Source organism: Lepidochelys kempii, chromosome 9, assembly GCF_965140285.1.
Source record: "Lepidochelys kempii isolate rLepKem1 chromosome 9, rLepKem1.hap1, whole genome shotgun sequence".
NCBI lineage: Eukaryota > Metazoa > Chordata > Testudines > Cheloniidae > Lepidochelys > Lepidochelys kempii.
Genome location: NC_136388.1, coordinates 83508011 through 83751803, shown reverse-complemented (window position 1 = coordinate 83751803; position 243793 = coordinate 83508011). Strand labels below are relative to the sequence as shown.

Genomic DNA, 243793 nt, shown 5'->3' with positions numbered 1-243793 from the left:
CCCACCGCCGTCTCCCCTGCAGCCTCCCCAGCGAGCCCCTCCTCCCCTCCCCCCAGCCCCACGGCTCCAAAGCCCCCGGGGCCACAATGCAGCTGTCCTCCCACCAGCCTGGTGCCTGCTCCTAGTCCTCAGGCTGGACCCGGGGGCTCTTGCCTCGCAGAAGTAGGAGTTACCCCTCCCTCCTTTCCACCCCCACCCCCCCCCCCCGAACCCGCCCCCGGTCGGAAGATGCAGAAAGGCTGGAAGAAATACTTCGGCCAGAAATCCCTCAGCGAGGTCACCATGGATGAGTATCTGGCCAGCCTGGGGCTGTACCGCAAGCTCACTGCTAAAGACGCCTCTTGTCTCTTTCGGGCTATTTCCGAGCAGGTAAAAGGAGTTTCCTTCCCACCCAGGGTGGCTGCCCCTCAAGGCTCGTTCCCCTCATAGGCCAGACCTGGGTGGTCCTTTCCCCACCACATCCTAGCTCTGCTAGCTGGAGTTCAATACAATTCATGCCTTTGGGGAGAGACCTTCTCTTCTCCCTTCCCCCAGATTCTAGCCCCTTCTCTCCTAAAAAGAGCCAGCTGCGCTTGTAAGTGGGGTTTGACTTCTTTTCTTTTGGGGTTCTCCTTTGGACTAATCTTCTACCAGTGGTTACCTAATCAACAATCCATTTATTTTCCTTTAGCATCTTCAAATTCTTCCGCTTAAAAATGCGGGGGCAAATAATGTAAGGCACAGATGTGCAACCCAAAAAGATCATGCTCTATATTGAGGCTCTCTTTATGAGTAACTTATAAAGGGTTTTATTAAACGATTAGTCGCTTTCTATAGACTGTTAGTCCAATGGGCCTATAGGTTGATTACAACTGTCTATCACCTAATGGTGTGCTTATAATTACCTATAGTATATGTTGTTCAGGTCTGTAACATGCTTATAATATATTCACCTTGTAATGTAAATCGAGGTTCTCAACCTTTTAATTTCAGAGGCTTCCCCCCCCACACATGATATAAAAACTCCACTGCCCACCTGTACAGGACACTTACCTGGGGCTCCCTGCTGTAGAGCCCCCGCAAAGCTAAGTTGTTCACGCTTTGGCTTCAGCCCCAGGTGGCAGAGCTCAGGGCCCTGGGCTTCAGTCCCAGGCAGTGGGGCTTCAGCTTTCTGCCCTGGGCCCCAGCGAATCTAACGCTGGCTCTGCTTGGAGGACCCCCCTGAAACCTTCTCACGGTCCCCCAGGGACCCTGGACCCCTGGTTGAGAACCACTGATGTAAACTATATGTAAAGGGAGCCTTAGTGCAAAGTGTAATTTAAAATTAGCTGAAAACCTTTCATTTCAGTGCCTTTTAAAACACCTTTTTTATTTTCTAGCTGTTTTCTTGTCAGATTCATCATACGGAAGTCAGGAAGGCTTGTGTTTTGTTTATGAGGGAAAACCAGCATAACTTTGAGTCTGTAAGTAGACTAGTGTATTTATGATATGCAAAGTTTTGTGTGTGTGGAAATAATGGGGGTGTTTATACATAAACAGTTATGTAGATCTCTGCACTGAAAACCTACATCTCCCTGTACTTTGTTTTGTTAAGTTTTGACCAAGCCCGGGTTTAAACTAGTACTAAGCGAGATGAGAAGTTCAGGGTAAAAGGCTTGCTCGTTTGCCTTACTCTGTATGCTGTCCATTAGTTTCTAGTCAACCTTAGATTTTGTTTCTAAACCTTGGAAATATATTTATATGGCACAACATTTTTATTTGTAAAAGGTAATATACGTTTATTCTAAACATCTGATCTCTCATTTTAAGTAACTGATTATAGTACTGTATAGACATTTAATAAGCTATCTTTGTGAAACTGAAACTTCTTGTGTGTGAGGAAACTACACTTTGAAGTAAAACATGCACCTCTAAGGACAGTGGAATACAGCATAGCTCTTTAACCATGGTGTTATACGTGCTTTAATGTCACTGTACGCTTTCAGTGGATGACTTCAACAACTGTAGGAGCCTGCTATTTTCACCCAGTGAAGACTCTGCTTTAACTGAAGTGGTAGAGGTCTGTGGTTTTCATTCAGAAGATCACAAATTAAATCCCTGCCGACAACTGTGGTGTCTTTATATACCTAGCCTCGGTTTGTTACAATACTGCTGAATATTAGGAAATGTACTTGTTGCTGCTGATGGATCAGTGGCAACAGGTAAACTTACCAGTATAGACAGGTCCTGTGACTGCTTTGAAACAACCTGGTTCTGAAGAGCATTCTGAATACTCTACTGGCTATTTGAACTCTAATTCACAAATGGCTTTCCCTGCATCTTAAGGGAACAATTCTAAATGTTTTATCCACCAAATAGATATTGAAAGCAATAAACTAACTTTTTAGTATTATAATACTGTAAGTTTTCTACAGTCTTTTTCACATCAAGTGTTAAAGTGCTTTGTACACTGTGTTCATACTCCCACTTAAATGCAGCTACCATTGCGGTGGAGGGAGACATCCAGTTGGCTCAGAACATGCTGCATAATAGTGAGATAAGACATTTTGGTGACAGGCACTTGCACGAGTTCCTACTCACAATTATTGCTGTGGTATTTTAACTTCCATACAGAGCAGCCAAGATCTTTGCCTTATCCAATAAAAGAAGGACACAGTAAACTACGTGGCATTTAAGATATTGGCCTCTGGAGGAAGGGCTGGGGTGAGCAATGCTAGTATTTGCACTTGTGTATTTTAGGATATCTACCTTTCCCAACCTTAAGCTATCCCTTTTCAACTGGAGGAGTAGATATAAAATTTGATAATAGCTAAAATTGTTACCCTGCAATTTAAAAACAAATGTGCTTGAAAAGTCACTTCTGCAATGCACTGAATGCAAGCAGGTGGGGCAAATTGTTAAAATTTTCAGACCGAAGTATTAGACCCAGATATAACCAAATTGTACATTTAGTTTGGCACGTGCACGAGATATCTGGACCTTCCAGACCTCATGTTTGACACAAGACATTCCCATGTGCTACCTTAATATGTTTGAGGAAACACTGCTATAATTCTGACTTTGTGATTTTTTTTTTCTTCTGTTCAATCTAGTGCATATAGATAAAATAGCTTTTCAGCAAGAAGTTACCTCCTTTACTAAGCACATACATATGCAATTGTTCCTAAATGTGGGGGAGAGGGAGAAATCATTCATGATCAGGAAGGCTACTTACTTGCCTTATGAACTCGAAGGCTGTTGGCCTAAAACCACTGCCTATATGCTGACCAATATCATCTCATTGTTTCCTTGTACTCCTCCCTGCCCCAATTGTCTCTATCCATCTGTTGTCTTATACTTAGATTGTAAGCTCCTTGGAGCAGGGATCAGCTGTTTGTACATCGCCTAGCACAATGGGGTCCTGATCCGTGACTTGGTTCCTAGGCACTAGAGTAATACAAATAAGAAAAATATTTTCAGTTTTCCTCTAAACGTTTTAAATACAAAGTGCAAATTCTGACTCTAAATGTTTCCAGCAGATTTAGTAATGATATGCAGCTGATTAAATCAATTATATCTTTTTTCTTTTTCCTTTTTTTTTTTTTTTTTTTAAAGTATGTGGAAGGATCATTTGAAAAATATCTGGAACGGCTGGGAGATCCAAAGGTAAGGCCAGATTCATATTCCTGAGGCTGAGCCCCAAAAGCTCATGAAGTTTGCTGGAATGTAAGTTTGAATGTTTTTTTGTTCTCCCTGCTAACTTGTATCTCAGTCCTGTTCTCAGATCAACATAGGTGGACCCTTGCACCTGAACAGAGCACTGTTGATTTCAATAGGACTTTGTGTGGGTGCAGTAGAACTCTGTGGATCTGATGGCAGGATCAGGGCCTTGGTTCTTGCTTGTGGGCAAAAAAGGGGCATTGTCAAACCACAACAATGTAATTTAAGCTGAGGGAACCAAACTTTGGTCCTGTCAGCCTGGATCTTTAACAGGCTGTTACAAAACTGGGTGCATAATTCATAGCAAATGTTTGACAAATTTCGCATTTTTTTCCAGATTTGGAAAAAAGAAAACCCCTACTTTCTTACTTATTGTTTCTTTGAAGATTTTTAACTAGTGAACATGAGCAGGATATAAGAGTATCTAAAGCAAATGTAGTATGTTTATCAAAGAAATACTTAAAAATATATTTGAGACTGGCACAGGTCTAGCTAGTAGAGCTTAGCTACAACTTTGCCTCTGATTACTGGGCCAAAAATTGAATACTTACTTGTCCTATGTCAGTGATCTTCTCTTCAGGAAGCCTCATATTTTACAAATTTCCAGACGCAGAAGGAATCAGAATTTTGCAAAAGATGGAACTTAAGAATTTGAGGAGTACATCATCACTTCACATTGATTCTCTCTCTTCCTCTCTCTCAGTGGGTTTTCTTCAGTGCCCACATAAATATTTTTAAGGTAGTCTGAGGGGTTTTACACTTACCACTAACTTTTAAGGATTGAGGAGTAGACCCTTTTTCTCCTTGTCCCTATGAAGCACAGTTATTGCAGAGGGCAGTATATTCAGATCTACTCCTTTATAGAGCTTGGTTTGAGTCTTTTAGGGCTTTGAAGATAGGGGCTCAGAATTTTATCCAGTAGTTAGAGCTGGGTAGAAAATGCTTATTTAAAAAAAAATCACGAAAAATGTTGACTAGCTCTTCTAATGGTATAGTGAGAGCCAGTATACAGTTCCAAGTACTGCATGGCAGGCTCAGTGGTCAGCTCCACTACACATTTGACGAAGAACATTTATTTTTGTACCTTCTAACATGATCTCAAAATAATTTTATACACCTAGGAAAGTGCTGGCCAATTGGAAATAAGTGCGCTCTCATTGATCTATAAGTAAGTCTCTTCCTTTTTTTTAAAATTTTTATTTTAAAATAAAATTAATTTTGTAATGGGCTGTGAATGGTTAAGGGTACTAGCTGTGGGGCCCAGGATCTCTTGATTAATAGATTTTTAAGGCTAGAAGGGACCATTATGATCATCTAGTTCTGATGTCAGCTTGGCTTAGGAGTGACTGCCGTTCAATGTTTATTATGTGAATGGGTGGCTGCAGACCAATTCCAGGTAAAGAGGATCCCACATCCTGAAATGTACTGAATTGGCATCCTAATTAAGTCTCACAAGAGGACAAAGACCTGGTGGCCATGGAGATGGAGCTAAGCCTGACTACTGGAGGTTTCATTGCTGCTGCCCAGGTAGTACTGGCTCTGTGAATTATAAGAGGGCTTCAGACTCTAGTGATGTCTGTTTGGCACTTTTCATAACTATTACACTCTTTTTTTAAGAGTTTACAGTGAAAGACTTACTGACGGGGAAGTGTATGAAATGATGTAGAATTGTGTGCACTAATGCTAGCTATAAAAGTTAATTGCCAACACACAAATAAAACTCTGTGCTTGCTATATGAGGTGTCCTTGAAAATTCAGGAAGTGAGAAGTGCTGCTCGGTGTGTATGCCTGGAAATGCATTTAAAATAAATTATAATTTCAATTAACATTTGAATCCTCTGTAGGCACTGTCTGTCTTGCTTAAAAAAAAAAAAATACTACCACTTCTGAACAAACAGTTTAGGAGCCTAATGGCAGAGACACTAAAACACTTTGCATCCTGTTTCAGTCCAAAATGAACAATTAGATTTCTACAAGGTTCTAATGGCATCCTGTACTGAGATTCTAACCCTTTTGGGAACTACTTCGTTTAGGGTTAATTGCCTCACTATCAGAGCAATCTGTCTTGAGATCAGAATTACCTGACATAATTAGATGCTCTTTTTATTATCTGAAACCAGACATCGTAGATTTTACCAAATATTTCTTCTTTCAAGTAGATGGTTCCACTTTGTGAATTTAGTTATTGCTTAAATTTTATGTTGGCATTCACCTGTTAGGAAAAATATTCTGCTCTCATTCTTTATATTAACCAACAGTGGATTCTCCTCCAAACTCTTCTCTTCAAATGTCTTCATAACAAGCATTTGCATTAAACGCATGCTCTTTCAATTCTCGATTTTTTTTTTCTCTCTTCCCTCTCCTTCTCCCCCCCCCCCCCTCCCCCGCCTTCTTGCCTAGTCGAGACTTTATTCTGTACCGGTACCCTGGAAAGCCACCTGCCTATGCTACAAACAATGGCTTTGAAGACAAGGTAAGGAGATATGAGCCAATTTTCTACCCTCCCACTCCTAGATAGCTCTAATTTCACTCTGTTCTAATGAGATTTTCACTTCAGTTTTGCTCTTGTAACTCCAGTGAAGTCTCTGCACATTTTGCACACTTAAAAAACAAAACCAAAGCTAACTTCAACAAGGCTAATGCTCCCCAAATGAATTTTTTCACAGTTGAAACAGTTCCTGTTGGCTGCAGGAGTTAGGATATTACAGATGAGGAATCTTCCCATTTGATCAGCTTTAGCTTTTCTGGGGTGATGGTGCTTGAATTTTTTTTTAATCTTACTAGGTAGAATGAGATACTTGGATTGAGTTGCTAATGAGCAAAGTGAAGGTGGCAAGATTAGACAAATATATGGGTGAAGAAAGGGTACTCTTCTCCCTCCCCCAAAAGAGAACAGACAAGTTTTGGGGGGTTTTTTGGGGTGTATTTTTCCCCTCCTGGATAGAAATTAATTAGCTTGATTTTTGTGGGTTGTGCATTGTTACGTAAAGCAGTAGATAGTCTAAACCCACTTGAAGTTTTTACACAATTGAAGGGTGTAGGGAAAGTTCTATATTTAGCTTTTTCTTGTGAAATAGCTTTTCCTCTAGTTTGATACTAGTGGGCCAATAAGATTTTGAAGTTTGGGGATTCTAATGTAAGAGTGGCATTTAACTTCTAGACTGTTTGTTCATAAGGTAGTTGACTCATAGTAAAGTCCCTCATATTTGACCTTTAACAGTTCATGAAATGACAAAACAGTGTCCATGTGGGTGATAGGCAAACTTATTTGTACACTTGCTACAGTCTTTTATAGGGATCAACTCTGTTTCTAACACTCTGTTTGTATTTATACTAAGCATACCCATTGTTTGGACAGCGTGTTAAAGCACTGGCCTTAGAATAAGTAAAGGATTTGTAGTCTCGAGTGAGGACATCAAATAGAAAATGTTTGGTTTTCTTTCATTTCTTCCTCAAAGCTTTTTGTTGTTTTTTCAAGATCTTGCTGTGTTGTTCCAGTAACGGCCATTACGACTCTGTGTATACAAAACAATTTCAGGCAGATGCTGCTGTTTGCCAGGGTAAATTAACTCTCTTACACTATTTTTAATGGGAAGAGTGTTAAGTTCTTCAAATGTTCTCTTTCTTGGGAGGAGAGGGGTACTGAAGGGAGAAGAAAGTGGAAAGCTCATTAACTATTTTTAATGTAGTTGGTGTGTTATGAAAGTCCACAATAAGCACATCCACTACTCTAAGGTCACCTGTCAGACTCCAGGTGTTCTTTGTCTGGCACGAAGTCAAAACCATTGGGTTCTCTGTGCTTTGTTTGCCCAGCTGTCTTGTACGAGATCCTGTACAAAGATGTGTTTGACATGGATGAGGAGGAATTGAGAACTGCAGTTGAGATGTTTCGAAGTGGGACCAAAAAGAACAGAAACAGTGCCTCTGTTGGAAGTGAGGATGCAAACTTTGATTGCCTTCCCGAGAAAGTGTCCAAAACTTCATCTGAAAGGAGGTACGGGATTAAAAACAAAATATCCTGTGAACGCTAACTGATCACTTAAAAAAGGTGTTGGTGGGACTAGTCGTCTAGGTGTGTTCTGAGCTTCCATGTGGAACATCTGTGGCCATCCTCCAATGTCCTGGTACTGAGCCAGAGTCTGAGCATATTGTGGAAAAAGCAGCGTGTTTTTCCTGGGACTGGGAAGTGACATGTTTGAGCAGCAACCTTTCCCACTGGCTATAGTCAACTAGCACTGTCAGATGGCACCTTCTTACTGAACAAATCATGAGTAATCAGAATCATTGGCTTTAATTCCTATTAGTATGGCAGCAGCAAGACTGCTATGAGAAAGTGAGCTGATTCTATTGTAGCTCGTACATCGTTAACTATGCCTTAAGTTTAGGACCAAACCCTGCCCTCATTTGCAGTGCCACTGTGTAGCCCTTTTGTTTCTGATGGGGTAGTAACCAATGGCATTGTACAGATGAGAGGACAACATTTGACCTTATTAATGGTGATGAAGTGCAAGCCAGACAGGACCCAATTTAAGTTGCTGGCTCTGGCAGTTCTTAAACACTTTTAAATTAGACACGCTTGTTAAGGAGTCCTTGAGATTTAAAAAAAAAAAAGGAACTCCATAGTGCCCATGAGTGGAATAACTGAAGGAGTGTTTAAGTTTGCAGAATAGAACTGGGCTGACCCTTTCTTAAACATAAAGCAATGTTGGCTGCTACTGCGTGGAAGACCTGAATTGAAGGGGCTACGGGAGAGATCATTTTATTTGCAATCAGAAGAGAGTTTACTCTGTGTGAGTGCTGCATGTGCAAAACTTCATATTTGTACTACATTATAATAGTGTTAGGTTCTGGCTTGCATCTTATCACTTGATGGCGCCATGGTTCTTCTATTAGGTCATTCAGTCAGTTTGATCTTGTTGATTTCAGGGCTGGCAAGAAATCTTGCATTGTATTTTGTAATCCTATTTTTAAATTGCTTAGAGTGGAAGACTGGGAAGGCAATGATACTGACAACCCACCTGAAGATAAACTCAAACAAGGCACTGAAGAGGCAAAGGTTTGGCAATTAAGGGAGAATCCTTTAATTCTTTCCCATTAGTGTTCATGATACTGTGATTAAGGTTGAATCAGCCCTTCCTATTCTAAATGCTGCTGTTGAAGATTTACACCCTTTTTTTATTTCCTCAATCTTGCATGTGCATGTTTAGTTTTTAGCCCTGGTATTCTTTATCCCTTCTTTTAAATTAATTGTTGAGCCTTTTATCATATTAAAAAGCTTATTTCTGAGACTCTTGTTCTCTAGGTAGCTTTAAAAAAAACCCTACAGGTTTTAAAAACAAAATTTGGCAAACAATCCCTGATCTGGACTCTTACCTAGAAACTATCTAATTTATCTTATTTTATTTTAGACACATGAACAGTGCTGTTCCATTTTACCAGGCCTGGCTCAAAACACTGCTCTAGCTAACATTCAAGGAGCCTGTGTATGCGTGTAATGTAATTAATTACACGCACACACTCATTGACTTTGGTTTGGAGTTGTGTGGTCAGCAGCTTCTGAAAGTCAGTCTCTAGTTAGTTTTTTCCTTCCCTGTTTTTACCTAGTGACTAAAAACTTTCTATTCTGAAATCAAGCAGATCAGTATAGAGTCTGTGATGAACTTCTTCAACATGATTTTTATTTATCTACTTTGTCCTCAAGCCTCAGAATCCATAATACCTAAAGACTTGTTCATATTCTTCTTAGATTCTGTACTTGAAGCAAACTAATTACATCTCATAGTGGAAGTGAAAGAGGCAGGGAAGACAAAGTGTATATGCTTATTTGAAATAATTAGAACCTCTGCAAGGGTTGTGAATATATGGCATGCTTTTAATTGTAGTCCATTTTAACTCTGTTTTAGCCTCCAGAAAATCCATCAAAGATGCCTTTTCCCTATAAAGTGCTAAAAGCCCTGGACCCTGAGATCTATCGAAATGTAGAATTTGATGTTTGGTTGGACAGCAGAAAAGGTACCTAAAAAAACCCTTTGAATAGTCTATAAATTCCTGGCTAACAGTAAAAGTTTTATTGAGGCTCCATGAGATTATTTTATAGACCTATTTACAAGTATTCAGGACCTGCACAGAGGGCTTGAGCAATAGACACGTACCTGAAACGTGAAGGGCATTATCTAACCCAGCAAACGTATCTGTGGAGCATACATCCTGTTACCGGCCAGAGACTTCTTCTTTTTCATCTCTAAGCAACCAGTAGAGTACTTCCAATTTTATGTGATGTCCATCATGCTCCTGAAATCTGATCTGTTGAGAAAAATATACTGGTTCTGGACTAGGAAATGTGGGGGTTCAGGAAAGCTTAGTGCAATAGCAGAGTATCGTCTTGTAATGCTATTTTCAGATCAAGTTCAAATGTAAAATGGGGACTTTTATGGTTGCAGTATCTGCACAAAGGCTCATGTGTTCCATAAATTGCATTTGGGTTCAGAGTAACAGGAAAGGGTGGGGGTCACTTAGCAGTTAGTGTGCACTTTGAACTGCCAAATGAGACAAGTGCTCCCTTCCTCCCCAGCTCTCCAGGGGCTTGAGCACTAGGGAAATGTTACACTCTCTCCCCACATCTCTCTTGTTGCATTCACATCTGGGATTCTTTGGCATGCAATAGGTTCGCTTTACTCATCACTGAAATTTAGTCCAGTCCTTTCTGGGACTAAACAGAGCAGCCAGTTCCCAGTGTGCAACAGCACTATACAGAAATTTAGGAGTGATAAAGGAAGAGTAACTTTTCAGAATTTCCCTGTCAGGGAGATTTAAGTAGATTACAATTATCCAGATACATCCCGCCTTACAAAATGATCACAATTGGTCAGCATTTGGTGTGCTGATGGAAGATCTGAAAACAGCAGCCCCTAATGCCAGGCTGGGCTTTTGACTCTCAGTACAGCTACGCTGCTCGCTCCTTTTGGGGAGGTGTAGAGTATATACACTGCACACGCCTCTAGCATGGGTATTAATAGTAGTGTAGACAGGAAAGGCACTGCTTAGGCAAGTAGAGTGAAGGCATGGCTGAGCCCTGTGTGTATGTACCCTACATAGCTCTCTACTTGCACAAGCAGTGCCTCTCCTGTCTACAGTGGTGCCCTCCCCCCAACTGCTGGAGTCTTTCCCCACTGCAGGGAAAGGCTCCAGCCATTGGTAAAAGCTCCGGGAGCCTTTCTCTGCTGCCAGGGCCTGCCAGAGACTTTCCTCACAGCAAGGAAAGGCTCTGGCAGGAGGGAGGTAGTGGAGAGAGATTCTGGAGGTTCCCTGCTGCCGAGCCTTTCCCCACTGCCTCCCCCGTGCCAGAGCCTTTCACTGATGCATGTAGCTACACACCAGTGTGGATGCAGCCTGCTTTTCATTGTGATGTGTAGCTACCCATACCCTACGCACCACCGCAAGTGGTATGCAGTGTGGACATAACCTCAGTGCTGACTCGGAGGAAAGGGACGTTTTTTGTTTCTGGCCCAAAATTTCTATATAGTATTGCTGCACACTGGTCCCAGGAAGAACTGAATTTCAGTGATGAGCAAAGTGATCCTGTTGCATATGTATTTTGTAAAGTGCTTTGGGATTCTTTGGCATGCAAGAAAATCTGGGAGGCACAATCTTCCTCCAGAACCCAACTGCCATCATTCACATTGGAGTTGTCACTGTGCTTTGTGGCATCCCAAGATGTGGGGAGAGTGCAACATTTCCCTAGTGCTCAAGCCTTGGAAGGGATTACTTGTCTCATTTGGTAGTTCAGAGTGCTCACATAATGATGTCCAGGAAAACACAGGAGATAATTCACTCATTTCAGCCTATAATACATACCCAGAATTGCACTCAAGGGAACTAATAGGTAAAAATGAAGAATAGTACCTAGCTTAAACTTTCACTTTGATCTCTTGTAGAACTTCAAAAAACTGATTACATGGTGTTTGCTGGGAGACAGTACTATTTAGGAGACAAATGTCAGGTTAGTACTCGAAGCAGACTCAGTAATGATGAATTATTAAAGTTGCTTTAAGTAAAGTATAAAGTTATAAAATTATCTGAACTCATTGGGTCTTAGAGATTTCTTCTTTCATTATAGCTATTAAATACAATGGGGTCATCTGAATGATTTTTCTTTTTATTATTATTATAACTTTCTGTAAATTCAAAACTAGCACAAGATAGTATATGGGAAGGGCCACTTGAAAGCGGACCATGAACTAGTGCTATGAATCCTGAAAGTCGAGGAGTTTAAGACTGAACTCTTGAAATACACAGACGCCCCACTGACTGGCACTGTACATGAACCTCAGCAGAATGGCAATGAAAGATGGACAATAAGAGGGTTTTTTTGGTTCTGTGTTTTGCAGTGCCTAGTGCAATGGGTCCTGTTTAGCTGTTGAATCGTACAAGGCAGTTTTGGTTCTGACCTGTCCTCTCCCTGCCTTTCTTCCATCCATTAAGTCCTCTCTTATTCTTTTTCTTGTTGTTTGTATCTGTTCCTGCAGTGTCTCTCCCTCTGCTGCCCACTCATCTACTGTCTCTGTTGGGTAGGGCGGGGAGTGCTGGACTGAGGTATTCCAAGACTCTCAAGCTAACTCAGTGGTATGTGAGCAGCATGAAAACAGCTCCTATGTTACCAGCCATTGGGGGGAACCAAGCACCATTAACGTGTCACCGTTTGGGTTTACCTACTCCCCCTTTGTTTCCCTCTCCAGGTACGTCTGGAGCCTGTGGGTAAGTACTACAATGCTCATATCCAGGAAGTTGGACATGATGGCAACATGGTGACTGTGTTCATTGAAGAGCTGGCAGAGAAGTAAGCAATCTGAAGACAGCCTTAGAGCTGTGTCTTATTTGCTGAAATCCTTTTTCTTTGTTGAGTCTGCACATACACACCTCTCTCCCAACAGACGTTTAAATTGTGGCTGTCAGATGGTTTTGAAACTCTGGGTGCAGTTTCTTTTCAGAACATAAAATAAAAACCAGACCCAGTTCCTTACCAGTTTAACAGGTTGGCAGTAGCTACCATTCCACTGGAGCAGATGGCAGGAGTAACACCTCTTGGGTTTTCATTGAAAACATTCTGGGTATAATCTAATTACCATGTGGACAGAAAGCAGAAGAGTCTCCTGCCGGTTGGGCTGAGTTCATGGTAAACAATGAGTCTACACAACTAGCTTCTAGAACTTCTTAAGAGTGGGACTTGCATCACAGCTAAATAATGGGTTGCTTTTAGTCCTTGAAATTTGTTCTGACAACTCTCATTCAAATTCTCTCCTTGCCCCTCCCCCTTAATTTTGGGAGTTTTGTAAATGCCTTAAGATAAGTCGTATATCTAGCAAAAATGCCACTTTTTGGCACATCCCAAATTTACCTTTGATAATCTGTATTGTTATCTGTAAGATTAAAAAGCACAACTCTGGTGCTATGTGCATGTTATAAGTAACAGGTATTGCAGCGTGCCCTTGAGTGAAAGAATGTGCAAAAGTTAGACTGGATTAAAGATAAATTTAAAACAATCCTGAGAGTAGCTAGCTAGTCTCTGAAAACCAAGACAGTGCTGGGATCCAAATTAAAAATAAATAAATAAAAAGCGGTGTGGGTGGGAACTGACTACTGTACACATTTTACATTAATATGTGTCTTACTAGTGCTGTAATGGGGATGATTCTGCCTCTGACACTGGATCTGTCTCTAAAGGATAGTTGCCATTGATGCAAGTTACATGCCTATAGCAGGAGAGTCTTTTGTTTTGCCCTCATCTATCTCTGAGAAATCTCAAAGTAGGATTACTATACACATGGGTTGGAATGATAAAAAGCTATATTTAAACTGTCCCCTGGGTTTGGCTAACACAGATGTACATACATTTCTAAACTGTCTTTGTTTTTATGTGCTGCTTATTTAAAGAAAAATCTCTTCAGTAAGATCTGCTTGCACTTGATGGCAGCATGGCAGTCATTTTTGTCTAATGTGGCACTGACTTACACTAGTATTTTTCATGTAGACATATTGTTCCATTGGCAAACTTAAAACCAGTGACACAAGTGACACCTGTCCCTGCATGGAATGTGGTTCCCAGTCGAAAAGGAGGAAACTATCAGAAAATAACAGGCGGCTATGTTTCAGAAATAGGTTTGTACATGGTTTCAATAAGAATCTTATTTGATTTTTTTTTTAGGGGAATGAACGAGGTTTGTAGCAGCAGTCTTCAAATATTGGATCTGATTGAATTCAATTGGTAATATAAAACTCATTTTAAGGGGGAATGATTGAGGAAAACCCTTCTTTGGAGAGGAGATGAATGGAGGTGAACTTCTGATGGGTATTTTGCTGGGGTACTTACAAATAGCACATCCATTGAGAATGTGTGTTAAAGTTTAATATTTAAAACCTTTAAGAGGCTCTAAAGCACTTCACAGACAATATAGAAAGGCCAGGTCCCTTCATCAAAGAGATTATCTAATTTTGTTATAAGAATGATGGTAACAGCAGAGGGAATGAAGTGAGGAAGGGGTCGTGCTACAGAAGTACAGTTCCATAGTAAAGCAGTGTAGGCTTGTGTGCCTCTTGATGATTCAGTGAAGGGTTTTGTAATTGACCCATTCCCTATGGGAATCACAAAGTAATGTCTCCAGGGAGGGGTTTGAATGATGAGTACGGGCTTGGCCTAGCCAAAACTGGGAGGCTATTCTGTGCATAGGAAGCTTATTAAACATTCTGCTTATCTACCTGTAAAGGATTAAATTAGTATTTTAATAAGCTCACACATTTGATTGCACTTTTCTGGGTGGATGACTTTTTTGCCATACTCCATATCCAAATATTAACTTACAGAATTTCTCATATGAAATTGTTAGCATTACTTTATAATCTGAATGTACCTCTGGAGTTTCTTATTTCTCCATTTAAGGCAGTCAAGTAGATCCGTACAGATGTTTAACTGAGCTAACTTTTCTTTTCCACTCTCGCCCCCATTATTTTTTTTCTTGTGCTTCTTTGAAATTGCAGAAATGGATATGAAATCACGGAAGAGACTGTTTAAGAAAGTCCGTGGGAAGGAAGTTTACATGACCATGGCTTATAGTAGGGGTCAGCCAGTTCTTCCACCTCGGCTACAGCACAATGTTCCTTCAGGTCGCTCTTCTCCAATTAATTGCTCTCAAAGTTGTGGGAATATGGCATCCTATGATCACTACCGTCCTCAGAATTCTCCTCAGAGGCATGGCAGGGGATATGGAATGCCCAGGTATGAAGCCTTGGAACCCTAACAAAGACCAGTATTCATTTCCCTGTTAGTTCTCCCACAGTTTTAGCCCTAGCTAATATTCATCTATTTAATAGATGACACTACAGGTGAGTTTCATCTGAGAGAATCAGTAGGCACTTCTTGGTAACTGGATTTTTTTGCCCTTTAAATTTAGGGGATCTGCCCGATTTATAAACAGGAACAACATGGTTGGCCCTCAAATAGCATTCTACCCCGGACCAGGGAAGAGATGTTATCAGAGCTATGACAATTTCTCCTATAGGTCCCGGTAAGCGAGTATAAATTTCTTTACAAAACATTGTACTACAAATAAGGGGAAAATAAGCTTTTAAAATGGCATGATACTGAACAATGGGTAAATAGCACTTCTGCAAACATTTATGTAAGGGCATTTCCAAAAGAAGTATAATTAAAACTTAATAATGGAAATCTGCTTAAACCCCCGTGTGTATGTCTTGATTTTTCTCTAAAGTTCATATAGCCGTAGTCGCCGGCAGATGCAGTGTGTCAATAAGGAATGTCAGTATGGATTTGTACCAGAGACTGGGGAGGAGCCTCAAGGTTTGGAAGAAACCATAACTTTCTATGAAATTGAAGAAGGAGATGAGGCTGCTTTTCCTGCTTTACCAGTAAGTCATGAGCTAGCAGTTCATTTAGAAATGTTTGCCAAAATGAGAAGGAAAGCCTGTACAAACATGCAATGTTGGGGTAGGTTGTTAAAACACACAGCTCATATTTCTTGCAATAGGCTTTTCAGACTTGGATGTGCAGCTTTGAAAGATGTGGAAGGGAGTTCTCCTCTTGTTTGCCATGCTCTAGTTAGAATCTCTCAGTTAAATAACTATGAAAGCTGTTGAGATATAGTAGAGATTCAACTCTTACGAATTTACTACAGCTTTTCTACAGAGTCTTGCCACTCACCTGTTGCATCAACATCTGCATTTATGTGTGATATTAAGTGACAAATGGTTGTGATGTTAGAGAACAACACTAACCACTCAGAAGCTACTTTCTTCTGCAAAAGAAAATAGCAACAATCTCCAGACTGACTTTTTCCTGAACTCCTCTTTGCGCAGCAAGTTTCTATAAAATGAAACCTATTACAGTATGTGAATCCCTTTGTAAGCATAGTTATTCCCCAAACCAAGACCAATCCAAAATGAAGTTTTCAATTCTGCAAGTAAAATGGCAGAATTGAGCCTCCGGTCTAAGTTGTGAACCCTAGCCCCTTTGGTGTCCGCTCTTTAAAAATCATTCTCTTATCAGTCTACTTGCTTTTCCAAATTCTGTTGTAGGTTTAGACTAAACCACCCTGAGTGTGCTAAAAATGGTCAGTCAATATTTAGCTGTCTGGACTGGAGTTCAGGCATAAAATTGCTTAAACGCTGACCATTGTGAATTCAGCCGTCCTGTCTTCCAGAATTTTTTTGCCACTGCCATTTTGATATAATGAATTTCAGAAAAATAGATTTGTTGTATAAATTGGTATCTTCCTTTTTTCCTTCTCTTCTGGCATTTAAACATTGATTATGTTTCAGCAGCCATACTGTAGTCCCTTCTTCTGTTCTGGGCTTAACCTATGACCTTTGCTTAGCATTCTTGGAAGAAAACATTGGTTAGCAACTTAGACGCGCTATTTTGCAACTTCCTTTTCAGACTCAGAATCAGTAGCGTTCAGCAGGAATGTGTGCACCCCATTTCCCCCCCATCCCCCCGTATGTTTGCCTGTAGCTGCTATTGGATTATTTCTCATGTTGAGGCAGCTATTTTGTATCTTTTTTTTCTTTCTTCACTTGCAGTACTTAATGGCAGTGCTGCAGCACTTCAATGTAGACACTACCTACACCAACTGTCAGTGTAGGTAGTCTGTCTCCCCGAGAGGTGGTAGCTTAGTCAATGGAAGAATTCTTCCATTGACATAGTACTGTTTACGGTGTGGGTAAATCATCTTAACTATGCTGTTCAGAGGGTGTGGATTTTTCACACCCCAGCATGAAGCAGTTAAGCCGACTTAATTTTCTAGTGTATACCAGGCCTCATTCCACAGCCCAAAGTTACACAGCTGTCTGCTAAGGCAGGGAGCTTAGAGATCAGAGGGACATACTCTTCTCTGGACAGAGAGTAAGGCCCTAACTTCAGACATTCCCACCAGATCCGTTTCTCTCACCAGAAACGCCACACAACTCTCCCTCCAGAGTCCTTTTAGTCACTTAGTGTCCCTTGGATCTCTAGGCTCCAAACCTTGGCAAAATAGTGGTACACTTGGGCTGGAACCTGGAAGTATGCTGTTGTCTTGGAATTGCTCCCCAAGTGTGTGTTTGGAAGGTTGTTTTATTAGAGCCGTGGTGTTGCTTTTCTGCTTTTTTTCCCCAACCGCTCCCTATTGAGTTTTGACAGTACATTCATACGTGAAAGTCTAATTACCCTATATGTGGTAACTTTACCACACTGACCATGTCACATACAGTATTCTATAAAATTATTACATTGCAGCTCCATATCTGCCACAAGAAGCTAAAGCCTAATTGCCATCGGAAGGCTTCTGACTCTCCTTGTTTACTATGCAGTAGCACTGTTTGCAGATTCAGTGTAATGAAGAACTGCTTCTGCCCAAGGCAGGGTTAGTTTAGTTTGTAAATCTGGAATTCAGCAAAACTTTTTCTGTGAGCAGTGTGTCCTGGTTCCAGGCCTCTTGTTCTGAGTCCCAGTCTAGTGCCCTAACCACTGACCATCATTCCTCTCATCACTAACCAGGCGGTATGGAACAGGATGTGTCATTACATTTGTGAGCTCCGAGTCACGAAGTCAATGAAGGCAGCATTGGCTTTGGGTCCTGCTACAGTTCAGTTGGGAAAAGGGGGAGCAGGTTCTATAACCACCAGGAAGATTTCATGGTGGAATATCTCGGATCTCGTCAATGGCAAGTGACACACAAACTCAGTTGAAACTAGTGTATAACACTGAGTTGAGGTTCATGTGAATTTAAACTCTATTCCAGCTTATGTTCATCTAATGTAGCTCTGAGATGAGTGAAACAATTTATATTATGGTCCAGCCTGGAGACCCCAATTAGGGATCAGGACCATGATACTAGGCGTATACACACAGAGGGAAAAATTGGTCTACGTATATTAGGGGAGACACCTGGTGGATACAACATGGAGGGAGCACAAGGTACCAGTGAGATCATTGTATGTGTAATAAGTAGTGTTTTACAGCAAAATTGTTTTGCCAAATCCTGGTTTCAGGGTGGTGAGAACCTCTGGCGAGTTCACTTTGTTCTAATAAAACACATTTTATCTTGTTTCCTAGAGTCAGGGTAGTCCTGCCCCAATAGTCCCTGCCCCTGCAGGATTCTGGGTAGCTAGAAGAGGCCCAAGCCCCATTCCACCCAGCAAACAGACTCTGAATTCCTCAGAGGAGGAAGTCGATGAACCGAGTGATAATGGTAAGTTCTAAATCAAACACACACTTGTGTTCGGATTAATCCAGAATCTCCATTTTTGTGTATTCCCGTGCAATGTGTGTGCAGGCTACAAAAGCAGATCCCTTTAGCTCTGCTGCTGAGCCATATTGCCTTACAGTGTTCTTCACTAGGTACAGAGATGCCTTCCATTTTTCTCTTGGGAAGCCCAGCTTTAGGGCAGACATCTGTTTCAAGTAGTTAGAAGCATGCACATGTGCAACACCTCAGCTTTTATTGCATGGCAAACGTGTTAATCCATTTCATTTAATAGTTTGCCAGACTAGTGCTGATATGACTCTGCGGCTTTGTAGCAAGACAACTCATTGCTTGAAACATACAACATAGATTCTATTTGGTGACAGTTACTATGGCCTTTGGTGGAATGGAATAGACTAGTATTGTCGTCTTCTGACTTTCCTCACAAAGTAATAAACTTAGTTACTAATGTTCTACAAACTAAATCAAAGTGCATCCTTTTAGTAGTAGCCTTGGGTATTAGCAACTGCCTTTTTGACAAAAAGGAGCATTGTCTAAGACACCTTAGTAATCTTTCTAAAAGTGCCAATGGCTCTTTTTTTCATCTCTCACGGAAGCCAGGAAGGGCACTCAGTTTAATATCTCTTGATTAAAAATGAGCAGTATTGGAGAGTGTACCAGTATAGTTCTTTTCTCATTTCCCTATGCCTTAATCCTCTTTCAAATGTATTGCCTATTAATTACAGTGTATAAGGAGTAAAAGGTGCATTTTTCAGATAATTTCATTGTAGATCTATTTATACATAAAACACTTTATAAATAGTGACTAGAGAAGGGTAGAAATGTAGTGTTACAGATTGTGTAAAGGATTTTGCATTTAAAATTATTATAGAAATGTAACTCCTTTTGGGGGGTGGGAACAGTCCTGTACAGACTTGAAACACTTGTGGCTTTTTTCTCCATGTGTTCTTTACTTAACTATCTTAACTTTAATTCCTGTTACACAGAGGTGTATTAAGTCAAGTTATAAATTTAGCACAACTTTTCAAATAAATGTAAACTAGGGCCAAATTCTTAGATACATCTAGCTACACTTCGTTCTGCACATCTAGACTCAAATTCGGGTTTTCAGGGACTATAAATGATGTGTTTTGCCTTTGGACTACTTTGTTAATGTCACTTGAGCTGTGAAAGAACTGACCACGTAATGATAGATGTTTGTAGGAAAAGCGGAAATGGTGCAATGTTGGTGTATCCCATTCTAGTAATCCTTTTTCTTAAGACGGCTCAATTCACCTTTGTTGGTAACTGAAATGTAATTCTGATCTTTTCTGTGTTTAACTTTCTGAAATGAAGCTATCCGTTTCCTCTTTCCTAGGGGAATTTCATGAAGAATATATGTACACCCCTTCAGGTCAGTAAGAATTGGACTCTCCCATATTACTCACAGTGAATGTAAAACAATAGTTTGATCTCGCACAAGTTTTTGAAGGATTAGATTTAATGCTCCTGTTTCAATTAATTTTGCCCATGCCCTCCAGATCCAGACTGTGAAACTCCAACAGTATTTAGTTCAGCAGAGACTACAGCAAACTTGGTAAGCTTTAGTCACTGTTTGGATTAGGCTTCCTAGAAACACATAACATCCTTCAAAGAAATTGGCCCTGGAAGCAAGCTGAGTGTAGATGCCCAAGGGTGGTTTTTAGGAGGAAGGAATAATAGTTCCATTTATATTTCGCATTTCTTCCACTTCCCCTCCCACACCCCACCCCCTTTCCAACTAGATAGTGAATGCTTGTCTCTGAAGGGATCCTACTGAAACGTGACCTCATTACAGTATCATTATAGGGTTGGTCTTTAAATCCGTGCACAGTGCTTATCAAGTATATACACATCCTGGTGGTGGCTTTTACAGTCTGAATTTTATTTGTAAGAGTTCTGCTCCATGTCTGTCCTCACACTTTTGTGGGGAGAAGGGAGGTGGAAAATCATCTATGTTCTTTGTAAAGCCATGATTCTTCCTCCTCCTACTTCTGTTTTATATGCTACTCTACAAGTCCCACACCAGTGTATGCTAGCCTTCAGAGACAGGACTGGACCAGACCTTGCCTTTAAAATCAGCCAGTTTGTTAATGGGCTTGGAGAGGCTACTGTTTAGTGAAACAAGGTGTTTTCTCTATCCCACACCCCTGCAGCTTGCTGGTCCAGAGGTCAGGTAATCAAGTGCAGGTATAGAAGGCTACTCTGCACCTGGCAGTGCAGAGTGCACTTGTGAACTGGCCTAACTCTAGTTTAATTTAGGGGGTTTTTAAGCAAAGTGCAGGATCTTTGAGTATATATTTTAGAAAATTAAAGAATAACTAGAAGACTTTTGGGTTTCTGGCATCCCCCATCCCCCTCCCTCCTTTTCCCCACAGTCTTATAGCCTTGTGGTTTCTCTACGTTTTAAACACACTGTTTTGCTTTGAAATCTCTTCAGGATGGAGGGACAGGTTCTGTCTCACCTCAAGATGGAGTTGCTTCATACAACTATTCCCAGAAGGTAATCTCAATCATGGACCATTAAGTCACATGTGACAATGGAAAGTTGAAAAATTAATGAAGAAAACCAAAAATGAACTCTTCTGCTATAAAGAGGTGGTCTGCCTACCTGTGCCTACAGGGTTGGGGCTAAATCCTACTTGTTTTATGATGTGAGTAGTCCCGTTGACTTTGATAGTCCTACTTGAGTCAGCGAGGAAGCAGGATTTGGCCTTAACTGCATTAAACGTACATATATCATTCCCCACCCCAACACATACACTCACTGTTGTTGGAATACTTTTTTAAAAAAAAAAAATCACACAGTACTGTAGCTTTGAACTTGATTTAAACACGAAGTGAAGTGATATTGGTGATCATGTAGCAATTGAGTAAATTCTGTGTGTGTGTATGTATGTATATGTGTGTGTGTGTGTGTGTGTATGTGTATATATATATATATATATATATATAAAAAATTCTCAGTATAGCATACCTGTGTAATGGATGTATTGCACTTGTTCATTTAATATTGTAAGCCCTCTCATAGAGATGGTGGAGTTTTTTGCTTAGCATTTTATGATGTAGAATCCTAGGACAATATAAATATTTGGGGGAGGAGGGGTTCTTGAAAGCAGATGTTCACTATTCCATATTTTCTGTAGTAATTTTAGGCTGGAATTGGATCCCTAACTCCTTTATGCTCCTCTGAGTATCTCAGCCTAAATATATATGAAAACTACCAGACCCAGGTAGTATTTCAAAAACATGTGTGGGTTTTTTAAAATCAAAGTTGACAGTGTACTAAAATCTCTCCTGGCTCTTTTGCAGGTGATGGTGAATTCTGCAGTGATCTCAACCTCCTCTTGTGTTAATAATGCTCCAACAACAGTCTTTTCCTCCAGCACAGCAGCAGCCACTCAAGCCAACGTTACCACCTCCATTCCCCCACAGACTGCAGTGCAACCCATCCTGGTGTCCCCTTCTTCTGCTGGAAGGCCAGGTAGAGTGTTGGATACAAAACTGTAAACTTCAGGTTCTACTCCTGTTCTCACTTCTCACCACCCAGAATACACACTGAGTTCTTAAAGGTATTTCCATAGAATGTGGTTCACTTCTCTATGAATCTTTATTACCCCCACTGCTGACTTTCCTCATACACTGACAAGCCAGGTTTACATCTTCTTGGAGTCCCTCTTCAGCAGAAACAAACATAGATGGCTCCCTAACTTGCATAGGAACTGCACCCATCTAGTCTGGTATCCTGTCTTGGACAGTAGCTGCTTCCAGATGCTTCACGGGAAGGTGTAGGTGCAGTGGGTTAATCTGCCCGCAGCATCCGGTCCCATCCTTGTCTCTACTAGAGATTGGCTTAAGCCCTGAAACACGAAGTTTAATATTGTTGCCTCTTAGCACAAGTGTCTAGCCAATATGCAAGGCCTTGCTGGGTTACTGCTCTAAGGAGTTGAAATTGGTGACGTGGATCAGGTATTTCTTTGGTGCAATCTCTATATTTACAAAGAATGTTCGCAATGTCCTGTTTTCCTGAACACAGTAGGAACAAAGCTGACACTTTGCTCACAATTTCCAAATCTGCCTTTCCAGCCAAGCAGCTCTGTCTCTGCTCCCCACAACTGCATGTCTGGATTCCTGCTCACTTCCTCATTTTTCTGCCTCTAGTACGCACAGCTGCAACCAGTTTAATACCTCAGTCACTGTACTTGAAATCAATCCCTGGGGAAATCCCTCAGCCCACATGGTTTAGCTGCTCATTGACCTCGTATCTCGTGTGGTGGCTTCATTGTCTCCAGATACCTATCTCCATAAAAGAGCTTAATTGCTTTTTCCATTTAGCCTGAATGAAGGCTGGCTGGCATACCCATCAGCATTAACATGGTCTCTGATTGCCTTGTAGACCAAACACCTGTTTGATGGCAGCAATCAGCAACTTCCAACATAACAATATCCCATCGAAAGCTTTTATTGTCATAATTCTGGATATTTTGATATCCATATAAATGTCTAATCCCTCTTTGAACCTTACTACTTCTTTGCCTCAGTGACTTTCTGTGGCAATGAGTTCCACAGCCTACCTATACATAGTGTGACAAAATATTTCCTTTTTATCAGTTTTAAATTAGTCACCTTTACCTTTTGTCCCTCCCCCCCCTTAAGTTATAAGACAAGGACAACAGAAGTTCCTTAGCTACCTTCTCTAGACCATTATTTTATATAGAGTACGTTAATTGTATTCATTCCGTTTTTATCTTAGAAAGCAGATGAAAATCAGAATCTTTCCAATGTCCTCTTATGAGAGTTTTTTTCCATGCTCTCAATTTCTGTACTCTCTATTTTCATTCACCTTCTATGGATTCTTTCTTTTGCTCTAGTCTCGTTCCTTTTCTCCTCTCCCATAACAGCCATCTCAATTCACAGTTGGTTTGTGTGTGTGTGTGGGGGGGGGGTTTGTTTACATTATGGTTAAGTTACTTTATGTGATCACTGCATGCTTGCAGTTATGATTAACGTTGCACTATGTGGGTTAGCCACTTGGTGGTGGTGTTACACACAAACTTATGCAAACAAATAAACTTTTTATTTAAAGGGGCACAGGCCACTTGGAATCTAGTCAGCTTAAAAAAGTTTATACAGTAGCTTCAACTACTACCCCTACCCTGAACCTTGCAGTCATTTTTTTGGGTTTCATAATCAGAGTTCCCTAACTTTTTAAAAAACTGCTGCTTATTCCATCCCTTGTGGCTGTGGGGAAACTGACTGCCTATGCAGGGGAAGAAGTGAAGCTGACTCTACACGAAGGCTCACATCCTCTAAAGGTGTTTAGGCACCAAACTTCCATTAGGAAGCCTTGAAATGCACAAAATAAACTGTAGAGATTTCTTTTATTAAGTTGTTTGAGTTAGTCATGTCTCTCGTCTTGACTGTAATACATTTCAAACCAAAGTGAATTTAACTACGCAAACCATAAGACAAAAAGTGGGATTTTTTTTAATTTGTCCAGAAGGAATGCTAAATCCTTAAAACAGAAGCTGATAACTATACATTTAGAGAGCATGATGGCAGTTCATACTAACTGCACTGGCTAGTAGTTCGCTTGTTTTAAAACCATTGAAAATCTGACTTGAGACTTTGAAATTTTTTTTAACATAGTAGTGATTCCGTCAATGCCGTACCCATATCACCCAGCTCCCCCTCCCCCTGTCAGCGAGGTGGGAGATAGTGGCAGCATTCCTCCGCCTTACTCCTGCGATCCCAGCGGCAGTGATCTACCTCGAGGTAAGAGGGATGTATTCTCTAACACTGTGCTCTTTCCCTTGCATCAGCTGGTGCTCTCCTGGTTGTATATCCTACAGCAGTGGTCTCCAACCTGTTTATGCACAAGATCAGTTTTTGAATTTAAGTGCAACCCAGGATCTACCCCGTCCCTTCCCCGAGCCCCAACCTGCTCACTCCATTTCCCCCCCTCCCGTCACTTGCCCTCCCCTATCCTAACTCACTTTCACTGGGTTGAGGCAGGAGATTGGGGTTTGGGAGGGGGTGCAGGCTCTGGGCTGGGGCAGAGGAGTTTGGAGTGTGGGAGGGGGCTCTGGGCTGAGCCTGGGGCAGGGGTTGCGGTGCAGGAAAGGGTGAGGGGTGTAAGCTTTGGGAGGGTGTTTGGGTGCAGAGGGGGCTCCGGGCTGGGGTAGAGTATTGGGGTGCAGGAGGGGTTAAGGGGTGCTGGCTTAGAAAGGGGACTCGGGGTGGAGGAGGGGGTATGAGTTCTGGCTTCAGGAGGGGGCTGAGGGTGGGGTTTGGGCTCCCACCAGGCACTACTTGCCTTGGGCGGCGCAGTGGGGCTAAGTAAGGCATGCTCCCTGCCTGCCCTGGCCCCATGCATCTCCCAGAAGGGGCCGTGCCCTAGTGAACCCTGGGGGGGTGGGGAGATGTGGCTCTGGGCACTGTCCCTCTATGTAGGCACCCCCCCCCCCGCAGCTCCCATTGGCCACAGTTCCCCATCCACGTTCCCAGCTGCGGGGGCGGTGTTTGCAGGCAAGAGCAGTGCACGGACACCCCGTCCTCTCTCCTTCTTCCCTCCCCCCACCCCCAGGGCTGCAGGGGCATGCTGGCTGCTTCCAGGAGCAGCGTGGGGCCGGGTCAGGCAGGGAGCCTGCCTTAGTGGCAGCCCTTCTATGCCACCAGGGACATTTAGCAGCCAGAGATCGTAATCAACGGGGAGAGTCTCCAGGATTGACCAGTTGATCGCGATCGACTGGTTGGTGACCACTGTCCTACAACAAGCTGAATACAGTATACTTGTAGTGCGGAAACATCGCTCTGTACAGATGATGCAGAGGAGAAGGGAATATTAAGGTTGGTTATGGCGTTGGGATATGCTTAATTTCACAATTTGGGAAGAAGCTTGTGCAGAGGTCTCAAGAGTGTGTAATGGAATATTCCGCAAAGTAATTAACTTGTGGAGAAATAATGGGAAGCCCAGAATTGTTTCAGCTGTGAGTCACTTTCTTATGATTTTTTTTGTTGTTTCACATAAGAAGCTAGTGAAGAATAAATTAATTGTTCTTGCCATAGTATTTGTGACAGTAAAGTACAATACAGGGGAAGTCCTGGCCTCATCAATGAGAATTTTGCCATTGTCTTTAGTGGAGCCCAGATTTCATCCTCTGGCTTTATCAACTGAAGTAAAGTGTTCTCACTTCCCAGTTTATAGCCTGTTCATGCACCTGTCCCTGATTATACTGATGTCCTTTAATATCTGAAACTTACTACTTCCCTTTCTGGTAGGGAAAGCCATGGTGCTGCTCCCAGATCTTTCTTTGCGCTGTATTGAACAATTTAATGTGTTCAGGTCACGCAACTTCTTCTGTCTGCAGCCTCTTCCAGCTGTCCCTGAATTTCAAAGACATTTGAGTACTCTGCATCAGAAATTCTGTCACTTTTTATTCTCTACTAGAGAGACTGCCCTCTATGAAGACCTGCGAGCTGAAGGTGAACTGGCGGTAAACATGGCTTTCATATTATTTATCTCAACATATTGCTATGTAGGGAAGCAACTTAATTTTTTAGGTTGTCCCAAACTTTTGACAGTGAAATAGACCTAGGGGGAGGAGTCCGCTTTAGGCAGTTGTCAAGAGTGGCTCTTTCATCTTGAGAGAGCTGTTAAGATAATGTTCTCCTGGTTCTTGCATTCAGGCCCCATGCTAGTGCACTGGGAACTTCAGGCCACTTGACCATATAATATACTTTTTTTTCTGAGCTGTCCTTTGCAGGAGTTTGCCAAATGTTGAGCAGTCATGCTGCCATGTTTTGCAGCATCCATGTTCTGCAATCTGGAGTGGCTGCCTCTTGGACAAGTGCCCTCTGAGGTCCTGTTTTCCCTTCTTACAGTCTTGAATTTCAACTTCTTGTTTGCTTTGTCCTTTTTCAGCACCTTTGACTAGGGTGGTAGGTTGCAGAATCAAGCCCATGTTTGTTGTGTCCTTTAACTCCCGTTGAAGAGAAAAGGAATTGAGGGTTAAGGGTTTTCAGCACCTTGCAGAATCAAGTGTTAAGTGTACGGAAGAGAATCTGGAGCAGGTGTGAGCTGAAGACCTTTTCCATAGAGGGCCAGCAGTTCTGTATTTCTCTCCCAATTAAACCACTCCACAGAATTCTTTGAGCTTCTTTTAGGGAAAGGTCCAGACTTTTTTTAAATCTAGTGTCTAGTATGGATTTTAGGGGAGAGAACTAGAAATGAGTCCTATGTAGTGTTTAAAGTATTGTGGTATGTGGGCATGTTACCTTAGTTTATAATGGCTATGGAGCTTTCATTAAGGCATCCATGGGTCTGTGAACAGGGGGTGACACACACATTATATTGGCCCGGCAGTGCCTTTATAAGTTGTGTCACAACTTCTGTTTATAGGTCAAGCTTTCTAAGTTCTCCAAAGTGGACATGCTTAGTTGGATTCACTTGAATTTGGTATCCCTCTGAAGGGTGCAGGGCAGCGTTGGGGACCCAAATTTGAAGCAGGGGTTCCAGAGAGACATCTTCCGAAAACAGTCCTTTTAAAGTTTCTACGTGGGGTGTTTTTTATTATTTATTTTTGCACAGGGCTGGAGATCAAACTATTGATGTCACATTAGTCAAAATGGTCTCAACCTTTCAAATTTTACCCAATACAGTGTATGGCACCTGCTAAATCTTTGGATGACCCAAATTGAAAGCAGTATTTAAGCAAACATCTTTCTTTCTTTTTTCTTTACATTATGCATGAACCAATAGAGAAAAATGGCTGGAGGGTTTCCATTCTCGCCACCATTTTATATGCTTTAAAGCTCAACTCTTGTAAGTATCCTAAAATTTGAATGGCTAATTGGATTGCTTTGAAATTTGGTGTGCCTGCATGGGGGTAGCATTAGTGATCCAAATTTGGGGTCATTGAACCTGGGCATTTCCAAAAGAGCAGCCTCTCTCCCTCAAACGGATTTCTTCTGCTGCCTTGCACTGTTAAACTGAGTGATACGACTGACTGACTGAATCAGACTTCCTGATGGCTGCTGAACTCACCCTTCAATTAACTAAGGAAAAGTTAATCACAAGCCCCCACCAAAGACAAAGGGAGTTCTGAACTGAGTGACTGGAGGTTGCTACAGTTTGTGAGTTGTGGGTGGCAACTTGAGTTTAAGGGGAACATCAAAGGATTTTGGGGAGCAGGGTGGAAATTTGACATGTGAATTCTTCCTGTGAACTGTGAAATAGCCAGTTTTGAAAGTTTCTAGGTGGGTTGTGTTTTTTGGGAGATTTTTTGTGTGGAGTTTGAGATCAAACTGTTGATGTGATGTGGGTCAAAATGGTCTCAATTCATCAGTTTTTACCCAGGATAGTGCATGGCAGCCACTGAGTCTTTGGGAGGCCCAAACTATGAACAGCATTTAAGAACACGTTCACTTCACCTACATAAATGTGCAGCTTGGAAGGATTATGGTGCGTATGCACCAATGAGGAAATAAACTGTAAGAGGGTTTCTATGCAGCCACTTCATGCTTGCCTGGGTAGTTTGAGGGAATATGAAGATGCCACTGCCCTTGCTGAGCACCCTGTCACTGATGTTTCTAGTCAGAACCTTTCTACACTTGTGCAACATGAGTTACTAAATCTTCATTGCTTGCTTCAGGTTGTCTGTTATATTATAATTTTGTTTTTACTTTATGAGGTTTACTATGAATTCAGCAAAATAGTTAGCTGCTGGTCTAACCAAAGTTCTTTTTACTGGGAACAAAAGAGCTAGAGACAGGACTTTGTGTGGCAGCGGTGGGGAATAGGACGAGGGAAAGGGGCTGCAGCGGGCAATGTGCCTAGGTGCTAGGCAGCTCTTCGGTTATTTGAGAACGTCTGTATTTTACTAGCCGCAAGGGCATATGGAGAGGTGGCTAATTTTATTTCTGGGGCAGATCAATGTGGTGGTTACAAAGACATGTCGTGCAGAAGTTTAGAACTGACTGCAGTAGCACTTTGACTGCTGAGGGAAAAGAAATGCATGCGCTGCCAAGAGTGCCAGCTTGTGAATCTCTTGAGGTGGGGTTTGCTGACTACAGGCTGCTTTGGCTTGGTATGCAAATTGTGGGGCATGATACACACTCTGCCTAAATGACTACTAACTACTGCCTATAATGTATCTTTTTTTTTTCCTGTTTTAAAAAACAAAACAGGAAATTCAGTGACAAAAAACGATGTTCATAAAGAGTTAACGGTATGTCATCCCTTTGCAGAACATTAAATTGAGCAAACCTCAAATGTCTGAAAACCAGGAAATGTGCAGTTAAGGTGGCTCTTGTAACCTGAACTCTTCCCTCTTTTAGCAGTACCCCACTACGTCCTGCTAACACACACACCTTTACTCTGCCAACCCCGCAGTTGCTGACGTGTAAAACAAAGTGTGCAATTTGTACAGCTCATTCAGTCTCATCAGCAGGATTCCATCTAGCACTATTAAAGGACAAAACAGAAAAAAAAATTTGGTTTTGCTCTATTTATTTTTGCTTAAAGCTTGACTGAACAGACATGCATGTGAAGAGTGTTCATCTTGGTGTGGTTTGGTAGTCACTGCAAGAGTCAGAGAGAGGTCCAAGCCAGGCCCATGTGTTTTGCTGTTTCACACATCCACATCTCTTTGAACTTTCAGAATCTCTTCTGGATTCCTCTCCCTCCCTCCTTCACCTCCCCCCCCCCAAGTTAATTTAGGAAGCTTGCATGTGCACCCTCTTCCTGCATGCTCAGTTATATTTATTGAAGTTGTCAATATCTGATTATTTTGTGAGTCCTGTGTTTGAGACCGTTTCTCCCTCCCTTCATTAGCATTCCAGACAGATCAGAGCCTCTCAGACTGCACTAATAAAATTCTTATCCAGAAAACTATTTCTTGAGGTCTTGTAAGGTGGCACTAAATTCTTGGTGACTGTTACTATCTTGTATTTATATATGAATCTCACTAGCCTCACTGCTGCTCTGTTTGGCAGGTGTCACATTGTGGCTATATTTTACTGAAGATTATTCTGGTTTCTATAAACTTAAAAAAGCATTGTAAACAAAAACTGGCTCCTACCTGCATTTGCTGCTGTTCCAGTGTTCCACAGACTTCTCTATCTTCAGTATTTGCCTGTCATTTCATTCTCTAGTAACTTGTGTTCTGTTACCTTCACTATGTAACGGTTGCTCCATTCAGCTCTTAGAACTGGTGCTTGCTTTGCATAGATTTGCATAATAATTGAAAAGTAAAATTAGATTGTTTAATTTACCCCAAATGTAAATGAGTCTGCTGCTAGATACTATATAGAGAGCATTTATGTTGCTCTTCCAGCATACTTTAATGCTTCAGCAGCATTATGGTTAACCTTGTCACAGCCAAAGCAGTGTCCCTAGGATGCCCTCAGGGCATAAACTCCTTGCCTGCACGGGTGGGGAAGAATTTATGCAGATTTACTAAGATAACTGGATAGATTATGGTCTGTTTTGAAATGGCAAATAATGAGAGGTGGCCATAGTGTGGATGGAGGAACTAACCATCTTTCCATTCCATGGTTAGGTTTTAATTCTTTCTTTTTTAAAAATGAAACAGCCTCAAAAACCTGTAAATATCAATAAAATGAATCAATAATATCAATAAAATGAAATCCTGAAGTACAGAATTAAGTGAGGTTTTTTAGTCCCATGGTCCTGCCCAAACAGATTTCCACTGATATTTCTGAAAATGTAGGAGGTGTAGAACTTTTTCAATTCACTTTCAGAGATTGGGAACGGAAGCAGTGGTTGACATTTTCTTAAAATAATCAGTAATGTGTGAATATCTTGAGATTACCTGTTTTAGTGAGTCATGTGGAGCTTTGCCTCCCTTTCGTCTTTGCCTGTTTTCCTGGATTGTGTGTGAAGCCCAAAGAAATAGCCTCCTGATTGCTGCAAATCGCAATAAACCAAGTGCTATGCAAGTTGGCATGCAGAGAAGAACACTGTAGATCTGAACTGGTAATACTCTCTCGTTCACACAAAGCATCTGTCTGTTTCAGATAAGTGCTACAGCTTTTTTTCTTTGCTGTATTGCTGTAGGGAGCTGAGAAAGTAGGAGGAATTTTCAGTTAACTTTAATGCAGGCCCCTAATCTGGAACTAAAGTTACCCATTTCTTTCCCTAACTCTCTCTGAAGTAGTCACTATGAGACCAGCCAAAGACGCTGATGTTTTATTGTTGCTTCTGCCCATTTCCAAAACTGCACTGTAGAATGAAAAACTGTGTATTCCTGCCAGAATTGCAAATGTGAATATCCCAGACATTTCACATTTTGGGGAGAAGTATGTTTCTGAGTTCAACATTTGATTATTCTTAGTGAACAGTTTTTTAAAGGCCATCCTCGCTTTTGGGATTACTTCTTAGTGTACCATATACATTACTACATTATCTCTTCCCTTGGATGGAAGCAAATTGGAAAAGGCAAGTTGGAAGGGTGCAGAAAACTGGGTGCATTCTATCCTTCCAAGGTAGGGGTGTCAGCATCTGTGTAGAGAGAGAGGTGGCATGCTTTTTTTTAATTGCATAGAGCTAGAAGACTTGGGGGAATCCTAATTCCAACTCCACAAATCTTGGTACTGTGTGGAATGCCTGCCCACCATGCTCCTTGCAGGTCCCCACTTCCCTTAGCAACACGTATATCTTGGTGGCCCTGCAAATCTTGGTGCCTCAGAGTAACAACTGCAGAGCAGGAATTAATAATGGGCAGAGATAGCATTAAGTTTTGGGTGTTAGGGCCTAGTCATACATGCCATAACCATATGCATTTCTGTATGTGTAGAGTGGCTGCAGATGAATTGCTGCTGGCTTATGATAGGGCAACTGGCAAAGTACTCCCTCCCCCGCATGCTTTCAGACTAGCATTATGCATTCTTCTTTTCATAGTGAAAATGGAGGGACCACAGGCCCTTGGAGAAAGGTCTGTAGTGCTCTTATTTGCAGAGAAGATGCTTATCAGTCAAATCAGTTTGGGGACATAGTATTTTAGTGACCTTATCATTGTTTGCGTACATAGAATGCAAAACTTAGTTTCATTGAGCCACATTCTGTGAAGCAATTTTCCCATAGATTTAAAACGAAGTAACATTCTATCGGTGGTGGTGGTAAATTATCCATGAATAGTTGGCAACAAACCTAACCAATCTGTAATCTAGTATTTCCCAATAATGTCAGATAATGGATACATCTTTCCATACCTTTTTACTGTAGTCAGATGTATGCTAAATTCTGGACTTCAGCTTTGGTCATTATGATTTATCCGTGTTTTTAACAGATTAAAATGCCATCTTTCTGGATATTGTGGAAGTTTACACAGCTATCATAAAATCTTATAAACTAATAAAAGTAAGAAAAACACAGTATTCCACTATCTATGTGCATGGGTATGCATTCATATTCTGTGTGCATGATGTTGGAAGTCCATAATAAGGAACTTTCACCTCTGCTTCTAGAGAGATAATGTGGGTGAGGTAATGTATTTTTATTGGACCAACTTCTGTTGGTGAGAGAGAAGATTTCAAGTTTACATAGAGCTCTTCTTCTGGCCAGGCCAACACACTCACCTCCGCTGTCATTTCATAGGACTCTTGTGTCTAAAGTACTGTTTTAACAGAAGTAAAGCAGACTACAGCAGAACCCCATTTATCCAATATAATTTGGACCAAGGCCAGATTGGATAATCAAAAATCCAGATAAACCGGATAATGGGAAAGTGCAGTGTTGTATCACCATCTAGGGACCACACCAAACATTGCCCCGTTCTGCACCTGTGTGTGGTGGTGGTCCTGTTAACACTGATGGCTGGTCTACACTATGGGGTTAAGTCAACCTAGTATGCAACTTCAGCTGTGTGAATAACGTAGCTGGAGCCGATGTAGCTTAGGGCAACTTTTATTGTGGTGTCTACGCCGCACTCGGTCAATGGGAGAAACTCTCCCGTCAACTTACTTTACACTTCTCGTTCCGGTGGAGTACCAGAGTCAACAGAGTGATTTGCGGTCAATTTAGCAGGTCATCACTAGACCTGCTGAATTGACACCTTTCCCCCACCCACTCCGGTGGATCAATTGCCACAGCATCAATCCACAGTAAGTGTAGACATACCCTGATAGCCAGATAATGGAGGGTCAGATAAATGGGATTCTATTGTACGTGTATACCTGCTCTTCTTACAATTATCTCCCTTGGCCAAAGAAACAAATTAGTTAATATGTAAAAACACTGTTAATTTTAAATTACAAATCTTTGGGAAGTTGCTTCCAACATAAGTTTTAGGTCCACATTTTCAAAAATGACTGTTTTGGGTACCTTAAATTTTGGTTGCCCAATTTGACAAACTTCAACAGGCTTTAATTTTCAGAAAGCGTTGGTTTGAATACGAAAATCAGGCCCTATTGAGTGAGTGTCCAAAATAGCTAGTCACTTCTGGAAATCTAGGCCATGGTAATTTATACTTTTAATATATTCATTTGTTTTAAGGTTTGTAATAATCATTGATTATAGTCATTCTGTGAAAAGCATCATTGAGCAAACGGTTTATAGTAATACATTAATTTTAGTTTTGGCTTATTAATGTTACTTGTTAATGTATTGTCAAAATGTTTAATCCAGTTTTTATTGTGCTAAACTGCATAGATTGTTTACACATATGTGCGAACTTCAAGAATATCACTTTTGAAAGTAATTGAGTCAGATTCTGAACTCTGTATTCTAAAAATACATTCAGAAAAAATAATGCTGTCCAATTAAGCAATTTTATTTTTATTCATTTACATAGTTTTAACAAGACCACAAACAGATGACTGTTTCTGGGTGGTTTTTGTCCACAATCTTCAGTAATTATAGTATGTTTTCTAATTCCAGATACAAAGGTATTGCAGTATTATTTTAATTTGGGATTGCAGGTAAGTGCTTGTCAGATATGGTATAGTAAACCGCTTGTACAGTATCACCTGTCTTGACAGATGCATTGATGTGTCTGAATAGGGCTTTTAAGTGTTCTGAATTCGCTTCCTGTGCATTTGGCTATTAGTACATGCATGGGTGCCTTGAGGAGACTAAATTTACAATGCAGGAAGTTTGAGTTGTAAATTGTGAAACTCATAAAGAACATTTACATGTAGTGAGTTTCGTATCTGTGGCTTTATGAAGATGGGTGGGTAAAGCATTGTTCTTCCCATTTCTACGGGAAGAGTAGGTAAAGCATAGAGAAGTTTTAAGGTTAAGAGCCTGGTCAAGTGCCTGTTGAAATCGGTGGGAAAATTCTGCTGGGCCCCATGTATCTTGCCCAAGGCAATTGAACAGGAACAGAATCCAGGCACCAGCTTTTGATCTCTACTACAGCAATTAAGTGCATAGTAACGCCTCACTCCCAGCTGATGCTCAAACAGCCATGTGATCTAGTTGACTTTAGAGTTATTAATAATTCAGGGATGAAACTTGAGCATTATTCTCCAGGTATGGGGCCCCAGTGCTCAGGGTTCCTATTGACACTCTGCCCTTACCACCCACCCTATGGTGGTAGAGGGTTCTTGGCACCTGTCAGGATAAGGACCTTACAGAATGCAATAAGACTTTCTACATCCTAGAAATTACTAATAGAGACTAAATTACTGGCAATACCTTCTCTCTCTTTATTAGTATGTTGTACACCAAAAAGGTGGTATGAGATTTTAGTGTCCAGCAGGAGGTACCTCCCGTACTAGAATTACATCTGCCCTCTGATTCTGATGGAATAGATAATGCTGATATGCTGCAGACTAAGACTCATGCCAGCCTCTTCCACAATAGAAATTCCTCAAAATGCCTTCTCTTCCTATATGATAAAATGTGTAGGGAGGACACTTTTAATTCTTCGAGAGGGTATAATACAGTTGAGAAAAGTGCTGGGGAGGGGGTGGGCATGTTTTGGTGACTTTCTGGCAGTCTGCAAGATATAATCTGTATCAACATTGTTAACAGGTTTCTGGAAATGTAAATGGTTAAGTGCTACTGAGGTGGGGGGAGGAAAGTGTGTGTGTGTGTGTGTGTGCACACAAACTATAAAACTTCTCTCCTTACTTCGAATCTCCGAAGTATTATCATCAGAGCTATTGGCATTCCATGGTGTACATGCAACAGGTACCACCGCCATCACCTGTAGAAGCTTACTCAGCATACACTGAGCCTGCCCCCATGGTGGATCAGTCAGTACCTCAGCTGTACACTGACACTGGGAGGAATGATGTCCGGCAAGTTCCCCTGGAAACAGCAAATGGTTAGTATTTTAGGATGACCATTTGTGTATGTGAGTGTGAGCCATTTCAGTAGAAATGTTTCAGAGTAGCAGCCGTGTTAGTCTGTATCTGCAAAAAGAAAAGGAGGACTTGTGGCACCTTAGAGACGGCTGCTACTCTGAAATTTATTTGAGCATAAGCTTTCGTGAGCTACAGCTCACTTCATCGGATGCATTCAGTGGAAAATACAGTGGGGAGATTTATATACACAGAGAACATGAAACAATGGGTGTTACCATACACACTGTAACAAGAGTGATCAGGTAAGGTGAGCTATTACTAGCAGGAGAGCGGAGGCAGGGGGGAACCTTTTGTAGTGATGATCAAGGTGGGCCATTTCCAGCAGTTGACAAGAACGTCTGAGGAACAGCGGGGGGGGGGGGGGGGGGATAAAATTGGGGAAATAGTTTTATTTTGTGTAATGACCCATTCACTCCCAGTCTCTATTCAAATCTAAGTTAATTGTATCCAGTTTGTAAATTCCAATTCAGCAGTCTCTCGTTGGAGTCTGTTTTTTGAAGTTTTAAGTCTGTAATCGAGTGACCAAAGAGATTGAAGTGTTCTGACTGGTTTTTGAATGTTATAATTCTTGACGTCTGATTTGTGTCCATTTATTCTTTTACGTAGAGACTGTCCTGTTTGGCCAATGTACATGGCAGAGGGGCATTGCTGGCACATGAGAGCATATATCACATTGGTAGATGTGCAGGTGAACGAGCCTCTGATAGCGTGGCTGATGTGATGAGGCCCTATGACGGAGTCCCCGAATGGATATGTGGACACAGTTGGCAACACACTTTGTTGCAAGGATAGGTTCCTGGGTTAGTGGTTCTGTTGTGTGGTATGTGGTTGCTGGTGAGTATTTGCTTCAGGTTGTGGGGCTGTCTGTAAGCAAGGACTGGCCTGTCTCCCAAGATCTGTGAGAGTGATGGGTCATCGTTCAGGATAGGTTGTAGATCCTTGATGATGCGTTGGAGAGGTCTTATTTGGGGGCTGAAGGTGACGGCTAGTGGCATTCTGTTATTTTCTTTGTTGGGCCTGTCCTGTAGTAGGTGACTTCTGGGCACTCTTCTGGCTCTGTCAATCTGTTTCTGGGTATTGTAGTTGTAAGAATGATTGATAGAGACCTTGTAGGTGTTTGTCTCTGTCTGAGGGGTTGGAGCAAATGCGGTTGTATCGTAGAGCTTGGCTGTAGACGATGGATCGTGTGGTGTGGTCAGGGTGAAAGCTGGAGGCATGTAGGTAGGAATAGCGGTCAGTAGGTTTCCGGTATAGGGTGGTGGTTATGTGACCATAGCTTAGTAGCACCGTAGTGTCCAGGAAGTGGATTTCTTGTGTGGACTGGTCCAGGCTGAGATTGATGGTGGGATGGAAAAATGTTGAAATCATGGTGGAATTCCTCAAGGGCTTCTTTTCCACGGGTCCAGATGATGAAAATGTCCTCAATGTAGCGCAAGTAGAGTAGGGGCATTAGGGGACGAGAGCTGAGGAAGCATTGTTCTAAGTTAGCCATAAAAATGTTGGCATACTGTGGGGCCATGCGGGTACCCATAGCAGTGCTGCTGATTTGAATGTATACATTCTCCCCAAATGTGAAATAGTTATGGGTGAGGACAAAGTCACAAAGTTCAGCCACTAGGTTTGCCGTGACGTTATCGGGGATACTGTTCCTGACGGCTTGTAGTCCATCTTTGTGTGGAATGTTGGTGTAGAGGGCTTCTGCATCCATAGTAGCTAGGATGGTGTTTTCAGGAAGATCACCGATGGATTGTAGTTTCCTCAGAAAGTCAGTGGTGTCTCAAAGATAGCTGGGAGTGCTGGTAGCATAGGACCTGAGGAGGGAGTCTACATAGCCAGACAATCCTGCTATCAGGGTGCCAATGCCTGAGATGATGGGACATCGAGGATTTCCTGGTTTATGGATCTTGGGTAGCAGATAGAATACCCCTGGTTGAGGTTCCAGGAGTGTGTCTCTGCAGATTTCTTCTTGTGCTTTTTCAGGAGTTTCTTGAGCAAATGCTGTAGTTTCTTTTGGTAACTCTCAGTGGGATCAGAGGGTAATGGCTTGTAGAAAGTGGTGTTGGAGAGCTGCCGAGCAGCCTCTTGTTCATATTCCGACCTACTCATGATGATGACAGCACCTTCTTTGTCAGCCTTTTTGATTATGATGTCAGAGTTGTTTCTGAGGCTGTGGATGGCATTGTGTTCTGCACGGCTGAGGTTATGGGGCAAGTGATGCTGCTTTTCCACAGTTTCAGCTCGTGCATGTCAGCAGACACCCCAGCCCCCACCACCACCACCACCACTGTTTCTCAGACATTCTTGTCAACTGCTGGAAATGGCCCACCTTGATTATCACTACAAAAGGTTCCCGCCCCCCCCCCCACACACACACTGTCCTGCTGGTAATAGCTCACCTTACCTGATCACTCTCGTTACAGTGTGTATGGTAACATCCATTGTTTCATGTTCTCTATGTATATAAATCTCCCCACTGTATTTTCCACTGAATGCATCAGATGAAGTGAGCTGTAGTCCATGAAAACTTATGCTCAGATAAATTTGTTAGTCTCTAAGGTGCCACAAGTCCTCCTTTTCTTTAAGCATCCTACTGTTTACCAGTTTACACTACTCCTGTGAGCTACAACAGTTGGTCACATTGGTCTACAATTTCAGTTGACAAAGCGAGGAAAAAGGACCATAGCAATCAATTATGTTGTGTCAAGGGCCTGTTTACATTTCCCATTAGATGAGATAAATGATGAATTGCATATAATGGCCTCTGGAATTGGTGACAACTTGTGTGTGGGGGGGGGGGGTTGTTAAAATAGAGTTTTGTTGTAAAATGAGGATAGTGTATGCTCTGTGGGTGGGTGACGAGATATTATCTTTTATCATTTTTAAAATTATTGTTCATTACTTGCAGCCAGGGATAGATGCTAGAAAAAAATCAAAATTGCCTGTGAGCCCTGCTCCTCTATAGGTTATCTTAGGGTTAGGTGTGTGCTGTTTCTGATATATTACTTAAGTTTATGATTTAGAATTGCTGATATTCAGGGCTAGGTAACACCATCAAGAAACAAAAATATTATTTTTGGCTTGACCTTGGTAGACTAGCTGCTTTTCTAGAAAGGACTTTTTTTTCAAAGCTGTGTGGGAGGTTGTGTGTTTAAAAATGTTTGCACCTTGTGATGACCACTTTTTTTTTGCTGACCCACAACAAACCAAAATAATGCTTGTACTTTAAAAAAAAATCCTAAATTTTGAGTACTAGTAGGGAATATTGGAACCATAGTTAGTGGACTCTCCTAGGTGTCTTGGCTATCTAAACAGCCATTATCACTGGCTCTCTCTTCCACTGTGTATAAAGTTACAGCAACACTTAGCCCAACCCAACAGTTTTGTAAGAAGCATATAGGTTTATCTGGAGTTAAGGGGGAAGGAGAGGGGAGGGACTGTGTTAAAGGAGTAGATGATGTCAAAGGTCAGATGTCTGGCCTCATTAAGTGTCTGATATTGGGCTAATGGAGTAAACATGGTAGAAACTGGCATGTCTTTGTCACTGTATCTTGCCAAAACTATTAATTGATCAATGACAATTACACAGACTTGCAGTTCTGCTGCAATTATAACCTATTAAGTTTCTTTACCCCATATCCATCACCATGGTATCTGGTCAGAGGTTACAAAGAGAGGTGTTCTTTTGTTTGTTTTTTTAAATCCCCTACTGTCCTGCAGCCCCCCCCCCCAGAGAAGTTCAAAAGGGGATCTGCCCTTCCTCTGAGCCTCAACAAAAAGAAATACAATCAGTAGGCAGTGAATACTTACAGACATGGGACACATCGGTGAATGAGCAGGTTGCCTTCCAAACTTATTCAAGAGCTGAGATGGTCTCCTTGTCAGTGTACGCATCATTTGGGCATAAATTATTTATTTAGATATGTTCTGTGTTGTCATAAGTGTCATAAAATTGTTTCAGTTGTAATGAAAATGAAGGATTGCATAAAAATGGCCAAAATGTTAAAATATATCAACTCTGTTTTCAGGTACTTTCCAAAATGTAGAGCCTCCACCTCCACCCCATGGAACAGTATATTATCCAGTAGCGACAGATCCCTATGGCCAGCCACCTCTACCTGGGTTTGACTCTTGCATCTCTTTAGTACCTGCCTATCATTATGTTAGCCCTTGGCATCCCACAAATCCATCGTATGGTAATTCTTCACGGCTTCATAATACTGTAAATCCTGGACAGTTGCATCAAGTCAGCTATGTTACCTCACCTAATCCTGTATCACATTATGTACCTCAGAGTATGTAAGGCCAAGTGATGTAAACTCACTTCTTGCACTAAAGTTTTCTTGTTTTCTCTGTTAGTATTGTTTCAGTAGTGGATTGTGTAGCTGTTTTGTTTCATTTACATGTTTCTCTTTTAGTTAATGGTAAAAATGTTTAAAACTTGAGTATTGTTTTATTAGAGTATATTGGAAAGTAAAACTATTGTATAGCAAAGAACCCTAAGCTTATATTCAACTGTACATAATATATAACAATGCAATTTGTCTTTCATGCCAGTATATATAAATTATCACTTACCTTCATCAATAAGTACAATGTATGGAGGAGTTACTCTTGCACAAGAGAACGATGTATCTTACATATTATACCAGTTTGCCTGTAATGGTAACCTACTTCATTATGTAAGCAGGAGAAAGGTTGGGTCCCAGTCCATTGGAGGAAAGTAATTACTGTTGAAATAGGCTGCTTTTTCCAGTCCTGAACAAAACACATCAGCCAGGTGTATTCTCCAATAGTAACTACTTATTTGTAATAGTTGCTCTTTCTCTGTTTAATTTTGTTCAGTATAGTCTTGAAGTGTTAGAAGGTGGGAGAGTGCTCGGCATTGGCCTGTTCTACTGTATCTAGTTATATTTGTGAGAGCCTTGGTTCGTGAAAGTCACCCTGCACAAATGGTGGTAGAAGTGGTGTTTGACTTGCACTAAATAAACAAAAAAGCATCTAACCTATGGAAATGAGTCTTTTTTTTTTCTGACCAAAAAACCCTCCTTAATGTCCCTAAGAGGCTTGTGTTAAGAAATCCACATAGGGTTTTTTATGGGACATAGGAGACAATTGGACTGAACATATTCCCCAAAATTCCTCCTTTGAGTCAGTAGTGAAATGAGGATAACATCATCAAGCTGAAACTTGTTTTACTGCCAAAAAGCCAGTGCAGTACAAAACTACTTCTGTTGCTTTTCAGATCATAGTCCAATGAGGCGCTGCTGTACAAACTGATGCTTCTCCTTGTCATACTCATTGAGGACTGTTGTGTGCGTGTGACCCACGTGCTCTCTTACACTTAGGTCCCGGTGGTGGGGGGTCTACCCCACACAGTGTGTGAAAGGCTTAATGTGGGCTTGAGAGGCCAGTTAACCCACCTGGTTGCACCTGGAGGGTAACCAAGGCCTAATTTAAAAATGAAGCCCAGCTGGGGAGTGCTATAAAGAGAGGCAGCCTGAAGCAGAAAGAGGTTGCAGGGAGAAAGGGAAGAATTCTACAGTCTCTCTTGGTAATGAGAAGGGAAAGACCTGCAGGAATAAGAAAGCTCCTGCAGGGTAAGGAGGAAGATCAGGGAGTGCTACCTGAAAGACACAGGACTGGAGCAAGTTCCTGTGGCTGATCCTGACAAAGGGCAGAAACTGGATCTCTCAGGAGAAACCCTGGATGATGCTGTTCATTACAAAGAGCCCAGAAAGGGGTAGTGGACAAGGCTTGAGGGAAGGCCAATAGTAAGTAGTAGTCCAGGGAGGCAGTGGCAAGGTGTCTGACAGAGCAGACCTTGGCTGCTGTTTATAGGGTCCTTGAACTGGAACCCAGCTTAATGCGAAGACTCTTGTTTCCCGGTTAGCCCTTTGGAAGATGGAGTTAAGCTCCCTAATTTAAAGGGATAAGGGCAACTTAGTGCCCTGAGAGAAGGGTGTAAGCATTACGGGACGAAGAGCTGGGGTCGAGGATCAGATGTAAGGACGTTCTCTCCACCCAGAAGAGGTGGGGAAAAAAAATGGGGCTTGGTGAGAGAGCCAAGTAGCGAGAAGAGGCAGGCCACTGAGGGATCCAGAGCAATGGTTGGTGGGGAGTAGCTAGAGAGGAGTCCAATGGTGAATCCACTCTCTTACTGCCCCAAATTTGTGTCATTGGGAAGGTGACTTTCCATAATTGTGTTGGTGTTTGGATTTGACATGGCCTTGATGTTAAGAGGTATTAATTTTTTTTCCATAAAGGCAAGAAAAATATAGGATTTTAAATTAAATTTCTAATTTTTAATTAGTCCATTTTTAACCTTATTTACACTGTGTATACCTGTTCCCAGCCTAGGTGGTGCCACCAATTTTGAAATAATTTTATACCTTCTCTGTTGGTCCATTTTTCTAAAGCTTTGAGTGGGCATTAGTTATTCGTGGGCTGACACAGCTTGACATCACAACTGCAATGAGCACTACCTAGGGTATATCCCCTTGGTGGGTTCTGGGAACCAGATTCTCATTTTAGTTACTCTGGATTTATAGAAGTGTAACAATGCAGAGTAACTCCACTGATGTTATACCTGTGTACCTTGCCGCATGCCTGTATCCTGCAAAGGTGACTTTATCTGGAACCTTAGCTGCTGCTTAAGCAGCAGCTTAAACAGGTGTTCTGCAATCACTGATGATAGCTCAAGTCCTGTTTCAATCTTTGCACATTAACATCCATAACATTCCACACTGTTAGAGGCACACATCTTTTCAGAAGTCTTTCAATTTTAAAATTCATGCATTATTAAAGACAATTATCATAAATACTGCAGAAAAAAATCCCGTGTAATTCTGTGTGTTTGCGACATTAGACTTCACTGTTACTAAAGATCAGGCTACCGCACTGGTTTTTCCTTCCCTCGCTGCACAAGAGCACTAAACTAAAGGTCCTACAGTAAGCAGCATTTCCAGATCAGTTACCTGTTTTGCTCCGTGCCAAGCCTTCATTTTAATTTTTCTGCCTCATCAGTATCTTCCTGAATATGATGCAGTCTTTTCTCATTCTATATTACAGAATTGTGTTCCAACCAAAACCTTTGATCCAAACATTGAAGGGTGTTCGAATTAGAAATCCAAATCTATATTTTCCAAATGGCTCCTTTCTTCATAATGGAAGGAGATGATAACCTTGGATCCAGACTTTGGGTGGCTTGAAATTGGGATCCAGGCTTGCTTATTTATTTATTTTTTATTTTGCAGCTTGGGTTCCTATCTGACTGTTTTCGGTATCTCTCTGAACCCTGACCATTAGGGTGTTTGGATTTCAGGGGTGAAATCCTGGCTGTATTGAAGTCAATTGGAGTTTTGTCACTGACTTTGTTGGTGCCAGGACTTCACCCCAACATACCAATATTTGCACCCCTCATTGCATATGGTGTTACAAAATAGCTGTCATAGCTACCAGATGCTCATTGGCTCAGGTTTGTAAAACTAGGTGCTCAGTTCTTAAACCTAAGCACATGCACAAGTCTCCACAAGCCCTTGAGTTCTCCCAAAAGCAGTATACCTGAGTTGAATGCAGTTTGGTGTGTGTAGAGCCTTTGAAAAAGTTCTGCTGAACATGGTACAGATATACAGATCCATTGCTGTTCATAAATATTTATTATCAATAGGCAGCTGGAAATGTTACATCTGAAAAGGTAGAAACACCTTGAATTTCAATAGACATACATTTTTGGAAAAAAGTAAATGCTTTTTAATTTTTTTTTCAGTTTACAATTAAGCTAAAAATACACATAAAATTTCATTTGTTATGTACATTTTGCTTCATTTTTACATGTGTTTGCAAATGATAGAGTTTGCACTGCTGACAGAAAATAGGTAGGTAAAACTCTTTCTCTCCCCCCCCCCCCCCCCCCGGAGGCTGCTATTTAATGGCTAAATCCTGAGCCCTCGCTTAGATTTTACGCAGGCAAAATTCCTACTTAAGGGCAACAAGATTTTGACCAAAAGTTTAAAAAAACAAAATCCCCCCCACCTATTGTTTTTAATCCTCTGGAGTAAAATACCATTAAAATAAATGTTTAGATTCCAAACTGTTTCTATGATTAAACTCTGAGAAGATGCAATTGAATGATAAAGACATTGCAAAAATGTTTGGCAAAATAAGCCCATTCCCCTTGTGCCTGCTATGTAGGAAAACAGAATACTTAAACTTCCTTTACCATCCTTTCCCCTTCAACAGATCAGTCTATAGTTCCCAAACTATATCATATAAACAAATACAGCTTAGCTTTTAAATGAAACTGCACGCTACCCCCAAGTAGCTACACTTAAAAAAAGCCAAACCTCAACAACAAAGAATTTTTCTCTAAATGGTCAAAAAGCATCTCCTCTGAATTTTGTTGGCTAAAGATATCACAGTGTTTTGTTAGCTAATTGTGTTAGGAGGGACAGTTCTCTGCATCATCTGTGTGTGTGTGTGTGTGTGTGTGAGAGAGAGAGAGAGAGCAACCACATCTTGTTGCTCTGTTCATGCCACTAGTGTGAAAGTAAACAAAGTGATGGAAAAAGAAGTATTCAGAAGTGGTCTCTGAAGACCGTTGGAGGTGCTCTTTTTTCATAGCTGCTGAACTGCTCACTAGAAATTGATCTCTGGAAGTTTTTCTGGAGATCACTTTCAAGGTGGTTTCTAACAAGTGAGTTCATGTTAGTTCTTTTTCCTCTCTTTTGCTTTGCACACCTTTAAAAATCAAAGGAAGATTGATAGTCCTTTATTTTCCAGAAAAACTAAGATTCTGAAAATAAGGATCCAGCACTTCCACCACATTTCAAACACCTCTTTAGATAAAAGACATTATCTTTTAAAAACATTTCTGCATCATGATTTGACTTGGAACATTAGCCACTCCTATGGAAAAACACATTATGAATAAAAACACAAATTGATTTAACCTTGTACAAATGTTACTGGCTAAAACAGGGGAAAGAGTCTTAAACTAATTTGTACAGGATAGGGAATAATATAGCCAGATAATATAATATAAAAGGAGTAAAAATGCTTGTTTTGAATGGTTAGCACAAGCAAAAAAAAAAATCTTGTTTTAGTTCTGGGAAATGATTTATAGTAATTGGGTTTCATTTAACATGTTTAGTAAGCTACAGACTATTTTGGTAACACTTTATTTTAGAAATTCCATCATTGAGTTTGTTTATTATTCACTGTAGACTCACTGATTCTAATTAATTTCTCCATTATGCATTTGAGAGTCACAGGTGCTTCCCTATGGGTGATTCTGCTTCAACATGCCAGTTACACTTGTGCTACCTCCCTCTATGACATAAGGCTACAATATATTGGTGAGATTTGATGTCCATTGAAACCCACTCTTGTGAGGAGGGGAAGGCATAAATTATACCTTGTCTATTTCAAAATTGGCCAAAGGCATTTTTTGTTAAACAATTTCTTTTAGTAATTCCAGGGTTTTAAAAATGGTTCAGACTTGTTTTTCCATGTGCCTAACCAAACCCATCTAAAACTAGTTTTTAAATGTAACATGCTAGTGGACTGGTGGAAATACTAATGTATTCATGTGGAAATCAGCCATGGAGACTGCTTAATGTCTAAAATTTACACTTGTGGCAATGCTAATGAGATAGGGATTCGCTACCATTTTGATACTGAACCAAATTCACCAACATTCAACCTTTTCCAGCTAACATTATATATAAAAAATTTTCCTTCTAGATTCTATTCTTGGAAATGCTGAAAAAGCATGAAAAGCAAAAAGCATTGCAATCCATCCCAAAGTAGGAAGTATTAGTAACCTCATGAAAATAGCTGGTTCTTGCACAATTTTCCAGTTCAGTCTGAAGCCCCACAAAGAAGTCAATGCTTATCCAAACTGCTGGGCACTTATCCAGCTAAATCCAAATTCTAAGTCTTTTGCCATTTGCCCATTGGTATAATGCACTGCTCACTTCCCCATAAGAATTTACAGCACAATCCCAGTGTGAAATGGGCCAAATCTTAGTCCCTCTGCTCATTCAGTGTAATGGAATGCTAAACTGTATCGTACTGTTCAGCCACGAGCTGACACGGTGTGTAAAATACCTTATTTAAAGCCAACCTTAGCCATACTTGGCAGACCATTGAAGGATCTTTAATGAACACATCTAATGTATATATAACCAAGCTCTGTAGCTAGTCCATATCTGGTACAGGAATATGACATGGTGGCAGAAGTAAACTAACAACAGAAAGAGAAGGAACAAAGGTTGCAGGATCTTATGAGCATGCCGCTCTTCAGTGCCACAGAGAACTTCAGCTTTGTCCATTGTGAAGGTTTATTAGTCTGAAAACAATGTTTTGCAAGATTTTGCATGGCTACCAAGCTCCACAAAGAAGCTGGAGATGTACAGGTATCTTCTTTAATTTATGCTACACGGAGTATATCTTTAAATCTTTTGACTTTACTGAAGACAGTCACAGAGATGACTATGAAAGGGTTCTGGTGCTGTGTTTGATGTGTACTTTATACCCCAGAGAAATGTGGGTTCACGAAAGAGAGTATTTTCAACAGAGAATTCAAGAACCAGGGGGCAAGGTTGAATGTTTTATAAGAACATTACATACATTGGCTGAAAACTGTGATTCTGGGAATGCAAAATATGAAAATATCAGAGACAAGCTTGTTGTTGGGTTAACATAAAAAAATCTTTCCCAACAGATACAATTAAAGAGAGACTGAACCCTAGCCACGGCTATGCAGATAGCAAAGCAGTCAGAATTAGTCAAACAACAGAACAAAAGGCAGGAGCAACTTGAGAAACCTGAAACTAGTTTAGAAACTGTAAACAGATACTGGAGTGTTAAGTTATAATCATAAAACCCCTGAGGCAAGGAGAGAGAACACCCAAGCCAAGAGGGACAAAATACAACGTACATGCACAAGATGTGGAACAAGTAATATCTCAAGAGATGACAGATGTCCAGGCAGAGGCACACAATGTAATAAATGCACGAAATATGGACATTTTGCAGCTGTTTGCTGCACCAAAGCAATCAGGGAGTGCTCATATTAGAGACAATCAAGATCCATTGTTCTGGGATGTGATGTCATATGTGATGATGGAGAGCCTGCCTGTAGAGTGAAACTAAATATTTATGGCAAGACTATTGACTTTAAAATTGCCTCAGGAGCTGATGTCATATTCATCTCAGAAGCACTTACAATCACCTTCAACCCCTCCCAGAGCTGAATTCATCTGACACAGCTGTGACTAGCCCTGGAGACATTCTGAACTGCAGGGCCCAGTTCATCACAGAAACAATTTACAAAGGCAAAAGTCTTGCATTCAGAGTGCATGTGATCAAAGGATCATAGATCAACAATCTTTTCAGCTTCAGTGGCAGCCAGGAGACTGAGAAAGGGATAGAGGAATTGATGATACTGGGCTTTTGAAAGGAGATCTAGTACAAATCAACTTAAGAGACAATGCTGAACCATATGTGTAGAAACATCTCTTCTAGAGATACCTTAGAAGAAACTAGCTGCAGATTTCAAATGTGTGAATTCAAAGGACATGGTTACCTGATTGTCATGGACTATTTTTCCAGCGATATAGAAACAATGTACTTGAAAGACATGTCACAGTGTTATCGAGATACTGAAGTGCACTTTTACTCACTTCGGTATTCCAGAACAACTAGTGACAGACAACAGACCACAATTAACTGCAGCAGAATTTGTCATTCCAAATTAAATATGATTTTGATCATATTACTAGCAATACCCACAAGCGAGTAGAGGCTGAGAGAGCTATACAGGCAGCCAAGAAAACACTACAGCAGGAAGATCCGTTCCTTGTTCTTCTGAGTTACAGACCTACACCAATGGCAGCGACTGGATGTAGTCCAGCACAACTGCTGATGGGAAGACAACTCAGAACTACTGTTCCAACTTTGGAAAAGAATCTGCCTCCAAAGTGGCCAGGCATGAAGAAAGTAGCCAAGTCAGATAAAAAGGCTAAAAGAGCGTATGAACATTTTTACCACAGACGTCTCTCAGAGAACTACTGGGTCTAAAACCTGGTGACACTTTATGTAAAATTGGATGGAGAAAAGGGATGGACAACTCCAGCTGTCATAAAGAAAAGGAATTCAGCAGTGCGATTATCTGTGATCAAGACTGACAGTGAAGAGTTCAACAGAAACCACTGACATCTCCAATTTGTTTCTCAGAAAGAGCAATCAACAAAACAAACTACAGATGGCAGAACAAGAACACAATGACTCAGGGATTCTTGACTGACCACAGCCAGTTGTTGCAGCTAATGGACAGCCAGATGACCAAGTTGTTTCATGTTCGGGTCATGTAATTAGAAAACCAGTACAATTAAGAGACACTTAACACTATCTTTTAAGTTCAGTACATATCAGTGTGATATTGTAAATGGTAGGCACGTAGAACTTAAAAGGGGAGTGTAATGGAATACTAAGATGTATTATACTGTTTAGCCACTAGGTGGTTCTCTGTGTAAACACCTTATTTAAAACTAAACTCAGCCATACCTGAAAGAACATTAAAAGATCTTATGATGAACATGTCTGGTGTGTATAACCAAGCTCTGTAGCTAGTCCATATCTGGTACAAGAACATAACAGTCTGCACTCACACACACACAGTTCATTGAATGAACTGCACTCAGATTAAAATCCTTTTGAAGTAGATTAGAACTTTTCCCTGAGTAAGGACTGCAGAATTTGGACCTAAGAGGGAAGCAAATAAAAATAGCCGCATGTAAGCTATGCCCATGCAAATCTATGGCCACATTTGGCAGTGGCGAAGGAAGAAAAAACATGAGTTCAGTGTAATGTATGTTATATAAACAACACTAGGAAACATTTCTAGCAGGGTAGGACCTGAATCTCTTCCCGCTGAAATAAATTGGTTTGCCATTGATATCACAAGGATCAGGATGGGGCTTCACTCACAACTTCTATGGGAGTTACACGACTTTTTGCTTGCACATAGTGATGTGCTACATCTCCTCATACAGTTGTAAAGTGTAATTGTACGGTGGTTACACAATTCCCATACTACATGAGCATTCCCTTTTCCTGTGTGCTACCATACGTATCCCTATTGATTATGTTAACTCCATGTCAGTAATAGTGGTTTTCAGACACAGCTCCCATTGCCAGCAATGGGTAATGCATAAGACCATTCACTCTATGGGGTTAATTATATATGGTAAAAATTAACCTATTCCTGTTCAGATTGCTTGCCATGTGTACATGTAGTAATGCTAGACTGTACAGGAAGCCCTCTTGTTACGTGTCTAGTGCATTAACCAATTTTAATCTCTTTAAAATGTAAGGTTTTATTTATACACTAATTATATATCATTTATTTAAATATTACAAGTCTTAATATTTACATTTCTTTCTATTTCTGCTAAAAATATATTACATGGCATACCATTAGAAAAAGAATGTGGAACACAAATAAGTACAATAAAGTAACATTAAAGGTGAGACGTAATCCCATGAAAGCAAGGATGTTCAGAGTTTAGGCTACTAGGTGACCCTGCTCTTGGTACCTGTCAACTGCAGACATTTCCTAAAGCCTCCTGTCTGAAAAGCACACTATTTTTTGTTTGTGGAAAACTGTCACAGTTGACAGATAAAACCTTACCTGAATTAGTTGTAAGAAAATAAATGAAAATATTTTACTAACATTGTCTGCTTACTGTATATAGCGCCTTTAATCTGAGGATCTCAAAAGTGCTTACAAACATTAAATAATTAAGACTCACAGCCCCTCTCCCCTGCGAGGTAGGTAGATATATTATCCCTATTTTACAGATGGGGAAACTGAGGCATAAAGAAGCTAAGTAACTTGCCCAAGGTCACCTAGTGAATCAGTAGCAGAGGTGGGAATAGAACCCAGGTTTCATGACTCCTGGTCCTATGCTCTAACCACTAGATATGCTTCCTCTGTAGAGATCACTTATGTAAATAGTCAAGTATTTGTATATCTACTGATGTGTTGAATTAATTTAAAAATAGAACTATCTAAATAGAAGTCTGCAAAGGTGTCTTTACTTAATTTCCTGTTTCTGAAATGGGTTCCTTAATCTCTGACCTCAATATAAATACCTCAGTTTTACTTATACTACATGTTAAATGTAATTGTGTGCTTTTGTGATCATTGGTTCCTTTTTGAGAGTGTCTCTTTGAAGAGTTGGGAGATGTGTAATTTAGGAGCAATAGCTAAAGATCTTCAAAAAAGGGGGAAAATAATAAAGTAAATATTCTTAACTTTGAGTTTCTTTGCACATATTGAGCGTTAGTGTTGAAACACAAAGAATAAAGGTCAACCAGAGCTGTGAGTGCAGAACCGATGCGTGAAAAAAGATCTACCCCCTACTACAACTTTCCAAGGAAATTCTAAATTTTACCCTCAGCCACACCCATGGGTAATCTAGGGAACGAAAAATGTTTCAATGAATGTTTAAACTCTAAAATGTCTTTTCAACCAAACCAAAAAATTTAAATGGAAAAATCTTCATTTTGGTCAATGGTTTTGGCTTCTTTGACTCAATTTTTTTTTTACCAAAAACAATTTTTTCATAAGAAAATAACATTCTTTTACCAGTTTTCACTTTTGGTTTTTATTGAAGAAAAGATTTTTTCCTCAGGAAACTTACCATAAAAAGTAGTTGGCTTTTTAAAACTGGCTTTAGTACAACTAACTCCAAGGGGTCCTACTGCCATCACTGAAGAGAAGCTGGGCCTTTTGCTTTGGCTGGCAGGTAGGAGCAGTGTGAAAGTTTTGTAAATGCCCAGTAGGGTGCTTTATTCTTTATATAGGGTGGTTCTTTGTAATAAAAGAGTTGTGTTCAATAGAAAGGCTTGATGTAATTAGCTCTCAGTTAGGGAGTGAAAAATACCTAAGCCACAAAACAAATCCCCAGAAGACCTGGCCATGGTGGCGCAACATAGCTCTCACCCTCAATGTAACTTTACCATAGATCTTTGTGTACAGCACTCTCTTGTTATGTTAAAATGCATCGGTTCCTATCTGTAGGCACAGCAAGGCAAAACGTCTAATGCTGGTTTCACGGATGGGGTTTGTGTTGCCAGAAGTCACTATTGCATTCTGTTTATGCACTGCTACAGAGTGGTAACTAGCATTGTTTGATGTGTGAACTGGCTGACACAAGAATGCTGCAGTTGAACAACAGGCTGGAATCACGGCCAATAGCAGTGTGCTCACTGTCCTGATGGAAGTAAAACCCCTTTCACACTCAGAGAGCCATGAACCCTGATTGTAGCCTGGTCTCCTTGAGCTCAGCTGATAGAATCTGCATTTTTTTGACAGGTTTCAGAGTAACAGCCGTGTTAGTCTGTATTCGCAAAAAGAAAAGGAGTACTTGTGGCACCTTAGAGACTAACCAATTTATTTGAGCATTAATCTGCATTGCCATCCCAGTAGTGATTTTTATTCTTTCTTGCTAGCCAGGGAACAGCACTATGGCTGGCCAGCCCTGTTCAGAGTAAGATTCATAAACTACAAAGTGGGTAGGTGAAGCATGAAGTGATTTCAGACATCTCTGCCTCCAGCTAACTGCTCTTTCAAATGCTTGCATTCCTAGACAAATGCTCGGTCAGCTTGGTTTGTAAATTTTCAGAAGGTGCTGGTTCTGGGGTGTGGGGATGCTCCTTTCATTATTCCCTTCAATCCACCCTGAATACCATCCTGGTGCATAGCTGGCTTTAGGGTGGGAGTATGAAGGGAGGCTGGATTTGTTAATGAATGAGCAGCAACCTCCCTCTCAGCCTGGGAATTTGCACATTTTCGTTGTGCAATACCATGTCAGTGCTTTGTTCCCCCTCACAAGAAGAGAAAATGTAGGGTCAAAGATAATTCAAACCACCTTGTAAGCATGAGAGCCTGAAAGCTGTTGAGCTGATGGTGAAAAGTACTTTTCAACTTGACTAAACTGCAGGACAGGCTTAAATATTTAGGGCTGAATTATTGCATAGGGTTCAAGTAGCATGGCCAATGGAATTTGCAATCAGGGCCTCTACACCAGTGGCTCATCTTGCTGAAAACCAGAGCTGGCTTAGAGCCACAAAGTCCAGACTGAGTTGCATTGAAACTCTCCAGAAGGCTTGCGTGCTGAGACCCAAGGTTTTGTTTTGGCCCATAATAGCGATAGAGGCTAGCTGCGAATTTCAGATCTACATCTGTAATTTCCTGAAAGCTCTTGGGTCTAGGAGCTCAGATTTTTGGTTTCGGCTCCTCCAGATTGAGATGTGACCTCATTTGTAACATATGGGTGCCCAAATGAACCATCTGCCATAACAGCTTTCCTACTGGCAGAGAAACTGGTATTTAATAATCAGGCAAAATGTGTCATGCTTTGATGTTTGAGCTCCTCTTCCAATGTTAAAACAGGAAAGGAGCTAGTAACAGGGAGTCCCTGGAGCTCCAGCCACTTTTCATAAAAAATGTGTGTCACCCAACAGCAGGCTCAGACGTTTCCAGTGTTATTACAGTAAATCCTTCTCCAAACACAATCCACAGCCATGTGCTCTTAGGACCTGATCCTGGAAGTCTCAATTCCATTCCCTTCAGCAGGAACTGAGCTAGCTTAACACCTCATAGGATCAGAACCCTGAAGATCACTGCCCTGAGCTAACCAGGGTAGCTTTCTTTTAAGGAAATCTGTGCATCAAATCATGGGTGCCACTTAATCTGTCTGTCTTTCTCCTGGGGAGAATACATGCTGCCCCATGTGCTCTACTGAGCACCCTTCTTGAGCCACTACCCGCTGCACATTCAGGCCCTGATTTAAGCAAATCACTTAATACCCTTCTGAAGGTCTACTTCCACCATGATTCCTATAAGAAAGCTACTGACTGATAATGGCAAGGGAGAGAGGTGATTGGTGCTAGACTACATATCTCAGCAGCAACAACCAAGTAAGTTCTGTTATCAAGCACTGCGTTATCAGAATCACCACCTTCATCAACTGTAGGTTGTATTACATCCCTTCCCCTTTGTCTGTGTGTCTCCTTAAGACTGTGAAGCTGTTTGGGCCGGGGACAGTACCATCCTTTATGCTTATACAGTGCCTAGCACACGGTGGCACTACTGGAAACAAATAACAAGGGATAGATACGGCCGTGTTCCATTTTGGTTCATCTAGAATAGAAATTGCATGGGCAAAGTTCAAGCTGGTATTGCTTAGCCTGGTTTTAAGGAATGCAATTAATGAAACCAAGGAAGATGTTCTTTCTTAGAGCTTGATAGCACAGCAGGAGATCAGTTTTCTGCCTAAAACATTGTACCATCCAGGACTGAAAAATCTGTAGACAACAAAAAAGGTAAGGCAGCACTAGAGATGGGCTCAAGACACAAAATTCAGATCTGAATTTCAAACAGCAAGAGATTCAGGGTGGCTCAGATGTGGGGCTTTGGTGCAATCCATTACAAAGACAAAGGAGCCATTTGTAAAATTCAGACAGCGGGTTGTAGTTCAAACACAGGCAGGGATGTTTGGATCCTCGATTGTGGTTCAGTCCCATCTTTATGCAGAGCCCTATAACTATGCCAGTCCGTCAATTTCTCTTTCAGTGTAAAAGGAGTACGTAACTCTACTTCTAATGAGAGGGCCAGTGGATTACTAAATAAATGTAGCCGATAAATGAAAAATGAGATAACTATAAGCAGAGCACATAACTTAACAGGTGATAGTAACTGGCTGATAAACTTCTCTCATTTCAGAAATAGTTTACATTGAGACTATAATGTACAACCTTAAAAACACACACAAATGAAATAATCAGAGGCTGTATTGCTTAAAAAAGAAAAAGGCCAGTTATAACTGGAAACCAGTTTGTCTCTTAGTCTCCAGTTAAGCTACTTTTCATTAGCTGGTACCATGGACCAGTGAATTGAGGAGAATGTGCAACATACAGCAGGAGTGGCTTGAGCAGGGGTCCATGGGTTCAACTGCACTCACGGAAATCAGGCCCAGATGAACTGGGATGCACTGAGTGCAGTTTTTCAGGGCCCCCAACTCAGGTTTGGCCCTGCTGCTCGTCCTTTGTAATGGAGGGGCGAATGGGACAAATTTGAGTCGGGGGTGGTGTGATCTGGTCCACAGGTTCACAGAACCATTCGGATTTTGTGCCTGCCATTGATAGTACAGGGAGTGACTCACCCACCCTGGCCAAATCCAGATCTCACTTTGGATGACGCCCAAGGTGACTGGGTCAGGGATACCGCTCCCACCAGCAGCGGGCTGGAGTTCAAGGAGAGGCTGGACCAGTCCCCAGACTGCATACAGGGCAAAGGCCCCCTAGTCCCCATGGAGACGGAAACAACCCCCTAGGCCTGGGCCCTCTTTGACCTCCCCCATTCCTGACCCCTCCCCGGGCCCATTTGACTCCTGATCTCCTCCCCACCTCCCATCCCTGCAGGAAGAGCAGCAACCCTCAAAGGCCTGGCCCACTATGATCCTTCTTCTGTCTCCCACCCAATCCCTGCACCCCATTGAATCAGGGGGTAATATCTGACTGACATCCAGTGAACAACCAGATAGTTTGGATTAGGAAAGAAACTGTACAGGTCTTTTACTCTGCCACCAAAACGTCTGAGGTTTATGGGAGCTGAAGCTTCGATCTGCATCAATAAAAGAACCTTGGGATTTACAGTAAGCGCACACAGGCTAAGCATAGCAATTGGTAGGGAACATCAGTCTGCCCTCTGCTGCTAAGTATTGAACATCCTTAAAATTGGCCCAAACTGGTAAATAGTTCAGCATCAGTGAGTGTAAAAAAAGCAAATAAAAAAATGTGGTAAAGGTGGCTATAAAACAGGCTAACATAACTAGAGTTCTACACCCGATGCTAGGGACCGAAAGGGAATCCTGACTCTGAATCATCGGTGATAGCAAACAATTACAAATATTTAGCTACGTTCTATAGCAGGTGTTTAATAGCTTTACTTATAGCCGAGTTGTAATATGATCTTCCTGCCCATCTTTCCACTGGTTTATAAGCAAGTCACAGGTCTCTCCCCATGAGTCAAACACATCCTCGGTGGAGTCTATAAGTTTGGAATTAGAGGAGCAAATATTGGAAGCACAGTGAAGAGAGCTGGTACAAACCATAGGGCATTCCTTGCTCTGTCCTGTAAGTCTCATGTTCCCACTGTAGTCCACCTCATTGAGGTTAATTTCACTTTTGGAACAGTTCTCTTCTCTCTCTTTTTCGATCTGAGAATATTTCATGTCTTGCCACATGTAATGCGGCTGAATAACTCCGTCTGAAATAGTGTACATAGGCTCTGAATTTGGTTCAGGCACATGGCCATTCATCTTAGAGAATAGGAGACCCAGCCTCTTGAAAGACTCTTTCTTGGAGCTCGAAAGCCTCTGAACCCTATTCCCATTTCGGACGAAAGAGCGCTTATTTATTCCGTTGCTTTTTGGCTTCTCTTCCACAATTTCGATCCCCGACATAGTTTTAATCAGAGCGGACACATTGAAATCTTTTTTCTTGTTGGCTATATTGAAAGAAACACTCTTGGCTTTAGCTTTTTCTCCAGAACTATCCTCGTTGTTTTCATCCTTTTGGGAGACCTCTGTGCTGCTAGTAGAATAACTTCTCCTCTGGGGTTTCCTGTTTCCCAAGAGGTCAAGGACTTCATAGCGAAAGCTAGATATGTCCTGCTTTAATTCCTAAGGCAAGAGGGAAAATGAGTTACACTCAGAAGCTTCATCTGGGACATGAACGAATGATTGTATTCCCCTGAGAGGAGTGTTCAAAGTTATGCAAATGTCTGATACCAAATCACTATGTACAAGAATACCGGATAAATCTTTCATTATTCAGTGGCTGAAGGAACATTTTAGTAATTCTGTGCCTAGAGAGAGAACCTCTCTATGTCTCTAACGGCTACTAGGCCAGCCCTCTTGACACCAAGAAAAAAAAGGAATCATTATTTTTTAAAAACCTAATGAAGATGTTCATGCAAGGGGTGAATGGGGGAGAGGGGGCTCTGCTGAAATTTACAAACATTAATGTGACTCTGTCTTAGTTGATGGGCCCCACATTTTAACTTAGGTGACAAATGTCACCTAAAAGCTCTTTGGGGCTGACTCCCCTAGAAACTCAGGCATACTAAGGAAATGACATTGCCTATCTGTCACACACATGCTGTAATGTTTAATCTGTTGATTATCATCTAAGTCTGTCTCTTCATGGCTGCCTTTGATTGGTCTGCTACCTTGCATAATTATATTCCTTGCCACTGGTGTTATTATTCATGCACACAATCTTTGGTCTTATCTAGACTAGCATTTAAAGATGTGATGTTAAATGAAGTTAGCTCAATCTGATTAAACACCTTCTAAAATCCTAGTCCAGACAAACCGATTGTACTTTAGAACATGCTAAACTGCTAAAGCCTAGACGGAACCAGAGGGTGGCAGGGACCCTGCCTGCTCACAAGAATGCACATAGACATACATGTCACAGGTATGCTCAGCACAAATAATACTGAATAATCCTTTCATCAGTAGCTCTCAAAGTGCTTTACAAAGGAGGAGGCATCACTTAGGCCATGTCTACACTACCCACCGGATCAGTGGGTAGTGATCAATCCCCGATCGCTCTGCCGTCAACTCTGGAACTCCACCACGGCGAGAGGCGGAAGCGGAGTCGACGGGGGAGCGGCGGCCGTTGATTCCGCGCTGCGAGGACGCGAAGTAAGTGATTCTAAGTCGATCTAAGATAGGTCGACTTCAGCTACGCTATTCTCGTAGCTGAAATTGCATATCTTAGATCGATCCTTCCCACTCCTCCCCCCCCAGTGTAGACCAGGCCTTAGTGTAGCAAAAGGAATTGTTATGAGAGGCAACTGTATTACAGAAAAATGGATTACCTTAAAATTTTCTTCAGTTAATCCCTCGTTGGTTTTGGAATTTCGTATCATTGCTGCAACATATCTTTTCACTAGATTTCTGATCACTTCCTGAAACATAAAAGAACATGAATGATTCAGCTACCTACTTATCGAGGCCAAACAGTGCAGTCTCATTGCGTTTTCACTGTCTGTGATGTCTCTGTCCCACTGTTTGCGGAGTCACAGACCTGCCTTTGGTGTTGAAAAATGGGGTATGTTCTTTCAAAATAATGAAGCATTATAAAGAGTTATAGATCTTGCATCTTGAAAGTTCAGAGTTAAGCATAAGTCAAAGTCCTGTACTAGTGTTGTGTGTATGTAACAATGCTTGTGTGAGAAGAGAATTCATGTCTCAGCCTTCTTAATTTGACACATAACTTCAAGCCACTTAACTTATCTGCCTTGCTTTCCCCATTTGTAATATAAGGATAATTACTCACATTGTGGGGATAATATGAGTCTTAATTGGTTAAAGAATGTCAAGTGCTTTTAAAGTTTCAGTACAAGTCTCATATATTTGCCAGGTATTATGGAACTGTTAAATATGACACTTGGAGATTTGTTTTCCCCACACTCATGAGTCATGGACATCTCCATAGCTAAACAAATACATCTGCTGAAGAACAGCCAAAACTAGATGGATTCATTTAGAGCCACATTAGCCCACCTGGATATAAACTGGGGTCCCATTGAAGTAAATGGGAACCATGGACATCTACCCAAGGGCATAGTCTATCCTGAGGGTAATCAGTCTAACATATATTAAGGGCTCCATCCTGCAAGGCTCCCAGACCTTGAGCACCTATTGCTGGTATTGGGATCTAAGCATGCTCTTCACTTCACAGGATAAGCTCTTAGTGACTTGCCCCAGGTCTCTGACTCCTTCTGTGGTCCTGGGCTATTCAATTCAGACTGAATTTTTGGTGGGAAGAGATCCATTTGTGCAAGTAAACGTATGTGCTCGTTTGCCCCTGCCTTTGTGCATGTCATTGCTATAATTACACAGGCAAATTGTTTTTTAGACCCTGTAGATGTGTTCACAAACATAGGTGTGCAATTGCGCACACATTTTTCAGCATGGCAGTAGGCCTCTTCCCACTACAAATGTTGCCCTCAACCTCTCTGTGTCTGTAAGTGGAGAGAGTAAATCTATGATGCATGTCCTCAGGCAGATTGTCAAGGTGAATTATTTAGGGCAGGATGTTCAAAGGAAGCCTTAACTCCCGGGGCATCTTTGAAAATCCTCTTTGTCAACAGCCCAGTGAAGTCAAAAAGCTCTGAGAACTACATTTTCAGGCTGGCTGTGGATCCCTTGACTTTGTGGTGCCCAGATTAAGACATATAAGCGAGGCCCGAGTTTCAGAAAAGTACCAAATGCCTGTTTTCTGAAAACAAAGCCCCTTTAAGGTGTCTCAATTTTAGACACCTAAAAATTGAAGCACCCAAAATCATTGGTCACTTGTGAAAATGTAGGCCAGATGTACTATATAACAACATTCAGGGGGATTTATTATTATTATTATTATTATTGTTTTTCCTTCCAGAATACTGGTATAATGCATTCAATTGGGTTCAAGCAACTGGTATTGTAAATACAGATTCATCCTGTTATAAGCTGTATCTGATGAACTCTTGAACCTGGGCAGGAAGACTAAATAGAAGCTACAAAAGTCTTTTCAGCAGAAGAAAACATTCCTCTCATCTGAGCCTTCCTCAGTCATAAAAATACTCCAATTGTTCCTTATTTGTGATGAATCTAGGAATTCATTGCAAAAATAAGGCTAAGCTTTTTGACTTTTTAAAGCAGCAATTTTGATGAGGATTTCACTTCACCACGTTCCCAGACATGAAATCTTGGCTCCACTGAAGTCAACGGGAATTTCACCCAGCTTTTGCACTGTATGTGAAGAGGTGAAAGGCCACAAGTGAGCCGCGGAGCCAAACCACATAGACCGTTTGGAAGAAGCCATGCATATTTTATTGCAAAATGAGCAGAAACCTCTTAGAGCTTGCACATGTGTCAAAATATATTACAGCACTTTGCAGCCAGCAAGGCGTCACGAATCAAGCACGAGCAAGAAATAGGCAATAAATGACTTAATGAACTAGAGGCTTTACCTGGTAATGTTGATTCTGAATCAGGTTGTCAGCGTGCCGTTCCTGCAATTAAATAGGTACAAGTATATTACATGGGGATCAGTCACGTCTCCATGTCTCCTGCTGGCTCGCTGGAAGCTGTGGCCCAGCAGTAGCCCACTACTAAAAGCAAAGGGATACTGGAATCTGTGAGCCTGAATTAATTAATAATACTCTGGGCAAATGAAATACTCAAATATAAGGCTCCTTACTGTGAATGTTTTTAGGTTTTCATGCCTCTTCTGTTCATCCTCAGAGTCCATGTCTGGGCACAGTTGCTTGTGGATCCACTTGCAAAGGTACCAGATTGACTTGGGACTTGGGATAATATTAAATGGAGGTGGCAGAGTGCCACCTTCATCAAAGTAACTCATCCACAGCTTTGTCCGGGCAAACTTCCACTCAATGTCCGCGTGGTCCTGGGAAAGATGGAAACAAAATGGTACTAGCTTCAGGCAAGCTGCGTTAGAGGGTGCATTGACACCCACTGGATATGTATCAGCTTAGAGGTTGAGCCCTGTGAGAAGATATCTGTATTAATGCACAGGTGCTGAAGGGGGTCTCACATGATGAATGAGAGACAACTTCAGTTCCTCTATAGCCCTTGTCCATGTACATACAAAATTGGCATGAAATGTAGCACAATACTGAAAAAGGCCGCAACACCAACATTGAGTGAAACGTTTCAGAGTAACAGCCGTGTTAGTCTGTATTTGCAAAAAGAAAAGGAGGTGCCACAAGTACTCCTTTTCTTTTTAGTGAAAAGTGTTTCCCATGTCAAAACCTGGGTTTGTCATTTAAGATTTGTCCTGCCACTATTAATGGTTTCATTGACACCTAAAGCTGAGCAAGGAAAGCCATTCCTTAGGCTGAGTTAGCACCAGTGAAGTCATCAACTATGAGAGGAGAAAAAAGAATTTTTCAACTCTTCTTTTCAAACATCATTGGTTTTTCTTTCCTAGTCTGCAGGTGTATTCAGATACTTCTCTGGGAAAGGATCTTAAGTAGTTGTGTTTTGTTTTTAAAGCTACTCTTATTTTAGCTCTTATAAATTTTAGATAAAATAAAATCAATCTTGATAAAAAGGATACATTTTATTCTGCACTAGAATTGAAACTTGGAGTCTGCATCATACTTATGCATGTTAAAAACACAATTAGATGCATTTTGCCTATTTTTCCATTTTCCTCCTCATTGGAATAGTTCACATGCATCTAGTGCATTACATCCAAAGACCTCAAAGCGCTCTACAAAGATGGGTAAGTTATTAGCCACGTTTTCCTGCTGTACAGAGACGTGACCTGACTGGCCCAAGGTCACAATCAAGAATCAGGGCCCCACTTTGCTGGGTACTGTATTAACACATAACACAAAGATGATTCCTGAGCCAAAGAGCTTAAAATCTAAGTCTGTGAAATGTCTATCCATAAAAGGAGTTTGGAAGCATTGTTTCCTGTCTATGGTAACAAATCTCACATTATCTGCAGAGAGACGTGTCTGACTTCAGCCAGGATTTATAGACACCCTCCAGCTTTTCAAACTGATCATGTGCTATGTCTTTTGTATTTTAATTTAAAAAGTGTCACTGTTTCCGATGCTATGTAGAAATCATACTACTGGGCACAAAAGGAAGAAATTGCTTGAGTCCTTCGATCAGAACTGTACACAATACAGCTTACAACGTACTCTGAATTGCAATGGTGAGGATGTACATTATGTATTGTTATCCACACAGGGTACAGCACTGGGCTGAGAGCTGTGACACTGAAGCTGTTTGGCTGTTTAGCATTTTTAGCATGTTTAGCATGCCTGACATCAGGTGACAATATGGCCCCAGTCACGCTGTGCTGGGAGGGGCAGCCATGGGATTTTCTGCTTGTGTAGCCATTCCCAGTAAGGGCGGAGTCTGCAAACCCATCAGACTGACCACTGGAGGCAATGTGTAGGGTGAGGCGATGTGTTTGGTTGCATGTGAGCATGTTTGTAATAAGCATTAACTAACCGCAGCGATGCTGGCTAAGCTTCCACCTACACTATGAAAATGGGCACATTGGGTTCTTGGCTACATGGCATTGCCCTGACCTGGTTAAAATACAACCAGGTCTTGCCAGTTGAGATGGAACAGAACCATGTTTTGATTACATATCCACATCATGCTACTGCTCTGGACTTCAATAGGGCTGCAGCATAAATCAGGAACACGTTCAGTTCAGCCCACACAGGAAGCATGTCAGATCCGCACCACACTGCAGCAGGGGCGCTGAGAACCATTGAACCAAACTGCAAACCCCATATATGATGGAAACCACTTCGAGCCGGAGGTGCGGCAGCACCCCCAGCATCCCTATTTCCAGCAGCTATGCACTGTAGCCAGGTTTTCCGCAGTGGTAGCTTTCTAAACATAGGCAGGATCATAGAGGCAGTTTGCCTTGCCCTTTGGTCTATGTTACATTTTGGCCGGATCCTCTGGACAGGAGTAACAATAAGTAGCACAGACAGGCATTAAAAGAAACAATATCTGAACTTACCAGACAGCTGGAGCCGAGATATACGCAGCCTCATGAAAGCTTTGTAGGCAGCCTTCTCCCAGGGAATCTACTGGAGCTGTGCAGGAGGGTTGCCAGAAGGCAACCATGCCCACATAACCCTGGCTACTACAATAGCCAAGAAAGATTTCTCTTCCTCGCTGTCCAGAAGGGATACAATATCCGGAGCGCAGAGATGCTAGGAACAGCTGCCTGAGCAATGCTAAGCAATACTTTTAAATGACTACCGTTTCCTGGGGAAATAAACTTTGCACCGTGTGAAGATGAATTTTAAACGCAAGACAAACTTTGGGAAAGGAAAGGCGGGAGAGACTCCTTTGCCCAGCCGCACACAGCTCAGCCTGACATCCCAAGTAGCACAGATACACTGCACCTTCAATGTGCAACATTTTGTTATATGTTTGCAAAACTTGCATGGAGATACATAATCCCCACCCCAGCAAAACTCAGCTAACCTTACACTTCTAAACGTACTAGACGTACACTTCTAAAATCATCCCAAGTGGTCTTTTATTAGCCTTTTTATCCATGCAGCTGATCCCAGGTAATTTAGGAAATATAGCAATGTGGTAGGATCCTAGAAGGATAAAGAGCTAGCAAGTCTTTATTTATTGTTGGACAACTGCTTTGCCCAATGTTATACTTCAGTCCAGGCACTGAAGTGTTAGTTATTTCACAGAGCAGGCACATGGATGGAGTTGAAGTCCATGAAAGTTGCTGTTTTCCTGTGGACTAGAAGAGACCAAAGTGATATGTTGTTGCAACTGCTATTCTAATTTGCCTCTATGTTTTCCTAGTTCAGAGACAGGAATGGGAAAAGAGACTAGCTTCAGAGATACTAGAGAGCAGGCTGTCAGAAAGTGCTGATCAATTTGTGCCCTGTAATGGAAGATTTGATAGCCCTTGACTAGGTTATCCTAGTTTGTGTCATTGCAATTTCTATTCTTATTCATGTGTCTAATTTTCTTCAGTGTCACTAAATTAGTTGTTTCAATAATGTTCTGCAGTTGCAAGTTGCACAGGTTAGTCATCTGTTGTACAGAGAAGTATTTCCTGATTCACAAACCCAAGTCACTTTTGCTACAGCTTCTGGCTCTTCCCTTGTACTACTTTCTTGCTCCTTGTGGGACAATCAAATCTTCTGCCCCCTGGTTCATCAGCATTCAAAATAAACACAAAAATGGCTAGAAGATGGGATCATTCTGCATTTTTGTTGTCCATTTTTAATGGCCTTCTGTATAGTCTGAATATGACCTTTGAATTTATATGTAACTTAAGTGTTTACATTCCATCCAGGGATTGGCAGAGAGCTCTCTCTCTCTCTCTCTCTCTCTCTCTCTCTCTCTCACACACACACACACACACACACACACACACAGATCAAAGACCACAATTGCCTGCTGTGGCTTGCAAGGTCTGATAGAGTAGCAGAGCGTGGCCAGCTGTGTGAATTGGTGGTACATAATTTCCTCCAGCATGTTATAAAAAGGCGGTACGCTGGCTGGAGGAGCTAGTTGGTAGTGGGAGATAAGTGGTTGCTGCAGGAAAGAGTTATTAGGAAGGAGGCAAACTGCTAGTTTTTTGTTGTTGTTTTGTTGAAGGTGGGGGTATTTAACCAAACTGACATTTTGTCTGAATTAAGCCTTTTTGATTTCTCCATTTCAGACCAGAATAGGGCCTGGGGTGTGTGGGGGTGTATGTGTGTGCAGGGTGTGGTGTGGGTGTAAAGTTTTGGGGTAATTTTGCGTGGCCCCTGTAAAGCTAAATGCACTCATCTCTTGGGCTTGGAGAACCCTGGTCCCAAATCCATTGGAGCTTCACCTGATTTGTCACACACATGCAACTCTAGTAGGATTTCTTTTAAAAAGACAAACAACTTGCTAAAATCTGACCCAGATTACTCAATCGTGTCCTCATTTGCTGCTGTGAATTCCCAGGAGATTCCAAATCAGGCTTGTTTCAGTTATTTGCACAGCTGTTTTGAGAACCTGAATGATGAGGGCAAACCTAGTTTGGGGGTAGTTTTACACTGGGAATGTGCAATGGAAAGGCTATTTAGTTTTACTGAGAACATTTGTGTGTGCCAGGGAACTACCCTTTCCTCCTTCACATCCCTCCTTAGAACACAGGCCAGAGGCAAAGTTGTTCAGTGATCACCCACCACAAAGCAAAGTGTTTTTTAAAAAGTAATCTGTCCTGCTCTGAGTTTTGTGCTTCCCTGATCACTCGGTGCATTATAGGCCAAACTCATTCCTGCAGCTGCAGCATCAATGCAGCTACCTCAGGGATGAACATGGCCCCGTGTATTCGACTTTGTGGTCAGCTCAGCTTTGAGTGTGAATTCCTCAGGGAAGGGACTGTAGCTTTCTGTGTGTTGTACCGGGCTCAGACCACAATGGGCATTTAACGAGTAATAAAAAACCCCTAATACGACTAGTTGATAGCATTTCTTTGAGATGTGTGTTTATGTGAGGGAGAAGAGTGCTGCCGTTTCACAGAGGAATATTAAAAGAGAGCAAATTGAATAAAATGTCGCTCTCGGTAGCATCAGTCATATTCCAGGTATCGCAACAAACCACTTAATGCAACCTGTGGTGACTGTAGATAACAGGAGTATTCTGTATTTAGCACTGACAGCTCATCCAAGTTCTGGCATTGTCAGGGCCGCCCAGAGGATTCAGGGGGCCTGGGGTCTTCGGCGGCAGGGGTCCTTCCGCTCCGGGTCTTCAGGGCACTTCGCTGAAGACATGGAGCGGAAGGACCCCCCGCCGCCGAATTGCCGCCGAAGACCCGGAGCAGAAGAAGCGGCAGCAGGTCCTTTACTCCAGGTGTGTTCGGCTGCACTGAAGGACCCGCCACCGAAAATTCTAGTGGGGGCCCCTGAAAACTCTCGTGGGGGCCCCTGTGGGGCCTGGGGCAAATTGCCCCACTTGTCCGCCCCTCTGGGCAGCCCTGGGCATTGTCCCCACTTCTACTGAGAGAGAGAGGGGAGGTTGGCCAGAATATGAAGCTTATCCCCTAATCTTTCATCACAGCCAGGCAGAGCAGAGAACTGACCATGTTGGGCCACGTTCAGCAGGCACCACTCTAGTGGAGGTGCTGCACCTCCCCCACCTCACACGGCAATCTCAGCCTGGGCTAGGAGCTCAGGTCGTGCTGGGACCCAGGCCACGCTCACCCCCATGTGGACATCCTACTCACTGGACTGGGCGGACTCTGATTTCCAGCTCCTTCGTCATCTTTAGATGATTGCTTTTTCAACAACACTGATCATTTTCCTATGAAAATCCATCCACTAGTTCCACATGTGCTCTGCAACATGCCCTTGTTGCCATGGCAATTCTGTATTCGTATCAAGATTAGATTTCACTGCCCTTTCTGTAGGTTCCACGTCTGGGCCACTTCCCCCATCCTCCCTCCAGGTTATCACTCGCTGTTGTAGCCTTAGCACATTTTAGCTCTTCTGGCTGAGTCAAAACTGCTTAGCCCAGTCAGCCCCCCAAAACACAGGGCAAGGCACCCAGATTTTTTTTTCTTCCAAAGAAATGTTATCAGTATCCATTGCAATGAGGCTACACAGTAGTGTCTGCATAATCGTTTGGCAAATCCCTGCCAGTTGAAGGGATAATTAATCTTGCCCAGAGATCCCCATGTGGAATTGCTGCAACCATCTCATTTTTGTGGCCATGAGGATTTTCTAATTCAATAGCAGTGCTGGATTCGCAGATGTGCCAGATCTGAAATAATTACCTACTACACTAATTATCCAGCATAATTCAAGCACTAATCTCAAGCTTTATCGCTGGGTAGAAAACCTGTTATTTACATTTTTTAAAATGTTTTATAAAGATTCCCATTACAATCTCCCCTCCCCAGCCACATGGTTTGAATCATGCTTTGCCAAATGATTGGTCTGATCCTTAGCTGGTACAAATTTGGCATTGATCCATCAATGGAAGTCTGTCTTATCTAGCTATCTTAAGTGGCCCCATTAACATGCTATCTGAGCACCTCACAAACTTTCAGGTATTTATCATCACAACTCTTCTGGGAGGTAGGAAAGTGCCTTTATTTCCATGTTACAGATGAGGCCCAGATCCACAAAGGCATCTAAACTCCAGATTTGGTTACCTACGTCCCACGTTTGGCTCCACTGCAATCCACAAAACTCCCACTAAACCCTATAGGTGCTGACTCACTTGGTGCCTATGTTTTCAAGGCAGAAGTTCCCTAGGTGCCTCTGGGCATGTGGACAGCTGCTGCACTCTAGGCGTCTGGACACCTGTTTCCCACCTAAGCCTGGGGCCGCAGGTGCCCATTCATGGATCACTAAGCAGATATAGGCACCTAAGTCCAGGCCATAGGGAGGCACCTATCCCTGACATACACCCCCTGTCATTGGCAGCTCCCATTGGCTAGTTTAGGTGGCTCCCCGCCTAGCATGCTGGCTAACACACCTATCTCTCTCCTTTCATTGTATAACGAGACTAGATGCCTAACTCGGGCTTTGTCAATCTCAGCAGCGTTCCTGTGAGTTTCTAGGTGCTGCAATGCTGAGTGTTGCAAGACCTAGGCCCCTTTGTGGATGTGGACCAAAGAAACCAAGTGACTTGCGCAGGGTTGCCCCAGTTTCCCAAGTTCCAGGCTAGTGGCCTAATCACAGCACCACCTTCCCTCTAGAGCGATTCCAAATGTACACCCGCTGAAGATCTTGTAGGACTAGGTCAAATTTACACCCGCTGAAGATCTTGTGGGACTAGATCAAGTCAGGCTACGTCAGCACATTGCGTCACGTCATGTCATTTCACTCGTCAAGATGAAACAAATGAGCCTGTGGCAGCATGTCAGTACAACCCATCAGCTTCTCAGCACACGGGCCGTCAAGCACTCCGACATCTTCAAACTTAATTTTACTGTACATACAACAATGAATCCCCACGAACTTCATCCGCTCCCTGCTAGGCTGAGGTGCATGAGTGTCATTGCTCCCATTTTTCTGACAAGGGGAAGAAAATGTGTTCCAAGAACACGCACCTTTCTGCAGAAAAGGAGAGAGATCGTTATTAATCTAGCCTCTTCCTGTTCGGCCCCAAAAGGCTTTGTGTGCTGCTCCCATATGTTGTTATACAGCAGCAGCTAGTGGGCTAAGTTGGAATCAGGCTGTTGCCTGGCAGGGATAGCTGTCTGCTTGTGACAACACCCTTTGCTTGAGTATATCACAGGGAAGGTGCAAGGTGGTTCCCCTTTCCCACAGGGGCCATTAGCAATTACAATTCCTGCACCCTGAGTGTAGAGGGACTGCTCTCTGCTAGTGCCCCAAGAAGCACCAGACTCCTGAACAGGTCACTGAGAAGGTGTGGCATCACACAACCACCAACACAGGTCTGAGTCTACTAGACCCAATCCAGTCCTCAGTTCGGGGGACAGAAATAGCACTGCTCGTGTGTTAAGCTGCCTAGTCATAAAATAAAATGGAAGCCATCTTCAGTATAAGTCCTACATTTGAAGGTACCTAAAATTCTGCCAAGGATTTAGCATGAGTCTAATTGCAGCTTATTATTAACTACATGTCTGCCTCAGTCATACGTCACTGCCTGGAAAGGCAATTGTTGCTATGAACATGTCCATCAATTATCAATATTTATTGCAAGTGCCTTGGGGGATTACAGTGCACAAAGTCGGTGCCCAGTAATTAAGAAGAAGAACTAAGTTTTTCTGTTTCACTGATCAGTCTTTCATAGAAATGGATGTGTCCATTTGGCAAGTCGGCTGATTTTGCCAACTTAAGGGAAGCGTTTGGTGTATGTTTGGAAAATGCACACTCCAGCATCTCTGCTATTTATATCTCCCGCGGATAGGATATAGTTGGTAATTAAAATCTTTATTATAGCTTACACTGCAGTACATTCCACAAGGTATCTGGGTTATACACGCTAATTACCTCTCATCTCCCAGTAGCATATCTAATGGAAACAATGACAGCTAATGAGGAGACCTGGGACTATAATATTTGGGGAAAATATAGAACCATGTTTCATGCTGTCCTTTGTCCTGTTAGATTATTTTGGGCTGACAAGTGAGATGCATGTGACACAGCTCTTCTCTTTTCCTCACTACTGTTCCAACAAGCTCAGTTTTGGTTTGAATGCCCACATAAATCAGAGCAGTATGAAGGTGATCAAGCCAAAAAGCCCCCTGAAAAACACCAAGGACAGGAACGATATCAACAAAGGCTTTGTTAACCCTGCTTCCCATTGTTTCTCCTGTAGCACAGTCTGAAAAGAGCCTTTTCTGCATACCAGCTAGGCTGATAGCATTACCGACACAAATACATGTTCCCCTCACCACCTGCTGCTGGGGCAGACTCAGTCAGCCACACCAATCAGCAGCAAGCCACTGAAGAGCTGTGGCGCTCCACCTACCGACACGAGCGCTGCTGACTGTATTGCGTGCAGGGTAAAAAGGAATCTGCGATGCTTCAGTTCTCCCCCCCACCCCCCGTACATAAAACCTTGCCTTTGCTTCAGGTACATAGTGTGGTGGATTTGGGTCTTAATGATCCAGTGGTGAAGAAAGCTGATGCATTTTGCTGTTGAGCAGATGGGCCTCAGAAGCAAGGGGGGGATAAAAAACACATCTTTTCCACTAAGAAAAGGAGGACTTGTGGCACCTTAGAGACTAACCAATTTATTTGAGCATAAGCTTTCGTGAGCTACAGCTCACTTCATTGGGTGCATTCAGTGGAAAATACAGTGGGAGATTTATATACACAGAGAACATGAAACAATGGGTGTTACCATACACACTGTAACCAGAGTGATCAGGTAAGGTGAGCTATTACCAGCAGGAGAGCGGGGGGGAAGAAACCTTTTGTAGTGATAATCAAGGTGGCCTAGGATCCAATTGTGGCCTATTATTAAGGCAAAAGACATTCTGAAAATTGGAATTCCAGTTTCCAGCACTCCCAAGATTCAAGGGTATTTTGGGTCTCAGGTTTTGGTTCAGCTTGTTATAAAGGTAGTGGCCATTTGCAATGTTTAGATCTGGATTCTGATTATGAATAACCCCAAAGTACATTTGAGGTTTTTTGCCATCAACTTCTACAGTTGGTAAATGTTTACTAGTAGATTTTGTACTTGATCAACCAGAAAGGTAGGGATACAGTAACCTTCTTGTAAGCCTAACCGTGGGAGCTGTTTTCTCAAGTTGCTGGGATTTTCTTTACTCAAAGCAAAGAGATTCGGTATGAGATTTGTTACTCATCCAGCTACCTCTTCCCACTCCTCTCCCAGTCCTCCACTTCACTCCATGTTCCCTTTTTGGGATTTTATGACTTCATCTCCTCTCATCATCTCACTCCTCCCATACACTCCTACCCCATCCTGGCATTCCCATCCCAAATAATAAATAAGCAAACAAAATACATAATCATCAAAAAGCCTGAGTCATTAACCAAAACAAACACAGTGTTATTGCGGTAACCCATGTGCTATGATCCCCTACATAAGAACATAAGAACGGCCACACTGAGTCAGACCAAAGATCCATCAAGCCCATTATCCTGTCCTCTCACAGTGGCCAATGTCAGGTGCCCCAAAGGGAATGAACAGACAGGTAACCATCAAGTGATCCATGCCCTGTCACCCAATCCCAGCTTCTGGCAAATAGAGGCTAGGGACACCATTCCTGCCCATCCTGGCTAATAGCCATTGATGGACCTATCTTCCACTAATTAATCTAGCTCCCTTTTGAACCCCTTTATAGTATTGGCCTTCATAACACCCTCTGGCAAGGAGTTCCAGAGGTTGACAGTGCGTTGTGTGAAAAAATACTTTCTTGTGTTTGTTTTAAACCCTCCCTTCCAATTGCCTGTCTTCACTTGCCATAATTTGCCTATCTTTAGGTGGTAAGGTCACTGGGGCAGGACTGTGTCTCTGGTATATTTTGTAAAGTGCCTAGCACCAATGGGCACTCAATGCCTGCTTACTGACCTGCTTATTCATGGATTTAGGTGCCTAACTGTAAGGTCCGAAGTTTGAAAAATGTTAGCCTAAATGCCAGGATCATTTAAAAATACCTCCTTACGTCAAAGGAAAGGAGACTATTATAAATTAATAACTGATCAAATATGTTCTTTTCCTGACCTTTGAGCTGCAGATGTGGATTCAAGGCGTGGGAGTTGGAAAGCCTTTATTTTTCTACAAACTCTGATAATGGGGGCTGTAATGAAGGGGCTGACAGGGCCTTAACTATAGTGTGGCAACAACTTCATGCTGTAATCACATTAATCCAGACCAATATTTACACCAAAGAATTCTGTTTCATTAGACATTCTCCAGCTTGTTTTATTTAGCGGGGGCTATCCTGTTTTACCTTATTAACATTGATTTAGTTGATAGACTGCAACATGTTGAAAAATTAGTCTTGAGAGATTTGGAATCCTTTTAAAAAAGCCATGTTTCTGAGGGCTCTTAATGCATCCGTTCGTACTGCCTCCTCATCAGCTGGGAATTTCCACCCCCTACCAAATCCCATTTGATTTCTTTTCCCCAGATAAAGCTCCTTTAATACATATTTTAGGAACATGTTGGAGTGAAAAGAAAGAAAACAGGCAGTAAGAGAAGCAGAGAGAGTATTTTTCCTCTACCTTTTAATTTTGTTGTTGTTACTCTTTTAACTAAAGGCTCTTTAACGCAGCAGCCTGAGATAACGGTAATTCAGCTTGTCAGGTCTGAATAAAGAACAGGAGATTGCGGCAGGTTGCGACCTCTGTGGTTCCATCTGGATATTTTGACTTCCATCATGTAGCTATAAGGAAACCTTGCTGTGCTGTAGGGGCACAGAGCCACAGACTTGTCATATGGGGCTCTGGCAGGCTGAATGCAACAGGGGAAAGAGAACCCATCAATATTGTACTTGTGAATTTCTCTTTATCAACAAAGCAAACTGGGAGTCATGGGTGGGTTTTGCGCTCATCCTGATCCTTAGCTTGCCATTTAACACTTTCGTTCCTCTCAACAAGACACCAGCTGGGTGGCGAGAATGCTACGAGGGGTTTGGCTTTGAGATAAAAAGCAACTGGAAGGATTTAACTGCCTGACTCTGCTGGGCCCTCTTAAAGGTATAAGCGTTTACAGGGTTGGGCCCTAGGATGGAAGCGTTCTATTTGCTAATTCTTGCAACAAAAGAAGAATGCAGCATCTGAAGTCAGAGCACATAAACTAGGTCCATCTGGAGGCCCGGCAACAGCAGATGAATATTAACAGTGTGATTCAAGTCCACTGGTGATATGTAATTAGGCCACAGCCAGTGAAAACACAAGCAGCTCTACATCTTCAAACAAACACTTTAGCTTGCTAGCTAAAGGACAGTTAAACTCCCTGGCACTGCACAGATAGGCTCAGAGTCTAATTTTACACATGTCCTCCTGTCGCTGCATTGTGGAAGCACCACACACTTTTGTTGTGCCACACCTCCCTTCACTTCCCCATGAAAGGCTTACAAGGTGTCCCCCACCAAGCCTCAAGTACTAGAGATACACTACTGGGCCCTGTGACTCATGCAGCTTCTCACAAGATGGGGATTACTGCTAAGGAAAACAAAGGCTCATCATCCAACTTTCCCTACATCTCTTGTACAGAGATGGGGCTACAATACAAACTTGATTATCCCAGTATCATAGGAGACATTTAACACACTCAGATAACTGGGAGAATTTTCAGTGTAGTGAACGGGCATCAGAGGACGTGACCCACTTTTGGATAACAGAGTAGCAGCTAACTGAGGTTTGGGTAATTGTAGCTAAAACGATTCCTGGGCTAAAAATGCACTTGTGCACAGAACACTGGAAGTTTGTTTGCAGATTGGAATTACATATACAATGGTATGTGCATGCCCGGATCCCCAAGATTCATGTGCACACTGGATGTTTTGGGTGCCCAGTTTGTGTGTGTTCTTTAAATATGTAGGCCTTCGTATCTATAGAGTCTTACCATCATATTCATCTTATTTGAACTAAGACAGTGCAGGATTGAGGCCTAAGTCCACAAACTGTGTCAATTCCACTTTCTACATTATTGGGCATAATTATTAGCACAGCATCATAACGGAATACACCGCTCAACAAGGACAAAGTTACATGGTCTTTGCCCAGGGGATCTTATAATCTAAGTAAAATTAATGCAAAATAAAATTGGGGGACACATAATGGTAAAAAAGAGACTGACAATTCATTTGCAGAGCAAAGCTAAAGGAGAGGGGTACACATCCCCCTTTAAAACTCAATTGCTTTGCTACTAGGCACATATGCTGCTTCAAGAATCACCTGTCCAAATCAGCATGTACAATAAGAGCATAACTTCATTTCCTGCTCTACCTGAAGGTATATAAACAAATGCAAGCTTTGATTTGTCCTAGATAACAAAGAGTAGATGGACCTGAACCAAAACCCCAGGTCCAAACACTTCCCCACTCTTTGAGGAAGCTTGGATACTGATCCAAACATCGCAGCTGACCTCACTTCTCTTACGGACTGATTCACAATCCCTAAACGCATCCTCATTCGGGGGTAGTTCAGATCCAGGTCTAGATCCAAGTTTTGTAGCTTGGATCATCTCCAGAAAAACCCATGAGAAGAATCAACAAAATTGACAAGTTTCTGGTCCCCTAGAATGCCAGAAAGAATATCTTGGCTTGAAGTAAAAACCTGGAAGTTCTTGTTATCTATTGAATGGTTACCAATACTAGCATTCAGTTATGCAGACTAGGCCATGGAGAATGAAATCTCATGTTTTGTGCCATTAACCATGTATTGCTGGGGTCAGAAAGGAGTCTTTCCCTCCTCCCCAAAAACAACCTTTCACAATTCACTAGGTGCATTATGGCAGTTTTACACCTTCCTTAGAAGCATCAAGTATTTGTCACTATTGGACTTGCTGAATGGATGGTCTGATTCTATGAGGTATAATGCATGTTGCATAAATGACTCTCAGGAAATGGGAGGCTGGTTTTATTTTTGGACTTTTGTATGGATGTTATTGACAGACTCATAGTGGACATTGAGAAGTATGCAACTATCTAAGATGAAAACTGTGGTATCTTGAGAAGTGTCTCAAAGAACTTGTTCCCGTACATACACCTGCATTCTTCAGAACCTATCACCCTCAAATTTCTTGGCATGACTCATACAAAGCCTCTCTGTGGCATCTTTATGTCTTCTTGGGAGAAGCTGCAATATGAGGCAGGCACACCTAGAAAACCGATTTTGAACTAACTTTAATATCAACAAGCAGGAAGATCAACATGCAAGAAGAACAGGAGTACTTGTGGCACCTTAGAGACTAACAAATTTATTAGCGCATAAGCTTTCGTGGGCTACAGCCCACTTCATCGGATGCATAGAATGGAACATATAGTAAGAAGATATAGATATATATACATACAGATAAGTTGGAAGTTGCCATACAAACTGTGAGAGGCTAATGCAAGAAAACTCTCTAACTTGATACATGCCATTATTCATTCCAGTACATTCCAAACTCCTTTTCCCAACTCTAAGCAAATGTAAATTGACACAATGCAGCAATATCCACAATGCCTCACAGTCAAAATGATGCACCTAAGCAATATGCAGTTGATGTGAGCAGAGAAGGTTAAAGTTTTCATCAAGCTTGCAGGTAGCAAACCATTGTGACAAGAGGGTGACAAGTGAAATTCTGCTATGCATTACAGCAGGCAGTAGTTACAATTGTGGCACAGAAGGAGTTAAATTAATGCACAGAACCAGAAGAAGAGAAAGCCAGAGAGGTCAGAGGTAGGAGAACTTCTTGTGGGAAATCCACTGCTGTGCTGTAAGCAATGCAATAGATAGCTGAAAAATCTCTTAAATTTATGTGTGTCTTAATTACTATGCTGTCTGCTGCTGGCAAAGCAAGAAAACTCCATCTAAAATGCTCCTAGATTTGCAGTCAGAATTTCCTGGTAGTGTTAATTTATTTTTAACCACCCATATCAGCTGTCCTTGTTTACTACACAAAGTACCTATATTTTTAAGGAAAATATTTGCCATTTTGTCACCCTGTCTCTCCAATAACAATGTCCTAATCCAATGTATTCCAATCCAGAGTTAAAAAGTATGTTCCTATTTTTCTGCCCAATGTCCTAATTTGTATTACTCAAGCATTGGCAGGTACATTTTTACAAGGTCAGCCAATCTGCTGTCAGTGATACACGTGCATTTGGCTGTGATTTTCAAGTGTAACAAACACTCGAGATGAGACAGCCAACCACTGCAACCCTCATTTTTGTGGGAAATATTTCTTAAATCTCCTATGACTTGATTATCTCTATGGGGGAATAATCATCTTCCATGTTAGCCTGCAAGAGCCCAGAGCACTGTCCCAAATGTATGCTGTGTATAGATATTAGCCACCTCTCAAAGGAGTGGAACACAACAGCTGCCTCGCAGAGCACCACAGCGCTACACAAAAGGAGGTGAGAGGAAACATCCTATCCAGGGAACAATGCAGGAGTGATTCACAAAGACTGGCTGCAAGAGGCCAGTTGAATTTGGCCTGGGTGCTGGAAAGAACGCTCCAATTCTTGCTAAAATTGCCATCTTTTATTAAATGACTATAAATGCTCAATATCCTATTTTACGAAACAGCCAGTAAACCCATGCTGGAGCGTTGGCTCAGTGCCACTGGCGGAATCACCAACACGACTTCTTACAGATTCCTAGATTTTTCTTGGAGGCTTCCCGTCCAAATACTAACCAGCCCAGAACAAGCTTAGCTCACAAGATCACAGCCCCAGGGTTTTCTGAGTGCAGACAAATGATGGCTTCAGCTATTAAATTTCTCTTTCGCTCACGTTGCTTTTGCTGTCTACACAAGGTTCAGATAACTGTTGATATAGCTCCTGTGATGAACTTCCACGGGGTATCGCAAAACACCTAGAATCTGAGTCCATCTGGGCCATGATTTCACAAACCATGCTGAATGTTTACCCTTGCAAAATGCATGTGCATCTTTGGTCCCATAAAAAAACTACATGCCTGTGTATTAATTGGACCTCACATGACCTACAGATTTAGACTACAAGCATCAAGGTGCTTTGCAGAATTACCATCTATACATGCAGAAGGACTCCTTCACTTCAGACTCAACCAAGCGGTGACAATATGAGAAATAACTTATCACCTAAACTGACCTCATTACCCGCCCTGTTACTTTATGCCACTCATGAATGATGGAGCTACCTGGCCACCCCAGTCTCATGAAGATAAATTTCATTGTCCTTCGACTTATCATTATGGCATATTCCTTCTGCATTCATAACTTGATGCTATTTCTGTCACTTCTGGATAGGAATTTAGATGAGGGAGCCAATAGTGCAAGACGTACAGTAGTGTTCTGTGCTGCTATATAGAACATTCGGATCTTCAGAAGTTGATGAGGCCCAGAAATTTATTGAAACGTAATGAGGTATTGGATTTTGTCTGCCTTCTTGGTTGTGAACTGTAGTGACTCCCGTGATCAGATATTGACAACGGTTTGGCAAACTGGAAAAGCATGCAGGCTGGGCGGTGAAAAATCAGTATCTAAATGGCCACAGGGTGCTCCCCAGGGAATAGACAGTTATTGAAGTCTGAAATAGCTTGGTCCAAAAATCATAACATTCTTGCAGCTCAGTAGATTGAGAGTTCCCTTAAGCTGTGCAGAGGTTATGCCATGTGCTTGTCTTACTGCGTCTTCTGCAGTTATTCTATGGCTTATGTTGTACTTTTTCTAACAACCAGGAACTAAACCCTGTGGTTGGGAGCACTGACTGAAAGCAAGGAAGGCCTAGATTCTCCCTCTTCTAGCCTCACCGCAAAGGCAGATGCAGAGGTGAAACACGCAGGGAAAGATCTATCATGGTGATATTGTTTGGTCTTTTGCTCCTCGGGCCTGCGAATGCTGTTGAGGCAGCTGTACACTCACGTGTGGGAGGCAGGGAGGAGAAGAAAGAGCTGACTGCGTGGCGGAGGGGCTCATTAACAAGTGGTGTGGATGAGAGCTGAATGGAACACTGTCCATTCCATCTCAGGAACACTGACGTGCTAAGACAGACTCCCTCACCCAGTCGTTTTGCCAGTGTTTACTCTTCTGTGGGGACTTGACTGTGGCAGAAGGTTTTTCACTGGTGTGAGTATAAAATGGACTCCACAACTCTCCAGGTCTCCTGATCCTCATGCAGTGGGCTGCTGTTATCTAATATGCTTTATATCCCCAAGAAAGCTAGCATTAAGATAAGAAAAGCTGCCCAATTCAGCAACCAGCCCAAAAAGGGGAAGGGAGCTTTGTTTACTTTCTGTGAAGGCAGGGTAAGAAAATGAACCACAATCTTAAAACTTGACCAATATTAATTAATAGTGGTTAGGGAACATATTGATTCATATATAACCCTTAGAAGAGGCGGGGAAATTTTCTAGCCATGAGGAATGCTGTAAGCCACCAATGCAGAAATGCCAGCTTTAAGAATCGAGCTCTTTGCAGGTTCAGTTTGTGCTGCATCAGGACAGCCTGTAGCTGATTATCTCTTGCCTTCCAGGCAAATGTCACTGTGCTGTATGGGAATTTCTGTATTAAATATGAGGTGACAAGGAAATCATCTACCATCGCCATCCGGTCACTGTCACAAGCTATGGTAGGAAGCGACCATTCCACTCAGTGACAGCTTGACACATTCGTCAGTGTGAATAGCTTATCTGAGCCCTTTGTCTGCTGATCTTGCACAGACAGACATAGATTTTGATGCAAAAGTTCACTGTTCATAAACGCTTTATATCAACAATTTTCAGTGTATGGGTTGTTCAAACTGTGCACCTCACCTAACTGTTATTCCTTATTGATGGTGTATGCCTGGCTATCTAAATCACGTGGTGGTGTTTCTGGTTTTTGATAGGATGCCTTTAGACAGGAGAATAATGAATAGGAAATAACAACAGTGAACAGTAAATACCTTGGTTCTCATGACAATCTTTGGTTTGGGCTTTGCGTCATCCACAACCCTATATGAAGCCAGGTAAGGAAGAGGATTGGAAAAGCATGTCAAAGAGGCTGTCTGGGTTCCCCACATATCCCCCCAGAATCTGAAGGGTCAGCGCTGGTCAGAGAGGTAGTACAGAAAGCATGGACAAACGCTGAAAACATTTATGCCTGTGTAGTGATCTATTTTCCAAGTGGCTAGCAAGATTAAGGGTCCGAGTCTTTCCATAGGCTTTAATGTGAGTTAGATCCCAAGGGCAATGTAGTTCTGCCCTGGTGGCTAGAGGCTGTTTTCAACTTAGCTAGATAGCTGGGATTGGCATGAAGCTGCCGTTGAGTTTGGAACAGGAAGATGCAAGCAGACAGACAAGGTCCAGATGCTTCCTCTCCTTGCCCTGTTTTGGGGAAGCACTGCTCCCATACACCTTCCCTCCTCTGGCTGGTAAGGTGAGAACTCACCAGCCAGGGAAGTCTGACATGGGAGCAGGAGAAGCTGAGGTGAATTTCCTTTTTCTCTTTTTTGATTTTTCATCCTCGTCAAGAGTAAATAATGGCATTTATAGAAAGGACAGTGGGAAGCCCAACAAGGGATGAGTCAGACCTCTGTATCACTGGCCAGTTTGGGGGCACACATTTCTTTCATTTCAGATACTTTTTGACTTTTGTTCCCATTCCCAAATAACCCAACACAGCATCACCCCATAATGTCAAGATCCATGAAGCAGCCAAAATTGTCACACACACCCTCCGAATCTAACCTACTTTAAACACTATGTATACAAGGTTTAGGCTCCCTTCAGGCTTATTTACTTTAGGGCCTTAATAAAATCTAGAATGATGCCTTCCCAGGATCACAGACTGAGGCGTTCTTTTTCCTCTCCACCTGCAGTGCCTAACTCCTCCTGCTCAAATACCCACTGTCATTCAGAGTCTAGTTTTCATAACATTGACAATAAGAAAAGGAGTACTTGTGACACCTTAGAGACTAACAAATTTATTTGAGCATAAGCTTTCGTGAGCTACAGCTCACTTCATTGGATGCATGTAGTGGAAAATACAGTGGGGAGATTTTATATACACAGAGAACATCATTGTTTCATATTCTCTGTGTATATAAAATCTCCCCACTGTATTTTCCACTACATGCATCCAATGAAGTGAGCTGTAGCTCACGGAAGCTTATGCTCAAATAAATTTGTTAGTCTCTAAGGTGTCACGAGTACTCCTTTTCTTTTTGCGGATACAGACTAACACGACTGCTAATCTGAAACCAACATTGACAATGTGTCCCCAATTCTGCCTTTGGCTGTTCAAGTTGGCCCTTCGGTGCTTAAAATGAGGGTATGGTTTTAAAGACCAGTCTGAACACTCAAATACAGAGTTGGTCAAGTCTGAAAGTGGACCCATAATGCCAGACATAACTGAGCTCAGATCCTGCGTTCTGTGCGGGCGTTATCCTAGTCTCAGTGACTTCAGGGTTGCAGGATCAGGCAATTACAGGATTGGTTTGCAGTTCAGTTGAGAATTAACTGATTTCAGTTGGTCCATTTTGGAATCAAAAGTTACAGAAGTGGCTCTTTGCACATATGAGCAAAGAAGGTTTGGATAATAAGTGATAGGACTGAGGAGAAAAGACACCAGAAAACATTTAAAAATGAAACAAAAAGTGAAGAAAAAAAACAAACCCTTTCAAATAAAACCACCCAGTTGCATTGGGTTTCCTGTGTGCTATAAGGTAAGTAAGTAAGCTGTTAATGGCAAGGTGATTAATACACCTGAGGGCAGAGTTTAAGAAAAATAGGACAGTTAATAGGTGATAACCCTCTGCAGTCAAGAAGCATTAGAGTCTAGCAGACCATCATCCATGAACACAGAAACACACTGGTTCAGTCTAGTGACTGGAAACTCCAACACACTAGCTGCCGAGGAGTTGAGGAAATAGCCCCAGTCATCCTGGAAGAAACCATGAGACACAAATGCTGCATGTAAAGCAGATAGAGCTTGCGGAGAAAATCGGAAAGGAAGATGGAGGGACAACTTACAGCGATGAGCTGGTAGGAGTTGTTCATCATGGCTATGAGCATGTTCAGCAGCACGACCAGGGAGATGACATTGTACGTTCCGAACATGGTGGCCCCGACAAACTCCGTGAACTCATGCCTAGCCTTCACATTGGTGACGTAGAGATTCAACAGACCAAACACGGACCAGAAGAGCGACTGGAGGGTCTCAAAAAGTCTGCAAAAGACAAACTGCACTTTACTAGTTGGGTCTGGGAGGACAAGAAAAACACTTAGGTCTCTCTGAGCCGTGTCTGTGATGAGGGTGAGTACAATGGTGCACTGCAGGGTAGGGCTTCCTGCACCGTAGCCATGGTGAGGGTGGGGATTGTGCTGCAGTGTACCATAGGGCACTATGAGCCATTGCCATGAGGAAGATGGGTACTGCAGTGCACTGCACCATAGGGCTCTATGCACCCTGGTCATGGGGAGGATGTCAAGGTGCACTGCACCACTGAAGCCATTCGGCCTTCAGTGCACATGGGCAGGCTGCATCCCTGCGTTCACACTGAGATGAGTGTGCTGAAGAGCAGAGCCAATACCTTCCTTTCTGGAGGGTCAGTATGTGCTTCCCCCTTACAGACTACAGTCCATCAGCCAGCGCAGGAGGGAGCTGCACCCTGGACCAGTGTTCCCGGCCCTGTTCGGAGTTCCAGTGGCACCGTGACTCCCCTGCCCTTGTGCTCAGGGGGGTGCAATGACTAGGGCCATAACTGCCCCGACAGGTGCACAAGGAGATTCCCCTACACACACAGAGGGCCAGACACGATTGGGCCCCTCTTGTTAAAAATTTGCATGCTACAGTATAAATAATCTCTCCCATTCCCACAGGGTCTCCATCAGGAAGACCTCTGCATGCATAGGCAACGCTTCAGTCACCTCTGAAGTGCAGCATGGGAACATTATGACAGCACACGGCCGTACTGCATCACAGGAGAGGAGGTGAATATCACATCCTGCTGAATCTCCAGGGGTGATATTGGCAGAGAGCGTGCAATTACCTCAATTGGATATTAACCAGGACAATGGGGCTCAGACCCCTACTCTGTATCCTCACATCACAGGTGGTTAGGGACCCCTGTATTATGTCTGATGAATGGCAGAACCTAGTACAGTACAGTGCCCCCAGCATTATGCAGGAGCACTTGCTCAGTCCTGACTCAGAAGAAAGTGTGTCACCTAATTAATGCAGCATGATAGGGTTCTCCTTTGAAGTCTCCTGACCCCACTTAACTTTAGAGCTATGGCTATGGGTTGCTATGGCTTCTGCCATAGACAAGTGACCTTTTGCAGTCATGTCAAATACGTTATCAGGATTGTGAATAATCACTCCTTTGGGTATTATTGTTTCAAGTTTTGGGGAGCTGACGTTTCTATCTACATTTAAGATGTTTTGGCTTTGGCCTGGGGTCAATAGATGGTTTTTAAAAAAAAGAGTCTTACTGTAAAAACCAAGAAAGTATTGCTTAAAAGAATATAATCTATTTTGGATGTGCTTGAAATATTAGGAATCTGTTGTATTGGTTGTTCATTTGCCTGTTAAATTCTTTTGGCATTCACACCTTTACTATCCATAGAGGAGTTGCCATTCTTTACAATTTTAACTCTTGTATTACAATCTGGGTTCTATAGAGCCTGGGCCAAATTATGAAATCCTTAATAAAGCAAAACTCCCCTTGATTTGAACAACCTGACTTCTCTGAGAGGCATATTAGTTGAATAAGGATGGGGTAAACATTGAGTAAGGACCTAGGCATTTGGCCCCATTACTTAAGTCTGTGAAACTGTACCTGAGCGATGTAAAGAAAAAAGCACAGATGACACCGTAAGTCACATGACACAATCAGTACACCCACTTTTAAAGGGACCGCCCCATCTCCCAGCTAAACAGCTGAACTCATTTGATTATTATTAACAATAATAACAATACCTAGCCCTTGTATATTGCTTCTCATCAGCAGGTCTCAAAGAACTTTACAAAGTAGGCCAGTATCATTATCCCCATTTTACAGATGAGGAAACTAAACTGAATTTTTAGCAAATAGTTTGTAAAACAATAGAAAAATATTTATTGTTTTTTAAGATCTAATGTAACGAATGAGGTATCGAATCATCCTAGTGAACCAGAATACCAACTAAATGAAAAGTCAACCAGCTTACTGCTCAGCCCAAATAACATTAAACACATATAGCCAAAGGGAAAACACAAGAGCTATCTGTCAAACCACCTGCCAACAACAGGGAATAACTCTCTAGTTGCACACAGAATGGGGAAAGGGGACAAGCAGAAGGGAAATCTAAGTGAGGGGAGGGAGGGAGCAGTCAAGAATGAGCTATCTGACATAAAAATGCCTTATAGCCTGCACTAAAGGGATTAACCAAGGCCTCCAGGAGACATTGTGGCGGGGAGTTTCATCATGGAGGAAAAAAAAATTCCTTGGTTTGCTGCTTGACTGTACCTTGCAGAATTACATCCTCCCCATCCAGTCATAAATCTCAGGTAGGAACATAAGATGGAAAGTATTTGTTCAAGGATTTAGGACCGAGGGGTGAAATTCTGTCCTCAGCCACATGATTATCAATCTGGAATAACTCGTTGAGGGTGAATAGCATGTTACTTTGGATTTACACCTTTGTAACTAAGAGCAGAATTTGACCCTAGGCTAAGAAGGAACGTTATATTGACACTCACACACGACCCTGAATGGTATCCTAACATTAGCAGGCAGTGCAGCTTATCAGGAACAGCTGTAACAGACACCTTTCTTCCTGAGGGCCAAATTGTATGACCTTTACACTCGTACAATAGCATTTTACTCCACACAGAGTGCCATTGATTTCAGTGGGGCTCCTAGTGGATTAAGAAATTATTCTGTATGAGCAAGGGGTTCATACGCTAAATAGGAAACAGCCAGGCCGATGTTGTGTGCTGCAATTCTGTATAACAATAATATTTTGTTATTCTTTCCTCTCTCTTTATGTAGTACAATCACATACTGCCCGCAATGTCTAACAGGGGACCCGAACCAAAAGGCCATGTCCATTGTTAGGCACTTTTGATGAGGCTCACAATATTTTAGAGGAATATTCTTTTAAAATAGAAACCATTTCTGAAATGTGAACTCTGAGCATCTACTGGGAGAAACAGCAAACCTCAACGGCCCTCTAAAAGCATCTGAGGAAAAGACAGTTCCTGCTTCACTCTCTGGTGCACCGTTAGCCTCCAGCAAGGCTGCAGTTTCTAGTGTGTCTTAGAGAAAATGGCAACCCAGTTAACAGCGTCCCTCTCAAGACAAAATGACACTGCAGAAAACAAGGAGTCACTGACTCCCTCCCACCCCCTTTTGGTTGACTGAGCCTCTGTGATAAATATATTCCTCAGACTGCCTGTCTAAGCAATAGACACACTCCACTTTCTCATGCACAGAGAGGCCAAAGCCTAAAAATTTGAATTATTAATGGCTTCACCTCGTTGCTGTCACAAAGGAATATTACTTTTCCTTGAGCTGTGTTTGTGGGTCAGAAAATTTCTTCGCAACAGATATTAGACCCATCCTTGGGGAGTAATCAGAAATAATATGATGGTAAATAGGTGTCATATTTTAAACGAGTTGTACAAACATGAACAGTGCTCCTGTTTCTCCTTCTCTGATTATAAAATTAGCTCTTATTATGTGACTGCCTCGGAACACTTTTAGAGATTGAGGGGACTCACTGGAAGCATTTTGCATTTCTTCTACCACTAAGGAGGGATGAATTCAAGCCAACTTGAGGTAGCATTAGGCTTGATTTGAATTCACACCAATGCTGCTCATTCTAAGAGTCCCATAGATATAATTTCCTATTTTGCAGGTTGCCCATTCTTAGCAAGTCGCACATGCTGTGTGTCTGTTTGAGGAGTGAAATGTCAGCTTGCCCTGGGGGTTTTAATAATGACTATTTAAACTTTTAAGAACACAGTGAATAAACTTCTTAAGCCCAGCTCAGACAAAAAGGCAATGGCAATGTATTCTGCCCCCTGCCAAGGGAGCTGGGTCCTAATGTTCCCCACCCACTGCTGCTTTGTTTTAAACAAACCTCTGTCCCCAGATGCCGAGTGCCCTCAACTTTCTCTTTGTGAGGCAGTCTTGTTGGCAAGAGGTTTAAATGCACAGCGGTACCGGAGAATGAGTGGTCTGCATTTAAAGAATGCTGTCAAGTTGATTTGTGCACTTTCTGTCAAGTGGTTATATATCATTTTTTAATTCCCTGTTGTGTGTTACACCCTCTTAGAAACTTGAAAATCACATTTTTTCCCCCGTGACCAAATGTGCTTTTTTCTTTAGTCAAACATCTGTTATTTCCTTCATTGATCAGATGGCACTGAAAGCAGCAAAGTAACTGGCTTGCAATAAAGCTGGGCCCAAACAAAAATCCCAGATTGAAATACTCCCTTCCTCCCATACCCTTCAGCTCCAGGGTTGACTGGATCTGGTTCTGAACTCAGTGCTTCAGCCCTTTTACTTGTCAGAAACTTCAATTTATAGAGCATCATGTCCTGCCAAAACATTTCTCTCTGTGGATCAGCTTTAGCTCAGCTATAGGAATGATGTTTGTTAGTTAATTTACTGCTGCAAAGGGAGCACAAAACATTTTTGTAGGAGCATTAAAATATTTACCATGGGATAAAATGAAGGGCTTTAATTCTTTTTTCACTAACACCATGTGGCTCTCTTCACTTCAGAGGTGTTAGTATTGGGCTAAATGAGTTAACCAAGCCCTCCATGTTTCTGATTTGCAATGGTTGAAGAGCTCTTCTTAGTAAAGGGGAATGACAACGTCTGTGCTTCTTTTAGGAATGCATCCGATGAAGTGAGCTCTAGCTCACAAAAGCTTATGCTCAAATAAATTGGTTAGTCTCTAAGGTGCCACTAGTACTCCTTTTCTTTTTGCGAATACAGACTAACATGGCTGCTACTCTGAAACTTCTCTTTTAGATCTGCCACCTTTGGTACCTTTGATCATGAGGGGCTGTTGACATGTGGCCTCTGGCAGGAGTGGATGTAATTTCACCTAAGTGGTTCTGCTCTTTTTAAGAGGAAAGCATTAGCAGGATGGCTGGAGCAGTTGCTCTTTTGCCCCAAGGCCTGGCACACTTGGGGTCTGTCAGCGCCTGGATCTGATAAGCTTGTGGACATGTTGCAAAGCCCATTTTTTAATCCTAAACATTTGGGCGAAAGATGAATGGAGCATTTGGGAGCATAATGGAGAGTTTTATTTGATTCACTATCAAGTGGTGAATAATAATCTCTTCTGCTTGTTTGTGTTTTATTTATTTTATTTTCTATTGTATCTTTCAAGCACTGTAAAAACACCAAGAGCAATTGGATTGGTGCTGATTATTATCAATATTACGGCTATTATTCATTAAAATAAATGCACAAGAAAGACAATTCCAGTTATTCTTCAGTTTGCACTTGTTTCTTCAGCCATGATCTGTGCCAGTTACCATCCCAGCAATTTATATAGCAGTTCCTCAGTAAAGAACTAGCATTTCCTCCAAGTCTCTCTGATCACACCTACATCAGTATCAATAAAATCACTGAAGTCAACAGCATTACACTGGTGTACAACCAGCCCAGGTGAGATGAGAATTTTGCCCAAGCTGTATCACCAGGGCTATAACCTATGCTATGTTCCCAGGCTTCAAGTCAGTTTCATTCTTTGGGTTTGATTGCATAGAGCATTTGTTATGGTCCTACTGTATATTATTTTATATTGCTGTTATTTATCATCATTTTAGTTTATTCTATGCATAGGTTTGTTCCTTCCCTTTTATTTTATACTTTATTTTTTTCTCACACTGAAAGGATTCCTTCTGTGGAGTAACCATGATTTTCTAAAGGATATTGACATTATACAGGGGGCATTACTAAAATACCTTCCAGTGTATACATAGGATCCCATCCTGCACTGAATGGGAGATGGACCAGAGGACCTGGTGGTAGCAGCTCTTTTCATTTTTTAATTTCTATGAGACTTATCACCACCTCCCTTGGGTCACAAACATCCCATCATAGGGAGAGACCTTGTGCTCTGGAACTAAGTATCGTTCATGACAGCTAAAAGGCAGACTTCAGCAAAGGGTCTGCCCCAGTTAACTCAGACTTTCCTTACATAACCAATCAACTGGCCTGACAAATAAAGGCATTCGCAGCCAACGCGTAGAGACTGTTAAGGTAGGAAGCAACGTAAGTCAGCATTACAGAAAGGGGATGGAATCTTACGTGGAGAAGGCATTGTTCTGTTTCTCACATCGGATCCCCTTGCAGTTGTTGGGTTCCTCTGAGGCACTGGTCTCATAATAAAAATAAAGCTGGTTCAGTCCATTGGCAAAAGCCAGAAGCACCAGACAGTAGATAAAAAGGAATTTGAGGATGTCTAGCAGCATGCGTCCCAGAGAGATCTGCAAGGGGCCCAGGTGGGAATTTGCTGTAAACAGGGATATGAGACGCAAGGAACTTAAAATGTTGGATATTGCAAAGAGAGCTTCTGCAATGAGCGTCGGGTGCCACATTTCCCATTCCTCCCTTGGACGAGAACCATTATACTGAAAGAAATAACAAGGGTACAAAAATTAATGGTGCAGTAAACACTTTAACATAGCCCCAAAAGCCACAACTGCTAACAACATTTCATTAAGCAGTACACTAACCAGCTTTTGATTACTTGAACAGATGGTGTTCAAATCTGGATCTCAGTCAGGGTTAGGTAATGCTCAGGGTTCAGGTTTGAAAAGCTGACGTGGTTAAGGCTCAGGTTTGAATTCAATGGAGTCAACATCTCACAAGTTGTTCCTGTGAGATTTTGTCCTCAAGTGTGACAGTTTCGTGAGATCAGCTTTTCATCAAAGATTATTAGCATGCCTGAGCTAGATTCAAAAATTAAGCTCTTTAGTTTTGGAATGAAAATTTTATGGACCAGTTCAGGACCATGGATTCAAACAGAACCCCTATCACCCCTAAAATTCAAAGGAGTTCAAATTCCTCATTATCAAATTTAAGATTCTGATTTTGGTCCATTATCAATTTTTTTTTCACTTCCAGATTGTTCATACACATTTGAAATGGTGCTTTTATACTCTGGGATAAGCAGAGTGGAAAAGGAAGGAAGAAGGAAAACATGGATGAACAATAGAATGTGGTAACTGTATGCCTTCCTCCTTCTTATTTCAAAAAGAGCCAGGCTCCCAGAACTGAAATGCTTTCTGCACATTAATTTTCTTATTAGTTAATTTGGCATGGTAATTTTAGGAGAGTCATAAAAACAGAGGTCATAATTATAGCTGGAACACTGGATACACCTGAAAGCATCAACTATAAAATTAACTAGGTTTATAGTGCAATTATAAAAGCATATGAATTATTTGGGCCAAATGTTCCCCTGGTGTAAATAAGTGCACTCTAGTGACATCAAAAGAGTCATGGAGGCTGATTACATCAGTGTAGCTCCATTGGGCTGACCTACAATGGTGTAACAGATCAGAATCAGATCTTTTAACACCAGGGCTGAATTTGACCTCTTAGTTCTGTTCTGCTCATTTACCATGTACCATGTAAAAAGGCAAAAAATGTTCCTAGAAAGGCGAATACAGTAACAAGTGTTTTATAGCAACTGATAAATTTTGTAACCTTTAAGATAAACACACTTTACTCTGATAGAGGTATCTTTGTAACGCCCTTCAGTTTAAATCTTAAGGTCCAATGCATAAAAATCACAACTTTTCAAGGAGATAAGTAGAAGCAACCATGGGCTTCACAAAGGAGGACTTGGGCATGGCAGCACTAAACATCACATCACCTAACTTTTCAGCACCCTGCCACCTTGTGTCATTTGCAACCCCAAGTGAGGCAACCAGGTTCCCTATGCATTGTGTAGGAAGAGTTGTGCACCTAAAATAGGGATGGATTCACAGAAGCCAGCCTGTGGAGTGGGGAGCTGTCTAAGCTCACCTGTAGGAAATGCTGAGAAGTGGGGTGGGACCTAAGCCCTGCCCCTCAAAGGGAATTAGGCACCTATCTCTGCTCAGGATTCACCACCAAGCCAGAAACTCTCTCCTGGAGTTATGCACCTAAGCCATTTCAAGAATAACAAGGCATGGTTCCCCTCCTCACCCCAACATCTCTTTAGCCCAGTGGTTAGCACACAAAGTGGGAGAGCTGGATTCAAATCCCTACTCTGTTGGTTTCAGAGCAGGGAGCTGATGGGAGGTCTCCCATGTGTGTGTCCTAACTACTGGGCTCAGAGTCATTCTCTTGCAGGTCCAATGAATCTTTAAGTCTTTCATACAAGGTGGGAGAGATTGAGAGAGACCCCTCTCCCATAGCCATAATCTGGGAGACCTGTGTTCTTGTTGCTGCTCTGAATCAGGCAGAATAGGGATTTGAACCCAGGTTTCCCACATTCCGAGTAAGGGCTTTAATTACTGGTCTAGCAGAGATAAAGGGGGAGGCTCTACTGGCCCCTGGCTGTCTGCTGGGTGTATTAGGCATGCTCGGAGAACACCTACCAGATCAGGCCCTGCAGGAAAGGTAGGCAGGGAAATGCCTTGTTTGTGAATCCTGCCAAGCCCTAGACATGAGTTAGGAAGTGAGCAGCTTTGTGATCAGGACTTAGGCAGCTTTGCACATGCCCACAGGGAGCAGTTTAGGCACCTAGGGGACTTTAGATGCTTACAGGGTTAAGTGGTAGCTGAGCAATGGTTTTGTCAGTGTCAGTGACAGGTACCTAAATACTGCTTGAAAATCTAGCTGCGATACAGTGCAGCTGCATTTCTACATGACCTCTGATTGCTTCTGACATTTCCAAACTGTTCTCCACTTCCATGAACACCAGGGACTCACTTTGTTAACTGGATTTGAAGCTGGCCCTTAAACGTTAACAAACAGTGCAGATGTTGTTATCTCTTTGCTATTACCTCAACCATATATATGTGTATATATCTATAGCTCAGTGAGAGAGAATCAAATACTTGGGAAGCAGATTCGCATGGAAGCTTCAAAATTCTGCTTTGAGTGCTGGCGAGAAACTTCCCAACAGCACGTGGCTCTCTGCCAGCATTTAGAGTCAGCTGCTATTAAAAAGAACTTGACAAGGCCTTTTTCATCTCACAGATCTTTATTTTAAAAACGGCAATTTTTCAGGGCTGTGTTGTAATGGCACTATATAAATCAATGGAACCCCCTCACTTGCAATGCCGTGTTCAGTTCTGGTCAGCCCAGCAAAGTGCATAGCAGAAATAGAAGGGGTTCAGAGATGTATAATGAAAATGATTAGACACACAAAAAGACTGAAATGGTTGGGGCTGTTTAGACACCAGAGAAAGGACAGTATAGAGAAAGGTAAACTGGGCTCTCCCATTTACTCTTTCTCATAATACAAGAACAAGGGGATACTCAATGACATCGAAAGGCAGGTAATTTAAAACTGATAAAAGGAAATACTTTTTACCCTACACTTAATTGATCTGTGGAGTTCATTGGCATTAGATAACACTGAGGCCAGAGTTTAGTTAGAATTCAAAACACATTAAGCATTTGCACAAATACTTACTACATTCCCAGTCACACTACAAAGAATTTGTAGAACACCAGAAGAGTTATAAACCCCTATGCTTCAGGGCACAAGCCAACCTCTGGGTGATAAGGATTATGAAGACACTTCTGTTAGGTTATTCCACCACTGACGAATCCAAGGTTTCTTGCACCTTCTTCTGAAACATCTGACACTGACAGATGCAGGATACCGGATTAGATGGACTATGGCTTTGATCTGGCATAGCTACTGGCATGTTCCTATATTGATTAATGTATCCATGAGGCCCAGGGTGCAGAGATGTGGGGTTCCATTTTGAAGAGGCAGGTGTGGGAAGAGAAGCTGAGAAGGGAGCTGCGCTGGCAGGGACACCTGAGGAATGGAGTGCCAACGGCTGGGCATTTAAGGCTTCAGCTCTGCCCAGCAGTGTGCAGGGGCAGTGCTGCATCTGTATATAGGAGACAGCACAGGAGTGGAGAGGTAGGCCGGGAGGAGGAGCTGCAGAGCCAAGCTGTGAAAAGTCAGGGGTGCTGTCCAGTGAGACTGCCACAGTCCTCTGATCTCAGAAAGGCATGTCAGGGCTGAAGGGTTAGGACATAGTGAGAGGATGTGACATGGAGGGTGTATGCACTGCAGCTGGGACTGAGCCTCCCCACCCGGGTAGACAGATTCACACGAGTGGGGCTTGAGCTACCGTGCTACAAATAGCAATGTGGACATTCCATCAAGGGCAGAAACTCGGGCGTGGCCCCTAGGCTTCTGCAGCCCAGCTCCAGACCAAGCTGCAACCTCCCCACTATTATTTTGAGCAAGGTGACCCTGCTAGAATGAATCGGTCTACCCAGACAGGGAGGCTTGCTCCTAGCTGCAGTGTAAACATACCCATGGATGTTCAGGGCCTGCAGAGGCTCAGTGGGATTAGCTACCCTTCCAGCTTTATGACTGTATGGAAGTGTGGGCGTTTGCATGCAGGGCTCTGTGGTTTTGTAGGTATGAATTACTCATTCATAAAGAGAATGTGGGTAGCTGTATGTTTGCAGATATGCATGGCTTGGGTTGCGTGTATTTGTTTGTGCCTGGTGTTTTAGGTGTTATTGGTGGGTGTGGGGTAAGCGGCTGTGTGTCTCAGAGAAAGAGAATTGCCACGTTGCTGATTGGGTCACATGACTTACGATTTCCAGCTATTTTATTTTTATTGCTCACAGTTCAAAGACCAAATGTTCAAGTGTTTAATTTTCTCTCCTGCTGTAAATGTCTGGAGAAAAAGATGTAATCTGGCTTTGCTTTGATACTGATACAGAACAACCTGATCAGGGAGTAGCAGCTATCTTGGCATTCTCTTTGAAAAGTGCTAATTCAGCGGTAAGCAGCCTTCTGCACTTTAAAATGGCCCCTGTGCTGGTCTTTTTATCTGACGAGCTTATACTACAGCCTTCCTGTTTCAGCTAGCTTGTGAAATATTTAGTTTCCTCATCTCTCTCCTCTCTCCTTACATTATGACTGGCTACAAATGGACAGAGAACCTTGGAGCAGTGAACTTCTGCAGCACTGGTCTGAGTTCAAGCTGCTGTGGTTAAAAAAAAAAGCAAAATCTTCCCTTGTGTACATAGTGGAACCAATGTTATGGAGCAGCAAAAAGGGAAAGCCCTAATTGCTGTGGGACCAGTCACATCCACAATGCAGGGGAGGAGGTCAGGTTATGGAGAGCCCCACCTAGGGAACACTGCATCCCCTACGTACCCAGGAGATGTACTCTGTGGAGGTTCTCTTCTAACCCTGGAGGGTGTGGAGAGATATGGGAAAGGGGACTAGTGAGTGTGCAGTGATGTAGATCTACTGCCCTAAACTCCCTGCATAAAGAAATGTTCAGATTCAGACCCATGTCTAAAGCAGCAGGAAGCTAGATCTGGAATTGTAATTTCAGATGTCTATGGCCTCAGAAGCAGGAACTCTGGGAGCTGGTGGGGAAGGACACTCCCAATCTGAAAACAGGGTTACTTCATGTTTGCCTTACACCACTGTAACACCACTGACTTCAATGGAGTTACTCCTGATTCACACCAGCATGAGAGGAGAATCAGGCCTACAGACTCTGTGAACACCAGAAAGATTAGAGAAAACTCTGTGAGCCGGGTCCTGCAAGCACACCACTCCCACTAAAGTCGATGGGAGTCACTGTGTTGAGGTATTGCAGGGACTGAGCTGTGTGTGTGTGAGAGAGAGAGAGACAGAGAGAGAGAGTGCTTCTGGCAGTTCCCTGGCTTCAAAGCTTGTACATAAATTAAATTAGAGCATCAGATGTTTATAAATCTGAAAGGTGCTTTTGAGGATGAACGGTAATATGCACTAGCTCAGTTAGTGGAGCTGACAGTAAGGAATCTGCAGCATAGTTGTAAAATCTCAACAGAGTATTTTATCATTTTCCCCATTTACATTATAAAACTCTAATTTTTTTTCTGATCTCCCTATTCTGGATTCATTGTTACATATTAAGTGGATTTAGCACTGTTGTAAGGTTCTCAGTGACAATCCAGAAACTTGAGGTTCACTCTTTATCCACAGTTACAAGGTGGGCAGTGGTTATGTGAACTCCTCCCACAACACCCCGCCAATGTGCCTTAACCTTAATCAGGCAGGACAACCTGTAAGGGGTGAGAAGCATGCTTGTTCTCCAAACCATTTTAGTCACTGGCTTTCCTACTGAGTTTGCAAACAAGGATGCCAACTAGTAGCACTTGTGATGTGGGCACCTGTTCTCTCTGAGCTGGAATTTCAGCGTTGACAGATAATTTCCTGTGTACTATAGTTTTCACACACATGTGCCAACTTACTGTACCTTGACATAAGCAACAATTTTCAGGGAGATAGTTGCAAGATAGAGCGAGTTCATTGCAAAGTCCATCAGATTCCACCAGTCATGTACATACTCATTGAATCCACCATCCCACATCTCCTTGATTTCTCCCCAAATAAAACCTGTGGAAAGAAAGAGAGTTTATCTGCATGAGGGAACATTACTGCCCATTAAAGCAGAGCAAATCCAATGTAATAAAAGGCAATTATAAACTAACTGCTTGGGAAAAAATGCCTCATCCTTTTTCCTTTCCTACAAAATCTAATAAAGCTGCTTACAGAGTGTTATATAGCAGAATGGGAAATGCAGTCAGAAAAGGAACGGCTCAGGCTCAAGCTGTCCTGCCCAGTGCTTCACATACTAAGCACAAGGAGATGCTGCATGAAACACACATTCCTTTTAACTGTTCTAGGCCAAAGTTCCCCTTTAGAAATTGTGGGTGACATGGCTCAGGGGAAATTTTTATTGATTTAAATAAATAAATGATCTGAGTAAATTTATTTGTCTTTAGTTATTAATAGAGCACCCACCTCTGTAGTGTCTAAGGGTAATTCAGTGCTCCTTAATGATGCCAGCGTGGCAGCCTTGAAGGCTGATTTCCCTACCCTTATCCATAAGACAGGTGACAGTCACACAAGCTTCCCTCCATCAATCTGCCTCAGCCCTGAGATGGAAGGATCACATCCATTCTCCAGGCACATTCATTCAATTTCACCTTATTCTATGAATAGCGCCACTGACTTCCATAGGACTACTCGTGAGCAAGCTGCTACTCAGCATGGGTAAGGGTTTCAGAATCTGGCCTTCAGTTTACGGCCTCTTTGCTGAGGCTGTCAGCTAGAGTTCCACTTAGCACCATTTGTGGTGGTGGCTTTTGCGATGTGGACGTTTATTCACTAGGAACTGGACTGAGACAATCAACTCCTTTCACAAATGTCAGCCTCCAACAGGGAATTATTCTCACTTGTTACTAACCTAGGCTAAATTTGCCTACAGTCGTGACATAAGGCTCCATACCCTGTTACCATTCCCCTAAGCCATCTAGAGTAACATTTCCAAAAAAGCCTATGTGATTTCAAAGCCTAGCCCTCATTTTCAAATGTCACTTAGGTGTTTCGGAGCTTAGGGTATGTCTACACTGCAACTGAGTGGTATGATTGTAGCATATGTAGTCACACCCGATTTAACTTAAATCTACCTAGCACGGGTACAATCATAGTAAAACCACAGCAGAACAGGTTTCAGTGTAGACGATACAATCCTGCCTGGACCCTGTGTACACGGGTAGCTAGCCTGAGTAGAAGTTCATGCTGCTGCAGCTCCATTGCTACTGGCCCCTGTGCTTGCTAGACTAAAGATAGCTCGGGTATGTTTTCTGCAGTGTATTCATACCCTAAGTCCCCTTTTAGACTCTTAAGTGCCTAAGTGACTTTTGAAAATGGGACTTTTGCTCCTAAATCCCTTAAGCACTTATGAAAATGTTACCCCATCCCCATATATTTTGCATGGTTGAGTTTACAGCATTGGACGTGACTCAAGAACCAAGACTTAAATCAGAAAAGAAAAAAAAAGCATCAAGAGAGTGGCTAACAAACATCCGACAACAGAATTATGACGTGATCCTCCAAATTGGGATATCAGTTGAGTCTGTTTTCTAGGGCTTTACAGGTTTAATATGAAGAACAAAGAGCATGGAAATTAACTGTTGCAAACATAAAGATATCAATCACATTTTCTTGGCTGATGCCACTGGTCAGGTCAGCAGCATGTTATGACCAATAAGGTAATTTTAGTACAGCTGTCTTAAAATCTTTGCACGCACAAAATAAAATAAAATAAAATAAAATAAATCAATGGAGCAGCTTCTGCTGAAGATCAACTATGTTGTATTTATTGTGAGTAATCATAGTTAGCATTGTTACTATAGTTACTGTAATGCTGTCTGCACTGTACGTGCCTGGTCGTTCTTTCTCTCTCTCTCTCTCTCTATTTTACAGATATTTCATAAACAAAAAAGGACGTTAAAATGGTAAATTCTTCCTTACAGACACATCAGCATCTCATTTGAAGGTCTGTTTTTCTCCAAAGAATTTCATATAATTTAAATGTGAAGTGGAGGGTGCGTTAAGTGGTAGGAAAAAAGGGTGTGTTTGCTGTTTATTCCAAGATGAAGTGAGCTGTAGCTCACGAAAGCTTATGCTCAAATAAATTTGTTAGTCTCTAAGGTGCCACTAGTACTCCTTTTCTTTTTGCATGTACATTTCAGCTGCACATTTGCTAATTCCTATTGTTTGAAGACTACAGAGAATGAGGCTCGGGCTGTGTGAGAGCTGTAGGGCTAGCCTGTGTGAAGTAGCACAAACTCTCCTGTCTTTTTGGTAAAGTTGGTCACAATGGGAAAAAAAGTTTGTTAACGCAACTCTGTCCTTTACCCATCCTTTCATCCACAGTTAGAATTTTGTAAAAATGATCCTGACTAGCAGTAAAACATAGAAGCAACATCTTTGGTTTTATTTGGAAAAAGAATGTGGCAGTATTTTGTCCAAATTTTGAAATGTTTGAAATTATCCAACCAGTTCTAGTCTTAGAACAAACTAGCTGTTTGAGCGTGTAAGCTTAAAGATGGGTTTTTGAAGAGATACTTGTTATTCACACTCCCCTTCCAGTGCCGCAACTTCAGTAAGTCTTTTTCTGGCCCACTGCAGATTTAGGGACTTGGGAGAATTTCTTGCTCAAGACTGGATGGTGGTGCAGACGGAGATTTTTGATACATTAGGTTCATCCCTCGAATGAAGAATGGCACTATAAACACAGTGTTCAGCACAGAACATGGGATGGGGCAGGATCACCTTAATTCACCTGTTGGCCCCAGTTCATCCAAGAACATTTTCCAGGGATTCCCACTGTGTGTGGGGAATTCCCAGATGCCATGTTAGGGCAACTCAGCATCTCCTCTATGTCACCAGAGCAGCACAAAGAGGCCAGAGAAAGCAGACAGAATCTGAGCCCAACTAATTTATCCTCACAACACAACAAGGTAGGGAAGTTTGATCACGTCTCCACTATACACTTGGTGAACTCAGGCCCAGAGAAATTAAATGCAGAGCTTGGCAGAACATTTTCGATGAAATTTCATTTCAGCAAAATGTGCTGTTTTGTTGAAGCCAAAAAATGTTGTGGAGATCGATCAGTTTCCATAAAAGTTTCAGCAGGAAGGCTTTGGGTCTGGGGAGAGAACAAGCAAGAGAAACCCCTATATCTGGGCGGAGGGGAGGTTATTCTGTTGGCCTAGGATGGAGGCTGGACAGGTACAAGTCCCTGATTTGGAATGATCTAGGCTAAAAAGCTCTGCTGTGGAAACAGGCAGAGCCAGGCCTTACATCTGGGTCTCCCACACACGTCGTCCTAAAACAGCCGAAAGGTTTTGTTTTCATTCCAGTGCAGACCGAAAACAAATTTTGAAACCTCATTGTGGTGCTCTGGTCAGCTCTAGGTAACCGACCTGTCCCAGGTGAGAAATGAAGCTTGTGGTAGAGCCAGGAACTGAACTCCTTTGAGTCCTAACCCAGGGCTTGACCATCCTACGAATCACCCTTCTGAGTAGGGACAGGCCCAAAGTGAATGTGCTGAGCCCAGAACCTTCGGGCTGAGTTTAAAGTAAGTCCAGGTTCGAAACACTGGACCTGATTGTACGTGCCAGCTGTAGGGGAGGAAGATGGCACCTTCATCGCAACAATGCAGCAGAAAGCAACATATATGGGCTGGCTTAATGGGGGAAGCTACATCATGAGTGGCCTTGTGATGTCACATTTGGCAGGGGAGAGTAAGGAAACAACTCTCTCTTATTTTTTATCTTTTAAAAGTATTTGTATTCACATCGCCTCTGAATTGGGTGAAGCACCTGATCTTGCAGGAGTGGCTTGCTGGAACTGAGAGGAGTAGCCAGCAAGAACACTATTGTGGAATTTGCCCTCTGCCCATACAATCCTTGGCAGATATTCTTCTCGGCCCTACAGCCTGTTTTCATCAGGAGAAGCAGATTTCTCTTAAGGGAGCCTCAGAATGAGACTCCAGCCTAAGCCGATGGTACATGGGAGCAGGTACATTTTAACACAAGAGCAAGGTAGAGTAAACGAAGCCAGACGTGAACCTAATGAAAGGAGAGATTGTGTTTCCTCTGTGAGTCTACAAGGTTTTATTTGCCACAGTGTGCATTTGAGCTCAAGGCAGCTCAGCTTGAAAGGGGAAATGAATCTGACTCATCAAACATATCAAAATGTGGTTTTTTGCTCTTACACTTCTGCGGGCTCTGAAAGCTGGGTTCCATGCTGCCATATCATCTTTATTCTTTGCTTTTGTGAAACAGACAGAACGGGGAAGCTGCCACTCATTTTTCTTCACAATTAGGGCTGCACTAATCAGCTTGGAATAGGCAGCTTCTGCTTTGACATTCCAGTAACCAGCTCTCCCCCGTTCATATTGGAGAGCTAGACTGTGACTTGGATTATGTGCCAGCACTGGGGCATAAGGCAGAGCAGGAGTCTTCCCTCTGATGCCCCATGTGCAGGCAGTCGCGTAGCTGGGGCGGGGCGGGGCAGCGGCCACTCCCCCACTGAGCACAAGTGGCGCCTTGTCAATGTCTTGGCGCCTTTTAAATTTTCCGCTGTTGAGGGATCAGGGGGAAAGATCCAAAATGTCAGGACGGGTGGGGAATGGGCAAAGAGCGAGCAGACTCTTAGCTCTGCCTCCCCCGTGCACCAGCCAGTGCAGTGGAGCCAATAAGAGAGAGTCACAATTTGTTGCTGGTATAGGCCAGCAGCCAGTTATGATGCCCCTTCCCCACTCAGAGCAAAGGGGAAGCGAGGAAGGAACTGCGCATCAAACAGACACAGCACCTCTCGCGGCTACCCCAGGTTGGTGCAGCTTCCTGAGGGCTATGCCAAAAGACACAGTAGCTGGCAATAAAAACAACAAAACAGCCCTAGCCCCATAGTTCCAGAAGAAGGACAGCAGTTAATGAAGTTTCCAGATTTGGTTGCCAAACCTGTTTACACGCAGATAACACAGAGACTAGCAATTAATCCACATGCAGTTATCATGAGCGTAAGTCTGCCAGTTGAGGCCCAAGCATATTTGTGTTTCCTCTGATTTACCTAGAACCCAGGGTAGGATCATCCATTCGACGATAGTGGGAGGTGGTCCCTGCACATGGAGATCAGTCCTGACAATGTGCTGCGATGCCAGAAGTAGCATGAAGAGGAAGGTTAGGTAAGAACCGGTGTGGCAGATAAACTTTATAAATGGCTTTTTAATGAACAGTCCCAGCCTGCTCTTAGGTGCAATTAAATATGCCACAGAAAGCACAGGAAATAGCAGTCCAATGGTGATGCAGGTCAAGAGCTTGACTGCCCAGTGTTTCCGCCTCCATCCTGGAAAGCCGTCATACCAAAGTGTAGCTAACAGCTGCTGGCAGTTTGGCTGAGCAACAAACTGGAGAGGGAGAAAAAAGGAAAAGGTTAGAAGGACAAAGATGCAAAGGCTTCTCCTGGACAGTGATCATCATGCACTTGGGATAATTTCCCGCTTTGGTAATTCACATGAGCTGCATGGCCTATACGTCCCCCTGTTTTCCTCTGGGCTCCCAGTGAGTGAGCTGCAGTGCACCGTGGCCTTTTACTGGGGATGGACCTGTTTTGGTTTTTTGGTGGTTGTTTTTTTTTAACTCAAGATGAAAACCCGTTGGGAAAGAAGAAGAACCACCGTGTACCTTTCCCCAAACACCAACCTAGGCCTATGGTAGTGCCAGGGATGGCAACCAGATTTCCGGAGTCCCAAGCTACTATCTTACCCATAAGGCTAGCCTTTCCCATCAAGGCGTCCTGACAATCAGCTTTCCAAACAGGGGCGGGCACAAAGCCAGACAGTTAATGTGCCAGGCCCAGAATCTTAATCTGCCATTTATGCAGCCTTGCAAATGGGGCTAAATTGGGCCTAACCCTGACATGGGTATGTAGGTGTAAAGTGAAAGCAGCTGTCCCCAGTTAAGCCACCTCTAAAGGGCCAGGCCCAGTCATACTCCCTCTGTTCAGAGATGTGCCACCAGGGGCACGAGCTACTTGAAATACAGTGTGAGGGTGCAGACAGTGGGTGGGGACACAGCCTTGTCCTCTGTATACTGGTCAGCTGAGCTGGCCCGGATGTTAGGTTTAAGCTTTATCAGAGAGTTTAAAGGACACTCTTTAGCTCCACACTTTCTCTCCCGGAGCTCCAGAGTAAGATGCTACTCAGACGTGAGTAAGGGTGGCAGGACAGGGAGCTGGATATCGGTAAACTAAAGTCTGAAGGAAACATTTCTAGATTTTGGGGACAGTTCTCCTGCTGATTCTGGCTATGGAGATCTGTGGTATATTCTGGACCAGTTCTGTGTGTAGGTCAGGAAGAGAGGGGGATTTTGCATTTTTTTTTACTACAGGCAGGATTTTAGTGCTTAACTTTGCTCTAGGAGGCTATTTCTGTTTTTAGTGTCCCTCAATAGAACAGTCACTGGTCTCATGTGAGCCCTAGTGCTAGAGTTACATAATTAATAGTTACTCTGAGCATCTTCTATTCCCAAGCTGCTGCTTCTCCAAATGCTTTTTTCAGCTTTTGGCAGACTCAAAAGAGCACTTGGCGGCATTTAAAAATGATTTGGAGACCAGATAGGCAGGAAGAGACAGAGCGGTAAAACTCTGTGTGTGTGTGTGTGTGTGTGTGTTTGCACGTGTGCCTGAAAGTGAACATATGCATCTGTGCATGCAGGCAGGCACATGCAAATGGGGGGGGGGGAAAGGGCTCGGTAGGCGAATGCATGTGGTTATGTGACGTTCTAACACGGAACGACTGGTGGGAAGCTGGATAAACTTTTGGCAAGGTTGTTTGTTGTCAGGGAAAGGTGGGCAGTTGTAAAATATCTGAGTCTAGTCAGGGAGAGGGACACTTTTGATCACAGAACAAAAATGACACTTTAATGTTCAATGTTCAGTTCTACTCTGAAAATGACTTTGAAGAAATGGGCTCATGGGATTCTACATTTATGGTGCCTGAGTGATTCCATAGCAGAAGTGCTTAGTTTACAAGTAAAAAGATGTTTTTTTCTAACCACCAGTCCTACAAACAGCCTTAGGATTCAAAACTCAAGCCAAGTTCTTTCTGACTTGTGCATCAGCATCAATAATAAATATTCTGCAACCAGATGCTGCCCTCAATTACATCTGGGCAAGCCTATTGCTTTCATAATATTTCTATTCAGAAACTTTTCAGAACAAAATGTATATTAAGGACCCTATCCCCATACCCAATCCGAGCTCATTACAGGATAGAGGCATACGTGCTTGTTTTTTGCCTTGCGATTTTTTTCATCCCCCTTGATGGGGTTATCCTTAAATTCATAGTTGATCTAAAATATTCCTGAGGGATTCCTTTACGACTTTTCACTCACACTCTACCAGTTCTGCATTCAAGATAACATGGAAAACCCATGACCTTAGTTCTAATCATGTCATTTCACTAAGGTCTTGTCTACACCAGGAGGGTTTTATTGTTATAGTTATGCTGGTATTGTTAAACCAGCAAAACCCTCTTAGTGTGGACACTGTTAGATCAGTATAAAAGTGCTATACCATTATTACTGCATCTACACTCGGGCTTTTACTGGCATAGCTTTATTGGTAAAAAAAAAAATCACCCCCCTAACCAACATAGCTATACCCGTGAAACATTTAAGAGTAGACAAGGCCTCTGAGACTGATCAGAAAACAGATTCAAGGTGGTGAGTAATCTGAAGATGGCAGTATTATTTGTTATTCATGGAGTGTCTCTGGAGAAGTGAGATTTGGTGTTTTATAGTGTTATTAATCCCCAAGTCACATGTACATTTAGGAGATAGTTATGTGCTCTTTGAGCCATTTCCCAAAAAAAATGTGTCTTATACCCAGGCCTGTTCATGGGTCCTACTGTTGCCCATCAGATGAGTTCAGATTTGACATGGCAAAGTCACTTTCATAATAAAGGTTCCCGCACATACCCAGACTTTTAACTATCCATTCACCACTAAAACTTCCTAACAAGACTTAGCTCTTACAGGGTGCTCTTCATCCATGATCTCAAAGCTCTTTTTAAAGGCCAAGCATTATCATTCCCATTTTAGAGAGGAATAAACTGAGACCAGGAAAAAAGAAAAATGACTTGCCCAACATCACACACACAAAGTCAACAGCTGAGCCAGCGCTAACACCTAGGTCCCCTGCCTACAAAAAGAGTGGGCAGGTGCTTGAGAAAAGCTTATATTCTCTCGTGAGTATTTGAACTATAACCTGAAGGATTGCTGGCATACAAAAGTTGGTATTCTCATTAATGCACTGGTGAAGGGGGCTGGTGGGAAATCCTTTCTCAAGAGCTCTCTCAGCACCTAAAGACATGATCTCGGAAGAGTCAAATGGTGATTTACTGTTCAAAGGGAAAAAAATCAAATAAGAAATTGACCAATTTATAGAGGCAAGATAATCCCTTCCTCTTCTTCTATATCTTTTTAACTGTAATTCACTTTGAAAACCCACATTAAGGAAAGTAATCAGCCAATGATTAATTATAGACGGCAAACTAACTAACATGTGACAAAAGTCAGACAGAATCCTTTAGGAGGGACTTAATGCCATTATTTTTTGTACATATTGACTTGGATTTTGTTCACCTATCTTAGGCTCTAAGATTCCTCATATAAGAGATGTCTAAATTTGCAGGAGCAGGTAATTCAAATGGATGGATTGATCTGCCTGAGTGCTAAGAATAAAAGTCCCAGAAGGAGCAGCAGGTGTCTGAGGTGTGGGACATTTATTTGGGAGAGACAGGTGGACACAGGAGGATACCAGAAAGGAAAATCAGAGGGAACACGTTTGCTTTAATTTTACTTTTAACACCCCCCAGTCACTGAACAACAGTTGGTATGGTGATAATCTAAGGAAAACTGCAGGGTGCTGTTTCCCAGGACCACTCGAAAATGCTATTGTAATAAAAATTCTACAGAAAAACAACAGAAATCAGTAATTTCCTTTTCCTTTTTTAATCTATGATTTCAGAGGAGTCTAAATCACTGGTTGTGCTTAAAAGCCAATGGAACAAAAGAAATGGAAGGTTACCTTGCCATATTTTTTACATTTCAGGGCTTAGACAAGGGTTCTGGCTGGATGTTTTCTACAGGAACTTCCATAGTAATGAGTAGTGTGTTTCCTAAAAAAGATCAGCAGTGATTTTTTTTTATGTGGGAGGCGAAGTATCTTATAAAATATTTCTTCACTTTATTCCATGTAATAGAAAGCAGAAAGGGGAGGAAGAGTTTATTTCCCACCCCTCACACTGAATCAAACCCAGAGCCACTAGAGCAGTGGTTTTCAACTTATTACACATTGTGGGCTGCATATGTGGCCACCCCTGAGCACCCCGCAAGGCTTGCCGGCAGCCCCAGACCCCCACCATATGGGGCGGGCTGGCTGCCCCAGTCCCGGACCCCGGAGCTCACGGGGCCTGCCAGCAGCCCCAACCCTGAATTTCTGCCACATGGGGTGGGCTGGCATCCCCAACCCCGACCCCTCCGTGCAGTGAGGCGGGGCAGCCCAGCCGGACCCAGTGATGAGCTGCCAGAAGCTGAAGATCCGGTTCCTTCAGTTGCTCTGGGTCTTTGGCGGCACTTCGGCGGCAGGTTCTTCCCTCGCTCCAGGTCTTCAGCAGCACTGAAGGACCTGCCGCTCAAGTGCCGCCGAAGAGCCGGAATGAGTGAAGGGCCCACCACTGAAGACCCGGAACGAGTGAAGGGCCCACCACTGAAGACCCAGAACGAGTGAAGGGCCCGCCGCCGAAATACCACCGAAGGCGCACAGTGCTGCCGAGTGAGTACAAATTCACAGGGGGAGCCGAGAGCTTGGGCGGGACGGGCAGGACAGGAGTTTGCCCACCCCTTTAACAACCGGTTCTCAACCAGCTGCAAAATTTAACAACCGGTTCTAAACCGGCTGAAAAATTTAACAACCTGTTTGCGCTAACCGGTGCGAACCTGCTCCAGCTCACCACTGGCCCAACCCCTCCGCACTGGGCAGCTGGGAACCTGGTGGACCCCAGCACGCGGGTTGGCCTTTAGCACACAGCTGAGCTGGACTACAGCTGTGTGCTAACTGGGCTGCATGCGGCCTACAGGCCGTGGGTTGAGAACCACTGTACTAGAGAAATCAAAATATTTTTGCTTCTTCTGTTGCTTGTGCAACTTCCAGGCATCTTAAAAACTTTCTCCCCTAGTGCCAGCTTAAAGGCTTATTTTTAATATGTGCTCTCCTTTCCTTGTATCTGATGTCAGTTCTACAAAGAGAAAAGAATTCATATATCATGCAAGGGATCCTTTCAAGATCAGCTCAGAAAAAAGGAATGGCAATAAAAATGCCATTAAATCTTCCAACCAAGCCCACCCCTGCCTTACTAAAAATGCTCCAAAGGAAATTGAACAGTAACAAAAATTTCTCCAAAATGGCAGAAATCCTTGAAAACCCTCTGGTTCTCACACCAGGGCTGAGCACCTACTGAGTTAGCCTTTTACTGTCCCCAAATTCGAAAACATAATGCAATAGTTATCGCTAATTTTAAAATATTATTCCAATGGCTTTAAATCTCAAGCAAGATAAGGACCACAGGGGAAGATGCAGAAGCTTCAGCAGCCATCTTTTCCCAGTGACCAGCTGATCAAAGGTTGGGGAGCAACCGAGGTTGAACCTATGATGAAATAAAGTGTTTCGGCGTAATGTCCATTGTTATCAGGGCTGGTGGGGACACCAGGGGCCATTCGTTGCTGTAAAAGATGATTATGGTGCCAGGCACTAAATAATAAAAAGCTCAACTCTAGTGCTTTTATATATGGAATAATCCAAAGCTGCACACTTAGGGACTTCGTTCGCACACATGGAGTTCGTTTCATCCATAGATCTCAAAGCACTTTATAGCGAGAGCGACATTTGATCATGCCCATTTCACTAATGGACAAAACTGAAAACCAGAGGGTGAAGTCGACTTGCCCCAAATCACACACACTAAGCCAGTGGCAGAGCCAGCCACTAAAACCTAGCTTCTCTGAATCCATGTTCATTGCAGCATCTGCTGTATACAAAAAATATGATTTCCCTATCACCATCTTGCCTTCAGGTAAAACAAAGTTACCAGTGCTTTCCGGCAAATCTTTCTTCAGTTCCCTCATGTCCTCAGTCACAAACATTACATTCAGTCTCTCCTGTAATCCTTCTTCATTTGCCATCGACAGAACTAATGCATGTGACTATCACATTTATTATTTCTCATGAACATACCAGATGCGGCAGGTTTTGTTATCAACTAACGCTGTTGCACTGTGAAAAATGAGAGATCTGGAGTATACAAAAATTGTGTACGCTCCCAGTTTGATAATATTGTTTCTGACACAATAACTTCCAGAATCAATGGCTGGTTTATTATTCTAGGCACTTTTTTTAAAAAATGATGAGAATATGATGCACAAACAATATATCTTTTCAATCAATAACAGTCAGGATATCTAGTATTTTTTCTCTAGAGATATGGTGCTCAGGGAGTCTCCAATCTTCTCTTCATTTTCTGGGAGAATTGTCAAGACAAGACATCTCTGTTACCACCCTGAAGACATGACAGATAATCCTGTGACAGTTGCTTCAATGAAAAAGAATGTTCTTCAAAGGTGCTTTTAAGAGTGTACTCTGTGTATACATGAATATAAGCGTACAATGGGATTGAGTAGAGCTGGCTGAAATGGGATTTCTGGTTCATGGGAAATGTCAGTATTTGGAAATATAGTTTCATTCCAGGCTCTCAGGCCTACCAACTTGGGAGTTGGGCAGCGTAGGGACCCAGCTGTCTTCGAAGTCTGGAAGCTCTGCTTCCACCCTAACTGGCTGGTCCTGGCTTGAAGCAGTCCACCTGGGCTCTCCAGCGGCCTGCAAGGAAATGAGGCAGGCTTCCATCAGAGCCCTGCCTGTGATTCATCAAAAGTGCATCAGAACAGAGATGTTCCTGCAAAACATTCTGAGTACGACAAATTGGACATTTCCTCTCTATTACTGAGGTTGTATTAGTTGTTGGCTTGAATTGTCCCCTCTGTATCACAATCAGTGGAACTGGAGTCAGAGGGCTCATGTTCACTGCAGGAGCTATTGTTGAGGAGACACAGGAAAACAAGAAATACAGGAGCTAGGCTAGAAGTAACTCAGCCATGTGAACAGAACAGTGCACAGGGTTTAATGAAGTTCCACTTGTTCAACTCTACTGCACCCAGCTTCACTCTTTGCTAATGAAACATGGTGGCAGCATCTGAGCAGTGAGTTCTCTGAAGTGCAGCTGCTGGCAGCGTGAGCCATTGCACTTGGTCTGAAGCCACCCAGAGCCCTGGATTTGCAGACACCAAACCTAGTCCAGCGATGGGCCCAGTGGAAGGAAGAGTTTGAGCTGTTCCCAGACCCGGCCATGTGGGAGGATGACAACAGCAGGAGAGTAACCTGTCTTGAATCAGTGAGTCCATCAAGTCACCCTTGGGGAATATGGCCATACAAGCCATGGATCTGATCAGGGTGCTGCCGTTTGAGAAACAAAAGGGAGTCCCATGGACTATGGAGGCAATTTTAAAAGCCTATGGGGATGTTTCAAAGTTGACAGGTGCCTTGAAGAAAAGTTGCAACTGGGAGTAGACTCCATAGTGGAACTTATCACGAAGGAAAATTCCCGTGGCAATATGTAATCCAGTATGCAAGGAGCTAGAAAGTCTGAGATTATAGGTGTATCATAGCACTGGTAGAGGTCAGTACAGCCTGGGTAGGCAGCGTGGCATGGGATAGAAGCCAGCAGGAAAATTACGCAGCTGCATAGATGCAAAGCCACTGAAAAGATGCCATAATTGATGACATCTTGCCAGAACTCTCCAGAGCCAGAATCCGTACGGTCTGTGATATGAAGAGCTGGTTTTGGCACATATGCCGGAATAAAGAGTCTAGGATGCTGACAACCTCTGCAGCACCATTTGGTCTCTACAGATGGCTGTGCATGCTGAGGGACATAAGAGGTGTTCCAGAGGAGACTCACTCAATTGCTGACAGGACTGAGTGGTGTGAAAATATTTACAGATGGTATCCTCATTGTAGGCGAAAGAAGTAATGATGCTGCTGCCAAAGGAGACCATGACGGAGAAGTATAAGCTCTTCTTCAGCGATGCAGTAACAAGAACATAAAACTCAACCCAGAAAAAACATGACTTGTGAGGTGACATATATTGGACATCTGCTCACAGCAGAGGGACTGACAGCAGAGCCCAAGAAGATCAAAGCAGTTATAGACACACCAGCCCCAGTGGATGTGAAAGGGGTTCTGGGCTTCATAGAAGTGATACATTTTCTGTCCAAATTCTGTCCACACCTGACTACAGTACCACAACCCATGCGTTAGCTCAGAATGTTGACTGGGAATGTCCCCAACAGCAAGCATTTGACATGCTGATGCAAATGATATTGGATACCCTTGTGTTGAAGTATTGTTAGCCAGGAGAGCCACTGGCACTCCAGTGTGATGCATCAGAGAAAGGATTGGGTGTAGCTTTTTTGCAGGAGCAGCCGCTCGCTTATGCCAGCAGACTCCTGTCAGAGACTGAACAGGGGTACGATGGCTGTGATATCTGGAGTGAAGAGATTCCATCAGCACACCCGTGGCCACCGAGTAATAGTGTAATCAGAGGTGCCAAACAGCCCAGCACTGACAATGATGGAACGAAAGACCAAAACCTGCTACCAATGAAGGGAGACCTGTTGCAGCCAGAGGGATGGAAACGTCACTGAGATGAGATGGCTAATGATCTGAGAAAGCAGGCACTAGAGTATGACAAGCCAGCCAAGGATTCACCAGCCTTGGAGACAGGCACTCTGAGGGATATAGCCATTACAGAGACATGGAATGGACTCAAGGAGTGGTGAGGGTTGCAGTGGCACCCAGGTCATAAGAGGTGACTCCACAAGTGGGACAAGTGGCCCGAAGGAACAGGAGACACAAGCCAGCGGACACGAACCCAGAGACGCAGGGATTATCACAGAATGGAGAGAGAGAGAACCATTCAGAAGCCAACCCCATGAAGAGGGAGGACTCCAGAGAGAGACAGTTTGCCAGACCCGCAGAGAGAGAGAGAGTTTCCCCAACAGGCAACCACAACGGGAGTGGCCTGTCTCAAAGCCTGGGTAACCAGCTGAGTCTGTGGTAAAGATAGGACTCCAACTTGGCTATGTACCAGCACCTCAGGCCAAAGTGGGGATCCGGGCATCAATTACTTGTTTTTAATGTTTATATTAAAATGTTTGTAAAATTGGGAAGATGTATCCAGTGGAACTGGAGTCAGAGGGCCAGTGTTCCCTGGAGGGACTTCTACTGAGAACACCCAAAAAACAGAACACAGGGAGGTAGGCTGGAGGCAACTCAAGTACACAGACAGAACAGGGCACAGGGTTTAATTGTTCAACTTAACCTGCATTCAACTTCACTCTTTGCTATTTAAACACCCTCGTGTGGAAAATCCTTTAGAAGAAAATCCTGGGTGAAAACATTTCAGCAAGGAGATGCTCCCTTATCATTCTATTAGACAGGCTCTGTCATTTTCTGCTACAGAAGAGGATGAAGAAACGCTGCAGTATCACTGATGTTAAACTGTGGTGTTTTGGACTATTACTGTAGCATACCACAGTGCAAATAAAGGCTAATCTAACAAAATTAGGAGTGGCAGACAAGGAACAGAGGTTAATTTTCTGAACTCTACATCAGATTTTGCTCTCAGTTCTATTGGTGCAACCTCAGTATAACTGACAACAGAACTTGGGCCTGCTAATACTGGGCTCGGCTGTTATAGATTCTGGTTTATTCATCTATGTAGAGCATTACACAGAAAGAACAAGAAAGTACCTCCAATAAACTCAAAATGGAACAGGCTGTTTGCAGCTCTGACGATCATCTAAAAAAACTCCAAGCAATATCATGCTCGTACAGAATGAATGTGCTCTTCAGAGCTATTTCAGTTGCTTCTTGAGGCACTCACATCTTAACCCATCAGTGGTCTAATCCTAAATTACATGTGATTGTGAGGGATAAGGGATTACCTCCTGAATATTGGGAGGAAAGGAATAGAATTTGTGTATCGGATGTCTATATTAGTGACGCAGAACACTGCAAATATTTGAGCATGGTATTGATGACCTAAAATGTAAAGATTAGGCATAAAAATATAATCCATCTAGCAGCTGTTCCCTTTAGAATGTTTCCCCATAATAGAGAAACAGGTGACAATGAATGTGATGAATGCAGAAAATGAAATTCTGTAATAGCACCATACCACTATAATGCCAAATGGTATAAAAGGGAGCCTGGCAGGACTCAGAGCAGGAAGAAACAAACCAAAATATTTTGCACTTATGTAGTTTTTACCATCAAAATGGTTCCAGATATTAATTAAACCGCCAACCCCTCCTGTGCAGTAGTTGAATATTTTCATCTCTCTTTTATACAGGGGGAAACTTTGGCCCAGAGAAGTGATATTACATGCTGGCTTTGTCTAAACTAGGAAATTCCTCCTAAATATTTCTCGCCACTGCTACCACCAACTGAGCTTGGCCACTCCTCTAAAATACAATACTCTAACCTTTCTAAGAGGAGTTACTTTTGCTTTTAGAAGACTGATTCTGATAAATACAGTGGGCCAAATTTTGCCCTCAGTTACGCTCATGCCAATTCATAGTCTTCAATGCAGTTGCAGAAACGTAAATTTAATTCAGTGCTTTATAGGCTGTAAATTTCCTATGAACTCAATTCTAGCATGCCAGTAACTGTAGACAAATACAACAGCCATTGTGTTCCCAGCAACAGTCCACATGGCGTACAGCGTGTATGTCACATGTATGGACAGGTCATTGTTTGCCCAGTGCAGCCACAAAGAGGCACTGCCTTGCTCCTCTGCTCTGTCTACACACCCCACAAGTCACAACAGTGGGAGAGAAGTCTCTTCAAGGCCACGACTCCCCTGTCCTGTGCAGGGTGTAGGCAGGCAAAGGTGGGAATGGACAGAGACTTGGCTCCCCTGCTCCATCTCTCAATGTGCTAGCAGCAGGGCTGAGTCTGTGCAGGGGATGGGGAGTACAGCTCCCATTATTGTCAATGGCAGTTCTGCATGTGGAACAAAGGGGAAATGTGGCCCTTAGTCTTTAAAAATCTCACAGGTAGAATAGGTCTGCTTTATTTCCTAACATTTGGGATATATATAAAAGTCCTGTGTGTAATATCAAATATCAATCCTATTGAAGGCCTGGGGCCGCCAGTTGGCCCAAATTCTAAACCTAGTTCAAGTCCACCAAATGGCACCAACCTTAACACAAGCCCAGGGCCACATATCAACCCTCACCATAACCCTAGCTTGGATCCACCAACTGGCCCCAACACTATCCCTAGTCCAGGGCCACCTGTGAAACCTAAGCCTAGCCCAGGGTTGCCTACTGGCCCCCAACCTTAACCCAGTTAGGGAAACCTACATAGCCCAACTCTAACTCTAACTTGGGGCCATCTACTGGCTCTAACCTTAACCCTACCTCAGGTCCATCTAGGTAGCCCCAATCCTACCCCTATCCTGAGGCCACCCAGTAACCCGAACCCTAAAGCTAGCTCAGGTCCACCTACTAGCCCTAACACTAACCCTATCCCAAGGTTTAATGGTCCCATTCTGTGCTCTAAGATTCTCCTAATGTGCCTGCTCTGCTCAAAACAAAGCAAAACACAATTAGACCAATAGACGAAGTACTCTTAGCCCAGCATTTATTTTGAAATTGAGGGAAAGGATTTTTCAAGAGGAAAGGAAATTTTACAGGTGAAGTAAAACCGGGATAAAGGAGATGGATTACAGCGAGGAGGCAGAGAGGAAGAGACTAGAGAATGTTGAATTTCATCAGCCTTCCGAGGGTTACAGGCCTAAACCAGTGTGGCTTAATGTGTAAAACTTTAATTTGCTTTATCTGAAATCAGGTTTAGGTTAACAAGATCTTAAAAGCCCCTCTGTCCTTAGGCCCTGTCAAAGTAAAGGCAATCTTTTACCCCAGTTAAGTCACTGTCAGTCCCTAAATTTTTGCTGTGGTCCAGAGGCCCTAAGATTATATTAAGAAGCGCTGAGTGAGTGAGATGTGTGAGTGGGCTACAGACAATGAGCTTTATCCCTAAACCATAAATCACATCCATGGAAGTGGTGAGGTCTGAGTGGATTAGGAGCCAGATATGCCCCTTTGTCGTTACTGTTGAGGAGAGGGTTGAAGCAGTTTCCATGGAATCACCACATACTGGTCCCAGGCTCTTATATTTTTGAAAATAAAGCCCATGTTTTTGGTTTAGGGTGGTGATTGAAAAACATCTGCCAGTTGGAGGGGAGCACTCAGAAGGGACCAAAGATTAAGCTTGACTCCACACAATCAGGTTTGGAATGTGCAGTTGGGGTGTGAGAGCTGGGATTCCCCAAATTGCTTAGAAAATCTCTGGAGAGGTGCTCTGGAGTGTAACAAGCTCAAATCACAACTTTAAAGCTCAAGGTCAAGGTGTTCCTCTCAGGTCACCACAATGGCTGATGCCCCAACTTTCCCTGGGTTAGTCCTAAAGAAAGAGGAGACCCAGACTTCCACAGACCAGCCAAGCCAGCTGCCCAGAGGAATCCCACTGGCCAGCATATGATATTGAACACAGCCAACACCACCTAGTCCCCTACACTGTAATCCCTGACTCTGAAGCTCTAAAGACCAAGCAAGTCAAAGAGTAGAACCTTTTTCTTAGATAAGTAACATTATTCGTTTTTGTTTCTTATTTTAACACAATCCTGGGGATGTCTGCAGCTAATTTACTGATTTTTCTAACTTTTTTGAAGGGTGAATGTGAGTGTATGTGTTTAGGTAGCACATGAATATAAATTTATATTAGAAAGGCCCTATTAATCATATACCAACCCAAATTCTAAGCAGAACCTACCCCACATCAAAAGGTGTCACCCTGAGTTCTTAAAGGTGTCCAGATTAAACCACTCTGCCCAAAAGGGAAACCAAAAATTGCTGACCACTGCTGTACTGAAAGTAAAGAAATTAGCTAGGAGGGGGGAAATGGAACAGATCATTCAATCAACACATAATGGCATTTCAGGTCTGAGAAAGAGACTACATCTCCTTAAATGTCCAGGATGAGTATGCATAAGGAGTCCTCACATATTACAGTGACTTCATGATTTTATTATAGATATTATATGTCTTGACCAGGTGTCGATTTCATTCCATATTCTTGTCAATGTATTAATTCCATTTTATGTTACGGTTAATTCATCTATTTATCAGTTTGATGCTGACTGTGATCTGAACTGAATCATTGCATTGTCTGATTTTTAATTGGTTAGGGAAGTGGAATAATTTAGGAAGTGATATGCTTACTTAGTTTTATATTTTGTCTGCTTATTATCTTAATAAAACCCATAAAAAGTACATTGAATTGGGTTCTCCTCAAAATGCCAGCACGGCTCAAACAAACTAAAGGATGAGGTACTTTAATAAAAACATTGGTGAGTCATCTGGCGGTGCCCCTAATTTAATAATGATGTCCCCCAATGGCCTGGTATGGAATTCCAGTGGGAAATGGTGAGACACAGATAGCTAGGTTTCTAAAACAGCCAGAAGTAAGATGGAAACTACATGTGGCTATAACTACTCCTTTCTGCACATTTTGCCCTGTCATTTTGCACTTGCTTGTCATACAAGTGAAATATCAGTCTCCTCAAATGCGCAGATTAACAAGAAAATCCTCATATAGTGTAGCAGGTTTCTTTTTTAACTTTGACCTTGTTAACAACCACAGAGTTATTTGCATTCTGCTGGTCAGGTGTCAGCTGAGGACTGAGGCATACCTAAGAACTGTTCTTCATGACACACTTCCTGGAGTAGAAACAAAGTGAAAACACAACTAAGCAAGCAAGGTGTGTGTGTGTGTATTAGTGGGAAAAATTGCATCCAACTCAACATTCCACAACAGGAATCCTTAAAGATAATCTCCTTTTTGTCAGGTCAATAGTTATGGAGCACTCCCATCAGAAACCACATTGTTTCTTATGTTTATGGTAGTACTAACAGCAACATACTGATGCAGCGCCAAAGAAAATAATAGCCATTACTGCCACTCAGAAGACAACTGACAAGGCCTAAATGGTTCAAGAAAGCAGAGCGCTTCCCAAATCACTCAAAATCCCTCTGCTGGCTAATCAAGTGAGCTTCAGGTTTCATATAGGTAAACAGATGGTTCCATATTATATTGTTTCTTCTAATCTCATCTCAAAACATTTTAGCTGGAACTGACCCATGAATCTCAACTCAGGGTCTCTTCTGCATTAGGTAGTCACAGTATAGTTCCCACTGGACGTAAATGCAAACCCAGTTTGAACTGCAGCAACAAAGCCACCAGAGATGTAAATACTGGCAGAAGGCACCACTCTGAAGGAATATCAAAGGGCTTGATCAAGTTCCCATTAAAGTCAAAGGCTTCCACTGGCTTAAATGGGAGTTGGATTGGTCCCTAAATCCCCAAATAAGAGAAGTGTTTGATATACTGCATATTGCAGGACAAAGCTTGTCTTGGCATGTAGTCAGGGAGAAAGAAAATAGGCCTTAATTTAGCAAAGCAGTTAATCAGGTGCTTAAATATATCCCTATCCATGAAAGCATTTAAGAATGTGCATAATTTTAAGCATGTGGTTAAGTCCTACTGATGCCAGTGGGCTTTAAGCACATTCTTCAGTAGTTTGCAAATAGGGACAGACTGATGAACTGGCATCATAGAACTAACCTAGCAAATTATCCACAGGAACATGCTTACTCTGGGTCAAAGTCTGTGCAAGAGTTTAGAATCAGGGCATGGAGAGATACAGTCTTGTCAAATGCTGGTTTTCAGCATTTGTTTTAGTAGACTTTAGAATACAGTAGATAAATAGTTATTCTGGGAAAGATTTCTGCAAACATGCAGGTATATAAATCCATTACAGAAGTTAAGAAGGCCTAACATGTTGAAATTAACATTCTCAAATTACAAATGTAGCTCGCTGCAATCCAAACTAGCTCTGAACATGACACAGATAGCTAAGAGAGATGGTCAATTAATTCACAGCAAACTGACTGATTTCCAACAACTGAGGGAAACATCAGGTGCATTTTACGGACATATCAGAGATACTCAGGTTAAAAGTCACATAAAGTCAAATATTGAAGTCTTTCTCAGTCCTTATGCAAGCAGAGCTCCCATTGTTACAGGTCTCAGAAATAGGTATTGGGAGCTTTCTCAGAACATAGTTGAAGGGGTGGGCATGCTGATTTTTAAATAAAGATCTTTTCTCCCAAGAGTATTTCCAACATTTAAATTAAAGTGTATTAACAAAAATTCAGGGTTTTAAAGGTGACTGGCAAAGATTTCATTATAGATTAGGCCCGTGTCTTTTTTTGCTTCTTTGTTTCTCATAAAAAAGCCTGAAAATGTTTTTCTTCTGCAGGTTTGTGTTTGTTTGTCTGTCTGTCTGTCTGTCTGTCTGTTTGTTTGTTTGTTTGTGAGGTTCTTTTTTAAATCTTAGAAATATCAAGTCTGGTCTTCCCTGGATTTGCTGGAGAACTTCTGGGAGGTTCCAGGGATGTCTATTCTGAGTTCCACACCTTAATAGACTGAGTGATGATGTTGAACCTTTGAGAAAGACTATCCTTTTCCAAAATATTAATTAGTTATTGGAATTAAATAGGGGTTAAAAAAAACAACAGCCTTTTTCTGCGGAAAAGGACCTAGGGGTGAAGTGGACGAGAAGCTGGATATGAGTCAGCAGTGTGCCCTTGTTGCCAAGAAGGCCAATGGCATTTTGGGATGTATAACTAGGGGCATAGCGAGCAGATCAAGGGACGTGATCGTCCCCCTCTATTCAACATTGGTGAGGCCTCATCTGGAGTACTGTGTCCAGTTTTGGGCCCCACGCTACAAGAAGTATGTGGATAAATTGGAGAGAGTCCAGCGAAGGGCAACAAAAATGATTAGGGGTCTGGAACACATGACTTATGAGGAGAGGCTGAGGGAACTGGGATTGTTTAGTCTGCGGAAGAGAAGAATGAGGGGGGATTTGATAGCTGCTTTCAACTACCTGAGAGGTGGTTCCAGAGAGGATGGTTCTAGACTATTCTCAGTGGTGGAAGAGGACAGAACAAGGAGTAATGGTCTCAAGTTGCAGTGGGGGAGGTTTAGGTTGGATATTAGGAAAAACTTTTTCACTAGGAGGGTGGTGAAACACTGGAATGCATTGCCTAGGGAGGTGGTAGAATCTCCTTCCTTAGAAATTTTTAAGGTCAGGCTTGACAAAGCCCTGGCTGGGATGATTTAATTGGGGATGGGTCCTGCTTTTGAGCAGGGGGTTGGACTAGATGACCTCCTGAGGTCCCTTCCAACCCTGATATTCTATGATTCTATGATTCTATGAAAACCCAAAATGCTTGAAGCAGTTTGGATAAAAGTCCTCTCCCCTCTCACTTGCTCAGCTTTCACTCTTTTGGCTTCTTTGGTGTAATCATTTCACTAGTTCTCCAGTCAGTATGGTCTTCCAGCCTATACAAGACCTGCATTTCAAAATGAAAACAGAGCAGAAAAAAACCCTTAAAAAAACTACCAACGTCTTTACATCCTTTCTTATACATCATAAAGAAGAAAAATGGGGCACAAGTCCAGTTTTCTTTTCTTTGCAGATTGCCTTTAAGCAGTCTGAATAAAAATCTTTTACAGTTAATCAGGTTTCACTTTCTTGGTACTTACGGTGTTATCCTACTAGTTCTCCAGCCATCACAGAGTCCTCCAAACCTGAATTTCTAATGTAAATAAACAAACAGAAAAAAACCTTTCTATTAAAAAGCCCCTTTCAAGACTTCTTTTTTACTTAATAAAAAAAGTCTGACTTTTGTGTATGTGCGTGTAGCACGTCCCCTTTAAGAAGAAGTCATTTGTTAGATTCGTAATAAAAAAAACATGTTTACAATCTAAAAGACACTGATAAATCACTGGAAAGAAAACAATTAGATAGAATGATGTCAATCCAAGCCCTAATCTTCTCACTGAGGGCACTACTGGAAATAAATAATAAAATATCATGTTAATTCATATACCATATCTGCAAGGTTGGAATTTGAGGCTGTGGACAAGAGGTCTGGTTAACTGAAATAAACAATTTATACCCCAGTAGGAACCCAGCTGTGACATTGCACTCCATATGTTTTATGGAAATATGCTTATGAGTGTAAATATGATGTAACTGGCATATGCTTCATGCAAAAAGTCTCTTGTAAGGTATCATAATGAAGGTTATAACCTACTGAGTATATTCCTCCTATTTGTATGTATGTATCATTCTTGTATCTGAAGCTAGAAATGTAAAGTATAACTCTGGGGTCCTAATGCAATTGTGCAAAGTGTGGGCCGTTGATGGTGGTTTAGAATCTTGATGGCTCCCATTGACAAGAACAATTGGTTGTAAATGATTCTGTTTACTTGCAAGCCCTCCTGTGTTCGTGTAAGCCAGCCCAGGAAGGATGGAGGCTGGGAGGATCTCACATGCCATGTGACCATGTCACATGATGCTGAAATCCATCTTAAAATCTGGTACTTTTCCATTTAGAAGGATGGGTGGGGATCTAGAGAGACAAAAGATTCCTGCCTTGGGCCAAAGCTATAAAAGGGGGTGGAACAGAACAAAGGGGGCTGCCAGTCATGATAAATCCACCTGAGCTGGAAGTAACAAAAACTGTACCAGGGAAAGGATTGGGCCCAGACTAGGAAGGAGTCTAGTCTGTGAAAGAAGCTTATTGGAACATCTCTGAGGGTGAGATATTATCTGTAATCAGTTTCTTAATGTATTAGGCTTAGACTTGCATGTTTTTGCTTTATTTTGCTTGGCCACTTTGTTCTGTCTGTTATTACTTGAAACCACTTAAATCCTATTTTTTATTCTTAATAAAACCACTTTTGTTTATTATTGAACCCAGAGTAAGTGATTGATACCTGGGGGAGCAAACAACTGTGCATATCTCTCTATCAGTGTTATAAGGGGTGAACAATTTATAAGTTTACCCTGTATAAGCTTTATGCAGAGTAAAACGGATTTATTTGGGGTTTGGATCCAATTGGGAACTGGGTGTCTGGGTGCTGGAGATAGGTGACCTGCTGAGCATTTTTTTTTGTTAAAGTCTGCAGCTTTGGGAGCGTGGACCAGACCTGGGTCTGTGTTGTAGCAGGCTAGTGTGTGTGGCTCAAGACGGCAGGGTTCTGGAGTCCCAAGCTAGCAGGGAAAATGGGCTCAGAGGTAATTCCAGCATGTCAGGTGACAGTCCCAAAGGGGTCTCTGTGACTGAACCCATAACACCAGCATATTTAATTTTTTTCTTCTACCGTGAAAGAGTATTTTCCTGGAATGGTGTTATATTCTTCAGGTTTCTAATCATGAAAATATATGGGTGAAGGAGAAAATGGATCTGTGCACTGTGAACACCTCTCACCTTGCTGGGAAGCCCTAGCCTATCACTCAATTTCAGAATAAATCACTGTTATACAATGAGGGGTACACATGCTCTGTAGAAGTAGGCTTGCTAAACCATCAGGGTCAGCAGCAAAACAATGAGAACACACCAACTGCAGTCACATTATAAATGCCATTCTGAACAAGACCCCAATTTGGGACGATTATAATGAGTCAGTTTATCCATCACACTCACTCTCACTTTCCTAGAATGAAGAACTATTAAATTATCATGTTTCCAATCATGACGTATCCAAATGGCCTATTTTGATGATGCATCTATTGCAAACATAATAGAAATTGGGAGTGAAATCCTCAGTCTTTTGTCTGTGGGCTTCACAACACATTCCCCTGATGAGTTCAAGAAAAGTTGAAACCTACCCCAATCAGATCATTAATAGCACCATTTTCACCACCAAGAGGGGGCTCTGTATAAAGACTTTTTCCCATGGATATTAATATCTTTGGGCATCTCACAAACTGGAGTATGAATCAGCATGATTTACCCTTCAATGCTGACATCAGGGTAACTGGAAAGACTGTTTGTGAATGGGTGGTGTAGACCTTCAAACAAGAGAAGTCTGATGAATTTGCTTCTAAGAAACACAATGTATCACTTCTTTCCCCCATTCCATATTTCTCTGTTGTCTTGAGAAAGCAAAATCAGTCATGTCCAGTGCCATAGCTTTTGCTTCCAAAGCCGCTCCTATCATCAGCAGAAAGATTGATGCAATCTATGGAGCTAAGGGAAATGGTGTACCCCCTTAATCATTCAAGTATGTTCTTGAGTTGGTGACAGTTTCCTTTTATTTTCAACATTCTTCCCTTCTCTCTGTCCAAGATGTCATTCAGACCAGAGACTAGGGGCAAGAAAATATTAATGAAATATGATTCTTACTTTTGTTGCCTAATACATGTTACCACTAGTCAAAAAAAATCCTAACAATGTTATTCATCCATTACTAGATGGTAGCATTACCAAAAATAATGCAGCAAAGACAGAAGTGTCCAATACATATTTCTGTTCTGTTTCTGAGGATGATGAAATACTTTTACTCCAACAGCAACTAAGGATGATGATCCTCTGAGCCATGCAGTCCCTTGAAAAGCCAGTTTTAAATGTCTTGCCTTTAAAAAGCACACTAGATATAGTCAGCCTTGTGTTATTATACCTCTAGGCAATGTTGCGTTAAACCAGACAAAACCACTGGAAAATATCTCTGCACCTGGCTATCAGCAAAAAAATGTCCTTGGCTCTCCATCAAGAAAACTGAATGGGTTTAGAAATAGATATAAACAGTGTATAAATTGCTTTTATTTTTGCATACTCCACACCACATCCTTCATGAGCATGTGATATTTTTATAAGCAAACTGAAGTGCCCTTAGAAATTCTCCACGTTTACTCAAACTCTCTTGGGGATGCTTCACATCTAACCTGACACACTCAAGACACGGCTGAGCAATATACAGCATGGGTGGAATGATTGTCCATACACTCAAGTAATATATCTCTAGATGTATTTGTCTATATAAATGTTTTGGGGAAACAGTAACTGAACTCCTTATCTAAGGGTATGTCTACACTACGAAATTAGGTTGATTTTATAGAAGTCGATTTTTAGGAAGCGATTTTATACAGTCGATTGTGTGTGTCCCCACTAAACGCATTAAGTCGCGGAGTGCATCCACAGTACTGTGGCTAGCGTCAACTTTTGGAGCGGTGCACTGTGGGTAGCTATCCTACAGTTCCCGTAGTCTCCGCTGCCCATTGGAATTCTGGGTTGCGCTCCCAATGCCTGATGGGGCAAAAACATTGTTGCGGGTGGTTCTGCGAACATGTTGTCAGTCACCCTCCCTCCCTCCGTGAAAGCAACAGCAAACAATCATTTTGCGCCCTTTTTCCTGGGTTACCCGTGCAGACACCATAGCACCGCAAGCATGGAGCCTGCTCAGATCACCGCTGCAGTTGTGAGTATTGTAAACACCTCGTGCGTTATCCTGCAGTATGTGCAGAACCTGCAAAAGCAGGCGAGGAGGCGACGATAGCGCAATCACGATAGTGATGAGGACATGGACACGGACTTCTCTCAAAGCACGGACCCAGCAGCTGTTCAATGCGAGAAGTCGCTGGGGATGGTGTAGCAGCGATCAGAGGAGAGCAGAGCAGGATCTAAAGCCTGCAGTAGGGGGCAGGAATCCCAATCTCCAATCTCAGGGGCTGCAGAAAGAGTTGTCTTTCCTGACTAGGTCTCAAAGAGCTGGACATTGTTATAGCAAGTCGTAGACCAAGGATTCAGCAGGAGCAGGTTGAGAGCCCTCCACTCCTGGGGAAGTTTCACTCTGAGCCCCTACTGCTATACAAGAAGCTGCAGGTGTTTTCCCACTCCTTTGTCCCCTCTGTCCCCTTCCCCCACTTTCTTTACCTCCCTTTTCCCTCTCTCTTACTCTCTGTAAGAATCATACAAGGACCACGGTTAAAAAGTGAAAGGAAAAGTCAGCGAAACCAATATTCCTGTTGTTATTGCTGCTTGCTGTGTGCTCCACAATCTCTGTGAGAGGAAGGGGGAGATGTTTAAGGCAGGGTGGGAGGTTGAGGCAAATCGCTTGGTGGCCAATTACACGCAGCCAGACACCAGGGCGATTAGAAGAGCACAGTGGGGTGTGCTGCGCATCAGAGAAGCTTTGAAAACCAGTTGACACTGGCCAGGCTACGGTGTGACAGTTCTGTTTGTTTCTCCTTGATGAAAACCCGCCCCTTGGTTGACTCTACTTCCCTGTAAGCCATCTGTCCTCCCCCCTTCGATCACCACTTTCAGAGGCAATAAAGTCATTATTGTTTCAAAATCATGCATTCTTTATTAATTCATCACACAAATAGGGGGAAAACTTGCAAAGTAGCCCGGGAGGGGTGGGTGAGGAGGGAAGCACCGGGTGAGGTGGTGGATGAGGGGAGGAGGGAAGCACAAGGCCACACTACAGTTCAAAACTTATTGAATACCAGGCTTCTGTTGTTTGGACAATCCTCTGGGGTGGAGTGGCTGGGTGCCCGGAGCCTCCCCCCAGCGTTCTTGGGTGTCTGGGTGAGGAGGATATGGAACCTGGGGAGGGCGCAGGCGGTTATACAGGGGCTGCATCAGCGGTCTGTGCTCCTGCTGCCTTTCCTGCCGCTCCACCAGACACCTGAGCATGTCAGTTTGCTCCCCCATTAGCCTCAGCATTGCATCCTGCCTCCTCTCATTGCACTCATTTAATGCAGAGGTCGGCAACCTGCGGCATGCGTGCCGATTTTTGTTCTGTTCACCCAGGCCAGCAGCGGGCTGAGCGGGGCTGGCGGCTGGAACCCCAGACTGGCAGTGGGCTCAGCGGCTCAGCCCGCTGCCGGTCTGGGGTTCTGGCCGCCGGGTCCTGCCAGGCAGGTCCTGGCCACCAGCTCCACTCAGCCCAGCCCGGGGTTCCGTCCATGCCCTTGGAGATTTTGGCATATATATTGGCATTTTGTCTTTTTGAATGGAGTTCTGCCTTCTCCCCATACAGCGATCAGATCCAGTACCTCCCTCCCGTTCCATCCATGCTGATGAGCTCGCCACACTGGCCAAACAGGAAATGAAATTCAAAAGTTCCCAGGGCTTTTCCTGACTACCTGGCTAGTGAATCTGAGTTGAAAGTGTTGTCCAGAGCTGTCAGAGTGGAGCATTCTGGGATAGCTCCCGGAGGCCAATACCGTCGAATTGCATCCACAGTACCTCAAATCCAGAAGAGCGATGTCAATCTTAGCGCCACTCCCCTTGCCGAGGTAGAGCACAGAAACCGGTTTTAAGAGCTCTTTAAGTCAACAAAATCGGCTTGGTTGTGGGGATGGATTTATCTTTAATCCTACCTAACGCGGCTAAATTCGACATAATCGCGTACTGTAGACCAGGCCTTAGGAAACTACTTTTGAGGCTATGTCTTAAAGTAAAAGTAGTAAAAAATAAAATAAACCCCCCAACAAAACCCATCTGATTCCTTCAGATCACCTGTCAATGATTTGAAGAGTAAAGTGAGTAAGAGAGCTTGAGGATAAACCTGCCATGAGAGAATTCCATACAGTCCTTTGATCTCTCAGTGAAAGTGTTAAGCCATCCAGCGGGAGATAAAATGCCATTTTCTCTCAGTATGGTAAAAATGGTTGTGAGGAATTTAAATGGGCCTTATTCTCCCTGGCCTTGCATCTTGTGGAATAATTACACACACACAGGACGTGGGCCTGGTTCTCCATTGTGTCATCCTTGCATACTCAATTGCACCTGTCAGTAAAACATGGACACAAAGCACTACCAGATCACAATGCTGATATTTTGCCCACATTGATTTAGTGCAGGTACAAAGGATTTCACAGGATGGAAGGTAATTCATAATCAGGCAAAATGGTGAATAATGGCACCATTCTGGCTTAGCAGCAATTTATGCTCACTTTGCATAGGCGTAAATAACTCCTCAAGGGACAAGGCAGTGGAGAATATAGTCCTTTAGATCTGATTCCCAGCTGCCACTTTACACAACTCTGTCAGTGCCTTAAACTGGGCATAAATTATACTATCAGTCTACCTAAGGTCCCTTTTCACTGCTAGAGCAGTGGAAATGAGAATCAGACCCTTTGTCTTTATAGTTGATTGTGTTTTTAAGTAACTGTCAAGGAAGCCTTTCCCAGACCTTAGGAAGAGCTTTGTGTAAGCTGGAAAACTTGTCTCTTTCAGCTTGTCCAATACAAGTTAGTACCTCACCCACTTTGTCTTTCTAAGGAAGCCTAGAGTTTTAGAGAAGTGCCTTTTTCCCCTTCTCCTCTCGGTATAAATCCCATTGATTTTATAGAGCTTAATTCTTTGGGAAATGGATCTGAGGAACATGGATGCAAAACCACCAGATCTAACCAACACATTTCATACTGTGCCAAAGCGGCCTTAATTTTTTTGCACATCATGAAGGAATGTAGAAGAACAGTTAGATCCCTTCTGTCTTCTAAATAAATGATCAAGTTCGCTTGGTATTTTGAAACTCATGGCATGCAACCATTCCACACATACGATTGTTTCCATTGCCAGGAAGCTTGAGAGGGACACTGAGCATTACATAGTGGATTTGAACATATGCTACAAAAACCACCTCAGGGCACATTCTAATCTCTCTTATCATAATTGATTCTTCTCCTCCTGTGTAAAAAAGTAATTACCTTCCAGGATGCACGTGAGCTTATCCAAAAATAAACATAAACAGCTACACATTTTATTTTTCCCATTCTTTGCCCCCGAAAGGAAAGTGCTCTTACTCAGAAGTAACATATTTGTCAGTTTATAAAATATTTGCAAATGTAACTTTCTGGCCAAATCAAATGTAGAGCTGTATATGTGAAATGACCCATTTTTCTGCCATTGTGAAGATAAAACAAATATCTGTGTTAGAGACACAACAGAGTCATGAGGAAGAAGAGTGCTAGCAGATGCCAATGTTTCTAGTTCCCGTCTTGCCTGCAGTAATTTCATGTTATACACAAACTCCAGCTACAGGATGGGGGGACTCAGATAGAGACATAGGGATGTAATTTTCAGGTAGAGGGACTGGTGACAAGGTCAATGAGATGCATATTAGAACATTCCCCAGAGAAGAATGCATTGCACTGATTCAGGTAGGTGCTAGCTAAACCACTGGGACGGTTTCCTCCAACTCACTAGGTAGAGTTGCAACTCATGGTGGACAAGCCATGTCAAGTCTTGAAGTAGATGGTGTGACTACCACATGGATTCAGCCCCCAGGTGTGGGGGGGCAGGGCTTAATTAATATTTTGCTTGAACTTGACCCAGATAGCCAGAGTTTCAAATGTATTTAAGTGCCGTAACATGCAGAGAGGTGCCTAATGGGATTTTCAAAAGCACGTACGCAATTAAGAGCCTATCTCCCATTGATTTCAGTGGGATCTTGGCAGCTAGGCCCAGAATTTTAAAGAATTTAGGCATTGCTGAGCTCAGCATTACAACACCTAAGTGAATTAGGCTCCCAAGTGCCTACACCCCTTTTGAAAATGAGATTTAGGCACCTAAATTGATTAAGCAATTGGCACACCAGCACCTACGTACTTTTAAATATCTGGGTCCTAAGATGATTAGGCACTTTTGAAAATCTCGCTAGACACCTTGCTGCAACTTTAAGTCCCTGAATGCCTTTGAAAATCTCACTGACTGGCTCAGCACGGAAATGGTCAAGACTTCAATAAGCAAGAACTGCCTTTTCTCATTATGATTTTTTTAATGGCATATTCAGAATGATGGAGCCATTAAACTGTAGTGAGAACTTGAACTTCTGTTCCTTTCACACAGCCAGAACAAAGGCAGCACACGGGGAGCAAATCTGCAGTTCCAGCACAGGGGTGTGATGAAGGGGGAAAAAATGTCAGTCAAGGGAAGACTGCAGCACAATGAACAGATGAATACACTGAATAATATATCTGGGGTATAACTGGCCTGATTCTGATCTCACACCAGTATGAATCACCAGTAACTCAAAGACCAATCCTCCACTTAAATATATGGTGGGTCTAGGTAACCTCAGCACCTCGTTTTGGAGGGAAAGGCTCCTCTTTGGACTCAGTTAGAAAGCCTTGAGAATTTATCTACATAATTAAGGTAAAATGGACTCAAACCACGTTCCTTGGAAACCTTTCGTACTCACCGCACTGAATTAAACAAAAAGCAGGGTGGCATTTTCAGCAGTAATTAGGCTACAATTGAGCTGGGGTTACGTACTGCTGAAGATGGGGACAGGTGCTATTGATCAAGGCAACAACTCAGGCCCAGATCTTCAAAGGCATTCAGGTACCTCAGTCAGTGGGATATGGGGAATTGCTGGTTCCCAAGTTCAGGAGGCAGGAGATATAAGGTTTATTCCTGGCTTGTGATCTTGGACAAGTCACTTGAACTATCTGTAATAGTAGGGCCAAAAATACTTCCCCATCTTATCAGGATGTTGTGAGGCTTACTTCATTAGAATCTGCAAAGTGCATTGGTTCCTTAAAACGACTGTCTGCTCTTTGGAGAAAGGACTGTCATTATCCAGCCCCTAGCACGATGGGGCCCTGGCCTGATTGGCCTCTAGGTACCATTACAATATAAACATTAAATAATAACAAAAGTGATAGAGGAATGCAAAGTATTGTTCTGATTGCCCATGTGTATTGCCAAGCAGCAAATCCTAACCAATTAAATTAAGTCAAGACACCATACATGTAAAGATATGGGGCCAAATTTTCAGTTGACTGCCTTACCTGAGCTCACAAACTTTGAAGCACTATTAAAGGTAAAGGAGGCCACTGAAATTGACAGCTGAGATGAAAGGTGTGATTGCACTGTGGAAGTCTGCAGTGCCAGATTGCTACTGATAAGTGTGAAATCCTTTTGGAGTTGGAATATCCACAATATGGGCCTCTGTCACGCAGGTGTGCAGGGTCATTAATCATCTCCTGCTACACAGGCCAGCGACTCTTGGAAATGCGCAGGACATAGTGGCTGGATTTGCAGCAATGGGGTTCCCATACTGCCATGGGGTGATAGCACACATATCTCTGTTTTGGCTCCAGCCCACCTTACCACATTAAAAAAAGGCACAAAAATTATGGGATACGGATGGCATTATGGGTGGAGAAAGTTGCATGAGGGAAACTTGACCTCTTTTCATCAGCCCCCTTGCTGCGCAACTTGTGTGTCCCCTACAACGCATTACAAAAGTCCCCAAAAGGCATGGCACTGCAGGGTAGCACACACAGGGATACCCACCCATGATGCACTGCACTTTGTGTTGACACAAGCACTCCTGGTGAGTATGCAAGCAGTCGAGTATGCATGTGTTGAAGTGATATATCAACTGTGGCAGCTTTATGCAGTAGTAACCTGCATTGACTAAAGTTTGTAGACATGGCCTGCGACTACCACATCATTTGTCGTTAACATAATATTTGCTACCAACGGAGAGAAAGCTTCCCTGACTCAGGGCCAGGCAGTAAGTTCACACATGATTGTATGGCTACTGGGTAAGGCTCTGAATGGAAGCATTGCCATCTGCAATGAGCCTTCACTAGCTTCTCTATCAATCATGAATAATTATCTGTCCCTGTGACAATGCATGTCTAGAGCCTACCATGTTTTTGCTGGTCTAGGCAAGGAGGGATTGAGAGATATTTAAACACAGAAGCCTGTTATAGAGAGGGGTCCATGCTTGCAGACAAGACGCCCGCTGACTTTGGAGCCAGTGGGGCAAGGTGGCTCCATTTTATGCTCCGACTCAGTAGGAAAAGCCTCCTTCTGAAAACAAGTGCTCACTCCTTCCTCTCTGTCCCTCTGGAAAGCACTTTTAGTCCAATATTTTTCAATTAAGATAAAAGGAGTTTCCCCATGTCAGTCACCAAATGTCCCTGTTTACAGTTTTTACATGTTGGCAGGGATGTGTATATCTTGCCTGATGATTTGTTTTTATTATCATTATTATGCCCAACAATTAGAAACATGCTGCAGGTGGGCTGTTTGCATTCATCACTTGTTTGCAAACAGCAGGGAGCTGTGGGGGAGATCAGGGTGGTTGTTGTTTCCCTTTGGAGGCACATTCATTCTGGCCCTATTCAGCCAGACATTGCAAACGGAAACGGCACTGATTTAAAAGGACAGTTCAGTGCTTGTGTCCATTTGACGTCATTTACACACTGGAACTGACATAAGCACACCAGTGAAACATACGGAGTCATACAGCCAGCCAAACCCGACCAAAAAAAGAGGCAGAAAAATGTCAAAAAACAATTAAACAAATTACAGCTTTACAAAGTGTTAATACAGGGCAGCTCCCCACTGCAAATAATGGCTCCTACTTAATCCAGATCCATGGTGTTTCGCTACTAACAAAACACAAGGTCCAGTCACTTTACAGACTCCTGCTTGAACACTTCTGAAGAGCAGCAGCAGGATAAATGCATGTCCTGAGACACCTGGAATCCTTAGCGATCTAAGGCAGTGCTTCTCAACCAGGAGTACACAGAAGTCTTCCAGGGGTACGTCAACTCATCTAGGTGTTTGCCTAGTTTTACAACAGGCTACATAAAAAACACTAGCGAAGTCAGTACCAACTAAAATTTCATGCAGACAAAATGAGAAAGTCAGCAATTTGTCAGTAACAGTGTGCTGTGACACTTTTGTATTTTTATGTCTGATTTTGTGAGCAAGTAGTTTTAAAGTGAAGTGACACTTGGGATACACAAGGCAAATCAGACTCCTGAAAGGAGTACAGTAAGAACATAAGAATGGCCCTACTGGGTCAGACCAAAGGTCCATCCAGCCCAGTATCCTGTCTACTGACAGTGGCCAATGCCAGGTGCCCCAGGGGCAGTGAACCTAACAGGTAATGATCTAGTAATCTCTCTTCTGCCATCCATCTCCACCCTTGGACAAACAGAGGCTAGGGACACCATTCCTTACCCGTCTTGGCTAATGGCCATTAATGGACTTAACATCCATGAATTTATCCAGTTCTCTTTTAAACCCTGTTATAGTCCTAGCCTTCACAACCTCCTCAGGCAAGGAGTTCCACAGGTTGACTATGCGCTGAATGAAGAAGAACTTCCTTTTATTTGTTTTAAACCTGCTACCCATTAATTTCATTTGTGGCCCCTAGTTCTTATATTATGGGAACAAGTAAATAACTTTTCCTTATTCACTTTCTCCACACTACTCATGATTTTATATACCTCTGTCATATTCCCCCTTAATCTCCTCTTTTCCAAGCTGAAAAGTCCTAGCCTCTTTAATCTCTCCTCATATGGGACCCATTCCAAATCCCTAATAATTTTAGTTGCCCTTTTCTGAACCTTTTCTAATGCCAGTATATCTCTTTTGAGATGAGGGGACCACATCTGTACGCAGTATTCAAGATATGGGCGTACCATGGATTTATATAAGAGCAATACGATATTCTCCATCTTATTCTCTATCCATTTTTTAATGATTCCTAACATCCCATTTGCTTTTTTGACTGCCGCTGCACACTGCGTGGACATCTTCAGAGAACTATCCACAATGACTCCAAGATCTTTCTCCTGATTAGTTGTAGCTAAATTAGCCCCCATCATATTGTATGTATAGTTGGGGTTATTTTTTCCAATATGCATTACTTTACTTTTATCCACATTAAATTTAATTTGCCATGTTGTTTCCCAATCACTTAGTTTTATGAGATCTTTTTGAAGTTCTTCATAGTCTTCAAGACACTATCTTGAGCAGTTTAGTATCGTCTGCAAACTTTGCCACCTCACTGTTTACCCCTTTCTCCAGATCATTTATGAATAAGTAGAAAAGGATTGGTCCTAGGACTGACCCCTGGGGAACACCACTAGTTACTGCTCTCCATTCTGAAAATTTACTGTTTATTCCTACCCTTTGTTCCCTGTCTTTTAACCAGTTCTCAATCCATGAAAGGATCTTCCCTCTTATTCCATGACAACTTAATTTACATAAGAGCCTTTGGTGAGGGACCTTGTCCTCCTTGAAAATCTAAGTACACTATGTCCACTAGATCCCCCTTGTCCACATGTTTGTTGACCCCCCCTCAAAGAACTCTAATAGATTAGTAAGACATGATCTCCCTTTACATGTTGACTTTTGCACAACAATTTATGTTCTTCTATTTGTCTGATAATTTTATTCTTTACTATTGTTTCAACTAATTTGCCTGGTACTGACATTAGACTTACCAGTCTGTAATTGCCAGGATCACCTCTAGAGCCCTTCTTAAATATTGACATTACATTAGCTATCTTCTGTTCATTGAGTACAGTGGCTGATTTAAAGGACAGGTTACAAACCATAGTTAATAGTTCTGCAATTTCACATTTGAGTTCTTTCAGAACTCTTGGGTGAATGCCATCTGGTCCCGGTGACTTGTTACTGTTAAGTTTCTCAATTAATTCCAAAACCTCTTCTAGTGATACTTCAGTCTGTGACAATTCCTCAGATTTGTCACCTACAAAAGATGGCTCAAGTTTGGGAATCTCCCTAACATCCTCAGCCGTGAAGACTGAAGCAAAGAATTCATTTAGTTACTCTGCAATGACTTTATCATCTTTAAGTGCTCCTTTTGTATCTCGATTGTCCAGGGGCCCCACTGGTTGTTTAGCAGGCTCCTGCTTCTGACGTACTTAAAAAACATTTTATTATTACAGTAGACTGGAAAGGTTGAGAGCCACTGATCTAAGGTCTGGTTCTTAGCTCAGAAAATTGTGTGTGCAGGCGTGCAGCCAAGCATCATTCAGGTAAAAATAAGGCCCAATGCTATAAGGTGACAGGCAACGTCTCATTGAGGTCCACTGGAAGAAGTGGAAGGTGCCCTGTGCTTTGAAGGCTTACTCCCCAAAATCCTGGTGGGATTGCTGAAAATAAGGAACAACTGTTGTGGTCAAATCAGTGTGCTTATTTATTCTGTAGTTACATAACAACCTACCCTTACTACTTTACACCATTTATGATCCCCACTGTAATTACCTTTAAGGGTGCCACCAGCTGGAGTTTTTGTGGGACTGCCCTGATTTTGAGAAGGCTGTTCCAATTTCTCCACTGCTCCACTCACAAAAATATGAAAATAAATATAGTAAAATAACTTTTTCTCCTCCCAGTGCCAGTCACAGCTTAAACAGAAAATCTCTCCCAGTTGAAGGATCTGGCTACCTATCTGATCTGTCTTAGTGTTTTGTATAGTATCCATCACCATAGTAGCTAAGCATGTAGGGTAAATTTTTCAAAAACACCTAACTGATTTAGGAACCTAAGTCCCTTTAGCATTTAGGCTTCTAAGTCACTTAAGTTCTTTTGAAAGTTTTATCGGTACTATCTAAGGCGATCTGGGCAGGAGTGGCCAGCTGCTCCAATGTCCCAGAACACATTGCAGCAGCAGCAGCTGGAATTCATTTAACAGTTGTGTAGCTACAGTCTATGAGATGTGCCCTTAACAAATAATACCTAAATGTACTGTGAGTCATTCCTAAAAGCTGCCACGGTGCAACTTGAGTGCTCGGCTTCCAGTATGTCCACACTTCTCAGTCTACAACAGTAATATCAGGATGATGCTGACGTCTGTGATGTAATAGTGATGCATTGTGATGAAACGATGTCACATGAAATGTTAATGACACCCCATCACCACACTGAAAAACATCACCATGTGACATGACATAATTGTCTAGTGGGACTGTGACCTTATTTGAGTTATTCAGTGAAAGCCTGGCCCGACTGAAGTCACAGGAAATTTTGCCACTGAGTTGAACATAGCCAGGATTTCATCTGTTATGTCTCCCAGCTCCATTTAAACGATTACCAGACTCCATCAATGTGAGCAAAATCACAAATCCATATGAAGACTAACTGGCATGGAAGTATTTCACTCTTAGTCAACCTACAGCTTATCAATGTAGCAATCTGTTATCATGTGCTAGATATGGCCAAACTTGAGGGTCTAGCCTTGCTCTTTGCTTCTGGGGCTATGTGCTCTGCAGATATAGCAGCCCATGGGTAGAGGATGGGAAAGATGCATCTTCCACCACTCTGCAGTTTTCCCTCTGGTAATGTGGAGCAGACTTTATGGGCTATGGAATGTGTCATATTGAGCTCTCCTCATCTAGGACAATGGCATAACGCAGGGTCTTGAGTGGGGGGAGAACAGTAAAAAATAGAGTGATTAGATAGGCTTCAAAGCTTCAAGGAGGCTTTAGAAAAAACTTTCCACCCTCCCAGGTGGAAAACAAATGCAATGGACAAGTGAAATACATTAAACTCCTTAACCAGGTTAACTAGGTCTTTCTCTTTCCAACCCAGGGATGTCACAGGCAAATGACAATTGATACGTAATCCACTGAGTTCTGTGGACTGGTTTGCAAACAGAAAGAAAATCCAGAGTCAGCTAATGAAACCATGTCAGCATTTTACTCGAGTTAGATTCACGGCCCTTCTCTATTGAACGATACTGAAGTGTCTCTGGATTTCCAGGGCTTTTGGGTGGCTCTCTTTCATCTTTTAGCGGAAGCACTTCTTCCTTTTTCTGGCACTAAAGGCAGTAGTTTCCATTTCTGGGAAATTTTTCTGAGTCTCTAGAGCCTGGATGAAGCAGAGCCAAAGAATCAAACTGGGGTTTTTCAGGTGTGAAGCACTATTTGCATGGTACAGACAAAGGTCCTGTACCCAAATGTGAGAAATATGAGATTAAACTAGTGTTTGCTTACTAGCAACTGTGATCATTAAGATTGCAGATTGTCCACCATTACCCTCGTTAACAACATGCCCATAACTTTAATTGTGCAGTCACATGGGTTTGTGCATTTGGCATGTATGTAACTGGAATTTGGATATTGTAGGCCACGCTTGAATTGGCTGTTGGGGCCAATAAGATGCCTCCAAAAATATTGTTATGTGTCTCCTTTTGTCAAGGGCTTTTTCTTTCCTTTTCCAGATTTTTCCTTCTTCCTACCAGCAGTAGTGAAATGAGGGAGCCCAACTATAGCTCCCAACTTTGAACACTGTTTGCAAATGCATTCACAACCAGAGTGCCCACCAAGGGCACAGAGTCACAGTTTGTGCTTCACTTGAGTGCGTTCAAAATACAGCTGCAAACAAAACAGGGTGAGCATTAGGGATATGAAACACACCAGAATCATTGTCCGTAAGGCTCCTTCTTTGTGACACCTACACAAGGCTTATTAAAATCCTCTCTGATTTTCTTCACATCTCATCACTGCAAAACTACTTAGGGATACTGAGCCTATTGCAGTCACATCCTCTCAAATTCAAATCCATGGGCCTCTGAGAAGTGGTGGGATGATGAGAGCTGTTGATACCAGCAGGAGTTCCCTTTGCACAGGCAGGCCTGTCATTGGAAAGGCCCAGGGCTTGGACTTTAGTGAGAATAGGAAGATTACTGAGGATGCCTGGAAGGGGATTTGGCGCTATCATCTTTAGAAATCATTAAAGTCTTATTAGATACCTATGGGCACAGTTTTAATTGAAGTCTGACTCAAATCTGTCCTAGACAGAAAATGAGGTACTCAGTCAATGCTAAACAGGATCACAAATGACTAATCTTGATCTTGTAGCGCGCTGCACACCTCCCAGGGGATGCTGAGGGCCCTGAGCGCTCATTGACTTCAGTTTAGAACCAGGTGGGTTTAGAACCAGCTCGTGTAGCCCTACTTGCACCTGGTCTTCCTTTCAATCCAAACACATTGGTCTCAGTTGGGTCACGGTCCTGGTGTTCCCTCAATGAACACAAGGTAGGCCAGGAAATAAGTCATTTTACTCAACATATGTGGCTTCGGCAAACCCCCACATTAAGGTGACTCTTACCTCTTTCTGATGATACTTTATTGCTACCTTTAACTTTGCCAAGTCATGACATTTTTGGGGATCCAGCTCCTCGCTCTGATCATCCCTGTGGTTGAGAATGATCTCCAGTTCCCTGGAGCTCCGTGCCTGGTCCAAAAGGTCTTTAGCAAAACGTTTGCACTGCTGGGAAAGCTCTTCGTATTCAGCCTTGAACTCATTCTCCACTTTGCTGAGCTCCTTCAGTTCCCAGCCCAGCCGGAAGGCTGTCAAAATAGGGTCCTCACTCGATAAGGCAATCAACGAAGGGCTGGCTAAGGCTTTGTAGATATTCAGCCTCGACCTGGAATGCCTCAGGCTGTCCACCTCAGAACTGGAGACACATTCCACACAGTTGCATCTGATCTGGTGGGGGCGCGGTATTGTTACCCGTCTTTGGACAAGCAGTTTGATGATTTCGTAGTTGTTGGTGTGGGCTGCCAACATTATTGGGGTGATATCAGGGGTGAATTCTGAAAACTGGGTGTCCATCATCAAGGTAGGGACCTACACATAACAGATAAATACATAATAAAATAATAATAATAATTAATTAATAACCTCATTCAGGGGAGTAGGAAATAGACATTCCTCTTGTATAGTTATACTAAACATGGCCATGCTGACTAAGCAGGGTAATTCAAAATATTTCACATTCAGCAAACCTTTTTTACTCCCTATTTAGGCAAAACTGCCTTCTCCAAAAAGTGCCCAGTAGCCCTCACTGCAGCAATCCATAGCACTTAAACTCATATGCTGATGTAAAAGTTGCTCAATACCCCATGTTTGTTTTTAAAAAGGAAGTTGATGGAAAGTAGATCCTAGTTCATAAATTGCTACTGAAAGGACAGCTGGGTTTGTGAGACAAAGGCCCAGGGAACCTCACAAAAGGAGAGCCCCCCAAACAATCAATATATTATAAATATTATTATTTATTATTTATTTATTTATAATATAGTAGTGCCTCAGAGTCCCAGTCATGGACCAGGACGCCATTGTGCAAGGTGCTGTACAAACACAGAATAAAATGACGGTCCCTTGTTGAGCAAAGGGGTTGCTAACTTTTTCCCTACTCTTTTAGTAGGGACAACTCTCCAGAGGAAGAGAATGTTACATAAATGCCCTCAGATCACATTTTTTAAAAGGTTTGAAAAATGTTAAATATAAAATTAATGAGTCACAATCTACTACCAATCAGCCACTACAGGGTATGCATTATTCTGCTACCGGTGCAATTTTCAAGTCGTTAAAGGCCCAGGGCTGAAGTGGAGGTTAATGCTCACTCTATTGTGATTCATTACTGTATTCAGAGTGCAGAATTACACTGAAATGCTCATACAGACTCGCCCCTCAGTGTGTTTCCATTTGCAACATAGATAGCTCTTTTTGTTGTGTGTTAATAATCACTCAAGCGTGCTGTATTTCATGTACCCGCCGCACTCGCTCCTGTGGCTGACATTCTGCTGCTGGAAGTGTGATTGCAGGTTATGGTGAATAGCAGGCACATTTCCCTCTTGTGACTGTCAGAGGCATTTTCACAGAAGGATTTTAATGACAAGAAACATTACTCAGACCATTAAAAAAAAAACCACTCCAGCTAGTTAATAATTCTCTTTTCTGACACCTGTAACATGATGTAATGGTGGTTGTGAGCAGCAGTGATTGGACGTGGGCATCTAAAACCGTGAGTCTCTTCACGCAACGGCTCTAGTAGACTCATAAACCTCTATGCAGTCTAGCCACTAAAGCAGGACTGAAAGCCAGAGAGGTAAACTTGGGGCTACCATCTGTAATACTTTCCCCAAAACATGCAAAAAGCTAGGTGGGTTGGGTGTGCTGCTGGTGAGAATGGCAAAGCAGATGACCGAGCTGGCTAGAAGTGCCAGGGCTTGCAAATATAACAAGGTGCCTGCCTGGGTACAGCAAAATGGGAGTTAATTCTCCAGCAAGCCACACCCACACAGGTGGAAAGAATTATGTTAAGGAGGCAGAGCTCCTGACTGAAGACAATCAGGAGCTAAGGGCTTACACCAGGGAATCCGATAAAAATGGCTCACTGGGTGCACTGAGGGCAGGGGGTGGGGATGGTTATTGTGTTTGGTTGAGGGTGGCGCATTACTGCTCAAGAAAGCTGCATTTGTTTTCTCTTTGTTAAACAAGGTGACTATTGTCTTTTGAGAAGCCTATTAAGCTCTTGGCAATAAACAGCATAGTGAAGCTCTCTTTGCAACGCTTTTGCTGGTTGCTCACTCTGCCACTTTAGTAACCTACCTTTCTAAATGGCAAATGAAAGGTACAGAGTTCACTTGGCCACATTTACTATAGTTTCAATCCTCAAATAAAATGCATGTATAAGTACATAATGAACCTAGTTATTTCTCTCTCTTGTATAGTCAGTCGCTATTGGCTACTATACCCAGATCCTAGGCTTCAAATTGGAAAAGAAGCAGTTTCCCCTCTGTACACCCCATTACAATCAGATGACAGGTTTAATTTGGTTCTTTCCTGATTGAATGTGCTGTATCTAGACTTGTAAAAGGAGAATATTCAGCCTTCCATGAATGACTGAGTCATGTTTCTTTAAATAAAAGACATTTGCAGACAAAATAATGACACAAGTGGGGAAGGAGCTGAGCTAAGCTACCCTGGACCTTCAGAATCTGACATCCTAGCCCTGATCTGCTGTTATTATTGTCTGTATAACAGTAGAGCCTAGACATCCAAACCAGGGTTGGAACTCTGTGCTAGGCATAATACAAACACATAGTGAGAGACAGTCCCTGCCTGGAAGAGCTTACAATCTAAATAGACAGAGAGTGGGAAAAGAAACAGATGTGCTATCAGCCCAAGGTCACACAGCAGTTCACTGGCAATGTGAGAAATAGAACCCACGTCAACTGATTTCCTCGGTAGTACCTTAAGCACTGACAACCTGGGTCCACCTCTAATTACAGCTGTATTACAAACCAAACCAACAACAGAGAGACGCCTGGTGAAAATGAGGGCTGTGGTGATCCTTTTTCTTCTTCTTCTCATTCCTAATTGATCTACGCTAAAGGCAGTATGCTGGTCAGAAATGTTACATTTTGTGACTTTTTGGTGCTTTTGCATCAGACCTTGCTGGTTTTCAAATACAGATCTTGGTCTGTGACTCTTCTGTTTAAAAGTTGGCATTATGCAGAGAAATCCTCTGTTGATAACACAATATTTGATGTATTGTCATTGGAGTAATTGCTGATGCTCAGTCTGTGGCTCAGCATATATTTGCATTGTTCTTACCGGTTGAGCTCATGTTTAGGTCAGCTTATTCCACATTTTAGGCTAAATTACAGTGATAGACGTAGAATAGGAATACATTATTTTACCCCAAAGACTGTGCTAAGTGACCTGAATAACAAATTATTTTCCATTAACCTCATCCCCTGACACAAGCTGTTATGCCGAATCCCTCAGAACCCCACTGTCAGTTCTCACATAATAGCATGTGCCTTTCCTGCATTTTATCTTGGTAGTGTCAGCTTCAGAAATTAAAACTACCATTTATAACAATCGATCGAATACTTATTAACATCCTCCTGGAGTTAATCCTCACAAGGCTGGGCTACTCACCCACTACCTCATTGCCTTTTTTGATGATACTGCAATGAGCGATAATTGGATTTTTTAACTAATTCCTGTCCTATTTCGGAAACATTGCAGTTTTCCCTCACATGGAATCATTGCTCAATCTACTTCTGAGTTTTCAAACAACCAGCAGAAACACTGTTTTATTCATCATTGGAAAGGCAACATTTTCTAGTAAACAATGCACAAGAGAGGGAGAACAAGGGCTTGGATTCCAGTCCAGGCTGTAACCTTGAGCAAATCACTTGACCTCTCTGACTCAGTTTCCTCCAGCTACAAGAAAAAGATAATATGCTCTTTATAACATGCTTTAAGATCATTAGATGACAGACACTCTATACATGCTAAGTAGTTATTCCTTTCCACAGTTAGAAGATGAAGACTACTAGACTACACTATGCCTCATAAAGCAATAACTTCCTTCACTCCAAATGGACCACAGTGCAGAACCTCAAAACCAAAACTATTAATCTAGAAAGGTCTGTGGGTCTGATCTAGCCACTGTCTGTTGTCAGAGGTTGGAATCAGAATCACAAGGGGTTTATTTTGAAGTTCTTGTTTGGACAGAGCTGGGAACAATTGTTCTTATGAGATTTTTGGCCCAAGGTGATCATCCTGTCCTCTTTCCAGGCCCTTCTCAAGATTCACTTCTACTTTGGAGCCTACAGGAAATTGCTAGCTGATAACGACTAATCGGGTGGCGAGCAGGGATTGCTGGGACTGTTTATTAATTACTTATAGCACTAAAAGAGAGCCTGCCAAATTGTTCAAATATTGACCCTGGGCAGCTACCTTTTGTTAGGACAGTTACCCTCATCTTGTTACACCCACTTGTTGTATCTTCTTTTCAGCTAGAAGGAACCACCTGTTACTATGTGATTATGCAGCACCCTGCAAAATAGAGCCCTGATCTAATTGGGTATAGAGGCACTCTTGGAATACAATTCAAAAAGTAAATAATAATCTCATGAGAATGCTAATCTTGTGACATTTTCCCCTATTAAAGATAGCAGAAAACACCTGAGATAAACTGAGCAGGAAAGATTTCCACCATTTGGGCCTGAAATTCACAAGAAGAGTTCACAAGATTTCAGTGCCAACCAACCCAAGCTCAAGTACTAGCTCTGATTCAGCTTCAGACCTGAATCCTGAATCTTCACCGTCAAGACTGCACAGTTTTGCCCCAGTCTATATTTTCGAACCTGTCACACATCCCTTTGCTCCGCCAATGGAAGCAGACTTGACATCCCATTTAATTCTTTCTCCCGTCTTCACAGCTTTCTCCATTCTACCCCCTCTGCATGGATGTGCCAGCCTCAAACCGCACCTGTGCACATACTCTCTCCTTACTCAATTCCCTCATAAATACTCTCTTTTTCCACAATTCCCAGAAATCCAAGCTCACTTCAAACACTTTCTCTCCTCCACCATGGTATAGAGGAGATAAGGAAAGCCAAAGAGAACCTAAGCTTGGACTCTTCTCTGGGCTTCCCAGTACATCTTGTTTTAGCTTTATCTACCTCTTAGTCTGTATGCTTCTTGGGCCAGGGACAGGCTGTATATCTGTGTCCTGTATAGCACAGAGGGTATTAGCATGTTGATAGTGCTTGCAAATAATTAGTAATAATATTGACCTGAACCTTACCTGATCTGGATTCAAACATCAGCTACTCAGCTCATCTCTAATTCATAAATCAGCTACACTGGACTAGTGTAAAAGTGTGATATGAACGTTTACTTAATGTGGCTATTTCCCACTACTTAATTAATATCTGATAGAATGAAAATCGAAAGGGTTTCCTGATTCAGAGTGTAATGCATCACTGGACAAAAGATCCCCTGGTACAATCTCATGTAAAGGTCCAACTACAACACTTGAAAACAAAACACGACAGAATCAGAGTCTGGATAATCTACTGACCAATGAACCTTTATTTGTAATATATCAATTTTCTATGTGCAATTGTAAAGGAACCACATGCTATCAACTGCCACAAATGGCCTAGCCAGCGTCTGTAGGTCTAAAACAAAGAGGATTTTGCAGCATAAACTCTCATCACATGTGAAACTTGAGAGACCATAGCCACAGCATGGCTGGTAAGATACCTTAAGACTGGTTGTCAGTTCAGAATCACTGTCCTGTCTGTGACACTTATAGATTCTGTTCTGAAAATAGAGACACATGGGGGACAGACAGAGTCAGGGTTAGACGACAGCGCGGCTATTGGCAAAAAGGGCTTGAAAACACATACGGGATTATGGAGACATACAGTGACTGGGTGACATTTCTGATCCCACCTCCCTGCCTGCATCCATGATACAGACTTTCTGGACCAAAAAGGTGTTTGTGTCTTTTTGTAGTGTGGGGCTCTTAAAAATGCAACATTTGCTGCTATAATAAAAGGAAGCTAATAATCAGTTTTAAGCAGTGATTCCAGAGATACTGATTTCAAGGCCCTAACATCTAGTCAGATACGCCTAGAGAGACTCTGTACAGGGCTAAAACAGTGACAATGCACAATGCAGTAACAATGTATAAACACAGTGATTGATTTTTCAATACAGAGCAATTCATTGAGTGAAATTACCGGGTTAATTAATAAAACATAGTGAATGCCACCATCTATTTGGTGACAAGAAAAAAGTTCTAGGCTTGTCTTTCGACTTGTCATGAACATCTTTTATCTGTGGCACTCATTTGTTGGCAAGCGTTCAGCTATATTGGGCCTGATCTTCAGTGGTCCGACTCCAGTAATTTCAATGGAGCTATGCTAACATGCTCAACTGAGGATGTTGCCATTGGGACAAATTCTGCTCTCAAGTTACATCAATGTAAACTCCAAAATGTCCATGTATCTCAGATTTACAGTGACATAACTGAGAGCAAAATTTGGATCCATATAATTTTCAGCACACTGTAGTAGCCAATCATCAACCAAAGGTTACTATATAATACAGTACTTATATTTTAAAATGTCGTCAAGGCCAAAAACACTAGCCTACGGTAAGCACTTTAGTGTTTGCTTTGGAAAACAATGCAAGAGAGGGGAAACATATGACTTCAATATAACCAGCCCTTTTTTAGCCAATGATAAGAAGAAGCAAAACAGATATTCAGCCAGTCATATTTGCTCTAGACTGATTTAGTTTTAATTTGGCTACTTATCCATGTGTTTAAAACCCGAGATGTACCCATGGGATAGCCTTCGCAGAGCTAGCAAGCAAGTTAAGGCATTTGACAGTGGCGTCAGAGTTGTACATGGCCTTGTCGTGCTCAGCCATGTGTTTAAGAACTGCAGTGTACCTAAATTTAGACTGTCAAAAGATGTCACTATTTATGGCTCACGCTGCAATAATAACTCCTCTCTTGTGGGGGGAAGATGAGAAGAGAGAGAAGTCTGTACAAGGGAAGGATTTTGCAAATATAATATCTAAGTGAGCTAGCACTGTTCAGTCGGAATGAGCACTTCCTCCTTAACTGGCATAAGTGTATCTATCAGCATTACACTGCATAAGTCACTCTCCCTTTCTAATGAGAGTGAAAGAAGTAAGATGAGGCAGTTGATGTTTAGAAAAAGAGTGAGGGTAACCAATGCATAGTCTTGTCTCCTGATCCCAGCAGGATGCTGTTGAGAATTAGATAGCTTGTGTTTATACCTCTTGTGTTTCAATTAAATTCAACCTCCTGGTTTGCTCTTAACTGAGGCAAGGGACACAACTTAAGAGGAACCTACTGGAACACGAATCCCATTTGGAAGGCTCATCTCATGTCATAAGGAAGTTTTTAGATTTCAGAGTAACAGCCGTGTTAGTCTGTATTCGCAAAAAGAAAAGGAGGACTTGTGGCACCTTAGAGACTAACCAATTTATTAGAGCATGAGCTTTCGTGAGCTACAGAGGGGTATCCGGGTTAGTCTGTATCCACAAAAACAACGAAAAGTCCAGTGGCACCTTAAAGACTAACAAATTTGTTTGGGCATAAGCTTTTGTGGGTAAAAAACCCACTTCTTCAGTTGCATGGAGACTGAAGAAGTGGATCTGAAGAAGTGGGTTTTTTACCCACAAAAGCTTATGCCCAAATAAATGTGTTAGTCTTTAAGCTGCCTCCTCCGGACTCCTCATTCTTTTAATTCCATTGATTATAAAGCAGCAAGGATTGGATTCTGTGCTATAAGGGTGTGAACGACGGCATCCTCTTTTATGTTCATGACTTCTGATTTGTACAAACACCATGGAAATGTTTATTATAGTGACAACTTACATATTGTGTTGTAATGTGGCTCTCTGATGATTCCTCTCCCCCAGTTAGTAAATGTATCTTCTCTTATTATTCCTTTATATAGCGTAGGGCTAGCTGAATAATATTTGTCAAATTCAATAGAACAAACAGAGGACCAAATTCCAACCTGGCTTCCATTGCGATAAATCCAGAGTAACTCAACAGAGTTACTCCACACTTACAGTGATATCACTGAGATCAGAATCTGGCTCACAGGGTGGCTGGCGTTATTAAAGCTTTGCCAAAGCCCAGTTGTTCCCTAGTTACTTGCTAGACATAATCATTTCCCAAGATTCTCCAGCAGCAGTTCAGGAACACGTCTAGTAATGCTGGTAAAGGAGTAAATCCAACTTACCCCTTTACTGCAGTCCACATTGATGGACGAGTTAGTGCAGATGAGAATTTTTTTCCCCACTTAACAATATAAAGCACTATGTCTTCCCTTTGCCGTTTTTTGTCATTACGATTTTAAGAGCTACTCATGGATGGGAACAGGAGCGTTGGTGACAACATAGAGCAGGGGTGGCCAACCTGTGGCTCCGGAGCCACATGCGGCTCTTCAGAAGCTAATATGCGGCTCCTTGTATAGGCACCGAATCCAGGGCTGGAGCTACAGGAGCCAACTTTCCAATGTGCCGGGGGGTGCTCACTGCTCGACCCCTGGCTCTGCCACAGGCCCTGTCCCCACACCACCCCCTCCCCACTCCACCCCTTCTTACCCCCACCCCTGAGCCTGCCATGCTCTCACTCCTCCCCCCACCCAGAGCCTCCTGCACGCCACGAAACAGCTGATTGGGAGGTGCAGGGAGGGCGGGGGAGGTGCTGATCGGTGGGGCTGCCGGTGGGCAGGAGGCGCTGGGAGCGGGGTTGGGGGGACTGATAGGGGGCTGCTGGCGTAATACTGTGGCTCTTTGGCAATGTATATTGGTAAATTCTGGCTCATGTTGGCCACCCTGAGGTAGACTAAAGCCTGACAGTAGGGAGCTTTTTGTTTTGCTTTTTTAAAGATGGGAAATTCATCTTGCTGAAGGGCTACCCACGTCCAGTCCTGTTCAGACTTTGTCCCAAATAAAGGCTTTGGCGCTCCACTGCACCTTACACAGTGTACAGTTTACAGATAAGCATTCCCTGAAACCCAAACGTACTGAAGTAAAGTCATTGCATGGCTGGCAATTTGCAATGATTATCAGGCATAGCTTGTAAAGTCATGTGCTTTTTATTATTATTATTCATGATTTTTTCTGCGGTTGACTCAGAAAAGACGATTGCATTTCCAGCCTTTTTTAATTACTTCATTCAACCTACAAATTCCCAAGTCAGACAAAACGGTAACAGGGACAAGATGTGCTAACGCAATTTAATATTTATGCTATCTATGGTCTTTTATGTCATCTTCTTTGTATGTAGAATGCCTGCCTTTTCCTGTAATTTATTAACATATGCAGGCAGGGTATGAATCCTTGTGTTTCCGTGATGAAATATGTGACAGCTTTTTTGTTTAGAAGAGGGTTTTGTTTTGTTTTTAATTCCTGCTTAACCGTATTTCTTTAGGTTTCAGAATTGATGGCAAAAGAGCAGCATTACAAAAATGAAGCAAATGGGTATATCTGGGATCACTTCTGTGCTGGACTTAATGCTGTCTAACCCTGTCCAGTGGTCTTCCACAAAACAGATCTCCAAACTTGCAAATCAAATTCCTTAGCTCTCCACCCATTTTGATTTTGTTAGGCCAGGCCAGTGGTTTTTGTTTTTGTAATAAAGAGCAGAACATGAAATTTGATGCTACAGCTTCTGAACTAGAAAGTGAAAAGACCACAGAGTCAAGGCTGACAAAAAAATAGAAATTTGGAAAATAGATTGTTTCTCCCCCCCAAAAAACCCCAGAATGAGTAAGATTTTCCTTTGCTACCACTTATCCAGTACCTTTCTTCATTGGTTCTAATGCTATCATTTAAAAGCCACAGAGTTAATGATACACTTTAAATGCTGCTGGAACAAGATCTGACTCATCAATAGCATCAGAACTTTGGCATTTTCTTTCTGCATGGTGAATATTCAAATGCAGTACCTGAGTCCTGTTCATATTCCCATGAACTAAATACTATGATGCACGTTGCCCTGAACCATCACAGTTCGGCTCGTGTGCCAACATGCTCCTTCAAGGTAGACTCAAGTTGAGCGTGGCCTTTGGACGGTCTCTACAGGATTTCCACTTTACTAGTAAGCAGAGGTGGGAAGTATTACAGAAATAACATTCTCAGTCCCAGTGTTAGGGGGAATCGAGTATCTTGTCACTAGTAAACACTGCATTGGCAGGCACTGTAAAGTGTAAGTTATTGCCATAGTGTAGGGGTAAGTGAACTGCAAGGTTAGATATGGGTATATCCGGCATTCTGAGCAGATCTAGATGAATACTGCAAAAAGTATCTGTGAGCTAGAGCCTTGCCACGTGACCGAATCTGATGGGACCCAACTAAAGTGCTTGGATCATGTCAGGTCTGAAAACTAAATCATCTCTTGCTTATGGGGTCAGGGCAGCAGCATGCCCCGCTCCTGTCAACCACACCACCTCGTTGTGTTTTGTGTGTGCCGCAAAGTGACTCTGCCAATGAGCTGCAGCACGGCTCCACAGCGCAGACAGCACAGCTAGGCGGTGGCATCTGGCAGGAGTGGGGTGTGCAGCTGCTGCTTCCCCAGCTCCACGGTTGGAGACGGATCACACGAAGGGGGCGAGGGGAGCACGGCAGCCCCACCAGGTCAAGCCCCAAGGACATGACGTAGGCAGCACGGACACAGTTTCAACAGGAAGGGTTTGGTTCCAGGTTGGATCAGTTCCGAAAGTGACTCAGTACTCTTGGGTCAGCTTCAGGTCTGTTGTGGTTGGGTTCGGGTCCAGGTCTGAGTTGAGCTTTAAGATTAGCCCAAGCATTAGTTTTTAATAAAACCATGGATTTGTTCCCGTGGTGCCCACAATATGTCCTCCTCACTTTCCTCCAACACTCACCCAGCTGAAAATATGAATGAGAAAGTGTTACGAATACTCATGGCACAAATAGATATTCATGAATACTCATGCTGAAAGAGTTTGAGTGTCCAAATTGAAATCTCTTTCTGGGCTCGGGAGGCATCCAGTCAGGAAGCAGAAACAAATATGTGATTTAGGGGACCAATCGAATTGCACAAATAATGAAGATCAGAAGCCACAGTCATGGTGTTTGAGCAATCCCCAGCCTGAAATCTGTTGATTAACCATTACGTTCAAACACCAAACAAACTGATCAAAACAAATGTTTGTTGGTGGAGAAACAGGGAAAAGGATTAAATTTGTTGAACAAAGAGTTTGCCGCAAATAGTTCACCCAGCTGTAATTCGAGCCTCTAGCTCCCAACCCTGGAACGGCACAGTGCTGTGTGAGGACCTTTCTTCCCCTCTTCTTGGATTTCTTGTCAGCAGATGGCTCAGACAGCTGAACTGGCATGATATTAAGCTACTGGGGATCAATGTAATTTATTGTTATGAGCTGCCAGCAAGTGACATAGGGTCACGTTGAGCACATTACTTGAGGTATTATCAACAACACTCTTTTAAATGAGTAAAGAAGGTTCCTAGTGAAGCAACCATCGTAGTTCCAATTTCCTGACCTTCTGTCTGTCTTTGAGGCAGGGAGCATTTCTTCTGTTCAGCTGTCAGTGGAAGGGACTTGAATATATTATACAGAGTGGACACTAAAAGAAAAGAGTTTGGGCAGTTCCTGGAGTGGCCGAGGATGTGGATGAGTCACGCACCCTGTCACAATCTGCTCTATCGCCCTGAGGATGTTGTTCCTGGTTCTTCCACACATCCAATCTTTGCTACCTGCTCTTAGGTTTAAAATATGGCTTTTTCCTAATTAATGTGTTAATTAAATGAAGTGGTGATTTCTCTGCTGTTGGTTTAATTAGATGGACTCCATTTCTGATGCAGCTTTCACTGTCACAGGCCTGCTGCTAACTATAACTATGAGTTCTTACTACAGCAATAAAAATAATGAAAAGCTTGGGTGCTGGCAGAGCTGTTAGACATTTGAGCTGCAACAAACACTTTTAGATTTTCAGACACAATCTTTCTTCCTTGTGGTCTCTTCAAATATTCCCATACCAAGTACCTACAGCAAACTTGCTTGTAGTACCACTGTTCCCTCTGAACCTTCTCTGGAATAACTTTGACTCTAAACCCTTCCAACTATTGTTAAATCTTTCCTGTTCCACTGAAACTCTTGTCTCAGATGCTCTGATACAATGATGAAGGCCACAGAAGTTCCTAGACGGGTGGTTACATCTGGGCTTTGTGCTCCTTTTGCCTGTTGTCGGTTTCTGATGTCTTGCACTTCTTATGCTCATCTCTGTGGCATCTCAGGCAGGTTGGCTAAGGCCTCTTCTCAGAGGTGTCCGAGAACTAACACTGAAGTTGTGCTTCTACCATAATCACTCTGTGGAGCAGTACATGCACTGCACATCCATTTGCCGTGCCTCTCCATGAACACCATTCCCATATTCATTTCTTCCTTGGTTTACCGTCTCGGAGTTGCAGGTCTGGAGTTTGATACCTTTGGGCTGTGAGTACACAGATCCCTGCCTTTCTTTAATACTTTAGTAAGGTCAGAGGCAATGGTCATTCCTTTTTCTACAGGAAAGAAATATAAGGGATGATCTCTCTTATGGCTTTGAAGAGAGGGCAGTTCAGACCTTCAATCCTCTCACTGTGTAGAGGTCCTACCTAATCCCACTGGTTTCCAAGATTTTTCATTCTTTCTTATCTAGTTTTTATACCACCATCATCTCTGTGGTATCTAAGCTGTTTCCTTCATTTTCACAAGCACAGTTAGTTATTCGGTTACGAGGCATGTGGAAAGGTTAGAGAAACTCTTCTCTTGTCTCTTTTAGTAGAGAAGAAGATCCCTACATGATTATGACTACTCAACTGAAAACACCCTCCGTCAAAGAAGTAACCTGGCTTTGGTAAGAATGAAAAGGTTTAATGTAGCATATCGTTTATGGTTCATGAAAGGTTGCCTTGGGGCCACAGATCTATGGTATTTACTTACACAGAGATTAAGACAGACTTTTATTCATCAACTCATTTGAAACAGGATTTTCAAGATCAAGCTTAAGTTATCAAATGTTATCAAGTTTAACAGCCTGCTTCTAGCAGGTGCCTGAGGATTATTAACACAGATCCTAAATCTTGTCCTTTATTCCCTACAGTGTTTTCTGGAAAAAAAAAATTTCCCCTGGGCTTATTTCTGCAGTATATTTTCTTTGGAAGATATTGGGATTGGTGTCTGTTGAGATCTCATTGACTCATGAGGCCTTTTGACCACTGAAACAAATGCAATCAAAATTATCAATACTGAAAACACTTTTTTGTATTTTTGTTATTGAGACTTTGCATTTCAGTCCCATCTGCAAACCAGATTAATTTGGAGCCAGCTGTCTGGGGCAAATTACTAATTATGGCAGATACAAGAGGGGTCTTAATATCATCTTTATGTGAACATTTGGTGTCAGCTCTGATTGACATGAGCAAAACAGCTACCCAGGAAAGTGTTTATGTTTAGACTGAGGACAAAAAATTAATCCAGATAATTGATAGAAGTTCATTTCTTAAAGAAGAGAAATAGGGTTCAGAATTCAGCATAGACTGTACATTTTATGTTAGAAATTAACATATTGCCATGAGTTACAATTTACGGCAGACTCATGCAAATTGAGTGTATTTGCACTAAGAGTTACACAAAGCACTCAGCAAAGCACCTGCATTGTTTTGTAAAAATCACGCAGGAACCAATTAAAAAAAAACCTGAATGCCCATAGGTTCAAATTCAAAATCCATAAAAGTCAATGGAAAGACTCCTATTGTTCTTCAGTGGGTTTCACTGAAAGATCAGGCCCTCAGTGAAGGAGTTATGTGAAATACTATTGCTTCTAAAAATAAGATTAAGATTATTATGGAGAAAACTTTATAAACGTAATGTACATTTTCGAAGGAGTGGTTTCTCTTTTGTAAGTGCAATTAATATTCCCGCAGGTTGCACCTACAGGCTTGTCTACATGGGGACATCCAGGAAAACCTGATTTAACTAGAAGTGTGAATTTGAAGTGGATTCATTAAACTGCATGAAATCCCTATGTGGACAATGTCATTCAGAATTAAAGTGGCCTGAATTTGTTTTATCTTAATTCACATTCGAAGTACCTGTGACCACACTGGGAGTTGGATCAGGCCCTTAGTCAGCATGGATATTATCCTCTACTATGAATGACACATATCAGCCTCTCCCTGCAGTCTCTCCATTGATTAAAACAAAGGTCAGAATCCCATGACATGACACGTCTGTGGCTGAACCCAAAATCTCCAAAAGGGGTCATTGTGGGTCACAACTGCTGTGACACTAAGTTAGCAATGGAATTATTCTGTGTATAACTGGTGTAGTCTCTTTAACGGTTTCATCTAGAGACCTGTAGTAAGTGCACAGAAAACTGTGGCTGTCCGTTGTAATGATCAGACAGAAGAGACCTTGTGAGAAATGCCAAGTTCCGTGGAGGTGAACCTAAAAGGAAATAAAGCTATTTTAAAACATCATTGTTCAGATGTAATGTGCTATGTCGGTTCCCTCAAAGAGGCTTTTGCTTGCCCCGGTCTCTCCTAAACTTCCAATGTAAACGAAATCTCATTTCTTTCTTTCCAGACACATCTGAAACAAGCCAAGCTGTAGCGCTGGAGAAGTGTGTTGATATAGTAACTGGCATATGACATATCACTGCAATTGTCATAGCGCTTTCAGAAAACAGCAGTTTAACATCAAAACTGCAGTGTAACAAAGGCGTGAGGAGTAAAGGGTGCCTGCTGGGTTTAGTAATGGCATATGAAGTCCTTTGCTGCTGTGTCAAACTCACCAATTTGAATCAGGCTCTGAGAGGCAGGGATGAGACCCTGGCACTCTCACAGGAGAAAAGCAAACAAACAAAAACCAAAAGCTCTTGTCCTACTTTTGAAACCACTGCAGACCCTACTACCTGGAGATATCTCTATACAGCCCCAGGCCAGAGTGGGGCCAGGCCAGAACATCCATAGGGAGCTCCCTTGTGTGTCTGAGGGGTGCCCAGGCTAGACCATCCATTAGAGTTATATAGGCCCGTGGTGCCCATGCTCCAGCAATATTCAGGGCATGGGGGCCCGGCTCTACCAATGTTCGGGGCCAGGTCTCTCTCTCTGGCCCCACCTGCCACCCCCGCGTGCCTCCCCCGGAGCGTCCCTGCCTGCTGCCCTGCTCTCCGCACTGCACTCCCTTGCCGGCTGCTGGTGGCTACAATGAAGGGAGTGGCACCAGCGGCAGGCTGAGGCAACTGCTGCACCTGCAGAGGAAGGAGGCACACACATGATGGCAGCCCCCCCGCCCTGGCTCCCACCACGAGACGACTCCGATTCCGGGGGGCCTTCCTGGCGTCTGCACCTGAGCAGCTGGGGCTTGGGTGAGTGTTGGACTTTGGACATCCCGTCCCCGTCCCCCCCGCCATCCGCAGTCACCCACCCACAGTCACCACTCCGGCCCCTCACTTGGCAAGGGGAAACCCTATCTCTCCCCCCCCCCCCGCAGTGAGGCTACGGTGAGGGACAGAAACAGGGGAGGAGGCGCACACGTGATGGCAGCTCCCTCCTCCCCCGGCACCCACCACAGGGGAGGCAAGGGGGCTTCCCGGAACTGAGCAGCTGGGGCTTGGGGTGAGTGTCATGACACCCTGCCCCCCCCCCCACAGTCACCACTCCTGCCCCACGCTGGGCAAGGAGCAGCCCCCTCCCACACCGAACAATGACCAAAAGTGTTTGCTGCCTCCTGTAGAACATCGCAAAAGAAGGGGCTCCATTTTGTTTTAATTTTAGAAAGCATTTGCTTTTGCAGGTTATTGATCCAAGAGTGCTTGGTGTGATACAGCATGGCCAGAAGGCAGCAGGAGAGTGATATAGGAGAGATATCCAGGGGAAGGAGTTGGAGCAGAGTTGTTTGGAGTTGGAGCAGAGAGCGGTTTGAAGAGAGTTTGGAGAAGTGCCGTGGCTGGCTAGAAGACCAAGACCTTAGGTAAAGAGACACCCGGCTTGTGCAGAGAGAGAGGACAGGAAGCCCCACAAGCTGAAGAGCAGGAGAGGGAAGTAGCCCAGGGGAAGGAAGCACTAGTTCAAGTGGTTTACCACTATCCCTAGAGCCCCTGGGCTGGGACCCGGAGTAGAGGGCAGGCCCGGGTCCCTCCCTCTCCACTACCCTTTTCTGGGTTACTAGTGGGACAGTAAATACCTTAGTTCAGGGGCAGGAAACTGCACCATTAACCAGCCCCCCCCCCAAGAAGAGGAAGCACGGGACCCATCATAATCGTACTGGCAATTTGCTACATTGGTTGTTTCCATTTTCAAAAGAGTATTAATAAAGTTGATATTCTTAGTTAAATAATTTTTTCTTATGATAGTGATATTGTGCAATATAGGTAAACTGTTAAACGCTTACTGTTTCCAGTCCATTTTTACATTGTTTAAAAATATATATATCGGCTTACAAGGCAGGTGGGGGGGTGGGGTGGGACTTGGACACCGCCAAAAATTATAAAAACCTGCCTCCCCTGCACTCTGCAGCTGGTTGGTCCAACTCACTTTGTGGGAGGAGTGGGCTTGTGGTGTCTTCTCCTCAGCCCTCCTCCCTTCCTCTTCCACCCCATACAGTGCTGGAAGGAAGGAAGGATAGGCTCTTTGCATGAGGAGCCGTGTATGGGCCGGCCACAGTCCAGCCCTCAGTATTTTCAGACAGAAAGGGTAGACCATATCAGGCTGTCTGTATATGTCTGTAAAAGTAGTTATGCCGGAAGGTACTTGTGGCCTGCCATCATGCAAAGACAGTCACAGCCCTCGTTCAGGTGAACAGGTGCGATAAAGCTCTCTCCTTTGTGCCCAACGTCTGGAACACCTGAAATTCTTTTCTAGGGCAAAACAACTGATGCCGCCAGGGAGGTGTCAAGAAAGCGTGGTGCTAACAGGGTTTCCAAAGCTCGTAACTCAGGGCTGGGAAGCTGGAAGAAGGCTGTATGTCAAGCAGCTAGGAGCAAGCAACCAGATCCTCAGAGCTCTCTCTCTGGCCCCTGGACAGAAGCCGAGCAAACAGAGCCCCTCTCTATGGAACAGAACTGACTGTGTCTGACTTCAGTTTTCTGCAGAAAAGGAGCTGCCCATGTGCAGTTTTGTGCCTACCACTGTCCAGGGAAACAAGCCCTTGTGTATAAATAAACAGACTGTGCTCAGAAAATAACCTAACTCTGCACCACGGATTTCTCTGCCAAACAGAAACCACTCAGCAAGGCCTGGATTTCAGCTACTGCTCAGCCAAAAAGGGGCAACCTTTTTATTTTTGCTTGGCATGAATGAGGACACGGCCAGGACCATAATGTCAGCCGAGGAGGACCTGGATACGTGCACACACAGGCATATAATTCAACTTCAGCGGCTGTCCTGTGCTAAGAGGATTTCTGGGGTACTCTTGTGAAAGACCTTTGGTGGGGAGCCACCCTAGGACTTCCCCAGGGAACGATCCAGTAAGGATCATTGGAGAATGTGCATTGGCATAGCTCTGAGGCTATCATAAGGAGTCTGAGTTCTGAAACAGGCTGCTCTGGGATTAGCTTTGTGGGTTGAAGCGTTAAGCCACGTGTCCTTATTGTGCTTAACTAGGCACTTCTTTTCGATAGAACTGTGCATGAAATGAATACCAATCCATTAGTATTGATGAGGCTGAAGAGCTAAGAACCAGTCCTGCAATCTTCTGCAGGCAAACTCCCAATAAGGTCTACAGAAGATCCCGAACCAAAAGCGCAGATCAGAACAACCTGAAATTCTGAGATTTATAGTTAATAAATCCTGTTTTGTACAAAAGTTCTTTTGCTGACCCAGGGCCACTCAAAATAGGAATGAATCTGGGCTTGTGACAAACCTATTTTTTGTCAGAATGTTGAAGGTCAGGAGAGACGATTAGATCATCTTGACTGGCCTCCTGTCTAACGCAGGCTATTATATTTCACCCTGTGACCTCTGAATTTATAGATTCATAGATTCTAAAGCCAGAAGGGACCACTGTGTCACTTAGTCAGACCTCCTGTATATCACAGGCCTTGGAACTTCCCCAATATAATTCTGAGAGCAGATCTTTTAGGAAAACATCCCGTCATGATTTTAAAATGACCAGTGATGGAGACTCTACTTTGATCCTTGGTAAATTGTTCAAATAATTAATTACTCTCACTATTAAAAATTTACACTTTATTTCCAGTCTGAATTTGTCTAGTTCAACTTCCAGCTGTTGGACTGAATTAAACCTTTTTCTGCTAGATTGAAGAGCCTATTATTAAATATTTGTTGCCCAAGTAGGTGCTTATAGCCTGAAATCAAGTCACCCTTTAGTCTTACATTTGTTAAACTAAATAGACTGAGCTCCTTAAGTCTATCACTATAAGGCCGGTTTTTCTAACCTTTTATTTGTTCTTGTGGCTCTTCTTTAAACCCTTTCCAATTTATCAACATGTTTCTTGAATTGTGGGCACCAGGACTGGACACAGGATTCCAGCAGCAGTCACACCAGTGCCAAATACAGAGGTAAAATAACCTCCCTACTCCTACTCGAGATTCCCGTTTATGCATCCTAGGATTGCACCAGCTCTTTTGGCCACAGCATCACACTGGGAGCTCATGTTCAGCTGATTATCAACCATGACTCCCAAGTGTTTTTTCAGAGTCACTGCTTCCCAGGATAGAATCCCCCATCATAGAGTCATAGAATATCAGGGTTGGAAGGGACCTCAGGAGGTCATCTAGTCCAACCCCCTGCTCAAAGCAGGACCAATCCCCAATTAAATCATCCCAGCCAGGACTTTGTCAAGCCTGACCTTAAAAACCTCTAAGGAAGGAGATTCTACCACCTCTCTAGGTAACGCATTCCAGTGTTTCACCACCCTCCTAGTGAAAAAGTTTTTCCTAATATCCAACCTAAACCTCCCCCACTGCAACTTGAGACCATTACTCCTTGTCCTGTCCTCTTCTACCACTGAGAATAGTCTAGAACCATCCTCTCTGGAACCACCTCTCAGGTAGTTGAAAGCAGCTATCAAATCCCCCCTCATTCTTCTCTTCTGCAGGCTAAACAATCCCAGTTCCCTCAGCCTCTCCTCATAAGTCATGTGTTCCAGACCCCTAATCATTTTTGTTGCCCTTCGCTGGACTCTCTCCAATTTATCCACATCCTTCTTGTAGTGTGGGGCCCAAAACTGGACACAGTACTCCAGATGAGGCCTCACCAATGTCGAATAGAGGGGAACGATCACGTCCCTCGATCTGCTCGCTATGCCCCTACTTATACATCCCAAAATGCCATTGGCCTTCTTGGTAACAAGGGCACACTGCTGACTCATATCCAGCTTCTCGTCCACTGTCACCCCTAGGTCCTTTTCCACAGAACTGCTGCCTAGCTATTCGGTCCCTAGTCTGTAGCTGTGCATTGGGTTCTTCCGTCCTAAGTGCAGGACCCTGCACTTATCCTTATTGAACCTCATCAGATTTCTTTTGGCCCAATCCTCCAATTTGTCTAGGTCCTTCTGTATCCTATCCCTGCCCTCCAGCGTATCTACCACTCCTCCCAGTTTAGTATCAAGAAGGGATGAATCTGGCAATGAATCTGAGTTTGTGCCATCTGGATCTGATTCACTGGAACCAGGTGTATTTTGTGTGTTTGGGGATTTTATTGGGAACATTTTACACAACTCTGTGTACAATTTAACCGTTATATCAGGATGAAAATTGTTTTTCCTTAACAGACATGCACAGTTCCCCCTGGCATTAATGGAACACACAAAGATATAAACGTTGGTGTAGAAAGAGAATTAGATACGTATATAGTTTAGTGCTTTGAAATGTAGCACTAAACTAAAGATGTTGGGTCTAATCTTCAGCTGATGTAAATCAGCCTAGCTCCATTGACATCAACGGAACTATATCACCTTAAAACAACGGAGGAGGTGAATCACTAAGAATAAAAAATTCTGTATTACAAGAGAACTTTTTGAAGCCCGCATAGAATCACAGCACTTTCTTTTCATGATCATTCACACGTACTTGTGTTTAACCTCAGCATTTTCCCATTATACTGAAGACCCTTTCAGTAAAGCTTGAGTTTATCTTTAGTTCTGTGCTACCTTCTGCCATTCTGGTGTATCTCTGAACAAGACAACCAGTCTTTCTAGAGCAGTGAGAAAAGACTACATACAGTTCATTTTCCCATGTATGGTCCATATTTTGCCACTCACATCAGGATAAAACAGAAAAGTAGTATTCAGTTTAACTCTGTCAGAAAATATCTATCTATCTATCTATCTATCTATCTATCTATCTATCTATCTATCTATCTATCTATCTATCTATCTAATCTGCCAGCAACATATTTCTAGTTAGTATTCAAGGGATTTGTGGAATGGTATTGTTTCTGAATTGTAAGAGGGACATCCTTCAAAGTTATCTGTGATGATCTGGAGTATTTCTTCATTGTTTGCTTTGGATTGTAAAAAAAAAAAGCTCCACACTACAACCTTTTATAGATTCATAGATACTAAGGTCAGAAGGGACCATTATGATCATCTAGTCCGACCTCCTGTACAATGCAGGCCACAGAATCTCACCCACCCACTCCTGCGAAAAACCTCTCACCTCTGTCTGAGCTATTGAAGTCCTCGAATCGCGGTTTAAAGACTTCAAGGAGCAGAGAATCCTCCAGCAAGTGACTCGTGCCCCATGCTACAGAGGAAGGTGAAAAACCTCCAGGGCCTCTTCCAATCTGCCCTGGAGGAAAATTCCTTCCTGACCCCAAATATGGCGATCAGCTAAACCCTGAGCACATGGGCAAGATTCACCAGCCAGATACTACAGAAAATTCTTTCCTGGGTAGCTCAGATCCCACCCCATCTAACATGGTTAAATCACAGTAATCCCTCAATTCTTTTATACAACATGGAACATGTTCCAGTAGATTTCAGAACAGAAATTAGGCATTGGAATGGAGAGATAGGTCAATAGATATTCTAATCAAAGGACAGGCAAAAATCTATAGTGCGTCTAGTATTACATACACTCAGCAGCCCATTGATCAGCTATGTTATTTGTAAATGAAGATAAGAGAAAAAATTGTACAGTACAATAGGTAACATTCATGGACTCTGATCTTGCAAACACTTTGGCATGTACTTAATTTTAAGCACATGGACAGTCCCATTGACTTCAGTAGGACAGCCCACGTGATTAACATTAAGCACATGGCCTGTTAAGCACAGAGGAAATGAGTTATTGCACCCTACAACTACAGTGCTTTATTTCAAGCTGTAGCAACTCATGCTCCTAGCTCTGGAAGTCTTCAGTTCAATCACCAGCCTGTTTGTATGGCCATGGCATGCCAATGCATGGCAGCTGTCACACATGTGTAAATGTTGAAGTCAGTGGGACTGCTCATCTGCTTAAAGCTAAGCACATGCATCAGTGTTTGCAGTGTTGGGGTCTGTCTTTGAAAAGTGATTCCATGTGTTAAAAGCAAGAAAACAATAGCTTAGGTCAGCGTTTCCCAAACTGTGTTCCGCGGAACACTGGTGTTCTGCACGATGTGAACAGGTGATCCGTGAAAGAATTGTAATTTAAAAAAAGGGTCTTGCACTTGATTTTTGTACTACTTTATACGCACTTTCCAGTTAGAAATTGTTAGTTCAAGTTATTTTAAATTTGTATTTTTGCTGTGTTTTATAAAATAAAATATATTTGAGCATAAATAACGCAATTTTTTATTTGAAAACCAAACGACTACAAAATAATATTGTAAGTGTTCTGTAAATATATACCGGGTGTTCTGTGGCCAAAAAAGTTTGGGAAACGCTGGCTTAGGTTTATATATTGGAATTTAATTAAAAAAGACACTCAATTGTTGCACAAAGTATCTATCTATAAATCGTTTTGGGTTTGCCCGCATCCTTAGTTTGGGAAGTGAAGATGAATACTATCTGAAACTGAAACTGAATGGGGGGATTTAAGTAAGGCAGAATGTGATTACTCAGATCGGAAATTGACCAGGAGACCAGGACTGACACAGCTACTCTTACAAAAAAGGACCAGAGAATCTTTCATTAGGATCTTCATTTTGTGTTTCCTGGGTCATACAGCACCTTCAACAGCACAGTACCCCCATGCCACCTCCCCCAGCTGTTCTGGGACACTGGCTCAGAACTGATTCAGAGAAATGTGCTCTCTACAGAATCAACAACTTCCTGGGATTTTTCATAGTGATCTCATAGTTAATAACCAGGCCTTATCTAGCTGAGTCTGTGACGTGTCCAGACCTTCTGGAGCTTCTGATCAACTGGGTATCTCTTACCAAGCCATTAGCTAATATAAACATTCCTTGCCTGAATATTTGACTGACCTGCTTTTCACCACTTGGCTTCCTGTAACTCAGAAGCAGCTCCACGGCCCCAACCACCTCCTTCCGTATTGCATACAACAGAGCATCTCCCACGTAAATACTGTGGCTCAGCAGTAACTCCATGATCTCCAGGTTTTCATTCTCTATGGCTATTAAAAGGGCACTGCGTCCAAGAGGATCCATACAGTTAATGTTGATGTTGTAGTAGATTTCAGCCTCTTGTAAGGCATGTTTCACACTGGCATAGTCCCCCTTCTCCACAGCAATGAGATAGGCCTTCTCTTCCTGCGAGAGCTCTGCCTCTGCTCGCACGATCTGCAATGGGATCCGGTCTCTGTACGGTGAATAGTTTACCTTTTTGTAGTATAGCTGGGCCATTGTTCATAGTGACTGTGCAACCTGTTTGGAAGAAAGAAGAAGGACACTTAGAGACTGAAATTACAGCAAGTGCTAGCTTCCATTCAAGTGAGACAAATTGCTGAAGGTCAATCATAGTGAAAGTTTCTGCTCCCTGCATCAGGGCTTATTTTCAATGAGTTTAATACTCCCCAACACTCATCAAATGAGGGGCTACATTGAAAAGGTCGCAGTGTCGTATTCCTCAGGACAATGCACAAAGTGACACTGGTTGTACTTTAAATGCCAGGCAATGACATTCTTCATCTGTTTACCAGCACCAGCTGTTGTTAGTGGATTATCCATCAAATGTGTGAATAAGTGGATTTCTCACCTCTGCTATGTTTTCACTCAGTGTTTTTCCTCTCTCTTTATAATCATTGGGCCATGTCCTCAGCCAGTATAAATCACCATAGCTCCATTGAAGTCAATGGACCTGTGTTGATTTATACCATCCAAAACTGGCCTGTTATACTTAATGAATTTTCCTTTTATTATGCGCTCTCTCGCCTGCTCTCTTTTTTTTTCTCCCTTGGAAGAAGGGCTTAATTTCCCTCCTGTGTGTATACTCTGACCTGGTCATGGTTTTATTTTAAAACCTTAGCACATTTTTTTAATTTAACTTTCTCCCATTTATAAATAGATCCTGAAAATGGGCTCACATTCACCGCATCACTCCAGCTCCCTAGAGTCAGCAAGGCTGCCTGCAGCCTAGGAAAAAACTTCCTTTGAACAAATGTAGCAAGTTGAACTTCAGCTCCATCCCATCACGACTTACTAGCCCACCAGGTTACCAAACAAACAGGCCAGGTAGCGCATGGGATGGAAAAGCACCACGCTGAGGATACAAGGGCCTCCAGACATTGTTTAATGTTGTAGTCTGCAGGCTTGGGTCAATGAGGACCACAAAGTCAGTATCATAGCAATACATAAGTTAAAAACACCTGTTAGATCTGTTTGCCCAGTGCAGGATTGTTCCATGCAGCAAATTTAACAGGGTGTTGTCTCATTCACTCTTATGCCAGGTGGCAAGGTAAGACTGTTATGGGGAGAAAACAGATGGAGAAGGAGGGCTTTGTGATTCACACGCAGGCCTGGGAGTCAGGAGATATGGGTTCTATTTTTAACTTTGCCACAGATTCCCCCATACAAGAGCCGACATCTTTTCGCACTTGTGCTTTCAGTGATGTGATCAACCCAAGTTTTTTATGCTGACGTGTGGGTATGTCTGACAGGAAGATTCCTGTCCTTCAGGAAATATACATATCTTGAATTCAGAACACCATTTGTTAAAATGTTTTAAATAATGAAATGAAATTTTAAAAAGGATGCTGTCGAGATTTACAAGCCAAAAAAATTGACCAGCTTTCCACCTGTCAGGTCTGACCTTTGGTAACCCAACCAAGTATTCACTTGTTCTATCCAAAATAGAGAGTTTATTATTTTCTTACTGCTAGACTACCAATAAATCAACCAGTGTAACATGTTGTCCTGCACATGCACCTGTTTTGTTTAGTGTTATTGTGATGCCTTGTTTATATGTGCAGTAAAACTATTAGTGAGGGTGGGGAAAATATTTTCATTTCATCCACCTGTTGTGCAATGAGTGCAAATACTTTTTATTGTAATCTGCATAAATATCTATATCTGAAGTCTGTGTTCACAGCATCTCGCTACTTAGTGTGAAATTTAAATTTCACTGAATCAGCTGAGGGGCTAACCAGTCATACCTGATGTGGCAGTTTCCCATTGTACAGAATACTGCACTACAGGTATATCTCTGCTGTCTATGATGTGGCTTCAGAAGTGCTTGCCATAGGGCAGCTGTGTTTGGAAGATTAAGGATTGAGTGAGGTTCTCTTTTAGCTCAAGTGTTTAGGGACTTGTGTTTTCTGAAACAGGAAGATCCCAGTTCTATCCCAGCTGTCACCATGAAATTGTGGGTGAATGCTGGCATGCAGCAAAGTGACATCTGTGAATGTCTTGGGAGGCCACATATTTGTTAGAATGGGTTAGGCATGTCAGAAAGTGCTCTGTGAGAGCCCCTGCTTCTGATGAATATGGGAGTATTTCTCAATTTACGAGAATTACAGCTCCATGCACATCTGTTTAAACCATTAGAAGCACATATGCTTTAGACACAATCTGAGATATGGTTCAAGCCTTGGATACAACCCGTCTTAAGTACTTTGGCTTAGTTTCTTGACGCTAAACATAGTGGCTTCTGTTATTTTGTTGTACATATTGTCTTTGGCATTTGCGTGCTTAAGTGACGTAACTTAAACAGACAGCTCAATGTGCTAGGATGGTAGCCAGTGAGTAAGGCAGCCAAGCCATTCCCAGACTGATCATTTTCTGTCCCCCCTACCTCCACCCCCCGATGTAGTCTAAAAGTCACAGCCCTTGCTGACATGGTTATGCCAGTTACATTTGTTAAGTGTAGACTGGGTCTAAGTGACTTAGGAACTCAGCACCTATTGACATTCAATAAGTCTTAGGCTCTTAGGTGGTCAAGTAACTTAAAAATGGGGCTATACGGCTCCTATGTCACTTAGGCCTGATCTACCTTACCCCAGATCTGAAAGGCATCACCCTGGCCAGAAAGATGGGGGCTACAACACAGGGACATCAGGAGGTTACAGGGAGTTAAGGAGCTAGTTCCGTGGGTGTCAACAGGAGATGGAAAGAGCCTGAAAGCAAGGAAGGATTGAAGTGACCCTTGGGAAAGTGAGAGTGATGCAGAGGACCACGTGAGAAGGGAAACATCATTCTCTTGTGAAGATTGATGCTTCAACATACCTGAGATCTTTTGGTGAGGAATTCAAGTCCAGCTGGACATCTTTTTCTCCTATTTCTATTCAATTTCATAGAATTTTTTTGCAAATAGTGGGCCAAATTCTGCAATGATTTTCGATCATTGCCACCCTGTAGAAGTCAGTGGAGTGGCACTGGGTGTAAGTCACTCCAGAATTTAATCCATTGTCTTTCCAATAGCTCTTTGTAAAGGAAAAAACCCACAGTTGATATTAACTTCTAAAACAGATAGATCCTGGCCCCCCAGTATAGCCTAAGGCTCTGATCCATCAAAGCATTTGTTTCATTTCAAGCCCACGAGAAGCCCCATGAAATCAGAATAGAAAAAATTCATCAACTGAATTACTTGTTCTGAATTATTCATTCAGCTCTGTTACATACACTGTCACTTGTACAGCTGCTCCCCCCTCAAACACACTGGTGCCTGGGCCGGAAAGGATAGAGTACAATGTCCAAGCTAATATATTTCTTATTGGGTTATGCTGCAGATTGAGCAAGCTGTTTGTTAACTCTTGTTTGTCTGCTCAGATTTAGATCCAGAATGGATGAGGCGGGGTTGTAGGTGGAAGTTCTAATCTCATTCTATCTTTCCTGTAAAATCCGGACATAAAGCCAGCCATTAGCAAAATGATCACATATACTCAGACAACTAACAAATTACCGCAAGTGCTACTGTATAGTGTGTCATTTACTATCATACTTCACGAGCCTGCTGTGAGCAACATCATGCGCATAAAGAAGTAACGATTGCTGATCAACAGATTTGCATTGACCGCTGCTGCTTATTTATTCTAGAGAGAGAAACTTGCCCCCTTATAAGCATGTAGGGAAATGAGAAAAAAAAATTGGTGAAATCAAACTCAGAAAAGATCTGTGTAATTCCCAGGGACATCAAAGGGAAGCAGCGGCAAAGTATTTGAAATGTAGCAAAACCAGATATATGGCTACTATTACACAGTGACTTTAATATATTGAAATCTGCACAGAAAGCTTGAAAAATACAAATTTTTCATTTTACTTCCTTTCACAGAGCAAAGTCTCCTACTAGCCAAGTTAATATTTGGGACTAGGGAAAGTTGTTCTGAATGGTACATGTGCTAGATTTCAAAAGCATCAATGACTATATAAACACCATGTATGTGCTGGTGATATCCACACAATAAAATACAGAGCATTCTGAAAAACAAGAGAACCGGCTAATAAATTGCATCTCACATGGTCCATACTTTATCATTTATCTTTGACTATATTGCCTGCCTCAAGCTCATTTATTCCCCCTTCCACAGATCTACTTGTAATATTCCAAACCTTCAAACAGCTTCAAAAAGCCACCATTTTTCTTTAAGCTCCCTGTTAAAGAAATGGGAGTTTTATCCCTTTAAATGCAGCCATTTAAAACCTCTATAAATGACCTGAAATAGTTTTCTGTACCCACAGCGTGAAGGTCTGAACTCTCGGCATCTTCCAGGGTATTTCCCATTGGACAGATTGGCATTGCCACTTTACAAAGGGATAAAGTTCCCTTTCTAGTGCTGCAGAGTCCGGAGACATCAGAGCTCAAATATGTCAGTTCTCCAGGACTGAATACTGCCCATCCTTGACTTTGAGCCAGTGTAGTTTTGGAAGGGACAGTCCACAAACAGGGAGGAAGAAAGAAGCTGAAATAAAAAATGGCTCTCGTTTGAAGCTATTGAGAGAGTTCATCCATTTCATAGCATATGCAAAACGCAGAGAAGAACTCTCTCCCCAGCCCATTCCAAACCATACAAACATAACAACACTAACTTAGGATGCACCAGATGAGCAGGATATGGCTCTGTCTCCAAGAGGTGCAAAAATTATAAAATAATTAAACTTCTTTCAATGTAACAACATTTTTTTCCGTAACACTTCTTCCTCTGGAGCAGGGGTGGCCAACCTGTGGCTCCGGAGCCACATGCGGCTCTTCAGAGGTTAATATGCGGCTCCTTGGATAGGCACCGACACTGGGGCTGGAGCTATAGGCGCCAACTTTCCAATGTGCTACAGGGTGCTCACTGCTCAACCCCTGGCTCTGCCCCACTCCTTCCCCCAAGGACCCCGCCCCTTCCCCTGAGTCTGCTGCACCCTTACTCTTCCTCCCCCCACCCAGCCTCCTTCACACCTGATTGCGGTGGGCGGGAGGCGCAGGGATAGAGGGTTAGGTGCTGATCGGCAGTGCTGCTGGTGGGTGGGAGACACTGGGGGCTGCGGGGGGGGGACCTGTCGGGGGGAAGGCGGTCAGGGAGCTGTCGAAGTATTACTGTGGCTCTTTGGAAATGCACATTGGTAAATTCTGGCTCCTTCTCAGGCTCAGGTTGGCCACCCCTGCTCTAGAGGGATGCACATTGGATAAGCTTCATAGAAGAAGTGGATTTGAGGAGGCACTAGGGGTGGCATGGAAGATGGCACAAAGATAAGATTGAAAGAATGAAACAAAAGAAATGGTCAGGTGGGAAGCTTCAGTGACATGAAGGAAGCATTGGGGATGTAGGAAGAAATGAAATCAGGGAAATCTTATTATTAATAACTATATTTCTCCATAGATAGATACAATCAATGATGGGGACACACGGCTGCCAATCATGAATGCTGCTTTCTGCCACTGTGCAAATTTCATGATATTTCACCAGATTTTCACAGATAATTTCTCAGGAATTTTTGGCATTTGTTTGCTTCTGCCTATCACAACAGGATATAATCCATGATGTGACATTCTAAAATTCTCATCCCTTGAGACTTCTGGTGAAGTCTTAAAATGCAATCAGTCAATGTTAGTTTGTTTCCTTCTAATAAAATAGGACAATCTAGATAACTGGTTTATTTTTTATCACTTGTTTTGCCTGATGATTGACAGATAGGTGACATAAATCACCAGGGCCTAACTATGTAATGAAAGCAGAATGTATATGTATATATATATATAGTTTAGATTCAGGAGCTCATTGCTGACAACTGTGTGAACATCTGCCTAAGTGATGAAAACAAGAATCAAATACTCAAGAGCCATCTTTCCTGCTTGATGGGGCTCAGTGTGAACAGCCAAACGAAATCATAGATTGGAGTAGTCAATTAAATACTGTATCTGCCACTGTGCAAATAGCACATTAGGTGTTCCCTTTTAGTGTAAGTGCATTCTGGAAGAGGTTGACAAAATTGTGTGTGTGTAGCATTAAATGTTGTCAACACATCTTATGTCGCTTTGTCCTATGCTTGTATGGCAATTTTTCCTCCTTGGTATCTCAAGGAGGACATCATCTGCACTTTTCATTCTCTACCTGGGGCTTGAGCTCTTTGAGAAACTGGTAGGTTGAATTAGCTCTTTAGTCATCCTTAGAGTCTGTGCATTTAATAATATTGATCAATTTTAAAAAGTTATAAACCTGTGTTCTGACATAATCCAGAAGGGTTATTTAAGTAAATATTATTACATTTACTTAATGGACCAATTGAGTCTGTGATTGGATCCTTCTAAGTGCCTTAGTTCTTATTCACTAACTATGCTGGAAAAAGCATATGGCCTCAGGACTTTTGGAAAATAATACTTATTTTTTATTTTCAACAAAATATTTTTCCCTTTTGCAAAAGAGGCAATACGTACTCAGTACACTACTTTTTCCATGGAGTTCAGTGGGAATAGAATCAGGCCCTAAATCCCCTGCAAACTCATGAAGTCCCTATATCACAGCCACCACCTCTCTGGTCAGAAGCAGAACATTCCCTGACAATTTTTTAAAAACAGAAAGAGCCCAAATAAGCATATTCCCTCAGGAGTTTCGGAAAATAATATTTATTTTATATCCTTCTGAAAAATATTAAGCAAAATATTTTGTTTCCTGTCTCAAAGGGACACTACCCTCTCAGGCAGTTTAAACCCAACACTTAGGTTTCGTAAAAATATATTCCGCTGTAGTGACTGCATCCCAAAGATTGTAACATTTTATTGGTACTAGGCCATGACAACTAGAAAGTGAACTGACTACTAACAAAATTAAAACTGACTAATCTAATTGCATTGCCCAAACTGAGTGAAATGCTGAACACAAACAGACTACATGGTGAAAAGCAAGTCCCCAATTCTGCAAGCTCCACCCAAGTTGATCCAGCTATGGGCTAAATTAGCTTTTAAAAATTCTTTCAGATTTAATCACCTAAGGTGGTGTTCAGAATATATGAGGTCATTGTGGTGTTGTATATGATTTTCTAACTTTACAGAGGCTATTTAAAAAATATGTGATACAGGCAAGAAAAATTAATAAGCACCCAACTCAGCTATTGCTAGATAACTCCAAAGCTGTAATACAAATTGACAAAAGCCAGAATTTTTTTTCATTGAAGGTGACTCAAAATGTCACAAGTGAAGACTGAAATTTGAATTTTAACTCTGAATTTTCTATCTTTGGTAACATAATTTTGAAGTTATTTATGTGTGACTTGGAAAGCTCAAATCATTGATATAATTCTTTCTCCTTGTATAATCAATTGGATGAGTCACAACGAACTGCAAAAAATTAACACCCCCTTTTTTAACATAACACACTTGGTGCTTTTGGAGATCTTGCTAGAGGTTTTCTTCTCACTCTGACCATAAAACTCAGCTGATGACTTGGGACTCATGCCCCAACTAGCAGGCTGATCTGCACAGGCAGACCCCTGTACTGGTGCTGAGCCCCCTTATCTTCAATGGGGCTCTTTGCAGATGCAAGGGCCTGACTGAGTGGATCTCACTGCAGGATCAGGGCTTAAGAGTCCCAGATCCTAGATGTTAGCTGAGATTTATATTCACAGTAGAAGAGGTCCTTTTTTTAAAGAGGTGGCATTTTAATCTTGTAAAATGCACTAAATGTAGAACTCATCATTGAGGCAAAGTGAATTTTATATGTGTGTGTGACAGTCAGGGTCCAGACTGAAGAGAGAGTCTGAACCCCAAAGAATAAGCAACTGAATCAACTTATTGTATACAATATTATCTTATAAAAGTGTACCGAGTACAATGCCTAAAAAGTGGTGTCACACTGGTCATGAATATCATTCCCTGATGTATAGTATGGATGGATGGTGTGTAAAGATTTATGTATGTGTGCTGGAAATATGGTCCTAAAATGTGTATTGGGGGCTGACTTGATAAACAAGTTTGTCCTAGTCTAAGGAATGTTGTTTTGCCTGTTTGCCTGTCTCTCCAATTTAAATTGAGCAAGGTGATGCCAGAGACAATGGAAGTTACATTTCAATATGAGTCAACAGGGTGGTGGGAAGTCAATGGGAAGAGACAAACAGCACGGGAGAACTTTATGTGGGGATAGACACTTCAGAAGAACACACTTCCAAGGTTTGCTGTACCATACAAAGAAGGGGAGAGAACCCCTTTGGTATCCATTGCTTCCAGGACAAAAGAGGCCAGTGCTCTGGAAATCTGTGAAAGGTGGATCCTTCAGCAGGGTGGGTTGAAGACTCTGAGAACTTACTGTAGGTAAGGAATTGCCGAGACCACATTTATAATCTGTTAAATTTAGACACTAGAAAGCATATTTTTACTTTTGTTTTGTTTGTGACCATATCTTCCTTTTTTTCTCTTGTTCGGTATCATTTACACCTATATTCTTTATTAATAAACTTATCCTTAGTTTTACTATAAACCATTTTGTGTATTAATTTAGAGTGTGTCCTCAGTAAGTCAACAGGCTGGTGTGTATACTGTCTCTTTGGAGGCAGCAGACTCAATAATTTCTGTGAGTGTCCCATGAGAGGGACTGGACCCTGCAGAAAGACGCCTCTGGGGAACTGGGGTTCACTGGATGTTACCTGAAAACTTGCAAAGCAAGATTCAGATGGGCAGAGTCTCAGGAAGTTTGCTGGTGAGGCAGACATCTGTGGTATGACAGGAAGCTGACACACAGTTTACGCTCCAGCAGAGCTCACTCTTGCCAAAGCAGAGAGGTAACACGGTGACTTATGGTTCTGGTCTCCCTGACACACGCACACACTCCCTTCCCATGGGGCCCCTTCCCTGGAATATTCTATTCTGTTCTGCTTAGACTCTAATACCATGCCCATCACTATGGTATCTGAGCACCATTACAAACCATACATTTGCAATCAGAAGGAGAAAGTTATTCCACAGCAGGACAAGCATTTCTTCTAAAACTTTTCTCTGAGGACCCTGCAGCAGTCAGGCTGTGGCTGGCTCATTGATATGCACAGTGTTTGTATCTCAAAGTCTGTTGCCAGTCAAGACAATTTACAAACCCTGGGGTCTGTCAACCTGGATATTGTCTTTTAACAGAATTTTCCCTTTAAAATGATGGATTCAGAGAGTTTGCTTCTATACCTGCGTGGCTTACATAAAATATTTTCTATTTGCACCTCGTGGGATTTTTGCAAGTTGTGTGAAAAATACAAATTATTTACATTCTGGATTCATCTTGTAGGCAAACCTCTTAATTAATTCACTAATTATTCCGGGGCATGGGCGTTGGAAGTGGGACTAATAAGAAGCCCAGCATTCTGCAAGGGAGTCTCCAGTGAGACAAGAAGAATCATGCTGGCTAGAGAGTGCCCTCCCATGTCTGTTATCCACTAGCTGAAACTAGAGCAGTTCTCATATAACACCCTGCACTATCCGGGCCATAATACATGTACAGATGCTACGATAGAGTATCTCCTCTAGCAACTAGAAGTGTGGGAAGTTAGGCACCTAAATACCTTTGACGATCCAGGCCGTAGTACCTGAAAACCATGGCTTCTTGTAGCTAAAGGGGCAGTATTGTCTGCTGGTCAGAACAGGGGATTGGGAGTGAGAAGTTCCTGAGTCTGAGTCCAAGTTTTTCTACTGAGTGGATATGTGATCCTGAATAAGTTGCTTCACTTCTCTGTAGGTCCTTTTTTATTCACAAACCCTCTACACAGGGCTGCTCTGAGGCTTAATGAATTAATGTCTGTTAGACATTTTGAGATCATCAAATGAAAGTTGCTAAACATGTTCAAAAACATTATCACTCACTTTTCTACAGATTTTAATCTCTTAAGAAGTTTGTCATGAGTGAGGATAGTCAAGTTCTGGAATTGGCTTCCATGGGAGGCTGTGGAATTTCCATCATCGGAGGTTTTTAAGAACAGGTTAGACAAACACCTGTCAGGGATGGTCTAAGTTTGCTTGCTCCTGCCTGACCATGGAAGGATGGATTAGATGACCTCTCATTTCTATGATTCTGTAAATAGCAGTGGTCCAAGCTCTTTATTACTGTCCTGCAGCACATCTGCATTAGGTGACTGCAGTGCAAATTTCCCTAAGGTAGATAAATCTGGCCCTCCTGGAAATCTCAAGCTGAAATGCCAGCCCATGTCTTGAAATCCTTTGCTGATGCACACAGAAAAGCTACCAACCGACTCCTCTTATGATCTGAGAATGTGGGAAAGTGCCTTTAAAATAGCCATGGGGTGGGCTGGAGGAAAGGGAGAAAAGACAGGCTTATTGTGGGTACTCATTTTCAGCTCAGAACATTAGAATGGTCCATCAATTTAACACAAGACTCTTATACCAAGACTTATCAGCAGGACAAAGAGCAAGTGGCTGGCCTGTGAAGAATGACGATGTCAAATCGACTACTTACCTTTTGTACATTTTCTTTTTAAACATTCTGATTAGAATAGTTGTATTGAGATAGGATGTTGGAGGATATTTTGATTCATTACTAATGTTTCTTTTAAATTAAAAATTAGTTTTTTTAAAAGAAATCCCAATCATTGCAAAAATAAAAGCCAATCTATATGTTCCATTCCATATCCAAAAACCAAAAAAGGCAAGTGCCTTTGATTGATTATGCTGATGCTTTCCCTAGTGGGAGCTGCATTTCCCAGGGAGCAGACAAGCTGATGTTCTCTAAGCCATAGCAACTCCATTGACTTTCACTTGCACCAACCACCACTTCCCACAGCTCCCATTGGCCGGGAACGGTGAACCGTGGTCACTGGGAGCTGCGGGTGGCTGTGCCTGTGGACAATCAATGTTAACAAACTGTCTTGTGGCCTGCCTGCGGATTACCCCGACGGGCCGCATGTTGCCTTCCACTGCTCTGAAGGTTCCACATCAGCGCAGGGGTCTGGTATTATAGAGAAGAGAGGCTTCTCCCAGTATGGCCCCATCTGGAAACTCAGTACAGTTTTCTTTCCCTACCCTTCTAATCTGCATACACTACACTGAGGCTCAGTGTATACTGGGGAAGTTGCACTAATGTAACTATCCTGATGTCAATTATTTGGGTAAGTTGCACTAGTAAAAAACACATTGTTTAATGGTGCAGTGTTCCAAACATTTGTGGCTTACTTTGGTGTAATTACATTGATACAGATACACCACTTCTACTTTCCCCAGTTTAGGCAAACTATTATGTATTCTGGGTGAGTGGGTTTAACTAGTGTCTTGCTATAATCTGTGGGCATAACTGAGGGTGAGAATGGCCAGCTCTAGATTTTGCAGGTGAACTCAAAAAACCAAAAAGAAAAGGAGTACTTGTGGCCCCTTAGAGACTAACCAATTTATTTGAGCATAAGCTTTCGTGAGCTACAGCTCACTTCGTTGGATGCATCAAATAAATTGATTAGTCTCTAAGGGGCCACAAGTACTCCTTTTCTTTTTGCGAATACAGACTAACACGGCTGGTACTCTGAAACCTGTCAAAAAACCAAGCAACATCTCATCTCCCACCAAGGGAAACGAAAGTAGAAACCAATATTAGGCTTGCCTGCATTTTATTAAATAACAGTACATTCTCTCTGGGTCTGTATAATTAGCTGGGGTGCTTGAACTCCTGGAAATATGACCTTTGCAGATTCTGGGTGTCCCTGATTTGGCTGGATCTGTCCTGAAAGCAATGTATCTTTTTTAATGAAATATATTTCCCAAATTAAACTGCTACTGGAAACAAATGGTCTCCATCGGTTTGAAACCCAAATGCAGTGTTCCACTGACCTGAAACCCACCTCCTTTCCTGGCACATTTCAAAACAGCTTGATCAGAAGGCATGAGAGTGAAAACACCAAAAATGGAAATGGAAAGCGGGGGCATGCAGGGACCAGTGTGCCATAGTCTGCAAAGTAAAAAAAAAAAAAAAGGGAACAGAGAACTGGATGTATGTTTGAGCCATAGCTAGGATTCCAATATGGGATTATTTCTGGTGTCATTAAAACCTGCAATATATCTATGTGTTTGAAAAGTCTCTGCTGGTTCTGGTAGATTATTAGTTCCAGCTGAAAGAGAAAGGAGTATCGCTGCTACACGGCACTTTCACATACTAGGGAAGAGAACAACAGGACAGCAGCAAAGGGAACCTTTCCATTGCTTCAACATGTGTTCTAAGGAATAAAACAAGTATAAAGGGAAGGGTTGTGCCATTCCAATCACATTGTTCTGTGCAGCTAGAATATCCTATATATCAGCTAGTAATACAAGGAGAGGGACGTTATCCCAGGATTGAGGCCCAGACACCCTGGATGTAGGAGCAATTTGCTCCCATAGTGAGGCACAAACCTGACTCCTTCGCCGCTAACAAACTGATCTGTGCCGGCAGTGAGGTAGTTAGAGGCACACCTGCAATTCAAGGGGAGTGGAAATAACACAAGCTGAGGAACCTCTGACCTGAAGAAATTCTGCAGCATGCAAAACACGAGTGTTGGCCATCATCCGTCCGGAATACAGCACAGGGAGAGCCCCAGAACTCCGACATCTCCAACAGAACAGGCTCAAAGGCGTCAGGGCACTGTTTGGGGCAGGGAATGAGGGGATGAACTGAGGGTTGGCACATAGCGCAGAGGTCTTTGGCGGGGGCAGGGAGGACAATCTGTAGTGGGAGGCAGAGAGATGGGTGAGACGTGAGTGTGCAGAGGACAGGAGATCTCAGAGAGTGCAGATAAGCTTTGTAAACGCCTCTGAACTTCCCAGGGCTTAACTGATGAAAGGTCTAGTAAAATGCCATTCTGTCATCCGCATCATCCCAACTGGCAATATTTGGCACCATTTTGATCAGTCTTAGAGGAGAGACCCCACGGGCCCTAGAGAACGAATTGCTTTCTCACTTCTAGAAGTGATTCCTTCATGTCAGGGAGAGCATATTGCTAGGGAGTGGGGTGTGCAATGGAATGGCTCTGCTCCTGCTTGTGCTCTCCCTGTTATGTGGGGATGAACTGGCTGGCCCTTTTTGCCCATAAGCCCCTTGTAAACAGGCTTTGTGCAGGGAATCTCTGCAGGGGATACAGCCCACCCTCAACCTACAACATAGCAGCTCTTGGGCCCTACCTTGGCCACTGGTCCAGCCCTTGGGTGGACAATGGCTACAAACCCTTACAAGGAAGCTTGTGTATGCTTCTTCCATGTGGCGATTCAGTGGCCGTGGCCCCACTCTAAGCCCTCATTCATGGTCTGTCTTGTGGTGGTGGGGTGAAGCTCAGCTCCCTAGAGCACAGCAGGTGAGGCCTGGGTATTTTGTGTGCGCTGCCTCCTGTGATAGAGTGCACAAACCCCATACGGGGCTGAGGCAGCCCTGCCCTTCCAGTCCAGCAGAGCATGCGGCTAACTGAAGAGGAAGCTTAAAAGGGAGCCTCTCAGATCAGAAAGAGGAAGGCTGGGGAGGAAGATGGCTCTACCTGAGGACACCTGAAAAAGGGTGCTGAAGAAACCTCGCCATGAGGAAGAAGACCGGCTGCTGAGCACAGCTGGGGCTGAAGGTTTAGTCGTTGTTTCTTTTCTTTTGCTCTCTTCTATTGGACTTGGAGGCTTTGGGGGAGATGGATGGTAGGAACGAAGTGACCCTGGGAGGCAGCTCTAGAGGCACTCCCAAGTGCCTGATGCTGCATTCTCTGATAGGGCCCTGGGTCAGAGCCTGGTGGAGTGGGGGAGGTGAGGGGGGCTGGGCCCCCCTACCATGTGCCCTTGTTGCAGGAGGGGCATAAATCTCATTTCCACCCCTCTTCATCCCTCTCTTATAAAGAGCCAGGGTAAGGACACTGAAAACCCTGAGGCAAGGAGAAGCCACATACAAGGGTTAGGATCTGCACCAAAGGCCCTTCCTGCTGGAAGGCAAGAGATTGGAAACTGGGTGTGCTAACCACTAGGCCCCCTGTTTCTCTGAGGTCTCTACTACACATCCGCATACTGTCCCAGAACAAATTTCATAGAGGGTAAATAGGAAACTTCAGTCGCCAAGACGTCTGCCTGTCTATTGCATATTAACGTTCCTGTCTCTCGGAGCCTTCCATGAGAGAGGCTCCTTCTCTAGAAAAAATTACTTAAAACAAAAATCCAACCAAGCTACTAAAATGACCCCCAGGTTAGGTGGCTCCATTATATTTGTAACCCCTACCACAGCAAAGCATTTACAGTTTATTAATTTCCTACTTCTCTTCACACGGCCATCAAAGAGGCGTAAATATAAAAACGCACCATTGTGCAATCACAAGACAATCACAGCCTTCCATCTTCTCAGATACGGAAAGAACATGAAGCTTATTATATCTGCCCCATGTCATCACTGCATTCCTCCTCTTTCGAGGTGTGATATCTATTCACTTTCAGAAAAAAAAGCAAGAAAGTGTCAAGCAAGCAACCCCATTGTCTTATCTGCTAATACAGCACGAATGTAGCATGGCACCATTATAATCTCTCATATTTTGCATCCGCATTCTCTGAACCCATTGGCTGTAATCTCTAGCTTCCCCAGATACCTACAAGGAGTCTTTTTCTGTTACCACAATTGCTTGAAGAGAATTGTAATCACTTCTTCAATCAACAAGTTAATCACTGAACAGAGTCCGTAGCAGAGCTAATGCCTCTGTACACCGTCACAGCTGCTTCTTCATTGCTATAAGTATAAGGAAGCTGCCCATTCATTTAAAAAAATAAAGGATTATAGAATAGATAGCAACATGTCAAATAATTACTTGGGGGAGGGAAAGGGCATTTTGGGGAAAGTGTCAAATAACTAGCATTGTTATAATTGTTTATACTTTGCTTGAGCCAGGTCCTTAGCTGATATAAATCTGCACAGTTCCGTTGGCTTTGCTGGAGCTATATACCAGTTTGCAGGAGCTGAAGAAACTGGCTGTAACTAAAAATGTAGCCATTATCTAATATAGCTAGCTAGCTCTTCAGAGTTTTATGCAGCATTCATCATCTGAACACCTACAAAGACCCACAACTCAGGATAAAGTCTTCCACGTTTACTATGCAGCAGGAATATAGCACTTTCTCTGCTTTTTCTTTTTAATCTTATCCTTCAATCAGAGGTGTTAGAAAGAGACACAAACAAAATCCCAAGCCCAGGTATCACACTACAGTCATAGATTCTGCTTTCAAACAAAAATATTTTAGAAGGCAAGACACACACACACACACACACACACAATCTCAACTACTTTTTAATGTCACCAGGAATAGAACCCAAGGCTCCCTGAGGTCATTTTTTACACTGCAACAAACATAGGGTGAAAAGCCAAACTGCACAGTTTATAACCTCTCAGGCATGGTACTCCACTCTCTTGACCCTTGAGCGGTCACACACACCTCTGCAAAGCAACTACAAAACATGCAGTAAAATGCTACTGTTTGGACCTGGAAGCATTTTGCACCAACCTGGATAAATGTAATGGTGGTGCAAGGGGCAAAATAGTGTCAGGATTTTGTTTCTTTTTGCCATTTTACTACCCACCTACCTCATAGTCAAAGTGGATTGTTCCATGCTGTTTTTTTGGAAATGAAAGGAACCTTCAGGTTTTTGTTCATTTTGAAATACTAACAGGAGAAAAGGGATCCTTTAACAGGATCCCACCACAAAACCCAAATCGGGGTGTGAATTTTGAACACCCTGAATTCCTGGGTTATTTAGATCAGGAGGGGTTGGTTCAAGTTCATAGCTGAAACAAACCCTCCAATGTGAGCTATTTGGTTTGGTTGCAGTGCTGAGAAGGAGAACCACCGGTTTAAAAGCAACGGGATTTGCTGAACATACTGGTCTATATTGATGGATTATCGATTATCCATGGCAACACAACAGCTTTTACCCTGCTCTGTCATCTTGGTTTGTTTAGTCAGCCCTGCTCCGGACACCTTCACTGCCGCTTATGTTGAGAAAGACTCTTGACAAAATGACTGCCTCAATTACTCAGGCTAAGGGCCATTTTTAAGGAAACAAGAAAAATTGCACACACACAAAAATATCAAGGAACAGCAAGAAGAATTTCTCTGAAGAAAGAAGATGGGTTTTTTTCCTTGACAAGGCTAAACAAACAGGCTAATCTGCGGATGAAAATAAAAAATGTGCATGAAGCTCTCCGAGGAAAGCAGCTGCCAGTCTCAGATTGGAGAGCTGTGATAAAGCTGTAATCAGAAAGTGCCGTAAATTGTTGCATATCTGAAGAGTCACAAAAAGGCTGGGGGAGATAACAGCACATCCCTTTATCATAAGAAAATTCTGGTTTTGAGAGAATTAAGCATATGAATTTAAAAGACATAAATTGAAATTGAAAGAACATATTTTTTTAAAAAAGAGAGAAAAAAAATCCCCAAGGGTCTTTCATGTAAATCAACCCCATCCCATAGATAGATAGATAGAGACAGATGGTTCCACTGCGTTGGCTAAGAATCAGCATCTCTCTAGGGGTATAGGGTCAGTGGCTCCCTTTAGAGTGAGATATACAGTGTATATTCTGCAAGCCCCTATACTGGCTCACTTCTGTGTGAAAGGGATCCAGGGCCTTTGCACAACCTCTCCACTGCAGAGATCTTCCTTATCTCTTATGATCAAGGACTGGGATTGTAGATGGCTCCTTCCCAGGGGACCTATGGGCAAATGACATCTTGTGCTCTCTCTCCCCAGCTTTGTGCACGCATGCAGGGCCATCCACAACATAGGTAGAGGATGACAGGTGTGTCTTCCCAGGCATGTAATCTGTTCCTTATCAGGTGGCGTGCTTTACTCTTGTAAAATGTGATTCTAAAAGTATGTGATGAGAAGTGAAATAAATATAGTTAGCACAGCCTCATTTTAAACTTCCCTTACAGCTCTGTCACGCACCTGAGCAAGGAGTCGGGCTGTTACGTCACATTTTGCAAAGCCTGCAAGATGCTCCATATTGGACGTTGTCCACTAGTCCCTTAAAGGGACCCTCTCACGCTGTTGTGTTTTGTTGTTTTGCTTTTCCTTTGCTTTTCCTTTTCCCAACATTCTCTCACCTGGTGTATTATTTCAGTTGCTATTTCTCCTTACTGTCTTTGTTTCCGGAGATGATTTGAGGCTGTATTTTAAGATTCCCTTTATTTTTTCTCTTGGATTACAGTTTGGAGTTTGCTTTCTTTTGAGTTAATCTTTTGTTGCTTTTAATGGACTAGATATTTCTGTTTTCAAGAGACATCTTAAATTAGACTTTTCATAGTTTTTCTTCAAGGGAGCCTTAATCTTTCTGTTCTCTGTTTTTAGATTCAGCTACGGTATAAAACTGCCTAGGCTTTATGATTAAATTGAGGCATATATTTTCAGGCTACATATGTGCATATATACAAAGCAAATGCACAAATATACAAATAAGGCTTTGCATAATTTTGCTGCTCTATTAAATGAAGACACTTGCAAGATCTGCATTTCCCCACACTTCTTGCTTCCAAACCTCTGCACCTGCTAATTTCTTAATTCTTTTTTCAGTTAGTGGAGGCTTGTGTATTCTTAATTATGCTAATGAGGACTATACCCTTTAAAATACTAACATTTTGTAAACTTAAAAAAACTCAGTTAATTTAACTAGGCCTCATCCTTGGATCTGTCTTCACTCCAGAACTCAGACCCCACTTCAGAGCTTTAGTTCTCCTTATCTAGACCGCCTTGAATGCTCTTCCTGCTGTTCTCTAGTCTACTCCAACACCCCCCTTCGCCCCCCCCCCCAACCCCAGCTCAGCTCTTACACACCCTTGCTTGGTTTCAGAGTAACAGCCGTGTTAGTCTGTATTCGCAAAAAGAAAAGGAGTACTTGTGGCACCTTAGAGACTAACCAATTTATTTGAGCATGAGCTCGATGAAGTGAGCTGTAGCTCACGAAAGCCCATGCTCAAATAAATTGGTTAGTCGCTAAGGTGCCACAAGTACTCCTTTTCTTTTTACACCCTTGCTTGGTCTTCTTTATCTGCTCTCTAAAAAGAGGAGGATCTTGGAAGTTAATGACCCTCTTCTCTGAGCTGGTGAACACCCTCAACTCCCCTTGAGTTACATGGGAATTGATGGCACTCAGCACCTCCCAGGAGGCTCAGAAAATCAGTGACTGGGACTCTCAGTAGGGCTCATCAATTCTCCAGTCAGCTGGATTTTTTCAGTGCTGCCCTCTACCTTTGCTCCTCTCTCATTCCCTCTTTGCTGCTCCTTTTTGCCCCTCTCTCAGCATCCATCTCTTCACTCCTTCACGGATCTGAGGATCATCAAAAGATCTCCCAAAACTCCAGGAGCCTGATTCGCCACAGCCTTGCACATAGGATAGTCATTTATACCCATGCAAGGTGAGTGTAAACCACTATCAAATCTGAATCCTCCACTCAGCCACACCAATGATAACATTCTTCATGAACTTTACAAATGTGCACATGATTACGCAAGGTGCAGTACAGTGGAGAATCAAGCCCTTGTGCCCTGATCTTGAGTCCAGCTGAGCTGTGGACAGAGGAAGTGAGAATAGTAGGAGTTATGTGATCATATACTACCTTTGCACTCTCCCAATTCCTAGGGCTGCCAGGGGCCAATTCATCTGCTGGTATAAATTAGAGCAGCCTCAGTGCTGCTCTAACTGATGTTCACAGATAATATCCCTAAGGGGCTGTTCCTCCAGTTAGGAATCACTGGAGTGCAGTAGTACTCCATCCCGCCTCCTCCCCCATCTCTTGGGATACACCCTGTCCAGGCAGTAAATTATACCTCTGGCAGAGGGGATAGGGCCTGGACCAGGATCTGGTCTGTGCTTTTTGGTAGCTATAGCTTGTCTACCTCCATACATCCATTACTTCAATGCATCGCTCTTCTGTTTCCCTGAACACTGCTTTGCTGAGCTGGTTTATGTTTCCTTGGCTTTTACAGAAAATGTAGGTCAGAGACATGTCGAGCATTCATCAAAACTGTGATTTACTGCACATGAAAGGAATAGTGAGCACTGAACCTGAGAAAGAGAAATGTGACTAATTGCCTAATTTACCCAAACAAACATCTACCTGATGAAAATCTTTGTTCTTGGCTTGTTTGTCTCTGTCTACGTGCATTCCTAATGTGCTTTTTGCTGGTATCAAGATGCTGGTCTTTTTTGAATGTCTACACAGAACTATTTAAACCAGAGGCAGAAAAAGCCTAGCTGATCATTCAGTCTATCTCCCTGCCAAGACAGGGCTGCTGTTTCTTACAGTACAGGTTGTTTATAAGATACCAATTTCTGTCAGTGGAGAAGAATGTGTATCTGTGCTCAGTGACCCTGAACTGAAATACACAGGCATTAAGGTTGGGAGCAAATTAAGCTAGAGCTAAATTAGCCCTGTAGGGGGCAGTGTGAGCCATTCTGGCCTGAGGGGAGCACCGGGATCCTTTTCACCTCAGGATACACAATCTCTTGTAGGGCTGCCCAGTGCACGTTGCGGGTATGTACCCTGGACAGTCCAAGGAGATGCCAGGAGTCTCCAAATTATTATCTTTTGGCAAAAAATCATGAGATTTTTTTAAATCTCATGGTTTTTTAATGGTTAACTTTGGCAACACTAAGATTGCTTCCTCTGGGCATGCCAGGCCCTGCACTTAGAGGCCGATCAGTCTCACCACTGAAAAATAACACTGTTATCATTGGGTACATTGGGCCAATTTAATGCACCGTGGTCATTGTGCATTTTGCACAAAGGAATAATTTAAAGTGCCAGCATGATATTTTACACCCTTGCTCATATGTAGCATGAGAGAATCCCTTTGATTTATTAGGATGAACATGACACCAGTTTTACACTGCCGTTGGCAGTGGAGAAATACATTTATGTACATACCTGACAAAGCCAATGGGACCAATTAATCTCTTTCATCCGTGTACACGCTGCAGAAAGCCCCTATAACTGCCAGGCAGAGCCCAAAATCAGCTGAAGAAAATATGGGCAACACAAACAATAAAAGACTGTTGTTATTCATTACCTAAGCATGGCTGCAGCAGTCTGTTTAGAAACACAGACGTGCAAACTGCTTGTGTATTACTGGAAGAGCATTATTTCCATAATTTCTCTCCTAATTGTAACAAATCATGATATACTGGATTGTTCTGAGTATTAAGGGCTTCATCTTGCAAACACTTACTACCAGGCATGATTATGGTCCATAAATGATACTTATATGGCCCCCATCATGTAGTATCTGTATTTAATATATCTCAGTATTTAATATATTCAGCCTCACAACACCCCTTGAGGTACTGACGTGCTGTATCCCCGTTTTACAGATGGGGAAGTGAGGCACAGAGAGACTAAAGGACTTACCCCAGGTCACACAGGATGTCTGTGCTAGAACAGGGAATTGAATCCACATCTTCCGAATTCCAGGCTAGCACCCTAACAACTGGATCATCCTTCTCTCTTGTTGTGTGAGGACCGCAGGGTGAGTCCATGTGTAGAAGAGCAGAGACTAGCTGCTCGTAGACTAGCACAGAAGTCTTCACTAGCAAAATTTTCATTGGCTTAGGGTTCATAAACAGCCAGTATGTGTTGACACACCTAGTGGTGACTCTCTGACAATATTACCTTGTTCTCCAGAATCTCAGCTTTCGTATGAAATGAAAGTAAGTCTTTAATCATTAGGGTTGCAAAGAAAACTGCAGAAATATAACCTGAGCATAAGTGATGCAGAAATGTCCACAAATGTGTCCAGAGAGCCTGGAACAATATGCCAAAGGGTGTGGACTACCCTCTTCATCTCAGTATGGGGTTAACTCAGATGTCCACTGATGATGATGATTTAAATGCCAGCATTGTTAACTTTCATCTCAAATAAAAAGGGAGATGGAGACTATGTCTACACTTCAAATGCTACAGTGGCACAGCTGCAGCACCTCTTCAGTGTAGACACTTACTACGGTGGCAGAAGGGTTCTCTCATTGCTGCAGTAAATCTACTTCCCTGAGAGGCAGTAGCTAGGTTGACAGAAAATTTCTTCCATTAACCTAGCGCTATCCACATGTGGACTTAAATTGGCTTAACTAGATTGCTCAAGGGAGTGGATTATTCACACCCTGGAGCAACCTAGCTGGGTAGATCTAATTTTCTAGTGTAGACCAGCCCAGAGATTCCCAGATTAACAATATTTGCTGTGAGTTTGTAAACTCATTTTGATGCCACACCCTGGTGGTGTTTGGAAGATACCATCAAGCACCGTTTTCCCCAGTCAAGAAGGAGCAAAGCCCATGGAGCCTAGCAGAGTTTATGGGAATATTCAAACTCCACCAACAGGGTGCTAAGCTCAAGGAACCTCACAGAGCCCGGGATTGTCACTTACTATATATTGGTATAGCACCTAGCACAATGGGGCCCCAATAGTCGTTGGGGCCTCTAGGTGCTATAATGATGATGAGAGTCTTATTTCAAAAATGCATTTTCACCCTTCCTCCCTCCCTCCTTCAATGACGTTTTTCTACTGCACATCTCTGATTTTGGAGATATCGTCAGAACCTTTCTTTTCCAGACATTTAAAGCAGATAAAGCTACCAAATAAAAAAAAACCAAACCAAATCGGCTAAGGCCAGCTCATATGTATGAAACTACTGGAAAGGACACAAAATGAAGATTTTTTTTTTTTGGCATATAAGCTCATTCATAGCAATGTACGTGATTATTATGACAAATGCCCATTAAAAATGGAATTTTAGCAGCAATTCTAATCTAAACATTCCTGCATGCATCTCATTAGCCATTAGTATTCTTGAATAATGTCCATTAAATTTTACCACCAGCAGTCAAGTTTTCGCAACAGTTTGGCAAACATGACTGCTAAAAAGAGGATCTGCAGAAAAGCATGAGAAGCTGCGTGCAACGTTCCATTGGGACGCTCTTAAGATTCTGCATTATGTCTTAACAGATTGGACTATGGCCTTGAGATCACCAGCCAGATTTTTGCCATTGGGTACAGCAATGTAAAGCTAGAGTTACTCCGTTGACTTCCTTAGAATTACCCTGGATTCATGCTGGTGTCACTGAGGTAGAGTTTAAAAAAATCTTCGTGGAAGGCAGATTACCTAAAACATTCCAGACCAGATTGTGACACACTTCTTCAAGATCATGGTTACCATACTCCACAAGTGGTCCCATTAAAATCCATGGGACCACTTGTGGAGGAATGCCATGACTACGCTACAGATTTCTGCTGACACATCTATGCCAGTCAGTGGTGTGAAGAGTTGTGGTCCCTGACCGACACAGTTGTGCCAGTAGAAGCCCAGCGTGGAGAGGCAATTATAACAGCAAAACTAGAGCGAGGGACCGGAATAAGCTGTTCTAGCAAAAGTACAGTTTTGCTGGTACAAGCTGAGTCCACACTAGCAGAACCTTACAGGCATAGTATGTTAGTATACCTGTACTGGCAACATGTTTCTAGTGTAGCTGTGGCCTGAGGGGTTACCCGGTATAAGAGCATCAGAATCTGGCTGCTAACTTATACCTGTAACCTCCCCTCTCTTTTGTAGTTAAATTACATCAACTTTTTTGGCATAGCTTGTAAGCAAGGCAGTGGGAGGGATACTCCTCTGATGACGCTGCAGCAGTGTGTTAGGACTGTTAGAACCTCACATCCAGCTGCATGAGAATCCCCCATGGTCCAAGCTTTCCACAAGGTGTCTTATGCTACCATTGCAAATTCTGGGCTTGTCTGGGATGAGGGCGGGGAGAGCAATGCTACACACTGCAGGGATTCCAGATGTAACTGTCACCAATAGATTGCTGGGGAGACACCGCTGCAAGGAGCTAAGTTACTTCAGAGGCTGTACTGGCTTCTCACAGCAGCTCTGAAGTGGGACAACACAAAGTTGTCTTAAAAAAACACCTTAGTCCACCTCTACCTGGCCTATAGTTTTCTGCTGTGACTTTAAGAGTTCCAGCATAAAATCTCTGTTGATATATACAAATTAATTTTGCATTGGCGTAAACTGGACTAGCTCCATTGGCTTCAATGGAGCAACAGAGTTACATCAGCTGAGGTTCTGGACCAAGGGAATCTAGTCACACAATTCCCCCACCTTTAATGAGAGCTGGATAACAGCATCCACTGGCACATTTTGAGAAGGATGTTCTAAGTTATTCCATAAGAATTACTGGCTGGAGGCTGGCTACATTAGCTCCACAATGACATTAACCCATTCAGGTAACTTAGTTGGCATTTCATGATGAGAAAAGTCAAATGTCATCCGTAAACATTTTCCCCTTTTCATTTTGTTGTTGTTGTTTTCTTTGGAGGAAAAGATGGGTGAATGTTGGCTCTGGAGGAAAGTTAATGGGCTGCTAGCTCTAAAAACTATATTTCTGCCCAGATGCCTTACACTCTAAGCTGCCCCAAAACAAGCTTAAGTGCACTTCCCTGGCAGTGCCATCAATTCTGAGCTGTGTGGAACTGCTCTTTTGAAGGCTGACAGGCAATGTTTATGATAGCTCCAATATACTGTCCTTAATGCCTGATCAAGATAAAGGTGCAGTCATTTAAAAATACCTCTCTCCCTAGGAAAAGAGTTCAGATTGCCCATTTCAGTTCAGATAATATTTGACGCCAGCTACACTCCTAGACCCCACTCTCTCACTCACTGAGCCCCTACACGCATTATTGACAATGAAGTTGTTTGTTTGTCATCTTCAGACTGAACAGGAATGACATTTCTGTTGCAGTGCAGTAAAAGGTTAGCGCTTGCATAAGCTGATAAATATGAAGTCAAGGTGACTGCTTTATGTATTACATTAGCATAGAAGTGCAAATCCTTAGGGCACAGATAGAAATCTCAGTAAGCAACATAAGTAACCACTGCAAAGCAACAGAAAAAGTCCAAAGGAAAATGCGTACATTTTGGAGAAACTATATGTAAAATGATGAGAGGCATACAGTCTTGCAGTGTGGTAGGCTGTATCTATGCAGATCACAGAATGAAACAACCTTGAGGTCTATAGGATGAATATTCCCTGCTAACTCAAAAGATGCTGTTTTCTATTTGACTCTTTTTTGGTAATTACATCTGCACAAGAAGACCAAACTCTTAGAACAGCATCAAGTTGATAAGTCTTATGTAATAAGAAAAAAGGCTCTCTCCATAGCTTTTTTCAACATTTGACCAAAATAGCATATTGAAGAAAGTGAGAGTCAGTTTTATCTGCCTGCTGGCTTTGAGATTTCAAATAAGCCCCTTGTAACAATTCCCCGCTAATTACGAGTCCACACACATTTAGATGTGAACTCAGTTCAATACAACATTTAGAGTTCTTCTGATTATTAATTTTTCTTTTCAATGTCAGCTATTAAAAAAATTATACAAGAAGATGAATTCTGTTTCTTCTCACCACCCCGGCTACAAAGGAACTAAATTGTTTTAAATACATTTTGGAGCATCTGGGTCTGATTCTGCTCTCACTTACACTGAGGTAACCGCATTGACTTCAATGGAGTTACTCCTGATTTACAGTGATGTCAGTGAAAGCAGAATCAGCTATTCTGGCCGCAATTCTGCTCTGTTATAGTGGGGTAACTCCATCAGCATCAGTGGAGTTACCCTGTATTTACTCCAGTGTAATGAGTGCAGACTATAGCTCTCGCTCACTCAATGGGGAATGCATTGATAACCCTTGGTAGCATATAAAAAGAAGGGATATCTCACTTTCCCCCTCACTTCTTGTTTCATGTGGCACTCATGTAGCTTCTCCCATATAGCTTCTTCTGCTAGGTTTGCCAGTTTTGGTTGGACATGTTCCTGGAGGTTTCATCACATGATATAATCTTTAAGTAAAGATCAATCTTTAATTCCTGGAGACTCCAGGACAATAATGGAGGGTTGGCAACCCATTCTTATGCTTTCAGACCTTACCACATTCTGGCCTATTATATCCCCACTTCTACTTCTAGGGCCCTCTTTCCCACCCAGAGCACAAAAGGAAAAGATGCAGACACAAAAACACCAATTTAGGGGAGCCCAGATTATACCTCAGAGTCTCCCAAACGATTCCGTGTACAACGACATCTTTGGGTATGTGCTTTAGCAGAGCTCCAAGACCAAATAAGGAAATAGGGCTACATCTGAATTGCTAGAAAGGTTCTTTTGTGACAGTACAAATGATAATGTTTCAAAAATGTCAATGAACCATTCTGATCTTTTTAAATCAAAACAATCTGGCAAATTCCACACATTTGCGAAATATTTCATTTCAGTTGACTTGAATCTGTATTTTTCTCTGACAAAAGGTTTGGCTGAAAAATTTCACCCCGTTGCCCTGCTAACTGCACTACAAATACATGAGAGGCTAGTTTAATGTGAGTAGCTGTCAGGTTTTCTGCTAGGTAACCAGTGTTGGAGACAGAGTTGATCAAATAGTGCAAATAATGATGGCAGGCGTTCATGCAAAGATCAGCCATTCCCCCAAACATTCATGTGAATAGACATGGTCAGGCTGCAGAGCCATTTGGAATTTGAACAAATATTTGCAGACATCTTTTTTTGCACTATCGCCCCAGCTCTGGTTGCAGCCTCCAACTAGTCTAAAATGTTTCAGCCTGAAGAGGATATTTTCTATATTAATTGTTCATGTATTGTAGGTTCTATTTAGGACCAACATTGTGACAGTCTTGACAACGACAACCAATCCATACAGACTTCAGCAGGAAAGCAACTGCAGGACAACCACAACCAATGATAAAAAACTACTGAATTTAAATAAGACAACAATAGGTCCAGTTACACACTGGTTAATTAAGAGACAAATTGGTGCTTACTCATAGCATCAGTTAGTCACAATATTTTAAAATCACCTTTTTTGTTGCAGACATTAAATTTTTTTCTGGGCTGTGGAGCTGCCTGTGCCTTTAACATTTTAAATAAAAGGAAACACTAAAGCTTGATTCTGATCTCACTTACACCAGCTTTCTATTGATGTCACTCCACTGGAGTCACTCTAGATTTACACCAGTGTATCTGAGGAAAAAAGTCTGGCCCGTGGCCTGCAGGAATGCCTTTCCACATCAACTGCCAAAGATAAGAGCAGAATTAGCCTTCACATTACAGGAGCTTCTATCAGTTGTCGTGCAAGGGTTCTCCACTTTAGAGTGCTTCTGAACTTTTTAAATTAGCAGTCGGGATGAAGGCACACTGCTTTGCTCTGACTCATGCTCCCAACTGTCAACTACATGCTAGCATTGGGTGTATGTTAAATGCTCAAGTCTGAACACTGCCTGACTACATCTGGCACGTGGGTCAGTCTGTTGTGACTTTTTTTGTTGTTAATCACAGTATGCCATTAATGGGTAGGAGGGTTCCTTGGTGCCTTCTGGGATTTGAATTCTCCACTAATGCGGATCCAAATTCCCTGTTTATTACTCACAAATGCACACTGTGTATTTTGGGCCGATGAAGGATGATTAAAATGGGAAACCATCCATCACAAATTCTGTGTAAGCTTCCTTCATGCTTTGCTTTGAATTAATAAATGGAACAAAGCAATAGGCTTGAGTAGCAGAGGACTGGGAAGCAAGAGATGTGGGTTCTAGTTCTGGCTCTGCCATAGACTTCCTGTGTGAACACTGGCAAGTTGCTTAAGCTTTCTATGCCCTCAGTTTCCTGATCTGTAAAATGGGGTTGAAAATCCAGTTCTACCTTACAGGCATGTTAAAGGTTTAATCAACTCATATAAATTTGTCAAGCCTTTTGTGATCCTCAGTCAGAAGGTGGTTAACATACAAAATGTATATCTTCTAGCAATGAGCAGGGACGGAGGGCCTGATTCTGACTGAATCTAGCTCCATATTATCTGTATCACTGGTCTTTTAAACTTTAGCATGAGACCACTTGATGGACGGCATTCTAATCTTCAAGCCTCTCTGCTTACCTGTATCTAGTCAAGGTTAACTTAATCAGACCACTGTACAACTAGTTACATGTATGTTCATGTATAAACATCCACAGTGCCATAATGCTAAAAGTGAGGCAGATCTACCTGGCCGAATGAAGGCTTTATGGACTCCCAAGAGGGCTGCATGAAGCCTAATTTCAAGGCTCTATTACTCTTTTTGAAAATACAATAATAATATCTTACATTTACAGACCATCTTTCATCCTGAAGGATCTCAAAGTGCTTTAGGACTATGGGGAAGCATTTTATTTACCAATAAAAGGAAGCCAACTCCGAGATAGAAAGCATCAGCAGTTGAAAAATATGCAGCAACCCTCCACAAGAGATTAGGACAGGAACTGAAGAATTTTTCATGGAATACAATCTTCAAAGCGCCTTTTGATGAGCAGGATATAGGAGGTTGTCCAACCTAACACCCGCTTATTTTTACAGAAACTGCAGTAAAATGTTTGACACAAGTGGTCGAGTTTTATTTCTCATCTGGAAATCAGTGCCTACAGCAACCCGCTGTCCTCTAACACCATACTGGGGCATTGTTTCAGTACTGACTCAGCTGGAAGAGTGCCACCCACTAGACCAACACCACCACTTGCTGTAGCAGCCTGGATTTTCATTCACATGTCACAAAAAAATAAATACCAAATAGTCCACTCCAAACAGTTCATTACCAATCCACAGGTGAAATTTGTTTGAACAAATACTTGGGAATAAGGAAGACAGTTGTAGAAATCAGGTTAGTTTGTGAATGATACACAAAGAGGAAAAAAGGATATTATTATTATTATAATTACTATTATTATTTAGCAAATAATGTATTTATTATTTAACCCACTCTTTTCATGCCCATCAGCCAGTTGCTTGGATGTGACATGAGCTGGTGGTCTCTTTCCATTTCATACTGGACTGGTGTTCATAATACAAACACCAGCTACTTGTGCTGGGAGGCCAAGGACTGAATGGGGCGTGGAGACTGAATTACCTTCCCAAGCCTATGAGTGGAGACCTTCAGAGCTGAAGGACATTGGCACTGTGGAGGGAAAGGGGAATCCTGCTCTGGCTGTACCTATTCTGTGGGTAAATAGTAGAATTCAGTCTCGAGGTCTGCCAAACCAACACCTTTCCTCAGCACTAAATGAAATAACCATTTAAAAAAGACTATAAAAGAGCATTGGCATGACAAGGTCTGTGCAGCAGGATTGCTGGACCTGCAGGTGCTGTGGGTCCCTGACAGTGTCTGAACTGACTACTTTATTCTTTCCCCCCTTGGTCAGCCAGAGTGCAAATCCACACACAGTCTCCACTCACTTTTATCCTGCAGCCTATAAATATGCACGAACTGTGCTGGGGTGAACTTGAACAATCTCTCAGGATGTCATCCTGGAAGAGAAAGAAGGCTGCTTACAGAGATGCTGTTGCTTACACATCCTCTGCTCCTGCTCTGCACATGCGCACACAGTTCTGGGATCACTGAGAGATGCTTCTCGTCTGCTCTGAAGATAGAAAGACATGACAATATATATTTCTGGCCACATAGCTGCTGGTGCAGAAAATTACCAAGCCCTGTCCTGCATGGGTCTGCATCATGGTTGGGGATCCTGTTAGAAAGACGTGGGGGTTGAAGAGGATCTTTGTCTCCACCTCTTCACTTGGCTATTGTAAGAGGGACAAAGAAGAGTTCAAACTGGAGCTAGGGTGCTGAAATTGGAGCAATTACAATAGCACTGCCCTGGTTCTCAACTTGTGAGGTAACTTCCTTCTCTTCATGTGTCACTATAATAATGCCTGCATCTGTCATTTTCACTCCATGCATCCAATGAAGTGGGTTCTAGCCCACGAAAGCTTATGCCCAAATAAATCTGTTAGTCTTTAAGGTGCCACCGTATCCCACAAAGACACTCTGAATACTTGGCACCACTATGTTTGTGACATCGCTAGCTACTCAAGCCTAAACAAAGTGAAAATGAGTCATTGAGACATTAGTAAGAAGGACATTTAAGATGAAGGAATGTTCTATGCCTGGGGCCAGATCCTCACCCTTGTTTAAGACATGATTCAATACTCACTGAAGTGAATGGAAGTTTTTTCCATTGACTTCAATGGGCTTTGGACTGGGCCCAAGGTTCATTTGTGCCATCAGTACAATACCAAGGGATCTTAAATCTGCCTACATGGCTGCTGAGGATTTCTTTGGCAGTTTGACCCTTTGCCAGACCCAGGATCAATAGCAGAGGATAGAAAGCTTAGAGCCACATTTGCTTCCCATTCAGTGCATCTGAGGACTGAGCCCCATATTTCTAGCTCTGATCTGAAGACACAGGGACCGATAGGATACAAAGCTCTAACGAGTCTGACTCAGATGCAGGAAATACAGCTCTTTTGTCAAACAGACGTCGGTGCAAATCTGCCTAGCTCCACTGGTGTAAATCTGCCTAGCTCTGTGTCATTTGTGTGTAAAGCAGTTTTCTAATGCTGCCTTTGAAAAAGAACAAGAAGATACAAATTACAATTAGAACACACTCTTAACAACCATGCAGCTGCTGTGACTCCCACAGAGCTGTCTTGCCATGAAAACTCCAAAAAATGGGTCATCCAGCTAGAAGAGGACAAATGAGAGCAGGGGCCTGGGGTGGGGGTAGGAATCTTTGCTTCCAGTCCCATCTTCAGATGTAGTAGCAAAGGGACATTTAACATCCAGAAAAGCACATTCATACCCAGCAAAGGCCACTGATTATTGTGGTGAATTATTTCTGCACATTTTGGAACAGGCCCGTCCATCTCGGGCTTTCTGCTGCCAGAGCACCTCTTCTCAGGCTCAGATAAATTTGTTAGTCTCTAAGGTGCCACAAGTACTCCTTTTCTTTTTGTAGTCTCAGGAAAGACAGAGGAAATCACGCTGTCCTGCCCAAAGTCACCATTAATTTGCCAGACAGACTAACTGAATTGTTGCTGATTTTTCAGATACATGAATAGACCATAAAATAATTTATAGCAGATATTTCCAGTCTGATGCTATCATCCCTCCCTGCCGTGAACAAGATCTGCTCAGCTCCTCTTCCCCCATCTGTCTGGAGGAGCTGCAGTAACACAAGAAGCCATGATTCCCTCCTTATCCTTCCCCACATTGGTTAATGTCAATTTTTCCTCCTCTCCCCAGCTCATCTAGAGCTGAGCAAGGTGGTCCTGTATCTTCCTGGTCCCTGATAATTGCTGCACTATATTCAGAAAGTCAACCTCATTGCAATTTGAGTGTGTAGATCCAAGAAGTGCTCAAGAAGTTTTGCAAGCCTGGAGTCTACCCTTGCAAACCTGGGACTGCTCATGTGACATTTTGTCCACCATGAGCATAGAAAATGGCTGGCTCCCAGTGGGTGAAGACTTTTTGAACATGTTCCTAGCAGGAATTTTAGCCCCACAGTCGCAGAGTCAGTTGACCCGGGCTCTGCGACTCACTGCTGCAGGTCTTTGGTTGCTGAGTGGACATACCCATAAGAGCTAAAGATTAAAAATAAGAACAATGGGATACTTTTTGCAAACTACCTATGTACATCCCAAGCCAATCAGATTGATGATTCCCAGGTGCAAGCTAAAGACTTTTGCAGCTGTCATTGCCACTGATGATTTGTACCACTAATTGCACTATTTTTCTCCTCTGATTTGTGTGCACTGCGACTTTGTCAAGTTCCCATCAGCAGCAGAAAAAGCGAATGGCTTTCATTAATTATGTATTTGTTGTTTTATTTATTTCCTAAGACAACAGTTTTGCCATATTGTTGCAACATGTGTTGCCTTGGTGGCGCCATTATGTAGCTTTTTAATGAATGTCTATTGATATTCCTGAAAGGTCGCACTAATTGCGGCTGCCTTGCGTTGTGTTGGCTTAGCATTACGCATCATGTGTGAACTCTCCATATCAAAGTTCCAGGACATATTTTTTCAGGGACATGATAAAACGTCAATTTGTGCTGCTGTATCACTGAATCTCTCGCCGTTGAGGACCACAGGGTCCCAGATGTAGAGCGAGGGGAAAACAGGGTGCTGACTTATCCACACTGCAACCCTGTCAACATCCATGTAGTTACCTGTGTGAAAGTCAATCCTGTATTTGGTCCAGAATGCACAGAATTTGGCCCATGCTATGAACAACTCTATAAAAATAATGACACTCATTTAGACATTTGAAGATTTCAAAGCATTTTATAAACCTGAATGAATTCAGACTCTCAGCCTGAGTGTGTGGCTGTTGGGCGACTGGCATAAAACAAGTTGGTGGTCTCAGTCCAGTTCCTAGTGGACAAGAGTCCACAGCACAAAAAGGATTAACTGGCAGGAATTAACACTTCTTTATAGCGTATGCGTAACATGCCTCAGGTGGCTTGTGACCAAGATTCATCCGCTAGTTGAATCATTAACTTCCTCGGGTACTGATGGGGAGCGTGACATGAACACCAATTGGCTATGATAAACAGCTAACATCTCAACTGTAGAAGGGATCCCTCCGGCTCAGGCACATTGATGAAGCCGTATATAAAACCAGGAATATGCTACCTGCAATACACTAGCTCTTTCGATACATTCAATACTTCAGTCTCAGGGATTCTCAGTCGGGCCCTTTCATGAGTATTAAATTCCTTTGCAAAACAACCAAAATAATTTCCCGGAATGTGGTGTTAATACTCTACAGCTACAGAATACAATATTCATCAGAGAAATTACTTGACTCCTGCATGAGGACAGGCCTCTGGAAGGGCACAAATGGCCTCCAGATAATTTTTTTTCACGTCCTACTGACCTATACAGCAGACATATGGCCACCGCAGGGAAACTATTTTTGTCTGGCAGTTTGACAGGGGGCCTTGCATAGAGAGCCAAAAGACCTGTAAATAATGCCACTTCCCTTCTCTCACCTCAGCTGAATTACTCACAGCCAAATCACTCTTGTGTGGCAGCATGGAAGCTATTTTCCAAAATCGTTTCAGTCAGCCATGGGTTCATAGTGATTTCACAGACAGTGATTTGTTTATTTCTGCCAGGGGGTGCCTGCACTAATCAGACTTTGTGCGTATAGATAATGTGGTGGCTTGCCAACTGCCTATACTTATACCAATATCTTTGACAGGAGGTGCATCTACTCACCAGCTAATCAGACTGTTTGATTAGGTTACAGAGAGACCCCACTGGAAAACAACAGGTGAAAAATGTGAAAGTGAAGCTTTTGACAGTTGTAACATACCGGACCTCCCATTCCTTGTCATAGATTCTGAATCAAACCATCACACTGTGCATGTCTATACACACACACACACACACACGCAGATCCCTGCACATTATTCATACAGATAAGAACAAATATAGCTACAGAGATATTGTTTGTAACTTAGTGTGACCTCAGGACCACTAGAAGCGCCCCCCAGAAAGAACACGCACCTTACCACTCTGCAAAATACAGATTTCAACAGATTTTAAAATATCTATTAGAGCTTTTAAACAATGGTTTCACACTGTATTACATACCGTTTTTTTAGACCCCAACTTTGAGTAACCTTAAATCCTTTCTAATCTAAGGAACATCCTCCTAACAATGGCTCAGATTGCTCCCCATACATCCACACACAGAGGGGAGTCTCTGTGTGCCGATCTCCCCATGCACAGCACAAATGTGGGATCCAAGGTTGATGCAGGGGGAGGAGTGGATACTGGGTGGACCAGGAGAAGGTGTGAGTGGACCATATTGGTGTTGGGGAAATGTACATCATTTCCGTCCCTCCTCCAACCACACAGAGATTCCCCAGAAAGACAATAAAGTCTCGGGTTGGACTATGTTTTCCCTGGATCCTGAAGCCTCCAATGTAGCACTGTCAGGGATCAAGGTGCTTGGAGCCAGAGCAGATGTGGAAACACAGAGCCTCTAGATGGGTGGCCCTGGCCTTCCACAGATACCCTCAGATCTGCCTGGATCCACAAGGTTTGAGTATGGACCCTGTGGTTTTTTCCTCTAGAGAGGGCAATCTTTGTGTTCCCAGAGGTCATGTGATAGTTCTCACTGAGAAGATTTTCATGGAAAATTAGCCTGCTCTTTCCAACCCACACTCCACCAACCTTTGCCTGCAGGTTTTACATGGAAGGACCTTATCTGGGCCTAGAATTGCATCCCTGGCTTTAAAACACTTCATGGACTTGCCCTAGTCAAACCCATGCATCTTTTCCCTCTCTGCTAGACTAGCATGGTCCTCTTTTTTCCCCCCTCAATGTAATCTCTCCTCTTCTGGTGTGCGATTCGTCTCCTCAGCTGCTTCTCCTGTTCAGAGTAGCCTTCCTGTCTCTAGCTACATATATTTTCAAATCTCATCTTCTGCCAGGGCCCGATGCTGCGATCCCTTATTCACGTGAACAATCCTTACAGGGAAAGTCCTACTGGGGCTGCTCTGCTGAGTAAAGATTAGTCATGTGAATAACTAATCTTTGCAGGATTGGGCCCACAGTAGATGAATTGGGCACCTGCACAGTACTCGTTACCAAACGGAGCAAAGAATTCTTGTTGCAGATAGGACAGTTTCATTAAAGTGACAGTGTTCTTGCACCTAGCTTGATCTTTCAAGGCAATGAGCTGGCTGAAGACAGTATGATGAGGAACTGTCATTCTAACAATCCATCTATCTAAGGCACATGTCACTGTGGTATCTAAGCACTATTCTCTTGTTTCCATCAGGAAATGTGTTGCATTGCTGAGAATTTCATTGATTGAAAATGTTCTAATATTCCATCATACATTCTAATCACCAGAATTAATTGCAGCTAGAGGCCAAGTGAGAGAATGGCGCCTCCCCTTCATAATGCAGAGCAAAGGCAAACTGGAAAGCTCAGAACAACTGAAGGAGGAATTAGAATTATTTCACCCACTGCACCAAAAAATACAGCAACCACACCTTAGCATGATAGGGATTGCTCCCTAGTTGGGGGCTCCAGCACTACTGCAGTATACATTCTTATTAATAATAACAGAAATGAACAAAGTCACCAGACCTAAGTGAGGTTGGAAGTGATGAAAGCGCTTTGAAATACTAAACTCTACCCATAATAATGAGCACTTATATCTTATGAACACATAAGGGTTTTTCACCCTGAAGGATCACAAAGAACGTTGAAGAAGATGAAGGTGGACACAGGAAATCAATAACAGGATGACTAACCCATCCACGAAAAGCAGACATGTTCATAATTCTACTTCAAGTTTCTAGTGAGATCACAAATCATTCCATACTTAATGTTTATGGAGTTTTACTAGGAACACTTAATGGAATTACCTTGTTGCATCTTCCATGGTTAACCCATGATTTACTATTGCAGCTGGTTAAATATTCCCCTCATTTAATGAATAATTCAACAAATAAAGTATTCAACAAATATTATTTCACTAGCTGTGGATTATTTCCTTTATTTTACTGCAGAGAAAGAGAATTGTTTTGTGTTGGCAAATGTGTGTGTGTGTGAGAGAGAGAGAGAGAGAGAATGAGATGGGAGACCCAGTGAAAATCATATTTGACCATTTGGAGAACTGTTTTCAAACACTTAAGCCAAAAGATTGCACTGAGAACAAAAATACTAAATCTCTAACAGCCTTACTGTCCTAGTGAGTCAGCTACAGAGACACCCATAATTGTTAGTAATGAAGATTTGCCTCTGGAATCTTTTCTGTCCAAATGTATTGCATGAGTGGGTCTCTCTCTCCATGCCTGATGTTGTCAATACAAAGCAAAAGTTGATTTGCACTGAGGAAAGGCATAAAAAGAAAACCCTGGGTTGAGGCCTATACATTACTACAACACATACAGAACTACACTGGTGTCTCCCAACTCCAGCTCATCTCATTCTCACACAACCTCTCATCCTGTCATACAAAATGCCAACAGAAACATTATGCCTATTGCTCGTGACAGCCTCTGTGTGAAGACTCTTCATTGCTTTCCCTGCAGCATTCTGCATCCCTAAATCACCACATTTTAATATGGAGCAAACCCTACAACACCTCCCCACACCATCTCTTCAGCACATTGGCACTAGTGGTCTAAGTAGATTGAAATAGGAGCAGGAGCTCTCCATGCACCAAGCAGAAAGGGAAGTTCATGCAAGCCAACGGAGGGGGCCCTGTGCACTCCCCACACCCACAGTTTAATCCCTGATTGCCACTACATTATTCCCTTAACCAACAGTGGTACTCACCCTGGATCCTGAAGCATGAGACTGAAGGCTCAGAGAGCTGGCCTTATCACTGCTGAAAATGGATAATGCTTCTCCCATAGCCTTACAAAGAACTCAGAAAGAACAGGAGGACTTGTGGCACCTTAGAGACTGACAAATTGATTTGAGCATAAGCTTCCGTGGGCTACAGCGAAAGCTTATGCTCAGATAAATTTGTTAGTCTCTAAGGTGCCACAAGTACTCCTGTTCTTTTTGCGGATACCGACTAACACGGCTGCTACTCTGAAACAAAGAACTCAGTTAGACACAGGGGGCTCGATTGTCCCATGTCTTAAATCTTGACCCTAATCAGTCAAGTGCATTTGGGTGTGTTCACTTGAAAGGGGATATGGTCAGGGTGCCCTTATATCACAGTGATCTGTGGTTGCTGGGGAACCCCATGAGAGCCCTTGGTAGCCAGCACTAATTAAAATAGCCTACAGGTAGCTCTAATTTGTGCCAGGAACCAGCTTAGCATCAAATTAAGGAAGCACAAAGGTGGCTTAAAGTCACCTTCTTGTCCCCTTGTCCCCCAGACTATGACAGTAGAAGGGGTCTGGGTCCTTATGAATTTATCTACACCCAGGCAATATGAGAGTACTTCCCCACCAGCATAAGTGAGTGGACAATTCTGATTTAGTAGCATTTTACTTTTATTTTGCAGCCACTTTGCACAGCTGCTCATCACTGAAGAAGGTGAAAGGTAATAGGAAATCTGACCCTGCATCTTTGGGTGGCTTGATTCTGCTAAATTTGATGAGACTTGCTGACAAACGTCTTATCCTTCAACTTAGCTTGTCTGCTCTTTCATGTTCTCCCTTTCTCTCTTTAGCCAGAAATGCTTTGCATGTTTGTTTACTCTGAGCTACATTCATCTGAGTCATTCAACAGCCTTTCCCCACTAGCACATTACAGTGAATTCTGAAGTGAGGCATCCATAAGAGAGTATTATATTGCTGTGAATATGCCAACAATGGGCTAAATTCTGGCCCATATCTTGCTTTCAGAATGCCTGATTGATATTAATGGGGAGAGTTATTTAAAAATCAACAGCATAATATGGCCTTTTGTTTCAGTTACCCTGGTTTTCATCTGGAGTAACCCTATAAATCAAAGGAGTCCCTCCAGTTTTACACCAGTGTAACTGTGAGCAGAGTTTGACTCACATTGTGCAAATGATGCTACTGTACTTAAAAGAATAATCCCAACAGTATCAGCCTCCTTTTAGCTACACTTGGGTGGTGGTTATCAACGATTCAGTCTATTATGAGGAATAATTATTTGCACATTGTTTTTAGTAAACTTCCTCTTCCGGGATAAGTTATCAAGACCTGTAACCTTGAGAATCCAGAGCAAACATATTGTGGATGAGACCCATAATTCAGTGAGATGACAATACCATAATTTTGCCTACTAAAAAAAAAATCCACCTAATCAGGAGACCTCAGTACTGATCATCTGACGATTTTTTTATGATTGCCCGAAAAATAAATCTTTGCAAGAAGTGAAATAATCAAAGAGTTTTGTGTTATCCATTATCTCTGAGATGCCAATCCTGTGCAGAAACTAGTTTGAACATCTAATTTAAAACAAGGGAAGAAGGTCAAGAAACTAACGATACATTTTAAATATCCGATAAATAATCCAAAAGATGAATAGTTTTAGATTGTAAATGAAATATACTGAAGAGAAAGGGAGACAAGAGATATACGATAAAAAAAAATGCTCTCCTGAGAAAGTAACAAAATTTTAAGGGATTTTATGACTGTTCTCTGTGTTTACAACTCAAATCAAAGCCAATTGTAGGGTACTTCGCATTCAAGCCATTTCCCATCTAGGTCCTTTTCACGGTTTGAAGAAAGCGAACACCTGGGCCCATTTCAGTTTTTTTCACTAAAAATGTGCCTGGCAACAATATCTCAAATTAAAGTTAGTTTAATAAAGATAGTTATTGTCTATCAAGGCTTGCATTGAGCTGATAGCTTATTGATCTCTGCTCGCTAAAGTTCAATATTAAAAAAAAAACAAATGAAATGACAAACCATAGCATGGTAGAAAGGGGAGTCTAAGAGGCTCACAAGGAGTCTAGTTAATGCCAAGAGACTTGTGCATTCTCCAGAATATAGATACATTCAAAAACATTTATAAGCTAGATGGTCTGAAATGGAAATGACCCGAATTTGCTTCAGCTGATATTTATCCAGCAGTTCTACTTAGGGAAGATGGGTGTAAACATGTACATGAAGTGTACATATATACATGTATCTTGGTCCCTGGTTGTGTTGTTTTCTTCCTCAGAAATAATGCCCGATAGTTCCTACTAGGGTTTAATATTCAGGAAGGTAGGCCATTCTATTTGTCAACTGTATTAAAAGACATTTGGCTACACATTCTTAATAAGCTAACAATCTGAGTTTCCCTTTAGTTCCTAAAAAGCACTTTTGGAATAATAATCATGTGCACTGATGTAGCATCTTCCTTCCCAGAACTGAAAAGTGTCTCGCAAACAAAAATGTAGCTTCACAACGGTCCTGTGAAGTAGCTCAGCATGATTATCCCTATTTTACAGAGATGGAAAACAAGCCACAGAGAGTATGAATGACTTGATAAAGGTCACACAGGAAGTCGGTGACACATCTGGAAATAGAAACTCCTGACTCCTTCCCCTCTCTTCCCCTACCTTAGCCACATGACCAACTGTTCTTCCAAAAATCTTCCACTCTCTTTCATTTTGCACACTGTACAGGACCTTGCATTACATAAGAGCATTTGTTACAAAGTGTTCCACCTAATACAAAACCTGTTTCTTTTTATGATTTGTCCAACAGGAAGATTCTCAGACAAAATATTTGAAGAACACAATGGAAAAGTTGAGAGAAGGTGATCAAGTGGATTAAAAGTCCAAACACCCTTTGAGGCAGCTGTGAAAATGTAGGACTTCATATAAAATCATTGAAATGGATAACTCAAAAGTGTGTAGAAATTTATGGAATAATTATACCGAATCCTATGCATAGCCATGAGCGAAAATGATATTATCAACATCACTAATAATAACAGACAGTCACAATGTCCATTCACAAAAGACACAGCTAAATAGCAAATAGAATGAAATCAAACAAATTAAGTCCTGTGAGTTCTTGAGAAACAGAGATTGGAGGGTTGGTTTTTGTTTTTGTTGTGCTGGGAATCTGACAGATTGTTAGGCATTTGACAGTTTGTAATTTATGTAGTTTGAGGTTCATAGTGGAATTTTATTTCTGAAGGTATGGCAAAGAACATCCTCCTATGACATCACTATTAGCAGTTCTTGTTTCAAAAGCTGTGGATCACTGATATGACTCACAAATGTGTCACAGAAATGGCCCACCTAATAAGGTGAAAATAAATGTATATGTGTACATAATATCTAAAGTAAAATCACATGAACACACAGGTGGCTGTTATAAAATTCATTATATATATTATAATTTAGCACATGGACATATATATGTAATATCTACTGCATGGACAGCTAAAATGAAACATGGTCCATTAGATTTAGAGTCTGCATCACCATAAACTTTTGCAATGAAGCCAGCTAGTCTGGACTTTATTATAAGTTTTGATGTCCTCCTGTTTTGTACTCTAATCCGACCAGCTGGCAACTTGGCCACTTCTGCAGTAATGAACTTCCCTGTACAAAAAATACATAAATAACCAACCAAATAAATAAATGCAGCCCATTGTAACTGTGATTCACTGTATTTTCTGTCTGCATGGAAGGAGGGGGAGAAATCCCTGAAGCAACTAGCAGCTTCCTTCTAATGTGACACGTGCTTAATTTACAGTATCCTAGCACATATGAAGAGGAGATGCCATAAACATGTAAAAGCCGGGGATATAATTTCAGGGAATGAAACAAGGCGATCAAAGGGGTCGTAAAAGCTGGTTTTGAACCACCCAGCTCTAGGAGGCGTATAAAGAAGGGGGAAGCAGGCAGCCCCGGCCATTCTACCCTAAAAGGCTTTCGCCAGACTATCACGGGCAAGCAGAGATTATATATAAAAAATATTTTTCTCCCTTTCCCACTGACCTCCTAGAGTTGAGGCCAAACATCTCCTGGAGGAAATCCGACGGGGGGCACGGGAGGGCTGAGGCGTGTTTGAACAGAGCGCTGGCGCCTGATGGAGGCTGCTGTCAAAAGCTCGGTGGGGCTGGGGCTGGCAAATCGGTCTTTTCAAACTGCGGCTCTGCCTCCCTGGCTTTCTCTTTCTCTCCTGCCAGGCACCCAAATCACAGCCCTTCTCCTGACGGTCTTGCCCAGAGGCGACCGCCGGTCCCTACAATCTGTTGCTCCCCTTCTGGCTGCCTTTTTACTAGAGCCTCCCCCCTCCCCCCCCCCCCAAGCCCCACACAGCGGGAGACTCACCGAAGAGAGGCGGCTTCGGTCTCTACATGCTCAGGTCCCCGCGGTCCGTGGCGTGCGGTCCATGCCTCTCATTTGTAATCCGCTCCGGGATGAGCCTGGCAAGGACAAGCCGCGGCAGGGCCAGGGCCACCCATTTCCCTCTAATTCTTCCCAAACTTCCCCGGCATCGCTCGCCGCGGCTCTGCCCACCGCCCGGGCGGGTGCCGAGCGCAGTCAGGGCGCCGGCGGGAGAGAAGGGGCAGCAGCCCCCAGCATCGTCTGGTGCCTCGCCTCTTTCTCCCCGCCACTCCCGGGCCCCGAATTCAGCGGCGAGCGGGTAGGGGCTGCGAACCCCCCCCCCCCCCCCGCCGCTACTCCCCCTCCCCCGCTCCTCCTCCAAAAAATAAAGAGATCTACGCCCAGATGCACTCCGGAGCGCCAGCGGGAGGGAGGGAGACTGACACACGCTGCACGCGCCCCATCACACACACTCACACACCCAGGCAGGGTGCAGCGACTGATTATCTCAGCCACCACCACCACCCAGTCCCCTCTCCGGCTGGTCTGGGCTGCAGCCCCCTGCTTCTGCAGTTTCTGGAAAATGCCATCGGGAGGGATAAGCAGGAACGGCTTTAAAAAAAAAAAATACACACACGCCAATCCGCTCCTTCTTCCTTCTCGCTCTGTCTGGCCCTCCTGGTGCTCGGGGGTGCTGCGGCTGGATTGCCCCTCTGGGTGGGGCGGGGTTGGGGGGGTGAGCCGCAGGAAGCGCTTCCCCAGGGGCGAGTAAAGAGAGATGGAGAGGCAGCAGCCTGGTCCCTAGTCAGTCCGCGAGGAAGCCAAGTTCTCCCTCGTTTCCTCCAGCAGCTAGGGCAGCCTCTTGTCTCACACCTTGGAGACGACAGGAAGGGGGAAAGGAAAAAGCTGGATCGCACTGGGTCTTACCGACGTGTGGCCCCCCGCCTCCCCCCCGGCACTGTGCCCTCAGACAAACCAGAGAACGAGTCTAGCTGATGCTATTGCGCCAAAAAAAAAAAAAATCCACCCCGGAGCACTAGCTCTGCGAAAACCTGGATCTGGCACCTGCGGGAGCCACTCCCATTGTGACCCCGAGGCCACCAATTCTAACGCCCGAACAGAGAGCCGGGGTAACTGCTCCTACAGCGCCAGAAATGTCTGGACCCTGGGGAATTAGAGCAGACGAGCGCCACCAAAACACAGTTCTGGCGCTTGGATTGTCACTGGATCCGTTCAATGCTTAGCCCTCATCCCTCAGATTTCATGGCAGGACCAGCGAGCCAAGCGTAGCTGCTCCGACTGCACCAAAATGTTCTACACCCCACTACATCCTGGCACGTGAGTGCCCCCCAAAAAAACACTGATCCGGCACCTGGGTCCACCTGGATCGCCGCAGTTTCTGACTCCGAACCATAAATCTATCCTTCCCTGGAAAAATCTGGACCCTGGAGTCCCCTGGCCCAATAGCACTAGAAAAAACACGTATTCGGTACCTGGATGCTTCCAAATTTTAAACCCAACCCCAAATTGTAATATGTAAATAGAAGAAAAAATAAAGCAGCTCCTAATAGAGCAGAATCTCCAGACCCTGCAGGAGCAGCACAAAAATATACACCTGACACTTGACTGCATCCAATTAGGTTATTTTTCAATCCCCTCCTTCCCCTCAGTCCTACCAACAAAACAGAGAAGTGCGGCTGCTCCATCCCACGGTAACTGCACAACAAAGAAACCTGGAGCCTGCTGGTTCCATTGCCCCCAACCCACCAAACGGTACCTACAAAATAGTTAGCACGTGCTGTTGGTCCTACGTGACCAGAAAACCCCGGGCTCGTACACATCTCAGTGCAAGAGCAGAACAGAAACGAAAACAACAACAACAAAAACCATAACCAGCAACTGGTCAGTTTTGGACATAAACCTCTGAATTCTGCTGCAGAAACAGACATCAAGTGTAGCTGCTCCTAGTCCCCTACGGAAATCTGTCTGCTGGTGCATCCTGACACAGGAGCACTTGAAAACTCCAGATCTGAATCTATATCTTTCAGGGTCTTGCCTGTTTTTTTTTGTTTGTTTGTTTTTTCCAGCTAGATTCCCAAACGTGTACTGTCTAGGACAGAAAGCAATTGTAACCATTCTTTGACATCAGATTGACCTGCTTCAATACATCACGTTTCGGGAAAGCCACAACAAGCCATCTCTGACATCTTGATCTTTCTAGATCCAGCTAAATTCCATGCCAGGACATTGACATTTGGCAGTGGAACTGCCCGGCAGATGTGCACGATCCCACTGCACGTGGTTTTAGCTGATCAACCCTTGGTTGAGATTTTCCAGGCAGTCTAGGGAATGTGGAGACATAGTCTCCATTACCTTCACACACATTTTGACAGATCTGTGTCTAACCCCCCTAGGCTGCTTGCAGTATTCTCATTACACTGGATACAGACTGAAGTCGGCGGGATCCAGCTTTTACAGTTCTCCTGGCCAAGAAAGCTCCCCTCTTCACCTGCTGCAGGAGAGAGCTCAGCGAGGCAGCATTTCCATTCCGTTCCCTTGCGCCTGTCCCCATTTCTTCCCCTTCTTCCCCTTTCCCACTGATTTTCTCCCAGCCACCTGCTACTAGCTCATTTTCTCTCCATCCTCTTTTTAAATTCAGAACTGCATTCAAACTGGTGGGCTCCCCCTCCCTTGGAAAATGCTACGATGTGTTTGTGGTTTGCTAGTGAGCAAAAGGTGGATGCCTCCAGGAGCAGAGCAGCTGGTGGCATAAGGTATGTCTGGGGGGGGATGGAGGGGAGGGGGGAGCACGTGACGGAAGAGCAGCGTCACGGCAAGAGGAGCTCGTGGCAAATTTACCCATGGCACTGGCAGGTCACCCAAAATCAAACCTGTCTGAGGGGCTCGGCTTGTGTTGTTGCTGTGGGTGTTTGTTGATTGTGCAAGGGACCAGAGGGGGGAATATTTAGCCCTAAAAAAAAAGGAGGGCGGTTGGTTGTACAGCCTAGAGTCACGTTAGTGAACTGCATCTCTGGTCTTGCACCACAAGAATCAATTGTATGTTCTGCCTTTGACCCCAGGGTAATTGACATTATAGGGATTGTCTCAGCTCTTAAAAGCCTCAAGCCATTTTTGAAGGAAACACTAGATAGATAGGTACAACCCCTGGAGGGATCCACATTTTGAGTCCAGTTCTATGTTCCCCTAGACTGATTCTCCTGGAGTTCTGAGCTGGGCATAGAACCAGAGCCCTTATAACTGTATCTAAAGCATTAACAGGTGTCTCTGTTAAAGGTATCATCATCTTTATGATCAGAGTGTTTATTGGCTGTTTGTGCTTGGGATCAAAACTTGGTTTTTAAAGAGGTGTTTGTAATTGGCCTTATAAACATGTCAAAATTTATCCTATCACCTTTAATTATTGTTATCATGTTACTCCAAATATTATTGAAATGTGTATTAAAAGATGAATAATAGGTGTGAGTGCTCTGCATTTATACAGTACTTTTCTTAGGAAAGCACATTTCCAACAAGCTGAATTACAAACTGTGCACAGGAACCACTTTATCCATCACTGAAATGCATCCACCTATGAGATGAAGTGCGACAAATGCTTTAATAGTGTACAACAACATTGCACAGTTTTAGGGCAGAGAGTGCTGAACTCCTTATCCAACTGAAACTGCATAGTTCGGTAGCTAGACCTAATAGAGCTACTCAAGTTAGAATCTGACCAGGCCACTAGAATTAACAAATACTTCTCTCCTTGCAAAATAATAATAATAATAATAATAATAATCAATTCAGTCTTTCATTACTAGTGGTTAGGAGCCTGTCCTGCTGTATAGGGGCATTGGCTAATGCTGACTAGAGCTAAGTAAATCATTAATAGCAAATAATTTATTGAGAGTTTTACCCTCTCTTTCCGCACATGGAATGTCCAGAGGCAGATCATGATTTCCTTGAATTTACTTATTATTCAAATTTAATCAACCAATTTTTGAGGTTTATTTTTTAATGCTGTGGATTAATTGTAACCTGTTTGCTGCACATATTGGATACTCCATATTTGAGATTTGAGCTGTGTTGGTTAGTTGCAACTGGGCACATAAATGACATGATATTGTCCCTGTTCCCTGTTAAGATGAACGTAATTTATAATTAGGGGAATGGCCTGTAGAAGCCAACAGGATACTTGTAGAAAACCCTCTGTACATATGATTAAGCTGATATGGTAGACAGAGGCAGACAGCTTTAACTTGGGAGAGAAAAAAAGTACTTTTTTACCATTCTGTAGAAAATATTTTAGTATCCTATAATAAATCTTAGGGTCACTCTAGTGATGCTTCCAGGTGTATTTGTTTAGGTGACTTTGTTCTGTAGTGATCATCTTATGATTTTTCTCTCTATTTCTCACCTGCTTCCAAAAAAAATCTTTGCATTTAACACTACCTGGCTGGGGTCCCAGAACTATTAGTAGAATAGTTACTGATGGGTGGGTTGGAAAGATAAACTAAATTCTAACCTTGTGGAGAGAAGGGTAGAGATAATTGTTCGGGTGCAAGGTCTTGTGCAACTAGGAGGCTGTGATCTCCTTCTAAAAGATGCCAGAAATAGGCCGATGAGGGTGACTGTGGGCAAGGAGAGAAGTGAATAGCCAAAACGGGTGCTATGTGTTATTACACAGGTGTTCTCTTGTGTGGGCAGCTTTTGGTTAATCCAGCCTATATGTTCTGCAGTGTGAAGATATAGAGAACAGCACTCAAGGAACCCAAACTGCAATGGCAGTTGGAAAAAAACAAACAAAAATTCTACTATGCTCATATCTTCATTTTTTATTTGCTTTCAGTGCTCTTTTTTCTTACCTTATAGGTGACAGGCTGATCTACTCATCTGCATTTTGATGGTTAAATCTCAATCTAAACATCTTTGGGTGATTAAAAAAAACCAGTTGAGGAAGAGCAATTTTAAACCAAATTCCTAATAACAATAACATATTCGGTTTGTGAATGTTCCTCCATAGGGCGTGATCTAAATTGAGACATAAAGGATAAGATTTACAGCGCTCTGGAAGTGTAAAGAACATGTTAGCATAAATAAGAATCAGGCCCCAAACTCTTTTTTTATATGCCTGTTTCTGTTTCACAGAAGCTGTACATGTCATTCCAGGAATGCCAGAGACGTATAAAATGATCTGGATTTTTCTTTTTCCTTCTGTAGCTTTAACATACAGTAAAACAGGACAGTATTCATGCCGTAAAAACAGAGGGGAAAGTAATTACGCCTATAAATAATAAAGACTTTAGCCAATGTCTTTTATCTCACTGAAAAAATGCATATCCCTTTATTGTGCAGAAGGAGAGATTTTGCATATTTTAATTAAATCAGTTGAATGGTTGGAGGGGATATATCTGTTTGGCTATCAAGTTCCTTATTGAAGAAAAGTTCTCAAAGTTCAGGAACCTGGAGAGAGCTTTAAATCTCGAAGGCTAAAAATAATCTGCCACTTAGGAAAATGCCATGGCATTTTTTACCACTGCTTTAGATGACTTCAGCTAATCAGAATATGAAAATTAAACAAGCAAATTAGAAATCAGGATTTTTAAAAAATCCTTAAAATTTCTTTTGTTATTAATTGGACACTGCATAATCCCTTGAGACTGCCATGTTCATGATAATATCAGTAGGAAATGATGCAATCTGATGAACTGTATCTTGGTAGGAAGATGAGGGCAGCAGCAGGTGATACAGAGGACAGCAGGAGAATTCGACACCTCTTTTTAGGTAGTGTCTGTATTATTTTATTTAGATTTTTTTTTATTATTGCTTCAGTGTAAATATCCCAAGCAAAGCTTCTGGCCCAGGTCATCAGCTGGTGTAAATTTCTGCACCTCTACTGAAGACAATGTTTGCAATGGAGTCACACTGATTTACGGCAGCTAAAGATCTGCCCCACCCGATTGACCTTAAGACAGGTGTGCGAATCATCTGTTGTTCCCTCTAGACCAAATTCAGAGGTGAAGTTAAGGGTACTTGGTATACCGTACCTCTCCTCCACCCCACAATGTGTACGTTACACTACTTAGACTCCTGCTTGGTTACCTTTCTTTGCGTAGGCTACGTCCACATTTGAAATGCTCCAGCAGCACCGCTCCAGAGCGTCAGTGTAGACCCTCACAACAGCAACAGGAGGTGTTTTCCCATCTCTGTAGTTAATCCACCTCCCCAGGAGGAGAAAGCTAGGTTGGCAGAAGGATTCTTCCATCACCCTAGTGCTGTCTATGCCAGGGATTAGGTCAGTTTAATTATGTCTCTTGGGGTGTGTGAATTTTTCACACCTCTGAGAGACATGCTGGGTCAACCTAACTTTTCAGTGTAGACCAGCCCCCAGACTCACCTAGGTTCACATCCTCTTACCAGCATGTAACTTATACCCCCTTTGTCCCCACTCATACACAAACACACACACAGTAGCTCCCTGTTTGGACACTGAGCTGGTATAACTCACATGCCAAGGGGACCAATGCAGAGGTGGGTAGAAGTAGGCTACAAGAATGTGTGAGTTAAATAGGTCATCCCCAACTTCAATTGACTCCTTCATACACATCCCTCCTGCTCCTTAGGAGGAAAGCTTCACCAGCACAGACTCCTTCACAAAAACATATGCATCACTAAATGGGTGCAAATAGGTGTAACAGAGTCTAATTGAGTATAAGGGAATCTAGGTCTCTGACCCTGCAATTGATAGTGCACAGGTGAGCTGCTGCACCCTGCACAAAGCCCCCAGTGAAGTCAGTGGGGCCCTATGCAGCCAGAGTGGTCAGCCCATGTGCTATCATTTGCAGGAGTCTAAGTGAGTATAAAAGGCATCTAACTTACATCATCCCACAAATCATGTTTGAATTTTGGCCAGCGTCTCAGGGTGAAGATCCCTGTCTCACGGGTTGTAGCTCTTCTCTTCCTCTCTAGGTACATGACATCAAGCTAACACCATCACTACTTCCTTTCTCATTATGTCAGGCTTAATTTTTTTAAAGACAGCATGTAAACTAAATAATCATTTTTGAGCCAGTCACAGTTTGCATCTGATTAAGCAATTGAAACTATTTTAAATTCCAGCACAATCTCCCTTTAATTTTTCTTTCTGTCCTCAGCTGACAATCTTCCTTTCTTCCATTCACCTCAAGTGACTCTGCACTTCAAGAAAATCACTGGATCTCTAGCTAGAAATAGAGAATTATTGGCAGCTTCATTAGCTTCTCATCCCAAGCCAGACGGGCAAAAGATAATGCTGTCATATGCTTGAGAGAGAGGGCTTGCTGTCAGTGCTGCCGGTAATGGGTGCAGTGTGCATCCCCTTTTAATGGGGCCCTGTGTGTCTCCTGTTCATTCCCGTCATGAGGAGGAAGCAGTACAATTTGTGTAAACAAAGAGAAACCCTGGCGATTAGAGATGGGCTTGAAGTGCCAACAATTGCATCCCAAGTCCAAAAACTCCATAACTGAGGGTTGATTGTGTCTGTAATTTATGGTTTATGTTCAGATCTTTATAAAGAAAGATGCTCTTTGCAAAACTCAGATCTGGGTCAAATCCTGAACACCCTGAAATTTCAGGAGTTTTCAAGGGCGTTGAGGCAGGCCCAGCTCTCTCAGAGGGAGCTGCCAGTTTAAGCAGACTGCATCTGTGCAAAGCCCCAGTTGTTCCTAACAGCTTCAGAAACTGTTGTTGGACCCAGTACCCATGTATTATGCCTGAAGACCATGTAAGATGACCATGATAAAGCTCCAAGGAGCCTATTAGATAGCAAATCTACCCACCATCTACTTGTCTGTGTTTGTCTAGGGAATATAGAAATTGCCATACTGGATCTGGCCAGTGGAAAATCTAGTCCAGGATCCTATTTTTGACAGTGGCCTGTAGCAGGTGTTTCAGAGGAATGCACAAATTCTCCCACAGTGGACAGTGATAGAATAAGCTGCCCAGCAAGGAAGCTTCTTCCCAACCCCTAACAGTTAGTGGTTGCCTTCTGTCCTGGAGCATGAGAGTTTTTACCACTTTCAAAAATACACACCTCTTCTATCTGATGTAGCAATGGATATGCTCATTATCCAGATAAATGTCTCATTCTTTTTGGAATCCTACTAATCTTCAGCCTCAATGATATCTAGTGCCAATGAGTCCCACAGACTAATTATGTGTTGTGGATTTCTTTTTTTATCAGTTTTAAATGTGTTACCTTGCAATGTCATTGGATGTCCCTGATATTGTGAGAAAGGGTAAGGAAGAGCACACAGTTTATCTTATCTATACAGTGCTGTAGTCTGCATAGCTCTATATACCCTGTATCACATGGCTCCTCTCTAAACAATCCCCACCTTTTCAATATCTCCTCACATGGAAGCCTTTCCATGCCTCTAATCATTTTCATTTTATTCAGGACTCTCTTTTATCGCCTCTAAAAAATGACTGGATCTAATCTCATCTGCCCTTAGTCCATAGCCACCTAAGAACACCTAAGACACTGTTGCTATGCTACTGAACTTGGTCACCTGTGGCCAAATTCTGATTTAATTTACATGTGGGTTAATGCAGAGTAAATCCTTTAATTTCAGTGGTGTTTTACACCAGCTTTACGTCCATGTAGCTAACAGCATTGGCCCTGCTGTATAAATCCAAAATTCCCTTCTCTGAAGGTTGGAAGCTATTTGCTAGAGATTTAAATCCTCAGGTGGGACCAGTTTTGTTTCCTTTATAAAACTGGGTGCACCTAGTGAAACAGAAGCCATTACATGCAATGGGCCTGAATTTACTGAATAAGAAACATGGGGATTATCTTTTCTATTGAAAAAGCTAGGTAAAACTTTTACGAAAAGGGCCTTTAGAGCTCATCTTACTGCACCTTACAGATAGACATGAGATCAGTGAAGGAGCTGCAGTGGAAGTGCAATAAACTGATTACCACTTACGACAGCTTTATCACAAACCTGCCATCATCATGGGATTTGGTGCAGTATTTTACGGTGAAAGGAGCAAGTAGTTTTATGTATCAGCTTCTGTTTTCAATTCCAGCCAAGATCATAAAAATAGACTCTTTAGTATGTAGCCAAGGATAAAAGGTATCAGGTATATTTAGGATATAGAGGTGAAAGGTAAGGATCAATTAATATTGTAACACAGGACCTACAAGGCCTCAGGCCTGTAAAATATTTATCTTAGACAGATTAGGCATTAGGATTTATTATAATAGTTAGTATAATAAATAAATTAATAATAACTCTGCTGAGCTTGTGTCTGTGTTTGTGATATACTGATGTTTTGAAAATAACTGCTGAGTTTGGCTAATAATGTCTATGCATAGACTATAGGCACCACAAAGTGACTCTTGGTAGCCAGGGAGAAATGTTCGATTTCCTTAAGGTAGCCACCTGTTACTATGGTGATAAGGTGATGTAAAATGTTAATGAGTATACGGTGAACTAATGAGTAAGGGGACACCAAGAGCAGGGAGGTATGAAAGTTCAAATAAAGAAAAGGAGTTAAAACCTTCATAAATATGTATGACCCCAGTGGACATCAGCGTAACACATTAAAACAGCGGTATCCCAGTCACGGGCCATGGTGGGATGTCACCAGGATGATGGCCACTGGTGGCGATGATGATGATAATGATGGGGGTGAGGATGAAGATGAGGAGTAACACTTCAGGTTTTTCCACAAGGCATGATGTGAGTGAGGCAAATATTATGCATTCTGTATTGGTATCTCTCCCCTTTGCCAGATTGCAACGGGTGTATTGTTTGTTTGGTTAATAAAAGTAATTATTATAAAAAGAGCACTATGTCGTCTCTGTGGTGCTCCGGCGGGTCCCCCTCCTATTGATAACCTCTCCACTGTAGTCTGTCTTGAGGGCTGAACTCTCACAGATGAAAGTAGGTGTAAGCCCTCGGTTTGGGGTGGGTAACCGGTTAAAGTAATCCACAACTATAGATTAGGCTAAAGTTGAAGCCTTTAAAGCTGAGCTTCTTGCTCCTGCAGTGCATATTCCAATAATATTTCCAACAAATATCCTCAATTCTTTTCTTTTTATCACCCCATCTTTATTTACAGTACAGCCCTTCATTTAATAGAACCAATACAATTGCATTAGCTATAATGGCTTAATTACTGTATATTCGTGACTAGGATGTTTAGGGATAGTGGTTATTAACATGACAGGTTCATATTCATAATTGTCATTAGGGTGCTCGATAAATCAGTGTGCTTGTTAAATAACTGTTTAACAGGGCTGTGTTACTTTCCCTGGGACCACAACCTGGAAGAGAAGAGCTAGTTTACCAGTCTGAAACTTCTTCCCTACTTTCAGGCTGACAGATGGCATGCAGTGCCTTTTTTCCAACTCAGCAGAAAATGGAAAAATATAATAAAGAGACTACAAAGATTGGAGTCTTTATCAATGACTTGAAATCTAGTGCACCATATGCTGAGTACAGAAATATTCATCCGAACAAATTAAAGCACAGTGTAGACTGGATTTATCAGTTACATGTGTTCTTTTTCATAGACTTTGCTGATAAGCTTTATTCATTTATTTTGGGCATAATGTGTAATTGCCTGCAATGACAAGTTCGTGCTATGATATCTTCTTCCCCAATCCCTGGTAGGACTCCTTTGTATCAGTGCCCAGTGAAATACTTACTGTACTGTCAAGTGGAGTTTCATAACAGAAAATCTGTAGGCACCAGCTGTTATTCCACTTCCACATCCAGGCTCAGTTTGCTCATTGTGGGCCTGAATCATTCCTGTTAAGGTCAATGGGAGGCTTTTCTATTGACTTCAGTGGGCGTTAGATCAATCCTTGTCTTCTGGGCCAAAAATCCCTTAACCAAGAGACATCTCCCTTGCAACTTCACAATCAACCCTGACGTTTTTGTAAGGACTATTATCGTTGCTTTGTGATGATGGTTAACGTGCTAAAGAGCCTTGGAACCCTCACACACCCAAACACAACTGGAAGTGTTATTTTTATTGGTATCTAAGTATGGGTGGGCTATGGGGAGTTTGTGGTTTGAGGAATCCCTCAAACTGTTTGGATGGGGAGGGTTGAATTCACAAGTGTTTTTCTTTTCCTGTAAACTATATCCATGTCGTCTCCTCCCCACGAAGGGTGACTGAGTTTAAAAGCAAAATTCTCTAGCTACAGAGAAACTGTGCTGTGTATTATGAACAGAAAGTCATGGGCCAAAGTCAACCATCAGCTCACTCCATGGAAAGCAGTGGAGATACACCATAGATTACTTTGTCTAGCTGAGTCACACAGAGGGTCATTGATTTAAGTCAAGATTGGATATTTTTCTAAAAGATGTGCACTAGGAATTATTTTGGGGAAGTTCTATGTCCTGCATTATATAGAAGGTCAGACAAGATGACCACAATGGTCCCTTCTGGGCTTCGAATCTATGAACTGGGAATCTATGAAAGCACACTCTCAGCAAATTAACAAGTAAACCCCACAAAAGCTAGGCTAAAAAAATGGATCGCTTATACATGCTACATAAAGAAAATTCATACTATATGCATTTTTTCATTGGATTATTACTCTCTGTCTGCTTTTTTCCACACAACTTCTCTGTGTTTGCTTTTTAATCTCCCTTTTCTCTACTCCATTTTTCAACTTTTATCCCACTGGATTCCTTCCCTCTCTCCTCCTGTTTTCACCATCTCACCACCTAAGCATAATGTGCTACTTACGCTATGTCTACACTGCAATCGGGGGTGTGATTGCAGCTCATGTCGGCATACGCATGCTAGCTTTTAATCTAGCTAGCTTGCTAAAAATAGCCGTGAAAACACAGTGGCATGGGCTTCAGAGCAAACTGTAGCAGGTCCCCTTGGGTACATACTTGGGTTTTTTGTATGTGCTGAAGCCCGCACTTAAAGTTAGCCTGGGTACATCTACCTGAGCTGCAAATCACATCTTTGATTGTAGCACCATCAGAGTCAAACTTCCAAAATGCTGGTTGAGATTTTCATAGCAGTCTAGGGGATTTAAATTTAGACACATATCTCCCATTAGTTTTAATGAAAGATCAATGTTTAAATCTCCACGACTGCTTTGGAAATTTCAATCAGTATTTGCCTAGGTTTGAAATTAGACGAACCAAATGCTACCAGCCACTTTGTCACTGCCAGATATTGTGGTCTTTTAGGATTTTATCAAGGTACTGTATTTTCTCAAGGGCTGTCTCTCTGAACTCAGTGCAATGGCCAGTAGAGGCAGCCCATATTATGTCATTTACAACTTCCAGAGTCATTACAACAGATGGCCATTCCATTTTCATCCCCTTTCCTCATGGAGATTTCAATCCCATTATGACTTTGGCTACTGTGCTCCAGATTTTTAATGTCTGATTCTAACTACAATCTGCACATGTAATTAAGCAGAGATGAACAATGGATGTGACTGAATAGGATGTGCTTGCACATTACGTAGCACACAAATTGCTTTACCATCATTTGGTGCAGGTATTTCACACCTCCCGTTCAAAGAGAGAAACACGCAGACGTCCTGATTCTGCAAAGGTACTTAGGTACATGCCATACTTTAAACACACGAATAGTCCTGCTAAAGTTAACTGATGGGCTCAAAGTTAGGCATTTGTTTAAGTACCTTGCCAAGCCAAGGCCAGAAATTAAGATTTTATATATAAATGAAGCCAAACTGTGGCCATGATTGTTCCCAGGAGGAAATCTCTGTGACACCAGGGCTTGAATTTTGGCTGTGGCATAAGGACAATCAGAGCAAGGGCTAACAACAGAGAAAAAGACATACAGAAGGGCCTGATCCTGCTCTCTCACTGAAGTCACATTTTACCATTACTTTCAATGGGATTAGCATCGGGCTAATATTGTGTAAATATTGCAACAGCTAAAACTATTAGTCAGTGGTAATTCTGAAATGACAGCACTTAATCATTTTCTCTCTCTCTCTCCTCCTCGCCCTCCCCCGCCGCCCATTCCCTTGCCCCATGTCTTCTGCAGGGGTAAACTATTGGACAGAATCTGAGAGTATTTCAAGGACACTTACATAAGGACAAGGAAATGTTTTCTACGGAGAGAAGCCATTCAACCCATCAATTTTCATTCTTTTCTAGCACTCCAGACAAGATAAGAGCAAACCAGAAATGTGCTCAGTTCACATATTCATCCAGATAAAATTATTGAGGCAGCATGCTCAATTAAAAAAAATCACACCCATTTCAGTGTCAGCAAAGCTGTACCAGTAATGTCAGAGTCTGGAATGTTAGAATACCTAAGGTGACTTACGATAGCAAGATTTGGGTATTAACATGTCTGCATTTAGATGTGATCGTAAGCAACACAAAGACACTAAGAACTAAATTACCCAGAAATCATTGCTAGAAAACAAATAACTATCACAGAAAATATGGTTAAGCGGTTAAATATTTAAAGAAAAATCCTTGTTCTTACCTTTTTTTGATTTGATAAACTGGCTTCATTCAGGTTCTTTGTCTCTCGCTGAGCTTATTACTATATTATTTCTTCTTTTCCTCATTATTTATTTCTGTAGCTCTATCGAGTTAGCATTTTAAAGATGAATACAGTGAGGAAGTCCCTACTCAAAGGAGCTAACGTTCTAAAAATCTGTCATCTTCCCCACGGTTCAGGTCCAGCCAGATCACTCAAGTTAAGCTGAGTAGGCTCAGGACTTGTATGGAAGACCTCCCCGGATGCTGCAGAAAATGGGGCTGGCAATTCAGTAGGTGACACTCCTCTTCTCTACCAGAGCATTGTGGACCTGACTCAAGAAAACACTGAAGTCCATCACTATTCAGGCAAGCTTTAAGCACATGCCTAGCTTTCACTTTAGCACGTGCTTGAAGTTAAGCCCATGTTTAATCACCCATCTGAATGTAGATGCTTTCCTAGAGCAGGGCCGGTGTTAGGGCAGCTGTGGAGGTGCCATCACTTGGAGGAGATGTGAAACTTAGATACTGACCACTTCTGGTCATGATGCTTCTTGAAACAGCAAGAAACGTTAACTGGTTAAATTCCAGCTGGGTTACTTTCATTCTTCCTACTTAAATTCCCTGTACTCTTTCAGATGGAAAGGCATATTTCTAACTTCTCATCCTAAACTTTCTGTCCTACAAGATGTAAAATTGGTCGAGTAACTGTATTTCAGTCCAGAGATGATCACATTTCAGTAGTGGATTAATTGAACCCAGTGTGTAATTTAAGATCGTGAAACAATGTAAGGTAGTACAGATTGAAGGTTCTATACAAGTGAAGAATCATTCTTTGGGTCACTGCTTCTCCTCTCTTTACACCCGTGTAACCCAACTGAAGTCAATGGGGTTGAATGTGCTTTGAGCTGGAACAGAATTTGGATCTTTGTCTCTGTTTGTGTTAAATAATTATAGTGCTGTTGATCTTCAAGCAAAAGTGGACAAGGTGGAACATACATTTTATTAGAACCCCAAACACTTTCAAATACACAACATTTCAAGTATTTGTAATAAATCATGAAGGATCCTGACGTTTGGCTCTATCTTAATGTATGTATTAGCTCAATAAAAGGCAACTTGCCCACCCAAGTTGTTATTATTTATTATTTGTATTTATGTAGTTCCTGGCAGTCCCAGTCCTGAGGCAGGATCCCATGATGCTAGATGCTGAACAAACACACAACAAAATAATGGTCCTTGTCCGAAAGAGTTTACAATTGTCTTAATTGTGTCCATTCCCGCGCCTGCCAAAGGCGATTGCCAAACTCCTATTGACTTCAGAGGGAGCAAGATCTGGCTCATCATTCTTGTCGTTATCATTTTGAACCCTCTTCTGCTTTAATCAGAGCTTTTATGAACACCAGATGGTCTATTGCACTCTCTACAGGTAGAGACTTCTAGTGAACCAGGGGAGCAGAGCATGGCATTTCCTTCTAATGTCACTCCCCCTTTGTCTGTGGCTGTGCTGCAAAAATGAAATGAAGAAATATCAGGAGAAGAGAAAAAGGAGAACATTCAAATCAAATTCTAGTGGCGTTCTGGCAGGATTCAGGGGAAAAATACTCAAGATCCATTGAGCCTCCAATCGTGCTTGAATGGAGAAATGTTCTTGTGGGAGATTGACTGGTCCATTAAGGCCGAAGTCCTGCTCAAAAACTACACAGGTGCAGGAGTCCTCCCATGCAGTTCACTATTCAGGATCAAGACCGCAGTTTGGATCCTCAAAGTTTAGATGTTTTGCTTCAGTCCATTCTATAGAGACTGGCTGGCTGCAACATTTGGATCTGGTTTTACAGTCACATTTCCCAAACATTCAGGATGGATGAAGGAATTTCAACTCAGCTCTGACATATTCTTTCCTCAGTTATAGCTATTCTTCATTTGTCCATGAGCTTCCTTCATGAACACAGTGTATTCATTTTTAAATGCCCAGAAACTATTCAGTGAAAAGCTGCTGGCAATTACTAACTCTCACAACAGCTTAGCACAATGAGGGGTAATTATTGTCAAAATCCCTTTTTTCCCCCCACAACATGTTGAACGAACTTTCAGTTTAGTTTTGTTCATTACCAAAGGTTCCCTTTATAATTTTAGTATTATCTTGATAAAGGTGAGTAACAAAATGGTATGTGCTTTATTGCCTGTGTTAAAGTAAGATTTCTTGCTGTTGATTTAATATCAGTGTATATCAGATTTCTTGCCATTTTTTAAAGAAAAATTAAAAGGCTTTTGCGTCTCAACTGTTATTTTATAAAAGAAATGCATTTCTGCTCTGTTCCTCAACTCTGCTTTTTGTCCAACACACCAAAGGGGATGGCTCAAATTGCATAAACCCATTCGCTAAGAGGATGAGTGACTGAGTCATTTCACAGCAGTTCTGCAAAGAGAGCTGACCCCTTAGTACTCTGATCACAAAGCCTAGAGGTTGACAATAACATAGAAATATCATGGGGTCCCATGTTTGTTATACAGTATCACCGCTTAGAGTTTTAAATGCAGAATAATTCAAATCCTGCAGGACTATCAGGTAGGATACTGAGATGACATTATCATGCCATGTGTCAGTTAAACTTTATTTGCGCTCTACATTCTTGAATGTAACTAGAAAGAGCCCAAAATTATTCATATAGGCAGAAATGTCATTACGGAAACAAAGAGCTAGTTTAATTTAGTTAGGCCAGTATCAACAAAGCCTTCTTTAATAAGCCCGATGAACAGGCACAATCTACATTAGTGCTCACTGAGGAACAAGTAAGTACACTGAGTAGACCACAAGCTAAAGATGTTTGGGAGGGGAACAAAATGAAAAAGACATTGTACTTTCAAAAGCTTAAGGCATCAGCTGCAATAAGAAACAAATCCTTCAATATGAAACATGTAAAACAATTATAAATATATTGACAATCCATATTACAATATTATACTCTCCAGCAATTCATCACAGAGCCTCACCATAGTTAAAGGAGTTTTGAGTGCCAGGGACAGCAACTTGTGCAAGCCTATGACCTTTGCAGAACAAAGTCTTACTAATAGCCTGTAGTCTAAACCAGCTGACGTGTTCCACCGTGCAAGCCCTTCTAAGTGATCAGATTTTTGTTGTTCTAAAGTCAGCAGGAGATTGTATTAATCAATTAAACTATTTTTATCTAAACACGGTAACCAGAGCCCGCTGTCTGCAGTCCTGAGCTCCACCTTTCAAGATGGAGAATGACTTTTGCTCTCTGAAGCCGCACCCCACATCTTCCTGTAACAACAGCAGCTGCTTCACACAAGATTGGCCAGCTGACCACGTAGTCTTGAGAAGCAAATGTTGAATGTACAAGGCAAACAGCTTTGTTAACAGAAACAAAATTGTAATTGTTAGAGTCCACACATGTCTGAGCAACATCTCAGGCAAGTATGGAGGCACAATCCTGCTGTCACGGGACCTTGATTATGTGGCTGTTTGGGGAGAGTTTACTGTGCTGATTTTCCTCCTCCCATCACTCATTTCCTATGTATTTGTCTGACTTCACACAGAGTGCTCCACAAGAGATGCTGCTCTAACCATTTTCCCTGAAGATTTATTCTCTGTGTGGTCTTATGCTGTAATCACTTGGCTGCCAGAGGAGTGAGAAGAACACATAGGAAATGTGATTGCCCCTGAAGAATAGCACGGGAAAAAATATCACTTTATTTTAGGCTACCATTCCTCCCTTAACAGCAAGCATGCTCATATATCACCAATGTCTAAAGCCAATTCACACTGAAAATACAACTAGAGCCATTTAATGCCAACATTTTAAATACCGATTAGACACTTAAATGGTTGTCTGGACACCAAATTGGGCACCTAAATGCAAGACAGGCATGTAAGTAATTTTCAAAGGGGTGCCCTTGGGTGATATATGGACAAGGAGCCCCATTTGTGTGTTATGGGCATGGCCAAAGATACAGCTGCCAAAGTGGGATTTCAAAATGGACAGACGCCACCTTACCCTAGCAAGGTTTAGATTCCCCCAGTTAGGCATGTTCAGGGCACATATTAATTGATCAGCTCTGGTTCAGGGTTCTTTTCAGGGTCAGATTAGCACTGGAGATGCAAAGTATGCTTTTAAAATCCTAGTAACTTGACCATATCAAAAATGCCTTTCACCAGACCGTTAAAAGGTGCATCTATGAGCAATGGACTGTAACCCTGACAAATATATGCAGGACCTTTAACTCTTCTTTTCAAGAAATGTTGCAAACCTGTTTAGTATCAGCAAGAGTTGGGAGAGAGAACTTTAAAAGGGTGCGGGTTCACTCTCTTAATTCATGAGCAGCAACCAACCTTTTTGGCTCAAACTTTTAAAACAAAAATTGCTCCTGGGCTGACAAGTCACTTGGCCTCTAACAGAAAGTGAACACAAAAATGCTCTGCCCTTTCAAAGCCTTAAGAGCAAGAGGGAAGACTTCCCTCAGCCATAATCCAAGGTGAACATACAGAGCCAGTTTCCTCCCCCAGACACGCATGCATAATTGGCAGTGACTTCAGTGGAATTTTTGACCAAAAGAAGAGACATTCCCCCGGTTCGTCTGCCCATCCGTCACCATTATCGTCATCCTTCTCCCCCAGGGTTCTCATCCAGACTCAGCTCAGTCTCTCCATCAGCTACTCCTCTGCTAATTTATATTCCTTGCCTTTCAGGTAGGGGCTACCAATGAGGTGCAAAATGTAAACTTGTGGAGAGCACCTGCTTATCTACCCATCCTCCTTAGCAGACTAGCTGGAGGGGTTAACTCCAGTCCTTTGTAAAGCCAGTGTAAGTTCCTTTCCTCCCATTTGCAGGAACTAGGCAGATGTAACTGTGAAGTAGAATAAAGAATGGGTTAGAGATCTGGAAACATCAATCATCATGTTTTCTATCCTTGTTTGTGTGAGAATTGCTGTACTTAATTCTCTAAAGTGTTCTCTGTCTATTCTGCCTCATCTTGGAAAGCATTCTCTGATACTTTGTACGGAGGACGCTACACTGTACATTCAAAATAAGCTGTATTGTAGACACTTTTTCTGTGCCTGGGATCACAGAGGCATAGATGGAATTAGATTGACATTAATCACCACATGTTGTACACATCAGGGGCAAGATGTCAGGTGCCAATTGAACATGATTCTAGACAATGAAATCCCAGGTCTGCTCCACATTGGTATTCTGCAACATCAAGGAAACATCATGTCTTTAAGCACTCCAGAGAAGCATCTCCTTAAATGGCACTGTGGTTGCAAAAGGGGCTAGGCTGAACAACTGGAAATCCTATAATAAGTTGAATATAGTAGAGTGGTTCCTCTGGTAAGAGCAAACACGTACACTAAGAAATAATTTTGACCTGCATGGGAGGGAAAGCTGAGAAATCTGAAGAGATTTTACCTCTGTTCTTTCAGCTAGCTGAGTAGTTAAACATAGGGCATGACTTATAACATCTCTCCATATATCTGCAATTGTCTTGGCTAACTTGCTTTGATGCGTGGTGTACTGGTCATGAATTTCCTAGCTCTGTGGGTTCCTCCTTCAATTCTCCTCTTTCTTCCCTGAAACAAACATTACAGTAAAATGACAGAGTGGTGGAGAAGGGTTTGTTTTCATGACTCAGCCAGTGTGTGTACACTATATGTTAGTTAGTCTTAAGTTGTACATAATGTATTTGAAAATAGAATGTTATCCAAGTAATGTGTGTAAGAATGAACACATTTACCACATTTAGGCTCCTGGTACTCAATTCTAAATTAAAAATGCCAAATGGTGATCAATTGTCTAGTGGGTAGACTGGCTATCAGATTTCCCAAATTTTATTCACATCTCTGCCACTGGGTTGTTGTATAATCCTGGGTATGTCATTTATCCTCTTTGTGCCTTAGTTTTCTGGTCTGTCAAATGGGTATGATATTATTTACTCATCTCACAAGGTTAATATTCGTCAAGTTAGCTGAGGTTGGTAGTGAAAAGTGGTTTTTTAGTGTTCCTGTGCAGTACTGATAAGTATTAAGTACGGTCTTTCTTTTTTATTCTTGTAGGTACCAAATTGCTTCATCAGAAGAAAAACGTATATAAAGGACCCAATAGATTAAGAATTAAAGCAACTGGCCAAATTCTTCCCACAAATGCCCAGCACAAAACTTGTAACTAGGAGCATGAGTGGTTTACTTCTATTCTAGCTCCTACCGACACAAATGCTGCCAGGAGGGGTCTGTATGTTTAAGTGTGTACACATACCCCGAACCTAGCAATTACCCCTATCCACATATTGCTACACTGGTAATTTATGTGCCTGACTGTAACCATCTGTTTGGGGATGAGGTGCATGGAGCAGCTACCGGTCAACATATGGTTGTATATTAGCACTAACTCTTCAGTGAAAACATGTGCTCATTTTGGGGCCATCCTGTGTCCTGAACAGGAGTTCAGCTTGGTATCAACAACAGGATAAAGGAGTGACTTGTTCTCTGTGCCTTCAGAATCACTCAGCAACACTTCTATCTCTACCCCTCTCACTCTGGCTTTTTTACCTCAACCTCACTTTCCTACAACATCTTAGAAGACACTGTCCAGCACAGTCATGATAAAAATCACGTGGCATTGCTGAGAGACATGGTTTTCTCTCCCCCCGACCCCAGAAATAATTTTTAAAGCCAAGCAATTGATTCATTTTATTTTTCATTTTTGTCTTTTCTTCTTCAGCACATCATTCCTCAAATTGTCAGTTAAACCCTCCTCTCCCTTACAACAATCATATTTATTAAATTGGAATGATTGATTTTCTAATCCTGAAAAATATTAATGTCTTGATGCCTTGTGGGATTGCATCTCTGATCTAATCATTTCTCCTACATGGAAAACTTCTGGTTCTAGGCTGCTCAAAAGTAGTTAAAACAAAAACAAAACAACCAACAAAAATCATTGACTTTAAAGGTAAAAAGGAAAGCAATTCTCCAGTATTTCCATTATCTGATTCAGGTGGTGCAACATATGGGATAGAATTTGTAAGGATCATCATTTCCTTTTCATTATATGTGTGAAAGTTTCTATTATGACTTTCATCTTGGGTCCTAAAACTTCTCACTTCCTTAAATACTCTATTGTCATTGAGATTAAATTAGAGCCATATATTAAGAAAGAACAGTACAATAGTGTAACAAATATACTGAACAGGAGGAGTGGATCTTACAACACTTCCAAATTCCTCCATGTTTGGAAATGCAAGCATTTTGTTTCAGTTGATTAAAATAAGCAGAATTTCTAATATCTTCCCCCAGAGCAGAAAATGAAATTAATACCTCTATAAACTATAACATCCATGAGAGGAAGTGGTCTTCATCATAAGTTATATTGAAGAGATTTTCATTTTCTTACTTTGTTCTTTGTTTTCAATTCATCTGTGTGAGAAGGATTTCCCTTGGAGAACACTGAAATTAAAGCTGAAGCTAGAATAAATTAATTAATTTGACTAATTTTAATGCACATGTTATTTCAACAGTCTCTTCTTTCAGTAAAAAAGTGAATGTAGTTTGTTGTAGTCACCATAACAATGGTTCTGATCAATCTGATTTTAGCAGTTCTCAAGGACTTGCGTTGTAGTCGTTAATTTCTCAATCCTAAGAGTAAAACATTCATTAAGGAGTAAGGGTTCAGTGTCCTAAGTTACAGGCTTCAACTAGGCAGTGAGCTTTGACAAGTCTATTGATTCTGTGTAATATTTCTCCCTATTTTTTCCTTGTGATTGGGTATTTACTCCATATTGACACTAAAAGAGTTAACTGAAGACAGAGAGCAATTAATGCCCCTGGTTACACTGGAGACTGGCAAGGCCCTAATGAAGATGAAGCCCAGCTGGGGAGAAACGGGGTGGTGAGCATAAAAGGAGGAAACCCAGATGAGAAGGAGACCGCATAGGGAAGCAGGAAGAACTCTGTAGGCTTCCTCTGGTTGAGGAAGCAAAGTGGAGCAAAGACCTAGAGGCAGATGTACAATAGGCTCAGTGAGGGGCTGTAGGAAAGGGCCTGAGAGAAGACCATGGTAGGAAGAAGAGGAGTCTGTGGGAGGAGATCTTAGCTGCTCACCACAGGGTCCTGGATGGGAACCCAGAGGAGAGGGAGAGCCTGTATTCCCCTACTGGCCAACTGGACAATGGGGTGCAGAAACACACTGGTGAGAAGGACTATTGAGTTTGGATCCCGTCCTCCAGGGAGAAAGCCTTGGGATGTATCATTCCACACACCAGCAGGAGGATAACCCTGCAGCATCTGGGAAGGGGTGAAGAGTCTGCGGAGAAGAGAGCCCAGATGGGGTGAATAATTATGTGTATTTGAGTTTAATTTGTTGGACTTTGTTTATGCCAGAAGGGGTGGGACAAAATGTTACCTGTCCAGAGGGCTGAGTCAAGAGAGACCACGGTAAGGCTGGAGCAGCTGTCAGCAGGGCAAGGCCAAAGGAGATCCTGCCATGCCATACCCAGCCATGAGTGGGGCATGCCAGTGGTGAGTCAATTCTGACATTCCTCACTGTAGAATCCCTTAAAATCTGGTCAGGAAATATAGTAGTCAAGAGCCATCTCATCTATTGAATTGCTAAGCCCCACTATATCTGTTTTGAATTTTAGGCATATTCCTGATCTGGCATCTTCCTAAATTCTTTCTTGTCCTTTCCCAATCTGGCATTGTCTTTGACATAGGACTGTGGGGATGGTTTATTTTCCATTCAACACCCACCAGCCTGAAGGATGAGAGTTTTTGAGTCTGCTACAGATCTTGATCCCCACCATAGCAAAATAATGAATGTAAACAATTTTCTGTTAAACTTCTAATAATATGACTAAGAGCCTCCTAATATCCATCTGCCTTCAATGTGTTCAGTGAAAGCTTAAGTGTGGAAATATTTTAAATAACAAATTGCTCTTCCTCTGACTGACACGGTCAGATTCACCTTTTTGTTTTGACCAAGGCAAATAAATGTTCAGCCAATTTATCTTATCAGTCATGTTGAATGTCCTCCGAGCATTAATTTGAAGAATCAAGCAGGTTGAATCCACCAGTTAAGAATGGCATCCTATGGGCTTTTAAAATCTAGACAAATATCCTCCCCTAAGGAGAACACTAAATTTTAGACTGCTCCTTAGCAAAGTAACTATTTGAAGAGTGCAATGTGACCTAATGCTGAAGCCTCTATTGCAACAACAAAATGCTACTCTTTGAATTCTGTGTAGAATAGGTATAAAATAGGGATAATTTGAAAATGCATATACCTATATTATAGATCAGAAGAACTTGCCATTGTCTTCATTTCAGACTTAAAGTCCATGAGGGTTTTTATTACATCCATGTGCTTACATTCTCAAACCCCTTGACAATGGGGCTATAATTAGACAAGGAATCAATTTGTTTAATTCTTCTGGTGGTTCACAACCTACTCTTAGGGCCCAATCCAAAGATTCCCATGAACTTTAAAGGGTGTTAGGTAGAGTCTCTGAGGAATAGCAAAGAATTGAAACAAAAACATAACTGTCAAAAAGGTAGCGCATACCATGGTAATTACTAGCAATGAAGACTGTTGTTGCTTTCCTAGGAAGAAAACTCCTTTCCTATTTCCAAGTTGTATACCTTCCTTCAAAAGTGGCACTTAAAAGTATCAGCAAAAGATTGTGCCTTTAGACCTTAGCGTTCACCAGAAAAAAATCCATAATGGATATACATAATTTTCAAAGGTCAGCTAAGCAAATATTCAAGCTCTGGATCTAGCAATGCTAGGTCTTTTTTCAAAGCACAGCATACATCTAGACCCCATCTCTTTAATGAGAGCTCACTGAAGATTAATGTTCTCTCTATGTCTTTTAAATATATTATAAAAGGCTGACCTTCTCTCTGAAATTGTCCTTCTGAGATATATGGCATTACGATTGTTCCTTTCATTTTTAATTCTGATTAGTTCTTGTCATTCAAGTCACTCCCTCTGTGTTTCTACTGAATGTATTTTTTAATAATAAAGTTTAATTTTAAAAGGCCTTCAAATGCATTTCCCATTGTAGAATCCCATTATCCATGGCTGAGTTTCAGAACTACTGTATGGTATGGACCTCCTCAGTGATTTCATATAACTCCAATATATTTCTGTCATTTTGGGAAGGAATGTCTTGGTTCCAAGTCTTTACATTTCAACCTGATAGAAGGCCCCACTATTTGTTACTATCTGGCACATTCAGTGCCTTGGAAGGTGAAGCAGATAGAATGGAACTCCCATGGCACCAATCAATTATATACATTTCTAAATTTAGATAATATTTTATTGCTCCTTTCAACCAAGTGACAGGAAGAAGCTGATTTGCTGTATAGCAGAAATCCCCTCTGAATTTCTGGGATGATGAAAAAAAATTAACACCGGGTAACTCCCAGTCCCAGAACAGTCCTCACTCATTCCTAAAACATAAACAAGTATGGCCACTAATGAGTCATTGTTGTGCTGATTCAGATCATAGACCCCAGTTTTCTGGTGCTGGCAAAGATATTTTAATAAAGTGGATCATAGAATCATAGATCTGGAAGGGACCTCGAGAGATCATCTAGTCCTGTCCCCTGCACTCAATGCAGGACTAAGTATTGCCTAGACCATCCCTGACAGGTGTTTGTCTAACCTGCTTTTAAAAATATTCTCTCTCAGCATTTATCCCCAGTGGTCTGTTGAGTGGTGCATTTCCACGGATGAGCTGAGGTGCCCAACCCCCAAACTCCAGATTCCCCCAGGATTTACATGAAACCAGGTACTTTGCATCAGCTCTGTGACCAGGCAGCCCTCCTGTTCCTTATTATCTCTGCTTCAAAAGAATCATGCTACCAGAGACTACCCCTCACCATCATTATCCCTGCAACCCCAATTAATGGGACGGTTCTCCAGCATGAAGGGGCTCTATCTTTCCGTGGGAATCTCTGCAGGGGTTGTGCAGGAGATGTGTCTCTCTAGACCCATCCCCACACAGTCTGGGGCTACCCACTCTTCACCTATAGCTAGCCCTGCCCCCTCACCACATATGGATTCCAATCCCATGAAAATTCTGTGTGAAATCTTAGAAAGGCAAAGACTCAGCCACAACAGCAATGCCCTCCTCTCCGTTTCTGAACAGCAGCAGCTGGGGACCCTCACACAGATGCTCCTCTCTGTGCACAGGACTTGGGGCAGATGGAAAGGAAATACTTGCTACCAAACTAGCAAGAAAACCATGCACCTGTCTGATTGCAGCATAGCAAAAACAAAATTTCACCCATTTTTGGCTGATGGGAGCTGTGCTTGAAAGAGCCCAGACTAATTTCTATGAATTAAAGGCAAGGTAGTGACAATACAAGTGGTTTTGCAGTGGATGAGCAATGGCTATGCTCAGGTTACATTTGATGGCGTGCTTCTAGCTTGCATTTTCAGCATCATGTGGATGTGTTTCTGTAGCTGGTGTTATCCTGTAACTGCATTTTCTCTCACTACATGAGTGGAGTACAATATGTCTTTAGCCCAAATAGAAATAAAGGACAATACACACCAGGTGGAACCCTGGCAGTATTTTGTCATCCTTCTCCTAACCACTGAATAAGAGTATTTGCTCCTTTGTGGGAAACTTCTAATACAATTGAACTTTCTTTTATACAGTACTTTTGATAGAAGTTACAAGTTCAAACTGCTTTGTGGAATTAAAAATTATAAGGCAGTAGGCTGTATACAGTGAAAGAGAAGGAAAGGGTTGTTTAATAGTGGTGAGGGGGAATTAAAGACTTGATTCTGATTTCACTTACACTGGCATAAATTGAGTACCTCCACTGAAGATAAACTCTAAGTGATGAAGGTGACATGTGAGATCAAAAATTTCCTTTAAGTCAGTGACTCTCAACCTTTTGGCTGGCAACCCCTTACTGAAATTCAAAAATGTTCATGATTCTGTTACATGTACTGTAAGAGTAAAAATATATCAGTTATAACAATAAGCTTATACCATCTATTTCTGTGTGTATGTATTCTGAGAGGTTGACAGCGAATACTTGACCTTGAAGGGTCAGGGTTTGTAAGGAGTGGGGGTGGAAGGGAATGGGGATTTTCTTTGCTTTAGATTAAAATAAAATGTGCAACGCCTCCATAAATCCATAAGGACCCGTGCTGGCTATAAGTGGGACTCACAGGGTGCACAAGCCTCATGTTAGCCCTTTGCACGGGGGTGGATTTCACTCTGGCAACGTTTTTTACTAAACTCTGTAGTCAACACAGGCACCTACCAAAAGGTACAAAGTATTGGCTGCTCTCCTCTGGTTATACCTTATCAAAATTCCGGTGAGCCCCCGTGGCCAAAGCAAAACCTTATGCTGCACAGGTGGGGCTGTGAATGCTGGCCCAGCAGCACAGAGAAAAATGTTCCACACAGCAAGCCGGCACCTACAGCTGCCACCCCCATTCCGCATGGGAGCATGGGTCCCAGAGGAGGGCACGTTGGGGGGTCCTGCAGAAGAGGTGGGGCTGGGGAAATAAAGCTGAGCCATCCACCGTGCCATAGAAATAAGAAGCATAGCAGCTATTTTCTGAGGAAATCAGTAGCTCCGCCTGCTAAGAGCATCTTGAGATGGTGAGGATGTCCACACCAAGCTGAGTACCTCCGCCACTGCATTTGCTTCCATTCCCATGCAGAGTCAGGCCTTTCAGTTGCACGATGAAGTTAGGCTGCCAGGTAAGTAGCTACTACATGGAGGCAGGAGATATGAAATAGACCACTACAGGGTGCTCTGTCTTCTGCAAAGCTGCCGTTTGACGTGTGCAGAAATCATGCTCAGAGTTGGGTCGTCTTTAGCCATAATTTCAGAGATCAGATTATATGAATCACATAGTGCATGTTTGGGCGTAATTTCCCAAGAAAAGTAGGCCCTGGAGGAGACAAAGGGGGTTACCAGCTCCTCTCGACCTTTCTCACTTCACCCTGTCTTGATGGATATAGAGTAAGTGTAGTCCATAGGAACTGGGTATTATCCCTTAAAGTTAGGGAGCCCTCTAGTGTCTTCTGTTGCAAAAGCCATCAGAACCTAAAAGACTAGCAGTGGATATGCAGTGCTGTTGTCGGTGTGTTGGTCCTGTATTAGAGACACAGGTGGGTAAGGTAACATCTTTTATTGGTCCAGAAGTTGGTCCAATAAAAGATATTACCTCACCGACCGTGTCTTTCTTGTAGTGCTTATCTGTAGGTAGGCCTTGTATGTTTGTGTATGATTAGATGGTTATTTAGAACCTAGGTGTGTCTCTGTGGTTTCCTTATGTTCTTAATATAGTGCAGAGAGGAAGGACCCGAGAGTAAGGATGAGAAGTTACCTCCCTCATGAAAAACTGTTTGGAGCATGGTGAAAAGAAATGCTACGAGCAAAGAGATGCAGCTCTTGAAATATATTTAATTTGGGAATGGAGGAATCATTTTAATGAAGTAATAAAATAAAAAATTAGCTGTCCGGTTTTCAAATTAATTAAATAAATATGAAAGCCAACTTCTTATTATTTTATAACTCATTCAAAATGCACAAAGTTTTATCACCTTCATTTAATACTGAACATAAAGCATTCCCCTTTTATTGCTCAACCGGAGCTGTGCTGTTCAGATCAGCATTCCACCTCAGCTGTAGTCCAAAGAATTGTCAGAAATAAAGTAGTATCGGGTGTGGGAGATGGGAGAGAGGAAGACAATGGAAGGAGAAAACCCTTGGGATGGCCTCTCTGATATTTGTGTGAGGATCCGGCCTGGAATACACAAAGAGTGTCCTTCACTAAACCTGACCCTTGCACATTCCTTGCAGGTAATGAATAATTGATCCTTGCATGCAGGATCCTTACACTTGTGTTATTATGAGTGGGATCTCCAAAGACAGTCACAGTGTTAGCTTGTGGCAGGCTGTCATTATTACTGTCACTCGCAAAAGCGATTTATTTATCAACCTCTATTTCATCTGATGATTTCCAGATGCTCCTGCTGTGCATTAATCATCAATGGTAAATACGGTCTTAAAAAAGAGAGAGAGAGAATAGCTGGTTCCTTTTGAAGCTCTAGGCTCACAAGCCTTTGCTAGTCCTTCCTATTGGTAGGTTTCATGACACAGCTTTAACTAGCAATAATTTTTATGTTAATATTATTCTGCGTTTGCATTTGATGTTTAAGACTTTCCAATTTGTTTGAGAAACCATCAAGGAGATCTGCTAGCACAGGCATGTTATTGGGTATTCAAAGCTCTTACTCACCACGTACCTGTTTGATGCAGTAAACTGTATGTGTGTCTGGTAGATAGGTAAGATGGCATACATGTATTACAGATACTGGGTCGTATCTAAAAGCCTTCCCCACCATCACTAAATGACTTACTTTGGGGGACAGCTGCCAGAAAAATGGAGTATGATGATTAGGTATAAGTACTGTATTTATCAATCAAGTATTTATACTGTCCCCATCACCAGAGTATGTAAGTGCCCATTTAAGGTGTGCAAGTCAGATAAGTATCTAAGGACTATTGTTAAAAAAGACAATGAGGTGCCACAATTAGGGGGACAAGATCCATTCCTCATCAAGAAAAAGGCTGAACAGGTTCTTTCTAAATATTGAGATTTGCTCTCTTTCTCACCACACTCAAACATGCCTCCTGTTCACCGTTGATGCTCCCATTTTTTTGCCCAGAATATCAGGTGAGCTCATCCCTTCTCTGACTGAGGAGTTCAGACTCAGAAAGAAGGAAAATGCAAAACACACTGTTTGCAGATGTATTGAGTGGGGTTAGAAAGAGTCACATAAATATGTACAGGCATCTATAGAGTACAGAGCATCCCTTAAAGCATGAGCTGAAAGACAGTAAGATGACAGCAACTGACAGCCAGAGATAAGAGAAGGAAAATGAAAAGATACAATTTTGGAGATGGAGGGGCAAGGAAGAAAAAAAATCAAATTCCATGAGTGTTATGGTTTAATAAAATCTGACATTTTTCTCTCTGCTTTAAATGTAAGTCATAGTTCTGAATCCTGAATTTCTGAATCCTGTGTTTAGTGAAAAGTTTGCCATGCTTACTTCAAGGGTCATTCTTTAGTAAATGAAGAGAACATCTTAAGGGAATAAATCCTTCCAACAATACATTTTCTGCGTGCAGAACTAAAATCGATAAAAGGGGAAGCCTCAAGAGAAAAATGAGTGATCTTAATGAAGCTGTGCAGAGATTTAGAATGTGGGGTACGCCTTAGCAGAGATTGATTAGTGAGCAGACAGCAAGTCAGGTGGCCAAAGGTGTATGATAAATACAATTTATCATATCACTGATTCTTCAATTTATAAGGCCAAATTCTCTGCTGGCCTTACTCCATTGAAGTCAATGAGTCAGGCCTGTGGAGTTTTTAGCTCATCATATCACCACATTGTACAGTATTTGGTGTGATGTGGGAATTTATAAATGTATAAAGTACACATAACACATGATTATATGCCCTAAACATTTTATTGGCATATATTTTAAATGGGCACATTACTTATAAGCACCCATATTGTCTTTATACCACTGCATCATATATCCTGAATATGCCATATACAGACTTGGTCATTTTCAGTAAAATATTATTCAATATTTTTATACAAAATTTTAAATGAAATTTTTATTGAAATTGTTATGGCAATTTCTAATTTACCAAATTCACTTCTAAAAATAGCTTTTCTGTACATCAAAATGTCATGAATTTAAAGTCTGACACCAAATCACCATCCTCTGAAGTGGATACTCAGATTCTATGCAGGTTTTAGGAGGAAGGTAGAAAGGTCCTGCTTGTAGATTTAATGAAACACAAGATGAGATCTTAAATCTGTCAATAGTGCACGACTGAATATTGCCCACTCTGGATTTCAACCCAGTGTAATTCTGCTGTGAAATTCCACATTTGGGGAGAAAGAAGGAAATATTTCTAAGGTAGGTTATATTTTAAAAATCTGTAGCTATTTAAGGTGCTCTGGGTTTTGGAAAGTTGGAAGTAGTCCTGGGAGGAGATGGATTAGTGGCAGAATACAGGTGCAATTGTCAACAGTTCATCATTAATACAATTTATCACATAGGTCTTTAATCTACTACATAAATTACAATACCACTTGTGATAAAAAAAAATGTGTTAGCTGTAATTTATAGTTCCCTCTGAGCCTGTAAATATTGAATTAATAGTTCTCATGGACTCTGGCTTTCCAGGTGGTTAGAAACAAAAATATAGTCCCCCAAAAGTTTGAAAAACTCTCTAAAACATTTCTAAAATGGTTTCTCTGTAACAGATGTTTCATATACTATGTGTGCTGGTGTGATATGAACATTTTACTGGAACTTATTTGGAGTAACTTACATACCACTCCAGTAACTCATTAGTGGCTTTGGCAAACATGAGAGATGTAAAAAGAAAAGGAGTACTTGTGGCACCTTAGAGACTAACCAATTTATTTGAGCATGAGCTTTCGTGAGCTACAGCTCACTTCATCGGATGAGAGATGTAGCCATGCCAAACCCAAGCTGATAAAACTACACACATCTTGCATTGTAGCCATAGATGAAGCAGAGAGACTGACTGACAAGGAGATAGGTAGATAAGGTGGATGAGGTAATATCTTTATTGGACCAACTTCTGTTGATGAAGGAGACAACCTTGCGAGCTTACACAGAGCTCTTCTTAAGGTCTAGAAAAGGTAGGCAGGTAGGAAAGCAGGCACACCATTATAGTAATAGAATATTGCCATTCCAAAACAACTTGACAGGGTTACATCAGGTTTCTTTTCTTGAAACAATGTAGTTACATCCTGAAAACCATCAGAGAGCATTTGCCCCATTAAATTCCCTCAACCAGCTTTACTCCTAATGAACCTACCTTTTCATTAGGTTTTGTCTGTCAGGTGCTGTGATCATTACTGAGGTATTTGTTTTGTTCCTCCCAAAGCCTGCCCAGAATCTGAGCCTCCACTTCAGAAGAAGTAACTGCACCGAATATTGAGTATTTTCCCCTCTGCATGAGATAACATTAGTGGCTCAGAAATAGAACTCTGTAAAATGAAGCTTGCAGCCATAAATAGGTGGCTGCAGTTTGAAGGAGCAGAGGGGGAATTTAATCAGGAAAATGTGCTTTTAATTGTGACTGTTTTCCATAACAGACCTAACTGAGGAGGAATAATTAAAACAGAAGGACTGAGTGCAGAATGGGTAATAACTGTGGAAATCTCATTGAAAGGAGGATTTAATTGTGCCTGCTAGCTGTGTTCCAATAAATTGTTGTTACATTGAGTACTTAAGGGAAAAAATAGACCAGTTTGCTAAACAACATACCCTGATATTTCAGTCTCTTTCATCCTTTGCTTCCATGCGCAATGAGCCTTCATGTCCTGGGTTCTGTCAGAATGTCAATACTCTCTGTGGGGACTGAATGGCTCATGGGCAGCACAGGGTGCTTGTGAGGCACTGCACCTACTGTGAAGAAACATGGAGAGAGGCTATCAAGGCAAAACCGTTACCGTCTCTAACTCTATGTGCCATTCGTAGCTGTTAATGTAAGAGCACAGGGTGAGGCTGTTCCTGGCCTCTGCACAGGTGTGCAAGGTAGTTACAATGCTTTTTGTTCCCACACAAGGTTGTGCCATACTTGGCACTCAAGGAGCTTTTGTGCCACTGGGTGCTAGCCTCTCCCTTTGAACCATCCATCAGAGCTGGCTGAACACAGGAGAGAACAGTTGCTCCACCCCCTGAAAGGGCAGGGCAGTGTCCATATTCCCCTGGGGCCTCCTTTGGGGCCTCATTCTCTCTGCCCAAGGCATGATGTCCGCATTGTCACTGCTGCCTGTTGCAGCACTGCACCCCCTCCCCATCCTCCAGCACTGTGTGAAGCTGAGAAGAGTCATTGAGAACTAATGCCCTACTCCTGCAAATGGGGAGTCAATGGGGCTTAGCTCAGTACAGGGCTCTATGCTAGAAGATTTATCCTACCACAGAGAAGGTTAAGAAGTGACTTGATTAGGGCCTGTGAGTGCCCACCCAGAGTTCTGATAGCAGAGGGTTCATTTATCTAGCAGACAAAGGCACAACAAAATCCAGTGGCGGGGTGTGGGGGCGGGGTGACGCTTGACAAATTCAAAGTAGAAATAAAGTGCAAATTTTTAACCGTGAGGGTAATTAACCCGGGAACAACCTACAAAGACAAATGGTGGATTTGCCATTACTTAAGGTCTGTGAATCATGCTGAGCTGTCTTTCTTGAAGATAAACTCTAGTTCAACCAGATGTTGATAAAGAAAGTTCTGGGTGAAATTCTATGACCTGTGTTGCATAGGAGGACAGTCTAAATGATCATAATAGACCTTTCTCTTCTTAAAATCTATCAATCAGCCTGTTTATCTGATTGCAAGATCAGAGCTTTAAATCAGTCCCACCTTTTTGCCCTATCTGATAATATAAGTACCAGAGACTGGCTTGAATAAATTAGAGGGAAGTAAATTTAGAACCACTACATACATCTTCTAGCCATTCTGCAACTCTGCGGCTTCAGGAGGACAGAGAATCCCATAGTGTAGCTGTAGTTTTTAAAGGACTAGGTAATTGTCTGAACATCACTAATATGCGTAGTTACAAAATCTAAAGAAATTATATGAGAAACAAAATCTGATTCTTCTGAGTGAGATGCTGGCAGACCAGCTGCCAGCTCCTGCCAAGGCCCCTAGGCCTCACTGAACACTGACAAATGCATAGCTGGAAACTAAGCTTAGTGTTTGAACTTTATGAAATGCTTGTGAGTTGCTGCATGCATTAATCTGACATAATATCTATATCCCAAATTACAAGATAATATTTGACTATTTTCTTTGGAACTATAGAAGAGTTTGCTATAAAACTAGAAACCCCCACAATCAGGACAGAAGCATGACCAAGTGTGAAATACTACCACAAGAGGTGTCATCTCCTGCCCAACCAGAGAAGGCCTGTAGACACCATACAAACTATGATAAATGAGGGGAGTGGGGTAGCTCCCTTTTGTGGACACCCTGCCAGCCAGTTTGCTATAAAATTCCTCTTAGTAGCTGTTCTCTACTTGCTTTACCTGTAAAGGGTTAAAAAAGTCCAGGTGAAAGGAAGGGAGTGGGCACCTGACCAAAAGAGCCAATGAGAAGGCTAGAACTTTTTAAATGTGGGGGGGGACTTCCCTTGGTCTGTTCTGTTGTTGTTCTCTGGGAAAGAGGGGACCAGGGAGTAGTTATGCTGTGAAAAGCTGAAGACCAGATATGAAAATCATCAGATCATATCTAGAACTACTTATTTAACAACCGGGATATGTAAGTAGATCAGGAATGTTTGGAAAGACGTGATTAGATTTATTTCTGTTTATTTCTTATTGGCTTGTGGACTCCTCTGTGCTAATCCCAAATGCTTTTGGTTTTGCTTGTAACCTTTAAGATGGACCTCAGGAAGGCTATTCTTGATGTTTAATTTTTGTAAGTGGGTTTTTTAACTATAGCAAAAGCCTAAGTTCTAGATGTATTTTCTTTTTTTGTTTGTTTTTAACAAAATTTACCTTTTTTAAGGACAGGATTGGATTTTTCGTGTCCTAAGAGGTTTGTGCATGTGTTGTTTAATTAGCTGGGGGCAACAGCTAATTCCCTTTATTTTCTTTCTCAGCTCTTCCCCAGAAGGGCATGGGGGTAAAAGGGCTTGAGGGTATCCCACAGGAAGGAATTTCCACATGCGCCTTCCTGGGTACCAAAGGGGTTTTGCGTTTGGGTGGTGGCAGCATCTACCCATCCAAGGTCAGAGAGAACCTTGGAAGTTTAATACAAGCCTGGAATGGCCAGTATTAATTTTTATAATCCTTGGCAGCCCCCACCTTCTGCACTAGAAGTTCCAGAGTGGGGAATCAGCCTTGACACAAACCATTGTGTCACATCAGAGGACAAAAGACTTTGCTGATTGCTCCCCTGCATCCATGAAGAGGGGACATGCACAAACCTATTCGAGCACAATTTGAACTCTAGCGGAAGGGAATAAACATCCCTGACCAGAAAGAACTGTGATACTATGCTTCTTGGAATTTGGGGAAGGCAATATTTCTAACTTTAAACAAGGGATCCCCAAGCTCCTCAGCTTGGGTTAGCCCTAAAGAACATATACAGCTTGCATATTACTGCAGCTTCTAGTACATTTTGAAACCTAAAACTGTAACTCATGAGTGTGTGTATGTTTACCTGCTTTAACCTTATAAATAACTCATTTCCTAGTTAATACATCTTTAGTTGGTTTATTACAAAATTGGCTAGTAGCATTGTCTTTGTGAGAGATCTAAGGTACATTTGACCTACATGGTCCTTTGGGACTGGGAGTAACCTGAATATTGTTGTGATTTTTGGTGTAAGGGACAGGGTAACTGGGGTGGCAAGATAGACCACAATGCTTAAGGGGACTTCTGTAACTCCATATTAAGGCTCTTATAGTGCTTGAGGAGCTCACACTTGATACTTGGTTGGTGAAATCTAATTATAGAGCACACAACCAGTTTGGGATTTGTGTCCTGGTTTGTAACAGTCTGCCCTGAGATCAGCACCCAGGTTCGTGAGCAACTCCAGACTGCTTGACACTGAGCACAAACTTTGTCCTGAGTACAAGGACCAAGAAAGAATTTTCCACCCTCCTTCCCCCTTCCCCCAACCCCCCACAATATACAGCCTTACAGCAGTAACAAGAATACTCTGGAGTTATACAGCATTTTGCATTGGAGGATCAAAAAAGGGTTTTATAAGATGGATGCATGTAATTATCCCAATTTATGGGAAAACTGAGGTCAATTGACTTGCCCTAGGCCCCCCAACGAGTCATTGGCAGAGATGGCAATAGAATTAAGATCTTTTACTGTCAGTTCCATATTCTAACCATGTATCAGCCTAAATTGGCTTTGGTGCATTATGTTTTTCATTTGCCTCAAAATCATCAGGTTTTGCTCATTGACGGAGTGACGTTAACCTGACTACCTGGACCAATACTCTGATTCAGTATGCTTGTTCTTGGGTGGATTACAAAGACATTGTCATATTTAGATTCATTAGTATCCTGTCAAAGAAATCATCTATGATCTTGTTGATGATGCTTTGTTTGCATCCAGTTCCAAACATGCTAAAATCCTGCTGACAACAGTCTGTGTTGTTCTCAGCCAGTTGTCAGTGGGAGAAAAAAAATATAGCAAATTTTGTCACCATCAGTTGGTCCAACATGGGAAAATTATGACAGAAATTTCAGTGTTTCATGAAAACAGAACTATTGACGATGAGGTGCATTTGTTGGCACTTACTCTGTGCACTTCATATAATCCTCACTGGCATTTTGCAAACAGTAAGGAACAGAGTCACAGGGGCTATCTGATAAGAGATAATCACAAGGAGTTCGTCTTCATGTCCAAGCTGCCTAGTGTGATTGTATTCAACAACTGCAGCCTTTGGAAATGAAGAAGATTGTCTGAAATTATGAACAAAAAAGAAAATACCGTGCAGCTTTTTAATTCATTTGCAACCAGTGACTGATTGGCTGTTATAACCAACTCACATTTTAAATAGCTTTCTGGCATGCTTCCACCACCTAAAACTATACAGATAATTCTCTGACAATATGCCAGAGATAATGCAATTATCATGGAGTTTCCATAGACATGTTTTATATTATCTATTTAAAATAATCCTATTTTCTTGATATAATCTAATCTAACTGTGACTTGGTTTGCTAAATGAGATATATAGTTAAAAGGCGACTCAGAAATAATAAACAAGAAGAGGATAAATGCTACTACCCGCATGTTTAGAGTCAGACACTATGGATTCAGAGGAGTCTAGTAAAGTACATTAGGGATGTGTACAAAGTCTAGATTTATGTAATATGCTTGTTACTGATCTGGAAGCAGGAATAAACAGTGCATTATTTAAATTCATATATTAAGCTGCACAAGAAGTGACATTCTATTTTAAAGTTATGGGCCAGATCTTCAACTGCTGTAAATTGGCAGAACTGTATTAAGTAGGCCTATTTACACTCGACAGAGTTCTGGTATAACATATTTAATGGAACCATCGACATGTGCATATACCCACACAGGAGAGACAGTGTGCTCTTATCACTGTAGCCTTTCTTCTGCCTTACCCTTCCAATCCACAGTGTGTGTTATACTTGCTGGCAGCGTTATGTCTAAAATCAGATTGTAAGCTCTTTGGGGCAGGAATCATGCCATGTGTTTTCATTTGCTCTGTAAAGCACCTGGCATGTTATTTTCAGAGCTCTAAGAATGAACAATAACAAAAACAGTAATAATGACAGACTGGAAGGAGTGTCAGCTACTTGGCAAAGGAAGAACTCAAAGGGTGCTAAAGTGATTTGAAACAAATATTTGAATGCAGTTTGGAAAAATACAAGTAAATGTGTGTGGATATAATCTGGACCAAAGATATTTACTGGGATGGAGAAACCCAGATGGTAATTCTGAAAACAACCTATGGTAACAGTGGAGTTCACAGCTATGTGAAGAAGTTGAAGTGAACTCTTTATTCAATGAACGCTGTTTCTTCTGCTCATGTAATGTTCACAAGCAGATCACAATTTCCTGGCAAGTATTTGTTGTTTGAACTTCGGTGGGGCAGAGATTATTGTACACTTTCTGTTCGCTGCATCCCTCTGTCCCTTATTTAGTATTCATACTACAGTAGTGTGAAGAGGTCCTAATGAGGCTGGACTCCCCTCCCCCCCTTAGTGCTAGGCACTCTATATACACATAGGATGATACAGTGCTTTCCCCCAAAAGTCTTGCAAGCTAAACAAACCAAAACTACAAAGGGTGGGAGACAGGAGGAATTATCCCCATTTTGGAGAGGGGGAACTGAGGCACAGAAATAAAGTCACTTGCCTAAAGTCTCTAGCAGAGCCAGAACTGAACCAAGGTCTCCAGAGTTTCCAGCCACTGCCCTAACTGCAAGACCATCCTCGCTTTCTGACATGTGGCTATTGGTTTCCACAGTGTTACCGTTATTTTTCAACTTTCCACACGGCACAGTGATACAAGAGCATTTGGTCCATAGACTGATCACCTACTGGGTCCAGGAGGCAATCCCTCCTCCTCCTCCATAGCACAGCACAACTGGCCAGCTGCATTATGTGTGGCTGTGGCATTCCGCTGAAGTATCCAGCTCAGGTCTCTGTAGGAGACAGCCTGCAGAACTAGATGGAGCATTGTTTTTTCCTAGTGTGGCAACTCCTGTGCTTGAGAGAAACACCAGCTTGTCCTTTAACACGCTACTGTCAGTGCTATGATAAAAGCTTTTCCAGCAATGCCAAAAATGCAGTAACGGAATAACATGAAGTAAAACATTAACAGTTATTAGTGTTTAAATACGAATTGACAATCTAAATAGGGGATTTAATAATGATGAATGTTGTTTAATCCTCACTGCTGCACTTGTTTTCTCTGGGAGAGCCATCTTCCCCACGTTACATAACTCTGAAACCTCTGTGACCATCTGGAACAACCTGTATGAAAAACAGAGAATTTCCAGGTGAAATAACATTTCCCTTGTCTACCAGGCATTGGCTCCAGAGAAGGTCTCTAATCATCTGCTTAGCACACCGTGAGTTCAGAAAAAAATTGAAAATCATGCGGGACTTTATATAAATGTTCCCAGTCTAACATTGGTCCTGTGAAACCGCAGGCATTCATCACTCCTGCTCCATGGGCACGTGGGAAGCATTGACTTGGAAAGAGAGGAGTAAACGTTCTTACTGGTGGTACAGTAATGAAGGGAAACTTGTGCTGGAGAAAATAACTTTCCAATTGAACTTGTTTTGATAGTATGCACTGTCCGTCTCTGGAACCTGTATGCCAACCATTACCATAGTAGCTCGTGATACCCTGTGAGGTAGGGAACTATTGTTTTACATATGAGGACCTGAGACACAAAAGGGCTATTACTTGCCTGAGGTAACACAAGAAGTCTGTGGCAGAACAGGAACTTGACCCCAAGCCGTAGGCCAACATCCTAACCACTAGCCCATACTTCCACACTAGGCATTGTGCTTCTCAACTAGGTCTAGGTTGCCCTACACTCATGTCCAAAGCTTATTTGACAATGCATTTTATTTGGCCAAACATTCTCTAGGGAACATGGATGTGTTCTGCCTGTCACTGAGCCACATAACCTGTTATTGTGATTTTCATAGACTTTAAGGTCAGACGGGACCATCACGATCATCTAGTCTGACCTCCTAATTATAAAACAAAGACCATGAAACTGAGGCCAGAGGAAATGCTACATTTTAGAGCTATTATTTACCACCAGACCTTCATTTGTTTGAATGGATGATTTGTTTCAATAGACTAGATTGGTTTGAATACCAACTCAACAAATTAGTCCCTGTAAGCCTACTTTTCTGCACATTCTGTACCATGCTTAACCATTTCCTTTAGGTCCCCTTTCTAAAGTTCAATACAATATAAAATAAAATAAAAATACTCCCAGATTGTTTTAAGATCCCACAATTATTATTTTCCTTGCATGGGTGCTGGAACTAGAGGGAAAGGGTCCAGAGAGGAAGAGTGAAGAGGCCTGAGGGGCTCCTCCAGGGGCCCGACCGATGACTTGTTGGCAGTGTGGGAAACCAGGACATAAAAAGAGGGACTGCCCATTCATGGAGTGTGGGTTTGCCAAGTTCTGCGGCTGGACTAACGCTGGAAGGCGGGGGAAGGGGTGGAAACTGTGCACCATATCAGTGATGGTGGGGAGGAAACCACAGAGGGGCTCAATAGATATGGCCTCAGCCTGCTCGCTTACCCAGCAGGGCTAGTAAAGCCACACTGGCTGATTTCTGGAGCCAGGATGGACCTTGAGTGTGTCCACAGGGATAAAAGACAGTGCCCTAAGGCCCAGGTGCCCCTCGAGGTCCGGGGCAAGTTTGAGTGGAAACGGGTCGGGGTAGTTGCGGGGCTGTCTTACCCGGTGGTGGTGGGCACAGACTGGGAGCCCTTCCCAGGAGGGACAGGAGGCAGAGGGAGGAAGCCCACAGTGGGGAAAAGGGGAGGTCCCCCAAAGAAGGGAGTGGAACCACACAAGCCACAAAGCCTCGGTAATGAGGGAGACCAATACCTCCAGAGAACGAGGTACAAACCCCTAGACAACAGAGCCCAAGGTGGGAAGGAAACAAGGAAGGAGAAGTAGGGGAGTCATCCGGCTTAGAGCCCTTACCTGAGGAGAAAGGCCTGATGGAGCCCCCTTCATGGCTCTTCATGGAGCACCCTTCAGGAGAAAGGACACAGGCCCCGTGTGCTGGGCTTGCAGAACCGGAAGCCGTGGGTGTCCAGGGGGAGATAGAGATCAACCCCAAACCCCTGCCGGAAAGGAAAGGGGAAAAAGAGGGGGGACACCCACGGGGGTGCGAATGGTGTGAGGACCTGTGGGTAACAGTAGACCTCTGGGGGCATCCACCCTCTACACATTGTGACTTCTGCAGGTGGGGGATACAGCAACCCCACAAAGAAGACCCCCAGGGTCACCGGAAGGAGAACTCCCCCGCACTGCCCCATCTGGTAGAGAGAAGAGGGGGTGGGCAAGGATGAACCTGGTGGTTCAGTAAGTGGGGGAGGTGTGTAACAGGGTGCTGACCAGGAACTTCTGAGCCAGCCCTCTGTCACTCCAGCTCCAATTAAGGGAGGCGAACTGGAGCTGACTAGAAGAACCTGAGCCTGATTGGCAGAGGTGGAGCAGCTGCCAGCCTGATTAGCTTGAGGCTATATACAGGCTCAGAGAAAGGGGAGGGTCGGGTCGGCTCTCCCCTCCCCTCTGCAAGAAAGAGAAGCCCCTAAGTCTGGAACCCCCCGCAATATGCATTGAGAGGTGGTGGGTTTGCACTGTGTAAATAAACTGCACCAGTAACTGCTGAGCCAGAAGGTGAATTGAAAAATGCTATTTCTTTTGTTTTTCATTTTTACAGTGCAAATATTTATAATAAAAAATAATAGACACTTTGATTTCAATTACAACACAGAATACAATATATATGAAAATGTAGAAAAACATCCAAAATAGTTAATACGTGTCAATTGGTATTCTATTGGTTAGCAGTGCGATTAAAACTGCGATTAATAGCAACTAATTTTTTTAATCCCGATTAATTTTTTGAGTTAATCATGTGAGTTAACTGCGATTAATCGACAGCCCTACATAAAATATAATAAAAGTATGGACCCTGTCACAGAGAGTCCATAATCCAAGTATGAGATAAAGTACAGTGGGGAAGATAACACCTACCAGACTAGGGATCATAAGGTAACACTGAAACATTTGTTTAATTAATTAGCTATTTAGCGCACTGCTTCGACTGTGAAATTGCAGTGTATTTGCTCAGAACCAGCATTTTGGGTGTGTCCTTGTTGGCCACTGTGATAGGAAGAGAGCCTCTTTTGTTCATCGTATTCATTTATCCCGCAAGAGGAACTAGTAAGAATGTTAAGTAATTCAGTTTGACTGAGCTGTTAATAACAGCAATTTTGAATCTCCTCTTCAGCCTAGTAGCCCAAGCCATGCCCCGCCTCTGCCCCCCCCCCCGGCCCCAAAATGCAGATGCTAGCGGCTTGATTTATCACTGTCACTGCTACTTCATTATAGTAGTTTAGTGCCTAATGGACCAAAAAGTGAACACATTGGAATTTATCCATGCTGTTTGAGTGACTGCAGGTATTCATCGCAGATCTAAGTTTTGCCGAACATTAATGAGAGGTGAGAAGGCTGAGCTTGTCTTTAATTATATGCTTGAGGAATTGATCAGTACAGCTGAAAGCAAGTACTAACTTTCTTTTAAAGGTTATCTTAACACCTAACCACCCCGTCAATCATTCTACTTTAGAACCTCTATGTCTTGTGTTTTGTCTTCATTCATCTGTAGGACTTTTTGTTCTGGAACCATTAAACGGCCACAAAGGGAGAGAAATCCACTCCCCAGGAAGTCTACTGGAACATGCACAGTGAAGGGCAGATAAGTCATGATAATACTTTCCCAAAAAGCAAGCAACACAAAGGAAAAATAGGGCAAAAAAGGAAACCTGAGCCACACATTGCAGAGCTGGAATCCATTTATAGCACTGTGAGGGAACGGTGGAGTGAAATGGAATGTATATTGATACCCAAAATGCCCTTCTCCAGCTCTCAGCTGTCTCACAACCACGTTAGACTATCTGAGTTCCCAGAATAAACTCTCTTGGGTGGCTGCGCTGACTACTTTGCAACTCAGAACTGTGCACATTTTTTCCTCCTTTCACTCTCTGGGCTTTTACTGAGTATGGGTGGAAAATCTCTAAGAACCTCATAATCATGCCACAAGGGGCCAAGTGTTCCCCTGGTGTAATTCCACCAAAGAAAAAGAAATGATAGTGGGGATGATTTTGGCTCATTTTCCCTCTTATCTTGCTCAGTACATGAGGATGATTCCTTTGTACCTGCTAGAGCATGCTTTAAATGTCCAGAGAGTCCCCAGCTGGGACAGTGCTTGGTGGCAAAACCCTGGCATGTAACAACTGCACAAGTGATAATTAGTGATCCCAACTGAAGAAACATGCATGAATTTTGGTGTTCAAATAAGCACTTAAAAACCTGTCATTACAAGCACATGATTACAGACCTAATTCTGGCCTCCGATACATGACTCCTCTCTCAGTGACATCGAAGGGAACTGTGCCGATGTATGTGGTGGCAGAAGTAGAACTTCTGTACTTATGGAAAGTTTGGAATCTTACAGGCCAACTAAGGACACCGAGATTATCCTTTCTCTCTGGCTGTTTCTTCCTCTCCCCATCTGTGCACTGATTGTAGATGCCCATAGTTATTATTTTCTAGCTGTTTCTGCATATGCTCGTAATCCTAAATTCAGTCTGCCGATTCTTACCAGGATAGGGGTGCGTGTGTGTCCTGATTGTAGAATGATGAGAAGATCACGACAAACACTCCATTAAAAGCATGAAGAATGTACAAATTGTTGAACAAATAATGAGTGGTTTGGGAATGTAGTTTAGGTACCCAACAATCACATTTTGTGATAAGAACAAATTTAAAATTTTAATAGAGCTAATGTTAAAATGATATAATACACAGGTTGAGAACAGAATATCTGTACATCTGGGTATAGTGCTTAGATTATCCACAAATACAACATTTGTTTTTAAAGTCATAAGATACACATAAAAAGAAAAGGAGTACTTGTGGCACCTTAGAGACTAACGAACTTATTTGAGCGTAAGCTTTCGTGAACTACAGCTCACTTCATCGGATGCATTCACCAATGAAGTGAGCTGTAGCTCACGAAAGCTTATGCTCAAATAAATTGGTTGGTCTCTAAGGTGCCACAAGTACTCCTTTTCTTTTTGCGAATACAGACTAACACGGCTGCTACTCTGAAACCTATCAAGATACACATAGCGCATAATCAGGAGTAACCCAAATTTAGGTGAGTAAATTTAAGAATACAGCTTAGATTTTAGCATCCAAGTATTCGGATACATCACTCATGAAAAGCTAAACAGAGAGTTGGTTGTGGAAAGCACATATATCAATGAGTGAAGATTGTCCCTTAGTAATTGAGAATTTAGGGTAGGTTGTCCATTTAGAAAATACAATCCATGAGGAAAGTATTTCAGATACTTTCCCCACTGCACTTCTCATCGGCACTCCAGTTCATCCCTCCTGGTATTGCCGATGTCCAGTGATGTGTTCTATGTAGATGTCTCTTGACCATCTGGTGGCGTCTGAAACCATGAGTTGCTACATCAGCCAAGCATAGCACTGACTGATTTTGCATTCTCTCAACACTCGCTCATTACTGGGGTCCCATACACCCAAGGCTCCGACGATTAGTGCATGTGTATCTGAACCTGGTAACCCTTAGCTCTCAAGATTTTGGCCAGAGGGGCGTATTTCTCCCCCTTTTGAGCTCGGGCATCGTGGAAGGCCGGGGTCCTGTTCTCGAATGGCACTGTGACATCCACCATCATGTCCTTCTTCTGGTCCTCTTTGGTGATGACAATGTCCAGTCGCAATTGGCTGTTGGTTCCGGGGATGGCGGAGTTCATGGCAGCCTTCCCCACAGGTGGTGGGATGGCTCTGTCCAGGTAATCTTGGAGGGAGCTCTGTTGCAGCTGCCAGGCTCTGGAATGGGGCTTGCAGCTACACAGGACATGGGGTAGTGTCTTGTTGGCATAGCCGCACTTCCTGCATCGCTTGTCCCGATTCCTGTGGCGACGGCTCTGTTTAGCGGGACACAGTTGAGCCAGGCCCTGTGGATGAACCTCCCGTCGGCAAATCAGATGAAGCTGCCCCTGGGGAGGAAGTGGTTGCTGGCGTCCCACTTGCACATCACCTCAAATGCCTTGCCCTGATCTGGCTTCCGTTTCAGGTTTTCCACATATTGGCAGTGGATTGCATCCTTCAGGGTCCTCTCCAGCATGGTTCTAGCTCTCAGAGTGATGATAGTGTGATCTGTGTTCTTCACATGTGGCACCAGGACTCCTATCTCCTGGTGTACCTCACACCACATCCAGTGGCCACCGATACACTTCTCCAGTTATCGCGTAGCATTGCAGGCACAAGTCCAGAGCGAAGCAAAGTCTTTCCCCTCTCTTCCAAATTCCAAATTCTCCTGCCAGGGAGCCGCTCAGGTAGGTGGCTACATCTTGGTTGGAAGGGGGTCCTTGCGATTCGTTTCTTGACGGCATCCTGCATAGCACTCTTTGCGATGTTCCTCAACATTGAGTCCAGGCACATTAGAAGGCAAGAAGGCGTGAGTGATTACCGCAACGTCGCAGAGATCACCCATTCAAGAGACACTGGCGCTGCCCTGCTGTGCGAGATGTACACCAGTTCATTGCTGGCCCTCTGGAGAAGAAGCATCCAGATTTGAATCCCTGTATCCAAACCTGCCTCCACAGTTCTGCATTGGATCCAAAACCGGAAGGGGCCTTTATTCCAGATCAACTTCAGACACAACCTCACTTGTTGAAAATTATTTACATCAGAAATGAAGAATAATTAAACTGAGGTTACAGCAATAGTTATTTACACTGAATGAACAAATCCCATTGTAAGTTCCTTGCACACATTACATTTGTGTTCATTTTGGATCTTCGTCACACATGGCACCCTACACCTAATGTTGGCTTTGTGGTTTTCTGTGACATTTCTCAGGCTTAGCACAGCACAGGTAAACATTCTGTAATGACTAGACCCTGCTCCTTATTAATGCTGTGGAACACTGTATGTTTTACTTGGATTTAGTCAGCAGACACCTCAGAAGAGATCTGAATACAGCTTTTCTTATTTCTCTCTTCCCAAGCTATTTTTTAGTGTTTTGGCTTTTAGTGTTCAATCCCTTTCACATGCATCCTTTCCTCCTAAATACATTCACAAGAAGGGGCATCATGGTAAGGAAGGGAGGGGCAAAAGGAAACTATATCTTTAGAGTTGTTGTTGGAAGCAAACAAGGCAATGAGGAGACTTTCACTCTGATCACTGATGCCTAAATATACACTCCTGCCTCTTCTGTAACATAGCCTGTACTATCAGCAGTAAGAGGGCTGTCTTCAAAATCAGTACTTACAGATGCTTCTCCTAAAATCTCTGTGGATACTATATTCACTGCAACTCTCTGTCTTTGCAAGCTAAATTTGATTCATTCAGTTCCCAGCAAAATAATGACAGGTTTCAGAGTAGCAGCCGTGTTAGTCTGTATTCGCAAAAAGAAAAGGAGTACTTGTGGCACCTTAGAGACCAACCAATTTATTTGAGCATAAGCTTTCATGAGCTCACTTTGAGCTGTAGCTCACAAAAGCTTATGCTCAAATAAATTGGTTGGTCTCTAAGGTGCCACAAGTACTCCTTTTCTTTCAGCAAAATAATGTTTCTTTTATAATGACCATTTTAGAGTAAGTTCAGTCTGTCAGCAAATCTCTGAAAGATTTTAGTGACAGGTTGCCTGAATTGCAAACACAGGCTGAGACCGTGATGTCTCTTACAGTTCTGATTAGAAACCATAATATCATGTTGCAAACAGGAGACTTTGGTAAATATTGCAAAATCAAGTAACATTCCTGTTTGAGGAATTCCTGAGAGTTCCCCATCCATTTCTGTTATCTATCTCTACTTTACTGAGTTTGCATTCCAATTTTGACCCTCCTGTTTGCGATTTTTTATGTATTCCCAATCTTCAGTCCTGGTATCACTGTATCATGTTCTCCATTATCATTGTGTCTTTAGTTTAAATGACTGTGAATGAATTACGAATCAAGTCTGTAAAGGATTTATATTGGACCCAATCCTGCATCCATTGGCATCAATGTAAAATTCCTATTGACTTCAGTAGGTGCAGAACTGGGTCCTAAAATAGTACTATACCCATTGATCAATCCTTATCACTATGGGGTAGCCATATTTTTTCTCCATTCACTTGCAGTCTTGGACCAAACCTTTCAGACTTCTTATTCATGGAAGCCACACCCTTTTTGTCAACAGTCTGAGAGACTTTTCTTTGTCTAACACTATCTGACCCTTCCCTTTGGGGAGAAAAAGCAAACATGTCTGCTTCCAATGTACTGGAAAATTAAAAGTGACAGGCCACATGTTAATCAGAATCTTATTTGCTTTTAAGACTTGTATTCTCTCTCTGTCTTTCTGGTAACGTATACATACATATATTCATCACCATCTTAACCAGGACTGCAGTTTAGAATTTGTGATTCTGCAGAATAACATAATTGCAGATGTAATTTTCATAATTTCGAACAAAGTGGGTGCAGTCCGCTGCTTCAGCTTGAGAAATAACCTTAATTTTGTTCACCGTTATTTGGTGGAGCACAAGTGGAGGCCAGTTTTGGAAAATCAGGCCCAGTGGTGCTGATTCACAAAGCCTTTAAGCAGATGGTTGGATGAGTCCAGGGCCTACATGACTATAGCTATCTCAGCCTCTAAAGAATCCATAAGACTCCTTTCCCTAAAACTCAGTCTTAATCTCATCCCACTTTTCCTTGTGTCCCTCTGTTCTATAGAAAGAGAGCAATCCAGCTTTTTGGACAGGCTAAAATGCCTCTGCAGGCTTTATACAGCAAGAGCCTTCCAGAGGCAACAGTAAAGTGATATAATTTGTCACCCTAAGGTTGTTGTAGTTCTTGTGTTTGTTGTTATTGGTAGTAGTAATTGGCCAGGACCCCATTGTGCTAGGCACTGTACAAACATAGAACAAGAAGAAGATGGTGCACGTTGTTCCCCAAAAGCTGACCTTTATCACTGGGCATGTTGAAACCATGGAATTTCTTTGCAAATGCTCTTTGGGCCTGATTTGCAGAGGTGCTGCTGAGCAGCCTCCTCTCCCAGTGACTTCATCTGAAATTGTGGGTGCTCCATTCTTCTGAACAATCATGCCCTAGTTCTCCTAACATCCAGAGTGTGTATTTAGGCAAAAGCAAATGACCATATAGGGACTGATTTACCACTTTATTAACTCCAGTTTTTCACCCGACTGATTCCAGTGGAGCTCCATCAGCATAAAACTGGAGTAATGTTATGGTGAATGAGGCCCATAATCTCTTGTGTATAGCAGGCAATGAATGCATACATGGCCCTTTCCATTTATTCATTAGCTTTCACCCTCACCCATGCCTTAATTCTTAACTGTTGAAAATTAATGTAGATGCTTGATGCATTCTGAGTATGAGACAAATTACATTTGAATAATTTAAAGGACATTTTCTCACGGCGTTGAGTGCACTTGAGTGCTTCTTATTTTTCATTGCTTCACACTACGCATGGAAGGGTTCTACATAACAAATATTGGTTCCCTAATTTCTTTTAAAATAACTGCCTATCGGGCATGGCGGATAAAATTTAATTTTTCTTCACTGTTAAATATTCTTTTTATTAGCACAGATGTCTAGCAAAGAACCTGACATTGATAAACCAAAAGGTATTTTTCACCTCTTCCCAAGTTTGACTGAAATATGTATTGACTGCAGAAATGATTTTCCACCTGCAAATAAAAGAGTTGGAAAGATACAGCATTTACTGTGACAGATGTCCTGTGCTTTAATATTAATGCCATTCCCAGGAGGCAGCAATAACAGTTGTTGACTTCATAATTTTTTTTAACAGATAAGTCATGAAGTGTTGTGTCATTTATTTTGAAGTATCATTTGAAGTATTATTCTGAGATGAAACTGACAACCTTGAGACTCAGCTTCATTTGGTTTTTCCCTTCATTTTATTAATTTGGCCCTGCAAAGAGTGTGACTAGGTTTATCAAATGATTTGTTTTGCTAAAACAGAACTTGTCATAATGAATAGATTTTGATTAGTAAAAAGCAATTTAAAAAGATATATTTCCCTTTGTAATATTTTAGAGTCCATTTAGAGTCTGAAATGGAGAGGTAACAGGGCCTTTTTCTAAGGCTCTAGGGCAGCGGTTCCCAAACTTGGTTCACGGCTTGTTCAGGGTAAGCGGTCCACAAGATGCATTGTTTACCTGGAGCGTCCACAGGTATGGCCTCTCATAGCTCCCAGTGGCCGTGGTTCACCGTTCCTGGCCAATGGGAGCTGCGGGAAGTGGTGCAAGGCTCGTGCCACTTTCACTGCTCCCATTGGCCGGGAACGAAGAGCCCTGGCCACTGGGAGCTGCGAGCAGCCGTACCTGTGGACGATCAGGTAAACAAAGCATCTTGTGGCCCGCCAGGGGCTTACCCTGAACAAGCCGCGAACCAAGTTTGGGAACCACTGCTCTAGGGTAACTACATTTGGACTATTCCTTTCAGTTCTGGGAACCTCATCAACAGAAGGATATTGACAAATTGGAGAGAGTTCAGAGAAGAGCAACACAAATTATTCAAGGGCAGGAGGTACTGTTTTAAAAAGAAAGATTGAGAATTAAATGTTTGTAATTTGGTTAATGGACAAATATTGGTGTAACCCTTCTGCCAGTCAGAGTTGGCAGCAACAAGGGCCAGGTTCAATATCTAGGGGATCCATTCCAATAACACAATGCAAACCGGCTCGAGCCCCCACCCAGTGACCTGGGACAAATATATACCACCCCCGCTGGGCGCCTTCAAGAGGCAATACTTCCCCTCTCGCAAGCACATAGTCTGAGTGTAGCAAAAGCCTTTTAATAACAGAGAGAAACAATGTGGCATTATGTTGGGGAAACACCACCAACAGGATTCATAACACAACCCATGAGCAAAACCCACCCCAAGCAAATTGGGGCATGCCCTTTTCCCTTTGGTTCTTGAGTCCAGCAACCCCAAATCACCCAAAGTCCCAAAAGTCCAATGCCCCAAAAGTCTCTGTCCCTGGTCAGGGCAGCCCCAGAGTTCGAAAGTTTATCTGCAGAGCTTTACCTCCCAACCTGTGTGGAAATGGGACGGAGGGTAAGAGGCACCTTACATGATCTGAAGCTGACCGCCCCATAGCGGCGCTCCGCTCCGCCAGCCGCCCCACGAACTCCTTCGCTCAGCTCCACGGCCCACAAGCAGCTCCTGCCATCCACAAACTGCTCCGTGTCGAACTGCTTCACCAGCCTGTCCACAAGGCACTCCAGCCGTCCCGCAAACTGCGCCACAATATATCTTCAGGCTCCCCCACTACTTAACACAACACTCAGTGATTTCAGCTCTTAGGTGAATTCAGCTTGTAGTAGGGGAGCCCCAGTGCTGGTGCACTGTTAGCCCAAAGTGAGCTCAGCAGCCTATAACTAGACTTCTAATGAAATCAAAATTAGCTCTGATATTCCACAGTAGAGAGAGGAGGAAGTGCAATTAGCATGTAATGCCCTCACCAAGGGGCCCATGCCATCAAGTATTAATACTTGCCCCCAGCCTCTCTCCATTCACACAGTTTTGGAACCCATGACCCTTGCCTAGTGAGTGCTACTTAGTTGATGGTGAGTTCCTCCATCATAACAAAAGGCCACATACAGTTCCAAACACAGTTCCCATAATCAGGGTAATAACAATTTATTCTTCCTGCCCCAATAACAGAGACACTGGGGATCCCACAGCAGCCAAAGTGACCATTTGGGCAGCTATGGTCTCATTCTAGGCGTGGTGGGTGTGCCTATGCAAATGAGATCAGCCCCTGAAGTTCTTTTCCACAACTTGCCACACCTCACCATTAGATGTCAGGGTGGAGCTCATCCTGACACTGCTTACATCGGGGAGAGGGAAAGAGGCATGAACTAGATAAAAAAAGAACTAGATAAGTTCATGGAAGATAGGTCCATCAACGGCTGTTAGCCAAGATGGTCAGGGATGGTGTCCCTAGCCTCTGTTTGCCAGAAGCTGGGAATGGGAGACAAGGGATGTATCTCTTGGTGATTACCTGTTCTGTTCATTCCTGCTGGGGCACCTGGCATTGGCCACTGTCGGAAGACAGGATACTGGGCTAGATGGACCTTTGGTCTGACCCAGTAGGGCCATTCTTATGTTCTTATAAGAGTCTTCAAATATGGGAAGGCTGTAAATGCCAAGAAAGAAGAATAACTATTTGGTGTGGTTCAGTGAATAGAATCATAGAAATATAGGGCTGGAAGTTGGGTGACCAGATGTCCCAATATTTGGGGCTTTTTCTTATATAGGTGCCTATTACCCCCCACCTCCTGTCCCGATTTTTCACACTTGCTATCTGGTCACCCTAGCTGGAAGGGACCTCGAGAAGCCAAGTCCAGCCTGCTGCACTGTGGCAGGACCAAGTAAACCTAGACCATCCCTGACAGGTGTTTGTCCAACTTGTTTTTAAAAGCTTCTAGTGATCCCTTGGAAGCCTATTCCAGAGCTTAACTACCCTTCTACTTAGAAAGTTTTTCCTAATATATAACCTAAATCTCCCTTGCCACAGATTAAGCCTATTACTTCTTGTCCTACCTTCAGTGGAGATGGAGAACATTTGATCACCATCTTTACAACAGCCCTTAACATATTGGAAGACTGTTATCAAGTCCCCCCTCAGTCTTCTTTTCTCAAGGCTAAACATGCCCGTTTTTTAGTCTTTCCTCATAGATCAAGTTTTCTAAACCGTTTATCATTTTTGTTGCCCTCCTCTAGACTTTTCCAATTTGTCCACATCTTTCCTAAAGTGAGGCATCCAGAACTGGACACAGTACTCCAGCTGGGGCCTCACCAGTGCCGAGAAGAGCAGGACAATTACCTCCCATGTCTTATGTACAACATTCCTATTAATGCACCCCAGGATCATGTTAGCCTTTTTGCCACTTTATCACTTTGACAACTCATATTCAGCTGCTCCACTATATCCCCAGATCTTTTTCAGCAGTACTATCACCTAGACAGTTATTCCCCATTTTGTAGTTGTGCATTTGATTTTTCCTTCCTACATAAAATACTTTGCACTTGTCTTTATTGAATTTCATCTTGTTGAAATCAGACCAATTCTCCAATTGCCAAGGTCATTTTGAATTTTAACCCTGTCCTCCAAAGTGCTTGCAACCCCTTCCACCTTGAGGTCACCTGCAAATTTTATAAGCATACTCTCCACTCCATTAGCCAAATAATTAATTAAAATATTAAATAGTACCGGCCCCGGGACTGACCCCTGTGCAACCCCACTAGATACGCCCTCCCGATTTCACAGCAAACCATTAATAACTACTCTTTGAGTATGGTGTTTCAACCAGTTTTGCACCCAGCTTACAGTAATTTCATCTTCATCACATTTCCCTAGTTTGCTTATGAGAATGTCATGTCGAACAGTGTCAAAAACCTTCCTGAAATCAAGGTATATCACGTCTACTGCTTCCCCACCCCTCCATCCACTAGGTCAGTAATGCTACCAAGAAGGAAATTAAGTTAGTTTGGCATGATCTGTTCTTGACTAATCTATAAAAGTAAAGGAGTACTAGTGGCACCTTAGAAACTAACCAATTTATTTGAGTAAAACCTAAAACAGGTTTATTAACTACAAAAAGATGGGTTTTAAGTGATTATAAGGGGTAGGCATAAAGGATAGAAATGTTTACCAAAGAAAAAAAATAAGCACACAGTCTAAGTTCTATAAACAGGATTTAAATCAAGCAGTCTCACATTCTGATAGATAATACAAGCAGGTTACAGATCTTCCATACATAGGCTGGAACTCTCCTTCAGCCTGGGACCACCACCCCAGTTTAGTCTTTTTCCTCCAGAGGTGTTTCCAGGTGTTGAGTTGTGTGGGGAGTGAGGCCAAGTAATGATGTCACTTCCCCTCTATTATAGCTTCTCCCAGCTTGTTGGAAAGAGCCTTTGCTATGACGTGAGTCAAGCAGTCTCCATTGTCCACTTGCTATCTCTTTAAAAGTCTCCATTGTATACATCTTCTAGGATAGTTGTGAGTGTGGACTCCCTTTAATGGGCCGTCAGCAGCATCTGGCTGTTCCATTGTTGTATCTGAAAGGCTGATTGTGGGTGTTTCCAACCTCACAACATATTTCAGTAATATACACATAGCAAAACTTCATAACTTCCCATACAATGATAGCACATACAATTCAACAGGATATTAATGTTCAACAGATCAAGGCTTTTAAAATGAAACCTCCCAAGGCATACTTTGTACAAACATATCATAATTATATGACAGTGGTGAATATGGGGGTTTCTGGGTATTGATTGCTTTGAGGCCCAGCGTGCCACAGTGAACTACTAGATTTTTCTGTTCCTAAAATCTGAGATTCTATGACAAGTGATTAGTGAGTGTCTGAACCCTAGTTATATTACAGCAAAGTTTGTTATGACTGGTAATCCCTGCTCAATAGAAACCAACGAGTGGAACATTAGGTGTTATTGCATGTCAACACTGCAGTGTGTTGGCAGAGCTGCAGTTAGAAAAGCTTGTATGGTACCTGAATCAAGCTAGTACCACCAGCACCTCATTCTCTTGAACACCAAATGTTTTCAAAGGTCATTTTAAAATTTCTGAGTTGCTACATTCCACCAGCCCAACAAATACAGATTATAAACCCCGAGGGTGAAATTCTGGCCCCATTGAAGCCACTGGGAGTTTCTCTTTGATTTCAATGGAGCCAGAATTTCATCCCAAATCTTTTTAGGTTTTGTTATCCCAGCAGCTTTACTCTTTTGAGAGAAACATAGGTATCATTGCTCAAGCTGAGGTTTAACACGTTACAGATCTAGCACAAAGAGATTTGTCGCTCAAGGGGTTTAGTCTAAAGTGTTATACCCAAGACAGCATTAGCATTGAGTCAGATGTCCCAGTTATAATGGTTTAATTTAGAAACATACAAAAAAATTTGAAGTGCGTTCTTGGTCTTTAAACAAGGAGAGGCCTGATCTCCCACATTTGCAGCAAAGCTTTTTTTTTTTACCTGTATCAAACTATATGCTGATTGTAGTAAAACAAATTATCAGATAACTTTAGGAATTTTTTAACATAATAAACCAAAGAGCAGAATAACACAGGATTTGTCACTATGGATTAAAGCAGTGATCCATCTACTCCACTATCTGACAACGGGCAATTGCTGGCTGTTGCAGAATAAGTCTTAAAACCACCAAAATGTACCTAATTATGTATTATTATACCATAGCTGACCTTCACCTAATGATCAACTTTTCCCCTGAAGTATGAGGCTTGGGAGCCCTGGAGAGTTAAGAAGATTGATGAGAAATCCTACTAGTATAGGAGTGTTACTATCATGTCACATCACTACAACCACTACTAATAATAATAATAATGATTTTTGTTAAAGTGAATATCAAGATTCACATATTTGGAATGTCTGCAGCAGAAATATCTGAACATACCTTTTTTCCAAATGGGAAAAAAAATTCAAACCTGTAACAGTATTTTTATCTTGAAACTAACTTTCCAACAGAGAGATAAAGTTAGCAGTGCAGAAGGAACTATTATTTGTGTCTGATAACCTAAACAGAAAACATTTGCATATGCAACAGAGATGCCATAGTCACTAAACTAATCAGGGTCCATCTTGTTCTTCTCAGATGTCATTGTGATGGACACATTACAGTTAGAGAGCAAGAGTCTATTTGCATATGTGATTCCCTTGGTTAACATTGTCCCATACCTCAGTATTAATGACATCTAAGGAAGCAAACAAAAGCACTTTATTCATCCCAGAACTGTTTGCCACTAAACATGAGACAGACCTTTTCTCGCTTACTTAGAAGTAGTAGTTACTTGGGGGATGAAATATAGAACAAAGCTTTTCACATAGAAATAGTGTAACAAATATGCAACAGTGAGGAAACTACATTCCTGAGTTCTGGTGACGGACTAGCTGCAGTCGCATGGTTTATGAGCTTGCCAAAGACCCTTGATGGAATTATTGCCTTTTATGCAAAGTTGCTTACCCAGCATTGTTATTTTACAACAAAGTCCATATCATGGTTTGAAGGGACCAAAGCAGACAAACTGTCAAACCAGAGGAGGCTTTGACTCAGGTTTTCAAACCCCATCAGCCAAGTGCGACCCCTCAGCCTTCCCTGTGATTAGTAATTCTGTAATGGCACTTTGGAACATTTGTTGTGAAATAGCAAGGGGTATTTTTTTTTCTGAAATGTACAGTAATTTGTTATTAATAGCAGGCACGTCAGTTCTCTTCAAAGCAGAAATACATAAACAAGATGAATCTTTAAGGAGGTGCTATCAAAAATGAAAGGTCAGAAGTGAAGCATAAGCATAAAGGTACCCCAAAAGCAGCCTTTTTAAAACGGTATTTTTTTAA

General features: G+C 42.4%; 2 protein-coding genes across 6 annotated transcripts; one reads left to right on the top strand and one right to left on the bottom strand.

Annotated features, from left to right (window-relative positions):
- Positions 1-228: 228 nt before the first annotated feature.
- On the top strand, positions 229-39778 carry LOC140917741 (UDP-N-acetylglucosamine transferase subunit ALG13). The gene is made up of 24 exons (XM_073361171.1): positions 229-369; positions 1359-1442; positions 3574-3624; positions 4800-4846; positions 6079-6151; positions 7157-7238; positions 7492-7672; positions 8659-8734; positions 9582-9690; positions 11613-11677; positions 12414-12514; positions 13706-13833; positions 14710-14947; positions 15123-15236; positions 15441-15597; positions 18281-18416; positions 19789-19824; positions 19952-20007; positions 20890-20952; positions 21762-21933; positions 24099-24224; positions 33349-33389; positions 34561-34741; positions 38807-39778. Exons 1-24 carry the CDS (start codon positions 229-231, stop codon positions 39079-39081), a joined length of 2733 nt encoding a protein of 910 aa, XP_073217272.1. The 3' UTR covers positions 39082-39778.
- Positions 39779-53409: 13631 nt separating this feature from the next.
- Positions 53410-193097, bottom strand: TRPC5 (transient receptor potential cation channel subfamily C member 5). 5 transcript variants are annotated; one of them, XM_073361164.1, is made up of 11 exons: positions 192984-193097; positions 150480-150878; positions 128044-128565; positions 95113-95449; positions 89942-90081; positions 83799-84121; positions 77515-77710; positions 58110-58316; positions 57880-57921; positions 55741-55830; positions 53410-54535 (listed from the first exon to the last, which is right to left on the bottom strand). In XM_073361164.1, exons 2-11 carry the CDS (start codon positions 150855-150857, stop codon positions 53801-53803), a joined length of 2970 nt encoding a protein of 989 aa, XP_073217265.1. In that variant the 5' UTR covers positions 150858-150878; positions 192984-193097; the 3' UTR covers positions 53410-53800. The 5 variants fall into 5 exon arrangements, with proteins under 5 accessions (XP_073217265.1, XP_078710373.1, XP_073217261.1 ...); XM_078854247.1 differs by lacking the exon at positions 192984-193097 and adding an exon at positions 191110-192953; XM_073361160.1 differs by lacking the exon at positions 192984-193097 and adding an exon at positions 190478-190808.
- Positions 193098-243793: the final 50696 nt, after the last annotated feature.

Coding starts and splice junctions, on each gene's coding strand:
- LOC140917741 (XM_073361171.1), top strand. CDS start 229: ATGCAGAAAGGCTGGAAGAAATACTTCGGCCAGAAATCCCTCAGCGAG. Junction 19,825..19,951: donor ATATATGTACACCCCTTCAG/GTCAGTAAGAAT, acceptor CATGCCCTCCAG/ATCCAGACTGTGAAACTCCA. Junction 24,225..33,348: donor CGGCAGTGATCTACCTCGAG/GTAAGAGGGATG, acceptor TTCTAATTCCAG/ATACAAAGGTATTGCAGTAT.
- TRPC5 (XM_073361164.1), bottom strand. CDS start 150,857: ATGGCCCAGCTATACTACAAAAAGGTAAACTATTCACCGTACAGAGAC. Junction 95,450..128,043: donor TAAAGTATCATCAGAAAGAG/GTAAGAGTCACC, acceptor CTCCCTCTCCAG/TTTGTTGCTCAGCCAAACTG. Junction 90,082..95,112: donor GATCCTACCCTGGGTTCTAG/GTAAATCAGAGG, acceptor TTCTTTCCACAG/GTTTTATTTGGGGAGAAATC.